Source organism: Balaenoptera borealis, assembly GCF_965194805.1.
Source record: "Balaenoptera borealis genome assembly, chromosome: 13".
Taxonomy (NCBI): domain Eukaryota; kingdom Metazoa; phylum Chordata; class Mammalia; order Artiodactyla; family Balaenopteridae; genus Balaenoptera; species Balaenoptera borealis.
Window position 1 is genome coordinate 89,021,145 of NC_138870.1, and position 258,773 is coordinate 89,279,917.

The following is a 258,773-nucleotide window of genomic DNA, read 5'->3' on the forward strand; positions in this document are numbered from 1 at the left end:
GACCCAGAAAGGTGCAGTTCAGTGTGCATTTATTACTTGGCATTGGTGACTCAGAGATGTAGGAGACAGATTTAAGAAAGGGGAGATCTGTGTGCAGAACTAAAATGTTGTAATGGAACTTGGAGTGCTGCTTTTTTAAAAAAATGTGTTGGGAAGTGAGGAACAAACGGTCAAAACCTGAGGGCTTGAGGGTGGTCTTGGAAAGTTTGCTGATGGGCTCCTATTTCTTTACGCTATAGTAAATGAAGTGTGTGTGTTTGCAGGTATATGGGACAGGTTGCTCATCAACTCCAAGCCTAATTCCAGAAAGAATTCCACTCTTCAAACAGTTCGGATAGAGAGGAGTCCCTGTAAGTACTCTTCCCTCTCTCTCTCTTCCTCTCTCTCTCAAGAACCCTCTCTGATGTGAAATTCTGCCTAATTAAGCGTTTATTTGATGGGACAGTATTTGCCTTTGTTGTCAGATATCAAACCACAGAGAGTGAAGCCGAGCAAGTCTTACTTGGGAATTACGTTGTGAATTCAGTGCACAGGGATAATACATTATTCCCCTGCTTTAAGAGGGTAACCTTGCCCAGAAAAAATCCTTGTGGGATGGATTTTTGGAAATCAAAACCAATTATTGTTAATCTCCATGGGAAATTTTTCTAGAGGTTACTGAGTCCCGAATTCAATATTCATGTGTGGGAAAACACTACCAGATCCCATTAAATTGGACATAATTACTTAAATAGTAAATGTTACTCATAACAGGGCCAGTTCTCTTCATTAATTACTCTGTCATATTGCTGTACTGCACACTCACAGACCACTTAGACTTTGTTCAGGTAGCATTCATGTAATACTCAGGTTCTGTGTAATTCACTCTGAATGTTTAAAAAAAAAGAATAAAAACAAGAAGTAGTATCACAGCCAAAAATAAATAAATAAATTTATTAAAAAAAAAATAGTAAAAACAATGTAAATGATGCATGAAGTTATCATGTCTATAAACTAAGAAATCATGAGTATTCCGAGAGGGGAACTTACCTATAGTATGTACTAAACCTACAACGGCTAAAATGACTGCATGGTGGCTCCGCATTCAAATCCAGGCTTTTGTGTGGACGTAGGTTTTTATTTTGGGGGGTACATATCTCCGAGTGGAATTTCTGGGTCCTATGAAAAGTATTCTTTAATAAAGAAAAAATTGCCAAACTCTTTTCCAAGTTGGGTATGCCATCTGGAATCCTTCCAGCCGTCCTGTTTCACAATTAAAGGCCATTTCTTGACCTTCACCTCGACTTTCTTCTCTTCTTCCATACTCTGGACATTTCCGTCAGCTGTTCTGTGGTTGTAGCAGTGACTTAAGGAGTTCTGAGAGCCCATGATGTGCATAGTTATGTGCCGGGCCTCTTCTGAGAGCTAAAGAAATTAGAAATCCCTTGTTTATTGCCCCCCCACCCCGTGCTTACCATAGTGCCTGTCAGTTATCGTCCCTGTTTTACAGGTGAGTAAACTGAGCTTTTGATTGGTTAAATTAAACATGTTAGTTAGACTTCTGTGGTTGTACATGACTGAAACCCAGTTCACATTGCCTTCAGCCAAACGATGTTGGCTCATTTTGTTGGGGAAAAATACCCCAGTGATTTCAGGTACATCTGCATCCAGGTGCTTGGCATCATCCGGGATCTTCTGCTCTGTATCTCTTAGTTGTGCTTTCCTAGGTGTTGACTTCATCTAGAACAAGCTCTTCCCCGACGGGTGGCAGGTGGGCCAGTTTATCAGCAGCTCCAGGCTTACATTCAGCAGCTCACTTAGTCATTTACTCGGAAAGAAGGGATATTTCTCTCAACAGTTCCAACCAGAGTCCCAGGGTGATCTCGGATTGGCCTGACAGATCACAGTGTCGTTAAACCAAATCATAGTGGCCAAGGTTGTGGAACACGTCAGCATGAATGGGGTAGGGACAAGAGTGACTAAGAGTGACAGAGTTTAAAAGGAAAGTCATCGTTATATTATCAGAAGAAAGGGGAACAGATGTTGGGCAGGTAAAAACAGCCATTGCTTCATTAACACGCCCAAGGTAACTCAGATAGTAAGAGGTGGTACTGGGGTTCTATTATTAACATCGTCGGTCTGACCCCAAAGCCTCGGAGCCTCGTGCATTTAACTATTAAGTCCTACTGCCTACTTATTCAGTTACTGTTCGTTGAATGCCAGCCTTCTAGGAATTTCCAGTCCTGGGCATATATGAGAAACACAAAACATTGAGAAATAATTGCTGAATTGTGTAGTCCTACCGTTTTAAGAATTCAGGAGAGGATGGGAGTTTGTAAAATGGAAGGAATTTGAAAGATTTTATTATAACTATTGTTATTATTCCTGTCAAATTTAGAAGTGTTTTTACAGGAAATTCTGGATTTAAAATTTTGAAGTTTGGCCAAATACTAACATAAATATTGATAAACTATATTTTTTCTCCTTAGTATTGGACCAAGTACAGAGCTTTCTCCCACAGATGGCTCAGGCAAACGAAAAGCTAAGGAAAGAAATGGCAGCTGCACCACCTGGTCATTTCAATATTGAAAATATTGACGAGACTCTCGGAAAAGTTATACAAATGGTAACTATGCTTTGTTTTCATTTCATAATGTAAAATTACCAGTATGCCTTGTCACCGGAAAAAGAAAACTTTTTAATTTTAATTCTGCCTGTTTTTTTCCTTCTTGCAAAGTCAGCTCATGTTTCCAGTACTGTATAGATACTCGGTCATTTGATGATTAAGGATCTCATAGGTCAGTAAGCTTCCCTGGGTGAAGTTTAGGAATTTAGTAATTCAGCATCATAGGAAGGCTTTTTCAAGTTAAATAGTACATTTGTTATCTTGAAGCATTTATTTACTAAGTGTTCTAACTGGATTTTTTTCTTATTTTCCCATCTAAGGCCCAAAAGAGGTAATCATAGTCTGATTCATTGAGAATGCGAAAGTAAATGATGTGTATAACAGAATAACTGATCACATAAGCCACGTGTGAAAACTGTCTCTCAGTTTAGGCTCTCTTGTTTCTACACTGGAATTCCCTGTGTAACACTCGTGTCTGGACAGCGCTGACACCATTGTTAAGAATCATATCTGATTCATCAGCAGATCTGGCAGCTGTACCTCCAGAACACATCCCAAATCCAGCCATTTCCACACGACATCCAGCACCCGTGCTCTAGGTGATTACGGTCTCCCCTCTGGATCATCCCGCTAATTTCCCAGCCAGTCTTCCTGCTTCCACCCTTTCTTCCCAGAGTCTGTTCTTCACCCAGTGCCTGTGGCCCACAGTTTGGGAACCAGGGGGCTTCCCATCACGTTTCTAATTAATTCAGGGTCCTTCGTGGGCGTGTGTGGTCCTGCCTCCAGCTCTCTGTTGACCTTGTCTCCCACCAGGGACCCTCAGTGACTACACTGCAGTCTCCATCTCCTTGCTCCGGGCCTTTTCCCTCCTTGCAGAATGCCCCTCCCCAGATTCCTGCGTCTTGACTCCTTCCATCTCTCATCACCTGTCACCTTGAGAGGCCTTCTCGGTGGCTCTATTATTAGCTTTTATTTTTTGTACTTTTCACTGCCCTACACTATGCTTTCGGTGTAATTGTTTATTGTCTCTCTTTACCAACTAGAACAGAAGTCAGCAAACATTTTCTGTAGGGGGCCAGATAGTAAATACATTAGGCTTTGGGGGCCCTCCTGTGTCCGTCGTGACTCCTCATTTCTGCCATTTCGGTGTGGAAGCAGCTGCAGATGATATGTAATGAATAGGCAAGTTTTATAAGCTTTATTTACGGACACCGACATTTGAATTTCATATAATTTTCACGTTTCATGAAATATTACTCTTTGGATTAGTTTTTTCTACCACTGAAAAGTGTAAAAACCGTTCTTAGCTCAGAGCTGCACGAAAACAGGCAGTGGGCTGGGTCTGCCCTGCAGGCCGTGATTTGCCAACTCCTCAAAAACACAAGTTCCACAAAGGCCAGGATTTTGTCGTTGTTGAGCCACTAGTGTGGCACCTGGTTCATGTTGATACTTGTTAATATTTGTTGAGTGAATTGTGTTGAATATAATCAGGATATATAGAATCGGTTGTGGGGGGCTTTTTAGACTTGTAGTAAATATAAATCATTATGGCGGACTCTGGCAACTGAAGGAATAATAGTGCCATATTGTATTAAGAACTTTTCTTGTCCGGGGGAATTCCCTGGCGGTCCAGGGGTTGGGGCTCCATGCTTTCAGTGCTGAGGGCCTGGGTTTGAGACTTGGTCGGGGAACTAAGATCTTGCAAGGCACGTGGCACAGCCAAAAACAAGAACATTTTCTGTCCTGCATGCTGCTTGGGCTAAACTTTGGTCCCTTCCCAAAGTTGTTATTGTAACCTTTTAGGGAACTGCCCTGAAATAAATTTCCCACATGGTGGTGTTTTGCAGGATGTGGCCTTGTTTGAGATGAATCAGTCTGATTCAAAAGAAGAGGACGGTTCAGAAGAGAATTCACAAGACAGTTCAGAGGACAGTTCAGAATCTGAGGATGAAGATGATAGCACCTCTTCTGAAGGTGAAGTCACCATCGATACCATTAAGCTTCCTCATTCAGAAGATGGAAAAGGCAAAATAGAGGTTCTGGACCATCCTGCCAGTGAAAAAAAAGAAACAGGGAAATAAACAATCTGAGAAACAGGTGATAGATGCCTGCTAATTCTGTGAAAAAGAACGTGACTTGCTGGTTATTTTGCATTTCAGATACCTATGGTGCTTTTTTGCAATATTGAATGTATTTTGCTTCTTGGAGAAACAGAAGCTGGCTTTTAAAGAGTTGGAAGAGAGAACATTTGGGGATCTTCTAAGAGCAGACTGTTTTTGGTCTCATGCTAAAGAGATTTAGTTTAGAAAGCTTAACTTTATGTATGGTGATGAGTGAATTCGTTGGCATCCTCTTTCATCAGCACAGACTTCAGAAATCTCAAACTTGTTTTAAAGTAAAAATACAAGTTACCCGTTTGTTTTTGTTTTAAATTGGCCTCTTGGATAAAACAACCTAGGTTGGGGTTTTTTTTAGGTTATTATAAAGTCAAATTTATTTGTTACCATCAAAATGGGTTCAGTGAGGGAGAAATTTTTTTTTTTTTTAACATCTTTATTGGAGTATAGTTGCTTCACAATGTTGTATTAGTTTCTGCTCTATAACAAAGTGAATCAGCTATATGTGTACATATATACCCATATCCCCTCCCTCTTGCGTCTCCCTTCCACCCTCCCTATCCCACCCCGAGGGAGAAATTTTTTACAAAGAAAAGAATTACTTATATTTAGATGCCCTCAGACATATCTACTTTAATTAAAAAAAAAAAACCCTTTCCAGTTTGAGCTGGAAAACTGGTGCTCTGTGGTTTAATCACTGTCAGTGACTCTGTAGCCTCTCAATGCATGTAGAATTTACTGGTTGGAAAAATTTGTGGGTTTTTTTGGTTTTGTTTTTTCTTTTTCTCATAAAGCAATTTGTCTGTTTGTTTCAGCTCTTAAAATTATTCCTTCCAGTTGCCCACAGTTTTGAAACCTATTAATTGTAGAGAATAGGGACACCCCAGGAAAATAGGGCACAGTACATAAAAAAGGTAGTAACAGGTTTTCCCTTTCAAAAGGCAAAATGATCCTGCATTGGAGTTGCCTTTCTGCCACATTCTTGATCTTATTTAACTTGTTTGGGATCTCATCTGCCATGGGACTGGCTTTGCTCAGGATATAGACCTGAGAATTTAAAGGACTGTCTCCAAGTGCATTGAGCTGATGGGACTTTGTTGCCTAATATTTTAGGATTTTGTTTTAACTATTTTTTCCTACTCCTCTCATTAGCCTACGACATCTTGTAAATACTCTGAAGGTAATTCTCCAAGTTCCTTCTGGTATTTTTCATTGGGAATTGGAAATTGGCTGTGCACTCAAGGTATGCAGAAGTGAACAGATCTGGAAACGAGACGTCTCAGCTGCAAAGGGTATTATGCTGTACTTTGTAGCACCAAACACAGCTGTGATGAATTAGTGGTGTGAATACTTAAGGATTGTCTTCTACCAGATAATATTTATGCCGCATTGTGGGAAGAGTTGCATTCATCTGGTTCACTCCTTAGCTTGGTGCATGGTACACAGTAAGCACCGAATGATGTAGATAAATGAATTAACAGGTATATTGAGGATGTACAGGGCATTTTAAGCCATGGTATCCATGCGGATATGAAAGTGTAACTTCACCGGAAATACAAAGCCAGGTAGAAATAGTCTGATGGTCAGTGAAAGAGACTAGTCAGTCTAGAAATACATACTAGTGTATAGAATTATATTTCTCTCCTGCCATGGCCTTCTCATATAATACAACTAGGTATTCTATACAGTTAAAGAAGTCAACTAAATTCAGTTCCTCTGGACATTCTTATGACATAGGAGGAAAAGGAAAAACAAAAATTTAATACGTAATAGGGATGTCGTTTTAAGTAAGTGTAAAATGGTTGAATTATTTAATATACAGCGTCAGGGATGGCTGTTTTCAAACAAAGTTGGATACTAAGATAAATTATGTATGTCTTAAAGGTTTAAATATAAAGAAATAAAATTACAAGTTTCATACTAAAATATAGGTGAATATTTAATGACATAGTTAAGCAAAAGTTTTTTTTTTTTTTTTAAAGCAGAACATCAAAGCTTGAAATTACAAAGGAAAAGAGCATAGAGTCAAGTTTGAGAATCACTGGTCTAGGTCTTAGGTCCTCTTGACTTCGCTTTACCCACTGGATCCCAGGAATACTTCCACCACACTCTCATGACGACATATTACTTCACTTGACCTACCAAGACCTCTCATTCTGTCACACCCCAACCATCCCATCTGTTTCCATCATTTGTCCCAAAGCTGCTTTAGAGTAGTCTATACCGTCTGCTTAAACTCCTAACTTTTCACCCCTCTGCAATTTGGCTTTTGAAACTGTTTCCCTAAAGTCTTCCATTACTGAGTATTCATTCGGCTGCCATCTGAACTAGACTGTGTGAATGGAACTCAGTTTCTTCCTCTTCAGATCATCCCGTTTTCATCCTCACAGTGAATGATACCACTGAACTAAAGCCTGGAGTTCTGGGGGCTCTGAAATATGAACTAGAATGGAATTTCCACAAGGCTGGTGACTTTGTCTGGAACATGGCTATACTGTGCGGCATGCGGGATCTTAGTTCCCCAACCAGGGATCGAACCCGGGCCCCCTGCATTGGGAGCGCAGAGTCTTAACCACTGGAGCGCCAGGGAAGTAAGTCCCCTATAGCCCTTTTTTGGTTGTTGTTGAATTTTATTTTATTTGTTTTTTGTACGGCAGGTTCTTATTAGTTATCCATTTTATACATATTAGTGTATATATGTCAATCCCAATCTCCCAGTTCATCCCACCCCCCCCACCCCCATAGCCCTTTTAAAATTAGTGTATCATTTAAGAATGTTTATATCATGTAAATCATATCTCTGATAAGGGGTTAACATCCAGAATATATAAAGAACTCCCACAACTCATCGAAAACCCCAAACAACCCAGTTTAGAAATGGGCAAAGGACTTGAATAGACATTTCTCCAGAGAAGAAATACAAATGTCCAATAAGCACATGAAAAGATGTGCTTTTATATCATTAACATTAGAGAAATGCAAATAAAAACCACAATGAGATACTACCACATCCATGGGGACGGCTATTATAAAAATAAAACACAGAAAATAGCAACTGTTGACTAGGTTGTGGAGAAATCGGAATCCTTGTGAATTGCTGGTGGGAATGTAAAATGGTGCAGGCCCTCAAACCAAAAAATGTAGGGACTTCCCTGGTGGCACAGTGGTTAAGAATCCGTCTGCCAATGCAGGGGACACAGGTTCAATCCCTGGTCCAGGAAGATCCCACATGTTGTGGAGCAACTAAGCCTGTGAGCCACAACTACTGAGCCCACGCGCCACAACTCCTGAAGTCTGTGCACACTAGGGCCCATGTGCTGCAATTACTAAAACCTGCATGCCTAGAGTCCATGCTCCACAACAAGAGAAGCCACTGCAATGAGAAGCCTGCGCACCGCGACGAAGAGTAGCCCCCGCTCGCTGCAACTAGAGAAAGCCCATGCACAGCAATGAAGACCCAATGCAGCCAAAAAAAATAAATAAAATTGAAAAAAAAATGTAGAATTACAAAAAAAAGATAAGAGCATAAAATTCATAAATATTTAAAACTAGTGGGTGAAAAAGAAGTTTAAAAGTCAAGGGACAAATTGGGAAAAATAATTTCAATGTAAGGCAAGAGTGTTATTAGTATATAATGGGCTCTTACAAATTAGTAAAAAAAAAAAAGACTAATATCTCAATAGTGAAAAGGCCTTAGGACTTGAACAGGTAATTCACAGGAAAAAAATGTTCGGTCCCATTTCTCAAAGAAATGCAAATGAAACCAATGTTGTATTTTTTACCTCTCAAAGTGGCAGATGAAACAACAGCTAGTACTTAACTGAGCCCTTTTTGTGTGTCAGCCACTATTCTAAGTGTTTTATGTTTAAGAGTTACTGCCACTCACACACAAAAATTTCTCGAGTTATACATTTAACATCGGTGCACTTTATGTATGTTATACTTTAATTAAAAAGCTGTTTTGTTTGTAAGCAGTGTGCTCTACAGTCTCTTGGAAACTAAATCACCGTCATGCTTTGGTTGGTCTGACCCTGTGGGTTCTCTGCCTGATGCTTTGGTGTGAGGTGATGGCCGCCATTTGGAGAACGGTTCTGTTCCTGCTAAGGCTGATGGAATGTTCTCTTCAACCTTGTGTATTATCTTTCTATGGCTCTTTGACAGTCATAAATCAGAAAATAAGGTGTAATGGTCTTTGAAGCAAAAATATTCTTAATGTATCTCCTCTATCTATTCTCCTAATACTTTAATTGTACATCAAATATGGTACTTATAAAAAAACTGCCTTGCAAAGTAGCTTGTATTCCTGTGCCTGAGTCCACTACTATGGTAGGAAAGACAGGTAAAGAGGTTGAGTCTTTCATTTGTATTTCCCTCAGTGCTTGGCATGGTGCCTTTCACTCGGAATGTACGATAAATGTTCCTGAAACTTTTTTTTCCTCTTGATGCCAATAAAGTAATACATCTTAAACATCAGTGGTTCACAATCCTGAGGAAAGAAAGACAGGTTTACTATCTTTTGATTGGTAGACTTTTCCCAAAAGTTTAATGGTGGAATCTTTGTGGTTGATTCCCCACCATATGTTCATGGAAGATCCTTGCCAGTGGTTGGCTTGGGGATGGGCATGTGACAACTTTCCCAAAGAGGCACAAGCCGAGTCTTGTTAGCAGACTTTTGGAAAGAAGAGGATTTCTCATTCCTAAAAAAGAGGTACATGAAAAGATGGCTGCTTTCTTTTGGAACATGGATATCTTGTGACTGGATGTGATTCCTGGAACTCTGGCCTAGTGGCCATAAACGGAGCCAGCTCTTGAGGGTACAGTCGGTATGTCAAGGATAGCAAAGAGAAGCAAGGAACATCACTGAATTACTGCATCAAATAACTCTGTAGACCAAACTGTCACTGGATTTCTTGTTTTGTGACACAATAAATTTCCTTTTTGTTAAAAAAAGACCACCATTTTATGAGATGTTCTCTTGTACCTACTTCACAGATTTAAGAAAAAAAAAATGGCAGGGAGACACTAAGCAAATTTTTTTAAAGCCTTACAATAGGTAACTGGTGGAGCCAACTTTTAAGTTCAGTCAGCCACATCCTGCCATTGTGGGCCTACCAGTCACTATGCCACAAGCATGGGCTCCGAAGCTGGATCGATCCCCGCCCAGCCACTTATCATTTGTAAAATGGGGATAAGAGTATCTCCCTTACGAGGTTTTAGTACGAAATTAATGAGTTAATACTCATCATGTGCTTAGAACAGTGCTTGGTAAGTGTGAGGTATTATGATGCTGTAAGAATAATGCACAGGGCTTCCCTGGTGGCGTGGTGGTTAACAATCTGCCTGCCAATGCAGGGGACACAGGTTCGAGCCCTGGTCCGGGAAGATCCCACATGCCGCGGAGCAACGAAGCCCGTGCGCCACAACTACTGAGCCTGCGCTCTAGAGCCCGCGAGCCACAACTACTGAAGCCTGCGTGCCACAACTACTGAAGCCCACGCACCTAGAGCCGGTGCTCCGCAACAAGAGAGAAGCCACTGCAATGAGAAGCCCGCGCACCACAACAAAGAGTAGCCCCCGCTAACCGCAACTAGAGAAAGCCCGCGCGCAGCAACGAAGATCCAACGCAGCCAAAAATAAATTAATTAATTAAATTTTTAAAAAATGAATAATGCACAGTGGTGGCAAAAATTTGGAGAAACTGTTGGTAAGATTACAGATTGCTATATCCTTTTAATCAGATTCCACCTGTAGGAATTTATTCTAATTAAGCAAGTAACAGTTTTGTTCACAAATTTCTAAGATTGACTGTGACATTTAAAATAGCAGAAAGCAAATATAAATGTCCAACAATAGAGAACAAGTTGAATCAAAGCTACTGAACATATGCAGAGGTATGTTTATTGACATAGATGCTTACATATTGTTAATTGAAAAAAGCAGGTAAAGTTATGTACAGTATTATACTAGTTCTAAAAAATGTATTCATAGAAAAAATCTGGAACATCTCAAATATCATCTGTGGTTATTTGTGGAGAGTTTATGGTTGAATCTTAACCTTCCCATTTTATTATTTTTACAAAATTAGGTATTAATCATTTAAAAAATCCGCTTGGGTGTTATTTGCATAATAGGTATAATAATAATAATCCACCCTATCCATCATGTCTCATGTCTGATAATCTACTTATAGCCCAGGTTTCCCTTGATAGCTACCTTCTATTTTCTTAGAAGGGAGGTATGGGGGAACCAGTTTAGTTCCTTGCCCTGTCTCTAGTCATTTCCACAAAAGCTCTTGCAGTTAATGCTCACTCTGCTTAGCTTTATACTTTGACAAATATTTAACATTTGCCTACTATTCATTACCGAGGGCCTGATTCAGGCATTGGCAGTAACAGCATCTTAGCTTGGTTAAGACTACCAGCTTCATTGCTTGAGTGCCTGTTCTGCCACTGAATAGCTGTGTGATCTGGGCAGGTTTCTTAACCTCTTTCATTTGAAAGCAAATATTTATTGAGCTCCTCCTACGCGTTAGACACTGGAGATACGTCCTTGAACAAAAGAAGCACCTGTTCACGAAGCTTACATTCTAATGGGAAGAAATCGATGATAGTAACTATGCCGGGTGGTGGTAAGTGCTACAAAAATAATGCAGGAGAAGGAGACTAAAGAATGAGGACAGATGAGGTGTGAATGTGGGGATCTATGTGCTATTTTAGGAAGAGTGGTCAGCAAATGGATCTCTACGAAGATGATGTTTGAGCAGAGACTTGGAGGAAGTAAGGCAGCCACCAGCCGGGGGTGGTGTGTGGGGAAAGAGTTTCAGGAAGAGGCAGTGGTGTGCTGGCGCTGGCCCACACTTGTTCTAATTACACGCATCTCATCCCAACTCTGCGTTCAGTGAAGTCAAGTTGGTAGCTTGAAATCAGCCTTGGTGAGAGCATCTGTATACAGAAATCAGCAAATGCTGCAAATCAGAGTTTTCTTTTCCTCTCCGAGAGCCACTTGTTAGATATCTACCAGCACACCACTGAGAAGAAGGAGCAGTGAGTGCAAAGGCCCTGAGGTAGGAGTGTGCTTGATCAGTTGGAGGAACATCAAGGCAGCCGGGGTGGCTAAAGAGAATGAGAGGGTAGTTGATAGGAGATGAAGTTAGAGGTAGCCGGGAACAGAATTGATAGGACTTTGCAGGCACAGTAAGTACACTGGACTTTATTCTAAGTGAAATGGGGGCCATTAGAAGGTTTTGAGCAGAGGAGTGACACCATCTGACTCAGGCTTTGAAGAGAGCCACACAGGGAGGAATCGGGAAGGCCAGTCAAGAGACTGGCAATAACCTCTTGGTAGTGGTGGAGCCAGGAAAAAGAGCACCTTGATTTATTCATCTTTTCAGATGTTGTGAAGATTAAGTTGGCTTAGCATAGTGACTAGCGCACAGCAGCCCCTCAATAAATGATAGCTGTTGTTATTGACATGCCAATCCTGGGGGTGGGGGGGGGTGCTCATATCTAATTAGGAAGACCAGTAATTCCAGCACCAAGTGGTAAGTACTATGTTCCAGACAAGTGAGAGGATAGAGGAGAGACACTTACAACCAAGTTGGGGAGTAGGAGAGGCCAGGGAGGGTGTATTTGAGCAAAAGGCTACGAGGATGGGTGGGTGCTGGGGGGCTGCTTTAGCAAAGGCACCGGGAAGTGGACTTCGAAGGAAAACAGAACTTTTAAAAGTGTCTACACCTCCCCAACTCCCCGGTTCGGGGGACAGATCACAGGTTTGTCCTTTAGATTTGCAAAATAATCAGTGATCTGAAGAAATGGTGATAAATTAATTACTCAGTGTGTTAATTAAATCTCCTAGTAGGCTGTGGATCGTAACGTTCCAATTCAAATTCACTGGTAATTTTATAAATTCCATGGAGCCTTTGATTCTGGTCAGCAGTTGGATATAAAAACTCAAGCTGCTGAGAACTTTAGAACTCGCTATGGGAAAAGGGAGTTCTTAATCTGGAGGTCAAACATGGGTTTTAGGAGGTCTGTGAATCTCTTGAAGATATTTGCAGAACTAGGTGTGTACGTGTGAATTTGGGACAGAGGAGATCTATAGCTTTTATCAGATTCTCAAAGAGGTTTATGGCCCAAAAACTATTAAAAGCACTGCTACTGAGCATAATATTAGAGGGTAAAAGTCATTCTAGAAGAAATGGCCAGGTTTTTGTTTGCCATTTCATCTATCATTAAAATATTTGGTAAAGTGATATTTTAAATCACATGAAATCAGTTAAAACACTGCATTTAAAAAGTGGTTCCTTTCTATTAAGAACATTGTCATTTTATTCAAATATGAACTGTCAGTTTGAACCCAGCTGGGTCCACATTTAGAATTTCACCTGTGCCGAGCTCTGAATGAGCTGTGGTACAATAAAAAACGCTTACAGGCAAAATTTGCTCTGTTGATCATCCAGGATCATACCTGATATTCTTCCTATTGAATGTTTTCTGCCCCTGATTTTTGTTATTGTTGTTTATTGATTACTGATTCCCTACATTCTTCTAACGTTTAGCTGCTGAGTTTCCGGAGTAACAAGTAATCCCTAAGGGCTTCTTCAAAGCCAAAGAGATAGAGATGTTTACTGAAATTTTACTTTAAAAGGAGGATTCATGGAAATTAATTGTTCTGACCAGCTGCCAAAGACTCTTCAATTCAGGATCTCACCTTCTTCTAGTCATACATGGATGGTTAGAATCTACCCACCTACTTTTGTCTGACAATGGGCAATTACGTGAGTACTGCATGGGTTGTAATAATTCCTCTTTCTTGAGCACAGAGAATGGTCCAAACACCTTGTTGAGTGCGTTATGTATATTATCCCACCGGATCCTTACAACACCTAATGGGGTAGGGACTTTATCCCTGTGTTATAGATTCCAAATCTGGGCTTTGAGATAATTAGGTAACTAATTTGCCCAAGATCACCCAGCTAGTGAGTGGCAGAACCAATTAGTAGAAAAGTGGAAAACCAAATGTCCTAGAAGGACGAATGAGATGTAGAAAGAAAAGCACCCTTTTCCTTGTACCATTGTCATTTTTCACTACATGGTATTTTCCAGTGCTGCTGTATCAGGTACTGGGTCAGACAGTGGAGGAGAAAAGCAGCATAGGAACTGATGACTACTGGAAAGGGTTGTAGGGAAAATAATTCATTGAACTAATATATCTCACTATATTTTTTAAATAGTGGTGGGGAAAGCACTTAACTTTTGTTGAGTATTTGAGTATTTACCACAAACAAAGCCCAGTGCAAGGTGCTGCACTAAGATTACTGCATTGAATTCTCATTATAAGGCTTCCGAGGGAGGCATTACTGTCCCCATTTTACATATAAGGAGACTGAGGCTCTGAGAAGTTGCATAAGTTTCCCAAAGTCACACAGATAGTAAGATGGCATGATATGAACCAAGATCAGCCTCCAAAAGCTATTTACTTTATAGTACATCATACTGTAAAATCCACTTTAAAAGCTGTTGACTAGAATTTAAACTATTTGGGGCCAAAGATCATGTCATTAAATTTTGTATACTCCTCAGGACATAATATAGTACCTCGTACTTGGTAGGTACTCAAGCACTGTTTCTGGGTTGGTCACTCATCACAGTGGGTTGAAAAATAGAACATCAAAGGCACAAAGATGTATCTTATTTCCAAAAGGAAAAAAAAAAAAAAAAAAAAGAACTTCCTTCACATTCCTTAGAGGATATACTGTTCCTTGAGAGCAAAATTACAGAAAATCTTTTTAACAACCCCATATGCCTGGTTCAGAGGTTAAAACCTGTACATATTATACAAGGGTTCCTAACAATGCACTTTCTGTATTATAACTGCGTGATATTGATGTCTGCAAGATGAACAACCATGACTGGGTGGGTTAGTCTTGGTGGGGAACAAAAAAAGCAGCTTGATATTTTAGAAATATGTGTGGTATATGACATAGTCAAAACCCAACAACTACACATCATTTTAAGGTATAAAAGGGGTATTAGAAAATACTCAGGAACATGTGTAAATGCTTAGACACGTGGCCCGACCCTCTTGATGGTCCTTGTGGTTTTTCTCAGCGGGTGACTGACACCTCCTTCCTCAGCACAGCCCGGCTTCTTCAGTGCGGAGGGCTGAGGAGGTGCTGTCTGCGAGGGGCTCCTGATGACGGCACTGCGCTAATATTCCAGCGTCACGGTCTTGGTTTTGAGGTATTCGTTTAGAGCTTCCTCACCTAGGGAAGAGAAAAGCAGCTGATGGACCGTGTTCACAGGCAGATGTGATGTCGCCAGATCCTGGACACAGGTGCAGGCATATCGGTCACTAGGCAAATACAATGGGGCCGAGGCAGTGCTTCTCAAACTTTAAATTTCATGTGAATCACCTGCAGATCTTGTGACACACTAGATTCTGACTGGATTAAGTCCGGCAGAGGCCCCAAGATTATATGTTTCTAACCATTCCCCGATGATGCTGAGGCTTGTGGTGCACACTCTGAGGAGCAAAAGGGTTTAGACCAGCTACCAGGCCTTCTAAGGACCAGAGTGTTGGCGTATCACTTTCTACCCCAAACCCTTCTCCTTTATTTCCCAGCTTGATGACAAATCTCCATGTCTATTCCCTGCCCATTTAGGCTGAACAGCAGCGATCAGGATACTGTCCTTCTGATTACATTGAACGAAGCAGAATAGAGCAAAGAAAGTTTGAGATCATTTGGTCTCATCTTATTTTAAAGATAAGGGAAAGGCAGTTTTCCTGACTTACATAGTACGTTAGAGACACAGGGGCATATCCAGGAAAAAATAAATAGGTCTGCCTTTCTGTTTCTATTCTGTTCCCATTTTGAGCTACCACAATCATCGATTTCTACAACAGTTAAAGGGCATGGGTACCACAGGTGAAACTAATGAGTATATGATTCTGGAAGTTGAGCTAAACCCAGGCATCTTAATGTTAAATTAGAATCACCTTAGGGAGCTTTTAAAATTCCTGATCCCAGGTCATACCCCAGACCAATTAAATCAGCATCTTTGCATTTTTTTTTAAAGCTCCCAGATGGTTCTAATCCAATGTGCACCTGGGAACCATTGGGCTGAGGGAATTTCAAATTAGGAGAGGAAGAAACTGTTAGACAGTCTACTGTTTTATAATAAAACAGACATGAAGTGTGTCAATCATTCTCTATCAAAAGACAAGTGGAACACTGTTGCCTCACTTTATAAAAATAATTTCCCTAAGAAAATCTCCCCATGTGTTTTGGATCCAGGGATGAAAGCCAGATTGAAGACCTGAAAAAAAAGACTTTACCTTCAACTCAATGGAATTTAAAACAAGAGCCACTTTTATTGTTGCAAATACACTGCCAAAAGTCTTCAGGAAAGAGAAAATGTAAAAATACCCCAAATTAACCCAATTTATGTTAGCAGACTGTAATTGCAGTAAATCACAAGCATTTCAATTTTTGAAACAACCTGCCAGACTGACTATGGGGCGTGAGAACATGGGCTGCATAGCCGACTGTCTGGGTTTGCATTCTCTTTGCCAGTGGCTGGCTGGCTGACATTGGGCAAGTTACCCAAAATCTCTGAGCCCCATTTTTCTCGTCTGTAAAATAAAGAAAATAATAGCACCTACACTCCCATGGCTATTGTGAGGACTGCTCGTGCTATTATAGGTAAAATATCAGAATAGGGCCTGCTACATATTTAGTGTTCAAAGCAAGCTATGACTGGAAACGTGATAGTGTTACTGCCCACGGTGAATTACATTTTGGGCTCTCTGCAGACTCTCAATCTGAGCTCCCAGATGCCCAGAAAACTCTGCCAGTTTCAGTGTTGTCTCTGAAAGACTGCCAGGTGGCTCAGAGACAGGATTTATTCTTGCGGCTAGCTGGTTATTGCCTTCTACCCATTTTCCTTTCTTGGTTCCACTTGGTCCCATGACATCTAAACCAAGTTCATGCTGAATGTCAGGTTAAAAAAAAAAAAAAAAACCTAACATATTTTACCTAAAAGATATTGTCAGGGCTTTCTTTTCAACATGAATCTTCTTTTTTAAAAGGAAACACTTTTCCACACAATTTGAGTACTTTTCTATATTTACGTTATGTTCAATAAAAATGTTTAACTTTGAAAAAAATCAGTACCCTTGAAAGCCCAGATCCAACTGCCATGTAGGAAGTGCCCTTTAAAGCAATACAAGAGTGTTGCATGAAGCATGAAGCGGACTATTCTGTGATGTGCAGTAGAAAGGTAAGGCATATTCATACCTAAGTCTTTTCCAAAGCCAGACTGCTTAACTCCACCAAAAGGGGCTGCCACATCCGTCTTGTTGTAGGTGTTAATAAAAACAGTTCCTGCCTCTAGCTTTTCACTCACATACATAGCTTTATTTATGTCTCTCGTAAAAACCCCTGAGGCCAAGCCGTACTCTGTATTATTTGCTCGCTGCAACACTCCATCGATGTCCCTGCAAGATGTTTTTAGGAAGACATAAAACCTCATTAAATGCAAAAGCAAAACACTTCCATTTTCTGTTCTAATGTTTTTCCCCTCCGTGCTAGAAACAGGAAAACATTACTGCCAACGTGCTTACATTTTTATAAATGAAATATTCCAGGCTTACACCAAAAGAAACTCCCAATGAAATATTACAACTCTAGTATTGTGTTTTTCACATATATCCTGAAAGCACCTTTTAAAATCTGAAGTCATCTTTTCAGCCTTCTGCATTGCTTCTCCTTCATGACTACCCCATTTGTTTTCCTCTCCCTTGAGCTCCATTTACAGACATATTCTCAGAGCACCCGCAATGTCCCCCCATCTATCCAGATTTTACATGCACACTTCAAGGCGCATTCACTCGATGCCTCACCCTGAAGCCTTCCCAGATCCCCCCAGTGCCACTGTTCAGGCAGTGTAGTGTAGGGGCCCGGCAAGAAGGCTCCACAGCCAGACTGCCTGCGTGACCTTGGGTGAATCATTCCATCTCCCCTGCTTTTGTTTATTCTTGTGAAAAAAGGGAAATAATAATAATAGCACCTGTCTTGTCATGAGGATTAAATGAGCTAATAGTGTCTGGAACACAGGAAATGCTCAATGAAAGTTAGCTGTAATAGGGTAGCACATATTCCTCCAATTCAGTATTTTGGTTTACCTTTTCGTGTATTTGGTGTTCACCCTCCAACTAGACTGGAAGCTCCCTGAGGGCAGGGGTAACATCTTACTTTTCTGTATACTAGGGTGTTGCACCATCAAGTGAGAGTGAACGCAATTAATATGCCAATCCAATAAAAGGGTAGTAAAATCATCCCTGAAATGGGTCTGGTGACTTCCCTGCCTTTTGACTCAGTATGTGTACACACCAAGTAAGTGCAGATGTGAACCTGCTCTTCTCTCAGTTGGGTCCAGTTCCAACATGCCTGCCATAGTGTGAGTATCTCATCTTTATGAGTGTCATACCAGTGTTAAAAAAAATGCATGAATTTTCTACAACACGGCCAGCAAATGTAAGCCAAGATTTCATCTGGGGCTCCGGCAAAGAAACACGATTTCTGTTCCAAAACTGGAGCAAAAATTAGTTGTGCTGAATTCTTTGAGAGACGGCATAGGCTTCAATGTGGTGTCTTCCCAAGGGATTTTCAAAGGTAATCTTGACTATACACAATCTTCAACTCTCATGAGAAATGTGGAATCTGGGGCTTCCCTGGTGGCGCAGTGGTTGAGAATCTGCCTGCTAATGCAGGGGACACGGGTTCGAGCCCTGGTCTGGGAAGATCCCACATGCCGCGCAGCAACTAGGCCCGTGAGCCACAACTACTGAACCTGCGCGTCTGGAGCCTGTGCTCCGCAACAAGAGAGGCCATGATAGTGAGAGGCCCGCGCACCGCGATGAAGAGTGGCCACCACTTGCCACAACTAGAGAAAGTCCTCTCACAGAAACGAAGACCCAACACAGCCAAAAATAAAATAAATAAATAAAAAATTTAAAAAAAATTGCAAAAAAAAAAAGAAACGTGGAATCTAACTTGGAGAGGACTGAGGCTCTGCTAAAACTCTCACACTTGATGCATTGCACCTGATTGCACTGCAAATACTTATAGCCTGGACTAAGGCGGAAAGATGGCTGTATGCCATTGCCCATTGAGGACTACTGAGACGACACGGCTTCACAGCACACCTTGCCCACTTTTAGAATAATAACGAGCGTAATGACTGCAGTGTCACCAACAGCAAACACTGGACTTATTTAACACTTAGAATGACCCAAAAAGGTAGATACTATTAATAACCCAACTTCACAAATAGATAAACTGCACAAATAGAGAAACTTAATAGAGGAATTAAGTGGCCCAAGCCCACAGAGGTGGTCAGTGCAGACTCTACCTACTGCACCTCCCACCTAGGCCCTCTGGGGTTAATTGCCCGTCTCCTTGTCTGTCTCCCCTATTAGATGGTGACCTCCTTGAAGACAGGAACTGTGACTTACCTAGGCTTACATCCCCTAAAACTGGCTTCTAATACCTGCATATTTAACACAAGGACCATCCTATGGGGGAACTTTTTTTTTTTTTTTAATAAATTTATTTATTTATTAATTTATTTATTTTTGACTGTGTTGGGTCTTTGTTTCTGTGCGAGGGCTTTCTCTAGTTGTGGCAAGCGGGGGCCACTCTTCATCGCGGTGCGCGGGCCTCTCACCATCGCGGCCTCTCTTGTTGCGGAGCACAGGCTCCAGACGCACAGGCTCAGTAGTTGTGGCTCACGGGCCCAGTTGCTCCGCGGCATGTGGGATCTTCCCAGACCAGGGCTCGAACCCGTGTCCCCTGCATTGGCAGGCAGATTCTCAACCACTGCGCCACCAGGGAAGCCCTGGGGGAACTTATAATAAGGAAAAGAGGGTAACAGGGCATCCTTGGATCAGTATGTCAAAAGGTTACTCACTACAGCTTAGTGTCCCCAAAGGTCTCTCACAGTATGTCTGTCCAAGACCAAAAAGTCCTTCTGAACTCTGTATTCTGTTTTCTCATTGGTTAAAGGAAAACTAAAGCCAGAATTCTGAAGAATTGTGTGCAGTATACCATGAGAGTCTATTGTATTAAATATTCTGATATGAGCTCAGTTACCATACGGCCCTCTTTGATATGCTAAACACTTAGCACATCAAAGTTTCAGGCACCATAACAAACCAGTATGTCATTCACAGTTGATTATATGGTGATTGTGGACATTTCTACAAAGAGTTGAGTATTAGGCTTTTGGGTGCATGATCCCCTATGGAGAAAACACTCTTTCTTTGGGAAAATCAGATTTCATAGATGCTGCCTTCCCTAGAAATGTAAATGCGAAAACCAGTTCTGTTATTCTCAGTTACTGACCTTATTCCAGAGACATTTCAAATGCTGACTGTACCAAAACTAAAACTTAGCGAACATCCCATAATGTCAGCCATTAATTTAAGCTAAGGAGCAAAAATATATTACAATCTACATTGGTTAGCATTCTCTTCTAATTATTTAATTAAGACAATTATTCTTATGGTAAAAAATTATATGTTCATTGATTTTATGCTCTGTACATAGCACAATGACAGAAAAAAGAAAAGTATCTAGACAATCTGGTCAAATTATGCCTGAGGAACATACCCATTTTGGAATTTAGAAATAACCATAATAGGCCCGAAGGATTCCTCTTTGGCAAGATACATGTGGTCTTCCACATCTGTGAAGACAGTAGGTTCCATAAAAAAGCCTATTTGAAAAACAGAAGAAAATAACATCAATTATAATTTTCAATTAGTAGTTCTCTCGTTTAATTACATTATAAATTTTTTTCTTCCCTTATGGGTCAGTAAAACGAAGAAGACTTTCATTTTCCTATTTGGTGTTAGCATTCCTAGGTTATTATATTTTTAATGTCCTTATTACAAAACTTTCAAACATATGTAAAAGTAGAGAAAATAGTATAATGAATAGTAAAATAAATCTTTATGCTTATTTTGCCATATTTGATTCTTTTTTTTCTTGCTGAAATAGTTTAAAGCAAATTCCAGAGATTACAATTTATACTCCAAGTATTTCCGTACAAATCTGTAAAAAACAAGGACATTTTATTACACACCACAATACATTATCACACCTAACAAAATTAACGCCAACTCCTTATTCATAGTTTATATTTCAATTCCTTTTTTTAAGTTCCAATTTTTTGAGATGCAACGACATATAACATTAGTTTCAGGTGTACACCATAATGATTCGATACTTGTATTCAATTTCTGATTTCTGGAAAATATCTTTTTATAGTTGACTTGTTTGATTCAGAATTCAATTAAGTTCCACACTGCATTTGGTTGTTAGATAGATTAAGGGTCCTTAACTCTAGAATATTTCTCCCCTTTACCCTTCCCCTTATTTTTCATGCCATTGACTTGTTAGACTGGTTCAGTTGTCCTGCAGAATATTTTATGCATTTCAAATTTGTCATTGCTTCCTTGGGATGATATTTAATTTGTTCCTCTATCCCCTGTATTTCTTGTAAATGGAAAGTATGACCTAAAGGCATGATTAGATTCATGGTTAAACATTTTTGGCAAGAATACTTCATAGGCGATGCTGTGTTACACACTGGATCCCATAGGGGGCACATCATAACCAGTTGTCCTGCTGGGGCTCAATCTACCTACAACAGTAAAACATGAGGTTTTCCAGTTGTTGTTTGTTTGTTTTTCTCTCCTTTTGGGTATCATGACATTGAGCTATTCACATACTTCTGTAACAAGTACTACGTTAGACAACAGGAATGAATCCTTCCCAGGCTAAGCTGGCTGAGATTAAATCTTACATTGACAGGAATGAAAATCACCAGTGCCTGAATAACACCATATCCATTACACTTGTTTACTTAGGCAGCTAAGGGCCTGTCACATCCATTTTATTTGATTTTAACAGCCTCGTAAAGCAGGATATGCACATTTCATCACGTTTTACAACTGAGGCTCAGAAAAACTGTTGTTGAAGGTGTCACAGCTTATAAGTGGCCAAGCAGGATCTAGAAAGTAATTCTTCTTATCATAACGTAAATGACACTACTTTCGAGGCAAGATGGTGCTGCAACGAAAACTGTTACCGTTTATTCCAACTTAAGAAGCCAGGCCCCCAGCATACCTCCTATGGAGGTGCTCTTACCTGGCCTTTGGACTCGTCTTCCTCCGTACACCAAGGTGGCCCCCTCTTTCACTCCGGCTTCACAGTACTGCAGGAGCTTTTCCAGATGGGCCTTATGATTTTGGGGCCCGTGATCAGTAGATCTGTCAAGTGGATCACCAATTTTCATCTTTTTAATTTCTTCCACCTGTATGTCACCCAGTTCACAAAACACAACTGACTGTTAATAATAAGAATGGATACCCTTGACCGAGTTTCTACTGTGTGATGGGTATTGTACTAAGCTGTTCAAAGATGTGTCCTCATTTAGTCTTCAGTAGCACTGGAGGTAGATACTTATTATTTCCATCTTATATGAGGAAACCGAGGATCAGAAAGGCTAAGCCACTTGCCCAAGGGCACACAGCCACTAAATACTGTAGAGTTTTCTTGACTTGAAAGTCCAAGCTTGTAACCACTGTGTTTTAAAATTATCCCGAATGTTAATTCATTAAAATAGCAAACCTGATGTTCTGGAATTTTTGTTAATACAGCATACTTACACTCTTCATGGCAAAATAATTTCTAAAATGGCCACATTGTTGTCTTTTTCCTTTCCCCAAATGTGGCAGACTGCCCTTGTGAAATTCTCACGGTACAGCCACACCAGAGGATATACTAGAATGTTCCAATGAAAAACCATCTTTATCGAAGAATGTTCATCACTGACATGTGCTCCTTGGTTATCTTAATCTATTTCTGCATTTCCTGATGTTAAGTCCAATTCTAATAAGGAGAAAGAATGGGAGTTACCGTGACCCCACAGGGCCATGAATTTGAATTTAGGTCTGGCAGTAATCCCTCAGTAAGTGCTCAAGAAATACCTGCTGAATGAAGAAATGAATACTGTTCATATGTGTGCAAAACATGTTTGTTGATGGACTGATACAGCAAATCCTTGACACTTCTGGTCTCAGCATTTTAAATTTCAACAAGTTGTTGTGAAAGCCCATGACGTGTAGTGCTGTACCTTGCATTTTACTAAGGCACAAAACTGAATTATGGGGATGTTCATGAGGCAGCCACTGCCCTCCATCTGCCTCTCCATGTGACTTCCTTGTTTTCCACTCTCATGAGGAAAGATGCCTTTGCTTCTTGGGGGGTGGGATGGGGGAATTGGCTCTGAAGGAAAAAAGGCTGGGTGCTGGTTTTTTAAATAGAAACAAATTCGTGATTACTATTACCATAATAATGATATAGTGTAGTATGTTTTTTTAATTAATTAATTTTATTTTTGGCTGCGCTGTGTCTTCGTTGCTGTGCACGGGCTTTCTCTAGTTGCGGCCAGTGGGTGCTACTCTTTGTTGTGGTACGCGGGCTTCTCATTGCGGTGGCTTCTCTTGTTGCGGAGCACGGGCTCTAGGCACGCGGGCTTCAGTAGTTGCGGCACATGGGCTCAGTAGTTGTGGCTCACAGGCTCTAGAGCGCAGGCTCAGTAGTTGTGGTGCACAGGCTTAGCTGTTCCCCAGCATGTGGGATCTTCCTGGACAAGGGCTCGAACCCGTGTCCCCTGCATTGGTAGGCAGATTCTTAACCACTGCGCCACCGTGGAAGTCCCTGTGTAGTATGTTTAGAGTTCATTTTAGCCACAGAATTCATCTTGATAGTTCTATGAATGACGTTTAGTCTCATATTTATGGAATCATGCCCAACTACAGGGGGTATGTATGTATGTGTATATATATCTATCTATCTATCTTAGTGGAGGAAATTATATGCTATCATTTAACTGTAAATTCAGGATTTGTAAGAATCTAGTGGTATATCTCTCATAGCCAATTTAGGGGTTTATAATAATCTAGGAGTATATCTTCTACAAATATCAAGGATCTAATATACTATAAATGAAGAGCAAGGTATAGGTAGTAATAGCTCTTAAGTATACTTTATCAGGTTTTCTAATATAGACCTATAACTTTTTACTATGAAAAATTACAGGGACTTCCCTGGTGGCTCAGTGGTTAACAATCCGCCTGCCAATGCAGGGGACACGGGTTCGAGCCCTGGTCCAGGAAGATCCCACGTGCTGCAGAGCAACTGAGCCCGTGCACCACAACTACTGAGCCTTCGCTCTAGAGCCTGTGCTCTGCAACAAGAGAAGCCACTGCAGTGAGAAGCCCACGCACCGCAACAAAGAGTAGCCCCCGCTCACCGCAACTACAGAAAGCCCACGCGCAGCAATGAAGACCCAACGCAGCCAAAAATAAATAAATAAGTAAAATTTTTTTAAAGAGAAAAATTATAAACATATAAAAGTAGGTAAACAATATAATGAAACTCCACATACCCATCAGTCAGCTTCCACAACTGCCAACTCATGACCAATTTATTCCCCCACTTACTTCCTTCCCTTTTGGATTATTTTGAAGCAAAGTCCAGATATCATAATCTAATCTGTAAATATGTCAAAAAGTACTTCTAAAAGGTAAGGATTGTGTTCTTTTTAAAAAATATAACCATAGCACTATCATCACATCTAAGTTCATTAATAATCCCAGAAGTACTTTTAAAGTAAAGGCAATTTCTGGGCTTCCCTGGTGGCGCAGTGGTTGAGAATCTGCCTGCTAATGCAGGGGACACGGGTTCGAGCCCTGGTCTGGGAAGATCCCACATGCCGCGGAGCAACTGGGCCCGTGAGCCACAACTACTGAGCCTGCGCGTCTGGAGCCTGTGCTCCGCAACAAGAGAGGCCGCGATAGTGGGAGGCCCGCGCACCGCAATGAAGAGTGGCCCCTGCTTGCCACAACTAGAGAAAGCCCTCGCACAGAAAACGAAGACCCAACACAGCCAAGAATAAATAAATTAATTAATTAATTTAAAAAAATAAATAAATAAAGTAAAGGCAATTTCTATACAAATCACAGAGCAAATTTGAAGACGCTTACCACTCTTGTCACAAATTCATCATGGATGGATTCTTCCACAAACAACCGACCAGCTGCAATACAGTTCTCTCCTTTGTTGAAAAATACTGCTCCCATGCCCTTCGGCAGCAAAAGAGAAAATACTGTTATTGCTTGGGAAGTCAAGATTGTCATAAAATTGCACACACTGAGAATTAGATGTTATTGGAAGACAGCAGACAACACAGAGAAGTCAGAGAAAAACACAAGCCCTTGGCCAAGTTAGTGTTGCTTGGAGATTCTTGGTTTTGATATTTTTAGGAATTTTGCTTCTACTTTCCCCCTTTTGGTCCATGAGTACTTTAAAAAAAATGTACATAACATGAAGGACATAGTGATAAAAACAGATTTTGTGTTACAAGAAAATTTAGATTATTCTATACATTTAAATGTAATATTTCTATTTCTATACCAAATTTTGCTTTTAAAAATCTCTACATCAGTTTAAATAAATCATGAATGCTTATAAATCTCTACATCAGTTTTAAAAACCTGGCCTCCAAGTTTCAAAAACACGTTTAATTATAATGACATTATTTTTTTAAATTAAGTGCCCTGAGCAGTCCCAAATCTAAACATAAAGAGAATGGTTTCTGTTTATGATTAGATAGACCCAAGCGTTGGGCTTCCCTGGTGGCGCAGTGGTTAAGAATCTGCCTGCCAATGCTGGAGACATGGGTTCGAGCCCTGGTCCGGGAAGATCCCACATGCCATGGAGCAACTAGGCCCGTGAGCCACAACTACTGAGCCTGTGCTCTAGAGCCTGTGAACCACAACTACTGAGCCCACACACCACAACTACTGAAGTCCATGCGCCTAGAGCCTGTGCTCCACGACAAGAGAAGCCACCACAATGAGAAGCCCGCGCACCGCAACGAAAGTAGCGCTCACCGCAACTAGAGAAAGCCCGTGTGCAGCAACGAAGACTCAAGGCAGCCAAAAATAAAATCAATTAAGTAATTAAGTAAAAAAAAACCAAAAAAAAAAAAAACCCCAACCAAGCGTCATTCTAAGGTTCCTGATGAGAAGGAGGTAGAATGTGTTTCAGAAGTGGGTACCTAGTTAGGTGGACTTGACCTACTCTTACCATTCGTACGGCCTTGTCAAGTTCACAGTCACTGAATATTATAAGGGGGGATTTGCCACCAAGTTCAAGGGAAACTTTCTTCAAGTTGCTCACAGCACAGCTAGAGAAAAATAAAGGGAATATGAGCATTTAGTCTATCAGTTTCTCTCTCTGTTTCTTCACCCATAAATTACTACTTAGCATGGGAAATATAACTGAGCCTCAGAAATATTAAGAAACTTATTCAAAGACAAAACATGAATGGTAGAATGGTGATAACAGTTGAAGCTGGGTGATGAGCACACAGGAGTTCATTACACTATTCTGTGAGCTTTGTGAATATTAGAAATCTTCTGTAATAAAAACTGGTTTCTTTTTAAATTCTGTGGTCAAATGATTAGAGATTATCATAGGTAAATTCAGATTCTTTAGGTGTAAGAATTTTGGTTACATAAAGGCCTGGCTAAGAATTTAACCTTTAACCAGATTACTGGCACATCGGGGGAAAAATAATCAATTTTTAGAAGTATACTGTTTATTTCTCCCTGTTTGCAAAAGTATTGTTATTTAAAGTGTTTTAAAAATACTCTTAAAAATTCAGAAAGAAGGAAAAAAATCACAGAATTCCACTCCATGGCTCAATGGCAACTATTTTTTTTTTTTTTTTTTTTACCATTTTGATATACTTATTTCTGGTCTGTATCCAAGCACAGCCTTTGTCTTATTTAACATAGTTAGGATTACCCAATACATACAATTTTATACCTTATTTTTCTTTCCATTTACCATTTAACACTCCAATGTTATTAAAAATTCTACGTGACTGCACAGTATTCCATTATGTTAACAAACTTTAACCACTGCCTTATTTTGGACATTTAGATGGTTTGCATTTTTTTGAACTAATGTTACTGCTTTTTAGGAATTAATTTTATAAATAATCCAGATTTGATTTGTCTTTTATATGTCTTTTCAGTTTCTTACTTATGCTTCAAAACCAATTTGGGCTACAGCTTTAGTACCGAAAATGTTTTGTGCTTAATGATCGTTAAAGCTATCAGAACTTTCAGTACAGCTCTGGTTTTGGGGACTTTGGGCTTTACACTTTGGAAAGTATTTTATTGTATTCAAACATTTCAATACCCTGCTGTGGTAAGATTTCTCTTCTAAATTCGATGTTATTTTTCTCCCTCCAAAAGCACCTTATTTAAAAAAGCAAAAACAAAGCCAAAGACCTGGTTTAACAGGATTTTTAGCAAATCAACACACTAAAACCAATACCTCTTCATGATCTGTTTGCCAATCAGAGTGGAACCAGTGAAACCAAGTTTGCGGATATCAGGATGTTCAGAAAGGCGCTGTCCTGCTATGCTACCTGTGGAATTATGGAATAAAACACAAATTAAAACATTATCGAGTTCTTATGGTAAAGGCGGCTTTGACTTCATTGAAGTAGATTTCTAAGCTCTCATTTAAATCTTAGTTTTACATTTTCTATACTAATAACAAAGTGACAAAAATCTGAATAATATCCTCCATGCAATTGTCAGTACCCCAAAGATGGGTATGCCTTGATTTTTTAATCTTCCAAAGCGATTTTTAAAAATTGAAATGGGCCACCATAGGGTGGTTTCACAATGCTGTACAATTTCCGCCCCTCCCACCCTACTCATCTGCCACTGTATTTCCACTTTCAGATTTTAGCACATGGTAAGTATGTTTATACTTAACTGTTTGGTAAACTGTATTTAGTTTTAATATAGTTATAAGTCAGGACAAAACACCAGTGGGAAAACTCAGCTACCCTTGTACCATTCATTAGTTACAGCAAAGTGGGTCCTTGTTGGCTTACCTGAGCCTGGAATGATGTTGATTACCCCCTTTGGAAAGCCTGCTTTAACAGAGAGCTCTGCAAACTTCAAAGCAGTCAAGGGCGTGACCTGAGCAGAAGCAGACAGCAATTACCTGCTTCAGATTCTGTCCCGTTCTTTAGATCAGTACCCAGCTTTCCGTCTATGGCCATACCAGAGTTCATTTTATTTTTTCTTTTATTGTGACGTAATTTCTGACTTACAGTAAAGTTGCAAAAAATAGTACAAACAATTCCTATGTATCCATCACCCAGATTGCTCAAATGTTAACATTTTACTACGTTTGCTTTATCCTCTTTCTCTCTCCCAATGTTTTTGAACTGTTTAAGAAGTAAAATTTGGTGTGTCCCTTTACCTCTAAATACTTTTGTGTACATTTCTTAAAAACAAAGGATTCTTTTACATAACCACAATACAATTACCAAAATCAGGAAATTAACAACTGCTAGAATACCTAATTTACACTCCTTTTTCAGTTTTCACCAATGGTCCCAATCATGTGCTTTGATAGAAAAAGAAAATCCAAGATCATGCATTGCATTTAGTTACCACGTCTATAGTTTCCCTTCCTCTGAAAGAGATTCTGAGTTTTCTTTTATATTTCATTATACTGACGTTTTCGATAAAAACAGACCAGTTATTTTGTACAATGTCCTTTTGTCTGGATTTGCTGTTTCCACATGATTAGATTCAGGTTATGCACTTTTGGCAAGAACACCACAGGAGTGATGCTGAATTCTCCTCAGTGCATTATATCAAGAGGAACATGCTGTTGAATAGTCCCAATGTTGGAAATGTTAACTTTGATCCTTTGGTAAAGGTGATCTGCCAGGTTTTATCACTGTAAATTACTGTAAAAAGAAAGGTAGCTACTTTGAGACTTTACACTTTGTAGTTAATAAATATTTTTTAGGGAGCTACTTTGAGACTATTTAAATATTCAGTTACTCCTCAAATTTCCACTAGTTTTAGTATCCATTGATGATTCCTGCCTGAATCAATCATTATTATGATGGTTGCTAAGTGGTGATTTTCTAATTCCATCATTCCTTCTACATATATTAATTAGTTGGCTTTCCACTATAAGAGCTTTCCTTTCTATCTAATCAATTAACATCAGTGTGAACTCATGGATTCTTACTTTATTCAAATGGTTATAATCTTTTACTACTGTTACTTTTTTTGAGGTTCAAATTGTTCCAGCTTTGGCTGATGGATCCTGTGTGGATCCTGTGTCTTTCTGACATGTCCCGATCATTCTTTGAGCATTTCCTTGCTTTTTGGCCCAACAAGATGTTCCAGGCACACCTTGTATTTTCCCTGTTCCAACCATTTTTTCAAGAGGCCCAGGTTTCTTTTAGTGCAGAATAGTATTTTAAAACTGTGATATAATGGGAAATATATATTTGGTCTTTGTCTCTGGGTCCTGGCACAGAGTTCCTAAAACCTTGGAATCTCAAATGAAAAATGCCTTCCATATACTAATGAGATGGCTGGTAGCTGGAAGCCCCTTAGGTAGCTTCAGGATGGGTTTTTGTGGCCAGAAAGGTCAGGCCATGATTAGAGAGTTGGAACTTTCAGCCCCAAACCAGGGGAGAGGGGCCGAAGTTTGAGTTCAATCACCGACAGCCAATGATTTAATCAATCGTACCTATGAAATGAAATTTCCATAAAAACCTCTCAACAGTGGGTTGAGGGCTCATTCTATCCTTCTTTCTGTTCATATTTGTAACTCTCTTCAACAGTGAAAAACATAGCTCCCAATATCCACAATATATTTACTTGTTTGCTTAATCCTAAAATGTACAGAAAGTAATTTGAGAATTAAACCATGTCCCTGTGAAAAAGAAGCCTACTAACTTCAATACTTATTTTCAGTATTTTTGCCTCTAGTCTGAGGACATAGAGTCCAAATGTCATTCACAAGTTACTTGGGTGAGTGCTTCCTCACTCCCTTCGGTGTGGTGATGTTATTCATTTGAAATTTGGCTTGACTGATTTTTTTTGTATTCGATTTCGGCCTCATCTATGTTGATTATGTTTCTTTTCTTTATTTGTTCATTTGCTGTCTTGTTGAGTATGGGAAACATGCTTCCAAAAGTGAGGACTATACAAAAGCACATTCAGAGAAGTGTTGTTCTCCTGGCCAACCACCTCCCACCCCGAATCCTTTCCACCGCATCCTCCCCAAGTCTTGTAGTTAATCAACCTCATTAGTCTCCGGTTTATCCCTCGTATGTTTCTTTTTGCTCAAATGAAAACATACTTACTTTCCCTTTCTTTTTACAAAAAAATTGGTATAGTTATGGATCTCATTTTAAAGATCTATTACAGCAATGCATATCTCGGAAGCAAAATGAAAGTCATATTTTTACACTCTTAAAAAGCAATGCTGATCAAGTCTTAAATTAGGACTCGGTTAGCTTGGTCTCAAAGAATGGAATGGGTGAAAACTGAGCTGTGAATAGAAAATAGTAGAGCTTCTATTTGTATATTTCAACGGAGAAAGATATGAAATAAATCAAACATAACTAACATTTATTATGTGGCTGGATAATGGTACTCTCACTCTGTCTGAATGAAGGTCAGATGGTCACTGGTCACAGAGGTACGTGTGGTATCCTAGGAAAGAATTGGAGCTCACAAGGCCAAGGGAAAAACAGTGGTTTCCCCACTTGCTCATGTGCTTTCAGAATATTGCCGTGTGTTGACGTTTACAGGCCAGGTTGCATGGGTTCATAGACTATGTTGTTGTTTTAACTAATGCAAACTTCATAAAATGATCAAGTGACTTAAAAAGAATCTACATAGAAACTGCATAATAAATAATACTAATAGAGCAAATACAAGTAAACAACAAGAAAAAAGCAGGGTTAACATTTTTCCTCCTTCTAGTAACAGGTCCATGACAATAACATTGTGAGGTTTAAAAAAAATGGCAATCTAGTTAGACTTGACAAGAAATTTCAAATGCCCAAATATTTGAAATTGTCAAGAAGATATTTCCAATAGTGGATTTATATCTACTATAGTTAAAGACAATCCTAGACCAAAGTGTATATTATTATGCCTTAGTATGAAGTCATCATGATTAGAAAGACTTTTTAAAAAACTATCCTAAATTAGTGATAATTTTTTTAAAGTAAGAATAAAAAGATTTTATGCCATTAATAAATAAAACAAAACAAATTGTTTCATCTTTATCTCATCCCTTTTCATTTTATTGATTTTCTTCCATTCGGCTAAACAACTGGAATATAGGTTTATATTATGGCAGGATTATAGGTTTAAATGATATATGGGAAAGCATTTAGCAGTGTTCTGGGCACGAGTAGGTCATTATTAAATATTAGATTAAAAAAGGTGTTAGAGCCTGACAGACCTGGACCAGTTCAGACCATGGGAATCTGTACTTCTTACCTGGTAAAGGGGGGAAAGCCAACTGATTCAGCCCTCCTGCCATTTGCACAGGGCCTTAATACTATCAACAGTTTCATATCATAATAAAAATATATCTCCCACATAACAATGGCAACTTTGGGTCTTTCATTCTCAGGATTAAAATTATCATCAATCATTAAACTATCAGTTTTAAACTGCAGATAGAGTTAGACTGTAATTTCCACAGGAACAGAAATTTTATGTCTTTGTCACTGATAATATGCCTGGCAAACAGTGGGCACTCAATACATGTTTGTAAATTTTGAACATTCTATGTAATCACTAGGGTTTTCCAATGCTTAGCACTCTCTTTGGATGCCATATAGCGGTTCTCAACCCTGACTGTACCTTAGAAACTAATGTGAAGATTTTAAGTAATACCGATGCCTGGCCTCTGACCCAGACCAATTAAATTAGAATCTCTGCCAGTTGGGGCCCAGATATCAGTATTTTAAAAAGAGAACTCCAGATGATTCTAATGTGCAGCCAGGATTGAGCACCACTGGGCTAGGTTATCTGCCTTCTCTCTTCACTTTACTAGCTTCTTGCTGTTTAATGAGTGTTGCTGCTTGGGAGAAACAGCACTCATACAGGATGCTGGTGAACTATTCCATTCCCATGGAAGGATGAGCCAGTAGCTATCACACAAACACATGTATCTTTTAACTAAGCGATTCTGCTATTAGGAACATACCACCCTATAAAGATAATTGCACATGTGCATGATGCCATATTTAAAAGGTTATTAACTGCAACATAGTTTATAACAGCAAAAAGATGGGAAAATCTCAATATCTATTAATTAGGTATTGGTTAAATAAAATATTGTTTATCTACACACTGGAAACTATTTTAAAAAAAGAAGTTTTGGGGACTTCCCTGGTGGTCCAGTGGGTAAGACTCCGAGCTCCCAGTGCAGGGGGCTGGGTTCGATCTGTGTTTGGGGAACTAGATCCTGCGTGCATGCTGCAACTGAGTCCACATGCCGCAACTAAAAGATCCCGCATACCACAACTAAGACCCAGCACGGCATAAATAAATAAATAAATACATATTTAAAATTTTTAAAAATTAAAAAACAATGCTTAACACAGCATGTGGCACATACTAAGTGCTCAATAAATATTTTTTTAGAAAAGTTATTTTTTCCCCCTTTGGTAGTATGTATAGAATGCTACTATTTTATTTTAATTTTGTATTGTATTATGGTTAGAACACTTAACATGACATCTACCCTCTTAAATTGTTAAGTGTACAATACAGTATAGTTAACTACAGGCAAAATGATGTGTAGCAGATTTCTAGAACTTACTCATCTTGCATAATTGAAACTTTATGCCTGTTGATTAGCAATTTCCCATTTCCCCTTCTCCTCCTGTGTGTTTTTTAATTGGTTAAAAAATATTTTTAAAAAATTATTTATTTAATTAAAAAATATGTTTGTATACACAGAGAATATTTCTAGAATACCTAAGAAACTAATAAATAACAATAACACTGGTGGCCTCTGGGAGGTAAATTGGTGGGCTGGGGGAATAAGAGGGAGACTTTTCACTATCAACCTCTTGGTATCTTTTGAATTAAAAAATTTTTGAATGTATACCTGTTTTTTTTACTGAAATTGTTTTTAATGAGGAAAACAAGATGGCTGTGGTCACATGACTATGTAGTTATGACAAACGAAATTGTATTTTTTTTAAGTCCTAAAAGAAGAAATAAAAGAATAGTTAATAAGTAACAAACTGTAAGCTCTTCTTGAATAGAGACCAAGTTTTCTCCACAACTTGGGTACCTCAGAATGTCTACCACTGTGCACTGTCCAGAGTAAATGCTCAGCCAGGTGTTAAGTTGGCTACCATATTTTTTTCTTGAAAAGCTACCGTAGCGTTAAAAAGATGTTTTTGAGAACTCTATCATCTGAATTATTTTTTAAATTATTTCCTCATTTTCCACATGTATATATTTCCACACAGCTGCCACAATTATATACATTCCTTTGCATGCTTGTCCCTCATCTTGCATAACTTTACAATATTTTTGATAATGAAAATTTGAATGCCTGCAAAAAACTTTTTCTTTTGATATGTCGTAGCTATTCTAAATAACTCCCTTACTACTGGGCATGTGGCATTTTGCAAGAATTGAATTGGTTTGTAGAAGTTTAATGGATTTCACTGACATACACTATGCCTGCTTCCACTGTCACAGAAGTTCTAAATTTTGGAATCCCCATAGGATACACTGGGTAGCTATTAAAAATGGATATTTACTAATATGAAAAGATGCTCATGATATATGAAATGATGTTGTGATATATGATCCCATTTTTGTTTAAAGACATAATATTTGTAAATGTACGTCTCTGGTTTTAAGTAAACGAGAGGAGGAGATGCTGCACCTGGCCCCGCGGTCTTACCTGCGCCGGCTTGAGCACTAAGGTGTTGCCTGCTGCCAAGCACGCGGCGCTCTTCCACGCCAGCATCATCAGCGGGTAGTTCCAGGGGATGATGATGGCACAGACACTGCCGGGGAAGAAAGACATCCTCAGTCCTCTCGAACTAACACAAGTCACTCCGAAGCGCTCTCCTTGTCTTACCCAAGTGGCTCCTTCCTGGTGAAGGTCAGATTGCGATTTGGACGGGCCTGGTTGATGGGAATTGTAGAACCCTAAAGAATGAAAAAGGTTGATACTATTTTACTAATTTCAGTGGGTAAACTTAACGAATCCATTTTCTGTCTGCCTCTCTTGCTTTTCCTTAGCTGATATTAAAAAAGCAGTGTTCAATTTATGAGAAATACACCTACACCTAAAAAGGAACTGCTATGTCTTTCTCAAAAGAACTGAGACACAGGAGAAAAAAAACATAATTCTAATTTAATCGCCTCCATTCCCAATTTCTTGGCATGGCAGAGAATGTTAACTGCCTGAGCAATATCCATTCTCCCCTCTGTTCTTAGTAACAGAAACCCTATATTAATGATGGGAATGGCAACGTGCCCAGATAAACTACTACGTTCCCCAGTTTCCATAGCAGATAGGGATGGCCAATGGAAGACGTAAGCACAAAGCACTGAAAGGGGAACACTCCTAAAAGTAGGCTCACTCAGCTTGGACAAGTGCTCTTTTACTCTTCCCCTCACTCTCACTTTTTCCTTCTTCCTGCTCAGAATGTTGCTAAAAAGGCTGGCACTGCAGTGGTTATCATGAGACCAAGAAGCAGCCATGAGGGTAGAGATCATATGGTATAAGGATGCCCTGGCAAAGAAAGAGCAGGAATCTTTATCTCACACACTGGACTTGATTGCCTGCCTTTGGACTCCTGTAAGTGAGATAAAAACAAACTTCTTAGTTGGGTTTTCTATTATACGCAGCCAAATTTGATCCCAGCTGATTCATGACAGTAGTCTTTAACTGAAGCTATACATCTGTTTTGCCACATAAAATATTATTGCTGTTACTAATACAAGTAAGTGTACAATCTCTTATCTGAAACCCTTGGGGCCAGGTGTGTTTTGGGATTCAGAATTTTTTGACTTTAGAAACATAATATAATGTATATACCTTATACAATGTTATTATATCTATAACCTCCAATAAGGTCTGGGGCAGTCCCCCATAATCAAGCATATGAATATTTATTCAGTGAAATATATGAATATTCACTCTAAGCAATATGAATAAAGATTATAGACTCATCTTGGTTCAGGTCAGGTTTTGGCGCCAAATGAGTCTGAACCAATCAAACAAATCAATTTTCAGGTTTCACAGCAATTTGGATTTCATAATTGAGGATTAAGGATGGACTTGAACTGCTCTTATTAAATACTTATATATGTATGATTTTGTGGCTGAACAATAATTAAAACGACATTTATGTGCAAGACCTACTATGGTGCAGACTTTAATCCTGTAGTATATAAACACTTGTTTCTAATCCTCATAACATAACTTGCAAGGTATGGATTATTGTGACCATTTTTCAGACGAGGAAAGTAAGGCAAAGAGAGGTAAATAACTTTAACAACAATAGCTGGTAAGTGTCAAAGCTGAGGCTTGGAACCAGTTCTCTCTGATTCTATATTAATGGTGTTGGCAGCAATGTGCCCAGATAAAATATTACGTTTCACAGTCTCCTTAGCAGAGACAGCCAACGGGAGATGTAAGCACAAGGTGTAGGAGGATGGGAATGCTTTTTAAAGTCCTTTACCTTTCTGCCTCTTCCCCACTTCCTCCTTGCTGCTGGGAAGGTGGCTGTGAGGGCTGGTGCTTCAATGGTTACCATGAGTCTATGAGTGGCATGCATTCTGCTGTTTGCTGCAAGCCCTATCTCCCTTCTGTATCCCAATACCAAAGCCACGTATAGTTGCCATTTATCATCACACACGTAATATTTTCTTGTAGAAAAAAGGAAATGGAAATTTTTATCGAACTCATGTCTTTAAAATCTTTTTCTTATAACCAGTCTGCATAGCCCATCTATGTTAGCTCTCTGACCTCTGTAGGTATTTGAGTTTTCAATTCCTCCATGATACCAGGCTTCTCTCTATATGCTAACAAGACTATTAGATGCTCTCAAGAGACATTATAGTAAAGTACAAAGAACATCATTAGATTTTAGGTTCAGAAAATCTTGAGTTCAAGTCCTAGCTCTATGGTTTACTTACTATGTGACCATAGGTAAGTCACTCATTGTCCTCAAGCCTCAATTTCCTCACCTGTAATAAGAGTTAATAGATATCCACCTACCTCAGATGATTGTTATAAGGATAAGATGAGAAAACCTACATAAGGGGTGGCTCTGACAAAGTGTCTTTACAAACTAATAAACATTCGTCCCTTTTCCTCTTGGAATGATCTACATGGAGACAAACAACGTTTGCACTTACTTGAATTTTGTCACACCAGCCAGCGAAATATCTGAATGTTTGCACAGACATTCCAATGTGAGTCTTCAGAGCCAAGGTGTAGACAGCCCCTGAATCGAGGGCTTCGATGGTTGCCAGCTCTTCCTGGTTCTCTTCCAGTAGGTCTGCTAGTCTGTATGGATAAAGAAATTCATTCAACAGATACTGAGTCTCTACTGCGTTTAATGCATCATCCTAAGGGCTGAGAACTCAGAGGTGAACACAAATGAACCAGGTCTCTGTCCTCATGGAGAACATGGTCTAGTAGGGAAGACAGACATTCAACAAAAAATTTCATTAATAATTTGTTTTAAGAGTTATAATGAAGAAGCAGAGGGTGTTGGAAGTCTGTATCATTTGCATCATAGATGTATAAGAAGTAAAATAGTGATTGAGCCACAGTAATCCAAGGAGATCAATGATAGAAAACAGTGGGAATGTGGATAGTTCATGAATATACTGGGAGATGTTAGGGGACAAACCACACTCCTAGAGAACCCAGGAACACTTGAGGATTTCTGGTTGGTACAGAAATATTTCCAACACTAGCTGAAAAGGACAAAGACAGAAAAACATGGAATGAATTATAAACACTGCAACAGGTTTCTGTTTGGTGTCTAGTTTCTTTGGGAAGATAAGTACAGGACTGTCTAATGACCATGAAATAGTCAAAGTTCATCTTTTGTGTTCACCTCCTCCATTTGTTTTCCTTCCTTCCTTTAGTGGTTCTGAGATGTTCCTTTTGGACCATTCCAAAGTCAGGCTTGAAATCCTCCTCCCTAATGTTTCTTTCAGATCCTGCTCCAAGAAATCTTTGGACAAAGTCAGCTATTTGGCTTTCAGTAAGTAGAAAACTGAATTTATGATCGACTTTAATTACTCTTGGCATACTCAGCTACCGATTTATAACACCCTTTCCAGGCCTTAGTGTTTTTACTCCTTGCTCCTACTCCCTACACATGAAGTAGATTTAAAATTTCCCTTTGGAAACAACAGGGTGCTGAATGTTCTCCATGTGCAGTCTCCACCCTGCTCTGTGACCCCTGGAGGATGACCTTTATAGACTACATCACAGGCTCCCATGCTCTCTCACTGGGCATGGCTAATGAGGGGCCAGTGGGAGGCACCCCCAGGAGACTGGCAAACTGGAGGATAAAATGGTCTGGGATTTGAATCCTCTGGTTGCCTCAGTGATGGGCTGTAGATCAGCAGATGCTGTGTCCTTCTACCAAAACCCGCTGTAGTGTGGTCTTTTCCTACAGCTATAGATCTTACCTGATTCTAGTAACAGCTCCTTCCTCTGTCCCTTCAGGCCTTGGAGTAGGAGCACCTTCCCCCTGTTCTACCCCTGCCTGGGTGCTTCACTATCCTTTGACGGATTCCCTTGACCTTGCTCACATCTTTACAAATACAAAGTCCTTTACTAAACTTCTTCTGGTACAGGCACACTGACTGAAACAAGCAACAGTACAAAAATCAGGAACTCGTATATATGGGATTTTATAGGATGCAAGGAACAAAAGACATGCTATATAACAGGTGCATGCTAGAATGTTTTGAAGAAATTTTTAAAATCTTGGCAATGTTAGTCAGTATCCAAAGGCCACAGGCTGTGTTCTTAAAAATCATACCTGTACATCAATATTCCTCTTTCTCGTGCATTCATTCTTCCCCATTCACCATTTTCAAAAGCATCTTTGGCTGCTGCTACTGCTTTATCAACATCCACCAAAGAGGCATAGGATACTTTGCATATCGTCTATTTCAAGGTAGGAAAAAATAGGTTCTAGGTTATTTATATATGGAGATATGCAACTATGTTTCTTGGGATTAATTATTATACTATAAAATTCAAAGAATTTTTATGATGGAAAATCAATACTTCCAGTAATATAGTAAAGAAAAAGAAACAATTTTAACATGAAAATTATGAGCCTAAAATTTAGTACTTCGCATGTCACACTACACTATGAGAAGACACATTTAGGAAACTGTATTTCTTCTCTTGCCTTGGGGAAGCTGAATTTCTCACCATGAGCTTGCAAGGTCTGAGATTTCTTTTTCACACATATAGCTTTATGTGGAATTGTGCTTCTGATGTGTATAGGTATAGTGATCCAACCAAAGTCATCATAAATATTCATTCTTTAAAGTTGGTTACTGTAGTTAACAGCAGCCAGTACCAGAACTGAATAGTTGAAAGAAATGCATGAAGTACATTTATATTAAGTGCTCAGAGGCAGAGTAATAGAATAAGTAACTTTTTAAGACTGTTTTATAACAGTGTATAAGTGAAAAAAATCCATGATCAGTGGTCACTACGCACGCTAAGAAATTACTCACAGATCCATCTGTTGGGTTGATGGTGTCATAAGTCTTTCCATCATCGGCATCTGTGAACTGTCCATTTATGAAACACTGATATGGCATTTTTACTGTCATTTCATTGACCTCCTTTGAAACCTAAGAGAGAGAATTATATTAATAGATTCAATGGATTTCTGTGCATATGCATTTGATACCAAATAGCAATAAAGAAGCTTATCACTAATGCAGAGGGAGACGTTAAGTCAATGGGATTCTACTGCTTACTGTCCAGAAGAGACAAGCATATGTAATATTTAGGCCTCATGATGCTTAGATTGGCCATTGAGACAGGAGGTCAGCTTCTGTAATGACCGAAGGACTCTAGGGGGAGCTTTATAAAGAGAGATGAAATATGACTCATCTCATAGAGATGAAATATGACTCAGAAGACCTCAAGATAATGGAAACACCACCATCTAGTGGCAACATCTGTGGAGTGCACCAACTGCTGTCATTCAAAGTTTTGAAATTGCCTGTCAATAGGTTTCCTTTTACACTGGTGCATTTTAAGTTTTCTTTCCAGTGTTCTTCCCCATTTTCACTTTCCCTCTCTTACATATGTGTTGCTTAAATTGTACTCTCTACTATTAGCTGGCAAGTGAATTTAGATTAGTCCATTAACCTCTATAAATCTCAGTTTTTTCAACAATAAAATGGGGATAATATACCTGCTTCATACAGTTATTAAGAGACATAATTAAAATTATATATGTGAAAGAGCATTATTGGCATAAAATCCCACATCAGTGAAGGCATTAAAAAGGAAATTGAATGATTTCAGAAATTATTTTACATAGAGAAATTGATGATGCCTGGAAAAGAAACAAAAAATAGCAAGAGGGTAGCTTGCTGCTCATCATCAGTAAGCATTAGAGAAACACAAATCAAAACTACAATCAGGTACCACCTCACATGGGTCAGAATGGCCATCATTAAACAGTCTACAAATAACAAATGCTGGAGAGGATGTGGAGAAAAGGGAACCCTCCTACACTGTTGGTGGGAATTAAATTGGTGCAGCCACTATGGAAAACGGTATGGAGGTTCCTTAAAAAACTAAAAACAGAGTTGCCATATGATCCAGCAATCCCACTCCTAGGCATATATCCAGACAAAACTCTAAATCTGAAAAGATACATGCACCCCAATGTTCATAGCAGCACGGAATACTACTCAGCCATAAAAAAGCAATGTGCAATAACTGAAATTTTAAAAGTCACTGGAGAGGTTCAACAGTAGATTCAAGCAGGCAGAAGAAAGAATTAGCAAACCAGAAAATGGGTCAATAGAGATATCCGGCCTGAAAATAGGAAGGAAAAAGAATTCGAAAAATGAATAGAGGGACTTCCCTGGTGGTCCAGTGAGTAAGATGCTGTGCTCCCAATGCAGGGGGCCTGGGTTCAATCCCTGGTTGGGGAACTAGATCCCACATGCATGCTGCAACTGAGAGTTCCCATGCCACAACTAAGAGTCTGCATGTCACAACTAAAGATCCCGCGTGCCGCAGTGAAGACCCGGCACAGCCAAAATAAATTTTAAAAATAAATAAATAAATATTTTTAAAAAATGAATAGAGCCTTAGAAGCCTGCAGAACACCATCAAATGTACCAACACATGCATAATGAGAGTCCCAGGAATGAGCAGAGAAGGGGAGAGGGGCAGAAAGAATATTTGAAGAATTAATGGCTGAAAATGTCCCAAATTTGATGAAAAACATTAATCTGCACATCCGAGAAGCTCAATAAACTCCAAGTAGAAAAATCTCAGAGATCCATCTTAAACACATCATACAAAAATGGTCAAGAGCCAAAGACAAAGAGGGAATCTTGAAAGCAGCAAGGGAGGAGCAACTCCTCACATAAAAGGGATCCTCAATAAAATTAACAGATGACTTATCCTCAGAAACCACGGAGGCCAGAAAGCAATAGGATGATATATTCATAGTGCTGAAAGAAAGAGACTGTCAACCGAAAGTTCCACATACAGCAAAAATACCCTCCAAGAACAAAGGAGAAATTAAGTCATTCCCAAATGAATGAAAATAGCACATTGCTAGCACATGAACATTGCTTGCACATGAACATTGCTAGCACACTGCCTTTCAAAAAGTACTAAAAGGTGTCCTTCCGGCAGAAATGGAAGGACACTAGACAGTAATTTAAATCTACATGAAGAAATAAAGAACACTGACAAAGGTAAATATAAGTCAGCATAAATGTATTTTTGCTTTTAAACCTTTTTCTTCTTCTATCTGATTTGAAAGGCAACTGCATAAAGCAATAATTATAAAACTTTGTTGGTGGGTTTATAATGTATAAAGATGTATTTGTATGACAGTAATAGCACAAATAAGGGGGTAGGGAGCAGAGCTATACTGTAGCAAATTTTTTCTACACTATTGATATTAAGTTGGTATTAATCTGAGCTAGAATGTTTTAAGAAAAACGTCTCTTGGAATCCTCAAGGCAACCATTAAGAAAATAAAAATATATAGCAAAAGAGATTAAACTGGCATACTAGACAATATCCATTTAACAAAAAAGAGAGCAGTAAAGGAGTAGAGGAGCAAAAAAGGCATAAAACAAGACATATAGAAGCCCAAGTGGCAAAAGAACAAACAGATTAATTAGACTTAATCAAATTTTAAAACTTTTGTGTGTTAAAGGACACTATCAAAAAAGTGAAAAGAAAACCCACAGAATGGGACAAAATATTTACAAATAATAAATCTGATTAGGGTCTAGTATCCAAAATATACTAAGGCCTCTTACAACTCAAAAATTAAAAAGACAAATATCCCAGTTAAAAAAGAAGCAAAGGATTTGAGGGAATTCCCTGGTGGTCCAGTGGTTAGGACTGGGTGTCCTCACTGCCAGGGGCCTGGGTTCCATCCCTGGTTGGGGAACTAAGATCTTACAAGCTGCTTGGTGAGGCCAAAAAAACCAAACCAAAACAAAACAAAAGAAACAACAAAAATGACAGAAAAAAAAAAACACAGGTGAAATATTTGAATAGGTATTTCTCCAAAGAAGACATGCAAGTGGCCAATAAGCACATGAAAAGATGTTTATCATTAGTCATTAGGGAAATGTAAATCAAAACCACAACAAGATATCACTTCACACCTGCTAGAACAGCTGAAAGAGAAAAGACAGACAATAGCATATGTTGGTGAAGACAGGAAGAAATTAGAAGCTTCCTACATTGCTACTGGCATCGTAAAATGGTGTAGTCACTTTGGAAAGCAGATGGGCAGTTCCTCAAAAAGTTAAACATAGAGTTACTGTATGACTCATCAATTCCACTTCTAGATATTTACCCAAGAGAACTGAGAACATATGTTCGCACAAAAACTTATACATGAATTTTCATAACAGCATTATTTATAATAGCCCAAAAGTAGAAACAGTCCAAATGTACACCAACTGAGGAAAGGATAAACAAAATGTAGTTTATCCACACAATGGACTATTATTTGGCTAGGAAAAAGGAATGAAGTGATAATCTACTCTACAATATGGATGAACCTTGAACACATTATGCTAAGTGAAAGAAGCCAGCTGCAAAAGGCCACTTATTGCATAATTCCATTTATATGAAACGTCTAGAATAGGCAAATCCATAGAAACAGAAAGTAAATTAGAGAGGAGAGCAGAGAATGACTGCCAAGGGATACAGGGTTTCTTTTTAGGAGGTAATAAAAATGTTTCATAACCAGACAGTGGTGATGGGGTGAATATACTAAAACCCAATGAATTATACATTTTAAAAGGGTGAAATGTATGGTATCTGAATTATAATCTCAATAAAACTGTCATTTTGAAAAGGTTATAAATGTAAAAACAAATGGAGGAAAGGTACAGCATTCTTTTATAGTACGAAGGTCTTAACGATTTAGGTTTTCAACACCATGGACAGGCTTACATAATCCACCACTAGCTCCGCTTCTTGATCTTCTCCTCTCAGTTTCCTCACGACTTTTTGGATGAAGTCTTCAAACTTGGTGGCCATATAAACATCCTCATTCTGTAACTGAAGTCCTCCACATTTCTGTCTTATCTCTTCAACCAGCCTGAAAGGAAGAACCAGCTCTTGTTACTTACATTTTTTTTTTTTAACATCTTTATTGGAGTATAATTGCTTTACTATGGTGTGTTAGTTTCTGCTTTATAACAAAGTGAATCAGTTATACATATACATATGTTTCTATATCTCTTCCCTCTTGCATCTCCCTCCCTCCCACCCTCCCTATCCCACCCCTCTAGGTGATCACAAAGCACCGAGCTGATCTCCCTGTGTTATGCGGCTGCTTCCCACTACATTTTTAAAAGAGTTTAGAGGGACTGTGATTACTTTTAACATGCTTTGAAGTAGGACGTATGTCACATGCCTATTTATATCCCATGAGATCTTCTATGATAATAATCAGAGAAATTGATAAGATTGGGAGAAAAAAAATTTTAAGCTGTCTTGAAGGACAGTGGCAATTTTTAAACTTTTTATTTATTTTTTAAAAATTTTATTTATTTTTGGCTGTATCGCATGGCATGTGGCATCTTAGTTCCCCGACCAGGGATCGAACCTGCACCCCCTGCATTGGAAGTGCGGAGTCTTAACCAATGGACTGCCAGGGAAGTCCCGGCAATTATTTTTATACATGACTAGAAATACAAGAAATCAAGGCAAAGACATTTTAATTACTTGCAAGCAAGATGACAAAGGGCACATAAAATCAATTTCTTTCCTTTCAAAATACTCAAGGAATAAGAAATAAGGAAAATTTCTGAACTGTGACGATTATAAGAAACCAAAGTCATATCGTAGAATATTTTCTCTAGATCCTGTGAAACAATAAAACAAACATTTGTTTGTATTACATGGCTAAGATAGGTACTAAATAGAACCATCGGGAAGGTTAATATAATTTGTAAAGTCCTTTTCAACCCTTTGATTTTTCACTGTTAATTTTTCAAATCATAGCTCTAATTTGACATTTCTTGAGTAGCAAAGGTGTACCAGACAGAGGTGTACTAGAAAGCTCACCACAGCGGTTGCTCAGCCATTTATTCCCGAAAAGAGATGAGGTACCTTGGTAGTCCAAGATAATAATATCAGATGATTATGGTAAGTCAGACACTCAAACAGGAAATGGGTAACTCCTGCAGGAGTATCCTGTTAGCAAAAAACTAGTGTTAAAAGTACAATGTTGAAATCTTTAGTTGAGCAAATGAGAAGCTTCTGGGAACTCATGAACCATAGCTGAGAAATCTGTAACTTGAGGAACCAAAACTTTTAACTTCTGATAATGATATTTGCTCTTGAGAGGATTGTTTTTGATGATTGGAATAAAAAAGATCCACGAATGAAGGGACTTTGTCTTGTTCATGACTGTATCCCCAGTGCAAAAAACTGTTCCTGATGTCATAAATGTTCAATAAATTTTGTCAAATGCATGAATGAATAAATAAATAAATAGACAGAATGTTCATCAAGAACACTTGCTTTGCCGACATGAAGGATTGTCAAGAGGAGTTCACCTTGTTTATTTAGTAAATGGCCATAGTGTGGCCCTCAAAGGAAAAGCACCTCTGCAAGACTCGCCACTGTTAGGATCCTGGTCTGCTCTTCATGCCACAGAGGGTGGCTTTCTAGTCCTCTAGCCCTTTCTACTTGTTTGAAACCTCCGTAGAGAAATTCTGACTGTAGAGTGCTTACCCTTACTCTTGCAAGAAGTCTGACAATCCTCATTCTAGATATATCATACTGGGTAACTTAGGGAGATAGGAGAAAAAGATTCGGGGTAAGCATAATCAATGTTAGGTATCCTTTTAGGTGAGACTATATAGGGAAATCCCTTTTAACATTCTCACTCAGAACTTCCCAATTCTAACTGGAGGAGAATCAACTAAGAAATATGAAGACAGATTTTTAAATGAAACAAATAATTAGAAGGGTTGTTTTCTAGGTGTATAGTAAATATGAAAATAACTCCTGGTTAGCAACAAAGAGAAGGGAACAAATACATGTATTTGACCATGGAAACAAACAAACCAAAAAAGATGAAGAAAAGAGGAACACAGTAGATGGGTACAATAGAGTGATAACAACCAGTACAAAGGATTTCAATTTGATTTTCAAAGTCAAAGTCAAAATCCCTGGTGGAGGGGTATGAGCCAGTAAGGTGGTGGTTTTACCTGACAACATCCATTGAGCTTGCTCCAGATTTAAAGAAGTCTGTTGAATCTTCAATAACAGGGACGTTGCTTAAAATTCCAGCCCAGATGACCTACACAAGGGAAACTTTCATGAGGGAGCTGCCATGTAGGACACTGTGGCAGAGACTAGTCGGCTTCTCACCAAACCTACTTCTTTTCATGGATTGATTACAATTCTCAGCATCTCTTCAAGTTAGAGGCGGCCGTGTGATTGACTTCTAGCCGGTGAGTATGAATATAAGTGACCTGTACTCCCCGTCTTGTCCCATGAAAAACCTCCTTCACACAATTCTCTGTGTACTTGTGCTCTTCTTGGCTGTCTGGGATGGAGATGACCCCCAGCAGGACCTTGAAGATAGCTCAGCCTGGGTTCCTGCTTGACTCCACCCCTAACCCTCATGTTCCAGCTTCACCCCTAACCCCCAGGCCAACCTAGAACTGCCTTGGATTATTTATGTGAGTGACAAATAAATGTGCGTATAAATTTTGGCACTGATTTCCTTTTGCAGCTCATACGAAAATGAGGAAATAAAAGTTCCATCCCAACTACTTTGAGGATTGATGGTACCAGTTAACAAAAATGGCTTCGTTTTCCAAGATAAGAGTAACATTAAGAACTTCACGTGTTCACCTTGATGGTCTCCGCCACCTTCACCTCTTCGGCTGTAAGTTCCACCACTGATGTCTCACCCGCTGAAAAGTACTGAGACGCAGGAATCATTTTTCCATCTTCAAACTGCAGATTTCTCACCATCAGCTATAAAATAACAACAAAACAAGCAGAAGAATTGAGGATTAGGACAGTTCAAAAGTGAGACTGGTGGGAGGAGTCTTATATGGGTATAAGAAGCAGCTTATTTGACAAATACAAAATTATGGATTGAAAGCACTCACCGTTATGTGTAAAAGGACTGAAATGGTATTTCAGCCGTGGCAGCAGAAAGGAGGAAGTTAAGTCTAGGGTAGATATATCTCAAAATGGATGATAAGCCCCCCCAAAATTGACATTCGGATATAGGTATTGGGTCTAAAGCCTAGTGTAACTACCATTGCTACTAGTACTACTACTACTACTACTACTACTACTACTACTGCCGTCTTCTGAACACTTACTCTGCAGCATGCACTGTGCTAAGTACGTATATGCTGAAGTATCTTATTCAATCTCATAAATCCTGATGGAGGCAGGTGTCCTTATTATCCCCATTTTACTGATGAGGAAATGGAGGCTCAATGAGATTAAGTACTTTGCCCAGCGCCACACAACGAGTAACAGAGCTGGGGTTACAACCCAGGACTAGATGAGCTCTGAAGCCTGCAATCTTAGTAACTGATCTATCCTGTAAGCCATCAGAAAGTGTCTGTGAGCTGCAGATTCCCTTTGGCTTTCTTCACTGGGCAGCTGCCCAAGAGCCCAGAGAGGCCCAGAGGCCACGCTCCCAAGCACAGGCAGAGTGGGTGGGCGTCGGCCTGGTGAGGCAGGGGAGGAGAGTCTGAAGAGGGCCACAGCATCTGAGCCTCCCAGACTCTGCCAGCGGGAAGGCAGACAGACAAGGTCACTCCCTCTGTTTTACAGATGCAGAAACTGAGCCTCCAAGGGGAGAGGCGTCCTGCCCAAGACCGGTAAGTGGCAGAGCAGGGATTCACGACCTGTTTCCTGACTAAGCTCCAAGCTCTTTCTACTGTATCACACGCCAGGCTGTGCGGGTCCTCGGGGCCCGTCCTGATGAGCCTTCTTCTCATCAAGGGACCTGGAGCCAGCTCATCCGCAGAGAGAGATGGACCACAGACACCCTGAGCTCCCACAGCCCACTGCAAAGCCAGACTACCCTGTGAAAGCTAGTCCCTCAATAGCTTGGGTTATCCAAGGAAACCAAAAAAATTTATTTTAGAGGTAACCATGTTGAACACTCACTGCTTTTCCATCGTTACCAAAAAGAACAAGGCCGCTTTTGGTAACAAGACCAGGCTTCTTGGCACCTTTAATTTCCAGTGGTTCTCCAGGAGGGATGGAGCTATTCAGTAATGATGAGCCGTAGAAAGTGACCACCTAATAAAGAGATCAGACCCAGGTTGTGAAAGGGGGAAGCGAAGGCTGGTTATAAGGGTGTATGCGAGCAGCACTCCTGGCAAAAAAGCTGAAGTTGCAATTCTCATTTATGACAAAATTAGGGACCCCCCCCCACCCCCAATGATATCAAGCATCTATGGAAACGACACAAAGCAAGAGATGGTCTGTGAATGTGTGATTGAAGAGTTTAAAAAAATGCCGCACATCCAGGTGACACGAGTATACATTTATCATTTATGCACATTGACACAAAGGTGAATGAGATAAAAGCTCTCGCAGACTTTGCAGCCTGAAGGTAGGGTTTGTGGGGGAAGTGGAGGTGTTGGTGGGCTGTCAGGGAGGGCAGATGCAGAGTAGTAAACAAACTATTATATTGCAGTGGGATGTACGATGGGAGGTACAGGTGCTTTGTGGGTCGGTTCATGGAAACAGGACTGGATCCAGACTGTAACTAAGAGAACTGGATACTAATTGATTTGTTATTATAATTATGATTATAATTCTATGGCCATTAGCTATCATTTATCGAGCACTATAATATTTAATATTTATTGAATACTTATTCTATGCCAGGGACTAAGTACTTTGATGAATTAATGTGTATTAACTCATTTCATCTTCACAACAACCCCAAACCTACAAAGGAGGCACTATTATTAGTCTCATTCTACAATGAGGAAACCAAGGCACCCAATGGTTAAATAACCTGCCAAAGGTTACACAGCAAATAGTTGCAAAGCCAGAATTTTAATGGAAACATTCTGGCTTCAGATCCCACACTTTTTTTTGTGAGTATATCTGCTTTGAAAAACTGGGTATTATCAGTTGTGGTAAAATATATTCATATGCTATGATGATGTCACTCTAGTCTAAGATATACACCCAGTACTAACCATGTGATCAAGGGTACATGTGCAAGGATGTCCATGGTAGCATTGTTTATTTTTTTATTGAAGTATAGTTGATGTATAATATAAAGTTACAGGTGTACAATATAGTGACTCAAAATTTTTAAAGGTTATATTCCATTTATACTTATAAAATATTGGCTATATTCCCTGCGTTGTACAATATATCCTTGTAGCTTAATTTATAAATAATAGTTTGTACCTCTTAATCCCCTACTCCTATCTTGCCCCCCCGCCCTTTCCCTCTCCCCGCTGTTAGCCACTAGTTTGTTCTCTGTATCTGTGAGTCTGCTTCTTTTATATTACATTCACTAGTTTGTTGTACTTTTTAGATTCCACATATAAGTGATATCATACAGTATTTGTCTTTCTCCCTGACTTATTTCACTTACCATAATGCCCTCCAATCCCACACTTGAAGCACTGCACTAAACCTCTTCCCTTGGTCCTTCGTTGATCCCACGTATTTTTATTGACACCTAATATGCACTAAGAACCCTGTGTAAGTGCTGAGAGTATCAAGACAATAACATGACGCTCTTGCCCCTGAGGAGTTCACAGTGTACAGGGGTAAGAGGGATAGATACATAAAGAGACGCTTATAGTATATAATACGCTGTGTCAGAGCTAGGCAGGGCGTTAACGGGAACAGAGAGAAGGGACACCCAATCCCGCCAGGCTGGGCGTGTGAGGTCAGGAGACTTCCTACAAGAGGTGAAAGCTGAGAAGCTGAGTTGAGTGGAGATCCCAACGGGATTAGAAGGCCTTTCCTGCCCCTGCCCCCGGCCCCTGCTGCATCTCTCCCAGTGCCTCTCACACCTGATCCTCACGCCTGGAGCTACAGCTTCACTGAACTCTACGGCGAGTCGCTGTCCAGGTAATATGCTCTCCTACCTCTGGGTCTGTAACTCTTTGACTCATTCTCTACCTGCTGACCTCTTCTCGAGGTGCAAGCAAAACAGTCAGCTTTTCTAGAAAGCCTTTCCTAAGACACCTGAGTCTGGGCCTCAGTTACATCATTTGTCTTACTTCATTGTGCGTGCTTATTCACTTCTCTGCTTTCTCCAGAAAACTGCAGTCTCCCTGAGAGCAGAGGCTGTGCCTAGTGCCTGCTTCACACCAAATGCTCAGTACATGGGGAGTAAAGAGGGAGGTGGTCACGTGTACCTAGAACTCTTTTAGCTGGTCACGTGTACCTATAACACAGACTCTCCTCACAACCAAAGGAAGAACCAGAGGAAGCCTAGACTTATGTGTAATACCTCTTACAAAGATTATATGCAAAAAAAAAGGTTCCTAGAACATACCTGTCCGTTTATCTCTGTCCAAGCTCCAGGGACTTTATCATGACCTCGGATCCAGTTATGTAAAGCTTCAGCAGACTGATCCCAAGAGATCTAGAAATGCACAAAGCACAGGTGGAACTTCTAATGCTGCAAGTCTCAAAGGCAATAGAAACATTTCTCTCCATCAGTGGCGGACATGAGTAGGGATGGGGTAGCAGCCTCTCTTGGAGATCTACCTTTTGGTGAGGAAATGGTACACTGAGAACTGCTTAAAGGTGGACGACAATGAACTAACTCTGAGATGTGTTACTGAGTTGATATAAATACCTCAGCATTTTCCTTTTTCTGGATACCTTCATATGTTGCAGCTTCTTCTGACTGGGGAATACGAGGAGCTTTTCCATCGGCTATGAGCTGGACAGCTTCCACCTAAAGCCAAAAATGTTACCTGTGTTAGAGCCCAGTGGTCAACAATGGCATGGCCTGTTTAACTGAAGTTTCTGTTTAACAGAATTACTACATATAAATCTGTCCAGAGAGTCGGACTTTGATAAAATAACTACCATTTCTTTGGATCCATAATTATGCCAGGCAGTGTGGTGGCTACTTTATGTAAAATATCCCTTGCAACATCATACCAGCCCTACAACGTGGGTATTATTAGTCCTGTTTTACAGATGAGGAAACTGAGGCCTGCAAAAAGCCTCAAGCAACTAGCTCGAGAAAAAGCAACTAGCTCAAGATCACAGAGATAGCTCGTAGGTGGTAGAAGGAGGATCTGCATCCAGGTCTATCTACTGCCAATATCCAGCCTGTACTTTTTAAAATGACCCCTTTATTTAAGCAAATTTCAATCTCCCCTTGGTGTTTCAATGGAAATTTCAGGAATATAATTGTAAAATAAGTCATTGTGGGTTGTTTCTGCTCATCATGATGATTCTAGAAAGTCATATTTAAGGAATTCAACTGGCTTTCTAGCTTAGGACACCTGGAATAAAAACAACAATTAAAACTGTCCATGAGTTTGATTGCCTTTGGGATGTGTCCTACATCCCCTTCCATGCCACATTTATGTTTACCTTGAGTTGAGAGCCTCTCTCCTTCACTGGGAGACCTATGTGAGCTCAGGTTCTCAGTTTTCTCTCTAAGTACTCACAGCTAAGTACTCCAACCTCCACAAGAGCATGTGGTGGGAGCCACCTGGGAACAGGGCCAAGTTTACAGCTCATTCATTCCACCTATTTCTGGCTATAATATCACCAGGTACAGGATACAGGCTTGCTCGAATGCTACTGAACACACAAAATACTATTTTGATTATAATGGTCATTTTGAGCACCTCCTGTGTGCCAGATGCTTTACACAAACGTCATTTAATTTTCACAACAACCCTATAAGTCAGGCAGTATTATCCACATTTTATAGATGAGGAAACCAAGGCTAAAGAGGCTAAGTGACCTGCCTATTATACAACAAATAAGTGGTAGCACGAGAACTACTCTTTTAATCGTTAAACGATACAAAGCACTGCTCTCCTCTCTCCTAAATCAATGGCTGCTTCTTTATATCATCTTACTGTCCATCTCTGTGTTGTACTTCCACCATATCAAACTACAGAAGACATTAAATGACATTGAAATTATCTTTCAGTGTTTTTACAGGTTAATATATTTTTTCTTTGTGGTGCACATGTTTCGAGCCTTTAATCCAGAGCATATCTGAACAAATAAAACAGTGTTAAATTTCACCCTTTTACATAGACTGATTTTAAATGTTTTTGAAGAAAGCCCAAATTACATATCAAAATTTCTTAAGATTCTGCTGCTTCTTTACAATTAGTCATTATAAACAGGGTTGGAGATTCAAATATTTGGTAAAATGAATGAAGGAGTTTGATTACGACTTTATCCACTTGATCACTGTTCTCAGAAGAACAAGTCAGATTCATAGACTAAGAAATTCTAAAGTGCAGATTTCCACCCTCAAAATACCATGCTACTGGCAAATATAAAATCTAATTTTATTTTGGGGTTTTTTATTTTTAGTACAAATTCACAGGAGCAAATTCTGAATAAAAGAAAAACTTTAAAGCTTTACTAAATTCTCCTTGATAGCATAAATATACTGACCATGGCCTTGATTCCTTCAGGAAAAAGAAATCGATTATAAAGTGCATCCACTGTATCATTGGGTTCGACATCACACGACCTCTGGAGAAGGATGGGTCCTGTGTCTAAACCATCATCAGCCCAGAAAACAGAAAACCCAGCTTTCTTATCTCCCATGATTAGAGTCCTGAGAAAAGAAGAGTTTCAACTTAAAATGTTGGTTAACTGTATCATCAGGTGATAAATTAGTGACATTAAAGTACAAGGTGTTTACAATGGAAAATAGACAGTGAATGAAACTACTATGAAAATTACAGCAGAGCTGGGAGATGTAAACACTCATAAAAAGCAGAACTTAATGGTACTGCTACTTTATACATCCTCATCTCTGTAGTCTTTCTTGTTAACACATGCTAATGACTTTATAGTCTACTCAAAAAGGCATTAGAGACCATCAGTACTACCCCTCACTGATTCCCAGGTGTCGGCTTTCTACTGCAGCATCAAGTAATTTTGCCCACCCATGTCCAGTTCCTACATCGTACCTGACCCTGTATTAGGCAGAATAAGATAATGGAAGATAAAACAGAAGATGATCAGTGCAATGTGAAAAGGAGAACTGATTATTAATTTAGGTTGTGTAATTCAGGTACAAGCATCACTTAGAGCTAGAATTAGTTCTAGATTAGCTATAAATTGTAGTAAAAGATGGTTGATTAATTCAACTATTTGTATTTTGTATTCTATAAATCTAGCCTAAGAGGAAAAGCTGGCCCTACAGACCTTATAATACATACAGTAAACCAGATATATGGAAATACAACATAAAAGAATATCAGAGAGCAGGCTGATATAGACAGAGTATGAAATGGTAGGTCAGCCATGCTCTCCAGCTAATCATTTTTACCTCTCTGAGCTACTAATCAAGCAAGACCTAAATCAATCAACCAACCAGTCAATCAACCACTCTTTTCAGAAATATTGAGGAATTAATTGGCATTGTGTTATCTAAGAGCCTTGAAAATATTCATGTATTTTGACCCAATGATTCTGCATGTGCAAGCAATGTGAATTGAGAGAAAAATACATGTTTAAGGACAAAGATATCTACTATAGTACAATTTACAAGAGCAAAAAAGAAATCAATTCATGTAATTGGTCTTAAAATACAATGAAATGCTTTTTTACCACCTTTAAACTAAGTATAGATTTTCTGCCTATCTGATAACTTGACACTAAGAGACAGCTGTGCAGGTAAGAGACAGATATGCAGGTAAAGGAGAAAAGGTAGAGAAGGTGGGAAAGGCCCACCTTGACCCACAGTATAGTATACCTATAGGACTGGGCACCTACAGTATACCAGGCAGTGTTCTTGATACTGGGACATACGGCAGTAAAAATGTTAGACCAGAGTCCTTTTTCCCCTCAAGAGGCTTAAAGAAGAATGGGGCAAGTCACACCATGAGAAAGATAATTTCAGATAATTCAGCATTTCCTGAAATGTACTTGAGATATTCTATGCAAAAAAAAGTTCTACGGCCAAATAAGTGTGGGAACACTTTGTACTCAGATCCCCTCTTGGAGATTATGATGCCCACATTAAAGCACATATTAAAATCTCTAAGTCCTGAGATAAAGAAATCCAGCATAAACCAAACTTGTCTGACCACAGGACCTTCGCCTGCTCAATACCTAGTTACATCTGGTAGAGCCAGTACTCCATAGATTATTCTTGGGAAACGCTGCTCTGGCTTATGCAGTACCTCTAGATCTCAGGGGAGTTTGTGCAACAGTAGCAATCAATCGGGACCTCACAATTGTTCAAGCATACCTAGTTCCTTGATCACCTAGGTAAAACACAGAACGATTACAAGCAATGGGAATGGGCCCATCTTGGTTATTTAAAAAAATCTCACCAGTTGATAGCAGAGGCTCCTCTGTGTCTGGGAAGGACAGACGGGTGATAAATGATGGAACCATGTTTAGGGCTGTCAATTACATCCATGGGGATGAACTGTGTGCAGAAGGGAAGCACGTTTAGCTCAGCACCCACGGATCTGTAGGCCTCCGCCACTTCCTTTATGGTCTTGCCCTTGACTCTCCATCTAGGGAACTTGAACACAGGGGTCCCATTTTTCTCTGCAGCCAAAGCTGAGCATGAAAGAGAAGATTATTTTCATCAAAAAAGTTTTAGTCATAATTTTGTATTACTATGGATCCACACATTGTAATTTCATGAAACATTTACAAATAAAACATGATAAAGAACAATTTAGATTCTGACCAGGATTTGACATGATACAATTTTATCAAGATGCATCCACTTTTATAATGTGATTTTTATCTATATATTTAAGGCATAATATGTTTCAACTCAGAAGTTTGTGGCTAGACAATGTTTTGAGATTTTAACTGAAGCTGCTTCTTTTATAGATCAAAATTGTACCTTTATTACTGATACAGCCATTTAAAGGACATTTGCTTGTTTGTTTCTTAAGATTTGGAGTCAAGTGCCAAAACATCACCACCCCAATTAGACGTAGCCTCTGGTACAGATGGAAAACCTTGATTCCCTTCCCACACCTGTTTCCTGGGGGGGAGTCCCTTTTATCACAGGGCAAACTGTAGACTGGAACACTCTCCCCGCCAAACAGGCAGATCCCAAAAGATAAATGGAGAAAGTGATGGGGATAGAATAAGATAGTTATACAGCTAGAAATCCCACTAGGGGAAGATAGATAGAGAGAGACTTCAGGAGATCACCATAAGCTAGACACCAACCAGAAAATGCCCAGACCATCGGGCAGCTAAGCAACAATCAGAACATTTTGAAACTAAACAGACTTACTTAGGCCAATACCACAGAAAAACAGGTATAAGCCTACATTCGGCTTTGGGAGGTCTATAAGATAACAGACCCTGAGAAAAACTGCATTCTTGCACGTAGCTAAGACAGGTATACAGATGAAAGGGGAAAGAAACTAGGTGGAAGGGGACATTATACCGAAACCTGAGACAAATTACCATATTTTAGTATATGTTACCACCCTTTTGCTAATATGCATATGATTTAAATAGAGCCATGACAGTCCCGGTTAGACCATGTAGGGTCAAAGGAGGAACTAATGATGTAAGCCTTGACATCTACACAAAATGAGGAAGAAGGTGGTCTTCTCCCCTCCCATTTTTTCTTTGACTATAAAAATGTAGCCCTCTGGGGACTTCCCTGGTGGTCCAGTGATTAAGACTCGTGCTCCCAATGCAGGCGGCCCGGGTTCGATCCCTGGTCAGGGAACTATAGATCCCGCATGTGTGCCACAACTAAAGATCCCGCATACCGCAAAGAAGGTCCCGTACTCGGCAACGAAGATCCCCTGCGCCTCAAGCAGTGCTGCCAAATAAATACATAAACATTAAAAAAAAAAAGTAGCCCTCTTTGTTCTTGGGGCCGTGCTCCCTTGCCGGCCTGCTTGTATCTCTCAAGCCTCCTATGCTAATAAACTCAGTCTTTGCCTGCCACTTTGCCTCACCTTGAACTCTTTCTGTGCTGAGACAAAAGAACCCGAGCTTCAGTAAGTCCTGACACCAGGTAAGCGGTTTCAATGAAAAGACAGTGGGTTCAAGTCCCCTCCTAGGTCAGGGATTGTGGTTCAAGTCCTAGTCCGAGGTGTCGCTGGGTTCGAGTCCCATCTGAGGAAGAGTGTGGTTTCAAAAGTAGCTGAGTTGAGCTGCGTCTGTCTAGTTCCTCCTCCTAAATTCGCCAATAAGATAAGTTAGTGGAGGAGAGAGGCCAAGAGTGGAGAATCCATGCTCCCCGTAAGGGTTTGCCCTATGGAAGCAGATCCCAGGCTCTTTGCTTAGGAAATGTTGTCCCTTCTGAAAGGAATGACTCCCTCCTACCTGTGTGTGAAATGGAATGGCCCTCCAAAGTACAGACAGCACAAGCCCGTTTTTTCCATAATAAAAGAGCACTTTTACTAACTATATACCTTACATATATTAAGTATATATATATTTATTCTCCATCAATAACACAAAGAAACTACATTTTCGGCAATATCCAGAAGTCTTAACTAAGGCATTTTACCTGCATGCTCTGGCTTCCTTTCCTTTCTCCCTATCTAATCATCAACATCCATAGACTCTGGAGGGGATGATGCGCCCACGAAGCCTAAAGGCCAAAGCCTAACAAGTCCTAAAATCGCCTTGACCTTCAAGGTGACGCTTTAGTCAATCCATTTGGGAGAATCTGAGAGACCAGTAGAATAATGTTTACAACATGTAAATGTTCCTAAAATTGTTCAAAAAGCTGTGAACAAAACAAAATGTCAGATGATAGGAAAATGGGTAAATGGTGGTGAAAAAAGTGTGGTGAAATTGGGAGAAAATTGTGAAAGGTTAGACTGGGAAAGAAAAATGGGGTGGAAGAGACTTAGAAGTCTTCATTTGAAAGATCCACTCCACCGAGACAAGCTTGAGCCATTCAGGTGTTGCTCCCCCATATTGATTTTTGGCTGCCCCAGGACTATTTTTTGTTGCTCTAGTTGACTATACCGACAACAAAAATCGCCGCTGTCATTATTGATCCTTTTTATGAATCAGGTGCCGTGCTGAGCACTTTACATACGTTATCTCATTTAATCCATGTGAGATGGGTATTACTGAACTAAGCTTAATGAGTTTAAGTGACTTGTCCAGGGTCACACAGCTATCAAGTGGCAGAGTCAGAACTAGTTTCATGATTCTAGAACATACACTGTTAATCATATGCTGGGACCAGGTACCAGGGAAAAGTTCATTTCCCAGGAAACACTCTGAAAGGAGGTGTAAGAGTCACATGCTTGCAATTCTTCTGAAGTTCATGTACATGGTAGAGACTCTTAGTTGCCCCCTTTCCTCCCTTACCAAGGATTCCTCTACTTTAGCTGAACACTTTAGCTGAACACATGGCCACCCCAAATAAAATCTGTATTTCTCAGCCTGTTCTGCAAATAGATTTGGCCTATGACTAAGTTCTAGCCAACAGGATACAAGTGGGAGTAATATGTAAAACTTCTGGATTATGCCCTTAATAAAGGCTTGCCCTCTGCTTCCCATCTTGCCCTTTCTGCTTGCTGGAATGCAGAGTTGATAGTGGGGGCTGAAGCCACTACCTTGGACCATAAGATGGAAGCCCAGTGTTGATAATGTCAAGACAACAAACAGAAGCAGCCTTCATTGTGATAAATACCTGGCTGCCACAACAGCTGTGATGGTCAATCCAAACTTGAGAAAGGGACTTCTGTCTTATTTAAGCTAATATTATTTGAGGTCCTCCTGATTCAACAGCCAATCTGATACCCCAAATATAAGTCTTTCCAAACATCCCCCACACAAAGCTGGTGGGAATAGATAATGATGAGACAGGTAGTTAATGATGAGACAGGTAGTCCCAGTGATGGGAATCTGTCCCCTTCTGCCCTTGGGGCCAGGTATGAATTCATGAGGCAGATTCCCTCAGAATTTCCCAGGTAGAGCTAATCTTTTTCTGAAACACGAATAATTTCTAAATCAAGTGGTTAAATCCATGTGCATATGTGTTCTTGGCCCAACTCTTTTTTAGCTTGACTCTTTTTTTTTTCTTCCAGTTTTACTGAGATATAATTGATATACAACACTGTGTAAGTTTAAGGTGTACAGCATAATGATGTGACTTACATACATCATGAAATGATTATCACAATAAGTTTAGTGAGCATCCATCCTCTCACATAGATACAAAATTAAAGAAAAAGAAACAAATTTTCCCCTGTGTTGAGAACTCTAGGAATTTACTTTCTTAACAACTTTCATATATAATATACAGCGGTGTGAATTATATTTATCATGCTGTACACTACATCCCTAGTCCTTATTTATCTTATAATGGGAAGTTTGTACCTTTTGACTGCCTTCATCCAATCACCCCAGTAACAAGAACTAGAATGAACCCCAGAGCTGATTCCTCCAAGAAAGAAAAGTAAAATTTTAGGTATATCACAGATATTGTTTCCCAACCAATATATTGCATCATACCAGTGATTTATAAAGATTCAAGTCATAAGTCACGATTTCTAGATGCTAGTTCTTATTCCCTACCTGTAGACTGTTTCTTGCACTCTTTTTCAACATAACTATAGCGTGAAAATCAGAATCACGCTGTAGGTTTGCTCTGAGGATGGCTATTTTCTTTACCTACCTTAATAACCAAGCAGTCATAGCTATAATTTGTTCTGAGATAAATGTATTCTTTATGACCCCACATCAATTGCTATTGTTGGGTGTGGCCTTCCCTGCATTCCTATTGGCACCTCTGCAACAGACATTATTCTAGATGTCCCATAGCACCTTTGGAAAGTCACAAGTGTAATTCAGGAAAAACACATGCTTGGAAATTCCTCTGAGGGACCTGGTGATTACCATGGAGGTAAGTGGAGAAACTCTTAGTACAATAGGGGCCTGCATCTTTGTCTTGAGGCCCACAGAGAAGGGAGAGTTTCTGAGTCTGTATCCACCACACAAATAGACTTGGCCTGAGAAGGCTTTCAACAGGCAGAGTGGAGGCCAGTGCAGTCCTTGATCCAGTTGTTCCAAGATATACTCACCCAGTGGGTCAGCTTTTCCATCCTTATCTGGAACTGTGAACACTCCCACAACTCGGTGGCCCTCTTTGCAGAGGTGGCTGTAGACTTCTTGTCCAAAGAGGCTCTGACCAATAAGTGCCACCTTCAGCTTGTTTTTGAAATAAACCTGTGAAACAATTCAACAGTGACAGGTATTAGTATGGATAGAAGACATATGGATAATAAACACTCTTTTTTCAATCATACAAGATGACTTGAGCATTACAAAAGGCTCAAAGATCTACACAGTAAAATAGTTATTGACATACACTGAACTCAGACTACATGCTATATAGATAGTAGTGAAAATAATTTCACATCTAAGTATTCCTCATTTTCCCTTTGCTCTAACTCCCTTGATTATTCATTATAATCATTGGGATTGCATATATTTTTACAAGGCATTTCAACTCCTTGATGAAATGAGGCCAGATGTTAACAAATAAGCATAAGTTTCATAGTTAAAAGGGGTGTAATTCTGAGCAAGATCTATTTCAATATGACAATGCTTTTATGCCCTGCAATTTTTTATGCCCACCTCCAAAAGAGGCCAAGAGCTAACATCTAGTATAACATAGGGGTCAAAAGCAGATCCTAGACTATCTAGGGTCAAACCTAGTGTCACCCACCCCTTATTAGTTGTGTGACCTTTAGCAAGTAACTAACTTCCATTTGCCTTTTTTTCCCCTCATCTGTAAAATTGGAATAACACCAACTCACACAATTCTGATCAAGGTAGATGACAATATGCATTAGGCTTAATGCAGTGTCTGACACAAAGCACTGTTTAAATAAAAGCTTTAATAATGTTTTAAAGGCTTTCCTATATACTAGACAATTCTGTGTTTTTTCACACGGTCCAGAATTCTAAAATCCTTGGTAAGTGGCATAAACTCATTTGGTCTCAAGACGTGGACTGAACTAATGAAATGTTCTTTATAGTCCTTGTAGGTTTCTTATAAGTTAATGCAGTCATTTGGCTTCAAACTTGACCTGAACTGATAATGTCACTTATAGTCTTTACTTATAGTATATTGTATTTTGCTGCAGAAAAGTCAATGTGCTTCATTACAGATACTATCCCAGACCCTACTGTAAATTGTGTGTAAGGTCCTACGTACCATATTGACCTTCTCAAATGTGAATAATTCTGAACCCTACATTTGGCCCCGTAGATTTCAGATAAGGAATTGAGGCCTGCACATAATTTCATTTATTTTAATCCTCACAACTATCCTGTTTTCTTATCCCCCATTTTGTACCATTTTATGAATGAAGAAACCAAGACTTAGAAATATCAAGTATATCTCCAAGGTCATACTAGCAAAACAAGGGAGGGGTAGGATTTGAATCCAGGGCCATCTGACTCCAAAACCCGCAAATGTACTTAAAAATAAAATGAGCCACTACTGCCCATCTCTTCCATCTCCTTTTTTAGAACATTAACACTGATGCACAAAAATGCAGTGATTGTCAATAAATATAAACGCCACATAGATAAGAGTGGCACTAAAGGAGTTAAAGTTTTTAAGGACTGTCTTTAAGCAATTATGCCTTCTGTAAATTCTCCCAAGATGAAACCTTTTCACAAAGCTTAAGGTAACATGTTGACATGATGATTGTTAAGACGGTGATGAAGAGCCACCAGGTGAAGCAGGCTAGATGCAGGCTTGTGCATGTGGAGGTAATCAGAGGGTCACGACCTCCTATGAGCTTCCCGTCTTGGCAAAGAACAAACCCCAGTTCCCCAGAGTTCTTTCCATCTTTCATTCCTCCACGTTAGAATACATCTCCACAGGATTTGGATTTAAAATATTTTTCCTTCAATCTCAATGGGATTCATTAATATTCCAGAAAGTCATTCTAAATTAGTAAAGCCTCACTGTTAAAATCTGACTATGAGGAAACAATTTTCCCTTATTTCCCACTTTCTTAAGGGCATAGATGGCATCCCTTTTTAGGCATGAACTTAAAAGCGTACAGGTTCAGGGACCACCCCTGGTGGCACAGTGGTTAAGAATCCGCCTGCCAATGCAGGGGACATGGGTTCAAGCCCTGGTCTGGGAAGATCCCACATGCCCCAGAGCAACAAAGCCCATGCGCCACAACTACTGAGCCTGCGCTCTAGAGCCCACGAGCCACAACTACCAAAGCCCACGTGTCTAGAGCCTGTGCTCCACAACAAGAGAAGCCACCGCAATGAGAAGCCCGCGCACCACAACGAAGAGTAGCCCCTGCTCGCCGCAACTAGAAAAAGCCCGCGTGCAGCAACAAAGACCCAACGCAGCCAAAAAAAAAAAAAAAAAAAAGCGTATGGGTTCACATCTTCCCTGTGAGCTGATAATTAAACAATTAAGGTTTTGGTATAAAAATTCTTTTCCATGGCCAGCCAAAGTTTCTATCCCAAAAGAGCCTAGAGCTTCAACGTCTAATAGATTCTTGCAAACAAACAGATTAACTCTGTAAGAACAGCACAATTTGCCTGCAGATAATGCATGACTATTTCATTTCCTCTCATCAAAAATATCAAAATGTTCTGTAAGTATTCTATCTTCAAATCCTATAATTAATGCTGTTGCTTGAAATAGAACTGACGTGTTGGCTATCTTACAAAATTTGGCTTTACCTCGTACCATTACCAACACCAAATATTTTAAGACTTCTAAAATTATTAGTCTTAAAACATACAAGAGCCAAGAGGATGAGGTGACTCAATTGTAATGTGCTCTCAGCTGTCATCTGGTTATTGGGAGTTCAATTCTAGAGTCAACACTGCCCCAGAAAGACAGTGTTTAAAGAAACCATGTCAGTATCTCTGGAAATTCTACACTCACTGAAACACTTTCTGAGCTTAGTGGTAAAACTGAAACCTTAAAGGTGAGTTTCTAGCAGTGAGAAAAATTTCAGAGTTTAAGATTTTAAGTATTTATAATCAGTTAGTATAATTCCAAAAAGCTGGACTGGGATATTTCACCTTAGTCTTATTTCTCCAAGTATGATCTGAGGACTGACTGCCCATGTTGGCAGAATCAGCTGGGAGGAAATGTTAAAATGTGGTTTCCTGGGCCCCATCCCTGATCTACTGAGTCAGACCCTCAGGAAGCTGGCACTAACTCAAAAGCATATGAGGAAGTTTGGATCCTGCCTCTGCACCTTATTAGCCCAGGAAGCTGCATTTGAACAAGCTCTCCATTGATTGACAGGCACACTAAAGTCTGCGAATCTCTGCTGTACAGAGTGTGTGTCCGCCCCCTACAAAAAAGATTTTGCCCTGGGGAGTTAGGGTCAGGAAAAAATGGTGGCAGTAATAGCAAACATTTTAACGAGACCCTGGTATGTGTCAGGTATTTAATATATGTTACCTCATTTTGATTGCCCAATGACTCCCAAGAGACAGACATTAATAAGCCATTTTACAGATGGCTTTACAGAAGAAATTAAAACAAAGAGAGGTTAAGATACAGCCTGGGTCTTCCCTGGTGGTGCAGTGGTTAAGAATCCGCCTGCCAGTGCAGGGCACACGGGTTCCATCCCTGGTCCGGGAGGATCCCACATGCCGCGGAGCAACTAAGCCCGTGCACCACAACTACTGAGCCCACGCGCCACAACTGCTGAAGCCTGCGCGCCTGGAGCCCATGCTCTGCAGCGGGAGGGGCCTCCGCAGTGAGGGGCCTGCGTGCCGTGGCAAGGAGTGACCCCTGCGAGGACCCAACACAGCCAAAAATAAAATAAAATAAGTGAATAAAAAGAAAGAAAGAAAGACAATGCATGGTATTAAAAAAAAATAAAAAAAAAAAAGACACAGTCTGGAGTTAAATCACTACTCAGCAGCAGCTCTGAGATTCTAATCTAGTTATTACCCCAGTGCCATTGTTTTTCTATAACACCAGCTGTTCGATCTTGAGCTCAGCCTCATCAGTTAAAATCTGAATAATAATAGTACCTATCTCATAAGGTTGTTAGGAGGATTTAGTGGGATAAAGCATGTAATGTATTAGTGCAGTGCGTGGCAATAACAAAGGCTCAATAAATGTCAACTAGTATCATTATTATACCACAAGTAATACCCAGGTAAATAAAAATGATGAAAATGGATCTTTCCTACTTGGAGCGTACCATGAGGCAGGCACTGTATTGAGCCTTTTTCACCGATTAAAAAGAATGTATCAAATCCTTATCATATGTCTTTAAGCCTTACCGTGATCCATTTTACAAATGAGAAAACATAGGGCTCGGGGAAGTTAAGTAACCTGTCCACGGACAGGGCTAATAAGGGGCAGAGGAAGGATTCAAACTCAGATCTATTTCACTTCAGCAGATGTGCTTCTATGGCTTTCCTATGTTGATGGTTCCCCCCCGCACCCTTCTTTTTTAAAAGGAAAATTTGGCGATAGTTTGACAGGTCAATTATGGGAAATAGTTCCATCAGACTTCCTAAGGGAATATCATGGTGGTCCTGACATGGGAAACAGCACCATTCATTAAAGGGTTAGGCTGATGACCAGAGAACATACTTTAAGGCACTCTCAGTGCCTTGTTATATTGGTGAGAAAGAAGAAGGGGGCATAAAATGACCCACAGCATTTCTAAATCCGGGTGATAAGTGCTGTTATCTTGGGGTTCTCTAGAGATAACCTTCTGCATTAGAAGAGCCTTTTGCAGGGAACAGAGCTTTTGTTTCTTAAACTATCAAATATTGCATTCCCAGGCTATCCACATCCTGGTGAAATTCTTCGGGAAGCAAGTTAATATGGACTCTGATTATGCTCCAACGATTTAAAGAAAAATACACACAGTCTTCTCTGGAAAACTTAAAGGCACAGGGCTAGGAGTCTGTGCTGATCCGAAGCCCTTTTGTGAAGCAGATGCTACCTTAATAGAACCAACTGAGCAGGATGTAAAATAAGGTCAAAGCTGTCCACATTAGCAGTTGTGAGAACTGGCAGTTTTCCCAATGAGAACTGGAAAGGAGAAAGGACCTTCCCACAAAAGAATAAAACAAAATAAATTTTTCTGAGACACTGAGATGCCTAACTCTTAATGGACCATTCGGCACATGGTTCCCCAAATCGTGCCTGATGGTGCGCAAGATCTGTTCACCAAGCATGTTTTGAGCATTTGCCAAGCTCTGGGCACAGTGCATGGTGGGGCTGCAATCAGTGGCCTGGCAAAGAGGATTTTATTTGGCCCACAGAGCATCTGCAGAAGAACTGTGATAAGATTTTTAGGAGGTTTCACATTAGCAGGCTGAATTTCTGACTTCTCTTTAAAAATCAGGAGGTTTGTCAACCATGGTCGACATTCCCATGTGGGGACGGTCGGCTGGAGCTGAGCAGGGGCGGCCCCCTTTAACTCTGAATGTGGTCTTTCACTCCTTCCAGCCCAAATGCTACATTTGTCTTACCTGTTTGGCCTCGGGGCGGGGGGGGGGGGTTGTTTGGGATCCCTAAGCTAAAGGCACAAGAGTAGTGCCTGCCCTAGTTTGGTTGAGTGCCTTTTCATATTTTATTGTCCACTTGTATTTCCCTTCCGTTATTATCCTTTACCTAAAGGCAAGTTTAATCATCTGTCCCACTAACCTATGGACTCCTTGAAAGCAGGGACTATTTACCTCGTGTTTATTGTTTTATCCTTTTTGGCTGTGAGACTCTAAAAAATTATGTAATTTATCTGGGTCTCAGTTTCCCGATTCGTAGAACGGGCATTATAATAGTACCCACTTCACTGAGATGTTATGAAGACTAAATGAGTATATGTAAAGCATTTATAACAGTGCCTGGTGCATACAAAGTCCTATATCCATGATACCTATTATTATTATTATTCTTTCTTCAGGATTTAGATGAAGTGCTCAGTACATAATACACAATTTAATATGGTTTGAAGTTGAATCTGAAGGTCCTAAATCAAATTAGATGCCAAAGCAGAGGGTCAGGCAATAAGGAAACAAGTTAAGGACCTGGTTGCTAGAACTAGGGTATAAAGCCAGTACTTGGTTTCAAGAAGCAGGGAAAGGTCCAGCCTCTTGAATTGGATCATAAAGTAACCCTAAGTCCTGGAACCAGGCTATGAATCCAGAGCATCAGCCAGGCTTGTCCCAGACACTGGCAGAGGAAATAACAGCTAAGTAACAGAGTGCCAAATAAATATGAGGGCTAAATAGCTCCCACCATCGGGAGAAATTAAGAAGCAGTGAGCCAGGCAAGATACTGGAAGTGAACAATGATAACTAATTGACAAAGGGTCTTATTGCTATATATAGTTGCACTAGTTAATGAGATCCAGTCATATCATTAAGCTGAGATCATTAAATATTTCTAAGTTCATTTCTTTAAGACAGAGAATGGAAAAATTAATTATATCAGGAAGTGTTATGAACTTATTTCCTCCTTGGATTTTGTTAAGTTCTGAGAGATTTTTTTTTCATTCCTCCTTCATTCTGCTTTAATACCAAACTCAAAAGCGCTGTGTGATTTAAAAAAATTTTTTTCATACGAAGGTACAATTTACATACAATGAACACACCATTTTCAATGTAAAATTCTTTGAGTTTGGACAAACACACAGTCATGTAACCACTGTTACAATCAAGATAAAGAACAGTTCCATCATCCTCCCAAATTCCCTCCCATCCCTTTGCTGTCAATTCCTCCCCCTATCTCCAGCCCCTGATAACCACTGGCCTTTTTTTCCATCACTATAGGTTTACTCTTTCCAAAGTGTCAGACAAATGGACTCATACACATATGCAGCCCTTTGAGTCTGCCTTCTTACACTTAGCATACATATTTGAGTTTCATCCATGTTGTTGTATATATCAGTAGTCCATTCCTTTTTTTTTTTTTTTCTGGGTTAAGATTCCACTATATGGATGGATATACCACAGTTTGCTTATCCTGCCACCAGCTGAAAGACATTTAAATTGGTGACTATGAATAATCCCTTTGTAAACATCCATAAATAGGTATTTGTGTGAACATAAGTTTTCATTTCTCTTGGGTAAATACCTATGAGGGCAACTGCTGGGTCATTTGAAGGGTTTATGTTTAATTTTATTAAAAAAAAGTCAGTTTTCCAAAGCAGCTGTACCATTTTACGCTCCCACCAGCCATGTCTGATTTTGAACAATTCTTATAGAACATGGTCCAAAGGATGAATCTCCATTTTCTATGGAGTAAAATATCCCAAATTCTTCACTTATTATTCCATGTCTTCCTTTGACCATTGAAGAACCTGCCTTCTTCCCAGCCATATGGCACTGCTCTCCCAAATGTATTCCTAGAGATAGACTCAGGCCCCTGACCCCTGACCATACCTGGTGCTTCCCCACAAGGGTGTTTTTGTTTATGCCATTTGCCACCTGGGATGTTCATCTTTTATTACTGAAATCTTATGTAACCCCACTATTGGCATTTTTTCATCCTTCAGGAACCCCTTCTGCTCTCCAAAAAAAGACAATTAAATGAAAGGTGTTGACAGAGGAGGCCAATAAAACAGTCATGCACAAGCCCCTTGTTCTCTGTGCCATCCAACCCAGATTCCCGTGTGCCACGTGGCAGGAGAAAGCTAAGGAGGAGTCGAGAGCTCTGCATAGGACAGCAAGCAAAATATCTGCCAGAGCAAGTTTCTTTTTGCTTATTTAAAAAAAGGTGAATACTCCCAAAATAACTAGAACTGACTGCATGGGATAAAGTGAATTCTCATTACTTGTGGCTGTCTGGGGGACAAAACCTTTTCCATTTATGCAACTTTGGGCCAGTTCTTGATGCTACTCAAGACTTCTCTCTGCCCCAAGTTTTTTACATCTGGATATGTACACATGCGCATATGACTTTGGCAGAGAAGAGGAATCAAAAAGCAAATTCTTTTATAACACAGCAAACATGCACTTCCTATAAAAGAGATGATGTACATGGGGTGGATTTTTTCTTCCCTAAACAGCTTGGAGTCTGTCTAGATGCAGGGAGGCATCTCTCCCCAGGTCCCTGAAGTGCTGAAGGCAGCGCCCCATGCAACGTGTCCTCCTTCATTCCATTTCTGGAGAGGCTGATGCAATTCCAAGGCGCGGGGCTGGGCCAGGGCTAGGTTTTTGCACCATAGTTTACTAATGTTCCAGGGTGGCTGCTTCTGCAGCGCCTGGTGATCCTAGAAATCTTGCCGCCTGCAGCTCAGGAATAATAATGAGCTTGCGGTCAACGGCTCGGAGTGCCATTCTCTGAATGGGCCCTGCATGCCAGTCGGGAGCGCTCACACCTCTCAGGCCGCGGAGGAGGACCCGGTTGACTTGATACCATTCTCCTCCAGGAGGTGGTCTCGGTCCTGTACCTCGGCTCTATCTCGTAACCAGGCAGAGATCTCACAATTGAAATGAAAACGGAAAGGGAACCGACTCTGTCCCTCTTGCCGAGTGACTGTTTCCACCCTGTCAATCCCAGCCAGACATCCTCAGCCCCGTCCCGGTAGAAGACAATGGCTAGCTCGACAAGCCCCATTCAGGACCCTCCCCGGACCCTTCTCTTCACTCTCCCGGTTTTAAAAACGTCGTCCTGGCCTTTAGCAAAGTAAACACAGCTGCCGTCCCTCAGCCCCGCCGCCCGGCCCGCCCTCTCCGGATCTGGAAAGCAGCCCCCGGGTGAGAGCCGGGAAGCTCGCCGGGGCCGGACTCACCTGGCCGGTGGAGAAGCGCCGGAGCGCCCGGTTGCCCTGCCACAACATGCTGGAAAGGAGCGCTCGTGCGGGCGGCGCGGGAGGAAAACGGGAGGCAGGCGGGGGCGGCTCAGCCTAGGCGCGGCCTGCAGCCTCGGAGTCCCGGGCGAGTCCCGGGACCCAGCTCGCGGCCCCGCCCCCTCATCTGTCAGGGCTCCCGCGGCCAATCGCGAGCGACTGGGCGGGGCGTGCTCCAGTCTCCCGGAGCCGCGCTCGTGCCCAGCCCGAGCGACAGCTTCTGGCGGCTGCCTCGGTGCGGTCTCACTAGCTGTGGGATCTTCTCCCAGTTACTCACACCCTCTGACGTACATAAGGATCTGCCTTAAAGGTCAGTCTGACACCCCAGGTCATGTCCTTAACATAGTCCTGAGAAGACAGCAGGCAAGTGCGTGGAGCCACGAAAGATAAACGAGTGAGGGCACCTTCGCGACGTAAGGATCCTGATTCCTATCTCATAGTCTGATAAGAAGATTTAATGAGAGATTGTGTATAAAGCACCTGGCAAAGGGCTTGGCACAGAGTTGGTCCCGATAGATGATAGACAAATAGATGGGTAGATAGATGATAGACACCCGACAGCCTTTTCCCTCACCTCTCTGAAGAAACGCTCAAGACATGCTTTAGCTGAGCACTTGTCTCAAACAGAACTCCTTAGCCTGGCATTCAAGGCCGTCTGTAGTTTGGCACTTACTCTTATTTCTCGCTTCTCTTTTGCACATGTAATTCAGTGTGACCATAGTACTTGCCTATTCCTTCCTGGACAACGTTTCCCAGGAAAGCTTGCCACCTGTCACTTGTCACCATCTAGGCATGACCAAATTCCTTCTCTTCTTAAAGGCATAGCTCAAATGCTGCCTCCTACAGGTATTTTTCCTGATTCTTTCCTCCCTAAGCTCCTTACTTCCTCAAAGTAATCTTTCACTCCTCTGAACTGGGAAGGATTTTTGTCTCTGCAGCTCTTATGAAGCCTCAGTCTGTTACTACTATTTATGTAGCAGTCATCTTCTCTACTGGAAGCTCTTTGCAGGCTGACTCCATGCCTTATTTATCAAGATTTACAGTATTTAGCACTAAGCAGAGCTTAGAAAACACTTGTTGAGAGGGTAAGAAGGAAAGAAAAAGAACCACTCTTTAAAAAATTTTTTTAAATTGAAGTATAGTTGATTTACAATGTTGTGTTAATTTCTTCTGTGCAGCAAAGTGACTCAGTTATACTCAGTTACATATATATATATATATATATATATATATATTCATTCTAGAAAAAGAACCATTCTTAAAGCCTGGAGAATTGCAGCAAACATCCAGGGTTTTGCTTTAGGAACTGCCTCTTGACAATTCACCCCATTTCTCTGACTGCATTTTTGTGACTTCTTGCTTCTCTTAAACTTCCAAATATTGATATTCATTTTATTTGTTCTAAACCAGGGAGGGTGGGCAAGGAGTGTGGTTTTTCCTGAGTGAAGATTCCATAGTTATATACTCCAACTCCCAACTTAAAAAAATGAGCTTATGTTTGCCCAAATATAAGAAAATATGCATGATGTCTAAGATTTTCTTCTTTAAGAACCAAAAATGTAGTCCTCTTGATAACTGGAGGTTAGGCCAGATACAACTAGAGAGTTTGACAAACAAAAATTTGCCTGCCAACCTAGACTTCTCTTGCCAGCAAAATGGAGATGAAATAAAGTAAACTTCAGAAACAAAAACTTGAGAGACTTTGTCATCAGCAGACATACAATAAAGGGAATATTAAAGTATCCTTCAAGCAGGAGGAAAATTACCTACTTGGAAGCCCGGAAATGCAGGAAGGAATAAAGACCAACAAAAAAGGCAAATATGTGAGTGAATTTAAGTAAACATTGACCATATAAACAATAATAATAATAAAATCTTGTAGATATATATATATCCACAAGATATATATATATATATTTACATGAAAATATACAAACAACAATAAAAAATTGTCGGATAGGGACTTCCCTGGTGGCCCAGTGGCTAAGGCTCAGCGCTCCCAATGCAGGGGACCCAAGTTCAATCCCTGGTCAGGGAACTAGATCCCACATGCTGCAACTAAGAGTTCATGTGCCACAAGTAAAGATCCCGCACGCTGCAACAAAGATACCGGCGCAGCCAAATAAATAAATAAATAAATAAATATTTTTAAAAAGTGTTGGATAAGTTGGGAGGGCTGGGAGGAATGGAATATTCTTTAGGCAGAAATATAATAACCCTAGATGGAAGCTCAGAAATGAAGGAATGAAGAGCTTTAGAGAGGGTAAATACAAGGACAAATTTTAATATTGTCTAAAATGATTCTAATAATGTTCTGTGGAGTTCAAAAATATGTATAATTAAAATACATGACAACAATAGCATATGATTTTCAGGGAGAAAAGGTTAAGTTAAAGGTTCTAAGCTTGCAGCATTGTCTTGGGAATAATAAAAGTACTAATTTATGTTAGACTTAATAAGTTAAGGATGCATATTCTAATCTCTAGTACAACCACTAAAAGGATAGTAATACAATGTATAACTACCAAGTTAATAGAATGTAAAATTATTAAGACAATAAAATGATAAAAAAATCAATCCAAAGGAAGGCAAGAAAGGAGAGAAAAAGGAACATGGAAGAGGCGTGAAAAATAGAAGGAAATTAGTAAGATGTTAGATTTAAGCCAGTAATTACGGTAAATGAAAATGGACTAAATGTTTTAACGAAAAGACAAAGATCATCAGGTTGGTTAAAAAATAAAACTCTGATGAGAGAGACTCATAAAATATAAAGATTCCGAAAGCACTCATAAAATATAAAGATTCCAGTTTTTTAAAAAAACACTCAAACACTAGCCAAAAGAAAATGTTAATCTGACAGGAAGATAAAAATTCTAAGTTTGTATACACTTAATAACACAGCCTCAAATTTTATAAAGCAAAAATTACAGAACTTCAAGGAAAAATAGACAAACCTGTAACCATACTTGAAGATTTTTTAAACATTGTAATAATTTTTTATTGAACTATAGTTGATTTACAATGTTATGTTAATTTCTGCTGTATAGCAAAGTGATTCAGTTTTATATATATATATTCTTTTTAAAATTTTCTTTTCCATTATGGTTTATCACAGAATATTGAATATAGTTTCCTGTGCTATACAGTAGGACCTTGTTGTTTATCCATTCTCTATGTAATAGTTTGGATCTGCTAACCCCAAACTCCCACTCCATCCCTCTCCCACCTCCCCCCAGCCCCATGGCAACCACAAGTCTGTTCTCTATGTCTGTGAGTCTGTTTCTGTTTCATAAAAGTTCATTTGTGTCATATTTTGGATTCCACATATAAGTGGTATCATATGGTATTTGTCTTTCTCTTTCTGACTTACTTCATACTTGAAGATTTTTAACATACTTCTCTTAATAACTGATAGAAGCAGGCAAAATATTAGCAATGATACAGAATATTTAAATGAGATGATTAATGCATTTGGCCTAATCAAAACATTTAGAAGCACCCAACTACCAAATACACATTCTTTTTATTTATTTATTTATTTATTTAACTTTTATTTGCATTTATTTTTTGCGGCATTTATTCTCGGGCCATAACTTTTTGTTTCTTCTGGGATATCTTTTTCTTCTGTGCAACCTCCTCTTCTGGTTTAGGAACAATCTCTTCTTTTTCGGTAAGGATCATCTCAATGTGGCAGGGAGAGCTCATGCATGGGTTGATCCAACCATGAGCTCTGTTAAGTCCTGTGCCGCATCTTGGGGGCTTTGTTCACCTGAATGTGCTCAATGACCAGAGAATCTACCTCTAAGCCCTTAAGTTCAGCATCACTCTCTGCATTTTTGAGCATGTGCAGTAAAAATTCAGCACTTTTTTTGGGCCACCGACCTGAGTCCAGCTCCACTGTTTGGCCTGGGCACACCTACCAACTCCACCATTGTAACGACGGAATGGCACACATTGCTTCTTTAAAGTGACATCCTTCAGATACTGGTGGCTTTTCAGATATGCATACCCTTACTGGCCTGGGCAGTTTCACAGGTGTTCTGAAAGTGAACATGAAGATTTGAATCTCTTGACTTGCATGAGTTTGTGGGGTTTTCTGGGTCAAGTGAATACCAAACCATTTTTTAGTCACCGCGAGACACTGGACCTCCAGATTCGGCACCGACCACAGCCTGCCTGTACCCCTGCCAGCCCCATTCCCAACCATCGAGCCCCTCTGCGGCCCGCAGAGGCCTGAGAGCACGGGGCGCCAAGCCAGGGACTCCGACACATCCCCCCGCCAGAACTCTGCTCTGGAGGGTCTCGAAATCAGCACCGCCAAGGCCAGAATGGCAGCAATAACCAGAGGATTCACCACTCGAGAGAGATGCCTCACATTCTTTTTTAATACATACAAAGCATTTTCAAAAATTCACCATATGCTAGCCTATAAAGAATGTAAATCATAGAGTTTGACTCTGGCTGTAGTGGAATGGAGCTAGAAATCAATAACAAGAAGATAATTTCTGTAATCGCCACTTCTTTGGAAATTATGAAATACACTTCTAAATAATGATAGGGGAAGTCACTGGAAGAGATGGCATGTTCTTTGCTTTTCCCAGTGTCAGGTGTATGAGGGAGTCCTGTATCTGCAGACATTCCCAAGACATCTTTGCTGAGATGAAGGAAATGAGAGAAAAAGTGCCTAGTCTAGAGAAAAATGAAGAAGCAAAGTTGAAAGCGAGCTATCCTCATCTGAGATGAAAGTCCGGGGGCAGAGCTCTTGAGGAAATAGTTGCAAAAAAGCCTTTTAAAAAATTCTGAGAATTACAACATGGATAAAGCAAAAATGAAGATCAAGCAATTTCTTTTATTATTATTATTATTATTATTATCAAGGTATAGTTGATATACAATATTATATGTTTCAGGTGTACAACAAAGTGATTCACAATTTTTAAAGGTTACACTCCATTTATAGTTATTATAAAATACTGGCTACATTCCCTGTGTCATACAATATATGCTTGTAGTTTATTTTGTACACAGTAGTTTGTACCTCTTAATCCCCTGCCTCTATCTTGCCCCTCCCCGCTGAAGATCAAGCAACTTCTACTGCAGCCTCAGATGAGACATAGGTGTCTAGGGACCATGTCTCCTACTCGACGGGACCTTCCAAACAGAGACCATTGCTGTGGCTAGTGAACTGTCTGGCTGAGTAAAAGAACTGAATTGGGAATCTTCTCATTTTTATTATTTCTTCTTAATATATTACTTCTCAGCTATTTGTTTCCTTTCATACACTATGTCATTGGGACAGCTTTGTAGGTAGCAGTGAGATGTGTTGTTTCTTGAAGGGGTATAATCTTAAAATTTGAATGTGTATAATTTTTGGATTAAACAATGCACCAATGAAAAAGATACATCAGAGCAGTATAAAGTAATTTTCTGAAAACAACTGTATATATTTCATATTTTCTAGTGTAGAACTAGTTCTAACAAGTAATAAGCAAATTTTATGATTTTAATGTTTTGGGTTTCCTCATTTAATTTTAAACTTTTAATATTTTTCTTATTTCATATAATCTCTATTGTTACTTTCCTCTGTCTTTTTCTTTTTGGATTTTGTAAAACAGAAGTTTAAGACCACAAATTAGAAGACATCGCATATTTCAGGCAGATATTAAAGACTTGTGTCCCTGTAGTTGAACTTGATTTGCCTTAAACTTGTTTCATTTTTAAAAATAGAATTTTTTCTGGGCAATATTTGCCTATTCTGGTGTAACCTTGTGTGACACTAATGCTTACGTAAGAGAGCCCATGGTACGTAGTGTTTTTCACTTCTGTAGTGTTAGAATATCTTTTTGTTTTTGTTGAAGATGTGAACGAAGTATGTACATGCATAGACTGTTGAATTCACTTTTGTGCCATTTTTGTAAATACAGTAACTTGTACAACTTTTTGCAAATGTCTGAATTGATTTCACACATTAGGTGATAGATGATGTATGAAGTGGAAACCCAAGAATTCCCACAAAAAACTCTGTGTGTAGAGCTATGTGTAGTAGAAGTGATTTATAGTCTTGAGCTTCTAGAATATCACACTGAAATCTTTACTCAGTCTGCCATGGATAAGTGTTTACCTTTGTGACTGATATCTGTGACATTCAGAGGCCTTGTTCAAATATGATATGTTGCTCAGGGATCTGTTTTGTCCTAGATAGAACATTCATTCAGAATTTTATGAAACTGCAAGTCATATAATTTATAAACTTTTTTTAAATATAAATTTATTTATTTGTTTCTATTTTTGGCTGAGTTGGGTCTTCGTTGCTGTGTGCGGGCTTTCTCTAGTTGCAGCGAGCCGGGGCTACTCTTCGTTGCGGTGCGCGGGTTTCTCATTGTCATGGCTTCTCTTGTTGCAGGACACAGGCTCTAGACGCGTGGGCTTCAGCAGTTGTGGCACACGGGCTCTAGAGCGCAGGCTCAGTAGTTGTGGTGCACGGGCTTAGTTGCTCTGCGGCATGTGGGATCTTCCTGGACCAGGGATCAAACCTGTGTCCCCTGCATTGGCAGGCGGATTCTTAACCACTGCACCACCAGGGAAGCCCTAATTTATAAACATTTTTAAACATAGAAAAATTTTACTTTCATAGTCAACTTCAGGATTTTAGAATAAAATTCTAGGAGTTTTCATACTCTTCTTTTGTTTGGTTGCTTTTTTGACTCAAACTGATGTGCAGCCATTTTTGCTATTTGGAAACATAGCTGTGTGTATTTATTTATTTTGAATTTGTTCTGCTGAATACTCTATGTTATTCATTTTTAGAATGGTATTTTCTTTATAAATTCTCATTTTAATTTAATTACACTCTTGAACCTGTATTATTATTAATGTTTGATTATTGTTTGAGTGAAAATAATTTCATGATAAAACAAATACTTGAGAGCGCTGGCCGAGGAATCTACAACAGGAAGAAATGGAGTAGAGGCCAAAAGGCAGAGCAACCAGCAGATTTCAGCAATCTCATGGCGGTACAGAGAACAAATGGAGTTTGAGCAGCCAGGACTTGAGCCAAGGTCTTGGCAATAAGGGAGATACAGAGGTGAACTTAGCTCCTGACACTCACTTGATTTCTGCTTATTTTTTTTTTGGCTGCGTTGGGTCTTCATTGCTGAGTGCAGGCTTTCTCTAGTTGCAGCGAGCGGAGGCTACTCTTCGTTGTGGTGCATGGACTTCTCATTGCGGTGGCTTCTCTTCTTGCATAGCATGGGCTCTAGGTGCATGCGCTTCAGTAGTTGCAGCACGCAGGCTCAGTAGTTGTGGCATGCGGGCCCTAGAGTGCGTGGGCTTCAGTAGTTGTGGTGTGTGGACTCAGCAGTTGTGGCACGCAGGCTCAGCAGTTGTGGCACGCAGGCCCTAGAGCATACAGGATCAGTAGTTGCAGTGCGCAGGCTCTAGGGCACATGGGCTTCAGTAGTTGTGGCGTGTGGGTGCAGTAGTTGTGGTTTGCAGGCTCTAGAGCGCAGGCTCAGTAGTTGTGGTGCACGGGCTTAGTTGCTCTGCGGCATATGGGATCTTCTCGAACCAGGGATCGAACCCATGTCCCCTGCATTGGCAGGTGGATTCTTAACCACTGTGCCACCAGGGGAGTCCCCTGATACTTGATTTCAGTTTGAGGTATGTGCTGATTCTTAAGCTACATGGATTAGAAGCTATAGAAACAAGTAGAAAATGGCTAAAAAGCAAAGCAGAGTTTCCAGTAGCCAGAAGTTGGAGCTGAACATCTGCCAGAAGGAGGTAATCCAGGAAACATCTCATCCCTCTCAACTGATACTCTTGGAAGGCATCCACCGGGTGCAATCTAGAGGTAGAGCAACTGCTGTAAGACTGCAGCCCAGCCTCACATGAGCTCAGCCCTCACTGTAATGAACTGATCTGCCCTACTTAGTTGCCTGCCAAAAAATAAGGTCAATTTTTTCTGTAGAAAGATAAGATCATCTAGAACCTCTGTAATTGTTTATTTTCCTGCATTCAATCAAAAGCCTTCAGGGACAGCAAGTAAAATGGCCCAAAGAAATAAACTGTATCATATGAGAACTGCTAGGGTAGAAATGACCACCACCGCTTTCATATTCCCACCAGTAATCTCTGTGCAATAAATAAATAATATATTGTTCCATCATGTCTGCCCCCACCAATTTCTGTCGAATTTAAGGACAAGTGTTCCATAAATCATTTTTGAGCACCTACCATGTTCTAGGCTCTGTGGTAGATGGTGGGCGTGGAGAGATGACGAGACAGAGGATTCGCTTCCCTCGTGCTGCTTATGGTCCAGCAGGGAATGGCAAATAAGCGAAGTGTGATCAGTGCTATAAAAGATGAAACAGAGTTTTATGGAAACACAAAGCAGGAGGACCTAACTCAGGGCTAGCCAGTGTGCTGATCAACCTTGCACCCCAGTACTCAGCATAGTTCTTGACACATGGAATGCATGTTTACAGAACACAGAAATAAATGAATCTAGTGACTGGATAGAGGCTGAGGAACAGAGAAAGGAGTGACTAGCTCAGTTTCACATCATAAGGGAGGATTTCACAAAAGATTTACCACCCTGCCCACTCTGACACCCTCACTCTAAAAGGTAAGTTTTGAAGGGGAAGAGTTTACCAAAAGATAAAGGTGGAACCAGCATCAGAGGTACAAGAAACAGCAAGTAAAAGTTATGAAGGAGAGAAAGAGCACGGTAAGATCAGAAAATGCTTTCTTGATGGTAACTGGGATAACCACTTTTAAACCTTTAATTAGAAGCAAAATACATTTTTTAAAGGAAATATCATGAAAAAGCCCAATACATTAAGAAATAAAAGGCAGGGGCAAGGAGATCCTCTGAGTGAAGGAGAGCCCTTAATCCCCTGCTGTGACCTCCAAGGCACTTCCAGGAAGAGACTTTGTTAATCTCATTTTGTAAGCCACTGGTCTACAAAGAGTATTCACTGGAGTCAGGGGGAGAGGTGGTGTGGGGTCTCATAGGGCCTGTATACCATGCTAAGTAGGTGGCGGAAAGCACTGCATCTTTTTCTTCCGCTCATTACTAAATATTGTAAAATGCCAAAATGTATAAGAACAAAAACATCAAATCATCAATCCCACAGTTCAAGGATAACTACTCAACATCTGGGTCTTTTTCCTCACTGAAGCATAGTTAAGCAATGCAGGGAGGAAATTCCATTGCATTTTAGGAAAATGCTTTTCTTAACAGTATGGAAGGTGGTAAGTGACACGGGGGGCCGTTTAGGAGAAACTGTAATAGGCCAAACAAGTCATCCCGATTACAGTGGGAAGGACAAAAGGGATCAATTTGAAAGACATTGTTAAAGTCAACTGAACCCTGTGACTGACGGATGGAGGGAGAATGAGAAATAGAAGAGCATCTCCACAGTGGGCTTCTGTGGGAAATGAAACCATTTACTAAGACATGGATTGCACACAGGATGAGAAGCAGGTTTTGGAGTGGAAGCTCATGAGTTCACTTGTAGACGAATTGAATTGGATAAGATGACTGTGGGAAGTTCCTGTGGAGATATCTAGCTGACTACAGAAAAATCATGAGGGATACACCTAACAATCTCAAACTTTGGTGATAGAGAAATCTTTCCCTCGATAGAGAAATCTTTCCCTCACACTCCTGAGGTTCTCCAAACCATATTCCTGCCAAGAGAATTTCTTGTTTAAATCATCACCCTTCAAACTGATCACCTTTCAAATTTCCCCTCCAGTTTTTTCTCTCTTTTGATAATCTTCATTTTGATTATAGAAAACAGTTCATTGCACAATTCCTTTGGGAACCTGTAATAAATTATTAAAATCTTAGAAGCTCTTTCATCCTGGAGCCTAAACATAAGAAGCATCTAAATAATGAAATTGTTCTAAAAGGAATTTTGAAATGGTGATCTTTTTAGAAAAAAAAATCATCCTACTGTAATAATCAAATAATTATTTGCTCTAGTACCTGGCAAATAGTGACAGTGTGATCTGCTTGACTGCAAATGACCAAATGGCTGTTTAATGTAATGACCATGTAATGCTTTTGCCTCCCACCATCTAAGCCCACATCTTGGGATAACAGTACTCTGGTTTTCGTCTGAGGATCTGTTTCTCCTCCTGTCTTAGGCCATGTGGTTTCTATGAAGTTACCTCTCCCCATAAACCCCCTTGGAGCCAGGGGTGGAGCACAGGATCTACACTAAGCCAATCAGGGCATCCCTCTCACCCTCTTAATTACAACGATTGGTTCAAAAATGTGCAAAGTATCCTAGTAAGGCTAATCAAGGCCTACAAGACTTAATTCTGGGACTTCTCTTTGAGCTATCAGTTAAGCATGCTCTTTATCTCTCCTTTGCTAGATGTGACATTGTGTTGATATGAGCCTGAAGTTGCCAAGGGCTAGCATATGCAACCTAAAGAATGTAGCAAAAACTGCAAGAGATGGAAGAGAAACAGTGAAAAGTCAAGACCTGACATCATTTGAATCCTAGAACCAGATGCACAAGAAGGCCAGTCCCCCCACTATGTTTTAAAATTAACATACAGTAAAATTGACTTCATTTTTGGTATACAGTTCTGTAAGTTTTAGCATATGTATAGATTTTGTATAAGGAACACCGCAATCAGGATACAGAATAGTTCCATTTCCCTAACACCCCACTCCCCAATTCTTGCCCTATCCCTTTGTAGTCATGTCTACCAACCACCCCTGAACCCTGATAACCACTGACATGTTCTCTATCCCTGTTGTTTTATCTTTTCAAGAATGTCAAATAAATGGACTCATGTAGTATGTAAGTTATTAGACTGGTTTTCTTCATTCAGCATAATGCCCTTGAGATTCATGCTAATATTTAGAAATTTTCCATTGTTGTCAGAGAATATAACTGTAACATTTCAATCCATTTTAATGTACTGAGACTTGTTTTATGGCCTAGCATGTGGCCTGTCTTGCTGGGTATTCCTTGTATACTTGAAAAAAATGTCTCTTTTGCTGTTTTGGGGTGAAATGTTTTATAAATATCAATTAAGACAAGCTGGTTGAGAGTATTGTTCAGTTCTATATTCTGTCTACTTGTTATATCAAATACTGAGAGAGACATGTTAAAATTTCCAACTATAATTATTTTATCTATTTCTTCTTTCTAATTCTGTCAGATTTTAGTCAGTTAAAACTTACCACTTGTTGTAAAGAAAAAAAAGTAAATTCACTGACATTCTGGATTCTGTTACATTCTTAAGAAAATTATTGTGGCTTTAATTTAGAAGTAAATTTGCCTGGACTCAAACCCTGTAGAGTGTAGTAGCTTATGTTTCTGCTTAGTTCTCCATTTAAACAAAGATTTGGCCAATGTTTTTGCTCAGATTACTGGGTTCACCCTCTTTGCTGCTCCCCTAATGATCAGTTTTCCCTTCTAAATGTCAAGCTACTCTCTCTGCTAGCCCTGTCTCTGTTCTCTGCTATCTTAAACCCACAGGGCTTCAGCTTTTGCTGCCTTAGGTGCACATCTGTTGGGGAATATATGTTGTCAGAGGGCAGCAAACACACCTCTCACCCAGTGCTATTGTTTTCCAAGGACTCCTGACTGCTATTGCAATATTTCAGCAGGCCCTGGGCATGTAGTTGAATGCAGCCAGGGATTTGGCAGAGTTGTTACTCGTATTTTGGATCTTTTCCCTTCTGTGGGTCCTTTGTTTCAGGACTCCCTCCCAAGTTTGCAGGTTCTCTTCTAACAACCCTGAACTTAAGTTTGCTACCACCTTGAGCCAATAAGACTTCAGTGTTGGGACTTCCCTGGTGGCATAGTGGTTAAGAATCCTCCTGCCAATGCAGGGGACACGGGTTCAATCCCTGGTCCGGGAAGATTCCACATGCCGTGGAGCAGCTAAGCCCATGCACCACAACTGCCGAGCCTGCGCTCTAGAGCCCGCGAGCCACAACTACTGAGCCCGTGAGCCACAACTACTGAAGCCTGCACGCCTATAGCCAATGCTCCATAATAAGAGAAGCCACCGCAATGAGAAGCCCACGCACGAAAAGGAAGAGTAGCCCCTGCTCACCGCAACTAGAGAAAGCCCACACGCAGCAACGAAGACCCAGCGCAGCCAAAAATAAATAAATAAACATATATACATATAAAAAAAAAGACTGCAGTGTTTCACTCCTGTATTTGAAGGGATGAGGGACACTGTCAGGTAAAAAGCCACAGATTCATAATTATCACCAGTTGCTGAGTAAATTCTGTGGTTTCTGCCTAAATTCATTGTCTTTCAGATCTTTAAAAAGTTGTCTTTATTATATTTCGTCTACTTTTCTTTGTTATTAGCTGCACGTGGGTTCACGTGACTGCTTTAGGCTGCCACCAGTGCCTCTTGAGAAGGACATAGAAGTATCTTTGTGGATTACTTTAGTATGTTGATTATAAGATTTTTCTAAGGTAGTTATTTTTTTTAATGAGGTTATTTCAACCCACTTTGTGAACTAAACCTTATGTAGAAAAACATATATATGTATGTGTGTATATGTATATTGTTCAGTTTGCTCTTTTGGAGTTAAAACAAGGGTTGGCAAACTTTTTCTTAAAGGGCCAGATAGATATTTTAGGCTTGTGGGCCTTATGGTCACTGTTGCAACCACTCAACCCTGCCATTGTATTGTGAAGCAGCCATAGACAAAAATGCAAATAAATGGGCATGATTGTGTTCCAAAAAAAACTTTATTTACAAAAGCAGATAGTGGATCTGCTGACTGTACTTTGCCAATCCCTAACTAAAATTATCTTAATAATATATCTTATCAGACAACTGGGTTCTTTGGAAGATTTTAGTCACTATGGTGTATCAAACAGAGAAGGTCCTGATTAAATACTGGCGGAAGAAGTTACTAATTTAAAAAGCCACTTTTTTTTTTTTAAATTATTTATTTATTTTTGGGTGTGTTGGGTCTTCGTTTCTGTGCGAGGGCTTTCTCCAGTTGCAGCAAGCGGGGACCACTCTTCATCGCGGTGCACGGGCCTCTCACCGTCGCGGCCTCTTGTTGCGGAGCACAGGCTCCAGACGCGCAGGCTCAGTAGTTGTGGCTCACGGGCCCATTTGCTCCGCGGCATGTGGGATCTTCCCAGACCAGGGCTCGAACCCGTGTCCCCTGCATTGGCAGGCAGATTCTCAACCACTGCGCCACCAGGGAAGCCCAGCCACTTTATTAAGTGATTTTTTTTTTTTCCACTTACGCATTCTTTAACCAACAGTGCCACCCCCTGACTAAGAGGAAATAATTTTCCTGTAAAATGAATATTATAGAGCAATTGAAAAAATAATTATTGGTTTATTCTTTCAACAAATATATATAAATATATATAGTATACCAAGCACTATACTTGGCATTGAACTGTATCAAAGAGACATGGATGTTTATAGAGTTTATAATCTAGTGGGAGAGATAAGCAATGATTAAGCAAGTAACCCCCAAATAAACGATCCAAAATTTTGACGAGAGCTACAAAGGAAAGAAGTATATAGTGAATTTCATATAATAGAAGTACCTTTTTGGGCTTGTGTAGTCAGGGATGTCCTCACTAAGGAAGTGATATTTAATCTGAGATATCAAAGATAACTGGAAGATAGCCAGTGGGGGGTAGAACTTTCCAGGCAAAAAGAGGGCACAGTATGTGTACAGGCCTTCATATGAAAAAGAGCTCAGTTTGTTGGAGGAACTAAAAGACCAATGTGGCTGGATCATAATGAGTGAAAAAGAAAGAGCCTGAAGAGGATGTTAGCGAGGTAGACAGGTTTTTCCTATAGATGCTGTATTTTATTGCAGGCACAATTGGAAGCCACTGATAGTTTTCTAAACAAAGGAGTAGAATACTCTGATTATATTTTAAAAATCAAGCTCTGACTACTAAGTCCAGAATTAGCTAGGGGGGAAAAGAATGGAAACAGGGAAGTAAGCAACTTTATTAAAAACAAAAATAGAAAAGCCTTCATGGCTTCTGGCTATGACTGCCTAGCTTATATCAGAACAACCCTCTTGCTGAGAACAACTAGAAGAGCTGGTAAAATATATTTTAAAATCGTTCTGGGGGGAGAATTTTTAATTGTGGTAAAAAGCACATAACATAAAATTTACGTTCTTAAGTGTACAGTTTAGCAGTGTTAACTATATTCGCATTGCTGTGTAACAGACCTCTAGAATTTTTTCGTCTTGCAAAGCTGAAACTCTATACTCCATAGCACAACTCCCCGTTTTCTCCTTCCCTCAGCCCCTGGCAACCACCATTCTACTTCCTTTTCCATGATTTTGACTACTCTAGATAACTCATATATGTAGAATCATATAGTATTTGTCCTTCTGTTATTGGTTTATTTCACTCAGCATGTCCTCAAGGCTCATCCACTGTTGTAGCATGTGGCAAAATTTCCCTCTTTTTATTTTTATTTATTTATTTATTTAGGACTGTGTTGGGTCTTCCTCGCTGCGCGCGGGCTTTCTCTAGTTGAGGAGAGCGGGGGCTACTGTTCGTTGCGGTGCGCGGGCTTCTCATTGCGGTGGCTTCTCTTGTTGCAGAGCATGGGCTCTAGGTGTGCAGGCTTCAGTAGTTGTGGTGTGCAGGCTCAGTAGTTGTGGCTTGTGGGCTCTAGAGCACAGGCTCAGTAGTTGTGGCGCACGGGCTTAGTTGCTCCGTGGCATGTGGGATCTTCCCGGACCAGGGACTGAACCCGTATCCCCTGCATTGGCAGGTAGATTCTTAACAACTGCGCCACCAGGGAAGTCCCTTTTTAAAAAGCTGAATAGTATTCCATTGTATGTGTGTGCCACATTTTCTTTATCCATTTATCTGTAGATAGACATTTGGGCAGCTTCATCTCTTGGCTATTGTGAATAATGTGCGCTGAACATGGGTGTGCAAATATCTCTTCAAAATCTTACTTTCAATTCTTTTTCATATATACCCAGAAATGGATTATATGGATTAGTTATTTAAAGGAAACTCCATAATGTTTTCCATAGTGGCCGCACCATCTTACATTCCCTCCAGCAGTTTATAAGGATTCCAATATCTCCACATTCTCATCAACACTTGTTATTTTCTGTGTGTTTAAATTTTTTTATAGTTGCCATCCTAATGAATGTAAGGTGATACCTAATTGTGGTTTTGATTTACACTTCTCTAATGATTAGTGATGTTGAGCATCTTCTCACATGCTTGTTGGTCATTTGTGTACCTTTTTTGTGAAGTGCTTATTCAGGTCTTTTGCCTATTTTTTAATCCGGTTACTTTTTTTTTTTTTTAATGGTAGAATTGTAGCAGCTCTTTGTATATACTGTATATTAACCCCTTATCAGATAGATGATTTGCAATTATTTTCTCCCATTCCATAAGTTGCCTTTTAACTCTGTTGATTGTTTCCTTTAATGTGCAGAGGCTTTTAAGTTTGGTGTAGTCTCATCTGTCCATTTTTGCTTTTGTCGCTAAAAATCTTTTTGAAGGCATTGGAGACCTAGGTAGGTGAGGATTTGAGAAATCGAGATTCAGGAGAGAAGGTCCAGAGAGGTGAACCTCAAGGCATTTGCTGATTTGTAAGTACCAGAAAGCAGCAGCTGTGAGGTTGAAAAGCTGAGCAGAGGTTTGGCAGGACTTGCCCAGCACCCCTGCAGAGCTACATCCTAGGATTAAGATGATACAGAAATAGACCAGCCCTCACAAAGACAAAAACTCAGCTTGGAATCAGAACAGTCCTAGACTGGGTTAAAGTAGTCTGCCCCTACTCTAATAATCTTCCAGAAGAGATAGTAATCCTTTCTGGAGGAAGATAACACCATTTAGATCCTCAACTTATCTCTGTAATTTTTCATACTTAAAGACCAGGATACACTAAAAAATTTATCAGGCTTATCAGGAAACAAGACCAAATGGTGGAAAACCAAGAGGGGGGGGGAAACCCCACACACATACCAAACAACAGAGTAGAGACATACAGATAAATCCAGATATTGGAATTATCAGAAAAGATGTACTATATGTACAGACGTGAATAATAGACTCCCAAATATGTCTATGTCCTAATTTCCAAACCTATGTTTATGATAACCTATGATTATGTTACCTTACCTGTTTAAAGGGACTCTGTGGATGTGATTAAGTTAAGGTTCTTGAGAAAGGGAGATTATCGTGGATTGTCTGGATGGGCCCAGTGTAATTGCAAGGGTCCTTATAAGAGGAAGTCAGGAGAATCAGTGTCACTAGTAGATGTGATGGCAGAAGCTAGAGACTGGAATAATGCATGGAAGCCAAAAAAGGCAGGAAAGTGGATTCTCCCCTCAGTGTCTCCAGGAGGGACCAGCCCGGCCAAGACCTTGATTTTAGCACGGTGAGATTCATGTCGGACTTCTGATCTACCCAACTGTAAGATAATAAATCTGTGCTGTTTTAAGCCACTGAGTTTGTGGCCATTTGTTACAGCCATAATAGGAAACTAGTACATAGCCTAACAGGGGATACAATTATACAAACATACAATTTCAAAGTAAATAATATGGAGGCACAGGGCTGAAGTGCTCAGTGCAATCTGGGATTCACAGAATCAGGTATGATGGTAACCTACATGATCCCATAATCATTGGTCATCCATGAGTATAGGAATACAAAAACCCAGCTGAATGGCAGATTTTTGGAATAATCAGGAGGCTGAAACAAAACTTCATTGTATCTCTAACTAAGAAGTTTGATTTGATGAACATAGTACTCTGCATTCAATACTTAAAGAACACCTCTTTTTTTTCAGGCTCACATCCATTTTCTCATTTCACCACTTATTAGGCTACAAATTAGGATAGAAAGGAAGTCTCATAATATTTGAAAGAATCGATATCACACAGACCATCATCTCTGACCATATGAAATTGAGTTAGATATCAATTTTGAATGATAAATCAAAAATCCCCATGCATTTGGAAATTTAAAAACACATTCAAAAGCACAATAAAAATAATTACTGTGTCAAAGAAAAAAATTTAATGAATATTGAACTTAATAAAAATGCCCAGATGGTAGTGAGCTAGAAAGCTCTAGGAGACGTCTGTAGGATGATGAAATTAATGGAGCACCACAGGCATCTGAACATCCTGAGAGGAAATTTAGACAATTGGGGAAGACTTTCAGGTTGAATTGGTAAAAACGAAACTAAGCAAACAACATTAAAAAAAAACCCAAAATAATTATGCCAGGAAAAACAAAAAGCTTTGCATGGAAAAAATATCATAGTCTACTACATGGCTCAACTATGAGTTGTGTTAATAGGGTCATAACACTGAATATTGACCTACCAAAATTATTATATAACTATATTGGAAAAAGGGTGGGATGGCAGAGATATGGATGGTGGGGTGAGGGGATAAAGATAGTTACATCCTCATCTCCCATAGTGGGAAGACAATATATAATTCCCAAAGTTGAAAATTAAAGAATATTGTCATTATGCTATTTAGAGAAATGGAAGTAAGTATTAAAATAATCAACTAAAAGAGATAGAAGTGGTTGCCTTTGGGGACAGGAAAATGGGGGAGGGGGTGGGTGAGACTTTGCTGTTTTTCACAACAAACTTTGTATAACTGTATGATTCTAGACCAGGGGTTGGCAAATCTTTTCTGTAAAGGACTAGACAGTAAACATTCTAGGCTTTGCAGGCCATATGGTCTCTGTTGCAGATTGGAAAAAGCCTTGTATTCCATCCTATGAAGTGTAAACTCCATGCCAAGGACAATGGAATTCACTGATGGACTTAAAGTGGGGCATTCCCTGATCAGATAGGTTTTGAGAAACTTCACTCAGTAGTGTGGACAATGCAAAGAAAAGATCTGTCATGATAGGTTTAGGAAGACTCAAACTCCTGTCCAGGTGAGAGATTATTTTGTAAAGAAATATATGAATTACCATATTAGGTATCTTTTTGACAGATACACACAGGACTCTGACAAATTACTAAGAGAAATGCCTTTAGTGAATTATTACCATAGATTTTCTATTGTAGGAAACATACTTTAAATGTATATTAAGAAACAAGTTCACCATGACCTTAGCACTGTTTTATACACACACACACACACACACACACACACACACACACACTCACTATGTTTTGGTACAGAATAAACTGGTACTTAAGTTGTGGGTATAAGGGTTAAAGGCAAGGATTGCTAGGTGCCAGAAGGCAGGCACGTTCTGAAAGCAACTGTTCTAAAGTTCTTTGAAGCTCTCAAAATAGCACAATACTTCCCCTTCTAGTTCCAAGCTTGCCTTTCAGAAAGTACTGTTAAGAATGAAAAAAAGTAGAAAGAAGGATATTTAATTTTTCAAAATGATTATTTGCCTTTGATAGCCTAGGCCTGGGAAATACAGAATTACATCTGTTGTAATAGATAACTTTCAGATAGCACATTTCAGTTTATAGCGAATGTGCTTTATTTATTTATTTAAGATGTGGACCATTTTTAATATTTATTTTTATTATTTATTTATTTAGGCTGCGCTGGGTCTTAGCTGCAGCACACGGGGTTCTCCGTTGCGGCATGTGGGATCTTTAGTTGCAGCACGCGAATTCTTAGTTGAGGCATGCATGTGGGATCTAGTTCCCCAAACAGGGATTGAACCCGGGGCCCCCGCAGAGTCTTACCCACTGGACCACCAGGGAAGTTGCTGAATGTGCTTTAGATTTAGTATCTAACTTGTAATTCTCTAATAAAATTGTAAATTCTAGGCGTGGAATTTGATTTAAAGATATGTAAGCTCAAGACAGGCAATCCCTGCCATGTCCACATTGCTATATTTAAAATGGATAACCAACTGAGGACCTACTGTATAGCACAAGGGACTCTGCTCAATAATATGTAATGGCCTAGATGGGAAAAGAATTTGAAAAAGAACAGATACCTGTATATGTGTAACTGAGTCACTTTGCTGTATACGTGCAACTATCACAACATTGTTAATCAACTATACTCCAATATAAAATAAAAAGTTAAAAAAAAATACAGGCAATCCCTGAGATTTCTTTTAAAATTAAGGATATGATGAGTCAGAACAGCAAACATTTCTATAGTATGTGGTTGGCATTGCTCTATGCCTCTTACATGTATGAACTAAATTAGTCCTCATAACAAACCTATGAGGAGTTTACTATTATTATTCCCACTTTACAAATGAGGAAATTGAAGCAGAGGTTAAATTACTTGGCCTAAAACCCCATGGCTACTAAGTGGCAGAGCTATGATTTGGACCTACACAATTTGACTGTAGAAGCTGTGTTTTTGATTATTACATGACACTGCCTCTTGCACTGATTTAATAATTAGTGGATATGCAGATTCAAATTGCTCTGACCTGTAATTTCAATGTATCATAATGAGCTATTGGGAGATTAATTACAGTGATTAACACAAATGTGAGGAATACAGCAAAGTCAAACTCATGATCACACATAAGTAAAAGGAAAAATGTCTGCCAACCAGGAGGCACTGATGCTACCTGTTATTTTCAAATTTCCTTTCTTTTTTTCCTTTCTAAAATGCCCACTAAGACTGCAAGCACCATAGGGGTGGGATCCACCTTTCTTGTCTGTTTTTTCATAATAATATCTGCATCTAGCATGGTACCTGGTACCTAGTGGACACTCAAATATTTGACCTACTGCAGATTCGCGGGCCTCAGGGAATGCTCTTCAAGAGGCCATTTACTAGCTTTGATTAAGTTAGTTATTTTTGGTCCTTTTTAAGACTACAGAAGACCTTCATAAGTTCTCACTGTTAAAGATTTAAAAATATGTAAGTAGACACAATAAAACTTGAAAATTCACTTTCTAATCACCAACACATACTCTTTTCCAGTTGACAACTGTCCTGTTTGGTGTGATCCGAGTTCTCTTTCTATGCATCTACATGCACATATGCCAGTACACGTTTATATAAAAATACAAGTGTAACCACAAGTACACATTTTTCTGCAACTACCTCCTGTCAGTTTCTCATGTCTCTATAAATCTACTTCATTTCTTTTAACAGTTATCTAGTATTTCGTAGTATGGACATATTAAACTTTATGTAATTACTCCCTATTGATGGAAGTTTACCTGGATTCTTACTAGTATCTATTAAAAACCATGCAGCAATGAACACTGTTGTGTAAATACCTGTAGACATGTAGCCTTACTGGGTAACACAGATCCTTGTTCACCGAAAAGCCCGTTAGCAGGTAGGCGCCTTTTAGAACCCACTTAAACAGCGCTTCTTCTTTCCCCCTGCCTTTTTAAGAAGAGGTGGGTCGAGAGCCGGTGAGCGCAAGTTAGCAGAGAAGTAAAATTCCTCGCTTAAGGTGTTCGTAAAGTAACTATTCCTCTTGCACACGGCTTTTTTTCTCAAGAACAATCTGCATAGGGCGTGTAGAACAAGAGCTCGGACGGTGGCGACCGGGAAGACGTGGGATAAACGGGCTTCTGGGAAGAAGCGCCTGCACGGCGACGTCCTAGAGGACAGCGTCTGCCCCGACCCCATCAATTTTGCCCTTTTTAGGCTAGACTGAGGGAGCACTTCTCCTAGTATTAAAAATGGCCCGGAGACAGCAGAGCGAAATTGAAGGTATCGATGTGGCGTGAAAAGTGCACTGAACGGTGGCGAGGCCCAAATAAGAACGGGAGGACACCGCGAGGACCACCGCCATCGCCGCGGCAACCTCCTCGAGCCACCACGGAGGACTCGCTTTCCCAGCGGCCCCCGCGACCGGCAGGGGCAACGAGCCCGGCCGGCCCTCGCGAGCGGGGGCGGGACTGAAGCCGGAAGTCACGTGCGGTTACAGCCGCTCGGGTGAGGCCGCGTCGTCGCCAAGGCTGGTCCGGGCTGTGACTGTGGGAGGCGCCGGCGTGATGGCGGTGGAGACTCTGTCCCCGGACTGGGAGTTCGACCGCGTTGACGACGGCTCACAGAGTAAGGGAGCGGCAGGCAAGGGTTGCGGGTGGACGCTCCCCGGCCCGCCTCAGCCCCGGCAGCGCTCCTGCGGGAGGGCTCTGCGTCGCTGTCGGCGCGCAGCGGTCCACTTCGGGACATTTTCTGCGCCTCGGGGTGTGAGAGGGACGCGCTCGCGAACCTAACTTTCCGCGTTGGGATTCCCCGGCGACGCTGGGTCAGGCCCGGCCAGGGCTCGGCCTTCGGGGCGGTGACTGTCCTGGGGAGCCCGCTCTGGCCCGGGGGGCGCGGCGTCCACTTCGTGCAGCCGGGGGCTCGGGCGGGGCACGCCCGGGGAGGCCCGCAGCCCGGGGAGCGGAGGCTGTCTTGTCTCTGGCCGCCCGGGGTTTTCGCCAGATCCTCAGAGCGTGCAGTTGTAGGTGAGGCTGAGGTCCGGGTTCCTGTTTCGGTTTCCTGTCTTTCTTCGTTTTCCTCCCAAACCAACTTTTGGAAGTTTGAGTGTTTTTACCTTCGTATTCATATGCTTATCTTCGCTAGAAGATAGCGAAAAAGAACTCATTTCGCGGTAAAAAAATAAACACGTGAATGTCAGTTTATGTCCTCCCATGCCTTTTATTTACTTTAAGTGGTATTTTTCAAAAGTGATGTCCTGTAGTTTCCAGCGCACCTAAAAAGGTTTCAGAAATTACAGCAAATCTGCTTCCGATTTTACTTAGTAAAATTGGATTGTCTCATTTTAACCTAGCAAATTCAGTTCCACGCAGCAAAATTTAGAGGCCAAACTATTTCAGTGAAAGTTTACCGAAGATGAATGCAAATTGGTGATCTGTTTCTTATCTTTGGTGATATGAATCTGCATAGGTGATATAAGAGAGATTGGAACATACTGCTTGTGAATTTGTTTTTTTAATGTAGTTTTCTCAAAAGGTGAATGTAATTTTTAAAAATTAGGCGTAGGGCTTCCCTGGTTGTGCAGTGGTTAAGAATCTGCCTGCCAATGCAGGGGACACGGGTTCCATCCCTGGTCCGGGAAGATCCCACATGCCGCAGAGCAACTAAGCCCGTGCGCCACAACTACTGAGCCTGCGCTCTAGAGCCCGCGAGCCACAACTACTGAAGCCTGCGCGCCACAACTATTGAAGCCCGCGCGCCTAGGGCCCGTGCTCCGTAGCAAGAGAAGCCACTGCAGTGAGAAGCCCACACACCACAACTAAGAGTAGCCCCCCCGCTTGCTGCCACTAGAGAAAGCCTGCGCGCAGCAACAAAGACCCAACGCAGTCAAAAATAATAAATAAATAAAATAAATAAATTTATTTTTAAAAATTACGTGTAAATTTTGCATAATTTTATAAAAGACAGGCACATTAGATGTAATTAGGTTTTATTAGCCTCTCAAAGAAGCATGAGCTTAGTTCAGGATGGTTAGCAGTTTTTCATAAAACATTCCATAAGTTATAAGCTCCTATGCAGCATGAAAAAATAATCCTGGTGGTATTGAATCTTTCAACTTGTTTACGGAGAAGATAACTGTATTTACTGTTAAAGTGAACTGCACCTTGTTATGTATGAAGTTTTATGGACAGAGGTCCCCTACTTTAGTATCTGCAAAATATTGGAATGAAAATATGTTTTGGGTTTGAAAAAAGGTTGAATCAGAATGATCTGGTTCACTCAAAAGACTTTTTCCACATGCCAGGAACTGTGGTAGGTATTATTAGGGATACAAAGATAAAATAAGGAATTAAGTCTGTTGGAAGAGATAAGCATGTAAATAGGTTTTTGCATTTTTTACTCTTGAATCATTATGGAGTTCTTATTTCAAATCTTTTTATTTTAACTTTTACCAATTTAAAAATTTATCAGCAAGGAACGTTAATGTTATTACAGGTTTTCTCTTGCCTGCTACTTTATGAATTTCCAAACAGACTAAATGAATAATTCATTGGCATGTTTTTCTAGCATTGCCTTTAAGAACTCATTTGCTGTTTAAACGCAGCTTTGGTCATTTCCCATGTAACTGAAAATTAGACATGTACTTGGGATTTCGAGAATCTTAATGCAGTTTTTAAAATTTAAGCTGTAGGGAAGAGAGGACCTCTCTTCTCTGTGCCTGGTTTTCATTAATTTTTGGTATATGAATCATATCTAGACTAATTATTTCCCAGAATTGCCTAGATTAATACTATAATGAAATGGGAACCTTAATGAACTAATTGATCCACCTGATTTGGAGCATTAGTTGCAAAATAGGGGAGAATGTGAAGCTAGGTCTTTATCCTTAATGAGTTAGAACATACCTTATCTTAGAGTTGCTTGGTATTGCTAATTTGAGGAGAGAAAATTTTTACTTTTTTTTAGAAGACAGCGATTGAATAAAGTAATTCACATCAATAAAAGAAACTGAGTTGGAGTTGAATTTGCTGCCTTTGGAATGAGTAATGAATTCTTATGTTTAATAAGGTGGAATATTTACTGTCATTAACTTTGCTGAGTAGGCAAACTTTTATTGTCCAGATTATTCCAGTGAGTTCCTAGAGTCATCTATTAATGTGTAAATTCTGTAAATATCAGCACAGTATTCTGTACTCACTGTCCTTTAGTGGCTTTTCCAATTCTATTATGATAGTTAAATAATTAAAACAAAATATCTTGGTAAATTTGAGGCATTACAGGAATAATATGATGAAGCAGGTCTAAAACCATTTAAAAAACAATATTTAGGTGTATTTTTAGACGTAGTTTACTGTGTAATTAAGCATTACATTTTAAAATTTTGCTTCTATGACAACACAGATTTTTGCGCCTAAATCAGGTCATGTTTTTTTTTTTTTTTTGGCACAAAAAAGTTGTTTATGACTAAAACATAGAATCAGGACATTGAGTTGTCTAAGGCATTATTCACATTTTTTAGATTATGGAGTAACTTTTTCATAGTATTTTAAAGTTGCAGTTTTAAGATATCTCTAATTGGTAACATCTACTGTTTTTACAATTATCGTATCTATTTGGAAAAGATTGAAAGTTCAATTATTGTTTAACTTTAAAACTTTATTTTCAAGAAGTCCAGACATTCTGAAGTGATACATTAACAATGCTTAGTATCTACTTTGCTGTGACTTTTGATATTATTTGAAGTAAATGTCTTGTAATTCATTACTTATACTTCTTACAAACTTTTAAAATTTAAATTTAGAAATTCATGCTGAAGTCCAGCTTAAGAATTATGGGAAATTTCTTGAGGAGTATACCTCTCAATTGAGAAGAATTGAGGACGCACTGGATGATTCAATTGGAGATGTTTGGGATTTCAATCTTGATCCTATAGCATTAAAGGTTTGATTTTGTTTTATTTTTTAATTTATGTATACTTTTTCAGGACATACTGTATCTTGAAAACAGTTTTCAAAATTGGGATATGTATTTTTATTGTTTGGAATCTAAAAGAACTAAAATAAACTTGGAGAAAAATGGTTAATTTCCTTTTCTCTAAGCCATGCATGTGTTTTTGTTTTCCTTTTTAAAGAATGACACAAACTCAAAGTCTTTAGTGTCAAAGAATGACACGAACTCTTTGAGCTAACTTGTTTTTCATTATCAAGAAAATGAAGAGGATTGGAATAGCATATTCAAGCTTTACTTGTTTTTTTAATTGAGGTTATTTTACATACAGTGAGATGCATAGATTTAAAATACTGTTCAGTGAATTTAACCAAACACCTATTCCCATGTATCTCATATCCCAATCAAGATACTGAATATTTCCATGATTTCCCAAAAGCTCCCTTATGCTATTTAGGGGATCTTAATATGGGAGTGATTTTTTTAAGATATAAAATAAGTCACTCCTGCTCTGTTCCATTTTGAGGTAGTTCTGTTTTGTTTTATCTTTGAAACTGTTGGCGCTTAATAGCTAACATTTATTGAGTACTTATTATGTGCTAGACACTGTCCTAAGTCACATGTAGTCTTACTTTAATAACAGCTTTCCTGAGATGTAATTCATATATCGTACAATTCTTTGGTTTTTACTCTATTCATAGAATTTTGCCACCATCACCAGAGTCAATTTTAGAACATTTTCACCAGCCCAAAAAGAAATCCCATAGCCATTAGCAGTCACTGCCCATCTGGCGTAGTGCTAGTGCTGAGTACAGGGTCGAACACAAGTTTCCATAGAAGAGAGATAGTCTCAGTTTGTGTATTTAGAATTTTCATGATTTTTTTCAAATTAAAAAATTTTATTTTCTTTTGTTTCTATAGCTTTTGCCTTATGAACAGTCTTCCCTTTTGGAACTCATAAAGACTGAAAACAAGGTACAGATTCCTAAACCTAAAAATCTGTTTTTAAAATGCTTTAGTTATCTGCTATAATTTACTTTTTTCCTTTTGTGTTTTTACTCATGAAACTAGGTCTTAAACAAAGTCATCACTGTTTATGCTGCACTTTGTTGTGAAATCAAGAAATTAAAATATGAGGTAATTATTTGTACTCTTAAGACATTAAAAACATGATTTAAAAGCAAATATGTGCTTATATGTGTACAGTGTGCATAAATATTTAGTGAATGTTGAATGAACTGTATCTTTATAATAGTAGGAATAATGAGTACCATTCACTGGGTGTTTACTGTGTACCAAACACCATGCTAACCCCGTTAATGCTAATAACCACCCAGGAGGTACGTGAGGAATAGATGAGGAAATCGAAGCTAAAGGAGTGTCACTCACCTAACATTTTACTGGTAATAATGGTTTGAGACTGGGTCTGCATTCCTTCTGTGTTGCTTGTTGTATATAATGGCTTTCTGGATATAACTGATTTTTTTTAAAAGCTTTGAATTTTTAATATGTTCTGTGTTTCCTCACCCATGAGCCATTAAAACTCTGGTGGAAGATGGTAAACTTCATCTTTTTTTCTCTACCTTTTTGATATTATGTGGTTGCTTTTTCTCTCCTGAACTAGTGGGAGGATGTGGGAAATTACAGAGTGGTCAGATAAGACAAAGAAAAGGCTAAAGAAATCAAGAAATAAGGTTGAGTATCAGTAATATCTTTGGTACTCTAAAGATAAATTGCATTTACCTATATTGCAAGCAGTTTTTGAATTTAAGTGAATTTATGTGTGTGATGTAGTCATCGGCTTACTATTAAATAGGGATAACTAAGAGAGCCTAGGAATTTAAAAACAAAATAGCAACCTTATAAAATTATTTTAATTTTTTTTAAACAGGCTGAAACTAAATTTTATAATGGTCTCTTGTTTTATGGAGAAGGAGGTAAGTTTTAAAATTTCACATTGTAATGTTGTGATGCTTTTTTTGCGATTGAAATGAACAAAAAGTTAACTGGCAATTCTAGGACTGTCATGATCATGTGAAGTATTAGTGTGAGGAAATAAACATTCAGATTTTTTGTTGGTTTATTTTTTTGTTTGGTAAACAGGTAAAAAAACCTCAGTGATGAAGCAGCAGCAAATTCTGTATGAAGTTTATTTTGATATTTTTATAAATTACAAAGCACTGTAGCTAGATGATTCTCCTTGAATTCATTAAGTTGTGAAACAGATGGTTACTTTTAATTGTGTGATTAATGATTGTTTCATTTTTCTCTTTTGTGTAAAAATTCTGTTTTCAATACTATGCAGATTAGAAGATGTCCTAATGAATAAAAATCACATTTTTTCTTTTGGTGTTGATTAAAATAAAAAATTGAAATATTCTTCATGTTGCCTTTTAAAGCTACAGATTCCAGCATGGTGGAAGGTGATTGCCAAATTCAAATGGGGAGATTTATTTCATTCTTACAGGTAAATGGTTTTTACTTTTTATTGAGCCTTTTCTTTGAAAAGTTTGAGTAAATCACACATAATCAGAAAAGAGTTATGAAACCTTCAAATGCTAAGAATATGTACTGTGAGGGTAAGATACTTAGTTGGCGATGGATTAAATTGATAGTTAAGGAGATTGTAATTCCTGGAAGATTTTCATAGCATTTTTAGTGAGATAAGCTATCAAAATAAGTTTCTTTGTATAATTTCATTTATGGACAGTTTATCACCATGCCTTTTAAAATAATTTAAATTTTGTACCTGGTAGGAAAAGATACTTTATGTTAGAAAAAGTTGTTAATGGAGATCATTAAGCTGTTATGTGAGCAGTGATGAGGTTTAAAAGCAGCAGCACATGATGCTTCTAACCAGATGTTTCAGTTTAGATATGCTTTTCATCACTGCAAAGTTTTAGTTATTCTAGGTTTTCTGGTTTATCAAAAGAATGAAATAACTTCTGTTTCTCTGTTATAAAAGCAATGCTTATATAATATGACAAAAGCAAGAATTGGAGATAAGGAAACAGTACCCATAATCCCACTTACCTTCTGATTGTTGGATATAAGATTTGATATATTTCATTGAATCAAGCATGCTACTATATTCAAATCTTTTATATCTTTACTACTTTTTTTGGTCTTCTTACCTAACTGAGAGCATTTTGTTGAAATTATCCTCTATGATGGTATGTGTCAGTCAGGGTTCAGTCCAGAAAACAAATCACATGAGGTATTTCAAAAGGGGAGATTTAATAGAGCTATCATACGATCTAGCAGTGCCACTCCTGGGCATATATTCTGAAAGACAAAAACTCTAATTCAGAAAGATACATGCACCCCAATGATACAGCATTATTTATAATTGCCAAGATATGAAAGCAACCTAAGTGTCCATCAACAGATGAATGGATAAAGAAGATGTGGTACATATATACAAAAATGGAATATTACTCATCCATAGAAAAGAGTGAAGTAATGCCATTTGCAGCAACAGAGCTGGACCTAGAGATTATCATACTAAGTGAAGTGAGTCAGACAGAGAGAGACAAATATTATGTGATATCACTTATATGTGGAACCTAAAAAATAATACAAATGAATTTGGTTACAAAACTGAAACAAACTCACAAACAGAGAAAACAAACTTATGGTTACCAAAGGGGAAAGGCAGTGGGGAGAGATAAATTAGGAGTGTGGGATTAACAGATACACAATACTATACATAAAATAGGTAAACAACAAGGATTTACTGTATAGCACAGGGAACTATACTCAGTCTTTTGTAATAACCTATAATGGAAGAGAATCTGAAAAAAATATATATAATTGAATCACTTTGCTGTACATCTGAAACTAACACAGTATTATAAATCAACTATATTTCAATTAAAGAAAGAAAGAAAGAAAAAAAAAAGAGGAGATTTAATATAGAGAATTGGTTCCATAAGAATTGGAGGGCTGAAAGAAAAAACAGTGAGGGAAGCCAGAGGAAGCAGATATCACCTCTACATCTAGGGTATAAAAGGGAAAAGGTTCGGGTTGCCAGAGTCTGGGAGGTATACGAGGAGGAGCCCTAGGGAATTAGTAGCATACCTCTGAGGAAGCAGTGCTGCCTGGCTGCTGCTGGTAGAGTTTAAAACTGAAGATTGGTTTTGTAGTGCTGGAAGCAGCAGGAGCCTGGGGCAAGCTGCCATTGCTGGGGTGAACTGCTCCTGCCTGGATTATGTTGATAAAAACAGCAAGAAGTAGGAAGGATGTCCATTTCCTGCCTCCTAGTCTGCTTTTAATGCCACCTGTTGGCAGAACCTAACAGGAAGCCTGCTGGGCAGGAGTCTAAGAAATGTTACTTTACAAGGTTGAAGTGAATGTGTCAGTTTCTCTAGTTTTGTCAAATTTTGCATTTCTTATTTTGAGGATGTTTTATTCGGTGCATACAAGTTTGTAATTGTTCATAATTCCCAGTAAATGGAATCTTTTATTGTGTGGTGACCTTCTTAAGCTGAGATAATAATTATGTATGTAACATATAATTACATATATGGTCATTAGCTATAGTAATGCTAATAAAATCTGTTTGATATTGATATCATTGCCCCAGCTCTGTTTTAGTTAGCATTTTCTTTTTTTAAATTCTTTTTATTCTTTCAGCCTTTCAATGTCATTATGTTTTAGTTGTGTTTCTCTAAAACTGCATCGCTCTGGATTTTGCTTTTTTATATAATCTGAAAATTTCTGTGTTTTAATTGGTTAATTTTATTTCTATTTGTCTTATATAAATAGTGTATTATGTATCTGGACTTATTTCTGCCTTTTTGTTTTGTGCTTTCTATTTGTCCTGCATTTTCTGTTCTTTCCCTGCTTTTATTAGACTTTTAGAAGTTTAATACGAAATGTAAAACTAGAGCTGTTTAAATAAAATTGAAATGTATTATTTTCACTTTCAAAAAATTTAAATTGTGGATCTAACAGCTGCATTTGATTCCATTTTTAAACATTCAACAAATGTTTCATGAGCTTAGCATATGTTAGAAACTGTTCTTGGTGCTTGGGATACAGCAGTGCACAAAACCAACAGAAATTTCTGCCCTCATAGAGCTTACAGTTTAGAGCAGCCATAGGTTTAATTAGGTTCTAAATATTTTAGGATAGATGTGAGTTAACTATTTAATGACAAACATATTTCTGGGATAATTAATATTTCACTTGATGTGTGCCAAGCCTGTTTATAGATAAGGTTCAAGGTAATAAACATTTGAAGTTATTTCAGAGTGACTTCTGAAGACCTCTTCCCCTCATTGTCATACTTTCTAAACTGGCAGCTTCTGAGCTTCTTCATTCATTCAGATGTTCACTCATTTATTCATTTAATAGGCAGACATTTATTGAGGAAGCAGTTGAGGGTTAGCCACCATACTGGGCAGTGGCCATTCAAAGAAGGAATAAGACAGTCTCTGTCAGTTAGGAATTATATGAGTAATGAAAACAAGACTTAAAATAGAAGGATGCGTGAAATGCTGTAGGGGCAAAGAGGTAGAAATAACGTTGGGAGGTGAATTAAGAACTGATTGCTTGAAGGATGCTTGAAGTTGTCTTGCTGCAGGTTAACTGGAGAGTTTTAGTAGAAAACTGTTTTGTTTTTGTTTAGCATTGTTACCATAAAATTCAGTCAGAAATAGTGACATTTACTCAACTTGTAACATATACTCAACTTGTCATTTCAGGAACTGTCTTGTTTTGTTACGAGGTGCTATGAAGTGGTGATGAATGTAGTCCATCAGTTGGCTGCCCTCTATATCAGTAACAAGTAATGGATTTTAGAAATGTTTTTACATTTTTAATAGAGATGCAGGAAATGTTTTTCTTAAACTAGCTAAATATCTGAAAGTTTTTCGTTTGTTCACTCACTCACTCATTCCTTCATTCATTTATTCAGCGTTCTTTGAACACTCATGATATTTTAAACACTACTTGATGTGTGTAATCCATAGGTTAGTAAGACAGTTTCTGCCATGGTGAATGAGCCCATTATCTGTCTGAACGAGAATGTTGACAGAATAATCTTAAAGAAATCTGATTGTATAGAAAAAGGCTAATATAGAATTAGTATATGTACCAAGTTCTCTCTACATATTTCCTCTTTCCTTTACATTGAAGGGTCCTTGGATTAGAATCATGTGACACTTTTCTTAAGCTGCGGAATCTTGGGGAGTGGGGCTAGGTAATCTACATTGAAAAATTTTTGTGAGTAATTCTAATGCTCTTCCAAGTTTGGGGACCACTGCCCTAAATCAAGAAAAAGACCAAATTTTCATAGAGCCCTTAGTATTTTTAACCACCACAAAGTAATATCTTGCATTTGATTAAAACTGTATACTTAAAATTTTTCCCATTTACTGCTTAATTATAATGTTACAAAACTTTGTTTAGGTATATGACTAGGGATTCTCAATTATGAGAAGAGAGATAACTGAAGCCCAAAGGAATTATTTGCCAAGATTCCATAGCAAGTTAGGTACTGCTCTTTTGGTCACCAGTCCATTCATAGTTGTTCTTACTATACCATGCTGCATCTCAACTCTCTTTATAAAGTGAAAGACTGTGTTAACTGTTTCTCATTCGCATGTTTTTCCAGTCAGTCAGTTATTTATTTTATGTTCTGTGCTCTCACTGAAGTTCTCCTCATGGCAGAAGGGAATGAGAGCACAGCTCTCCCCAACCCCTGCTGTACTTGGTGTGGAATTCAAAGAGACTCCCCACTACCACACTGCTGCCCTTGAAAGATGAAATTTGTCTGAATTTTGTGCTTAATTTTTTAAATATTCTATCTTGTGGGATATTTATATATGCTTTGATATACAAGTATTAATTTATTTACTGTTGAGTAGATTGACTCTCTAGGAAGTAAAATTGAATTATCCTGGGGCTTTTGACTCTGGTATAATCCCATTTGTATGCATTGTTTTTTCAGTAGGAATGAGAATGCTAGCAATAAATGCAACTGAACAGAGGTCTAGTTCCCAAATGCCAGTTCGGGTGGGATAACAAAGATTCTAGTTGAAAATTGAGAAATTCTCATAGTTTAGAAAGAAATAAATAACCAGTTTTGTTATTTCTTTAGCGCCATCCCAAGTTAGATCCTTTAGGCTTGAATGGCTAAGGTTATTCATGGGCTGCATATTGACATATACCTACCCACTGAGGAGTTGGGTGTAGGCAAGGAGAGCCCAGACTCTGTATGTACAAGTTATCTGCTTGGGAAAGTGGAATATGATAATAATTCTTTGGGTCGTTTAAATTTTAGTGACTAAAGCCTAAATAAAAATAAATACATATTAAAATTCCAAGAGCTTCTGCTTTATGTGTTTTCCTTAAACATGAACTGTGACAAAAAAGGAGATTTTTTTTTTTTTTTAACTTGGGTGTTATTTTATTACAGGATTGCACCCAAAATTATAGAGACAACTGGAGTTCATTTTCAGGTAAAAGTAATTTAACTTGACCTGTAAAACTGTAATTTTTAGTATATTTTACTTTGGAGTTTGTATGATTGGGGAGTACAACAATTATTGCAAGGCTCTTAAAGGAGCTCTTTTTTTTTTTTTTTGCATTTGTTCTCTTTCATCTGTGAAGTTGATGAGGCATTACTGACCCACTATCAGTGTAACTCTTCCTAGTATTGGCCCAATGCAGACTCTCCAAGTGGTCTCTTCAGAGAATCTACAGTATCACGATTAAGGATGAAATATTGGGTGAAGGGTTTCCCAGTGTAAGGCTGATGGTTCCATCTGAGGATTAACAGTTTCATCTGTAGTTTAATTTACCCACTGCTTTAATTTAGTAATTAGCCCAAGTGTGTTTAACTTAAAAAATCCACATGAAGCTTAACTTCTGACTAGTGATTAAATGATAATCATTTAAGGTTTTTTGACAGACTATGTATGAGCACTTGGGAGAGCTGTTAGCAGTTCTGCTTACCCTGGATGAAATTATTGATAATCATATCACATTGAAAGACCACTGGACTATGTACAAAAGGTGAGCCAATTCCAATGTTTAAAATACTCTCTTACTTTGTATAGGTAATGTATTAGTAAAAAATAAATAAATGTAAATAGTACAGATCCGTTAGGAGACCTGAAATCTGTATTTAGAAGGATCTCATGTCAGATTTTCTTTGAAGACAGTAACCATTCTTTTAATTTCAGGTAGGGTTTTTGCGAGTATGATATACTTGTATAAAGCATCCTAATTCTTAAAGTGTAGTTGTTAATTTGACTACCTTAGGACTCAGATTCATTTTTTCCTTGTTCTATACGAATGATAGTTGTTTATTCTCAGCTTGGTTTTATTTTGTTTTATACTCCAGAACTTTTTAAAGTCAAGGCATTTTGTTTTATTCAATTTATAAGCATTCACTAAATGGCTGTTATCTAGAGAGCACCAGATCTGAATTTAAGATGATATAAAAAGGTATGATTAGAAAATTAAATACGTTAGGATTGTTTTTGTTCAAATTTTCAAATGTGTAGAGCCAAACAAGTGATACAAATATAAAACTTTGATTTCTGGGAATATTTTTAATACAAGAATTTATTAGGCAAATCAAAGGTGTTTCTCCTACTTTTCTACAAGGTTACTGAAATCTGTCCATCACAACCCTTCAAAATTTGGAATTCAGGAAGAAAAACTAAAGCCATTTGAAAAGTTCTTGCTGAAGCTAGAAGGGCAGTTACTTGATGGAATGATATTTCAGGTATGAGCGCTGTATCAGGCTATAATAAATGGGCTTATATTAGTAGACCCATCTCAGAATTGTAGTGGGTCACTTTTATAGCATATTGTTGTGACTATATTTTTCTTTAAAAGTGCTTAGGCTTAAAACATGGTTAATGTACTAAAATATAGTTATATCAGTATCTAGTAGCAAATGAAATTAATAGTATACTGGTTGTATTTGTGATAAGGGTTTTTTAAATTATGTAAAAGGATAAAACTATTCAAGGGTTAGTATCTGAGTAGTTGTGTCAAGCATTTTGTTTGTTGTTAACCTCTAGATTTAGGTTAGTAAGAGAGCCTTTTATAAGTCTGTTTTAATTTCCTACTCAGGGAATATAATTTGCATCTGCACAATCCAGGTAGCTTCTAACCACATGTGGCTGTTTAAATGTAAATTAATTAAAAAAAAATTCATTTCCTCTGCTATACTAGCAACATGGCAAATTCTTAATAGCCACATGTAATCTCATTATCACACTGTGCACCTTAAACTTATATATGTTATATGCCAGTGATATCTCAGTAAAGCTGGGGGAAAACCCAGCTGTGGCTAACAATCATATCTGACAGCACAGATATAAAACATTTTCATCATCACAGAAAGTTCTGTTGGATGGCACAGCTTTGGGTAGTATCCACCAGAAATTGCATTACAGTACCCTTGAACAATATGGGTTTGAACTGCACAGGTCCACTTATATATGTATATTTTTCAATAGTAAACGCTACAGTATTACACAGTCCACGATTGGCTGAATGCAAGTGTGTGGAGGAACCGTGGATGCAGAGGGCCAGCTCTAAATTATACGGGGATTAACCCCCACTTGTTCAAGGGTCAACTGTATGTTCCATTTAAAATCTGCTTCAAGGTTACCTTTAATTTATATTTTAGATGATCACAATTTTTACAGAATGATCACAACTCTTGTTTACACCAATTTAACTGTTAATCTGTTAATTTCAGGAGAATTTTTTTGTTGATTGTTTTTCCAGGAGCCATTTCTACACATAATGTAATAAAGTGTAATAAAGTGTTAGGAAAGTAATTGTAAACAGAAAAAATAAAGTCTCCTCTTAAAAGTGCAAATTAAAATAATAAAGCATGCTTTCCCATGCTTCATCAGATACACCTTCTATACATCACCAAGCATCACTTGTTTGTATCTCTTCATGTAGAATTATAGATTTTGGTTCAGTTTTATTACTTTCACATAAGGGGTACTCAAATGTATAAGTACGTATGTATACATTTCCCATTTAGAAGGATTTAGATATTAGGTTAAGGTAAAAACCTGAGCCTCAGTGTTAGTAAAATCAAAATGATGAATGTAGGAGTTTATCACTCTATATTTAAATCTGTTTAATAGCATATGAAGTCATAATAGCTTATGAGAGTGTAAATTTCTCTAAATGTTTCCTGTCTAGGCCTGTATAGAACAGCAGTTTGATTCTCTCAATGGAGGAGTATCTGTGTCAAAAAATAGCACTTTTGCTGAAGAATTTGCACATAGTATTCGCTCAATTTTTGCAAATGTAGAAGCCAAACTTGGTAATGTAACATGCATTTTTTGGTTTTCATTTAAAAGTTTTCATTTCCTTTAAAGCAGAATTTTAAGTATATTCTGTTTTTCTCTCATGTTATTGTTTTATAAGGAGAACCTTCTGAAATTGACCAGAGAGACAAGTATGTAGGAATTTGTGGACTGTTTGTATTGCACTTTCAGATTTTTCGAACTGTTGATAAAAAGTTTTATAAGTCTTTATTGGACATTTGTAAGAAGGTAAGAACTTGCAACTTCTATTTTTTTCAATTTGAATAGATGGAAAAGATTTTGGATAAAATTGGGTATTTTAAAATGTATTTTATTCCTGCTTACAAAAATAATAATTTTTGTAATATTTTGTAATAATCATTACAAAAATAATATCATAATATTCATTTAAAAAAATCTAAGCATTCCAGAAATAAGTAACATAGTAAATGAAAATACCCCATAATTCCACATTGTAGAAATACATATTAGTGGATGCTTTTCCACATTTTTTCCTATACATTAACTTGCTATTACTACTTTTTTCTCTTTCTTTTCCTTCGCTTTCTCTTCTTGCCACCCATTCTCATTATTGAAGTAGGAAAAAATTTAAAACAATTTTTTTCTTTGTCTTTGCTGTTTCCATGATGTGGCACCTGTTTTCAAAATTGAAAATTTAGATGGTGTATAGAATCAAGTGATATGTGACCATGAGAACCCAGCCATCTTGAATATTTATTTTGTATTTTTTCACTAAAATAGAGTGAAAGTAAAGGTCATGAAGACTCAAGTTTCTGTTTAATTTTTGCATATTCTTATTCATCTGAAAATCTGTGTAAGTGTATGTGTGTGTGTTGTTTAATATTTAGGCAGAATAAAATTAGTGTCATGCTCCACAACAGGTATAGGAATGCCTTTACTCTGTGCCACATTAACATAACTTGTCTCATATTAATGAGTATCTTTTTATCATTATTTTTCGTGAAATAGGTTGTCTTCCATTGCATGTTGTGGGATTATTAAACAGTTTGTTGTTTAACCTGCATTTAATGATTTCCCTCCTCTTTCATTTCCTATTTCAGGTACCAGCCATCACTCTGACTGCTAATATTATTTGGTTTCCTGACAATTTTTTGATCCAGAAAATACCAGCAGCTGCCAAACTTCTGGATAGAAAAAGTCTTCAAGCCATTAAAATATACAGAGATACTTTCCTACAGCAGAAAGCTCAGTCACTTACCAAGTAGGTTTTATAAGTACCCATAATGTAACTATTTAGATAGTTTATATTTTCAGATCTTACACTGATTGTAAATATGCAGGAAGCATTTGAATTACAAGATCAGACATAGTTACTGATTACCAGAGAAAACGTTGGGCAATCTCTAGGAGATTTATTTTCTAGGAGTGTTTTTTTGTTTTAAATGTTTCAGGCTTAAACTCAATTTAAGATGTAGGCAAATTATACTTTATGGAAATACAGATATGTGTGCATACATTCATATACTTTTTGTCAGGTGCATTAAATATTTTTGTGTGTAAAGTGAAGTCTCTGCAGTAGATGCCAGTTGATGACATTTAGAACATTGTGTGTACATGACTCAATGTTGATTTTTGCAGGAGTTGACTTTAATTTAATGCACTCCTTTTTTTTCTTTTTTTTTATGAAAGTAATGTATGCACATATTTAAGAAGTTAAAAAGTACTAAAGGTTCAAAGGAAAAAAATGATTGTCCTCTGCCCCATTCCCCCCTGTGCCTTCGTCCTGCTTCCTAAAAGAACACTTTTAACTCTTAGTTTCTTCTGATACTTACATCTTTTAGCTTATCTTACTATGTAAAATTTCAAATATACACAAAATAGAGAAAATAATATAATGAGCCCCCATGTTCTCATCACATAGCCTTAACAATTAAATTTACTGTACATTGTCACTTGAGTATACTGCTAAAATTTCACGTTGACTGGGATGAAGATTTTAAGTGAAGCGACACAGGACTCTGCCAGTGACCCTGTACTGGACAGTTTTTTGTTTTTTTTTTTTTAATAAATTTATTTATTTATTTATTTTTGGCTGTGTCAGGTCTTTGTTGCTGTGTGCGGGCTTTCTCTAGTTGCGGCGAGCAGGGGCTACTCTTCATTGCAGTGTGCGGGCTTCTCATTGTGGTGGCTTCTCTTGTTGTGGAGCGAGGGCTCTAGGAGCGTGGGCTTCAGTAGTTGTGGCATTCAGGCTCAGTAGTTGTAGCTCACAGGCTCTAGAGCACAGGCTCAGTAGCTGTGGTGCATGGGCTTAGTTGCTCCGTAGCATGTGGGATCTTCCCGGACTAGGGACTGAACCCGTGACCCCTGCATTGGCAGGCGGATTCTTAACCACTGCGCCACCAGGGAAGTCCCGACTGGACAGTTTTTAACTGTAACGTGGTTAAAGGGTAATAGGGATATTTACCTACTTTCTGTTAATCTTGACTATTGAGGGGAAATTGGGTCACTCCTGTACAGTGGGGCAAAGAGGAGTATATCTGGAATATACGAGATCCCCTAAAGCATCTCTTAGTACTCCCAAGTCCTATAATTAAAGTCAGTGGAGAGTGACAAGTCAATTCAGGCAGGACTACTCATGGCAGAGATTTCAGGGCTCTCCAGTACATTCTGAAACAGAGTTGAGGAGGGATAAAGACATAAGATTGGATTTAGATTAAAGAGGTGAACTCAGTAGGATGGAGAGACAGGACCAGGCTTCGTAGCAGTAATTTAAAAAAAGATGTGTATGTTTTAGTTACCAGAGACTTAATATTCTTTAACAGTATGATGCAGTTGCTAAAACTGTCAGTTCATACTTAGATTACATTAATAACTATACCCAAGTTATGGAAACTAGTAGTTACAATATCTAGGCTAGGGGAATTGGTAGTTCCATTAAATTCTTACTGGTCAGATTATAATGAGTGTTTGGTGGTGCCTCATTTTAAGAGGGCCACAAACTGTCGCATCTCCAGATGAACCTGATCAGGTTGTTAGATCTGAGAACCATGACCTTTGAAGACTCATTGAAAAGTCTCTATATAGTTTGGCCTTTAAAAGAGAAATCTGAGGAATGATGTATTAGATTTCTTTAAATATTTGAAGGGCATTCAGGTTGAAGAGGGAACAGATTTGATCTCTGTGGCTCCAGGAAGTTGAATTAGAACCAAAAGATGAAGGTGACAGATATTAGTAATAATTGCCAACATTATTAAGCTTATAACTATGTAGTAGGCATTATGCTAAAGGCTTTAAACACATTGTCTTTTGTAAACCCTGTAACAGTCTTCTCATATGGGAAATAACAAAGTCACAACTAATATTTACCCTGTGCTTTCTATAAGTCAAAAACTATTCCAGGAACTTCATGTGTATCATCTTTTTTAATCATCAGAAAATCCTATGAGGGTAGGTACTGTTGTCACGTCCATTTTATAGGTGAGAAAATTGAGACACAGAGAGATTGAACTTACCCAAATTGAAACAGCTAATACGTGGCAGAGCTGGGAAGTCCAACTCTAGAGCACAAGCTCTTAACACTACTCTGTAGTGTTTCTCTATATTTTTATCCCATTTTCAGATAAGGAAAATGAGGCTTAGAGAAATGAACTTTGCCAGGTCACACAGCTGGGAACGTATCAGAGAAGGCATGCAAACCCACGCCCGTCCTACTCTAGAGCCTTTGTGGCAGAGTTGTGTAGGCTGCCCTGAGAGGTAATGTACCCTTTCACTAGAGCTACGTAGGCAGAATACAGATGACCATCAGTCCAAGGTGCTGGAGGAACTGAGTCTTATTATGTAAAAGATTGAATAAGTTGACTTTCAAAGACCCCCCCCTCCCCCGTGTGATAACATTTCAATATTTCTAAATTCTTTAATTTCAAAAACATACCTCTCTGCAGTCACTGTAGAGCTCCTTTGAGCTGAAGGGGGCAATGTCTTTTTCATTCTCCTCATAACTGCCAAAGAAACCTAAAATTCACAACACTAAAGTGAAACCCAGGAGAGAGGAGATGGTGTGATCAGCATGAGCTTTGTCTGACATTTTAGAAAAAGTTGAGGAAGTGACTAAGGGCTGTCCCAGTCAGGCTCCAGAGTTCATTGTGGAGGAGGAGGAAGCAGTGGGGGACAGTTTTCCTGCCTCTGCACCATACATTAGACCCCACGTGGCCAAGTGCCCCAGCCACCTCTTTGACTAGGGTCCAAGGTTTGTAGGTTGTTGCATTTTGCTTTTTATTCACAACCATTTTGATGCTGGGGATACTGCCCTTGGAGGGTAGAGGTATGAACCTTTCTTTCAAACCCTCAGTTGACGTACAAGTGTTGACACTGTTGAGTGCTTTATATTAGGACAGGAGATTTGTTCTTTCTCCCTAGTGTTTCTCCTGTTTGTACTTTGAAATGAAGCTGACAATCTGACAGGACCCTTTTTGGACTCACTTTGTCAATTAACTTGGCTTTTTAAAACTTGAAGCAGTTTCATTTTTATATATTTACAGGAGATAAAGATTATCTGGTGTCTGGATGTAGGAATGATGGGTGGAGTGACAGACAAACCTCTGCTTTATCCCATGTAGTGTGATCTAAAACTGAGTGATTCTTGACTGCCCTTGACTGTGTATTAGCCTCCTTCTTTTAAACAGGTTTTTTTTTTTTTAAAGGAACTCCTTTATTTATTTATTTATTTATGGCTGTGTTGGGTCTTCGTTTCTGTGCGAGGGCTTTCTCCAGGTCCGGCAAGTGAGGGCCACTCTTCATTGCGGTGCGCGGGCCCCTCACTATCGCGGCCTCTCTTGTTGCGGAGCACAGGCTCCAGACGCGCAGGCTCAGTAGTTGTGGCTCACGGGCCTAGTTGCTCCGCGGCATGTGGGATCTTCCCAGACCAGGGCTTGAACCCGTGTCTCCTGCATTGGCAGGCAGATTCTCAACCACTGCGCCACCAGGGAAGCCCCTAGCCTTCTTCTTAATGTTACTGACTTAATCAGTAACGTTATGTTATGATTATGATATGTCTTAATGTTATTGCCATCAACTTGATTGCTGTTGTAGGCCTCTTCCTTCTGTCCCTGCTCGTGACTTTACTGTTCCCTTCTGTGCATTGTATCCCTGCTTGAGTCCGGATCACAGCCTCTTCTTAAAGTGGAGGCATTGCCCTAGGACTCTGCTCTTACTCTGTGTTCCAGACTTCTAAATCAAATCATCCACAAGTCAGATAATACATTTTAGTGCCATTTGAGGCAAAGCCAGAAGTGCAGCTATTGGTGTCTTTTGTCTAATGGAATCTTGGCTCAGAAGAAATAATTTTTCTCAGATTTGATTGAATTAATTAAAATTAAACTTAATTGTTTTTAAAATAAAGAAGTATAGCTTAAATAGCTTGTGGGCTAAAAGTTCTCATCTTGACTAATTTGAGATGCATTGATACAGTCATTTAGTGTTAGTAAGCAGCCTGCATAGTAGAATTATATTATTTAGTTTTTCCACGATGGGAAAGCTTCCTAGATTTGGGCTGAAGTCCTGGCTCGGCTGTGTACTAGTTGTATGATGTTGGGCACATTACTTCTCTGTGTGTCAGTTTCCTCTTCTGTAAAATGGAGATCGTAATACTTAACCTCATAAGGTTAATGTGAGGGTTTAATGAGTTAATTTGTGTAAAGTGCTTATAACAGTGGCTGGGCATATATAGTAAGCATTCAGTAAAGGTTAGCTTTTATATTCAGATTCTGACAACTTCCATTCATCTCTGGTTCAAGCTGTCATCCCCTTTTTCCTGCATTATCACAGGAGCTTCCTAAGTGGTTTTCCTGCTTTTACCATTGTCCCCTTTATAGTTTATTTTCAACATACCAGTCAAAGTGATATTGATCCTCTTCAGAGTTAGAGTAGGTCACTCTACTCAAATCCTCTAGAGGCTTTCCACTGAAGTCCTTACTGCCCTACCAGGCATTACACAAATCCTCTTTCCACTCTCCATTTTTCCTATTCCTCCAACCCCCTGACCCCTGTACCTCTCTGATCTTTTCTGTTCTCATCTCTGCCCTCTGTGCTCCTGTCATACTGACTTCTTTGTTATTACTTGAACATGCCAGAAAAACTGCTGTTTTGGGATGATTGCATTTGTTATTTACTTTCCTAAAATTCTCATCTATATATTTGCATGGATTACTTATTCAACTTCTTCAAATCTTGGCTCAAAATCAGCTTTACAATAAGCCTACTTTGATCACTGTATTTAAAGTTGTACTTACCACCCCAGTGGCTCTTTTCCCTGCTGTATTTTTTCCATAGCACATATCTGACATCTTACAGGTTTCCGTTTCTGATTTCTTTATTATACAAGTCTCCTTTCTAGAATGTAAGCTTCGCGGGGGCAGAGATTTTTTATTGTGTTTACTGCCCTTTTGTGTTTTTAGTACTGAGAAACAGTGCCTGGCATGTATAGGCATTCAGTGAATATTTGCTGCTTAAGTAAATTATATTTGTATATATGATATATGTATATATTGAAAACAAGAAAGATGAAGTGGCTGCTGCAGAGAAATACTCCATCCAGTATGAAGAAATGGAAGTAAATTTTCTTTCCTGTGCTGAATAACCTCAATATTTTCCTTTGTTAGAGATGTACAGTCTTACTACGTCTTTGTGAGCTCATGGATGATGAAAATGGAATCTATTTTATCTAAAGAGCAGAGAATGGATAAATTTGCTGAAGACCTCACCAATAGATGTAATGTTTTTATACAGGTAGTTGCATCTTCTTACTTAGAATATTTGGGGGGGGTCATTTCTTTGTTAATCCAATGTACAGAAGGTACACTTTGAATAAATTGTAAAGGGTAGGATGTGTTTTTGTTTTTAAAACTGAAAATTGATTTGGTTATGTATGTTTGGATCTGTTTGACTTAATTAATTTAGATTTTCTAATATATGCATTTAACTCTCTACACTCCCTCCAAGGCATGACTTTTTTGCTGTATCGCATAAGTTTTGATGTGTTGTATTTTTATTATTCTTTAGTTCAGAATATTAAAAAAAATTTATTGTGATTTCTACTTTGCTCTCTTGGTTATTTTGAAATAAAATTCTTAATTTCTAAATGCATGAGGGTTTCCTAGTTATCTTTTTATTATTGATTTCTAGCAATACTAAAATACTTCCAATATTTTGAAGTTTGTTGAGATTTGCATTGTGGCCCAGCCTGTGGACAGCTTTGGCAAACATTTCATGTATACGTAAAAAGAATGTAATTTGCCTTTTGTTGGTTGTGGTGTTCTATATATATCAAGTAGGGTCATTAGTGATTTTGTTTGTTAGTGATTTTGTCTGAATATTCTATCAGTTACTGAGACAGCTGGGTTAGAATCTCCCACTGTTATTGTGGATTTTTCTATTTATCCTTCGTAGCTTTGTTAGCTTTTGTTTTATATATTTTGAGACAAAGTAAGTGCATAACATTTAGAATTGTTATAGTTTACTGGTGAGTCAAACCTTTTATCATTGTGACATGTCCCTTTTAATCTCTAGTAATGCTTTTTGTCATAGGTCTTTTGTTTGTGATAGTAACATAGCTGTACCAGTTTTCTTTTAATTAAGGTCTACATGGTCCATCTGTTGTCATCCTTTTACTTGCACCCTGTTTGACTTCTTTATTTAATGTGTGTCTCCTATAAGCAGCCTGTATTTCTCCCCTATAAAACCATTTTCTGTATATGTCAATACTGATATTTAGATTTAAAATTAGCACCTGATTAGTTGCTTTCTATTTGTCTCACTTGTTCTGTGTCCCTATTCTTTTCCTTTCTTGCTTTCTTTTGAATTATTTTTATTATTTCATTCTTCCTTCTATTGGTTTGTTAATTCAGTATTTTACTGTTTTTTTTAGTGGTTACTGTAGAGATAACTAAGATGCATTACTGAACATTCAACTCCAATATAAATTAGTAGTTTCACCACTTTCCAGACAGTAAAAGAATCTTAAGCCACTTTAATTCTATTTATCCCTCTCTCACCTGTGCTGCTGCTGTGTATTTTGATTCTGTATATATTTTAAATTTTACAAGGCATTGTTGCTGTTGTTTTTAATAGTATTCATTTAGATTTACCCATATATTTACCCATTCTGTTGTTTTTTATCCTTGTTGCATCTCTTCATCTTTCTCCTTGCAGAATACCTGTTAGTATTTCATTGAATTTTTTTAATTTTGTTTTTGTTGAGAAGTCAGCTGTCAGTTTTGTTGCTTTTTCAATATGTGTCTTTGTTTAATTGCTTATAAGATTTACTTTTTGGTTTTTAGCGATATATTACTTTGATGAACCTATGTGTGGTTTTCTTTGTGTTTGTGCTGCTTGGGATTTGTAGAGCTTCTGGAATTTCTGGAAAATTCTCAGTCATTAACTCTTTAAGTACTATTTCTGTTCTATTCTCTTTCTGTTCTAATTATTTTTTCTGTTACATCTAACCTGCTATTAAACCCATCTGCTGACTTCTTTTATTTTTTTCTGAGTTCTTAATTTTAATTATTTTACTTTTCAGTTTGTTTCTTTTTTATAGTTTCTAGTTCTTTTATGAAATAATTTTGTGTTTTATTTCTTCAGCATATTCAACATAACTATTTTGAAGCCCGTGTCTAATAATTTCATTATCTAGATCTTTCTATTAGCTATTTTTTGTTGTCGTTGTTTGTTTTTGGATATGTCTTATCTCTTTGTATGCCTTGTTATTTTTAATAACGCATGTTGTATATGGAAAAACTGTAGATATAATTGAGGATCTGGGTATTGTTTTTCTTCCTCCAGAGAGGATTTAATTTTTGCTTCTGATACACAGCTAGTCTAGGACAAGTAGCACCCAGATCACCTCAGCCCAGTCATGGATTGAGATGACTTAAAGTGGGACCTAAATTCTGTGATGGCTGTCTTTTCTAGTTCACGCTTACTTTCTAGGGGGTAGTTTTTAAGAACCCAACTCAGAGCCTAGGTGATTTGCCAGGACCCCCTCCCCTCCTTGATGGGCCGTGAACTCGTATTTTTTACCCTCCTTCCCTTGTGGGGGTTGTTGAAAGATACGTTTGGCTTCTGTCTTTACTACCCTCTTTGGGAATGGGCAGATGCCTCTGTGGGAAAGCAGCCACAAATGCCAGGCTCATGTCTCTGGGTTTCTGTCTTCTCCCAGGTCTTGGCCTTGTATTTTCTTATTTTCTTGATAGCTCTTTGATGCTTTTCAAGAGATTTTAAAAATGTTTTGCCCAGATTTCCTAGTTGTTTTCTGTGGAAAGGTTGGTTCAAATTATTCTGCAGTTAACAGAAACAGACCCCAGACCTCCCCCCTCCCCATTTAGACGTTTAAAATACATCTTTCTTGTATGTCCTTCACAAATTAATGACCGTCAAGGAATGGTGTGCTATTGGTCCATGAGTTCTCTGCCCCCTTTCCCCCACAAAAAAGAAACTCCCTTTTTTTTTTTTTTACCTGCCTTAGAGTTATACTTTTGCTGTTCCTTGTCTCTGCTTTTTAACTTTTCCCAATGCTGCACTAGGGCAGAGTCTGGTGTAATAGTCCTGTAGCTGACAAGGTAAGACTTGTGGCTCTTTCCTGCATGTATGCCCCAAGCTTTGGTCTTATTGTCACCGCTTAGGATGCTACCTTCTCTCTTATTTCTTAGTTCTCTTAATTTTATCCCATCTCTTCACCACAGAGCTATTATTGGTTCACAAAAATCCCCTCTCCCCCTGTTGAGTATCACTCCTTTAGTGAGCCATTGTTACTGATGGTAGAGCAGGAGAAAAAGGTTGAGGATCACTGGCATATAGCTTCTGCCCTGGCTCATTGGATATATTCACAATAACGTAGTTCATCTCTAAACTGTACAAGTATCTTTTTTGGTCCCTCTTTATAAACCTAAAGAATCTCCATCATTATGTTCCTCTGTGTCCTTTTTGGATCTAAATGAAAATATATTTGAGAGGTAATACCCTTTTTCCTGTTTTGTGTTCTATATTGTTTCCCTGGGTTTACTAGCACTAAATTTTTTTTTTAAACCTTAAAAGACCTGTGGCTTCCTTCATAAATAGAAGGATAGGAGAGAATCTGTTCTTATTGGGCTGGAAGGAGAGAAAGTCTGAATAGCACCAGCATAAGCAGGGGACATGGTAGCAGATGGGTAGTAGGGATTGGCCTGGGTGAAAAAGAAACGGGGATTCGCTTGGAACTGAGAAATACTGTTGGATATCTGTACTGGCCAGAGAGCAGCTCTCTTTCTCCTTCTCATTTTTCAATTCCTACTTCCTTAGAGTCCTCAGCTCTTGTCTTAAACTGCAGCAGATAGGAGTCTTTATCCTCTTGCCTGACAGGTAAGATAAGGATGAATAGATATCTTCCTGACATCCAAATCGTTCCTCTGAAAGGTTTGTTTTAATGGAAAGATTCTTTAACTGTGGTTATATGCTGTAATGTCAACCGTACTAAACTTCTGGTAAGTGATAGGTTACATAACTTTTAAGGGCTGCTTTGAAACTTAACCACCATATATGTAACATTGTGTAAGAAAGAATATTTCAAAATCTTAAGAGCTGACTTTAAAATGAACTTTAAAAACACTAGTTATTGGCAAGTTGAAGAAGAATTATTATTACATAGAGAATGAAATCTTGAAGAAATGTAACCTTTTCTTGTGATTATAATCAATGTTTTATATTATTTTTTATAGGGCTTTTTATATGCATATAGTATTAGTACCATTATTAAAACCACAATGAATCTCTACATGTCCATGCAAAAGCCAATGACCAAAACATCAGTTAAGGCATTATGCAGGCTTGTTGAACTTCTCAAGGTAGGTTTTAGATTATTTTACCTTGCCATTATAATTGAGAGATGATGCGAGCTTAAAGCAGGATTTTTTTTTTTGGTTAAGATTTGACTTCTTGATTATGAGAATAAAAAAATTATGGAAAAGTGTACTTATCTCTCAGCTGGATAACGGAACTAGCCACTGAAAGAAATTTCTGAGTAATTTTCTATGAATGGCTAATAAACTTTATTAAAAGTGAACATGTAGTGAAAGAGAAAAGAAGGAAAATGAAAAGGTTAGCCTAAGTATTGGTAAAGTTTTACTCACGGAAGTTTTTAAGCATGTTGCATGAGTTTTAAAAATACATGAGACGTTAATATTATTTTATAGTATTCAAATGTATATGAGGCTAGTCAGCAGGAGGCTATTTATTTTGTAATTTAGAGAAAGTGTTATAATTTTGGGATTTGAATACTTTTGAAAATGTGGTAAAATGCTTCTTAGCATACTCTGTATAAATAAAAAAAAGAAACTCCTTACAGGCAGGAGAGCCCACTTTTAACCTTTTGTAAAAACTGAAATAAAGATTTGCTAGTAAATTTCTGCTAATAGTGGCTTTAGATTTGTTAGGAAATAAAGATAGTTTGGAGATTGTGTCTTTAGATTTTTAGCATTTTTTTCTTTAAGGTATTACCAGTTATTTTTTATGAAATACAAATACAGAAGTGTATATATAGATGCATATGTATCTTATATCTAATATATAAGCATAATTTTAAAAATAATAAACACTTAAAAACCTATCATCCCACTTAGGAAATAGAATGTTACCAATATTTTCAAAGCCCCTGTGTTGTCCCTCCCTGATCGCATCCTATGCTACCTCCTCAGAGGAAGCACAGCCCTGAATTTTATCATTCCCTTGTTTCTTTTTAGTTTGCCACATATGAATGAATTTATCAACCATTCATTGTTTAGTTATGTTTTTGAAATTTGTATTAATGTATTCTTCATGTATTCTTTGGCTTGGTTCATTTTACTCAAAATTTTTTATTTGAACTTAACCATGTTGGGATGAGTAGCTGTAGTTCATTAATTTTCATTATTGTGTAGCTTTCCTGGGGATGGACTTTTGGGTTTTTTTTCCAGTTTTTGCTATTATAAATAATGTTGCCATTTTTGTATATGTCTCTTGGTGTAATTGTGCAGAAGTTTTTCTGAAGTATTGTATACCTGTGAGTGGATTGCTGGGTTCTGTGATATGTACATAATCAGCTTTTCAAGGTGATGCCAGATTGTTTTCCAAAGTAGTTCTATCAGTTTACACACCTCCCACAATATATTAGACTTCCCATTGTTCCCTAACTGGCCAACATTGGTATCATCAGCCTTTTGTGTGTGTTTGTGTGTGTGTGCACGTGCACATTGGTGTTTATAAATGATTTTATACTTAACATTCATTTCCCTGATTGTTAATGATGGTATCTTGTCTAATACTTTTAACTGTGTTTCTTTTGTGAAAAATATGTTCATGTCTTTTGTTCAGTTATCTATTGAAATTTTTGCCTTTTTTAAAAAAAAGTGTTTAATTTGTTTGGTGTCTTTACATATTCTGTGTACTAATCCCTTGTGTGTGGCAGATATTTTCTCATACGTTGGCTTGTCTTTTAATTTTCCTTATAGTGACTTTTGATAAATAGAAATCATTAATTTAATATAGTTGAATTTACCAGTCTTATCCTTTATGGTAGTGCTTTTTGCCTCTCATTTACAAAGGTCTTACCTAGCTCAAGGTCATAAAGATATGCTGTAATTTTGCCTAAACGTTTTAAGTTGATTTTCATAAAATCACTTCTGATTCTTTTTAGGCAATAGAACATATGTTCTACAGGAGAAGCCTGGTTGTGGCTGATTCGGTCTCACATATAACACAGCATCTTCAGCATCAGGCTCTTAATTCTATTTCTGTGGCCAAGGTATGAAAGTTAGTATGTATTCAGCATAATTATATTATCTTTCTAGTGTGCCCTTCCTGTTGTTTTATTTGTGTTTTCTAGTTAAACCTGTGTATTCCGTTTCTTCAAACACAGTATTCTTGGTTATAATCTCCATGGTATTTTATGATTTTACTTAGAGTGATCAGGATTATCTTTACTCTGAACTTGCAGCATTAACACAGTTCTATTAAAAAATGACATATTATGCATTTTAAAAATATGATGCATCTTCTTTTAAGAAATGATTTTCTTACTACATTAATACGGTAATTTTGAAGTATGCCTAGTAATTTGCTGTCCCTGACAGTGCTCAGCGATAATGTTATGGCAGTAAAGCATCTAACATTATCACAAGAAGCTTAACGGGGAAAGTATTTGTCTGAGTGCTCTTAAGTTGAACCATGGAAAAGATAACTGAGAAATTTTTCTTCTGCGTCTTTTGTTATTGCCTCAGATTTAAAGCTGATATTTCCTGTTTTCTTTTATCTTTAAGAAAAGAGTAATTTCTGACAAAAAATATAGTGAACAGCGTCTTGATGTGCTTTCTGCTCTAGTTTTGGCTGAAAACACTCTAAATGGACCAAGCACAAAGCAACGACGACTTATTGTTTCTTTGGCACTAAGTGTTGGCACACAAATGGTAAATGTATTGCTATTTCTTATGGAATAAAAATGAGATCTGAGGTTTCACACTTCCCTTACTACTGACCTAAGAAACCTGTCCTTCAAGTGCAACTTCTCTGCCTTTTTCCCCTCCCTGATAGAAAACATTTAAAGATGAAGAACTCTTTCCACTTCAAGTAGTCATGAAAAAGCTGGATCTTATCAGTGAACTTAGAGAAAGGTAAGTAGGTATATGTAATGATACTCAAAAGATAGGGGTAATGGAAACATCAGGGCTTTTTTTTTTTTTTTTTAAAGGATAGCAAGACAAGGAATATAACTTAGGTAGACCATTAGTTCCTGTTCATAACTTCTTTAGCATGACTAAAAGTAGACTGTGACAAGCGATCATATTTCTTTGACTTTGCTTCTACAGTAAGGCTGTAGCTTTTGGAAGAACTCACATGAGAAATGTGATACAGCCCTTAGAGCATCTGGCAGACCCTGGAACATATTGTGATTGTTGTGATGCGTATCTCTGATGGACTTAAAATTGCTGCTTTATAACAAGACTTCATCTATTTGTGAGACTTAGAGCCATATCACATAGTCTTCTGTAATTTTATTTGGGGCATGAATTTGAATTACATTGTTGGTTAGCCAGTCATTAAGATGAATTAGGTTTTGGAAGACTTATTTATATAGCTCCTTTGGCTTTATTGTTTTCTTTTTATTAAGTAAGCAGTAAGTTTCTTAATGGGAAAGTGGGTCTTCTGAATTTTGATTCCCAGCCGAATTAAGGTTTCAGCACAATTTGTATTTAATGCTCATATTTGTAACATGATGTTTTTGTTGTTCTAAGAAGCTCAGATTTTTGTAGTTAGTGGCATTTAACTTTCCACCCTTGGTAGAAATACTGAGCCTTCTTTACTGTAAGATATTTAATGATCATTTTGTTGCCCGATAATGTGTGAAATAGTCACTTAGCAAAGATTATAGACAGGTTGAGTGCGACTGGTTTTTGTTGTTGTTGTCATTGTTTTGGTCACAGTTTTTTGAAAGGTCTCCGTTTCAGCTTTGAGACAGGTGCATGTGATGCAGGTCTTGTAAGTCTAGTCATATCAAATAATATTGAAAATAAATTTATTTTAAACTCTAAAAGTTATCTGTATATATTTTTTAATACCTATATTGGATTATAATTGCTTTACAATGTTGTGTTAGTTTCTGCTGCACAACAAAGTGAAACAGCTGTAAGTATACATATATCCCCATATCCCCTCCCTCTTTAGCCTCCCTGCCACCCTCCCTATCCCATCCTATATTGTTTCTTAAGTATGCTTTAAAACTGAAGTGTATTTGCAGAATTCTGACAGTGTCGGGTATTGGAGTGTTTTGTTAATGTTGTTCAATTTGAAAAATACTTATTTTGTGGCTTTTCTATACTAATTTTGGGTTAAATGATGTAAGGAATACAAAAAAATGAGTAAGACAGAGCTTTTACCCTTATGATATATAATGTCATTCCTTTTATTATTTTTGGGGGTTACTTGAATTTTGGTACCACTAATTATTACTTTACATTGTAGAGTCCAAACACAATGTGACTGTTGTTTTTTATACTGGCATCGAGCTGTCTTCCCAATTTATTTAGATGATGTATATGAAAATGCTGTTGATGCAGCCAGATTACATGTAAGTAAAGAATAATGTAAAGAATAAACCCATCATTTTTTTAGTTACTGTGTAAACCACTTTAATTAATTTTAAAATAGATCATTTAATAAAGTGTTTTAAAACTGCTGATGCCGTTTTTTAACAGTGCTATGCATATTCAGTACAATTTATATAGTCTGTAGATAAATTTTATATTGCTACTAATGAATTAATATATATTTCACTCTTCCCCTCATATTCCTAATCATTCTCATTGCACTGGGTTTTAGTTTGTGTCAAAATAATATGACTTATTTGTCAGTAAGTTATATGTTGTTCAGATCTTTCCATTTCTTTATGGAAATGAGTGTATTTGAATGATCAAGGTAGGAAAAGGATAAGTTAATGTGAATTTTTTGTATACTTAAAGTATATGCTTTAGAGAATAAAATTCGACTCTTACTTAGGAAAGTAATATAGTCATATGTAAAAAAAACAGCCTTCAGATTGAGGTTTTGTCTTTTAAGGTAGATAATTAACCTTTGTAATATAATTTAGAGATGTAATTTTTCTAAATTCATGTACATTCTACTTTTCGTCTTAGTACATGTTCAGTGCTTTACGTGACTGTGTACCTGCTATGATGCATGCAAGGCATTTAGAGTCCTATGAAGTACTTCTGGATTGCTATGACAAGGAAATCATGGAAATTTTAAATGAGGTAACATTTTGAGATTGAAAAGCTTAAAACGTGTCTAGAATGCAATGTTTAGAAAAACTTTTTGGATTGAAGCAGGCTTTCACAAATTTAAGATTGTTATTGTAAATCACAGAGGAACTATCACTATTGTGCTAAATTGGTCTTTAATTCCTAATTTTTAATATAGAAATCCAGATTAGGTATTTGGAAAACTTTTTTTTACTTTAGTAAGTAGTATATTTGAATTTAAAGTTCTGTTTATTAGAAGAATGCAAATGCAAAAATTGGTTTGACTACTGTCTGCAGCTAATGGTCATATAGTTAAGGTAACTTAACTATTAATGTTTTATTGAATTTCATTTGGAAAGCTAATGACTGAAATATTTTATATTTAAAAGTATAAAGCCTATTACTTGTGTAACAGATAATTTGAATGCAGTATAGTACATCCGTCCCTGTTTTAATGAAGTGTGTATTATAAACACTGATATCTTTAAAATTAAATTTCCAACTAGCAGTATTTTTATATGGAGGGAGGAATTAAAAATGAGTAAACTTCACAATATAAACCTTATATAGGTTTGATAAAATTGTGAAATTTTTAAATGTAGTTTCTCATATTAAATACTTGTATTTAGAAAATAAAATACATGTCTGGCCAGTACTTAGAACCCTGTGGTACACCAGAAAAAAATGATTAATTTCATTGCCTTTAGCTCAATGAGTTTTGTGATTTTTTTTTAATGATTATTAAAAGGAAGCTTTTAAAAAATTTCCTCTCTTGCATATTCTCAGAACCTTTCCTCCTTTGTTGCTGGTTTCTATAAATTTTATGCTTAATATTGTGTATTCATGTTCCTTGTAATGAAGCCATCAGATGTTAGCTTTTGATTTTTTTTTCAAGGGTGTTATACTTAAAATAGTAATGAATTCATTAGAACTCATCTAACTGCTCCCTGGTCAAAAAAAACCATTGATTTTCAATAGACAGCAAAATAATTTCACTCTCCCAATAAAATAATATTTTACCATAGAGTATTTAGAGTCTTAAACCAGTTTGACAAATTTTTTCATCATTGCACAGATACTAAAGCTCTAACAGTGAGAACATAGACACCTAGAAGAGTAATACAATTAGAATATTATTTTGAAAAATTAAGATAGCAATTCTTTTGTGAATAGCATTTGCTGGACAAGTTGTGCAAAGAAATAGAGAAGGACCTGCGACTTTCTGTGCATACTCATTTAAAGCTGGATGACAGAAACCCTTTCAAAGTTGGCATGAAAGACCTGGCCCTTTTTTTCTCTCTGAATCCAATTCGGTTTTTCAATCGTTTCATTGACATTCGAGGTGAGTGTTCTGGTTTCCTTCTTAGGGTCATATTCTATATTTGTTTGCCCTGTTAAAGAGAAAATAACAAAAACGAAACCTTGAGAAAATCTTTCTTTGTTTTAGTGCATTTATTCTTGAATTTCTTTTTGTTTCTTCATTTTTATTTTCCTAGCACCTTATTTATTTATTTATTTATTTTTAAAGGAATTCCTTTATTTTTATTATTTATTTATTTATTTATTTATTTTTGGCTGTGTTGGGTCTTCGTTTCAATGCGAGGGCTTTCTCCAGTTGTGGCAAGCGGGGGCCACTCTTCATCGCGGTGCATGGGCCGCTTACTATCACGGCCTCTCTTGTTGCGGAGCACAAGCTCCAGACGCGCAGGCTCAGTAGTTGTGGCTCATGGGCCTAGTTGCTCTGCGGCATGTGGGATCTTCCCAGACCTGGGCTTGAACCCGTGTCCCCTGCATTGGCAGGCAGATTCTTAACCACTGCGCCACCAGGGAAGCCCCCAGCACCTTATTTTAAAGGAAGAAATTTAATGTTCAAAGACAAGTTGTTTCCTTTTTAGTTTCATTTCTCTGCCTTTCCTACTGTTCATGAATCAGAAAAGTTTTGATCGTTTTTTTTTTTTGAAGCTTATGTAACTCACTACCTAGACAAGACTTTCTACAATCTAACAACAGTAGCTCTTCATGACTGGGCCACTTACAGTGAAATGAGAAATTTAGCTACTCAGCGTTATGGATTGGTTATGACCGAGGCACATCTTCCTAGTCAGACTTTGGAACAGGTATAGTATAAACTGTTCTTAGTATAGTCTGATTGTGGCATGATAACAGTATTTCTCTAAGAAAAATTTTTTCTTTTTACTTTATTTAGTATGTGTTTATATTCCAAGAAAAAACCTCATACTTGAGAAGAATAAAAAATTAGATGGTGCTAATTTGCTTTATGAAAGAATTTACCACAGCCTTCCAAATGTTTATACTTTTCCTTTTGTTGAAAATTTGAAATATACATAGATTTATATACAGCTTTTCAGAAACATGTTGGGATAGTGAGGCAACTTCTGCTGTATTTTAAAAAGTTTAATCAAGGTGACAGTTAAGGATTTTAAACCTAGATACAATATATAAGCTTTAATATCTTAGAAAATTGGTTAAATTTATGTAATTGTATTTGTCTTAAAATGAGTGCAAACAAGTATTTAGCTTTACTAATTCAATAAGCTAATTTACAGTATGGCAGTATCTCACGAGTGCAGAGGTTTGTTTTCAGTTAATTTGCATGTAATTCTTTCTAAGATAATCCAGATAATATTTACCAAAAAACCTTAATTCAGTTCCGAAAGTTGAGGATCATAATTTTTCATTCATCTTACTGCACATATAGGGACCAATTGCAGGATCAGTTTGTATATCCTTTCATTCATTTATTTATAAATTTAATATTTACTGAAAACATGCTAGGCACTGAACTACATTTAGGGATACAGAAATAAATAAAAACACTCTCAGCTCATGTGGGAGAAAAAAAATGAGTAAATAAATTTTTAGATTAAAACATGAGAAAATCTATAATAAAAACTTAATCAAAGGGGTATTGTGATATTACTTTGAGCCCCAATTAGAAAAGCTGTGGAACAGTTTATATGATACCGTTAGGTATTAGAGTAATAAGAATGAAGGATTCTTATTAGGTAACTTGTATATTAAAAGTGGTCTGGTATGATTAAAAGAAGCATAAGGATTTGGAATTAGATATTTTTAAATCCCTGTGTTCTGCCTCCTCCTAGCTTCCTTGCGGAACTCCCTTAGCTTCATTTTCTTCAGCTGTGGAATTAAGAATAATACCTCATATTGGAGAATTCCATATAAAGAACCTTGCACAATGCCTGAAAAATAGTATATATTTTATAAATATATACTGTTTATATATAATACACATATTCTGGCTGTTATATATAGAATAATAGCCAGAATCTGGCTATTATTTTAGAATCTTTTAGAATCTAAAATAGATTCTAAAATCTATTTTTAGAATCTGGCCATTAGTTTACTTTGCAAAAAATATAGAAAAGATCTTTGGGAAGACAAATATTCTCAAGAGTGGTGGTGAAATGATTGTGAGTCATGGATCTTCAAAATTTTAAATTTAACCGTTCCTGTCTACACAAAAGGAATAAGATAACAAGCAGTCAGATTTCCCCAAGTAGATAGTCCTAATTGTACATGTCAGAAGGCTCTTTTTAACCTTTGGTTGTACTTTTTGTATAGTTGTTCTTTAAAATAATTTAAAAATATTGGGAGACTTGGTATAAGCAGTAAGTCACTATATTGATATGTCTGATTATTTTAAACTAATAATAATAGAACTTCTTTGTGGATTGTTTTGTAGGGCCTGGATGTCTTGGAAATTATGAGAAACATTCATATATTTGTGTCTCGATACCTCTATAATCTCAACAATCAAGTGAGTGAGTTTCAGAAAAAAATTTTTTATTAAAAAAAATTTTTTTTAATATCTTTATTGGAGCATAATTGCTTTACAATGTTGTGTTAGTTTCTGCTGTACAACAAAGTGAATCAGCTATATGTATACATATATCCCCGTATCCCCTCCTTCTTTAGCCTCCCTCCCACCCTCGCTATCCCACCCCTCTAGGTGGTCACAAAGCATTGAGGTGATCTCCCTGTGCTATGCAGCAGCTTCCCGCTAGCCATCCATTTTACATTTGGTAGTGTATATATGTCAGTGCTACTCTCTCACCTTGTCCCAGCTTCCCCTTCCCCCCCACCCCCATGTGCTCAAGTCCGTTCTCTACGTCTGTGTCTTTATTCCTGCCGTGCCACTAGGTTCATCAGTACCATTTTTTTAGATTCCATATATGTGCGTTAGCATATGGTATTTGTTTTTCTCTTTCTGACTTACTTCACTCTGTATGACAGACTCTAGGTCCATCCACCTCATTACAAGTAACTCAATTTTGTTCCTTTTTACGGCTGAGTAATATTCCATTGTATATATGTGCCACATCTTCTTTATGTATTCATCTGTCGATGGAGATTTAGGTTGCTTCCATGTCCTGGCTATTGTAAATAGTGCTGCAATGAACATTGTGGTACATGCCTCTTTTTGAATTATGGTTTTCTCAGGGTATATGCCCAGTACTGGGATTGCTGGGTCATATGGTAGTTCTATTTTAAATTTTTTCAGGAACCTCCATACTGTTCTCCATAGTGGCTGTATCAATTTGCATTCCCACCAGCAGTGCAGGAGGGTTCCCTCCCTTTTCTCCACACCCTCTCCAGCATTTATTGTTTGTAGATTTTTTGATGATGGCCATTCTGACCGGTGTGAGATGATATCTCATTGTAGTTTTGATTTGCATTTCTCTAATGGTTAGTGATGTTGAGCATCCTTTCATGTGTTTGTTGGCAATCTGTATATCTTCTTTGAATAAATGTCTGTTTAGGTCTTCCGCCCATTTTTGGATTGGGTTGTTTGTTCTTTTGATATTGAGCTGCATGAGCTGCTTGTATATTTTGGAGATTAATCCTTTGTCAATTGCTTTGTTTGCAAATATTTTCTCATATTCTGTGGGTTGTCTTTTTGTCTTGTTTATGGTTTCCTTTGCTGTGCAAAAGCTTTTAAGTTTCATTAGGTCCCATTTGTTTGTTTTTGTTTCCATTACTCTAGGAGGTGGGTCAAAAGGATCTTGCGTGATTTATGTCATAGAGTGTTCTGCATGTGTTTTCCTCTACGAGTTTTATAGTGTCTGGCCTTACATTTAGGTCTTTAATCCATTTTAAGTTTATTTTTGTGTATGGTGTTAGGAAGTGTTCTAATTTCATTCTTTTACATGTAGCTGTCCAGTTTTCCCAGCACCACTTATTGAAGAGGCTATCTTTTCTCCATTGTGTATTCTTGCCTCCTTTGTCAAAGATAAGGTGACCATAATGTGCGTGGAAGAAAAATTTTTTTAATGTAGAAAGGCTGAGGGGCAAAGAATTGATTCTCAATAGTGCAAGTTAGTAAAATACAGAAGACAAAAAATAATTGTTTAGAGATTATCTTGTTTATTCCTTTGCTTTGACTGTATTATCTTTTTGAATGACTTTTCAATTATCTTTAATAAAATAAAATTCTAAAATTCTTGGGTTAACTGGTCAGTGTTTGCTATTGATTGTGTTTGTTTCATTACAGATTTTTATTGAGCGAACAAGCAATAATAAACATTTGAACACTATTAACATTCGGCATATTGCTAATTCAATTCGAACACATGGCACAGGAATCATGAATACAACAGTAAGAACCTTCTGGGAGGGGGGTTGTGTGGGTAATAGACCCCTGTTGAATTTGGTAGTTTGAAATATAGTTTTTTTCATCAAATATCCTGGTAAATATACATTATTGCTTGTTTATATTATACCTTAACCTCCATTTTTCTGTTTGGTATAATTAAAATGTCTGTCACTGAAATTGTGTTAGATGTGATGGAAGCTTTGTAATTGAAAAGGCACTTTAGGGACTTCCCTGGCGGTCCAGTGGTTAAGACTTCGCCTTCCAATGCAGGGGGTGCGAGTTTGATCCCTGGTTGGGGAGCTAAGATGCCACATGCCTCGCAGCCAAAAAAACCAAAACATAAAACAGAAGCAGTATTGTAACAAATTCAATAAAGACTTTAAAAATGGTCCACATCAAAAAAAATCTTAAAAAAAAAGGCACCTTAGAATGTTTTACCATCTTAAGATCATCATTATAAATAACGTTGGAGATTTGAGGACATCAGCATAAGTATATATCTGGGTGAACTGTTTGATATTCTCTGTAAGTTGCTTCTGAAAGCAAATCATTGATAGTTTATTTAACATCCGTCACGCTCTTTTTTTGGGAAGGCGTTTACTAGTTATTTGATATCCATAAAAATAGCAATTTGCTGAAAAAATATCTTGAATCTTCTTAGAAATGGGCATTCAGTCACTTGCGACAGTCATTTGAGCTTATATGCTATGTTTCCTTCAATGGAAAAAGAGAAATCTTTAAATTTACCGGGTTTTCAGGCCACAGTTTCTCCTTGAGGAAAGAAGAACGCAAATGTTTAAATAGTAAAGTGTTATTAAGTGTATTTGGGAGTAAGGGAATAGGGAGAAGTTACATGAATGGAAAGTTACGTAGGGACCATTTTAGTGTAGTGGGGAAGCCATTTAAGTATTTGAGCTGATAAGTAATGTGATTGGAGCTCTGTGTTAGTGGTTATCAAGAGAGGAAGGGGACATAGGTAGTCAGAGTTTCAAATTTAAAACAAGGAGTCATCCATGTAGAGATGTCTGAGCCTTTCAGGATGAATAAACTCTGAACCTTTAAGGATCAAACTCTTCTTTGACCTCATCTGTCAAGCACTCATTCATGTAACAGATATAATTATGCTCATATTTTATGTGTCTCAGGCACTGTGCTGGGCACTGGGATAAGAAAAACAGACATTTCCTGCTCTCATAATAATTGTACTCTAGCAGGAAAAACCATTGTTAATCAATTAACCACACTAATGAATGTAAATTCCTGATGTCTGGTGATGATGAGGTGAGCATAGAAGAAATACAATCAGAGGCTGGCAGTGTTACCCACTATTAAGAATGGAAAGGATATGGGCTTCCCTGGTGGCGCAGTGCTTAAGAATCTGCCTGCCAGTGCAGGAGACACGGGTTCGAGCCCTGGTCCTGGAAGATCCCACATGCCTTGGAGCAACTAAGCCCGCGAGCCACAACTGCTGAAGCCCGTGCGCCACAACTAGTGAAGCCCACGCGCCATAGAGCCCGTGCTCTGCAACAAGAGAAGCCACCACAATGAGAAGCCTGCGCACCACAACGAAGAGTAGCACCCGCTCGCCGCAACTAGAGAGAGCCTGCGCGCCGCAACGAAGACCCAACGCAGCCATAAATGAATGAATGAATGAATAAATAAATAAGTGTATGGGAAAAAAAGAATGGAAAGGGTAAAGAAGAGACTACTTCTAAGACTACTACTGCTGAGGAGATCAAGAAAAAGCAGTGTTTAAGCCACAAGAAAAGTTCTGAGAAAGCACGCCTTTCTATAACTGGGTGATGAAGACTGTTACAAAGCGCGTACCGGAGATTAACGAAGATGGCGGAGTAGAAGGACGTGCTCTCACTCCCTCTTGCGAGAGCACCAGAATCACAACTGGCTGCTGGACAATCATCGACAGGAAGACACTGGACTTCACCAAGGAGGATACCCCACGTCCAAGGACAGAGGAGAAGCCACAGTGAGACGGTAGGAGGGGTGCAATCAGAGTAAAATCAAATCCCGTAACTGCTGGGTGGGTGACTCACAGACTGGCGAACACTTACACCACAGAAGTCCACCCACTGGAGTGAAGGTTCTGAGCCCCACATCAGGCTTCCCAACCTGGGGGTCCGGCAACGGGAGGAGGAATTTATAGAGAATCAGACTTTGAAGCCTAGTGGGAATTGATTGCAGGACTTCGACAGGACTGGGGGAAACGGAGACCCCACTCTTGGAGGGCGCACACGGAATAGTGTGCACATCGGGTCCCGGGGGAAGGAGCAGTGACCCTGGGGGAGGCTGAACCAGACCTATCTGCTAGTGTTGGAGGGTCTCCTGCAGAGGCGGGGGCTGGCTCTGTTTCACCGTGGGGACAAGGACACTGGCAATGGAGGTTCTGGGAAGTACTCCTTGGCGTGAGCCCTCCCAGAGTCTGCCATTAGCCCGACCAAAGAGCCCAGGTAGGCTCCAGTGTTGGGTTGCCTCAGGCAAAACAACCAACAGGGAGGGAACCCAGCCCCACCCATCAACAGTCAAGTGGATTAAAGTTTTACGGAGCTCTGACCACCACAGCAACAGTCAGCTCTACCCACCACCAGAGCCTCCCATCAAGCCCCTTAGATAGCCTCAACCACCAGAGGCCAGATGGCAGAAGCAAGAAAAACTACAATCCTGCAGCCTGTGGAACAAAAACCACATTTACAGAAAGATAGACAAGATGAAAAGGCAGAGGGCTATATACCAGATGAAGGAACAAGAAAAAACCCCAGAAAAACAACTAAATGACATGGAGATAGGCAACCTTCCAGAAAAAGAATTCAGAATAATGATAGTGAAGATGATCCAGGACCTCGGAATAAGAATGTAGGCAAAGATTGAGAAGATGCAAGAAATGATTAACAAAGACCTAGAAGAATTAAAGAACAAACAGACATGACCAATACAATAACTGAAATGAAAACTACACTAGAAGGAATCAGTAGCAGAATAACTGAGGCAGAAGAACGGATAAGTGACCTGGAAGACAGAATGGTGGAATTCACTGCTGCGGAACAGACTAAAGAAAAAAGAATGAAGAGAAATGAAGACAGCCTAAGAGACCTCTGGGACAACATTAAACGCAACAACATTCGCATTATAGGGGTCCCAGAAGGAGAAGAGAGAGAGAAAGGGCCAGAGAAAATATTTGAAGAGATTATAGTCGAAAACTTCCCTAATATGGGAAAGGAAATAGCCACCCAAGTCCAGGAAGCGCAGAGAGTCCCATACAGGATAAACCCAAGGAGAAACATGCCGAGACACATAGTAATCAAAGTGGCAAAAATTAAAGACAAAGAAAAATTATTGAAAGCAGCAAGGGGAAAATGACAAATAACATACACGGGAACTCATAAGGTTAACAGCTGATTTCTCAGCAGAAACTCTACAAGCCAGAAGGGAGTGGCATGATATACTTAAAGTGATGAAAGGGAAGAACCTACAACCAAGATTACTCTACCCAGCAAGGATCTCATTCAGATTTGATGGAGAAATCAAAAGCTTTACAGACAAGCAAAAGCTAAGAGAATTCAGCACCACCAAACCAGCTCTACAACAAATGCTAAAGGAACTTCTCTAAGTGGGAAACACAAGAGAAGAAAAGGACCTACAAAAACAAACCCAAAACAATTAAGAAAATGGTAATAGGAACATACATATCGATAATTACCTTAAACGTGAATGGATTAAATGCTCCAACCAAAAGACACAGGCTTGCTGAATGGATACAAAAACAAGACCCATATATATGCTGTCTACAAGAGACCCACTTTAGACCTAGGGACACATACAGACTGAAAGTGAGGGGATGGAAAAAGATATTCCATGCAAATGGAAATCAAAAGAAAGCTGGAGTAGCTATACTCATATCAGATAAAATAGACTTTAAAATAAAGAATGTTACAAGAGACAAGGAAGGATACTACATAATGATCAAGGGATCAATCCAAGAAGAAGATATAACAATTATAAATATATATGCATCCAACATAGGAGCACCTCAATACATAAGGCAACTGCTAACAGCTATAAAAGAGGAAATTGACAGTAACACAATAATAGTGGGGGACTTTAACACCTCACTTACACCAATGGACAGATCATCCAAACAGAAAATAAATAAGGAAACAGAAGCTTTAAATGACACAATAGACCAGATAGATTTAATTGATATTTATAGGACATTCCATCCAAAAACAGCAGATTACACGTTCTTCTCAAGTGCGCACGGAACATTCTCCAGGATAGATCACATCTTGGGTCACAAATCAAGCCTCAGTAAATTTAAGAAAATTGAAATCATATCAAGCATCTTTTCTGACCACAACGCTATGAGATTAGAAATGAATTACAGGGGAAAAAACGTAAAAAACACAAACACATGGAGGCTAAACAATACGTTACTAAATAACCAAGAGATCACTGAAGAAATCAAAGAGGAAATCAAAAAATACCTAGAGACAAATGACAATGAAAACACGACGACCCAAAAACTATGGGATGCAGCAAAAGCAGTTCTAAGAGGGAAGTTTATAGCTATACAAGCGTACCTAAAGAAACAAGAAAAATCTCAAGTAAACAATCTAACCTTACACCTAAAGAAACTAGAGAAAGAAGAACAAACAAAACCCAAAGTTAGCAGAAGGAAAGAAATCATAAAGATCAGAGCAGAAATAAATGAAATAGAAACAAAAAAAGCGCATACATATGCAAAAATATATTAGTAATATTTGAGGGTGGTGGGGATGGAAATTAGTACAAGGCTTTCATCTATAGGTCAAAATTAATCTTGTTATTTTGACTTTAATCTCAGCTCCAATCCTGCTTTTTCAGTGTTTTCTGAGTCTAGGTCAGGACCTTTTAACCCATTCTCAGAACACCTACACTTCTCATTTTAGAAATTATTGCAGTGAGATATAATAGTTTATTTAACATATACTTGTCTTAAAATGCCTGTCCTGCTAGAATATACACTTCATGATGATGACCATGTCTAGCATGAGAGCAGGCACATTGCCTTGCACATAAGAGGTGCTCAAAATATTTATGGATAAATAATTGAATGTTTACTCTCTTCCTTCAGGAAAGGTCAAAGAGCACCATGTTTCTTACTTTAGTATCATTTTGGACATGTAGATTAGTAATAAGTAATCTTATGAATGGTGGAACATAGAAACTTCTGAGTGTGGTTTATGACTTGAAAACTAGAGTGTCAAATCTGGTTTATGATTCTTACTGTAGCTCTTAGTCTTATTATGAAAGTATTTTCCATTTTTTAGATTTCTTTTTTCCTTTTGTATCATAAAAATATTTAAGGGGAGCTTTTAGAAAGCTCTGTAAACTTGGGCAAAAAAAACTTCATTTATTTAAATATTTCAGGTCCAACATGAATTAGACTTTATAAATAGGCTATTTTATTCAGTAATATTGATTTGAAATTAATTTTCATAACTTTCTCCAATTTTTGAAATTTTAATTTTATAGGTTAATTTCACCTACCAGTTTTTGAAAAAGAAGTTCTATATATTTAGCCAATTTATGTATGATGAACATATCAAATCCAGATTGATTAAAGATATTCGGTTTTTCAGGGAAATCAAGGACCAAAATGATCATAAGGTATTTTTACATATTCTTTTTAAGGTAGTTTGATTCAGCTGTTGAGTATATAAGCTTACCTTATATTACTGTGCTTTGCTTTATTGTGCTTCTCAGATACTGCCTTTCTTACAAATTGGTTTGTGGCAAACCTGTGTTTTCAGATGATGGTTAGCATTTTTTAGTAATAAAGTATTTTTAAATTAAGGCATGTACATTTTTTTTTACACATAATGGTATTGCACACTTAGTAGACTGCAGTGCAGTGTAAGCATAATTTTTATATGCACTGGGAAACCAAAAAATTCATGTTACTTTATTGCGATATTTGCTTCATTGTGGTGGCCTTGAACCAAACCTGCAATATCTCCAAGGTTTGCCTGTATGGCAAATGTTTATGCTAAATTCATTATGAGTTACTCTCTTGGGGTGTTTTTTTCTTTATTATTTTTCACATAATGTCTCCTTGATTTGGCTTCCTATTTTCTATATTTTCCCTCGCAATTTCTTACTCTTTGCATTCACTGTAAACAAAAGTGTAAGGAAAAATTAAATGATCAATGTAGTCAGGTGTTACCTTTCTTTGTTTTAAAATAATACACAAGCAGAACATACTCATTTTGAAACATTTAGGCAATATAGAGTGCATAAACTAAATATCCTCCCTCATTTCTCTTTCCTTCCAGTTTCATTTTCTGGAGGCAGTTGCTATTAACAGTGTCATGTGATGCCCTCCAGATGTCTGTGTGATAAATATGTATTTGTGCATTACAAATAATTGCTTTTTTTTTTCTTAACAAAAATGGACTAAAACTAAACATACTGTTTTGCAGTGTGCTTATCACATGTCAGTACTTATAGGTCTACCTCATTCTTTTAAAGAGTTGATAGTAAAAATGTATACTGTAACTCCTTTAACCTTCTCCTACTGAGTGGATATTTAGTTTTTTCTGATTTTTCTGTGTTACAAACGGTGCTACACATAACATCTTTGCACATTTATCTGTGTGTTCAAATATTTTTGAAAGACAAATTCCTTGAAGAGGAAAAGGGCAAAGAATATGAGTATTTAAAATTCTGATACATATTGCCAAGTACTCTAAAAATACTGTACCAACTGACAGTCCCATCTATAATTTATAAGAATGTCGTTTTCCCTTCACCCTCAGGGCTAAGTTTTCCCATAGTGAATTGAAGAATTGCAAGTGGTAACAGTACAGAGGCATATAACCATGTGGATGGAGAACCAGCAGGCTTAGATTGGATCTTACGTTTGATTTGCCACATCCAGAACTATCTTAAGCATCACCTAGTTCCAGCCCTTTTATACACTAGTTGTTAGTTCTTTTCAGTGTCAGAGCAGCAAAATATTACTTTCTGGTGAAATAATTATTAAAATTACAGATTACAGTTATCAGTACAAAATTATATTCACTCTCATCTTTATTGGAACAGAAGTTACTAGTGTTTAGAGAAATAAATAATAAAACTGTTGTTGGATAAGTATTGTTTCCATTTTTTATTAATATAAAATGAGTAATTTTCGAAATCTTTTAATTAGCTAAGACTTGAAAAACTATAAGTCCCTGATACTTCTCAGACCATGGAAACTTAGTCACACATTTCTGAACGAATGTTTCTAGGAGGAGTTGATTTCTTTTATCTATCTGACAGAGTAGTTGGGTCTAGGGAGACAAATAATGGTGGTGGAAAACCTAAATTTGGTGGCATTAATAATTATTCTCCTTATTTAGTTTATATTGACCTTGAATGTTGGTAGTTTTTGTGCTATAAATTTTTTGTCATTAGAGTTCAGTGACTTTTTTTTAAGCACAATGGAAATACAAAATTAGGACAGTGGTATTGTCATGGTAGGCATTTTATGTTTTAGGGGTCTTTGTTAATAATGGTAGTCTTCAAATTATCTCCCTAGTATCCTTTTGAAAGAGCAGAAAAATTCAATCGAGGCATCAGAAAACTTGGAATAACCCCAGAGGGACAAAGCTACCTTGATCAGTTCAGGCAACTCATCAGCCAAATTGGTAAGTTATTGTAAAAGTGTTGGGAAATAAAGTACAAATCCCAAGAATCTATCTCATATATTAAGTATCTCATACGAATAAACTTAATATGTGAGTGCCCGAGTTCAGCTTTATTTCACTAATAATTTCCTTTTCTTACCAAAAGTTTTTCAGGTATGATTAGACTGTTGGTGCATAATAATAATTGAGAGATTGTAATTTAAATAAATGAAATATTTATAAATAATATAAATAACTTTTTGTGGATAAGCTCTTCAGTTAAATTAAAAATATAATAACCTACTCATCTCAAAGGCCATACTCATGGTAAATAGTCAACTGGTAACTATTTATTGGGTACCTACTCTGTTCAAGGCAGTGTTTTAGACTTTTAAAAGTTAAGCCTAAATGCAAATGTGTGAAATGTTTATGTGAAATTAACTAATAATTTTTCTGTGCTACATCATTTCATATTTATATTTAATTTCTTGAGTTGCCCTTCTGCTTACAAGTAGAACTTGGCTTCTGAAATGTGTAATACTATATTTAAAAATAAGAACTGCATTTAAAAATAATCCTAGATTAAAAAAACTTTATGCTTGAGCTTTTCACATATATTATCTCTATTAATATCTGCACAGTAACCCTTGAGATAGGCATGTAGTCATGTTTTTAAAGATGAAAAAAGAGAAGAGAGAGAAGTGGCGTTGCTGGGACTTTTTTGGCTCCAAGTTCAAAGGTGTTTTGTATTCTTCACAGTTGCAGACACCAAGCAGTTAGTAAATTCTTATTGACTATAATTTGGTAAAATTGTGGCTCCTGAGATTCATTCATTCATTTATCAAACATTTATAAAGGCTCTGTTACACCAGATATTTTTCTAGATGCTAAGAATACAAATAGCCTTTGTTCTAAGGGGCTTTAAGTTTACTAGTGGGAAGGGTATTATAAGCATTTAGTTAGGTAGTAAAGTCAGTGAGCACTAGCTTAAGTTTTATAAATTAATTGGTTTACATATTAGGTCTTTCTATTTTGTATTGGTACAAGAACTTAGAGAATTTTACCTTAGTAAATTTTTAATTTTAAACAATTTAATAATAAGGTATTTTCAAATAAGTACTTTTTTATTCATAGTGATATTTGATGACATATTAGATTGTAAACTTTTGGAGCAGTAGTTTTTAACCCTTTTTGAGAATCTGATGAAAGCTCTGGATTGATTTTTGTTTTTCCCAGAACAATGCCCGTATGCACGTTCACATACAGTTGTGCATATAATACACTGGAGTTCAGGTGCTCAAAGTCAGAGTCCGTGGGCCTCAGATTAAGAGCTGTTTCTCTGGAGCAGTGTTGCTTAAAACTTCACTTAATTCATATACCAGTATCTGAGTTTTTTCCCCCATGTGAATACTGCCTGTAGTAGTATTTATTTCATGTTTTTATATTTTTTAAAAGTATAATTTTGTACTGTGAAATTATCATTAAATCATGAGCTTAGTATGCTAGTCATTTTCCCCCAATACACATCAAAATACACATTTTCCCCCAATACACAAAAAATAACGACACCTCTGTTGCCACTAGCATGTATTCCGCAGTTGGCGCATATTATCCTTTTTACTTTGTTCCAGCATTTTATTCTTTATTCTCTTCTTAGGAAATATAAATTCTTTACCTCTGCCTATAAAAAATTGTAATGTGCTTTTGAGTCTCTTCACTCGCTTGAGAAAAGGAGTAAGGAATCTCAGAGCCGGGAGCAAAGTGAGAAGTCCTTTTGTCTAAGTCCTTCTTTGCCTGCTGAAATAATTAACAACCATTAACATTTATTGGGCATTTATTTACTATGTGCCAAGGCTGTTCTGAGTGCTTTATATGTTCTAATGCATGTAAAACTCAACAGTGTTATGAAGTAAATGTTATTTCCATTCATTCATTCCACAGGTTTATTGAGGACAACACAATGTTCCTAGGTGCTGGTGATACCTATGACAATAAACAAAGTCTTTGCCCCTTTAGAGCTTAATTTAACAGATGTGGAGACTAAGACACAAAGTTTATAACTTGACCTAGGTTTTATAGCTAAAAAGTACAGAGTCCATATTTGAACCCAACTAGTCTGGCTTCAGAGGTTTGCTTTTAACTGCTACTCTCTATTTGCTTCTCACTAGCACATTTGATCAGCCAGATACCAGTTTGACAATTTGGAGGAAAACAATCACACTAGATACTTGATTTGTCTAAGATGCATAAAGAAACATTTTAACATCATCTCTCATATTGAGATAAGCCTTAAAATAGATTCAGTAATACTACTTGAGGGTTTTAAAAGGTATCAGATGAGATTATGTATATAAAGTACATATTACTGTAATATATGGTTGTGAAATGTTAACAGCTTCTTACCTTTTTGTCTCTTCTTTCTCCCAAGTAATTTCATTTCATTTGAGTAGGAAATGTTGGCTCTAGGGATAGAGCAGTGAAGAAGACAAAAGCTGTATCATGGATCTTGCATTCTAGTGGGATGAGACACAAAGAGATATGTAATTTATCAATGATAGGTGCTGAGTAAGGAGATGTAGTGGGGCTGGGCAGTGCTATTTAGTGATATTCAGGGAAAGCTCTAAGGAGGTGACATATGGGCAGGAACCTAAATAACATGGAGGAATAAGCCATGTGCATGCATAGCTAGGAAAAGAGTATACCAGAAAGAGGCGACAGTAAATGTAAAATCCCTGAGTCTGCTTGGCATTTTTGGGAAATAGTCAGGGGCTGGAATGGAGTTAGTGAAGACCTGAATGGTAGGGCATGGTATCAGAACAGCAGCAAGGGGCAAGATCATACAAGGCTGTGATGACCATGTTAGGAATTTGGATTTTATTCTGAGATGGAAAGCTATTGTAGAGTTTTCAGAAAAGGAATGAAATGCTCCAACTTAGTTTTAAAAGAACCACCAGCCGCTATGTGAAGGAAACATTGTAAGGGGTGGGACACTAAAGGTGGAAGTAGAGAGATCAGGAGGCCATTGCATAGTGCATTTCTAGGCAGGAGATGTTGCTGGTTTGGAATAGGGTGATAGCTGTGAAGGTGGTGAAAACTGGTTGGATTCTGGCTACATTTTGAAGGTAGAGCCAACATAATTTGCCCATTGATTAGATATAAAGTGTAAGAGAAAGGAAGGAGTCAGGGATGACTTCAGCGCATTTGGCCTGAGCTACTGGAAGGATAGAATTGTCAGTTTCTAAGGTAGAAAATATAATTGGGGATGAAGATCTTGAGTTTGAGTTGAACTTACTAAATTAAAATTTCTCTTAGACATGTAGGTGTAGGCATTGGATAAAAAAGCCTAGAGGAGTAGCCCAGGTTGGACATATTAGTTTGGGAGGCATCAGATAAGGATTTCTGAATATCACTTCCGGCTGTGTGTGTGTATGAGAGTGAGAGAGAGACACAGACACATACTTAATGTGAGTGAAGAAATTATTGATCTAGTAATATATTAAAGTTTGATTTTTTTTTTTAAAGTTTGATTTTTTAAAATGTCGTCAGCATTTAATGACTTTACAAGTGGAAGTTACATTTATTTAAAAAATATTTAATATAGATGTATATATGTACATTTATATTTTAAGTGCACAAATATGTAAGTTTTATTTTTATGGAGCAAAAACTGAAGTGTAAAATACAGCAAAATCTCTTGCTACTTAGGAGTGGAAACCTTGTAATTGCTATAAATAACTGTATTCCTGATTATTAGAACTTAGAGTTATTTGTATAAACATCTGATTTTTTTTGTGTGTGGTTTTTAAGGTAATGCTATGGGCTATGTACGGATGATAAGATCTGGTGGCCTTCATTGTAGCAGCAATGCCATTAGGTATGGATGCAAACATATTTTTGCCTTGTTTATGCCATTTAGAAATTTTGTCATTAAATCTGTGTTTTTTATAAGTAATATTGTAGAGAGGGTTTTTTTCTTTTTTTGTTGATATATTTTGAGATCAAATATGAAAGAAAATCATTAATTGTACTAGTTAAATTTTTTCTCAAATTTTAAGACTACAGCAGACCGTTGAAAAGCTTTATTTCTCTTAAAGTTATAGTTAATTTCTTTTATTGGTACAGTTTGTGAATGGTTCTATAGATTACATGATTTTTAAGGATAACTTGATTATTCATATATCTAAAATTCAATTATGGAACTAAAGTGATATTAATAATATAACTGAAATGCAAAATTCTTTCCAAAGATACAGTTGAAAAATTTAGAGTCTTCCAGTACTGCTTTCATATCTGTATCAATTGCACATATTTAACTTAATAAATTCCTTCCCAAATTCTTATGTAGATTTGTACCTGATCTTGAAGATATTGTAAATTTTGAAGAACTAGTAAAAGAAGAAGGTCTTGCAGAAGAAACATTAAAAGCAGCTAGGTAATCTAATTTTGGAATAATTTAAATTTGGAGATTTAAAAAGTATATGTTCATTTAAATGCTAAAGACAAGGCTAGAGGGTAATATATAAACTTATATGTCAGTGTTTTTACTATGCAAGTTATGGTCTCAGTTTATGAAATATAATGTTTTCAAGACTACAGTATTCTGATGTCTTTCCAACTTCCCTAAAAGGGATCTTCTAGACCATGGTCTCTAATACATGTGACTGTTGAACACCTGACATGTGTCTAGTCCGAATTGAAATGTGCTAAATTGTAAAGTTCATAACTGATTTTGAGGATTTAGTGTTTAAAAAAGAATGCCAAATATCTCATTAATAAAACTAATTTCACTTATTTCTTTGTACTCTTTTTAAATACTTCTATTTGCCAACACATTTCTAGAATACTAGTCCTTCCTTTCATGTAATCTAGAGCAGCAGTGTCCAGTACAGTAGTCACAACCACATGTAGCTGTTGAATACTGGAAATAGGGCTAATGGGACTAGGGAACTGAATTAAAATTTTTATTTCATTTAAATTTAAACAGCTAATGACTATCTTATTGGACAGTGCAGATCTACAGACTTGAGTAAATAGTGATTTTGGAAAACAATTTAAAACTTGAGAGAGGCATGCAGAATTGTTAAGAAAGTCTCTAGAAAACTAAGTTATATTATTAATAATTGTAACACTTATTGAGTCAGGCATGAAGGGGCACCCCTGGGCAAAGTGGAGACAATTTGAATATCAAAAAGAATAATGGTAGAAATTGCTTACAATACATTGAATTAAAAAAGAAACCGTGAGTATAGTGATAATAAGAAAAGTTGGAGAAGCAGAGGGAAAGTTCCTTTTTACAGTGCTAGCCAGCTAGTAAATATAGAAGGGATGAGAAAATTTAGGGGAAAAAAACAGTTTTGCAACCATCACTGTAATACTTGAAATGAGACAAATCGTCAAAACATTGGGTTCTCAAACATTTTTGGAGAACAGAGTATTCATTCACTATGAAAAAATTATCTCAGAAATTGATTATTAAACACAAAGGGAAAAAAACATCTTCGCAATGGAGAGACTGATGTATTCCACCTTAACCAGGTGATCAAACTTAGCATCACCAGTAACAGGACATGCTGACATTATAGGGCCCCCTGATGCAATGTAATGGCAAGTACCTATTTTGTATTCTCGCCCAAAATGTTCACTCATCAAGTGAAGGAAAGTTCATGGCAGGTGAAGTCATGGAGTTATGAGGTTATGATAATGAATTGATTATCTAAATGGACATTAAGTCTTCCAGAATGATGGAGGAGAACTGGAGTAGGTATCATAGTCCAAGATAAATAAATGTAGAGCAGTGGTTAAAACCGTTATAGATGCCTGCTTTCAGGAAGGGGTAGTTGGATACAGTTGGATCATGTGAGTCTCAAAGGAGAGATTTCTAAGACTGTCTAGTGGTGGGGGAATAATAATTTGGAAGTGGTAATAGCTATACATAAGGGATGTAGGAGAAAAAGCAGCTAATATTTCTGAAGGTTGAGTGGGAAGCTAAGTTCTTCAAAAGGAGATGGGTTTCAGTTGAGGTAAGGAGGTATAGAAGAAGTGTTAGTGAAGAGATTTAAGATGAAAAGGAATTTATTTACAATGAAATGGAATTCTACAGGGCTCATTGTGAGAAGAAGAAATACAAAACTCTGTAAAGTTCCAAGAGACGCTACATATTCTGTTTTAGGGACTAAGTTAATTAAATCATATTGATTAGCCTCTGTCCATAAAAAAATGAGTTCATTCTGAACCCCAAGGAAGTTTACTTAGAAATGTCTTATATTTCATATTTTTGAGTGCTCTCATCTAAACTAATGAGAAGTGGATTTTAAAAGCCACATCTTCTTTTGAGAAACGAACCAAGTAAATAATTTTTTTGTATTTTAGGCATTTGGATTCAGTCCTCAGTGATCACACCCGAAATTCTGCCGAAGGCACAGAGTATTTCAAAATGCTTGTGGATGTTTTTGCTCCAGAGTTTCGAAGGCCGAAGAATATACATCTCCGAAATTTCTATATCATTGTTCCACCTCTGGTGAGTATTTTTAGTATACAAAATGATTTTTTTGAAAAAGTATTAATAAATAGATCCAGTTTTTTTTACAGCAGGAAATGCAAACAGACTATATTGTTGACTTTCTGGTTGTAGATAAAACTAAATGTGGTCTCAGTGAATGCGGCCTAGAATTTTTACTTATTAGCTATGCAGAATGAGACTTATTCATAGTTCAGATAGATTCTTATTTGTTCATAACAGCCAGAGAAATCCTAGTGTGATTAAAATTACTTGAGTATACACTATTTTTATATATATATATATATATATATATATATATATATATATATATATATATATATATATACACACCCACACCCACACCCACACACACCATATAATCTTTGGGCTGAATTATACCATATAATCATTTTAAGTGATTAATATAGACCGTTACAATATGAAGTATTTCTTAAAAGCATACTATTTGAGGACAACTTCTGTCTTTTTGGTAGTAAATATGAACATCTAAGCTAAAATTTTAGTGCTTTCTCGTTGTAGTATATGGTATGTTTTGCTCTAATTCTGTAGTTGGCATCTTAAAAATAGCTCAAGTTAACCAAAATCGCAGTGGGGAAAATGGAGTTGAGAGATTAGAGAGGTATATATTAGCAATAAGAGTTATTTTTCTATAAAGGTTTCTATAACACAGCTCTTTCATAAAAAATTTGTAAATGGATAGCTCTAAAGTCTAAATATCACTGAGCACACGTAGCTTTTGATTACATCTAACTTTGATCGAGTAATAACTTTTCACGTTGCTGCCTGAATTAACACATATGTTCTAACATATTAGAACCATTATTATCCATTGAAAGTAGCTGATGGCCTATGGACAGCTTTTTTCTTCACGCATTTTCCTTTCTACTGTTTTTTATATGTTAATTGTTAATGCTCTATTATAATAATTGTTATGTAGCAAAAATGTCCACAGTTATCTGATAGGCATTATCTTTTCATCTTCAGATATGAATATGAAGTGTCAGATTGGAGGCGAGTCTATCTTAGTTATACTTTGATAATAGTGTAGTTAACTCACGGTGAGTTCTCACCATATTTCTTTAATTTGAATTCATGGTAAACAGCAACGGCAAACCATTTGTGGGATTGAGGAAGAGTAGTTTTGCAGAGCTGCTGTCAGAATTCAGTTAGTGATGGAGAAAACAAGAGGGATTACAAACACTACAAAGAAGAGAAGTATAGGACGCTATCCTTGTGTCCTTGAGTTTATAATCTAATTCCAGAAAGAAGACAAACATAAATGAGATATCTAAAGAAGATTTAAGTAACAGTTGACAAAGATTTTATAAAATGTGATTAACTGCCAAGTAAGTTTTACAGGCAAAAAAAGTGGAACTTGATAATCTTGTTTCCAGTGTAAGCTATTATAGTACTTATCACACTGTACCATAATTATTTTTAAACAGGTCTCTCTCTATCCCAGTGCTGTGCTATCCTTTTGTAGCCCCTAGTGGCTACTTAAATGTAAATTAGTTAAAATTTTATAAAGAAATTCAGTTCAGCTCCTAAGTTTTACCATACACATTTAAAGTGCACAGTGGCCATATGTGGCTAGTGGCTTACTGTATCGGACAATGTAGATACACAGCATTTCTGTCATTGCCAGGAGTGCTGCTCTATAGAGTGTGAACTCTTTGATGGTATTCATTTTTTTATTGTAATTATTTAATAATGCCTGGTATTATTATTATTAAGTTTCAGTAAATATTTGTTGAATAAATGCTGTGATTAGATAAGGTATTTCAGAGGAGCTAAACTTTTAGGGAAGTGCTTTTTTGGGGGTAATTTGTTTATCTGAATGACTACTAAGCCTTTTAAACTGAGAATATGGTAAGAAATACTATTGTAGAATGAATTGGGTGGGCAGAAGTAAGGACTGCCATGCTTAAGAGCACTTGAGCTTTTAAGTAAAGCAGGCCTACTTTTCTGACTACAACTTTGATTTAGAGTATGACTTTAGGCAAGTTACTAAAACCTCTCAAATCTCAGTGCCTTCATTTGTTAAATGTGCATAATATTTTAGAATGAACCATACACAAAAGCACTGTGCTTGGGTTAAGTGGTGATTGAGGGAGTGCTCATATTTAAAGAACTTGGAAAGAAGAGCCATTAAGAGATACTTATACAGATTATGACCTCACCAAGAGGCTATTTATATGAGGGAAATGTTTCAAATCAAAAGGACAGGAGCTTAGAAGAGATCCTGTTTATAATTTTTGAAATGTCTGTTTTAGGAACTGAAGATTTTTTAGCACAATTGTTTCTCTAATATGTTATATCTTTTTAGACCCTCAACTTTGTAGAGCATTCCATTAGTTGCAAGGAGAAATTGAATAAAAAAAATAAAATTGGAGCTGCCTTTACTGATGATGGCTTTGCCATGGGTAAGCTTAGTGGAATTGTTTTCTCATGAAGTTTATGTTTACCTTACAATGGATTTTTCAAAATGTTTGCTTGAGAATAGAGCTATGTGCTCTTTGTAGATTTGTTTTTCATGAGCAGTGTTTACTGTTTATGTTTTGGCTGGGTCATCTGATTGACCATTATTTATACTGTTGTTCATGCTCCTTTGGTATTGCTAATCACTTAGAGTGGTTGGACCTAATTATTTAGGCTTTGTTTTTGTTGTGGTTTTATTTACAGTTTGAGCATCTTGTATTTAGTTTCCCTGTAGCTTCCTAGTTGTCTATTTAGCAGTGGAAGTTTTTCCCCACCCTTACAGCCATATATTATCTCCTGGTGATTTTCATAGCCATGTTATTTCTTCTTGATTGGCCTTTTTTTTTTAGTTCTTTATATGTTTTTAAGGAGGAATTAAGCCATGTTGCTAAACTTATTCATTTGTGCTGTAAAATGTAATTTGAAAGAGGGTTAATTCAAAATGGTTAGCTTAATTTTAGGAATTACTGGTGGAGTAGAATATAACTTGTCTACACGTTGTAATTTCGTTTTGGTTTTGCTGGTGACTCTAGGTGTGGCTTATATTCTGAAGCTTTTGGATCAGTACCAGGAATTTGACTCACTTCACTGGTTCCAGTCTGTTAGAGAGAAGTACCTGAAGGAGATAAGAGCAGTTGCTAAGCAACAGAATGTGCAGTCAACTAGTCAGGATGAAAAACTACTACAAACCATGAATCTCACTCAGAAGCGACTGGATGTTTATCTACAGGTAGAGAGTAACAGTCAGATCTGCTTTGACTTTTTAATACCCATTACTTCTTGATCACTGAAGAAACATAAATCATATTGAAACTCCCATTTTAACAAGTAAGATGAATAGTGGTCATAAGAGTATATTTTTAAATGAATGGTATTTGGAAGCCATTTGACTCATATCTTAAAAAATGGGTGGATTACACAGTTCAGTTTCTGTATTTGCAATTTGCACTCACTAGAGCTTTTTAGAAATAATGAGATATTAAATATAATTTTGATGTTTTACTAAAGTAAGTATTTTCAGCTTTTATTTCTAATTTTTTTAATTTACTTAGGAATTTGAATTGCTCTGTTTCTCACTGAGCAGTGCAAGAATTTTCTTCAGAGCTGACAAGACTGCAGCTGAAGAAAACCAAGAAAAGAAAGAGAAAGAAGGTCAGTGAGTGGCTTAAATTTGGAAAGACCAATAAATCTGTCTTTAATAGTAGACACGAATACCCCAATTTATCTAGTCAGACTTTTCTTTTTGAAAAATAATATAGACCTAGAAATGTCTTTTTAAAGAAGTAAAGCCTAAGGGGATCATTTGTGAAACTGAAAAGAAATTTAACATAGTTTATGCATTTTCATTCTGAGATAACTCTTTATTCAGTTCATCTTCTCTTAATTTAAAAAAAATGTACCAAGTTTAGGGTTTTTTCTTTCATCCTTCAACTGTATCAGATAAGAAGGAACAAATTAGAGGAGGAGACTAAATGTTGGCTTAAGTCAGAGCTGCTGATGACTGGACACTGACTGAATGTATGGGGCAGGTGATGAAGGAGACATAAAATAGTCAAGGCCATTTTAGCGTCACAGTAATAGCCTCCGGTGCTCCTCCACAGCCAGGCCTTGGAGAATTAGAGAGCAGTAGAGCCGTAATAGCTGATAGTCATTAAGGAGGGGATCCTGTCCATTATATTCTTTGTGGGTGTAAATTGTTCAGCATTTCATACTTAAGGGACCCTCGTGGTACATTTCTCTCAAATTTGAAATTTAGCAACAATTGTCTCCCCTGAAGAATGGATATTTCCTTTTTTCTGTTATGGAAATTATGTAACTTAGGTTTCCTCTTTGGAAGCTTAAAACTAGGTACAGCAACATGACAGGTTTCATGTTTGCTCTTTTTCCTTTTTCTTACTTGTATTTCACAGATCAAGAATAAAAGATACTTCATAAAACGTGATGTTTTTGTTAATCTTATTTTGCCAGTTAAATTTTAAAATAAATATGTTTTTCACACTGAATAGAGGTGATTCATTTGGGTAGACCACTTATATCAGTTACCCTATTCCCTGTTGATAATGTTCCATCAGTACTGTTAGCATATGCAGGCATTTTTGGAATCTAGACTGAATAATAATCATGTTCTTGAAGAATGATTGCCGGCTGTTACCTGGAAGATACTAAATATATATTAAATAAAAAAATATATATGTTATGTTTGGGTTCATTTAAAAATAATATTTAGCGAAGCCATCTGGAAGAATTTGAGTCAGTATAATCTAAATTGTGAAGACATTGAGTTATTGCTTACGTTCTGCTCAGGCCTTTCATGATGCCAGAACCTTGTCTCCAGCCTAGGTAACTAGGAATATTCTGCAGGTGGATTGCCATTTACTTTAAGGCCTAAAGCATTAAGACAAAACAAACATTTCAGTCTCAGTGGAGCTCCTTGCTTTGGACTGCTGTTCTTAAGGAGCTCTCTAGGGTTTTGGGTAATGTATGTCACCCCCATGCCTGATGCTGGGTGGTGGTTCTGTTTTAGGACTCTATTTTAGCTAAAGTTTGCTCAGAGATGTTGTCAAAGTTGCTGAAAACATTAAATAGTTTTTCTCTGTTAATGAAATATATATATATATGACATTTTGCACAAAAGGCAGAAATTCATTTTATCACAGTCATAATAAAAAACTGCATTTAAAAATAAATTATAAATACAATTGGAAAGTTATTCATTCTGGACAATTTTATACATGAACTTGTAACCATGTTTCTATCAATAATAGCACTACAATTTCTTGGCCCAGCTGGGGGAATGTGCAGTGTGAAACCTCAGATGCAGTTTTGCTCTCTCACAATTCTACACTACTATTACAAACCAGTCAAAACGATTACATTTGCAATATTTAGCCTAGATTTCTAAAAAATTAAGGTAAATAAACTACATATAATTTGTGATGTTAGAGAAACATTTGGTGGATGCAGCATTTTCTTAATTTGAAATTTAGCAATATAGTCCTTAATTTTTTTTTTAGTCCTTAATTTTAGTTACTTAATTCATTTTTTAAAATGAACATAAATATGTCCATTATTTTCACTCATGCTTCCAGAAGAGACTAAAACAAGCAACGGAGACCTGTCCGACAGCACTGTGTCTGCAGATCCTGTTGTCAAATGATACTGATGGTATGCGTTGCCCCTATGAAATCATCAGAATTGTATATGAAATGGATGTTAATAAGCTAATAACCGAGTGTTTCCTGGGTCACATCTCTGGGAAATATTTAGATGCTGCAACTCTCTAAGGCAGTGCTCTAAAGTTAAGTCCATTCTTCTTCCGAAGGCTCTACTTTTCAAAGGTTGAGAATGAGATTTTAAAATCAGATTTTTGTCTGGACTTTGGCTAGATGTGCCTGGGAACAGTTATTTGAAATGAAGTTTTAGAAGGGTTAACTTAAATTCCTAAACTGCCACCTCAGACCTCTTGTAATCTATATGAATGTTTATAATTTGTATTTGTATAGGTCTTTGATCCATATTTGTCTCAGTCATTGGAAATTCAGTGCATATACTGTGTACAGCCAGTAATGTTTAAACAAAAGGAATTGAGCCTGAAATTCATGAAGCATACATTTCAATATTCTTATAAAAGGGATATATGAAGATGGTTTTGATACTAGAGGTGAGGCACAAGTGTTACGTACCCTTTTTGTACAGTGTGAACTGATTCATTGTTAATTTCATGTGGCTCACAAGAGCTGCTGCTGTCTGTGGTGAGATATTTTATAACTAGTTTACATTGCTTTGAGAACATTTAACCTCCAAAAACTGCTTTAAATTTAAGATTTACTTAATACTCAAGGGGAAGAAGATACAGATAAAGCCATAGAGTCCTGCTTGAAGCTTTACTTTTGGCTGAAGGCATTATGTATGATAGCAGAGAAAACTGAATGAATTCTTATTTCTACATCCAAACTCAGGTTTCTTCTACATTAGGTTGAACTGAAGTCTTGATGATGGTTTGGGCAGACTTTTTCTTTAAACCAAGTATAATCTAAGAAATCAGATTAAGCACTGTGCAGGCTTTTAAAAAATTACCACTGTGAGAATAAAGTTCTAATAAACTAAATCACTTACTGATTTAAAAGGTAAAGATTTTGAGTAAATTTAATTCCTGGCAAGCTATTAGCTTTATTTTTGTAAAGATTATATCAGTTAAATGGTTAATCATGGCCTATAGTCTTTTAATATAATACAATGATACCTTTACAGTGAAGACAAAAAAGTTTAAAACTTTATGTGTAATACTAACATCATTTTAGGAAATACTTGATTTTTCCATTGCACTTGCCTATTAAGCATTTCTTTGGGTAAATCCTGCAAGTAATTCTAACATTGTTGTTTGATTTCCAGCTTTTGGAACGGGTGTACAATGCCCTGTGTGTATTCATTGATCACGGTCAGGGTAACTTTCCCAGCTCAAGATAACACTTTCACTGTTAAAGTTCAGAAGAAACAGAATAGGTAGGAAGTGTTTTTTGTTTATTATGTAAACATGACTTACAGAGTTATGTACAATGGATGGATTAAAGGCATTTAATATTTGTAATTTGTACTAACTGTAGAAATGGCCCTAAAGCATGCTGCATAATTAATAATTTATATTTTCATTATTGTAAATGTTTATATTAATGATATTGCATTTGATTGTATCAAATTGGTCACCATTTCATAGCAACAGTATTGTTTTTTCTGTTTTTCTTCTCTAACTTCCCTAAAATCATCTCCTTTAATAGAGATAGAAATTCTAAATAGAAGAGAATCAGATGTCTCTGTCATTATCCCCACACATGTCAGTTATTTTATCAATACTACATAGAGTTCACATGCTGACTCCATGGATACCTACAATTGAGAAAAATGTGACAGATTATTATTTTGCCTTTAGTTCAAAATAATGTCACTGCAGTCTGGATGAGGTATAATAAGTTTACTTATTTGAAATAAAATCTCTGAAAAGATTAAGCATATTTAAATGCTGTTAAAAGTGCAGAGCAACAGGGCTTGAGTGTTTTACACCTAAGTTGATGTACACATTTAGATGACAGTTTTCCTTGCTAATGTATTAATGTTAATATTCTCATTTTTTTCAGACATAACTGCAGTTTAAAAATCAATGTGAGCATTTGTTGTAAACTCACAGAAAACTTAATGTTCAAATTCTCAGGAATTAAGGACTAACCATAATATTGTCAGTTCTAATTAAATTTTATAAAAGATGGCAAGTTTGTTATCTCCGTTAAGTGGGGCTTTCCTCTTCCCCAGTTCTAAGAGAATACAGTATGCATTGATATAATAGAACATTAATAAATACAATTTCAAAAATTTACTTCCTCTGGATGTTTATGTTCAAAATTGAATGTCTTAAACCAGTAGTTCTTAATATTGATCTTTTTGGAGTTCCCTTTGATCTAATAGTGTGTGGAATCTCTTTAAAAAAATACTTGCTTGCACATAGGCAAAATTTCAAGTATGAAACTGGTACTGGCTCCTCTTTGTATCCCAGGTGGACTTATTTTCTTTCCTTTTTATATTCTTAATCTTTCTGTTGCTTGCTATTTTCAAATAAAAGAACCCACATGAATGTTTAATTTTAAATCTTAATCCTGGGAAGGGATCATTAGTTTGCAATGCTGTAGTGCCATTTGCAGTCATGACTTGAACTGAAACAATCATAATAAAGGAGAGCCTTTTAAATACTATGCTGGAGAAAATGTTCTTGCTCAAAAAGTCTGATTGCTGCTCCTTCTCTTCTGAGGAGAAAAGTTTGTAAGGTTGTGGGAAAGATGAGACAATACCATCACATACATTGTCACGTTACTCTTTTATGATGGATTGGCCAAACGTAAAAGGTAGACTTTAACCAATTTTAATAATTTTAGTTCTTCTTCCAGCTTAAGGTGCAGAAGTTTCAGACTGATGGTATACCTTTTCTTAAGAAAGATTTAATGCTACAGTTTTTTGTTTTTAGATGTTAGGAACAATTTAACAGGTTGTCAAAGACTTCAGTTTTAAAAAAGGAATCCAGAATAAGTGGGTCTGTAGAGATTACGTGAAGTCATAGGACTATGCAGTGAACTCAGAGATGGTGATAGCAAAATGAGAGTTTGGTTTATACAAAAAGTTCTTATATACTGTATGAAAGGTCGATTTGGACAAGTATATGGATATTTCCCTCTATTGTAATAGTTTGGTTCTTCTTTACCACCTAGTTTACCGGATAGCGCTGGTTGTTCCTATCAGTGGAGACATACTCAGGAAAGTAGATGAAATTTATCTCCCAATCAGTGCAGATCTGATGTCGTAATTCTGGGATCACCTTTAAGGACTGTACATTCTGTAGTGTAGGTAAGATCTGTGTGTACTGACACGTTCTTTGGTAATGCCCTCATTATTATTAACGTGAGGGAAAAAAAGTTAGCACTTCTGTACCCAGAAGCACCACCTATATAAAATTAGTATTACAGTAATCATTTCAGAATGTGTACAAAAGGTAATAAGGCATTAAAGATGCACTTTTAAGTTGATGTAATTACTGAATATCAGAATAATCTTCAAAGATTAATGTATTGAGAGAAGCGTTTGGAGATTGGTTTTCTCTGTGTGCTAGTAACATAGCACATAGTGGTTAGAAGCATAGATTTTGGAGCCAGACTGTGATTTGAATCCTGATTTGCTGCTTACAAGGTTACTTAACCTTTCTGTGCTTCATTTCCTCAGGCATAAAATGGTGTAATAATATAGCTCATAGATTGTTTGAGGATTTAATTTGTATAAAGCACTTTATTAGGAAACTAACTACTATAAATATTAGCTATTATTATCATTGCTCTTACAAGCAGAAATACACTTGTCATATAATTATTAGCTGTTGAAAAGTTTGAAGATAAACTGTCTGTATTTGAGTTGGTCTTATAAAAACTATTTCTTTTTAAATGGTTCAGCTAAGTGTTGACAATGTAAGGCAGGTCCTGCTCTTCCCTAACGGTAGTTCTGACAGGTGGCTAAACAACCAAAGGCAATGCTGGGAAATGAAAATTGGTGAATATTTACCAGTGAAATATTTATCCCAGGGATGCAAGGATTCTTCAATATATGCAAATCAATCAATGTGATACACCTATATTAACAAATTAAGGAATAAAAACCATATGATCATCTCAACAGATGCAGAAAAAGCTTTTGACAAAATTCAATACCTATTTATTGATAAAAACTCTCCAGAAAATGGGCAAAGAGGGAACCTAAACATAGTAAAGGCCATGTATGACAAACCCACAGCAAGCCTCATATTCAGTGGTGAAAAACTGGAAGCATGTCCTCTAAGATCAGGAACAAGACAAGGATGTCCACTCTCACCACTCTTATTCAACATAGGTTTGGAAGTCCCTAGCCACAGAAATCAGAGAAGAAAAAGAAATAAAAGGAATACAAATTGGAAAAGAAGAAGAACTGTCACTGTTTGCAGATGACATGATACCATACATAGACAATCCTAAAGATGCCACCAGAAAACTACCAGAACTAATCAATGAATTTGGTAAGGTTGCAGGATACAAAATTAATGCACAGAAATCTGGCATTCCTATACACCAACAACGAAAAATCAGAAGGAGAAATTAAGGAAACACTCCCATTTACCATTGCAACAAAAAGAATAAAATACCTAGGCGTAAACCTGCCTAAGGAGGCAAAAGACTTGTACTCAGAAAACTATGAAATGCTGATGAAAGAAATCAAAGATGACATAAACAGATGGAGAAATATACCATGTTCTTGGATTGGAAGAATTAATATTGTGAAAATGACTATACTACCCAAAGCAATCTACAGAGTCAATGCAATCCCTATCAAACTACCAATGGCATTGTTCACAGAATTAGAACAAAAAATTTTCCAATTCGTATGGAAACACAAAAGACCCCCCAAATAGCCAAAGCAATCTTGTGAAAGAAAAACGGAGTTGGAGGAATCAGGCTCTCTGACTTCAAACTATACCACAAAGCTACAGTAATCAAGACAGTATGGTACTGGCACAAAAACAGAAATATAGATCAATGGTACAGGATAGAAAGCCCAGAGATAAACCCACACACGTATGGGCACCTAATTTACAACAAAGGAGGCAAGAACATACAATGGAGAAAAGACTGCCTCTTCAATAAGTGGTGCTGGGAAAACTGGACAGCTACATGTAAAAGAATGAAATTAGAACACTCCCTAACACCATACACAAAAATAAATTCCAAATGGATTAAAAGACTTAAATATAAGACCAGACACTATAAAACTCTTAGAGGAAAACATAGGAAAAACACTCTTTGACATAAACCACAGCAAGATCTTTTTTGACCCACCTCCTAGAGTAATGGAAATAAAAACAAAAATAAACAAATGGGACTTAAAAGCTTTTGCATAGCAAAAGAAACCATAAACAAGACAAAAACACAAGCCTCAGAATGGGAGAAAATGTTTGCAAATGAAACAATAGACAAAGGATTAATCTCCAAAATATACAAACAGCTCATGGAGCTCAATATCAAAAAAACAATCCAGTTAAAAAATGGGCAGAAGACCTAAATAGACATTTCACCAAGGAAGACACACAGATGGCCAAGAGGCACATGAAAAGATGCTAAACATCACTTATTACTAGTGAAATGCAAATCAGAACTACAATGAGATATTACCTCATGCCGGTCATCGGAATGGCCATTATCAATAAATCTAGAAACAATAAATGCTGGAAAGGGTGTGGTGAAAAGGGAACCCTCCTGCACTGTTGGTGGGAATGTAAATTGATACAGCCACTATGGAAAACAGTATGGAGGTTCCTTAAAAAAAACTAGAAATAGAACTACCATATGACCCAGCAATCCCACTACTGGGCATATACCCTGAAAAAACCATAATTGAAAAAGAGACATGTACCACAGTGTTCATGCAGCACTATTTACAATAGCCAGGACATGGAAACAACCTAAATGTCCACCAACAGATGAATGGATAAAGAAGATGTGGCACATATATACAATGGAATATTACTCAGCCATAAAAAGAAACGGAATTGAGTTATTTGTAGTGAGGTGGATGGACCTAGTCTATACAGAGTGAAGTCAGTCAGAAAGAGAAAAATACCGTATGCTAACACATATATATGGAATCTAAAAAAAAGGTTCTGATGAACCTAGGGGCAGGACAGGAATAAAGAGGTAGACAAAGAGAATGGACTTGACATGGGGAGTGGGAAGGGGAAGCTGGGACAAAGTGAGAGGGTAGCACTGACATATATACACTACCAAATGTAAAATGGATGGCTAGTGGGAAGCTGGTGCATAGCACAGGGAGATCAGCTCAGTGCTTTGTGATGACCTAGAAGGGTGGGATAGGGAGGGTGGGAGGGAGGCTCAAGAGGGGATATGGGGATGTGTGTGCATATGGCTGATTTTCGCTTTGTTGTGCAACAGAAACTAACAGTATTGTGAAGCAATTATACTCCAATAAAGAAAGATCTACTAAAAATAAAATGCATGCTTAAATCTTCAAAAAAAACAATCTCATTTTCCACCCTCCCACCTTTCATTTACATGGCACTTATTTTCAGAGGGCCTTAATGTGCATTAACACACATTTCAGTTAAGTTGAAAGTCACCCACTCTTTCTAAACTTAAAAATTTTATTAAAAAATATGATGCATGTACAAAAGAGTATATAATATGTAATGTACTGTTTAGTGAATGAAAGTAGAATGCTTGTGTGGCCACCAGGTAGGTTAAGAGCTTATTGCTACCAACTTAGGCGCTCCCATTATTCCTCCTCAGGTCTTGGCTCCCCTTTCTACTGCAGAGGAAACCACAGTGCACTGTGCTTTTCTTTGGGGTTACAACCATCTATATTTTTAAAAATATGGTGTTTTGCATGTTTTTGTAAAGTTAATGTAAATGTATTGACTTCTTTAATTCATTGTCATTTTTTAAATTCATCAGTGTTGATGCATATAGCTATATAGTTTATTTAGCTTTATTTCCCTCATAGTGTGTTATATTTAGTCTGTAGGTAAGATTTGGGTTATTTCCAAATTTGGGATACTATGAATAGTGCTGCTGTAATCATCATTGTACATGTTTCTGGGTACGTGTGTTGAGTTTCTGCAGTGTCACAAATGAATCTCCTAGGTGGTAGGGCCAGGTGTACCTGCAAGTTCATTGGAGAGAATGCTAAACTGTTCTCCTATCCCAGCAGTAGGTGAGATTATTCCTCATTGTTCCATCCCTACCAGCAGCTTAATTTCTGCAGTCTGTAGTCAGTATCTGTCTGGTTTTAATTTGCATTTCCTTGATTTTTATATGATTGAACATATTTCTGTTTAAGAGCCCTTTTTATTTTTTATTTTATGAAATGCCTTCATGACTTCTATTTTTTTTTTCAATTTATCTTTTTCTTACTAATTGTAGGAATATTTTGTATATTCTGGATACTAATTTTTGTTGGTCATATGTGCTTGCTGAATATGCTCAGTTAATTTTGTGTTTTCATTCTGTGTTTTTTTGTGAAGTTAGTTTTAATGCATTGGATTTCAGTCTTTTGGTTTTTCATGATTTGCAGGCTTTGTGGCTTAGTTAAGCCACACTGTTTTGTTTTGGTTTTTTTGGGTAATACAGTCGATTTACAATATTGTGCTAGTTTCAGGTGTACAGCAAAGTGATTCATTTATATATATCAATATTTTTTTCAAATTATTTTCCATTATAGGTTATTACAAGATATTGAATATAGTTCCCTGTGCTATACAGTAAATCCTTGCTGCTTATCTATTTTACATACAGTAGTTATATATATACTAGTATTTGTTATTCCCATATTCCTCATTTATCTACCCCACCCCGTCTTCCCCTTTGGTAAAGTTTGTTTTCTTGTCTTAGTCTTTTTCTGTTTATAGATTTTATTTATATTATTTTTTAGATTCCACATATAAGTGATACCATATGATATTTGTCTTTCTCTGACTGACTGACTTCACTAAGTATAATATTATCTGGGTCCATCCATGTTGCTGCAAATGCCAATATTTCATTCTTTTTTTATAGCCGAATAATATTCCATTGTGTGTGTTTGTGTGTGTGTATTTATATATGTGCACACCACATCTTTTTAAGCCAGTTGTCTGTTGATGGCACCTGGGTTGTTTCCATGTCTTGGCTATTGTAAATAGTGCTGCCTGCATGTATCTTTTAAAATTAGTTTCCATCTTTTCCAGATACATACCCAGGAGTGGGATTGCTGGATCATATGGTAGCTCTGTTTGTTTAGTCTTTTTTCCGTAGGCCACACATTATTAAAATTTTTTTAATTAAAAAAATTGATTGCAGTTTCTAACAATGTTGTTCTCCTCCCATCCTGAACAATTCTAAGCAAGAATTCAGGGGACTGTGGCTCTTGAAGCCTGTCAGAACTTACTGATCTACTATGATTACGATATAGAAATTTATAAGACATTAGTTAACACTGAACTGATGATTTTATGGTGTATAATTTCATACTGTTTGTTTTGACTAGCTCACTGTGTCTCTGACGGTGCACACATTATAAAAGTGGATTCCTCAGTTAAACCCTTTAAGCTAATTTTGAGTTGCAAAAGTTACCTTATTAATCCACCATTTTAAGAGCAGCACCTTTTAAAAACTTGGCATTGAGATCACGTTATTCCACTCATGTTGCATAGTACATCCCCTCTGCTGTGATTTCAGTATGATGTCCTGGTTTTCTTTTGGGAATTAACTGTTAAAGCTACAGAACCAACTTTAGTTTCTTTTCAGGGATGTTCTAGAAAATAACCACAAAAAGCAGAAGAAACAAAGATAGTTTTTATTTGCTAGCTTTTATTGCTAGGTTAATTTATTACAAAGAAAGTGATATTTCTGTTGAACTTTGTTACAATTAAACATACTGTACCAATTAAAGATAATTATACTTGTTTCCTAGTGGGCTGGGATGCCTGGAACCAGACATGTCGGGGGGAAAAGGCACTTTTATACCAAGCCCCATGGCCAGCTGTGCTTCAAGCGAGTTTTCAAGTTAACTGGTCCCTTCTTTAAGGAGGGTCTGGCTCAGAAGAAACAGGAATTGGTAGAGCTGCACCCTGTCCATGGTGATCCGCCCCTAAAAACAGTATCTAAAGGACCATAAACTTCTGAATGCTGGTTCATTAAGGTTCCACTGTAAAACTAAACATCTTTTGTGGTACTCATCTGCTTGTCTTTTTATTGCATGATGTTTGAACAATTACCAAAACTAGACCTGCGTTTCTGCTAGTGCTCGAGCCTCAAAGCACAGGGCTCATCACCTAACTGCACAAATTAATGCTATTCGGCCCAATTATGAGACAAACTTGATTATAAATATACAATTTTCAGAATGACAGGCACTTAAAGCTCATTAAGTAAAATACAAAAATAGATTATATTAATAGGAAATATTTAGTGTTTATCAAATTATAAATCTAGGCTTTTACCATTTTTTGAAAAGATACTGGAAACTGAAAAGAGATGACACTGAAATAAAGTGAACAATGAATTTTTTCCATAGCTTTCATTCTGAGCGCTGAACAATGCAATCTAAGAAAAGGACTTACCACAAAGCACCTAAAATAACATTTGTAGATGGGTATGTTGTCAACCATTTCTTACTGTTTCCCTCCCAAGTCTCAGTATCAAGGCATCAATAGTACGTTCCACAAGCGGCTGTCAGCATTCTGAAACCAAGTGGTGTGCCTGTATGTATCAGAGAAGTTGAAAACCCTTAAGGAGGTAGCTCTCCTTCCTGGGTGCTCTTCACCCAAAGGCGCAAGAAGGTTATGCTTCAGATTCTGCGCCTCTATTTTCACTTGGACTTCCATCATTGTCATCTGGTTGATCGTTTAACAGTACATATTTTCCATCATTGGTTAGTGGTATGGACAGCATTAATTGAGCCAATGCTTCTGGATCCTGAAGTTATGGGAGTTTAAGAAGGAGAAAAGAAAATGCTTAAAATGCACTTAAAACCCCTTTGGCTTGGCTGTCACTATGTTCTGTAATGTAGCCTCATTCCTTCTGACTCGTCTGTGTGCGCCTTCAGGTGGGTCTCCTTGAATCTCTAAAGAAACCCTCAATTGAATTACTTCCTCCAGAAACTAGGCCAAGTTTCTGCCTCTCAGCCAAAATATCATTTACATAGCCAACTCAGAATCATCTTTCTGGAAAGAGTCCAGAGAGGAACTTCCCTCACAACTTTGACCTTTAAACTCATTCTTTTCCTTTTACTCTATACCAAGAGTTGGCGAACTATGGCCATTTGGCTCACCACCTGTTTTTATAAATGAAGTTTTACTGGAACATAGCCATGCCAATTCATTTACATACTATGGCAGCTTTTGTGTTAACAGCAGAGTTGAGTAGTTGGCAACAGAGATAGTAAGCTGAGAAAGGTTTATTATCTGGCCCTTTACAGAAAGTTTGCCAACTCTGATCTACACCATAAAATACAAACTTGCAGGGCTTGCTATTTTTTCATTATGTTGGTCTTAGTCCTTGATCTGTCTGCCCCTCCCTGATAGATCAGAATTGCACAAATATGATACCCAGTAGCTATTCAATACACGTTACTATTTACATTAATTAAAAATTAAAAATCCAGTTCCTTAGTCACACTAGCCACGTTTCAATCTGCATATTAAATAGATCTTTTCCATTACTGCAGAAAGTTCTACTGGACAGTGCTGAACCAGAAGCCCCTTGTTCACTGCTGTAATTCCAGGGTTTTTCTTATACAAAATTTAATCTCAAAAATTAGTTGGGTAAATGAAAGATTGCAAACTGCTGAAAGACAGGTCTGAGAGTCTTCATTTCCAATAAGCTTCCAGGTAACGTCTCAATGTTGCTGGGCCTGGGACCACTCTGAGGAGAAAGGCCTTAGAGCGCATGGTAGATGCTGAGGTTTGTACCAGCTTAATTTGAAAGAAAGGAAATCTAGCCAACAACAACAGCAAACAAAAAAACTGATAATACAGTAGGAGCTGCAGCAGTGATACTAAGAACTCTACGTGTTACCAGTGACCATGGAACTAGCTGGTCAAAAATGCCTGGTAGTTAGAAGGCTTAAAAGGAAATCCCAAACTTGGCCACCCTGCCTAGTGAGCATCATTTCTCTTTTTGAGAGAAATCTAAGTGTAAAGATAGCCTTTGAGTTGTTAAACCAGCACTAAAATGCACCTTACCTTCTGAACCTCAATGATTTCTTTTCCCAAATTAATAGCATAACATATCTGCAAAAGACAAGAAAAGTAGTGCTTGGCAAAGGCAGAAAAGGATGAAGAATTTTAGAAAGAAATGTGATTATGAGAGTACAGCGAGGTCACTGTCTGCTCACGTCGGCATGGGGACAGGGGACCTGGCTGTAGGAGACTCGGCACACAGGGCTCTGAACACTAGCGTCCACCTGTCCTGGTCGCCTGTTGCCGGTTTGTGCGTACAAAAAATATCCAGGTTAAGTGAAAACTGAAGGTATTAAATCGTTTAAAGTTCTTACCGGGATACTTTTTTCCTTTCTCTCTTAACCATATTTAACCACTGCACGTTCATACACAGTGGTAAACAGATACTTCCTGAAAGAAGGGTTGATTCATTTTGATTAATTCTAAGTAGTGAATGCAGTTTTTCATACTAAAGAAAAGAACAGTTTAGATGTACTTTCCTGACATCTGCTTCCTTGGTTCGCTCTCTGAGAACAGATTTTCTCCATTGTAAGTTTTCCTTTAATTTTTTAAAAAAGAATAAATTTGAGAGGAACTGCTTTAAACATTTCCTGATATCTCTACTAAACACTTACATTTCACCATTAAAGTTCTTCATTCACTCTATTTTGGTTGATACATATTTTCCATAAGGAAATTATACTCCAGTTTTCTTTCAGTGGGGCCTTACTAGGAGGTATTATTATCTAAACTACTCAATGGGGACCTGAAGAACAGTCAACTAAATATCCAGGGGGGTTGTGTAAAATAACCCTTTAAGTATCTTTGTTTGGGCTGAAATATTATGGAATCTTAAGATGAAGAAAATAACAATACCTTTTCTCCTTCTGAGTTGCTTTCAAAAACATATGTGCTCAGGGACTCTCCGCCTGTGGATTCGGGCATGCGGACCACAAAGCCAACCAGTCTCTTGTTTTCTTGATGAGCAGCAAACTGGGTGACACTGGTGAGTTCAAACTAGAAAAAAACAGGAATAGACCTAATATCACACAACAAACTGGAATTAAAAAACAGACAAGATCATTCTCCATGGCAAAAGTCATGAAAAAAGTGCACTATTAGTGACATTTAATTTGGCAAATAAAATTTACTAAGTGCCTACTTTGTGTTTCAGGTGGCTACAAAGATGAATTAAGGAGTAATCACTGAAATTAGCATGCATGAGGGTACTTACATTGGCCCTTGTTACTTGAGTCTGAGGATCTATCAACCTGAAATTTTAAGAGATTCATTGTATCACAAATGTTGGATAAAATTATATCCTTAGATGAGTTTGTACAAGTTCAGAATAAAATCACACAAAACCCCTCGAAATATGAAAATATAAGACCTAGTTGAGGGCGAGGTGAGATTGCTCCATGTGACGATCCAAAGGGAGCAAGTGCCATGATTTCTGCCTTTGTTGAACCTGTGTAGTTAAACCTCAGGGTATCTTTAATGGAAGATTATAGCAAATAGAGAATTTCACAGTATTTTAGTGCTTATCCAAAAAGGCTGCATTATCATTCTCTAGAAAATTCTCCAGAAAATTAATGTGGATGGATCTTATTCCGTACAGCCTCCATCTCAGCACTATCAGTCTGTTTCCCTTAAAGTACTGGATGAATGGATACTTCTAAGTTTAACCATTTTTTTTTAAAACATGGGGTAGAGGTGAGACAACAGTGAAGGGATTTTAACAAAACTATTCCCTATCGGTTTGGGTGCAGGAGGAGTCACTTTAAGAAGGTATTCTACATGAATTCTTTAACAACATTTTAAGCATCATCAGTGTCTCTGAGAAAATTAACTGCATTAGAGAATTTAATGTTATTTTATATATATAGGTAAAAATTTCTACTTTCTAACACATGGTATTGTGTATATAAATTATTATTGATTTGCTATAAGTTTCATAAGTGAAAGCAAAAAATCTGTTAAAAAGATGGTTATAATTCTGTTTATATGAAATGTCCAGAATAGGCAAATCTATAGAAACAGCAAGATTAGTGGCTGGGGCTGAGCAGCTTGCAGGGGAAAAGGGAATGACTACTAACAGGTATGGGTTTTCTTTGGGGGGATGATGAAAATGTTCTAAAACTGTTTGTGGTGATGGTTGCACAAATCTGAATATACTAAAAAACACTCTAAAGGGGCGAATTGTACAGTATGTAAGTTATATCTCAATAAAGTTGTCCCCCCCAAATGGTTACAATTTGAAAGGTATGCAGTTATACTTTTTAAAGCATGGTGTTTATAATCAGAGGGCTTAAGACTGAATTCTAACCTGTCTACTTACTTTATGATCTTGTGTAAGTCACCCTGACTTCTCTCAACTGCTTTGTAAAATTGGGATAAGAACCTCCATATTTCAAAGAGGTGGTTAAGAAAATGAGAAAATGTGTATGGAATTTTAAGCTACAAAGCTAAATAAATAAATTTTTATTTATGTCCCTATTAATGAGTATGAATTTAATGATTTTTAAAATTTGCATCATCAACAATTTCCCTCAAGTTGGGATAACTTTAAATATTTTGTAAAATTTTTCTATAAATGAAGATTTAAACCATTCATATCATATTTTGTGAGTAACTTTTAAGTTTGCTGTCTGCATCAGGTAACCTGGATTTGCTTAAGATCTGATTTTCTGTGTGACTTCTAAATTGTCTCAAAACATGAATTCCCATACAAGGATATGTATGGTAAAATTTACCATTATCGATATTTAACACATCACAACATTGTACAACCATCACCGCTATCTAGTTCCAGAACATCTTCAGCACCTCAAAAGGAAACTCCATACCTGTTAAAGCAGTCACTTCCCATTCTACTTTCTTCTCAGCTTTTGGCAGCTTCTCACTAATCTGCTTTGTCTCTATAGATTTGCCTATTTTAGATATTTCATATAAATGATCATACAATATGTGGCTTTTTGTGTCTGTCTTTCAATTAGCATAATGTTTTAAAGGCTCATCCATGTTGTAATATGTACCAGTACTTCATTCCTTTTTAAGGCTGAATAATATCCCACTGTATGTATATACCACATTTTGTTTATTCATCTTTTGATGGACATTTGGATTATTTCTACCTTTTGGCTACTGTGAATAGTACTATTATATGAACACTTGTTTTCAGTTCTTTTGGGTATCTACCCAGGAATGGAATTCTATGTTTAAGTTATAGAGGAACTGCCAAATTATTTCCCACAGTGACTGAACAATGTTATACAATTGTATACAATTGTTATACAATTTCTCCACATCCTTGCTAACACCTGTTACTTTATTAAAAAAAAAAAAAAAAAATCCATAGCCATCCTGGTGGGTGTGAAGTGGTTCTGGATTTGGTTTGCATTTTGCCCTAGTGACTCACGACACCGAGCATCTTTTCACGTGCTTGTTGGCCAATTACATATCTTTGGAGGAATGTCAACTCAAGTAGACATTCTTCCATTTCTTAACTGGGTTTCATCCATTTTCTTAACTGGGTTTTTTCTGTGTTGATTTGTGAGAGCTCTTTATATATTCTGGATACTATACCTTTATTAGATAAATGATTTGAAGATGTTTTCTCCCATCCTGTGGGTTGTCTTTGCACTTTTGGGGATAGTGTTATTTGATGTACTACGGTTTTTCACATTGCTTTTACATATATTTACTCTGATCTTTTTTGGTGGTGATTATAAGAAAGATTATCATAAGCTTTGTAGCTTATGAAAGCTTTCAATGCCTATGAAAGGTCCAGGACATACTTAGAGAAAAATCTTTAAATAAATATAAGGTTTTATTCATAAGAACCTCATTCTCAGTAAAAGGTTTATAACAAATGAAAAGGACTGATTTTAATAAATGGAAGAAACTATATTCTGATTTTTGCCGAAGTACTAATTAACTTCTTTGAAACTAGCATTTATTGAGTACTTTCTATGTGCCTATCACAGCTGTAAATGTTTTACCTGAATTAACTCATTTATTCCTCATGACAATACTATGGGGTGTGGATATGGTTGTTTTCATTTTATAGCTGAAGAAACCGAGGCACAAAGGTTAAGTAACTTGCTCAAGTTCATACAGCTAATAAATGCCAAAGTCAGGAGTAAGGCTCTAAAGCAGTGCTGCTGTCCCACAGAAATTTAGTGTAAGCCTCATATGTAATTTAAAAATTTCTAGCAGCCACATCAAAAAAAGTGAAAACAGCTGAAATTAATACACTTTAATAGGTTGGAAATATTACCAGCTAGGTGTATTATTAATTTTAAAATTATTTTGCATTCTTTTTTTGGGGGGATAGTATGAGATCTTAAATGTTTGGTATGTGTTTTACACTTAAAACACTTCTCAATTCAGACGAGTTAGGTTTCAAGCGATACATGTAGCAACAGTATTGTACAGCACAGGTCTTAATGCCCATGGCAGCCACAGCTTGACTGTCGTTTGCCATCATTCATACGGATCTTATTACTTGAAACCCCAAATCATGTAGTTAACATGACTTGGCTTCTTTATTTTCAGCCCAACAAATATTAATCAGATTTTCCTTGTGGTGGTCTAGTTACCTGAGGCAGGCTCCTGTTCTGTTGTCATAGTTTTTAATTTTTATAAATAGTACTCTCAGAGATGGAAGAGAAAAAACAAAAACCCTTCCACTTGCAAGCTCTGAGATACAGAGAGTAACTCTCGAGTGATGGCATCTTTACGCCCAACAGGGTAGAATTCACTCACCACTAAAGATACCAGTTGCTAAAAATACCAGCTCTTGTCTTTAAGGGCACTTCTTCTAGCCAATGTATCTTATAAAACCAAAATGTAAAAAACAGAGCAGAAACATGAGTAGCATCTTTACTTAATCTAATCAAACAATTCTACTGTGAACATTCTAGATGGTTAAACGTGCTTTCAAAGGGGAATCCGTCGAAGCTGTAAGAAAATCTGAAAACGGAACTGAATGTACCTCAGAGCTTGACTGGTGACCATCAGATGGGATTCTGTCATACGGAAGATGTTATGAATAGCCCGAGCAGCCAGTACTTGTCTCATCGCTTCGTAAATCACTTCAGTAGTGGTGTCTGTTTTAACTGCCATTGATCCCAAAAACCGAACTATAAACATCTGTTGCAAAAGAGAATCTGCAAGAGAGCATTTTCTGCTCAGGATCATTTCACTTCCTGCCTGTCGATGCGCATACCAGAGGCACATGTGCTGGTCTGAGAAGAGGCTGAAGACCTGGGTTTGCCTTGCTTTCTGGAGGGCTTTCTACCAAAACTTCTGAATACTCTGCTTTTATATAAGCCACAAATTGCCAAAGCTCTGAATCTCCTATTGTCCATATTTTGTCTGTTTGGAACTATTCATTAGACTAGAAAAGTACCTCTTTTTCTTCATGTATAAAATGAAACCACATGAACATCCTTCTAGCATGAAAACTCTAGGTTGACTACGTGTAAGTGGCAGTATATGCATCTTACCTTTTCTCTGAAAATAAGAGCTTTTCCACTAGACAACAGAAAATTCATTCATTACTTTGGCCCGCTGATAAAGTCCTCTTATAGAAGAAAATAAGACCTGATGTTGGGTTTCATTCAATTCATGCACATCATTTACTGAAGGGCAGTGGTGACGTTCCATAAACTAATGGAGATTGCAGACCTATTGATTAGCTTATTTGAGGCTAGTGAGCTGACAGTACTGGCTTCTTGATAATGGCACGTAACCTGACAAACTGAATAACAGCAGCCACAACTGGAAGATCATGAAGAAGGTTTAAAAGATCTTTTTTTTTTTTTTCTGTAAGAACAGTAATTCACTTATTCACCATTTGAAACTAAGAAGCCTACTTTTTCTTCACTTGTCCTCCCTATGAGTATCCTTGCCCCTAAAAAATAAGGGTTAAAAAAACTTAATTAGGAAAATATAATTGATATGTTATAAATGGTTACTCCCATATGAAGCTAATTTTTACAAGTTAGAAAGTTTTTTGTGTAGACAGTTAAAAAACTGTGGACTGTGTGAGAAGTCAGCTAGATATAAGCAGAGAGTCAGATTTGATGCAGAGCCTATTAACATCATTTTTTCTTTTTTTACCTAAAGCTGTAAGGAATGCCAGTTCTCAAGTCCTACTTTTAAATTTAAATAAGTGGCATTTCATTCTAATGACATTCTCAGGCTTCAGTCAAGGAGAGGCTGTGGTAAAGTGAGGTCTTGCCAGCACTTCTAAATTGCCTTGGCTGGGAAGTGTAGCTCTTTGGAGTAGCAGGTTATGGTCAGCTCTACTGAGTATGTTCTTATGTACCTTGTAAGAATGTAAATCAAACAACAAAAATCAGAATCTGAACAAATTAAATACCATTTTTTTTTTCATGTCATCTTCAAATTTAAGAATGAGTTATTTGTGTTTTTGGTTTTCTAAAATGTAATAGCATGTCTATGACTCACCCAAATTTTATCCTGTTGGACTTTGTTTTGCAGTAATGTTATAGCAGATTTAGATTTGGCAGCATTTCTCTGCAGGAGCTACAAAAAGGGTATGGATGTGGCTGATGATACGACAGCTGCAGGAAATCTGTCAGCCTTCCCTTAGTGTTTATCCCAGGACGGTCCTAACTGCATGTGTCCTAGTGAGTTTGCACAGAGAACACACATCTGTGGATCGTAATTTCAATTCATATTTCAAGTCAAAGCTCTTTAGAACATGACTTCACATCTTATTTCAATGGCCCTGGTCATTTTGTGCCGGGGAAAGAATAAGTACACAGAACTAGCCACTTACCTTCTGTTTCTGGAAATGTCTCATCCTCAGTTTCACCAAAAGGGTTGATACGCCTAGGGGAATAGCCAGAGTCAAACATCCTGACAGTTTCAGCTAAAGGGACACATGACACTTGAACTCTAAGTCAGAAGGTGATAGTCTCTGGAGGTGGGTAGGGACATGAGACGTTCAATTTATTTTCAGTTCTCCCAGAGATAACCCCTCTTAGCCCATACCTGCTCCCTCTGTTCTGGTCAAGGAATTCTGTAGCAGGAAGTACAATGTCAAACTGAATAGGTGTTCCAGGTGCAATTAGTTGTTCAGCTTCAGGTATAATGACTGCTGCTTTGGGAACAATCTTGTCATTTTCCACCTCTGAACTTTTCATGTTCTGGCTGGAGTACAAAATAGGAAAAAAAAAATTTTTTTAAATCCCTTTTAACCTTAAGCTTTTACAATCAAATGAATACTTGTTGAATGCCGATGTAACTTTTACAAGTAGATAAGGGAGAAGATTTAACCCACTCTACCAATAAATCTTCGTAAAATGTCATTCACGTCCATGGTTAAAATCCCTCAGATCTCCACATTACCTATAGCTTGTTCTGGTGCACAGCATTCTGCATTAAGACTACTTACTGTATTACCTATTAGTTTCCTGTTTGTATCTTTCTCCCTTTGAGACAGGTTTTTGAGGGCAGGAGCTATAGCTAAATCATATTTATTACTTGGTACATAGTAGGCACTCAAAGACGTGAGCTGAATGAATAATACATCTTGGCCTAGCATTCAACCACCTGGCTGTCCTTTCTCCTGAAGGTCTCCCTCTCCCCTCCCTTAATGCATCCTCCACTAGAGCTACACCAAACACACGTGTGCTTCTCTTTTCCAACTCCGTCGCAGGTCTGCTGCTCACTCACTCTCTCCTGCACTTCAAACACCAGCTCAAATCGCCACTCATCCACTAGGCCTTTCAAGCCAGCCTGACCCTCTCCTTCCTCTGCAGTCCTGTGGTTCTTCTCAGTAAGCCACGAGGACAGTCTTGGATCTCTACGTGCCTCCTGAGCACTGTGCCCACATGTACTGTTTTGAGATCGTGGCACGTAAAAGTAGAGCACGGTATGTAGTAATTAATCACGTGCCTCCATGTTTCTTCTCTTCCAGTGTCAGAATGCTGTAATTTAACCTTTTCATGTTTATAATCTTTTCTCCTCAGCTAGCGTGTAAAAACCTTTGAGGGGCAAATCATGTAAAAGTATTTTGATTTCTTACATTGTTTGAACCATAAGAAGACTCTCAATATCTTTCCATTCATTTGATATTTTGTGTATCAGTATTTCCAATTTCTCAAGTATGTCAATAACTAAATAGGTTGTATGGAACTATTATAATATCATCTGACGAATGAGCATAATGAATGGAAAATGGATACAAGCACAATAGACAGAATGGTAGACGGTCACTGCAAGGAGAGATGCTTAGTTTTAACCTCAGTTATTAACAGAAAAGGAAACCGAGGCCTCTAGAGAAGCTGAGTAGTAATCCTGAAGGCACTCAGTTATCTGGTGAGTTAGGTAGATTAAGAACTGAGGTCTCCTCACTGCCAGTATAGTGCTTCCCCACAGTGTTACGCTGCCTCAGTAACCCAAATGAATCACATCTGCTATATGATCCAGTCTTTAAGAGAGGAGTATGATATAGTAAGTGAAGCACTGGAGGAAGGTGTGAGTAGAAGCTTCAAGGGAAGGAAGCGAGTCCCAAGATTTTGGTTCCCCAGCGGGTATGAGGGGAGATCACACAACGAAGACAGGACGGGGCCAGGCTGTAGAGGGCTGTTAACACCATCGGGTGAGGTCTAACTTGACTCTGCATGTAGGCGGCCACTGAAGACTCTTTGAACAGAGGAGGGAAATGATGCAAATTAAAGCATCACCTGTGATCTGCATGTCACCAACTCGAATGGACACTTTGGGATCATCATCCTGTTTGGTCTCCCAAAGCATCTAACATAATTGACCTCTCCTCCTTGAAATTCTCCTTTCTTGGTTTGTGCTGATGCCACACATTATAGGTTTTCCTCCTACTCTTTTGCTGTTTCTTAAGTGTTTTTGCAGGCTTCTTCTCCTCTAATCCACATGTTGGAGTTCTTTAGACTTCTGTCCCAGGCTCCACTTCCCTCCCTCTACACTCTCCCTAGCTGACCTCTTCTACCACCATTTCCGTGCTGATGGGCTCCCAATTCAGAGACTCAGCCCAGACATTTTCTTTGCCCTCCAGACTTGTATCAGTTGACTACTTGACAACTCACTGGAATGTCTCACAAGCGTCTCAAACTTACGTCGTAACCCGAACTCCTGATACTGACTACCAACTCTTCTTCAGGTCTTCATGGTGGTGTCATCATGGTTGGTATCACCACCAACTGCCCAGGTGTTCAACCCAGACTGTGGTCATCCTTTGTTTGTTCCTTTCTTTCCACTTCACATCTCACATAACAAACGTCCTACAGATTCTGCCTTCAAAGTAAGTCCCCAGTCCACCTACTTTTCATCTCCTCTGCCATGATCCGTTTAAGACACCACCGTGTTCTCCTGGACTATTGCTACAGACCGCTCACTGGATACCTGCTTGCCCAGCTCTGCCTTGTGTGTCCTCCACAGCAGCCAGAGCTGACCTTGCAAAATGTGAAGTGGATCATCTTTCGCTCGCTCGCTCGCTCTCTCACACACCCCTACCTCTAAAACCCTTCCACAGCTCCCCAAAGCCCTGCCCTGACTTCCTTCATGATCTGTCTCTGCCCCCCTCCCTCCCAACCTCGTCTTGCTCTATGACCTCCCTTTGCCGACCATTGTCTAGTTAGTGATCTCCTTTCAGTTCCTGAAAGACACCAAGCTCTTCTCTGCCATTCAGCCTCCACAGCTGGGATCAGGAATGCACTACCTCTGGCTCTTTGCAAGAGAGGCTACTTCTCATCTCTTACTTCTCAATTTAATTATCTCTATAGACAGGCCCTAAACAGGTCTCCTCCTTATTCTCCATGACAGCACCCTCATCTTTAATAGTGCTTTCCTGTATTTTAACTCAGTATTTGTTTACCTTTTGCCTGTCTTCTCCTACAAGTCTGTAAGTTTCATGATCTAGCTCAGCGCCTGGACACATACTGGACACTCAACAAACATTTGTTGAATAGCTGGATAAATGAATGAATATTAGATATAAGTAACTGCAGAATGAGGGAAGGCCACACATGAAATTTGCTTGGAAGTGAACAGCAGTTTGTTCCCAAGAACAGAGTTTCTCTGCTTCATTCTCCCACTGTCATCAAAACATCTCTTTATTCTAATGAGCTGACCCTAAGAGAGATACTGCCCCGCCCCTCCACTGCTCTGGGGCCATTATCTGGCAGCCACATCTGTCACCCTTCCAATCTTTGCGTTGATTCAGCTGTCTGGCTACAGTCATTTTTTTTCTAGGGATTCTTCTGTATCCCTTCTATGGGTTCCTTTCTAAGAATGTGATTTACTTATTCTGTTGTAGAACAGAGGAGAAAAATCAGTTACTGAATAAATAAATCTGAGCTGCAGACTGTTTTTTTAGAAAACCAGTTACACCTTCTGATTACACCCCAGAAAGACAGCATTTTAGAGCGGTAAGAGGCCTTGGAGGTGGTCTGATTTCTCTCATCTTACATCACAAAGTTGAGGAGACGGAGGCCCAGAGTGCTGGCGACCCACTCAAGGACATCCAGCTGTGCTCAGAGCAGAGCTGTTATTAAGACCACGTCTCCTAACTCCAAGTCTAGTGCAGTGTTCTCCACTATGTCCCTCTAACACTCGTGTGCCTTTACAGAGAGCAGACAGACACGTTTACCCAGTACAATGCTCACAGGTTAGCCCACTGGCCGGATCTGTATTTCCATTTCCATTTATAAAGTGCTTTCCTTAAAGCTGCACTTAGTAAGCATGCTACTTTTGTGTAAACTGTTACCCTTAAATTATGGCACTGGAGTGTTCTCAGACTTGTTGCCTCGTCCCCACTTTGATTCCCTTTGCTCAGGTTCTCATGTTCTGTTTCACAGCTACTATCACAGGGACATCCCGTGGGGCCTCGCTGCCCTCCCTTCTCCCGCCCCACCCGCTATCTCCCAGAAGGTGCCGCCCAGCAGTCTTTCCAGCCGGTTCTGACTATGCCTCCCCTCTTGTCAAAGCCTGCAGTTCTGTTCCCCTGCCTGTGGCTCCTCAGCAGTGCACCTAATTCTTTCACCATCGGACTCAGCCTATTCTCTGCTTTCTCTCGGGCCGCTCCTCCTGGCGTCCCAGGGCTGGGTGTGCGAGCACTGGCTCCACGCTGCACCGCACTGAGACCCTGGGAAGTTGAAGTTACTCAACCACTCTGAGCTTTCTGACAACTTTCTTCTGGAGTCATTAGACAATATCTGTAAAACATGTAACGGGATTCTTTCTACCTTGCCACTAAAGATGGAGGCCGAATACAGTCATGATTTCAACTTGCCCTGTGATGCCATGCTTTCATTAGCATAACAGATAATACAGCCTTCTATTATTTAATCAAATGGAAACTCCCATTAAGATGGCATTCCTGGAATAAATCCTAAAGCAGTATTCAAAACGAGGAAAGCTGTATGTGTGAAAATGCTCACTATAAATGACAACAGCAAACAAAGGAAGGGGAAGCAACCTAAATATTCAAATAGTCAATAATAATAAATGATGGAATAGTGTGTAAAAGAACAATTATGAAAAATGTGAAAATATGAAAAATATATATGTGAAATAAATGCACATATGATAAGGCCTGCACCATAACATGGACACATAAAAGGTGATTTTCTTCCTTATTTTAAAAAAATTTTGTTTTGGTTCCATAATTTTGTTGATGCTGATACGAAATGTGGGGAGAACCCCTGACTAGCAGGATACTCAATGCATGTCCTATGTGCTCAGGCTGCAGCTGCATGGTCCAGGGGAAGGAGGTGGACATTGAAAGCAGACAGCTTTGAATTCTGACTCGGCCCCTCATTTGTGGTGTGAACATGGGCAAAGTATTTACCCTTTCCTGGTCAGAGTTACTGCTTCGGTAGAACAGGGCTGAACACCACGCTGCTGTAAGGATGAAATTCCTAGTACAGGTGAAATCCCTAATACACAGTTTGGCTCCACAAAAGCTAGTTTTTTTCTGTCCTTTAGTTACCTGGGGCAAGGGCTTTCTTGTTTTTTTGCAAAACTTGTAATTGGAGTCACTGCTTGGAGAGCCGTCTGATTCAACTTGATGGCGACTGCCTAAAAATCCAGAGGAAGACACGCTCAGTTGCAAGAGGTGGACGCTTACCTTTCACATTGAGAAAAGAGCTGAGACGCATGTAGGGCAGCTGTGAATTACCTCTGGGTTGTCTGTCAGGTAGATCTGTCTGGAGATGTTGTTTATTGCACATATCCACTGTAGATGACATGAAAAAAACCTGCTGAATCCCAAAGTCACCCACTATACTAGAACAGAAGTGAAACAAACAAAACCTTTACCTCTTCATTTTCCTTTCTGCTTTCTGCCTGGAGGATTATTCCCCTGAAATAAAGTACATCTAAGTAAGTGCTTCCCGGACCTCAGTGACTGAGTATCTGCATGCAGCTGGCCAGGAGTAAGATACAGATAATACTGCTCTAGTTCTGCGGAGGCGTCACTCAGGAGTAAGATACAGATAATACTGCTCTAGTTCTGCGGAGGCGTCACTCAGGAGTAAGATACAGATAATACTGCTCTAGTTCTGCGGAGGCGTCACTCAGGAGTAAGATACAGATAATACTGCTCTAGTTCTGCGGAGGCGTCACTCTTATAGGGGCTCCACTCCACACGTGCCAGTCCGTGTTCCTCATCTCATCTGTAGGACGCGGGGAACATGGATTTCATCCCTATTTCTTACCTGAGGGAACCAAGGCCCAGAGGACTTACGTAACAGCCTGGGACTGTGTGTGACTAGAACCCAGAATCTTCATTCCCAGGTCATTTACCATCACCCAGAGAGGGAGGAGGATGTCTAAAAATGCTCTGCCGTTCTGGGAGAAGAGATGGTCTACATCATACCAGTGATGCCCCCTCGCCATGAACGTGCTATTGTTTAAATAAAATCTCAACTCAGAAGCCCAACAGAGAAAGCAAATGCAAGCAGAGCAGCTCTGACTGAGAACGGGGCCACTCCTCTCCCCCAAGCAGGTGAAGCCTGGAGCACTTCATGGGGCTCCAAACTCCCTGGAGCAGTCTGAAACCACTGCTCTAAGTGAGAGGGGGTCCCACTGGGATGGATCTACTGTGATGATACACGGCTGCCATTCTGCAAACATGGCCTCTCCTGGGCCCGAGGTGCACGGCAGGTGTGGGGACAGAGTGCTGACGAATAGCTCTGCTGCAGCGGCACGTCCTGTTCACATCTCCTGTGTCGGCTGGGGAAGCGGACGCCTCGGGCAGGCACCCACTCTCCCCCTCAGCCCCCCGACCCCGTGATGTGGACACAAAGGCTTGTCTAGAACAGACGAGGAGCGGCTACGGCCCCACCCCTCTCTCTCTGAGTCTCCGCCGACAAACAGCTCCTTCTATTGCCGTCTGACACATGGACGTCGCCTCTCCTCCACAGCCACACACAGATCCTCTCTGGGACTTCTTAGATAAGGCAGGCTGGATTCCATATGGTCCTGTGTGCTGGCTTAAAGAGGACATAAAACCACCCTCCCGAAAGGTCACCACCACCCAGAACGGGGCCTCCCCCATGGAGGGCTGGCACACAGGAGTGACCTAGCAGGCCCTGGGCAGAAGTGGGGTCGCTGCACCCGCTTCCTCCCACATAAAACCCGTGTGGCCTACGCTCTTCCATTGGGAGTGGTGATCTGGAAGCAGTATCGTCGGTCTTCACAGTCCACCGCCATCACCGAGCAGTTGTCCAGGTCCTGGATCAAGCCTCCGGCCACGGCGCCCCGGGGCTGACACATGAGATTCCCGCCTTGGGTGAAGAAGTAAAGTCTCTCCCAGGTGGTGGTGACCAGCCCTGTTTTACTGTAAGAATTGTGTTGTGAAAAGCTCATTAGTACTAGGAAGCATGAGAGGCACCTCAGTCTTGCTGCCTCTTTATGGGTATTGGTAGCATTTTAGAAATAATGTGTTGCTTTACATTAAAGCAAAACTTCTCTGAAAAGAATTCAAGTGCAAAGAGTAGCAGGAGAGGTACAGGTTAGCTTGAACGAGCTGGGAGCTGATGGGCTCTGCTCAGACGGGAAAGGCCAGTTGGTCCACAGCCAACTCCAGGGTGGGGGCAAGGGGCGCCCACCCCCACTGCAGCCAGTCTCTGGCTTCTAAACCCAGGATCTGGAAACGGAATTAGTCCATCACCATCGGGAACTGAAAACCTGGAAGATCATTTCTCTAAGACATAGAGCTGAACTGCTCTAAGTCTAGCTAGTCACCAGGGTTACCCCGGCCACAGCGCACACCCCCGAATCCTGGGCACTTTATACCAGATTGGGTTTTGCTCCAGCTGAATGTTATGCTGCTTCTGTGGGCTGTTTACAAGAGAAAAATCTAGTTCCTGGCAAATAAAACCAGAACCTTGTGGAGTTTTCTATCTGTACAGAACTAAAGGAGACCTTTGGCCTGTGATCTCAATGAGCTTTACAGACCTTTGAAAGGCTCTAACCTGGTAAGAAAACAGCTGGCAATTCCTCTTCATACATCCTCCATTTGGGGCATATCAAATATATTTATTTGATTCGGTATTTACTGAGTAGCGACTATGTATGGGGCACTAGGTTTCCTGCCTCAATAATTACAATTTCCAAAAATGGTAATAGCTAACATTTGAGTGCTTATACCTGCTAGGAATTACCTCACTCAATCTTTGTGACAACTTTACGAAGTAGGTGCAATCTTCAGCTCTATTTTACAGATGAAATGACGGGACAGCGGGGCCCAGCCGGGCCAGGACGTCTGACCGAAGTCAGAGCTCACCACCGCACCTGACAACAACCCCACCTGCTCTCAGGCACAGTCAAACCTGGGCACCTCTTTAATTCATAGTGAACATCTGAAACCTGAGGGTTATACATGGGGTTCAGTTTGTATGAACCTGGATGATTCTGGAAGCTTCCTGGCCCTCAGACTCTGGCCTCAGTGCTGCGTCACCGGCACACTGCTCTCACCCGTCAGGGGTCTGGGGAAGGGTCTCAATGGTCTAGGATGGTGACAGTGAAGAGCAGTCTATGTCAAATGGCCACGGTGACCAGGGAGGGGCGACCAGTGCGGCGGTCTTGGAGTCCACGCACTGACTGGGTTCTACTCACACGACTGTTTCAAGCCCCATCTCTCAGTGCAGTTTGGGACCTGGGCCCAGACACTTCCTATGTCCCAGGCAGGAGGGGCGCCGTGGCGGGAGCTCTAACCCAACCTCACACACCCCCGCCCTCTGATGGGGCACTTAACAGGTGTTTAGCCACTCCCAGGGAACACAGATTTTAGAAGAAGAGGCAGGCAATGAACTCTCACTTTCTAAGATTAAGGTAACCAGCCTTCTGGATGAGGTTCCTGTTGATCTGGGGTGCAGCCGCATCCAAGTCTGGAGTGTAAACAGCTTCCTCAAGAGAAAGTAATTCTTGCTGGGATGCCCGCATCTCCTCCGCTTCCGCTTCCAGTTCCACCTGGATGCTTGAGACACAAGGTGTCAGGTCAGTCACTCGTCACAGCAGATGGTGGAGCCTCCCCACGGCTTCCTGCCTCACACAGGGGGGCACGACGCTCCACCTCCGAGGCTCTGAAAGCTGGAGATCACAGGGACTCCGGTCTGTGCTACCAAAAGTGTTTATATGATTGTCGTTTTCAAACAGAGCGTAACGAATACCACTGGACAATGCCTGAACCCAGCTAAATAATTTCTCTGTTGACACAGTGGTATCCAGGCTCAGAACTGCTGATGCAAGTTTTAGAAGATGAGCCCATCCTCAGGAGCCGCATGTGCTGGCAGCCTGTGAAAGAGCCCGAAAGGCAAGAAGGAAACGGCAGTCATTCATGGCCCCCACCCCCCGGTTTAGGCAGGAATGGTGGGGACGGCCACTGGAGACCGGAAAGTGACCAGGAGGTGGTACCAAGGTGCAACAGCAAAGCCAAGAGCAATGCTTTTCCTTATATGAGAGCCACACAACTGCCCTGAGACGGTGCAGGCTGGCCGGCCCGGCTGCCCATGGTCTGAGGCGTGGAAAAGCTGGAAGCTTTAGCTTGAAATAAGCAGCTGCCCTTTCTCCCCATAACGTGAGGCCTCAACAGCTACCCCACCCAGGGGTGACAGCCTGGGTGACAGTCCTAAACACAGTCTGCCAAAATGGGCCCTCCATCCGAGAAAACAAACTCTAGAGGCGTTGTTCCACTTCTCCACTGTGTAAAGGAGGTAGGACTGAATTCCAATGTTGAAATCAGGAGGAGCCCTAGGGGCTAGCGAGTCTAGTGTGTTACAGAGTGAGCTCCTCAGCATTTCCTTTCAGAAGTGTGCTGTAGGTGAGTGAGACTGGGCTTGTATGTTCCAGATTCTCCTCTTAGAGGTTCACAGTGTATACTACCTGTGTCTTGTTTAATGCAACCCCGAGGCAAGCGGTCAGTCCAAGTTAATTTTGGCTATTTTGATATTTGAATGGAACGACCGGGGGCTCCACCAACAAACTTCATTAGTTTAACGGGGTTGTCATTGCCAAGGCTGAGAGAATGGAATGAGAAAAAAGAAGTTAAGCTGTACAGAAGTGGATGGAGGGAGCCAAAAGTATACAGAACCGCTTAGGTCCTTCAGCTTTTGTGAGAAGCCTCTTTGAAGATCTGATGAAAGGTAAGGATTGTCTCCCCCAGAAAAGCCCTCATGTGAACCAATGTGACATCATGCACACAACTCCAGGGAGTTTTTAGTAACTGTCCCCCCTCTGCTCCCCAACCCATACAGGGAGGCTCAAAAACTCTGAGCTAATCCAAGGCTCCCAGAACTCAAAGAACAGGGTAGAAAAGCGACTACCTTCAATTGTTCCCTTCGAAGATTTTTATTTTAAATCATGTTTCATTTAATTTTTAAAAAAGCATGTATATGTGTGTGTGTGTGTGTGTGTGTGTGTGTGCGCGCGCGTGCGCGCGTGTGTGAAGGAGCCAAGAAAAAAGCCTGAAGTGTATCACTGTGAAGTAGGGACTAAAAGAAAAGCCCCGGCACTGTGGGGTGGTTTGAAATGCCACCCGTCTGGGTTTAGGCTGGGTTCCGAATTCTTACACCCTGATGCAGCGAGGCCAGGCGTCCACCTCCCGGGGAAGGACTGCGGAGCCCAGAGCCACCACTAGACGTTGTTCCTTGGCCACTCGGGCTGGCTGGCTGCTGATGCACAGCAATGTGGCAGCAAGACCCCTCCTAGTGGCACAGGAGCAGCAGTATTTATCTACTCACCAGGATACAACGTAAGGGATAGGAAAACTAGAATTCTTAGCTGAATGCTTTAGCCGTTTGAACCAGGAGGTTCCTGTGCTCCCAGATTCCACTGGGAGCCCTGCCTGCTGCCCCTGTAACAAGATGTGCCTGGTCAGGCAGCAGAAGCACGACTCACAGAACTAGACCCAGCCCTCGGGAGCAGGCTGTGTGGCCGGGGCTTTCAACGCCCAGTCACAAAACTGTGGGAACAGCTGGTGCCGCACTTTGATGGCCTAGTAATGGCTCAGAGAGACACTGACAAGGAGAGAGGACACAGGCTGCAGGATGTGAGGAAAGATACATGAGATGCAAACCGGAGTGCGGCATTACCTTTGAACCATGTCTGCAACGGAGGATAAGAAGCTGTCCATACTTTGGGAAAACATCTCTGCTCCCTTCTTAAAAAAGTTAATCTGAAAGATATAATTATGATATTCTGAAAAGTGTCTAAGCAAGGTGATCGATGAATCCATGACACGTGAGACTAACAGCACAGGGGCAGCAGACACTGGCTGGCCCCTCCTCGCCGGCAGCACTTGTTGCCTCTCTGCTGAGCCCCACCTCACCGGCTGAGATTGACTCCCAAAGCCCCTGGTGTATCTGTAGAGGGAGGAGGGTGAAGCCTGCTCCCCAACGTTCTGATCCGGAAGCAGCTCTTGCCCTGGGTGGTGGGCATGGAGATCGACCTCTCACCTCTAGAAGGCTAGTAGGTGTCACCAGCACAGTTCTGACTCCTTACACCTGGCTCCCCAGACACCCTGGGGAAGTATGTACACCAATGTACTTAGTTTTCACAGTACAGAAACACAATGATCATGATTATCCCAATGCAAGGTATACCTGCAGGGAGATGTTCTGGCCCCATGATCTTTGAACCATACAGAGATAACACTGTAAATGCCATTCTGGGTCCCTGAAATGTTGAATATCAAGGTCCGTTAAATAAGCTTTCTACATTTCTAAGTGCACAACATCAAGGTGGCTTGTTCTCTCTTTCCCCTCCCTGAAATCCTTGGATTTTATACTCTAAGTCCATGTCTTAGCTCCTCTACTATTCTGTAAATGCCTAAGGCAGGGGCTCATGCAATCCCTAAAAAAAACCTGATGAATGAACGGATGGAAGGAAGGGATACGACACTGGCTTCTACAGCCACATTATGTAGTACTTACCCTGTAAACACGACACTAAAGTTCATTTTTGTGTTCTCATGAACCTGTACACAGATAACAAAACCTCAGTTTGTATGCAGGCCTGAGGACTGAATCATGGTCTAATTGGAAACCTGTTTAATGAGGGCCACGGAAGGTAGGAATGGAGTCAAACCACCTCCACTAAGGTGGGTGGTGCTGAGAAGTCTCACTCAGCGCAACATCATCCAAAGACCTGAGTTCATGGCCCTTTGTGAACAGCAGGAAGCACTAGGGTCATATGACCATCAACTAACAAAGTAGATGCTAAATGGGCATTGGTTAAAGAGGGCTGATGAGGCAGTAGGACAGCGAATGCTTTAGAATCATCCCAAAGATTCATGGTGTCAGACAACAACCTGGTCTTTAGGAAGGAACTATAGTTTTCATCAGGATGAAAAAGTCTGCAGGGTGAGACTTTTATTTGGTCTTTTGTCTTGAAATCTGCATACTTTTCATATGAAAAATGAAACATGCCATCCTCAGTCCTCAAAAATGACGCTGCCACCACCCAACAATGACGGTGTGCTCTGTTCTGACTTCCTAGGCACGGGGGCTACACTGGTGCTACTGCATCCAATGTCTTGTCCTCCCCAACTGTGTCCAGGCTGGGAGAAGTGGTGGAGTCCTTGGCCATGGAAGCGAGTGAAACCAGCCAGTATCAAACCCATCCTTTAGGACTTGTGAAGACCCTCCTCTAAACAACCAAGCTCCCCAAGCACTGATCCATCAGGCCTGGAGCAGTTCATCTTTCTGAGATGCTGAGTCCAGGTCCCTCCCTGACTCAGGGTCTCTAACTGAGCAGGAATTACTGCTTCAAAGGCAAGAAATGTCAATCAGGGAGGACAGATCTGAGAGGAGGTATTAATCAGAGACAACAAAGGAGTACTGGCATTCTCCAACAAAGCCAGGACATCGGCAGGGGCAGAGGTGCAACAGGACCTCAGGGAAGGGTGACAGAGAGTGAGCGAGTATACACGTGTGGACACAGTGCCCATTATGAGGAAGCGGGGGGAGCTCCCAAGGATTTGCTGAGGACTGAAGCCCCCAGCTGCACAGTGCTAGTTTTTGGTTTAATCCAGCTTTACTCAGCTGACACAGAATGATTTTATTGCTCTAGTTAAATACTACCTCTAAAGACACCAAGCTGACCTTAGTGTTCCTATCACTCAACAATAAAATAACCAGATGAAGAAGACAGACAGCTGAGCTTAGATGTTTAAAGATCCTCTCTTGTTCTCCTTTTCCCTGAATGAAACTGATATTGTATTCTTTTGAAATATATGTATTTTTAAAATGTATTTTAAAAAAATAGATGCTCACATGTGGTTTTTTTAAGTTGCTTTTTTTCTTCTCAACATTTTGCTTCCTCACATTCTTTTATGTTCCTAGATTGTCAACTGAGAGAAGGTTCCCAGCTGTGTTTCTCACATGCCCAAGTGAGGTTTTGGAGCCAACCTAAGTGGGGCTGAAGCAGGGCAGGGATGGAGGGTGAGGGCTAGTGCCGCATGGTCAAGGGCCCATCCCAAAACTGGAGCCTCCCTGCAAACAAACGTTCAGTAGCCCACGAAATGGGAGGAAGAAGCCAGATAAATATTCTACAGAGACCTCATCAGGCAGTGGCAACATTTCCCCACGCCCCAGATGCCAAGGTGCCAGCAATAACCTCAGCAACGTATCCTTAAAGAACAGCCCAGCTGAGGGTGACCCTTACCACACAGAGCAGCAAAGGATCGTGCGGAGTCCTGGGTTGTAGGCCTAGCTCCACCAACCTGGGAGTCGGCGGCTTCTCAGAAAACTGGACCAGGCCTGGCTTTCATTTGAATCCGACACAAAGGGTCATGCCAGCTCCTCCCCATAGGAGTCTTGGGATCAAAGCCATCATTTCCTGCACGTATAGCCTAGTAAGTCCAACTAATGATGACCCAGCCCCTCTGGAAGCTCTCCAAGTGCTGAAATCTCAGAAATTTCCAGCGAGGCTGTGCACCTGTGTTTCTTTCTCTGATGATGCTTCAGTATCTCCTATAGGCTACGTCAGCAGAATGCCATGCTGTTCTCCACAGCGGGCTTAGGTCTGACGCCTCAGGGACAGGGATCACCCTACCTGTCCGTGGGCAAAGCCCAGCATGGGCTCCATCATGGCCACCCGCTTTCTGTACTGCAGCGCGTTGAGAGCACAGTAATACTGAAGGGATGAAAGGTGCTGTTTCCGCCGGGCAGCTGCCACCTCCTTTACAATTTCAGTCTTCAGCTGGTTAAAAGGGGAAAGGAAAACAAACATCAAGCTGTCCAAAGCAAGGGGCAATTCTGTAAGAGCATGCAACTTCAAAACATGTTTGTTTATTCATTAGGACAATTTTTGTGACAAATAAAAAGCAGATGAGATTCCACCTCAAGTTTTTAAAAAATCCAAATTAAAAATACCAAATTAATGGCATCTCAGCGTTTGTGAGGCTGCACTGGGGTGAAGACAATACTTTCTGCTGGTAGCACTACAAAGAGCTACAATCCTTTAGGAAAACAATATGGCAGCATGCATTCAAAGCCATAAATATTTTGGTTCACTCATAAGATTGTACTCCCAGGAAATCATGGAACAGAAGTAAAAGCTATATGCCTGAAAATATTCGATATTATCTATAGCAGCTAAAAAGCTAGAGAGCATGAGTTAAAAAATCAGAGTCAAAAAAAAAAAAAAAAAATCAGAGTCAACATCTAGGGCAAGGAGTTCAAGTGCCCAAGTATATGTGAGTCAGATAACCATATGAGCTATCAAGCTTAAGTTAGAATCATTATGTGATTATCATTTTACAATGGTTCCAAGTTGACATTTAATAAACCAGTTTGAAAAAAGCTAGAACAGAGAAGAAGTCTACTTATGAGGTTTGGAATAAATATTTTAAAAATCCAGGAACTCCCCTGGTGGCACAGTGGTTAAGAATCTGCCTGCCAATGCAGGGGACACAGATTCGATCCCTGGTCCGGGAAGATCCCACATGCCGCGGAGCAACTAAGCCCGTGTGCCACAACTACTGAGCCTGCGCCCCAGAGACCGCAAGCCACAACTGCTGAGCCTGTGTGCTGCAATTACTGAAGCCTGCACGCCTAGAGCCCATACTCCACAAAAAGAGAAGCCACCACAATGAGAAGCCCATGCACCACAACCAAGAGTAGCCCCTGCTCGCCGCAACTAGAGAAAGCCCATGTGCAGCGACGAAGACCCAACGCAGCCAAAAATAAATAAATAAATAAATAAATTTATATTTTTTTAAATCCATGTATAGGAGAAAAAAAGAATTCATCAGGACACCCTCAATGCCACAAATTCACAATACGGAAACATAAAAGGAGCTTAAGTAAATGAAGTGAAAAATGGAAGGTAGGTATTCATACCTTTTCATTCTCCTTTTTTTTAGGAAGCCTGCTATATTTTGCCATTGAGAGGTCATGCTCTAAAAATAAAGAGATATTTTAGCACCCAGATGGGCTGAAAGGCAAGAACATTCATTCAGCATCTCTTCCCACAGACATACTAAACTCACATACCAAGAACAGAGAAGATGCTTACCACTGCTGGCGAGTCCAAAAAGATCCTTTAAAGTGCTTACTTCTGAACAAGAGAAAAGAAACATCTTAAAGCAAAGAAAAATAAAATACGCTAACCCAGAGCTCTGTGCTTTCCCAAGAAAATAAAGATATGTGCGTGGAAAGGGGGAAGCTCCGCCAGCATCCTCAGGTCCTGGTGCCTGGGGATGCTTGTTTTAATGAAAGAAATCTGAAGCAATCTAGTATACTGTACTTGCAACAAGCCAACACCAATAAATATTACCCCATGTGGGTGCCACACCCATCATGCACAAAGACGGCTTAACAAAATCTAACACCAAAAAACCAAAAAGTTAGTGAGAGCAATGACTGTCCAAGGTTAAAAATTTTAAAACACAGAGATATTTAAAAGGAAGTGACACTTTCTACGATTCTAAAACAATCCATTTTTACTTTGTCAAACAGAGCAAAGCATTTTCACATCTTCTACATTGTTTTTCGATTTGTCTCAAAACTGCCTCCAGCTTTTAAATTTTTCACATTTTTCTTACTCTTTCTGATATGGGGCTGCTTTCTGCCTTTCTATTCTTTAATTTTTCATTTCTTTCTCATCTTCTACTTCCTGTTGGAGCAGTTTTAGAGTTTCTTCCTCATCAATTTTAAATAGCTTCCTGAATAACTCTTGTATTGTCTTCAGATTATGTACTTATATTGGTGGGTAAATGAAAAAGGCAACAAAATGTAAGATAAAACACCACTCCCACTACTGGGCATATACCCTGAGAAAACCATAATTCAAAAAGAGTCATGTACCACATGTTCACTGCAGCTCTATTTACAATAGGCAGGACATGGAAGCAACCTAAGTGTCCATCGACAGATGAATGGATAAAGAAGATGTGGCACATATATACAATGGAATATTACTCAGCCATAAAAAGAAACGAAATTGAGTTATTTGTAGTGAGGTGGATGGACCTAGAGTCTGTCATACAGAGTGAAGTTAAGTCAGAAAGAGAAAAACAAATACCGTATGCTAACACATATATATGGACTCTAAAAAAAAAAAAAAAAAAAGGTTCTCATGAACCTAGGAGCAGGACAGGAATAAAGATGCAGACATAGAGAATGGACTTGAGGACACGGGGAGGGGGAAGGGTAAGCTGGGATGAAGTGAGAGAGTAGCACTGACATATATACACTACCAAATGTAAAATAGATAGCTAGTGGGAAGCAGCTGCATAACACAGGGAGATCAGCTTGGTGCTTTGTGACCACCTAGAGGGGTGGGATAGGGAGGGTGGGAGGGAGATGCAACAGGGAGGAGATATGGGGATATATGTATATGTACAGCTGATTCACTTTGTTATAAAGCAGAAACTAACATACCATTGTAAAGCAATTATACTCCAATAAAGATGTTAAAAAACAAAAACAAAACAAAAAAAAACACCACTAAGCAGAGGGGATGCCAGACTCTAATTTGGTTCTGATTTTGACTCAGGTATGACCCAAGCCAAACACTTCAAATTTCTGTCTTGGTGTCAGCAGAAAAGTATACCTTGATTAACTTTTTTCATAGATACTGAGAGCTTCTCCTTTTACTACTACTAGACAGTTTTATTTTCTTAAAAAAAAATCATCATCCTGGGCAAATACTACTGATACTACTAATCCACAAGTTGAGCCCTTTTGGACTAACAAAGGCCACATCATCAACAGTGCTGGGCATTCTCAATCCTAGGTTCCCATAAACAAACCTGAAAGACATCAATCTGACAATACAAGTCTTAGGGGGTAATTATTTTGTTTCTAAAAGACTTGGAGTTTGTTTTTTAAATGATATCCCCACACATTTCTAATGTTTTCATTTAGAGAAAATCTTTTTTAAAAATGCAGTCAATGAGGCTTTCAGTTACTACTGGATAATCAGCACATGACTGCATTTAAGTTTGGGTTTTACCTGCGATTACAGATGAGCAACACTAAAAAACACTAAAAACCCTTCTCAATCAAGGTTTCTCTTTATACAAGCTGACGTATTATTTATTATTTTTTATTTACCAAGTGTTAGTGCTGTCACTCTGCCCTTGGGTAGAGTTTATGCCAGTTCTACTGTTTCCCCCATAGGCTTCAGGTGACATGATCACAGGGGATCTCAAAGTGAGGGGAAAAAAAGCTTCATATTTAAGATTTGGCCTTCCATTTACTGCATCTTTTCTGCCTAAAAAGAAAGTTTTAAACTTCCTGTTTTTAAACAGGAAGTACTATACTGAACAACAGATCTTTCAGCACTCAGGTTTAGACTTTTTTGGTCTGCAATGTTTTATAATTGGTGTTCTAGAAAATACAATTCTTTATTCTCTATGCAATGAATATTTTCAATGAAATAAGAAAGGACAAAAGGACTAGAAAATCTGTATTCCTTTTTGTAATATCAACTAAGTTTTTTCAAGATTATTTATTCTTTTTTATATTTAGTTTTTGACTACCTTGATTTCAAATGATATAAAATTATTCTGAAGTTTTATTTGAGTTGAAGAACCAAAATTAATCCAAAAGATCAACTAGGCTCTCTGAACTAGTCACAGATACTCCCACTCACTAAAATGGAGCTCCATCAGAACAGGGACCCTATATACCTTGTTCACAGCTGTACCCCCAGAGTCTAGCACATTTAAAGTATGGTCCCCACTCTGCCCTTCCCTCTCCAAGCCTTCCACTTTACATTCCAAAGTGTTCATGGCTCCCCAAGAACAGCATGCCTTTACAAATGTCCCCTAACCTGTAATATAAGCCTCGTCATCTTTGTCTACTTGGTAAACATTTATTTATCAAAACCCAGCTCACAGATCTTCTTCTTCTCTGGGAAGACTTCCCTGGCACCTCATCCTCAAAGGGTAATCACGCCTTTCTGTGTGCCATTTCTATTCCTTGTACATCTCTGTCCTGCTGCCCTCATCACATAATATTACAATTGTCTGTTTCCAAGTCTGTTTTCTTATTGGCCTGTGACTTCCTTTAGGTGAGCCAAGAACATAGTGAAGATTTAATAAAAGCTGAAAAAGAAGGCATTTCTCAATGATCCACACACTTAAAGAAATAATTGCAGTAAAAATTACTATTAAATGAATTAATATTCTTAAAGTATATGGCACTGAACTCAGTTACTTTACCTGTAAGATCCTTTTCTCGAAACCGTATAATAGGTAGAACCATTGTGTCTGCCAACTGTTTAGCCAGCTCTGTATGGAGAACATTAAGCTGAAAGAAAGAGAAATCTACTGAAGAAAATTATACCCACTGACACTGTCTTATTTCACTGAGGGATCACACTGAACACATCCATGTGGTTAAAGAGCTCAGTTAGACTTCCTTAAGCAAATAAATACCCTTCATAAAGCAGTAAATGACAGAAGCTAAGAGGTATTAAAAACTAAATGCAAGTTTCTAACTGACCGGGGCATCTGTTAAGTTTGCTAAAAGAGTCCCCGAGCCGACAGTTACTGTTTGTTAACTGTGCAAACTGTGGCTCTGTGTTCTTGATGTGAGCCACACCCGCCTAGAGAGGGAGAAAGCTCTGATGTGCCGGCAGCACAGGGCAGCACTTTGCCGGGCCTCTGTGTGCTCTCTCACTCTCAGAGGGGGCTGAAGTCACCCCTGAAAGACAGGCCTGCTGGGAACCTACTAACCCTGCAACTACAGACACTGGGGGCCCGGGAATTGCTGTGGAGAAAGAATGTTCCCCGCGGAAATAACTCAGCCAGATTTCAGACCTTTCTAAGTACAAGGAGGCTGTATTCAAATGTGCTCCTCCTCACTAGATAATTTTAACAGCCCTTGATTCTTTCTCCCCTTCTACCTCAAGGCCTTACTAAATCCTGTCTTTGTAAATGGTCTAGGAGAAATAAAAATTATCACCATCAGCACTACCCCTTTTGAGCTCTTTCTGTGTGCCACCTTTACGTGCTTTATACCACTTAGTTCCCACCTACTCTGTTAGACGGCTGTTATTTATTATCCTCATTTTTACAGGCGGTCAAACAAATCTCCAAATCCAGAGAGCAACTAAGTGACACAGCTGGGATTTTAATCCTGGGCTACTGGGATCTAAAATCCATGCTCTTTCCAACACATTGTCTGGGATATAGAGTTTGTCTTTCATGCTCACACATCTGCCAAAACTTTAAACATGTGGTAGTCAGTAATGAACACAGTGGAAGGCCCAGACTTCCAGATATTATGAGGATGCTCTGGGATTCCTGTTGGGTGTATGAGGGGAAATCACCCAGCAGTCATCTTGTGGAGTAAACATTTGGCAAAGTTTTCTTTCAGCAGTGATAGCAGTCACATGTCTGAATCCCCCTTCTGCACACGGATCTCCCCCCAACAGATCTGGTCCTTCAGGGTTGTGCTTGCAGAGGTTGCTCTGACAAGCTTGAAGACTGGCTTAAGGTCAACCATCTGTCAGGCCAGGGAGTGACAGGCCAAGAAGTCAATGTTCTCCCTATCTTTCAATCAAGCCAAAGAATGGCAGCTTTTTCTGCGGGGAACACAAGAAGCCAGCCATGCCAAAAAATGCATTAGGATAGAATGTGTTAACTACTTTTCCTGAATAACTTCAATAAGAAGTGTACTGTTTTTTTTTTTTTTTACTAACAGTTAATTAGATGAATTGGCTCTGCGCCAAATGCTCTGATATAATTATTTAATTTAACCTCTATAACAGCCTAATTAAGTGGTCTGTCCTGCTACTGCCATTTACAGATGAAAAAAAACAAAACTCAGAGAGGTTAAATGGTTTTTTTCCAGTGGTTATGCACTTCAAGAATAGCTACTCTACTACTGCTTCTTAAGGATCAAGTGGTCTGTGTCACCAACTTTTTGCCTTGGGGCTTTGAGAGGTAAGGGATAACCACTTCCAAACACAGCACCTTTGCCGAGGAGAGTGCGAAGAGCACAGACCACCTCTTGGCACTTCAGTATCGTCACATGGAAAATGGGCGTTAACAGCATCTTCCCTGCATGGCTCTCTTGACAATAAAACAAAACATGAATAGGAAACACTCAGAGCAGAGGGCCTGACACATACTGGGCAATGAAATCCATAATGTCAAAGATTTCCTGTCTCAGATGCACTAAAAGGAAGTAATCTAGAAACCTTGCTTTTGGTGCAATCACCAAGGATAAAAAATCTCTGTATGCCTAAGACATCGAACACCTGAATCCAATGCATTCTATTAAATATAAGCAACACAAATCTCTACTTTTAGTTGGATTTTTCAATTTCTGAGTCAAATTACTTCTCTTGAAAAATTTTCAACCTGATGTAGGCCCACCTTTTGAGAAAACCACCTCAAAAGCTACTCTACTCTTCCCACCTGAGTTAACTGCTTTCACTGGCTTAGGTCTTGACATCGAGAGGCTTGTTTAAAAACTCACAGTGTTAAGCTTCCAGGAGGCCATGACACTGCCTTTAAACCACAATTCTAGGCTTCCATCCTTTTGGAATGATTCACTCCCCACTAAAGGAACTGTCATTAGCTAATAGGCAAATGAAAAGATGCCCGACATCGCTAATTGTTAGAGAAATGCAAATCAGAACTACAATGAGGTATCACCTCACACCGGTCAGAATGGCCATCATTAAAAAGTCTACAAATACTAAATGCTGGAGAGGGTGTGGAGAAAAGGGAACCCTCCTATACTATTGGTGGGAACGTAAATTGGTGCAGCCACTATGGAAATCAGTATAGAGGTTCCTTAAAAAACTTAAAAATAGTTACCATATGATCTAGCAATCCCAATCCTGGGCATATATCCAGAGAAAACTCTAATTCAAAAAGATACATGCACTCCAATGTTCACAGCAGCACTATTTACGTGGCCAAGACACGGAAGCAACCTAAGTGTCCATCGACAGATGAATGGATAAAGATGTGGTGTGTATACACACACACACACACACACACACACACACACACACACACACACACACACAATGGACTACTACTCAGCCATAAAAAAGAATGAAATAATGCCATCTGCAGCAACATGGATGGACCTAGAGATTGTCATATTAAGTGAAGTTAAGTCAGAGAGAGAAAGACAAATATCATATGATATTACTTATACATGGAATCTAAAACATGATACAAATGAACTTATTAACAAAACAGAAACAGACTCACAGACATAGAAAGCAAACTTACAGTTTCCAAAGGGGAAGAGGGGAGGAATAAATTAGGAGTTTGGGATTAGCAGATACAGCCTATTATATATAAAGTAGATAAACAACATGGTCCTACTGTATAGCACAGGGAACTATATTCAATATTGTGTAATAAACTATAACAGAAAAGAATATGAAAAAAAGATACATATATCTGAATCACTTTGCTGTACACCAGAAACTAACATTGTAAATCAACTATATTTCAATAAAAAATTAATTCAAAAAAAAGAATCATCATTCCCACCCATGAAAATACAGCTCTGAGTAAATATCTTAAAGTAGAAATCCTGGTTTAGGGTTTTGACAACTAATCACATTTCCTGAGCAAATCCCCTCTAGTCAAGAAAACACGTAACTTCGGTGGGTGTAGACTACTGCTTCTCCCCCTGGGTTATTCATTCACTGTTAATTAAGAAAAATTCTTCTCCCCACCTTCAAAAAAATTTACTTTCTGCTCCTCTCTAATTCCATTTTCCATTCATCCTCCTACTCTTCTGGAATAGATATGCATCCATATTATCACACACTTCAAAGAGCCACAGCAGTGGGATAGAGGACAAAGATCACAAGGAAGTGGACAGTTTGTATCTATATCCCCAGTGCCTAGAACTGCATCTGCTAAATAGCAGGTGGTCAGTAAATGTTTGTTGAATGAATAATGCCTCGGTGAACTGATTTGTTGAATGAATGAACAGGCAATTGGTACAATTTTATATGAACGTTAGTTTCTCATTTTATGAACTGAAGATAGCGTTACCTTCAGATCAATGATTGCACAGTGAAACGGCATCTGTGCACTGCCTTTTTTGCGTATTCTCTATGATGATATTCTACGGTAGGCACTACACACTCCTTGGAAGATGAAACAGTTCACACCTACCTAATTCGGCAGAGGGTTCTGCCCCACACCAGTAGCATCTGAGCTCGGTTTGTACAATTAGGATTTATGTACTTTTTCCTATAACAATACCTGCTTTTCACAAATATTCCAAATGTATTATACAATACAGCTACAAAAACAGTTGTAAGAATCTCTCTGTAGTGGGTTGAATCACACTCCCCGCAAAGATATGTTTATACCAAACACCATGTGAATATTTGGGAAAAGGGTCTTTGCAGATTCAATAAGGGATCTCAAAATAAGACCATCCTGGGTTATCCTGGTGGGCCCTAAATCCACTGACAAGAGTTCTTATAAGAAGAAAAGACACAGACAGAAGAGAAAAAACACGGGGGTGGTGTGGGAAGAGAAGGTCATGTGAAGTCAGGGGCAGAGATTGGAGTTATGCTGCCACAAGCCAAGGAACACCCAGAGTCACCAGAAGTTGGAAGAAGCAAAGAAGGATTCTCCCCTAGATACTTTGGAGGGAACGTGGCACTGCCAACAACTTGATTTCATACTTCAGGCCTCCAGAACTGTGAGAGAATAAACTTCTATTGTTTTAGGCCACCTACTTGTAATTTTATTACAGCAGCCCTGAGAAACTAATTCTCCCTCCTTAGGAAACTGAATTCTTAGAAGTCTTTCTTTCAGTCTATTGTTCATATATACCAAAGCCTTTCCCCTCAAACCAGAAACAAATGGAACAGCATACAACCTCTTTTATGAAATGAACCTTGGAAGATAAGGTTGAGATACCTTCTCAGATATTTAAGTAGATATCTAAAAATAAAAAGTGGGCCAAAATAAAGATGAAAGAAAGTTCAAAAAAGAATCAAATAAAATTCTGCCATGTGGCTATCTTACCTCATCCACCACTTTGGAAAAACAGTGGAGTGTAGAAATTACTTCTTCATCGCCTTTGCCAAGAGCAAAATTCTACGACCAAAGAAGAAAAGTGGCAGGTGTTAACTGAATGCTAGGGAATTCAGCACTATAGCATTGCCCCATAATACCCTGCCCTCCACCTCGACTTCCTCTCTTCTCCCAAGAGCACATCATGTCAGAGCGTCTGACTGCGGAGAACTAGAGCTCTCCCCTTGTTCTGCCCCAGCCACGCAGTCAACCGCCCTTCCCAGGCTATTCCTTTGTCGGTCATCACCCTTCTGTTTAGATATAATGGTATCTTTCAGTTTATTTCCTGGAATTCTTAGTGTTGATTCACTTGTAGTCCCTCGAAAAATATGAACCCTCAGGGCAGTTGATTACTTCTGTAGGCTAATAAGAATACATCATAAAGACTTTGGTACAATCATCAGAATTTATCAGTGGATAGGAAAAGGCAAGACAAAAAATGGAAATGGTCTGTGGAAAAAAAGAAAGGAAGGAGGGAAGGTCTCTAAAGGTTGCCTCTAGAGAATTCCTTTATAAGAACTCCGCTTGAGTCCTAAGCACAGCATTATATGCCATATATATATCAAGTTACCTGTTCTTCATATGCCAGCAGTTGCTTAGAAAGCTGTTGAGTAGCCAGGCACATTTCATTCTGTAGGGAGAAGAGAAAAGCAAGTAAGATTTGTCCAGTGCATACACAGTCACTGAAAAATGCCACCTCAGAGAATCACTTAAACATAATATGTATGTATCTGTAAAATAATAAAATATTTTGTTCAGAAATTATTTGGAAAACAAGACCAAAACAAATTAAAAGGTTAAAGCTTGCTCTTTCCTCCCCATCATTTATAAACTGATGCTCCTTCTGGTCATTCAGTCAGTAAACAAATGTAGTAAACAACTAACATGTGCCAAACCTCCAACAAAGACGTGGTCCCTGCCCTCATGGGGTTTACTGGGGAAGCAGACACTAAAAAATAGTTACAAGCATGATGAGAACCACAAAGGAAATACTGGGTGCAGCAGGAAGCTCTGACTGGAGGATCTGCACGGTCCTCAAGAAGACCATGGAAGAGATGTTTTAAGCAGACCCCTGGAGAAAGACCAGGAGCTAGCCATGGGGATGAGCTTTCCAGAAGGAGGGGCAGGCATGTAAAAGCACCCTGCCTGTCTGAAGAGCTATAAAGCAGGGCATAGCTGGAGCATGGGGTGCAAGGCGTGGAAATGAGACAAGCCTGGCAACACAGGCAGAGCAAGGGCATGCGGGGCTCCATGGCCCAGTTGCAGACTTTAAGTGCAGTGGGAATTTAAGCAACATTATGACACAGTCAGATTCAACCAAATTTATAGCACTAGGTCAGTAATGATGGACGGTAACACAGAAGCACAGCTACAATGCCTGGGAAGGCCCTTTCTGTGCTGTTTTTCACTGGCCAATACTGTCCACTTTCTTCTTCTCGTATTTATCCCTCTGATCTTCAGCTACACAGCAGCTGTCTACCACTATCCTGCCATCATCAACACATCCAGCCTAGAAAACGTGTCTTACGTTTTTAAAGCTCAGTTAAGGATTCTTTTTAGGTTCAGGGTGTATTCCTAAGAGAGGGAGGGAGCTACTGGGTCTGACCTGGAGCAGATAAGGGGAGGGCACTGGCCAGCCTTGGCCTCCACTTCCTTTCTAATTCCCCTGGGTTTGCTGTTCCTTAGGGGTAAGGCCTGAACTCTGCCGGAGCTTGTTTTATTTTTCATGGGCCTCCTTTGCAAGACCCATCAGAGCCTAATCCTGTGTTTTTTGGGCCTTCTTTGCAGATAACTGGTCAACCTGTTCCCTGACTTCCTTCATCTGCCCCAAGAAACAGCCATCAGTAGACCCTGAAACGTGGCGTTCTCTCTTCTCCCCCAGAATAATGTCAGGCAAACATAATGATAATTCCTGGCTTTGGCATCCTACTGGGGTGCCACCACTTTGAAAACTAACCAGAGCTGGCAGTCACAAAGCCAAGAGGAGGGCAAACAAACAAATCCAGAAGTGCTATGTCCTGGATCTAGACAGGAGCATGCAACCATTCCTAGCACAGAGCAGGCACTCCACAAATGTTTGATGAATGAAGGAACAAACAAGGTTAGAAGATTCATATAAATTTCAAGTTTTTAAACAATACCTGGAATCATAGTGTGAGGGGAGAAATACTTCCTAACCCTGTAAGGCAACATCACAAATGGTGGGCAATAAAATACAGAGTGGACAGGCATAAAGCAGTCAGCCAGGAAACAGCCAGTTGACCATCTTTAGCAGTGCTGTTTTGAAGATCAGGGCGCATGGGAACAAGGGTCTTAGCCCATTCACTGAGCTGCTACCCTGCTGTATCAGAAAATCCCCATCTCTTCTTCTCTGAGTTAGCAGCAGTGCGTTTAAGATGGATTTGTTCAAGTTACCTTGGCATCTGCCTCCCCAGGCAGCCCCACGTAGACTATGATTTGCAGACCCACAGAATCATCCTAACAATAGCAGCTAACATTTACACAGCACTTAATGCATGCCAGATACCAACTAACTGCAATCCAGGCATTATGTCATTTAATTCTGACAACCCTGTCAGGCATGTTCTAATTAGTAACTCAATTTTACAGAAGAAATGGAGGCACAGAGATGTTAGGCCACCTGCCCAAGGTCACACAGCTAGTTAGTAGCAGGGCTGGGATGTGACTTCATGTCTGTCTAAAATCCACACTCTTAAACACTACTCTCTAAGATCCCAAGTCCTGCTAAGAGAAAAGACCTGAGAAGGCCATTGCCTTAGGCTAGAGTTGACAAAATTCTCCTGTAAAAGGCTAGATAACAATTATTTTTGGCTTATGGGATATACGGTCTCTGTCACAACACAAGAGCAGCCATAAATAATTCATGAACAAATGAGTATGGCTTTGTTACAATAAAACTTTATTTACAAAAATAAGAGGCCAGTCCAAGGGCTGTAAAGTACTGATCCTGCTTTAGACAGTAACTGTCTCAAAAGAGCCGTCCTCTGCCACAGCTCCCTCAGGAGGCTCTCCATGAAGCTACAATCCTCCAGACTCAAGAAACAGTTTCTACTCTTCTGGTCCATTCTTTTCTTTATTTTAGCTAAGTCTAAAATATTACTCCCCCATATCTGTATTCTTTACAGACCGGTCAACAGATATGATAACCACCCTCCGTGCTTTCATAACAAGCAAGCGCCACAGGCTACCTGAATTCTTCTCTCCTTTAGAAGGTACTGGCAAGCACCCCACGTGTAGTGGACACACCTGCCAGGGAGCTGCTAGCATCCGACTGTGCCCAGGCCAATGGGGGGCACTCATGTGCCATGCGCACGACTCCACTGAGGCCGAGGAAGAAGGGGCACAGCACACAACAAGGACAAGTGCTTCCAAAATTCCTGCGTACAGTGGACTCTGCCGGGTCTCTCCTAGAAATACTTTCTGAAAGTGCTATGTATTTCAGATGTGTGTGATTTCAGGCAGCAAGATTCTGTTCTACCAGCATGATTCCACTGGGTACAAACAATACATGTCTAAAATGGCCTGTCAACTGCCCTGAAAAGAAATGAACCTCTCCTATACAGAACACGTGACATGAAAATAGACCAACTTTAATCTTACTCACACTTAATCTACTGTACACAAAGGTTTTATGAAATGCTTTACCTAATTACTACACACCCTGTGAGGTAAGCCTGCCTAATTATCTCTGCAACAAGACTTGCAAAACTGGAACTTGCGTGAAGAGTAAATATTAGCAGTAACAATAATAAAGATAGCTGCTAACATTTACTGAGTCTTTTTTAGGGACCTGACATTGCTGTTAAGCATTTTTTATATATTATTACATTTAATTCTTACAAGGCACTTATGAGGTAGGGTATATTCTTACCCTCATTTTACAAATGAGGAGAAAAAGGTTCAGAAAGGATAATACCTCTCTATAATTACACAACTAGTAACTGGCAAGGCAACGATTCACCTCAGATCTGTCAGACTCAAAATCTAAAGCCCAAGTGCTTAACACCATACTATTCTGATCCAAAGTCCAAAACTGTATTTAGTAGTACTGTACTCAGTGAGCAGGCCTCACAGGGGCTACAGATATCAGCATAAATCCCATACTTTTCTAGCTGTAGTCCAGCAAACGTGGTGGCCTAAAATGTAGATTCTAAATGGAGTTCTGCGAGTAAGAGTCCGACACTCTGGAAAAGCTCTCTGGTTACTATCTATGCTATTGGGTGCCTCACAGGAAGCCTTAAGAGATAACCTGACGGAGGGTTTACCGACAGAATATCCTATGTTCATCAGAAATTCCCAAGGCTGGCGCCAAGGCAGAAAGACCAGTGGTTAACAAACCCGGAAGGAAAACTGAGCTCTGGGCAAAGGAATGTTTACCTTATGGTGGCACAGAGCGCTCGCTAACTGCAACTGTCACCTGAAACCACCCAAAGGCCTCTGGGCAGGAATGGAGAGGCCAGGAGCAGGGGCAGAGGAAATCCACTAGAGTCAAAGTCACAGTGTAGGCACTGCTTTGATCTAGGTCAAACATTTGGCCAGAAATGTTACCTAAAGCCAAGTGGCTGAGAGTCTCATTCATCACAGCGCTACCCCAAAGCTGGGGTCAGGGGGTCGCACTGGATCAGGAGCCCCGGGGGGGGGGGGTGCGGGCGGCGCACAGAGGGAGTGGTGAGAAACATAGCAAGGACAGAGGCTAGAGAGCTGTGTTTGGGGCGGGCCATGAGGGGACGCTTGCTGAGGACTCTGACATTATTCTGCCAGCACCAGGGAAGCCCTGAGGAACTTTGGCAGGAGAATGACAAGGTCAGATGTGAGCAGAAGAAAAATCATGAATGGCTGTGGTGGAAAAAGAGGATGACATGAGGGTCAGGAGACCACCTGAAGTCGAGTGAGAGAGAAAAAAGGCTGAGCCCGAGCCAGAAAGTAGCAGAGATCTGCCTGGTATCGCTGAGGCAAAAACCAACAGGCTAGAGTGAATGAGGAAGGAGGGGGAGTCCAAGACGAACGGACCCTAGACTGGATGACCCATGATGGCAGCGCGCCGAGCTAAGGCGCTGACAAGGGGACACAGATCTGGGAGGGACAATAAAGCGCACAGAGGGGGTGTGCCGACGGTCTGGTCGAGGTGGCCCGGATGCAGTCTTTCCTTTAACACCTGTTTATCAAACACTGAGAGGGGCCACGGAAGGTGCTGGCCATTGGAGACGAAGACAATCTGCTCTCAGAGCTCACAGTGCACAGGGAGGAAAGAAAATCCCCCACTGTCCCTCAGTGCTCTGACCAACAAGAGCGCAGGCCATCTGGGCACACGGCTGAAGGGCGCTTTGGTCTGAAGGGAGAAAAGGAAGAAAGAAAAGGTGTCAGACACCTCGGACCTGAGGTCAGTCTTAAAAGCCATTTGCCGGGAAGGCCATTTGCCAGGGCAAGGGGTCCACGTGGAGTCCTGGAAGCAGGAAGGGCGCAGCAAAGTCTCGAGATGTGCAGAGGGCCTGGCACGTTCTGGAACAGCCGAAGACGAAGCTAGAGGAGTAGGCTGGAACTCGGCTCGTGAAGAGCTTTGCGTGCCTTGATGAGGAGTTTTTACCTCTGCCTTGTGGTTACAGGGAGCCACGGAAGCAGGTGAAGATAGGGAGGGAAGGGAGGTCTGCATGTGGTAGCTCGAGAGTACAGGATGGACTGAAGGGGAAAACAAGCCCCTGAAGGCAGAAAGACTGCTCAGGACGGTGCTGCAACAGCCCAGGTAAGAGCTGAAAACTCACTCTCCACAGTGACAATAGGCAAAAGTCGTTTGGAATAAGGACCTAGAGACGAGGGCTAGAAATAGATTCTGAAATGGCCAGGCTTTGCTGAAGAAGTGACTTTGCCCAGGAAACGAGTAGAGACTAACCAGAGAAGGACTCCTGTGGAATTTTGGAGAACACCAAGACTTAAGGGGCAGGCAGCAAAAGGGCGCCAGGAAAGGAGAACAATCAAGAATGGTGGGTAGACACTCGGGACAGACACTGTCACAGGAACCAAAGAAGGACAGTTTTGACGGGGCACTGTTAATAGCATCGGGTGCTGCCTGGGATGGAGGGTGGAGAGAGGCTATGAACCAGGCATGAAGCAGCCTGTGCTGCCAGTGGGGGATGGAGCCCAGACTGAGGAGCCGGAGGAGCAAATATCAACTATGCAGTGAGGAAGTGAGGAATGCAGGTACAGACTGCTCCTTCAGGAACGTCAAGATCAGAGGACCAAGCTTCTATTTAACCCAAGTAGCAGTCCCAGGGTACAGTGCTATCATAACTATTATTATTCTAAGGCTTAGAAGGTGGTTATGTTAACAGCGAGCACTTCGTGCCAGGGACTGATCTTATACTTTACAGGTATTAGTTCTAATAACAACCTATGAGGTGGGTATTATTATGGCCTCTGTTTAACCAATAAGGAAACTCAGGCAATCACGTGACTTGCCCAAGGTCACACAGCAAGTGGCCAAGTCAAGACTGGAACTCAGATCTGATGCATCTAAGGTCACACACTTAACCTCATACCTAATGAATGAGCCTGGCCCAGAATAATCTTCCATACTAATCTGAAAGCCTTCAATGCTGCAATGAGGGAAGGCTGTAGATCCCACATGCAAATCAAGTGCAAAAACTCAGGTCTTTGAAGTTGCTTCCAGAAACCACTCAGGGACTCTCTACTCCTGAATGCCTTAAGCTACACACATATTTCTCTGTCCCTGTCATAGAAACCTCAATTTGACTGTTTTTGAGAGCTGTTAAAATGCACTGATTGAAACCATTATGGATAAAAACCAATTAAACAAGGGAAGTTACTCTGGGATACAAAAAGGAGCTGGCTCCCACCCATAACACACTACAAAGCTGTTAGGCTGATAAGTGTGGGTGTTCTATGGTGACAAGAACAACCTTTGAAGACTCCCACTTCCTTAGCCTCTGCTGCCATTTCTAGAGACCAGTATGTCAAAAGAGTACAGCACAGAGGTTCAGAGTGAGAGTGGAGGTTTTGGAGTCAAAGACCTGAGTTCAAATTCTGTTCCTGCCACTCATCAGCTGTGTGACCACAGGCAAGTTACATAACCTCTCTTATATAATAATACCTCTCGGGCTTCCCTGGTGGCGCAGTGGTTGAGAGTCTGCCTGCCAATGCAGTGGACATGGGTTCGAGCCCTGGTCTGGGAGGATCCCACATGCCGCGGAGCAACTGGGCCCGTGAGCCACAATTACTGAGCCTGCGCATCTGGAGCCTGTGCTCTGCAACGGGAGAGGCTGCGATGGTGAGAGGCCCGCGCATCGCGATGAGGAGTGGCCCCCGCTTGCCGCAACTGGAGAAAGCCCTCGCACAGAAACGAAGACCCAACACAGCCAAAAAATAAATAAATACAATTTAAAAAATAATAATAATACCTCTCCTTTATTGTGAAAGCTAAATGAAATTATACACAGGCAGTGTCTTGTCTAGTGTGTGGTATGTTTATGTGCCTAATAATATTTTTATTATTAAAATATACAGTTCTGATCCTGTCTGCCTCCCAAATCCTTCTCTCTCCCCTATCACAAGCTCACACTCCTGGATGCCCACTACTCTGTTTCCCAAGGGGAACATTAACTTATTTAGCTTGATATCTATATATGTTATCATTTCTAAAGAAAAATATTTTCTTCTTTATAATACCAAATGTATGCATATCTTCCCTTCAAAGTATTTTACTCCTATCCCCTCCCACGGTCTCACCCCAGTTTGAAAAGATACTACTCGCAACTCCAATGTGGGCTTTTACATTTTAGGGTCAGGAGTTCTGCACTCCCAAAGGTCTGGCTCAGAGCAGCTGCAGAGATGAAACTGTGTCTGTGTAAGCCTGCTTTGCTGAAAGGAAGTGAGAGAGCCTGAACCACGGTTCTCACTTGGAAAAATTCCATCCAAAATGTACTTAAAAAAAAAAAATCAACAAAACAAATAAAAAATTCCATCCAGACTGAAGGAACCAACTACAGAGGCTTGTCATCCTTTGGAGGAGAAAGACAGGTTCCAGGAGATGCCAGGTTTCACTAATACTGCTAGGAACATCATTTGACCTTCCCGTTTTCTCAATACAATGTCTGAGAGGAGAAGTAAGATTACGTAAGTAAATTTCATGGTAAGACCCTAAAAAATCCATTTCGAAAAGATTTTTTAAAATTTTAACCTCTCTAGGAAAGAAACAAAATTACGGTAGATATACAGAATCAAAACAAGTATATCAAATGCATGAAATGCAAAAATTTGAGCAGATTTTACTGAATACGTATACCCATGCATCTATTCAGACACTATAGAAGTTTTAAGTTTAGTCAATAGTTTGAAAGATAGCAGAGCTTTCTAAGTAAGCCGTCTCTTGCTGCATGAGAAGTGTGTACGGCTTCCTTCATTCAGATGACCCATGATGGAGTACTCCGTTCCCCCAGGTGCAAAGGCACATCTGACAGTCAGGAGACCAGATGTGACCAGGGACTGCTGTAAAATGCTGAAAACAGCTTACAGCCTATAGCTTCATTCTACTGCTTAAGCCAAATAAAATTTAAAATCTCCCCCAAACTAGCCAAAATCAGCAAAACTGTTCACAGAACTTTCCTCTAGTTTTTTTTTACTCTTCCTCTTTCTAAAACTAAGGTCCAAATAGTATTCACTGTATCAGAATCCAGGAACTTACCATGTGGCCTGATTTTAAATATCTTTTATGAACATTTATCATTTATCAGCAGCATAAATCTGGTTTAAATAATATAATAATGAAAAACAACATATTACTAAGTGCCTCTGTTTTTAAAAATGAAATTATAAAACTCTATTAATGTAATTTAACACGTCTAGGTGTAAAATATTTAAGGAAGAATGTTAAATAAAACCAGGAAAACATAACTTTGGGGAAAAAAGTTGAATGAAAACATTGGTAACTCTTTTCTTTCTTTCTTTCTTTCTTCCCACCCTCATACATACATATAAACAAACTGATCAAAGAGGAGTTAGAACGTTTTCTTTTTAATTTAATTGAAAAGAAACAAAACATGTTCAAATAAACCTGAAAAACAACTGACCCTGACCCAGCCGATCTGAATGCCACTGACCACTGCTTGTATCTGTCACTGAGTTGGCAGCACTAGCCAGACGTTCTTGCTAGCTTCTGCTGCGGGAAATGCCGAGGCAGAAGGAAGGGCTTCTGCCAGTAACCCATGGGATGATCATGTGATGTGAAGTAAAAGCTGGTTACAGCCTTTTAGAATGCAAGACCCACTTAGTTTTGGCAAAATGCAGTTTTCTGGCTCAAAAGAAAAAAACGCATAAGAGAGCATCTGGACATCTCCAAGGAAATGATTCTGACAGACATGGAAAGGCAGGACAGAGACTCTTGGGAGTGGCGGAGTCACAGTCCCTAAGTCTTGGGACTCTTAAACATGAGACAAATCACTTAATAACAATATTCAAACTCCTAAAGAGCAGGTATAAGCTCAGTAAAAAATTTTCTGTTCCCTTAAATTTCGAATAGTGAAAAATACAAAAACATATAATAGAAATAAATAGGGCTTTTAAAAAATCGACAAAGTATGTACCAGTTTTTAAATGTTTTACCTAAACAAACGAGCAAAATCACAAATGAGCGCATGATTCTTTTGGTCGTTAAAATTAGTTCCAATTAATCAAGTTACACTTCTATAATACAGTAGTTTGCAAATATCGATCTCCAGCCTGAACTCTGGATCTGAACTTTCAACAAGATCTCTTTCCCCACTTTTATGTCCCATGGACACCTCAAAATCAGCCTCTCAAGAAAGAATTAAGGGGAACTCCCTGGTGGTTCAGTGGTTAGCACTCTGCGCTTTCACTGCCGAGGGCCCAGGTTCAATCCCTGGTCAGGGAACGAAGATCCTGCAAGCCATGATGACACCAAGAAAAAAAAAGGAAAGAATTAAGATTGGCATCCCTGCCATTTCTGCCACTGCCACACACACACACACACACACACACACACACACACACACACACACCCTGCTCCTCCTCCTGTATTCTCCCAACTATGCACCCTGTTATTCAAGTCAAAGACGTGGGCATCATTCTTGATTCATCCTTCACCCACCCAACCCCTTCACATAGAATCAGTCACCAATCCACTTCTTCCCAATTCCACTGCCACTTCCCTAGCTCAGGCTACCACCCTTATGCTTAGTAGTTAAGTGTTTGGGCTCTGGCTTCAGGCTGACTTGCTCTACCATGTATTAATGGGGTGGAATTGGAAAGTCATTCATCATCAGAATCCTTAAATCTCTTGACCTACAAAATGAAGATATAATAACAACACCCACCTCAGAGTTAGGGAATTTAAGTGAAATGATTACATGTAAAAGCCCCTGAAACTGCACCTGGAACCTATGAAGTATTCAATAAGTCTCAACTATCATAATCATCCTCCTTTTGGGTGCCCAGCACAATTCCTCCAGGTTAGGTGACCCTTCTCTCCTAGCACCTCTAACACTCTTTGGTAATTATTTTTGTCTGTCTCCCAACCCAGTTGTAAGCTCCCTAATGGCAAGAGCTGAGTTTTTTTCCCCATATATGATATGAATGAATGATTAACAAAACCATGATAATAAATGATTATATATGAATATTAAGAGCTATGTAAAATAAATGAGTATACATGATTATTGATATACTATTATTATACACTGAATGTGGTATTTATTTAGAGATCGTCAATGAGAAAAAGGAACATATTAACAGATACAGGCTCAAGTCGGCAAGGAATCAATAATGAAAAGTATCGGTTGCCATAATATTTTGATGTGTAACATAACAAATTTTATTTTTAAGTAACTCACAAGTTTTCTCTTAGAAAGTAACACACATGGGCATTTCTTGATCTTAAAAAGTTTCACTTTTGCTACTCAGCAATTTATTTTCCATGGTTTTGCAAGGCAGAGATATTTGTTCCTCAAAACAAAGAAGCCACCCAACAGTTCCAGAACTGTGACTCAAGTCTTTTCAGAGGAAGCCCTTGAAAAAACATCTCTACTCGCCTACACTGACATCTAAGACTGACCATTTATGAGAAAGACAAAGAGCCATGCCTCAGAATACTGAACCCCCTCCTTCACAGGGAGGAAGAGGAGACTCAAATGTTTCCCTTTGGAGTAGAATTTTTTTAAAAATTAAAAAGCAGTTATGTGGTACCTTTCTACTGGGTCTACTAGTTACAGAAAAGTTACCCTATTTCTTAAGCTGTGAAAACAAACTGTTCTCAGTTTTTTGAGGTGAACAGAAGAGAAAAACAATTGTGATTTTATTTCAAAAGTTTAAATGGTGGTGTTCTGACTCAAATCTCTCAACCTCCTGAGAGAAGTTCAAGGTGGGCAGAGAGCTCCCACTCTGCTCCTCTCCAGGTGAGGGGGCAGGAGGATACCTGGGCTCCGTAGACGCGCTGCATCGCCTGGAGCAGCTGGTTGGTGTAATCCGTGAGAGTGCCAGCATCTTCTTCAAATACACTCAGTAAAGAGCGAGTCTGCAAGAAAAGAGGTCAATTTTATTTCTAAGTGGAAAAGTTACAATGGAGGTAAAACAAACACACGCACACAGAGATATGGGGAGGGAAGATGTCTGTTGTCTGGCTTTACTTTTTTATTGCTAATACTAATATAAGCTGATTCCTAGAGCTTTAATTCAGAACTCCTTTTCTAATCCTTTAGATTACATTGCGAGGGCAAACTGAATACAGTTTGAGTATCGGGGCCAGGGAAAGAAAGCCAATTTTTAAAGGGTTAAGAAGACTCAAGGGCTATTACCTGTCTCGACTTTAGCCTCTACCTAAGTACCAGTAAAGTCCATCCAATAAAATAAGTGTTAAAAAGGGCAGTCTCTCCCTTCAAGCCCATAAACTGAACTCAATGGCTGGCCTGTGTGTATACCTGGGGTGTGGTCACCCAGCACTTCATCATCACAGCAGTTAACCATCTGTCCGGTTTTCTGCAATCTTGGACGTCTTGCAGGGGTGTGTCATTCTTTCCACTTAAGATACTACAGTCAGGCTCCATGTCTTTCGTCATATTCTATTCAACCAATTTTCAAACTCATGACCAGGAAATTTCATGTACCATGGGCCCACCAGTGGAAGCTCTGGGCACAAAACTCAAATAGCAACTTAAGAATGCTAGCTCAGTTCCTTTGGGAAGACTACTCAGTGCTTCGAGAGCAGCTGAGCAATGTCTTAGATGAAAGGTATTTCCTACCATTTTCATGCGTAGTGCCTGATACGCTGAGCACTAAAGAAATATTTATATATTGGATGGTGTCTAAAGAAGTATCAAGGGACCACATAAGAGACCATATCTATTCAAGGGACTTTTGTTAATGTCTCCAGCACAGTGGGAATTTAAAATACTACATTAGTGATAATGGGATCTATATTTCAGAAAATAACCCATTAGGCATAGAATGGAGAGTAAGCTATAGAAATGTCTTTAATGAGATGATACCAAAGGCACCTTACAAAGAACAATCCATTAAGGTTCGTTATTTTCCTGCAAATGAATTTCAATTCCTTCTTTCTTTTTCTAACCTATCTCAGGTAAGAGAATAATAACTGACCCAAAAGCACCCCCAATAAACTGGAAGAGGAACCCCGACGTTTGAATCATTCTACCTTTGATATTGTTGACAAACTCTGGTGGACTTCACAGTAGTACATGCTTATCCTGGTTTTGCCCGAGGTCTTTAAGGCTAAAAATACCTGCTCTCAGACCAATGTACTCTCTTCAGTACCAATTCTTATCAACAGAAGGATCAGAACAAACAAAACAAAAATCATGGATGTGACCCACTGGATCTCATAATCCATTAATGGATGTCAGTGAGTAGGTGAAAAACATCGGTTTAGAATTCTTTATTACATCTCTTTAAAATATACTATTTGAAAAAAAAAAGATTGTTAAAAGACGTTTTGAGAACCTACAGTGATTGGTCTATCACTCTACATTCATTCATGTATATACTTCCGCCTTCATCCAATATTTGATGAAACACTGTGTTGGGATCTGAGATTCAAAGGTGATCAGACCAACTCTGTTCTCCAGGAGCTTACAGTCTACTGGGGCCTCTCAAAGGATATGGGATCCCCTTGGGACCGTGTCAATCCTGGGTCCAAATTCAGGCTCTAACACTAATTTGCAGGGAACACTAGAGGTAATGAATTACATAAAGTGCCTACCAGTGCCTAATACACAGTGATAGCAGATGATACTGATTATGAAGAAGATAATGAACTTTGCTTATAACATGTTGGACACTAAGGGTTTCACATGTATGATTTCATTTCAACACTAAAGCAACACTATTATCTACATAGCTATCTATAAATGTCATCTAATAGGAGAGAATCTTTTGGTATTCGTGGTGCCAATGCTGGAGGAGTCCTTCAATGTTTATGATGATTCTGGTTCCGTTCTTTTCCATAACATTATATCTAAGAGAATGAAAAAGAGTGATACAACTGGATTGAGGATATTTAATTTTTTAAATACTACGATGTCCATTTAGTTGAGTCCTATTTATTGTTTTTAATACTCTTAGAAATAAAATATATAGAATGGAAAATGAGCCACAGAATGAAAAGAGAGGGCTTGTATAAATGTCCTCCATAAAGAGAGTAGAAAGAAAACTAAAATTACCATTTACTCTGTACTTCCTATGTGTCCGACACTGTTCTGAGCACTAAATATTACTTCATTTAATCCTTCCGACAACTTTATGAGGTAGACACCACAGTCACATTAATCCCATTTTAGAGATGATGAAACTGAGGCTCATCAAGGTTAAGAAACTTGCTCAACCTCCCACAGCTGGGAAGCAGCAGGGTTGGGATGTAAACCCAGGTCTGGCTGGTACCAATGGCCATGCTTTCTCCACCACAAGAGGCTGCATCCACCACCTAGCAAAGGTGGGTCTCAACAGTGGGCATGCTCTTTGGCCCACAGCCTACCGTCCTGTCTGGAGGCAGGATGCAGACTGCTTGGAGCTGACTTCTCTTGGGTCATCCTACTGTCATGCTCTCACCTGTGATAACTGCCAAAACTACATCACAAGTTTTTTTTTCTTTATATTCTGAACATGTTTACCATGACATCCATTAGAACTGACAAAAACACTCCCGTCTTCCTTTTCTAACTTAACTAGGCCATGATCATCCTTGAAAAAAAAGATACCCTGCTATCTCAGACACTGTTTTAATATCCACATTTATCAGCTCCGCATCTGCTTAAACTTATATTTGGAAGAACAGGAATGTTCTGAGACCTAAAGAAGGAATAAGACCAAGGACCAGGCAAAGGTATACCAGTTGCTCGAAAGTTTCCCAAAAATTCCGAAAGACATTGGTGCATATCACTTATAAAGACAGTAACAGCAATCATTTATGGAGTTACTATAATATGCAGGCATGAAGATACTTTACATATGTTATTTATTCTTCATAAGAATTAAGCAACTATTTTTATTCTAATTTTACACATGTTGAAACACAAACTCAGAGAGGTTGAGTAACCTGCAGAATCAAGATTTAAATTCCATCCTTTTTCTACTACCCTACACTCTCAAGAGTATGCATGGACAGAACAACGAAACCAAACACCTTAGCCTTAGCTCCACATTACCCTCTATCTTAGAATAAAGAAACTGGGTGTCATCTAATAAACTAGTCCTAGACATTTTTCACTCCTAAGAATAGCATCTAGTTATATAATGGCACAATTTTAACAGCTGTGATTGTAAAATATACACACGCACACACACGTGTATATTTTATATATATTTAAATATATTTTAAATGTTTTAATATTTATCATATATAAGTATAAATATTATACATATATATATTTTTTAAGGTAAAAACAATTAAAACTCTTATTCCCACAGTGTGGGAGAGGGAGAGAAATGTCTCAGTAGAACCAAGCCTACTGAAAGGAAAATGTATCATAAACAAAGAGTACAGCAGGACAAAAGCCCTCCACAATGAAGACAAAACCACCAGGTAATGTTTTGAGGCATCCTGCTTGAGTTAAAAAAGGCCTGGTTTCCCAGCTGGACCTCCCACTGAATAATCTCAGAACCTAATCTTTAAATTCTCTGTGCTTCAGCTGTGCCAACTGCAAAGGAAATAAACAAATATCGTAACAAAACAGCAAGCAACAGTGCTACACTTTATCTCAAAAGCACACTACTTACAGGAAAGGGAATAAGCCCCTGGAGAGGTGCGAGCTGCAGCAGCTCAAAGCAGCATTTGTGTTCCTATCACAGCAGCATTCACACAGTACTGCAACTGCTGCTTTCCTTATCTGTCTCCCAGAACAGACTGTGAACTAGCGGAGGGAAGGCACTCTTATCTTATTTGTCATTATGTTCCCAGCAGCTAGCAGCACCTAGCGAGGAACAGAGGCTCGCAAACAGCAGTGGAGACAAGTACCTTAATCCTTAAAATGTTTCGTCTTTCATACACCAGAGGTAACCAGAAATAAAACACGTATGCACAAAGACTAGTCTTATAATACACTGTGCAGCACTGTGAACTGAAAAGGGCATGAATAGATGTGCATAAGGTCAGTCAACTGCTATTCAGCTCTTCTTGGGTCACTGAGCTCAACTATAAAAGCTTTTGTGTTCATTTAATGAATCCTTTGCAGCCAGGTTACTGGAGCAACCCTCATAAATACCCTACATAAAACAAGAGGAAACAAACAATAGATGGTTTCTTAAGATCACTTCCTTTTAGTGAAACACTTTAGGTCACTGATGACAGAAAAGCCAGGTGCTAGGTAGCTGGGCTAACTTGAACAACATAGGCAGACTGCCTGGGTTCCAATCCCGGCTCTGCCACTTGATAATGTATAATCTTGGGAGCAAGTTATTTAACTTCTCAGCTCCTTGGTAATTTTAATAGAGGACCTACTTCAAAAGACTGTTGAAAGGATTAGATAAGATAACATATGTAAAGCACTGAGAACAGTGCCTGGCACATAAAAATGCATGTATGGCACAGGTGTTTGCTACTGGTTTTATTCTTTACAGATAAAACTAAGGAGCTGGATTAGATTCCTTCCAGTTACAAGTCTATGAATCTCCTTGGCAGTAAAGCTGCATTAGGCACATACCCCATACAAGAGTGCTAAATATGCTCTGATGGTTATCAAAGACCTTCCTGGTAGTTTGCTTCCATTCAAACCTCACCAAGAACCCTCACAGGGTGACACCCACGTCTCAAAAGCAATGACAAATTCCCTACGTAAAGAGGAACATTAAACAGAAATGACAATGCCTCTTAACCTCTTCTTCCTCATACAAGCTCAGTTATAAATCATGCAGATATGACAGAATTGTAAGCCCCTTAAATATTATCCGCTCCGTGACTCTCATTCTGCAGATGAGAAAACCCAGCCAGTCACAGGATGGGGATGAGTGACTTGCCCAAATCAAATGATAAGTTAGTGTTAGAGCCACAATTAGGACCCAAGTGTCCTGACTCGTTTGCCAGTCCGCTGTCTCCTACCTCACAGCTGAGCACATCCTGTGAACAACTCAGAACCAGTGTCTATTCATTGATGTGAGAGCCAAAAATTCCGAATGTAACTCCTCGGTGAGGGCAACATGGAGAATCAGTTAGTGCCACTTCTCTAACCTGGCTCAGCCGTCACCATGTTCAGTTAGGAAAGCAATATATCTTTGCATCTCAGTTTCTCCAACTACAAAGCAAGTGGAAATCCCTGTTCAAAGTGATATCTCATTAGAAACTCCACAATACTATGTTCAGATCCCACGCAACAGGTGTGAGGATGGACAAAATGACTTCTACCCAGGGCTTTGATCCCATTAAAATGCCAGAAGCTTAGAGACTTCAGAGAGGCCTTTGAGAAGTCAATCAGACCAGCGGATAACAATTAAAGAAAAAAAAAAAATCACAGCTTGCTTACACTTTCTTACTTGCCTATGTAAAGAAGATCACAAAGAAATGGGCACAAGGCAACTAAGCACACAGTCCTTTTGACTACTAATTCTGAACTGGAGAGATGCAGAGTGGGTGTTGGTAAGTCCATCAAGGGATCATCCTGGGGAGGCACAATTCACTAAGAAGAAAATGGAAAGGAAGCACAAAGGGAAGAGAAACGGTGAAAGGAAAACAGGTTACTCTTACTCTAATTTTTCAAGAGTTGAGATACTAGGGAATAAAGAGAGGTATTTAAATAACCCAAGGATGCAGAGCCTCTAGGGCAGATATGAAGCTGGGGAAATGTTAATGAAGGAGAACAAAGGTTCCCTGGGGAAAGGTGCACTGACTTATGAACTAATGTCATTCTGCACTCGTTTACTACATTTACACACCAGCTTTCATCTGCAGAGCTCAAAGGACTTGATTCTCATCTCGGGTGCGCTCGCTAATGAAGTTCCCCTGTGCGGCAAATAGGGCAGGTATTGTAATTTCCTCTTCACGAATGGGAAAACAGGGCCAAGGGGAGGTCTGGCACCGCTGGGGAAGAGGTCTAGGCTCTCTGCATCCCACTCTGGTCCTAAATCCACCAGGTCCCATCATATCAGTAGTAGTAATGATAATAAGTAAGACTGACTTCTTATTCTGTACCAGGCATTGCCCACGAACAACTTGACAGGCATTTCCTTATTTAATTCTAACAACTCTAGGAGGCAGGTACAATTATTCTTCCTATCTTAAGACAAAGCTGAGGCAAAAAAAGATGATTTGCCCGGGGCACTTGGTGGAGCCCAAGCGTAGGCCGAGCAGCCTCGGTTTCAGCTGAGTTTGGAAAGGGGTCGGGACACAAAGACTCCGGCCGCGGGGAGCTTTCCCGGCGTCTCCAGCTCTGCCTGAGGGATGCCGGCTCCCGGAGCATCCCGGACTCAAGACATAGGGCCGGGCCCGCCCCCTCTTCGCCCCCGAGGGGCCCGGCGTACTCCCAGCCTCCACCCCGGGGCTGGAAGGGCCTCCTCGGCCTCAAGCCCTCGGGCGAGGGGGACCCGGGCGGCGGGAGGTACCTGGGGGCTGTCCTGCAACGCCTCCTCTAGCAGGAGCTTGTCCACGGCGGGCATGGTGCCGCGCGGCGGGGCCGAGGGCCGGACGGAAGCACGGAGGGCAGGTGACGCGGCGGCCGAGGGTGCTCGAGGCTCAGGCGACGAGGCGGACGACGCTCTGTGCCCAGGGCGGCCCCGCGTGCGCCCACGCCTGGCCAGTGAGTGACCGCCGCCACCCGCCCGCCGGCCCTCCTCTCGGCCCAGCCCTCAGCGGAGCCGCATCAACAGGAAGTGTGGCGAGCGCCTGACCCTGCCACCGGAAGTGTGGCGGCCCCGCTTTCCCGCCCGCGCCCACCTCTCGCGGGAAACCGCAGACCCCACGGGTCAGCCGGGCGCCCAGCGAACGCGAAGGGTGTTAGGCTCAGCAGTTAAGGGGCCGAATCTTATGCCGGTCAATGCATCTAAAGCCCAGGAGGGGGAACTCAAGAGCGGAAAGATAAGGTTTTATCTACGTGTGGCTCTCCAGATTTTTTGAGTCAAGGAGATAGGAGCTTACAGTTTTGCTGATGTGAAAATCTGTGAAATGCTGTGTGAAAATCCCGCGCTTCCCGCACCACTTTTTCTACGTAAATCTCAGTGCCCTCGTAACAGCTCTGAGAGTAGAGAGATCAACTAGTTCTAGGGGAAAAAAGGGGGTAACTGAAACATCTGTGATATTTAGAAGTAACTTTTTGGGAAACCACAGCTATTTAATTTGGCCAATATTATTAGGGCTCGTCCTCGTGATTGCTGTGTTTTGTCATTTTGGAAAGTTTCATAATCAAGTTTTTAGAAATGGAAGGGATAGATGATCTAGTTCAGTGTTGTCGTTTAGAGATTTAAAAATAATAATAATCAGGGACCCAAAGAATGAAGTGATTTGGTCAGAGTCAGTTAACGAAAGAAAGCTAAAGAAAGAAGAGAAGGAGGGAAGGGGGAGTACTTGACATCTTTTAATACCAAAGGCAAGGGTTTCAGAATCTCCTTCTTTAGGAATCTGTAAGATTTGTGTAATACACCAACAACAAACAAAAACGGTCAGAATATGGTAAAATAATACAAATTCTGTGTTTTATAGAAACACCTAGGTATATTAAGGCACAATCTGAATTGCCAACACCTCTGAAAGTCTGATCACATGCTGCCTGATCACTTGAAAACTCCAAGGCCATTCATTATTCCCTGTCCGGCTCTAGATCAGCACTAACCTTTCCTGAGCCATCGTGTAGCTCCATGGGGAAATCATCCAGCATCCTTTCCCCACCATATTCCTTCTTCTTCTTGGGTAGAATCATGCTCACACCGTGTTTCATCCTTTTCCTGTGTTTTCTATCAAGTACCATTCAGTTAATTTCACCTCATATACTCTTCCAACTCTTTTCTCACTGAAATCCTCTTGCACAAGGTCAGACTCAAGCAATTCCTGCTCCCTTCCTGGCCCCAAAGATCACTGAACAGGCAACGCCTTGATTGTCATCCAACATGACTTACCCAGTAGTGCTTTTTCTTTCTACGTGTGGGTCTTACTTCCTCTATAAATACTAAGCTTCTCTGTGTCACCTTCCTTCTATTCTGAATACTGAGACACATAATAACAGATACAAGTTTGCTGTTTATGATATGCTCATTTCTTCCAACTCTTTTCCAATTACTTAAGAGAAATTTCCCTCGACCTTCCATCTTGCTTTGTTCCTACCCTTCCATCCAACTGGAAACACAACAGTTGTTAATTGCCTACCAAGCAAACAATAATGATCATGCTGATGATAAGAATAGTGTAAGACTGTGCCTAGGGAGAGAAATGCATGCATTTTTATTTGAAAATAGATGTAAAAAGGAGACAGTACCCTCCAGAACACTTGAAAGTTCTCAGAAGTCCCCTTCAGAATTACCACATTTTTCATGCACCACCTCTTCTCCTAATTAAAGTTACTTTTCCTCAATCACCAGTATTCCAAATTGTTTAAACCGAATTCTGACACAATGCCATTACTTTTCTACATTTTATTGCTATATTATGGGCTAAACAGCCTTAGTGGGATTTCTTGGCACTTAAGTACCATTTATAAAATCGTTTCCGTTGAATAATGCATCCCAAATTCAAACCAACTAAGTTACAAAACCAATTTTGGGAATACAACACATTTGCAAACTGTCAATTTAATTAATTTCATTCATTAATTCATCCAATTATTCATTCATTTAATAAATATAGACTGCTCGATGTTAAGCACTGTATCTCTCACTCATTTTACTGTCTTTATTATGACCCTCATTTAAATTCTGAAGCCAAATATTCTCCTCTTCAACAGATAATCTGTGCAAAACTATGTAAGAGGAATTTTCATGTAAACATTAGAAAGTTTTTTAAATGTTTCATTAAAAATATTGGTCCCTGGGGCTTCCCTGGTGGCGCAGTGGTTGAGAGTCTGCCTGCCAATGCAGGGGACACGGGTTCGGGTCCTGTACTGGGAAGATCCCACATGCCGCGGAGCTACTAGGCCCGTGAGCCACAATTACTGAGCCTGCGCGTCTGGAGCCTGTGCTCCGCAACAGGAGAGGCCGCGATAGTGAGGGGCCCGCGAACCGCGATGAAGAGTGGCCCCCGCTTGCCGCAACTAGAGAAAGCCCTCGCACAGAAACGAAGACCCAACACAGCCATAAATTAAAAAAAAATAAAAAAATAAAAAAATATTGGTCCCTATTAAACTATTGTGAGGGTGGATTTCAAACATCCACCCAGCTATATCTGAAACCCCTGGACAGCTGTGAGGTTGGTGACAAGAAAGTACACAAATGAACAATTTAGAGTTGCCATGTCCTCTGGGGAGAGAAAGGATGAACTCTATGGAGCTATACTCTTTTTACCCATTGAAGACCAATGGGGAAAAGTACACTGGCTGTTTCCACAGGTACCTATCCATGTGTCCTGTATTAATCAGGATTTTTTCAGTTGTGACTGACAGAAACCTAACTCCAGTTTGCTTAAAGAAAACATAAAAGTCTGGGAGAAACTGAGGGGTGAGAAGACTGTATTTCTTAGATTATTTGTACACTGATGAGGATAATCCAATAGAGTAGGGAGGAAAATTGAAGATACAGAAGGGTGAAGGGACAACTGCAGGATGAAAGTCCTTGAGCAGACAAAAAGGAGTGGGATCCAAGTCACACACGATGGAAGCAGGGACAGTGCATTCAGGCTGATACATGAGACAGTAGGTTGGTGGATGAAATGGAGGAGGATGAAGGAGTTCTTTTCTGATTGTTCTTTTCTGAAGAGTAGCCCTCGCTGGCCGCAACTAGAGAAAGCCTGTGCGCAGCAGCAAAGACCCAATGCAGCCAAAAATAAAATAAATAAAATAAATTTATTTTTAAAAAAGTCTACAAATAATAAACGCTGGAGAGGGTGTGGAGAAAAGGGAACCCTCCTACACTGTTGGTGGGAATGTAAATTGGTGCAGCCAGTATGGAAAACACTATGGAGGTTCCTCAAAAAGCTAAAAATATTTACCACATGATCCAGTAATCCCACGCCTGGGATCGGAATTATATATAATGGAATATTACTCAGCTGTAAAAAAGAATGAAATAATGTCATTTGCAGCAACGTGGATGGACCTAGAGATTATCATACTAAGTGAAGTAAGTCAGACAAAGACAATTATTATGATATAACTTATATGTGGAATCTAAAAAAAATGATACAAATCAACTTATTCACAAAACAGAAACAGACTGACAGACATAGGAAACAAACTTATGGTTACCAAAGGGGAAAGGGGAGGGGACGGATAAATTAGAAGTTTGGGATTAACAGATACACACCACTGTATATAAAATAAAAAACAAGGACCTACTATATAGCACAGGGAACTATATTCAATATCTTGTAATAACGTATAATGGAGAAGAATCTGAATGTATGTATGTATCCTGAATCAATTTGCTGTACACCCGAAACTAACATAATATTGTAAATCAACTATACTTCAATTTTTAAAAAAAGAAGACAAGTACGTGACAATGAACTGAGAAGCAAGCTTGAGAAAAGCTCCCAGAGAGATGTTCTCAAGTTCTGAAGCCATGGGCTCAGTTTATCATCACCTCCTTGATGAGAGATAAGACTTGACTTTCCATTTGAACTCATAAAACAAGACAGTTTAGGAAAAACAGTCTTGGTCATAAGGCCGCTGGCTTTAGACTTCTGCGAAGTTAGCAACTAGGCCCTCTGTTACCAGTAAATTATAAAGTGGGAATAGTCAGAGCCTGGGAAATGCTCCAGAGAAATCACTGTCTGGTCCTCATAGCTTTGGTCATTAAGCAAGAAAACTGGAAGTTCAGTAGCATGAATATACCTAAACTTGAAGCCCCGTGTTTATAGAAAAGAATGCTAAGAATAATGAACAGATTAGGAAGAAAGTGTGGCATCATATGAAGATCACTGACTTTGGAGTTAGACCTGCATCCGAGCCCTGGCATCTCAGTATGCTAGCTGTGAGTCTTCGGGCAAGTTATCCAAACTTTCTGAGCCTCAGTTCACTTCTCTATGATATGGGAATGATAATGTCAACACAGCCTGTTTCCATGGGTGCCTGGCCACCTGTCCTGTTTTAATTAGGACTCTTTCAGTCACAAATGGCAGAACCTAACTCCAATGAGCTTAAGGAAAATATAAATGGCTGGGAGAGGGTGGAGGGGAGTGAGGGAAGGTTGGATTTCTGAGATTGTGTAACCAGGAAGGGCAGATGTGAAGCTGGGAACAGTCAGAAGGAGGAACTCAAAGCCCTCAGGGCTCGCTCCTGACTGGTCATCCTCTCCATGTTGGCTTCCGTCTCTCAGCCCTGAGTCTCAGGGTCTCTAGACCATATCTGCTGGCAGTTGCACGTTCACCTCTGGCACCAAAGAGGAAAGGGATGTCTCCCAGCTTTAGTTTGAAATATCCTAGTTAAGGACTCTGATGATCCTGCCTTAAGACCACTACCTACCCACTCCTTGGACCACTACCTACCCACTCCTTGGACCGCTAGCTGTGACTGTGTGTGTGCATGTGCACACGCTTCCTCATGCCATGACGGGCTCAGCCCAGGTCAGGACTGCACCCTCAAGGCCAGAGGAGGTGGGGTCAGTTACCAGAAGAAGGCAGAGGGAGAAGTACTGCATAGATCCAGGCATGAAGAGTCTACCCCCTCTCCCAGACCACCCTTCCCCTTCAACCCATCCCTCCTCCCTCACCATCCCATACTCTCTCTTTCTTCTTTTCCACATCTCAGTGAATGACTTCACCCAGTGGCTGAAGCCAGAAGTCTGGAGTCCTCTCCCCCATGGAATGACTTATCCAGCCCTAGAACTCTGCCCATGAACTCCTCACACTTCTACGCCTTTCTCCCCATCCCCCTGCCCTGCCCTAGCACAGACCGTACCATCCTTTGCCAGTGTGACCATGATAACGGATCTTCTTTCTCCTTGTTGTGCCTCCCTCTATATTAACTTCCACCCTCTGCTGAGAGTTATTTTTCTAAAGTAATAGTCTTGTCATGTTTCTTCCCTGCTCAGGATTTTTTTAATGGCTCTCCACCAAGGCCAGCTACATACTTTGTGGAGCCTGGTGCAAAATGTTCAGAAAGCAAGGGAAAAGTGCCATTAAATTTACTAAAATATAAAGTCTCCTCCCTTTTTTGGCAGTCTGTCTCTCAACATGTCATGATATTTTTATTTATCACTTAATGTCCTAAGGAAAGAAAAATTCGAATGATAAATGATTAGCGTGAACTTTACTGTTCATCTTTATATTGTTCAATGCCCATTTTAAATGCAAACATGAGTGTTTAACTCATATGAGGAATCACTGAAATGATACAATTTGTTTTTTATAGCCCATTGTACAAAACTAGCCGAACTGTTTTCTCTCACTTCTTAAAATGCACATAGTCTATCAACACTCAGTGGGTGCTGATGCCTTCCATAATATGCTTACCTTGTACTAGCTTTGAGTCACTAAACTCCCACATGTAGTAGGCCCACTGGAATTCTGTGCTCATGGAGCTTCACAAACACTACATGTGAATGAAGCAGCAAGGTAATGCAGATGTGCACCTTGCATATACCTCCTCTGCTTGTGGGTATGCTCCATTGTCTTATTGGCCTTCACTTACAAAACACAAGTGCAGAGATAAAATTATTTCCATCAGCAGGTGAATGGGTAAAGAAGATGTGGCATATACATATACAATGGAATACTACTCAGCCATAAAAAAGAATGAAATTTTGCCATTTGTAACAACATGGATAGATTTAGACGGTATTATGCTAAGTGAAACAAGTCAGACAGAGAAAGACAAATACCATATATATCACTTATATGTGGAATCTAAAAAATACAACAAACTAGTGAATATAACAAAAAAAAGAAACAGACTCACAGATACAGAGAACAACTTAGTGGTTACCAATGGGGAGAGGGAAGGGAGGAGGAGCAACATAGAGGTAGCGAATTAAGAGGTACAAACTACTATGTATAAGGTAAGCTACAAGGATACATTGTACAACACAGGGAATACAACCAATATTTTATAATAACTATAAATGGAGTATAACCTTTAAAAATTGTGAATCACTATATTGTACACCTGTGACTTACATAATATTGTACATCAACTGTACTTCAATTTTAAAAATAAAATAAAGTAAGAAAAATAAAATTATTGAGAATTTCAAGACAGCCGACAGCAGAGCATTAAACCAATGGGTGAGTTCAAGCTGCTTTAAATGAAATACCAGACCCTTTAAAATAAATCAGGCTGAAGCCTCCTTTCTTTCCTTTCTCCATTCACTCTCCCACTTATTTGCCCCACAGAATTTTTTCTCCTCCAAGGATGAACTTGTAATTTTCTCTCACACCAACCTCATTGCCTGAAATGTCTGAGATTCTCCATGCATCTTAAGTCTCAGTTCAAAGGCTGCCTCCTCTGTGAAGACTGCCTTGACTCTCCCAGGAAGATTAAGACCTCATCTACTTTTGCCTGCACTCTGATATAGCCTGTGGTCATTATATATTGCATCGCCATTGCCTGTGGGTCCACGTCAACAAGACTGTAAGCTCTTTGAGGGCAGGAACTGTCTCTTTTCTTTTTTGAATTCACAGCGTCCAGCAGAGTGTCTGGCAAATGATAGGAGCTCACTCAGTAAAATATTTGTAAATTGAATGAAAGAATGAGACGATGCCTGGCATGCAGTAGGTATTCATTAATTAATTGATTCTTTCAAAAGTAGTTACTGGATGCCACTATATAATGGACTCTGTGCCATGTCTGTCCCTCCTTCAACAAATAGTGAGTGAGTGTCTATTGCACGTCAGGGCCTATGATAGAAGCTGGGAACACACTGGTGAACAAGATAGGCAGGCCCCCTTCCTTCTAAGACCTTATATTCCAGTTAGCTCTCGAGAAATGTGATTTCACTTCCTCCCTCTTCCTCTGCACCTCCCAAGAGGTAACCAAATCAGTCCTACATATTTTAAGACTTTCTCTGCTTCCACCTTCTGCTGGGGATTCTCTTTCTCTGCTTTGCTCTCAGGTACCGAGAGATGGATGCTTGATCTTGCCAGAGCTGTGTTGTTTTGTTCTGTTTTGTTTTTTCCAACCACTGCAGAGATCAACATGGAATGAACATGAAACCAGCTCTTTGGCCCCTGCACCAGCTCAGGCCTTCTCACTAAATTACTCCAAGAGGTAATTCCCCTTAGGCTCAAGGAAATCACTCAGTGCAGACCAATGTTTTCAATCTCTTCCCCTCCCCTAATTGTTTCTCTTACAAATTAGAGGTTTATTTCCTTGTAACACATATCATGTCTGGTAATCAAAACTGTGTGTGTCTCGTCTTGGAGTGCAGTTGGCTCCAGAGCTCAGCTCGGGCTAAGGAACGAGAGAACAGAACTGTTTGGATGCTTGAGTTCTGGGTGACATAGGCCAATTTTCCATCCTCCCTTCACTTCTCTGTGACCTTCTGCCCTCGTGTAATTTCGAAGTGTTCTTTAGGAGAGAGGAATGTCACGAAGTCTCTGTATTAAAGAACGCTTACTCATACAGAGCTGATTTTCCCCATGTTCTCCTAGCTGAGATGAAATATTTCACACTTAATCATGGCTAAAAAACAAATATTTCAGGAAGTCTGACCAGTCTCACTTTCAGGAGCTATTTATGACTTAGAGAATTGTAGAACTGTTTAAGTGATGAAGTCTCATAAGGGTCATACTAGGGACCCAGTAAGGCACCCTCCCCCATTCATATGTTGAAGCCCTGACCCCCAGTGTGATGGTATTTGGAGATGGGGCCTTTGGGAGGTCATTAGACTTAGATAAGTTGGGGATGGGATCCTAATGATGGGGTTAGTGGCTTTATAAGAAGAAGAGAGAGAGGTCGCTCCCTCCCCAGCATGTGAGGACACAGTGAGAAGACGGCCTTCTGCAAGTCAGGAAGAGGGCTCACACCAGGAATTAGCCAGTACTTTGATCTTGGACTTCCTAGTCTCCAGAAGTCATAATTAATTTCCACACATCTCTGTTAAGTGCTAGTCACTGTTGAATAGTTTGGGTCCCTCCAGGGCATGTTAGAGGCTAGACTGACCACATCAACTGCCTCAGCCTCTCACTGCACTTTTTAAATTCAACTGATGACCCCAGCTGAACTCTGACACCTTGGAAGTGGCAGTGGGTTGCTGGATCCAATGACCACTTGCAATCATTCCCAATCCATGAACAGGATGTCATGGAATTCTTGTTCCTGAATAAACTGCTGTTAAATCATTATTTTTGACACTGGAGGACTCAGAATCCTCACTGGAGAACCTCGACATGGAGGACTCAACTCTCGGTCACAGCACTTTGGCGCACTCTGCTCTCCAGGAGGTCACTGAAGATTTAAAGGAGGCAGATGGGATGGTCATCTCCAGCTTGAGACTGCCCTATTGTAACGGGGAAGAGCCAAATCTGACTACATGTTGGATCTGTTTCTTTTACTTTAACCTTTGCTTCCCATTGCTTTTGTTCACTTAAAGGATACTGTCTGTATATAATGGCCTGCCTCGGGGAACCCTTCCCCTCTGCCTGAAGGTTAAACCAAAGTGCCTTTGTTCAGGGAAACATCCGGACCTCGCCCACCTGTGGATGGTTACAAGAAAGAAGAAATTAACACATCCCCTCCCCGAGGCCGCCCATTCCAGGGAATATTTGCAGAACTTATGGCCTTTTTACTTTACTTCCTCATCTCCTCCTCCTCTCTGTTCTATAAAAGAAACTGGCATCCAAACCCCAATAAGATGGCTCTTTTGAGACACTAGTCCGCCACTTTCTCGGTCTGCCGACTTTCCGAATAAAGTCGTACTCCTTGCCTCAGCACCTAATCTCCCGATTCATTGGCCTGTGGTGGGGCAAGCAGAGTGAGCTTGGACTCGGTAACACTACAGCAACTTCGCTTATCAAATAGAATATTTTGGAATACTTGGAATAGAATAACAACAACAACTACTGCAACAATAATAGATAAAGATAGCTCCCATAAATGGAGGCCTAATATATGTCAGATGGTGTGCTAATACTTTATAATATATTACATGTAATTGAGGTCTCACAGCAACCATGCAAGCTATGTACCATTATTCCTGTCTTACGTATTTGGAAAGAGAGGCCCACATAGCTAGTTTGCAGGTAGAACTAGGACTTGGACTCAGGTCCACCTGACTCTAATGCATTTGCTTTGCTCACTATACTGCACTCCCACTCTCACCCTGCAAATCAAAAATGTGATTCTATACCTCAGCCTTACTTTCTGGGAAAAATCTATAATTGACTCAGCGTTTGATAGTTAGAAAAGTCCAATCCTCTGGTCCAGGAACCAGTGAAGATGTGTCTTGAAGTGGGACTCTTCTCGCAAAGATTCCTTTGATCTAGCATTTTAGGAACAGGGTGTGTTTCCTATGTCATTGAATTGTCAGTTTGTTATTAAGAGAAAACTTTTTTTGAGGAGGGTCAAAAATCTTGGGAAAAAAAAAGAGCCTTTGATCTTCTTTGCCTTATTAAACACAGTAGATTGGACATTCAAGAATAGTTCTATTCTTGGTGTGTCAAGACCATTTTTTATATAAGCATGAACTATGAACATCTAACATAACTAGTGTCATCCCTGGGGCTATTGCAAGCTGCTTTGTAGGGAGCTCTGGCTTCTATATTAACTGGCATGAGTTACTTTTTTTGGTTTTGTTTTATTTCTGTTTCTTGTTTCTCCTTCCTCTTAGGCAGTAACCTGTCACTTTTTCTGAAGTCAAAGGGACGTCTTCTGGTAATACACCTCCCCACTTCCCCAGTTTCCAATGTCCTTTATCGAATCTGCTACTCTTTGAAAACCGTCTTGAGTTAATTGAGTTGGGAACTTTACTTTTCAAAAAATTTCAGTCAACTGTGGGTAAGGGTGTGTGGCCGCCTCTTGACTCTCCCTGCAGGCACTGTGTGTGGGTTCATGACGGTGCTGATTCTTATGACTGTCTCTTTTGTTTTATTCTGGGTTTGTGACAGTGCTTTAGGTATCATAGCTTCTTGTGAGTCTGGTCTTTGAACAAGATGGCATTACTCATATAGCAATGATGGATGCTATTACTTCCAAGGAAGAGACAGCCTTACTCAAACTGGCTTAAATAATAAGGAAATGTATCATCTCACATGACACTAAGTCCAGAGGTAGGGCAGACTTCAGGGTTGCTTGATTTTAATAGCTCAACAGCATTATCAGGGACTCAGACCTTTCCATCTCTTGGTTTTGCTGTGTCTAGAGCAGCTCATTGTTATAAGATGGCTATTAGCAGCAGCCGAGGGCATCATCTGATAGCAGTGAGGGAATCATTGTTATAAGCTTGAAATATGAATTCTCCTCTTTAATCTGATGGTCTAATGTAAGCAACAAGCCCACCTCTGGAACAATACCATCTGCCAGGGGAATTCAATGCTCTGATTGGCTTAGACCAGGGGTCAGCAAACTTCTTCCGAAAAGGACCAGGCAGTAAATATTTTAGATCTTGCCAGCCATAGAGTCTCTGTAACTCAACTCTGTTGTTGTATCACGAAAGCAGCCATAGGAAATGATGGGTGTGGCTGTTTTCATATAAATGTTATTTACAAAAACAGGCAGCAGGACCATAGGTAGCTCACCAACCTCTGTAGACTAACCAGCATCCACCCCTGAACCTAGTGATGAATCAGCATCTCCAGAGTCATGCGGGATAGGAGTGGACGTGTGTGAAGAACGAGGAAATGTGGTCTGTTAGGAAGGAAGGGGGATGGATGCTAGTAGCAGACAATGTGATTCACCGCATTGTTTTTGGAAGAGGGGAGTTTGAAACCACTACCTGTTTCAAATACCATGAAAAGCAAGGGAAGGAACTCCGAATGCCTGTCAAACAAAAAAATGTAAATTTGCTATAGCTTTTCACAAAGCTGATCACTTTAAGAGCTACTCTCTTTCCTTACACCTGGGCTCCAGCCTTTCTAAGAAAGCACAATTCCTGGAAGGCGACAGGTTCTCTTGAGCCTTGGCACTTGCGCTTCCCTTCCTTAGGCGCGTACACTCCCATCTTTGTCACTTGTTCCTAGCCATCCCTCCTGCTCCACCTTGGAGACCTTCACTGACCCTAAGGTGGGATGCTTCTCACTGTGCATACCTGCATGATAGTGTGTGGCACCCTGCACTGTGCAGATCTGTTTACAGATGGGTATCCCACCTAATAGCGCCGTCCTGGAGGGTCCCTTCCACTGCGTGTCCCAGTCCCTGCTCAGCAAAGCCACTGCACATCGTAGTGCCTCAGTACCTATTTCTTGAATGAACGAGCATTTGTGCCTTGGATGATGAAAGGAAAGTAATCACTGTCAACTGAAAAAAAAATGCACAACATGAGAGGTGTGAGTTAAGTTCTTTGGGGGCAAAATGAGGACTATACCCCAGGAGACAGCATCTCAGAGAGCTCTGAGGAACCGCTCCAAAGAGGTGGTGGGACAAGGTCAGTAGTATAGATGATTTTAGTGAAGGGGCAGGGGGTACGTGCAGTCAGACACACATTTTGGCAGAGGCCTGTGGCTAGTCATGAGGAACAGATGTCACTGTTAATGATTTTAGTGTTTTCCTGGATATGCGAAGATAAAAGAATTGGGCTCATAAAATCTTCTCCTGAAAATATCTGACTATTGGAAAGCCTGTTTTGCCATTTTTTTCCCAGAGCACAGAGTGCCTCATTCCTAATCTCCACCCCAAGCTCCTTTCAGGGTATGTTAAAGGTCAGTGATTACAGTGGCTAGTGACCTAATCCTTGTAGAGGTAGATGGCAAGTGACAATTTTTAGTTGGCATTACTCTTTCAGTATGTTTGGGGTGTTACCCTTGTGGTCAGAGTAGCAAAAGGTATAAATCATTTTTTTCTGAATGCCTTTCTTGTTGAATATGAGTTTCAGGCGTTTGACCCTCTAATCTTTAAATATGGAGCTGATTTGATGGTTTCTGTGTGCCTGTGTCATTCTGACTTCAGACTTCATTTCCACAACTCTGCCTGTGCTGTGAGAACCCCTCAATCCCACATTCACCTCCCACTCCCCCCACCAATTTACTCATGAAGAGGTGAGTGTCTCTGGCCTCTGGCTCTCTCTAGAGAGGTCAGCAGATGGATTCCTCGCTCTTCAGTTTTCTCTGGATCTCTCCCGGGCGTGTATCCAGGTCACCCTGCAGATAGCAGAATTTCACTCCTGGAATTCTTGGTATTTGCAGCATTGGCGCTCAGTGGATTTGCAAGTAAAGCTCTCTGGTGGGCGGGCGGAGGAATGGTCTCTCCTCAGCCCTTTGTGCTGCAGCAAGTATCCAGTGAATACATGGGCTTAGAGGGATGACTGCCTTGCCTTGGTTACTGGCCAGCTGTTTACTTAGCTTCTCTAATCTACAGCTTCCTCACTGATAGGGAGACGATAATAAAAGTCCCTACATCATAAGCTTTTTAAAATAATTAAATAAAATTATACATCTAAAGTGTAGCATTGAATCTGGCGTACAGTAAGCTCAATAACAAAAGCTACTAATTGATGCCCCAAAGGCATGTGGGTGTATAATTGATGATATAATAAATTTAATTTTCTAGTCTAGAGATTCTAGATATGATTCATCTAAACCTCTGGGGGAAGGTTTCTAGATATTATTACAAAACACGCCAACTTAGAAGCAGCAAAATGCAATACAATATCAGGATTAGGTTCAGCGGTGAGTAACAAAGACCTCAAATCACCATGGCTTAAACAACATAGAAATTTCTCCTTTACATAAAAGCCCAGAATTGGCAGTCTAGGGGCGGGATAGCACTTTACTCTGCGGGGTCCTCAGGGATCTAGGTTCTCTCTAATTCCACCCCCAGCTTTATTGCGGTATGATTGACAACATTATATATATTTAAATTGTACAACTTGATTATTTAATATATGTATACATTGTGAAATGAGTACCACAATCAAGTTAATTAATATATTCATCATGTTACACAGTTACTTTTTTTTTTTTTTTTTTTGGTAAGAACACTTGAGATGTATTTTCTTTTTTTTACTTTTTTTTTTTTTACTTTTATTTATTTATTTTTGGCTGTGTTGGGTCTTCGTTGCTGCGTGTGGGCTTTCTCTAGCTGCGGCAAGCGGGGGCTACTTTTCGTTGAGGCGCGAGGGCTTCTCATTGCGGTGGCTTCTCTTGTTGCAGAGCACAGGTTCTAGGCGCGCGGGCTTCAGTAGTTGTGGCTCGTGGGCTCTAGAGCTCAGGCTCAGTAGTTGTGGCGCACGGGCTTAGTTGCTCTGTGGCATGTGGGATCTTCCCGGACCAGGACTCGAAACCGTGTCCCCTGCATTGGCAGGCAGATTCTTAACGACTGTGCCACCAGGGAAGTTCGAGATATATTTTCTTAGCATATTTCAAGTATACAGTACATTATTATTAACTATAGTCACTGTGAAGTATATTAGATCCTCAGAACCTATTCATCTTATAACTAAGTTTGTACCCTTGAACCAACATCTCCCCATTTACCCCATCCCCAGCCCTTGACAACCACCGTTCTCCTCTGTTTCTATGAGTCTGACTTTTTTTTTTTAAGATTCCATATGTGAGTGGAATATACAGTATTTGTCCTTGTCTGGCTTATTTCACTTAGCATAATGCCCTCAAGGTTCATCCATGTTGTCACAAATGGCAGGATTTCATTCTTTTTTAAGTGAATAATATATCTTTAACTATTTCACATTTACTTTATCCATTCATCCATCCACAGACAGACACTTAGGTTTTTCCTCTATCTTGATGCTTTACCATACGGAGACTCCAAAGGTCACTTCATGATCCAAGAGGGCTGCTCAGCTCCATCCATCAAATCTAAATTCCAGGCAGGAGAAAGTAAAAAAGGGGCAAAGAGGAAAGAGGAAATGGTGCAAGCCTGCCTTCTTTTAAGGAGGATTCCTGGAAACTGCCACATGACACTTCCACTTAAATCTCACTGGCCAGAACTGAGTCATATGGCCTTACCCAGCAGCAAAGGAGGCTGAGGAACCCAACCATTCTTCTGCATTGCCATATGCCCAGCCACAAATCGGTGTTCTATTACAATGGAGGAAAGGGAAAATGAAGATTGAAAACAGTCTCTGCCATGAAAACCTATCTTTCTCCTCATGATATTTATTATAATCAGGGACATGAAGTGAGGTCCCTAAAACTTCACTGTATTGTTTTTAATAAATTCAATAATAAGTCCCAACATTATGCTTGGCACTGATATACCTGCCATAAATCTTGGCACTGGGGATACAGAGATAAATAGGGAAGAGTTCCTCCCCAAATAAAAATAGTACAATGTTTTATGTGCTGTACCAGTGGTGGTTACAAAGTGTTACTGGATTTGGAGGAAGGAATGATTAAACCTTCTGGGGAAGAGGGTCACAAGGGATGTCCTGAGGAGGCCTCATAGAAAACAACTTTTGTTTGGGACCTTCATAGATAAAGAGAACCTTCTTAGAAATGAGCAGATACAAGCCCAAAGCCAACTGCTGGGAGCATTCGCCACTGTAGGCAAGGGATGCTTGGCTCAAGAAAGTGCATTCAAGCAAAGAGTTAGAGAGAAAGGGAATGGACAAGGACAACCCTCCCCTTCCCTGTTTTGTGTACCCCAAGGAACCAGAAGGAAAGAATGGAATACAACGATCATTCCTTACTTTCAGTGATGAAACTTGGCTAGACCACTTATGGCCCTAGTCCAATGTTTTCGCCCTGAAATATTGGATACTTTTCACAAAGAGCTAATTTATCATAATGTGAATGGGGCGGAGAGATCCTTTTTAGGGACAGATTAAAAGTATTAAATTGCAGACTTAGCTGATGTATGCACAATATGAAATTTCTGCTGAAATAATAGAAAATAATCTCATTGAGAGAGTAATCAAAGCTCTGGGGGAAAAGCTTCAATGATGGCAATGAAATCAATCTCAGTTTATAATTACCAGTGGGGAAATGGATTGACAAATTTAGCTAGCTTTCCCAAATCACGGGGCTTTATCGTGGAAGGAGCTCAGATTTTCTCATTCCTGGCAAGGTCGGGTTCCCTCAGTTACTAAGCCTCTTTTGAATATGGACATGGAGTTTTCTATACTGCATACATGGGATGACAAATTGAAATAATAATGGAGTAATCACAGTTCGGGCAGACAGAAATGGAATTGGGCAACCATTGAGGATCTGGTCTCAGATACGTCTCTGCCCCACTGAAAACCTGAACTTTCTTTGTACTATACCAGACCCAAGGACACCACCGGCCATACTCAGAACACCACCTGACAGCTACAACCTTATGGTCTCAAGGTCTCCCCTTGTATCGACGCAACAATTTCGGACCCCAACAAACCCTTACTTAACAAACACCCTTATTTCTTGCCAGCTCCAATTATAATTCTTGATGAATAACTCATGTAACTAACTGTAACCTTGCGATTTTTGCCTTTATAAGCCTCCCCCATTTTGTAGTCTGGCAGAACACAATTCAAGTGCTTCTTGAATCTGTGTCCTGGGCTGCAGTCCCAACAAACCCCACATAAACACCTTTTTATTTCAATCAGGTCTCTGTTTCTAAAATTCTGGTTAACCCATTTAACGTTTCAGATTCCAATTTGTTTTCTATTTTGTTCCAGCATGCATACATTCTAACATAAGCTCACATGTACAAGCTGAAAAAAGACCTATAGTTAACTGTGAAAAATGTCTTGATAAAGCTTTCATCATGCATCTGGATAACAAATTAGCATAGATTGTGATGCTACAAAACCATCACTATAAACGTAGAAGCCATCACATGTCAAAACTGGATTCAAAATAATTTGAAGACACTTCTTTCTAAAAGAGCACAGAATGACTCCATTTCATCAGAATCTAGGGAAGAAAAGAAAAAGTATTCAGCTATCCGAGGCACTGCTAAGTGTGACATAACCCTCCCTACGGTTGGGGTGGGAGCCTTTGAGAAACCCGGAGTCCATCCAAGAGAAAGGTACAAGGTGCCGTGTGCAAAATACGCTGCTCTCAGCAGGAAAAATAAGGGCAAAGTAAAATTAAAGTAGCAATGGTGTTAGACTGTTTTGTTCTATGTGAAGGAGGCATTTTTTTTTTAGTGCTAATAAACTGGAATGGCCTATTGTGAAATAATTTCACTATGTAATTGTCAAGGAAATGCAATAAAAGTTCCCCAAACAATAAATGTCACCTTTAACTTATAAAACTTCTTGTTGCCCAGTGGTTTTGTATTCTAGATGGTTTAATTCTCTTTCTCTATCTTTTAACTTACTTTTAATTCCCTTCTGCTTTTGCATTTTTGCGAGAACGATTGCCATCTCATAAGTCAGATACAATTTTACTCTCACTCTTTTGGACTTTCCTTGGGAACTTTTGTTTTTGACTCTTCCTCCTGGCCAGGGTCTTCCTCTAGCTGAGCCACACCTGGGTTTCCAGCACAAGAGGTTGAGAGGTGGCAGACTCAGTTAGCCTGAGGGGCTGTGTGTTATTAAGCATGCAGATCCTGGGTTTGAATACTGGCCCTGCCACTTTCTAGCTGTGTGACTTTGGACAGATTATTTAGCCTCTCTGTGTCTCAGTTGCCTACCTCTGAAGGTTGCTGAGAGGATTAAATGAGTGCCTAGTGAGTGCTCAAAGAAATGTTAGCTATTATCATTATTATGTTCTAATACTCTATCAAGATATTTATGTTTGATGCAAATGCTTCTTTAATGTTTTCTTTAATATAATGTGTCCTGAAGTGGAGAGTCCAGTTATTGAAGTCAAAAGATCTTGGTTTGAAGCTCAGCATTGTCACATTCTAAATGTATGACTTTGGGCAAATCAGATTTTTGTTTTGTTTTTGTTCCTCAGTTTCTCAACCATAAAATGTAAAGGGGGATGGAGAACGGGATAATTTCTCAGTCATTCATTTAACAAAGTCATTCATTTAGCACTTTATATTCATCTCCAAAATCCATGTGATTGCTTTAAGCATTTTTTATTTTGCGTCTGCCGAATATTATCCCAGGTATTACTTTTTCAAGTGGAGTCATTTGTCAAGGGTTCTCCCACACCACCTCCTTCCCCCACCTCAAATCAGCTTTCCCAAATGCTGAGCATTACCTCATAAGACTGAAGCCTGCTCTCCTAGGAGTTCTCAACCCTCCCCATGACACTCCCATGCACTAAGGAAATCTTTTTTTTTAAACATCTTTATTGAAGTATAATTGCTTTACAATGGTGTGTTAGTTTCTGCTTTATAACAAAGTGAATCAGTTATACATATACATATGTTCTAAGGAAATCTTTAGGTCCCTTGAGTTTAGCTTCAATTCCATTCCTTTCTCTCTTACTAAAGAAAGCACTTTGGAAAACAAGTGAAAATGCAGTTATTAGAAGGATAATCTTGAATCTTTTAAAATTTAAAAACATAAGTGTAAATCATTAGAAAACTTGGTCATCTCTCAAATGACACAAGACAAATGAGATTGAGAACCACTGGCTTTCATGGCATACTGAGCAAGAAAGGGATTGAAAATGAAATGAAGAAGAAAGCCTTGAGCAGTAACTTCTGTGGTGCCAGGCTATAGTTGATGACATTACCTGGAATCAGGTCCCAGGGAGGAATTTTTCCTGACTTCCATCCAGGAAGTTACACCGTCTACCAAAAGTAATGGAATTGGATCTCTTCCCCTCCACAGGGAAAGTGCCAAGGGTGTGTCCTCAAGAAAACGTAAAGAGAAACCATTTCCTTTGTAGTAAATAATAAATGGTTGATACTTTGTAGAGCCAAACTTCCTGAGCAATTGACTGAAAACTGTATCTAAGATAATGCTTGAAAATGTCCATTAGCAGAGATCAAGAATAAGTAGCCCATAAACCCAAAGCTATCAGAAAAAAAGAACTAATAAATACTAGTGCAGAGAGAAACCAAATTGAGAATAGAAAAATGATAGAGAAAATCAACAAAACCAAGAGCTGGGTCTTTGAAAAGATCAACAAAATTGGCAAACCTTTAGCTAGATTGACAAAGAAAAAGAGAAGAATCAAATAACTAAAATCAGAAAAGAAAAAGTGGATATTACTACTGATCTTACAGAAATAAAAAGGATTATAAGGGAGTATTATGAACAACTGTACATCAACAAGTTGGATAATTGAAATGAAATAGAAAAGCTCCTAGAAACACACAAACTACAAAGACCAACTCATGAAGAAATATAAAATCTGAACAGACCTATGACTAATAAGGAGATTGAACCAGTAATCAAAACCCTCACAAAATAGAAAAGCCTAGGGCCAAATGACTTCACTGGTGTAGTCTACCAAACACTGAAAGAAGAATAAATACCAGTCCTCCTCAATGTCTTGCAAAAAATCGAAGAGGAGGGAACACTTCCAAATTCATTTAATAAGGCCATTGCCCTGATACCAAAGCCAAACAAAAATGTTACAAGAAAACTACAAATGGATATCCCATATGAATATTTATGCAAATATATTCAAAAATACTAGCGAACATAATTCAATAGAATATTAAAAGGATTATATACTATGAGCAAATGGAATTTATTCCTGCAATGCAAGGTGGTTCAACAAATGAATGTCAATCAATGTATGACATTACAGAAACAGACTGAAAGGATAAAAAAAACTTGAAAAATTCAACATATTTTCATGATACAATAACTCAACAAACTACTTCAACATAATAAAGTCCATATATGAAAAGCCCACAGCTAACATCATACTCAATGGTGAAAGAATGAAAACGTTTTCTCTAAGAGCAGGAACAAGACAAGGATACCTGCTCTCGCTACAATTATTTAACGTAGTATTGGCAGTCTTAGCCAGAGAAATTAGTCAAGAAACAAAAATAAAAGGCAAATTGGAAAGGAAGAAGTAAAATTATCTCTCTTCCAGATTACATAATATTACATGCAGAAAACTAAAGATTACACACACACACACAAAACTGTTAGAACTAATAAACGAATTAAGCAAAGTTGCAGGATACAAAGTCAATGCACAAAAATCAGCTGTGTTTCTTTGCACTAATGATAAATAATCCAAAAAAGAATTAAAGAAAATAATTCAATTTACAATAACATCAAACTACATATTATTTACATATGGTACCCAAGGTCTTACACCCTATTTTCTTCAGAGAAATGACGAGAAAATCTGAAGTTCAATGCTTTCCACTTACAAACTTACCTAAGCCCTACTAAAATGGGGCTGAGATTTCTGAATTGCTTCTCTGCTTTGGCAGAGCTTTGATTTTTAATCCCCGTCTGTTTGGTTCCAAAGTTCATGCATTTTCTTTTATATCAAATACCTATCTAGTTGGATGCAAAACTGGAAAAAAAAAACCTTCATCTTTTCTGATACTCATATGATGAATGTTGCTGGTGTATCAGGACCAAGGAATAGGAAATTCATAACAAATGGCCAGCAGTAATCAACTCTAAAGTGCTTGAAATTGGTTGGGAGAAATTTTCATAATCTAACAAAACTTTTCACTTACCTTCTTTACCCTTTCTAGTCATTTTTGAGTTCCCTAGATAAATGTTTAAGATATAAAAAACATTCTTTATTAATTGTATTTTCTTTTATATTTACTTTCATTACCGTCACTGAAACATCTTGCTCCTGCAATTTTTCCTGCAAATAGAATTTGAACAACACCAAGGCATAAATAAGTCTCTGGGGGTTGATCTGGGAGCCCTACCCTTTAGAAATTGTTTCTATGAGAAAACATGTTCCAATTCTAAACAAACAAATTGGAACACTATCCTTTTGTACATTGGACATGGCTGATTTGTACCAGGTTAAAAGCATGGATTGGAAGTAGGATTGATTGAATTCTAAATGCTGGCTCTGCTTCCACCTGGGTTTGTCATCTTGAGCAAGCTTCTAAACCACTCTGAACCCCTGTTTCCTCTTTTCTAACATGGGGGAAATAATAGTACCTACTGCAAAGGGTTGCTGAAAGATATGAATGATATAATGTATGTAAAGCTCATTGTAAAAGCTCAAAAATATTAGCTATTATGATCACGTTCTTAAGGTGCCCTTTAGACCCCAGACTACACAAGTTGGGAACTAGAAAGATCAGGGCTCAGGCCCAAAGTCCCTTCTAGCATGAAATCCAGTGGTTTATTACAGAGATTACTATTACTGGTAAGGATTCCTTGTATCAATATAATCCTGGAAAGTTTCATAATATTCTGTATCTGTGTTTTCTTCTTTAGGATAGAGGTAAGTAATAAAAAAACCTGCCTCTCCTTTTTTTTCCCTCCAGTTTTATTGGGATATAGTTGACAGGTAACATTGTGTAAGTTTAAGGTGTACAACATGATCATGTGATACATGTATATATTGTAAAACAGTTAACATAATAAGGTTAGTTGACCCCTCCATCACCTCACATAGTTACCTTTTGTGTGTGTGTGATGATTACATTTAAGATCTACTCTCTTAGCAACTTGCAGATACATAATACACTTCTGTTAACTGTCATCACCAGGCTGCATGTTAGATCCACAGAACCTATTCGTCTCGTAACTGGAATTTTGGACCGTTTCACCAACATCTCCCCCTTTCCCCCACTCTCAGCCCCTGGCAACCACCTGTCTATTCTACTGTCTATTTCTATGAGTTCAAAAACCCACCTCTCCTTAACTCACAGAACTACTGAGAAGATGAAGGAGATGATCTTTGCTCTCAAGGTCTTTGAACTAAACAATACCATGAATAAGGTGCCATGAATCTCAGACTTATGCAACTTTACACATACAGTCCTTTTTCTTTGGTGGGTAAAAAGGTGGGAGACCAGACTACAGGGGGTGCTGAAGCCACTGGCTGTGGGCCTGTGCTGGGATATTTGGGCTCCTCACATTCCAATGCTTATTCACAAGCTCCAGTTGCATTGAAGAACTTGGGAAACAGATTGACTTGAGGTATGGTCGTAGCTCTGACCCTTGCCTGCTATGTGACCTTGAGTGAGTCACTTAATTGCTTAGGGGTAATATCAGTATTTACCTCAGAGGGCCACACTGAAGATGAAATGAGTTGTTGCACATGGCACACTTAACACAGTGTCCGACACAGGCTCGGTGGTCAGAACGTTAGAGATGATGAAGATGGTGATGATGATGGTTGTGATTATGATGACAATAATGATGGTGAGGATGATGGTGGTGATGTTACTGATGATGATGATGGTGATGGTGGTCATGAGGATGGTGATGGTGATGGTGACGATGATGATTTTGTTGATTTACTGCTTAAGATGGTCTACACTGACATATCACAGCTGTTCATTTTTCTTTTCAGAGGTGCTGTTGCAGCCGCAGGTGCTTAAAATACAGACCTGAACTCTCCAAAGATACTCCCTTCTCTATTTTCTAACATAGTCTTTTTGAAATTGTTGCCCTGGTCAAATTACCTTGTTGGTTCCATATCTACTTTTTGTCCAATAAGCCACATAATTGTTAAAACAGAGAGAGAGAGAGATGATGCTAGACATATCTTTCTACATTTTCTTTTTTCATTTAGTTTAATGAATTTTCTGCTTGTTTTAAAGAAGTAATGATGTTAGCAGAGTGTGCAGGTTGTCATTTTGATGGATCTTTGTAGTATTTGACAAGACTTGACAAAGAGTTTTCAAAAATTGTTAGGTTTGTCAAAATTCTATTCTGTACTTTGTCAAGACCCATCATCATTTACTATAAATCAGAGACTTGTCAGATAAAAGCGTTGTCATAGCAGGGGTTGTCAGTCTGTGCCCCTCAGGCCCCCTGTACCACCTTCAACCTAAACAGCTACAATTTTATATCCTGGAATTCCAGATAAGATTTCATTTGAAAAGAGGTTGCACAGCTAAAATGTTCATGCTTTTGTACATGCATGTCTTCCTGTAGACTTAGACAGGAAATATATTCTCAGACAAGAAAAAAATTATTAGGAATTGCAGAGTTCAGGTATGGCCAGATCCAGAAGCTCAAAAACTGATTACTTACTGGTCTCTTTCTTTTCACCACTCTGCTTTCCTATGTTGACTTCATGTTCAGACAGGATTTTGCCAGCATCAGTGATGACTGCTGCCATGGTCCCTAGCTAGTGATCCTGGGTGTGGGGGGTTAAGGTGTGGAAAAGTACTCTACTTTTCCAATATTACTAGAGCTTGACCCTCATTAGCCTGACTTGAGTCATGTGCCCATATCTTAGCCAATCACTGTGGTTAGGGGAATGAAGTACTCTCATTGGCCATTTCTGGGTCATGTTCATTGCTAGAGCTAGGGCCAGGAGGTAAATTCTATATGATGTATGTGGACCTGAGAGTAAGGAATGGGTGTGATCCCAGAGGAAAATTAGGGTGCTCTTCCCAAGAGGCAAAGCAGCTGATATATATTATACCCCTGAGGCTACCTCACCTCTCTCCTCTGGTTCACTCCCAAAATTCTCAAAAGGAAATATTGTAAAGAAGGAGTTAAGACACCAGTTTTGAAGTAAGACATCCTGTGTTTAAATTCTGTTACTGCCACTTACTAACTTGGTGTGTCCCTGGACAAATGACTTAACTTCTTTGAGCTTCATTGGTTGCTGAGATTAAATGAGATAAGGCTAAAGTAACACTGGGATGCTTGGACCTAGTAAGAACACAACCAATGTTATATTTCACAGAAGTTCTGTTAACCGCCATCTACCTAATTCATCCATCTGATTACACTTCACTCTCCATTCTCTCTTAAAACATACAGACAGACACCCAGGACACACCTATGGCTTGCTGGACACTTCTGTTCCCACCTTTTGAGTTGCAATTGTTCCCAAACCAAACCTGTATATCCCACTTGTGCTTGTTATAATAATTACATATTTATTACTAAACCAATGTCATAGAAGTGCAAAAAGAGAGTTGTTTCTGTGAAATATCTTTTGAATGCTTAATGAATGTTCTGGAAAGATTTGATAAAAGTGAATTACTAAAAAGAATTGCTACAAAATTAGGGATGGGCAAAACTAGTGTAAAAGATTGGGAAAAATGGTAAAGTTCTAGAAGGATTCTGCCCACAAAATGGTTTACGAGTGTGGTTTATTCAAGAAACATGATACAGAACTCTAATCACAGACCTTTACTCAAGTAAAAATTTTGGCTATAGTGTATCAATTGACTGTTGACTGTAGACACAGTTATGTGTTTTAAATTCAGATAATGCCTAAGGTATCTATGAACTATTTTTTATGATTCCCTGCTTCAGTTATTTTTTTAACTGACTAAACAATAACCAGTTCTAATTGCTTTATATAGATAGAAAACGGCATCTGCTATATTATTATTATTATTATTATTATTACTATTATTATTATCACTAGGACTACTACTTCACTCATTGTCATCACTTTTTAACCTCCCATTCACTCCTCAACCATTTACAATCCGGCACCTATACCTATCACTCTCCTGGAACTCTTGTCTAAGAAATTTGTAAATGCAATTCTTTACTTATTCTTTAAACATTACAGTTTCTCAGAATTCTGCCTCCTCTGAAATATTCAGACTCCAGGGGACTATTTCCAAATGCCTCATGAAGCTGAAGAACTAGAAAATCTAATCAGTCTATTTGGGATCCAATTTTCTGTATTATCAGTACCACCACTGATGGCCCACCTGGGTCATGGGGTCCTTGTCCGCTGCTGTAGGACACCTCTGTTGTCCCAAGTACCTGCACAGGCTTCTTTCATGGTCTCCAACATTCCAGGTCCCACACTCACACTCACATACTCTGTCTCCGTTCCTGCAGCATGTCCATCATGCCAGGGGTCTCCAGAGCAGAGAGACCACTTCTGCCACATGCCGGCACCAACACCCTAGACCTTGCTGTTGAGCCTATGTCTCCTGTTCCCTCTGGAGAGCTCTTCCTTGGGCCTTTGTTGCCTTTCTCTCTCAGTCCTGAATTCAGTCAGGACAATCCCAGTGTCCTAGAGTTTTGTAGGGAAAATTGTCTCAGTCATTAAGATGAACCAAAAGAGTACTATTTGTCTTCAGTGCAAAACAAGGTGTTTTCTGGCACATCTTTCTGGATTATCTGATTGTATGGGAGCTCTGTGCCTTCTGCTGTCTTTAAGGGATTTTATAACTGTAATTTGAAGACAGCTAATAGCAATGTAAACTATACTTTTCCATGGATAAAGGCAAATTCTCTCTGCTATAAGGACAATTGCTTCCCCTTCCTCACCCAAAGAAGCCAGTTTTGCACCTATTTCTAAGTTTATCTTTGCACTCATGATTGACCTATGTAAGTGGGATACTTTGAATTCTCTTTTGAACTGATTGCAACATCTTATGGCTACTTCATTAATTAATGAGTTAACTAAAATCTTTGACAAATGTTCATTTTATGTTTGTATAAGAGTCATGATTATACCATCTTTAAAAAATTATTCATTCTTTAACAGCTTTTAGTACCCTTGATCCTCTGAAGGGTAGCCCTTGTCAGACCAGAGTCCTGTTACACCCTCCCTCAGGACAACAGGTAACAACTTTCCTTCCATTTACACTGGTAGGAGAAGCCACCTACATATTTCTTCCCAAGCTGAGAAACTCTGCACCAAGATGATTTGCTGTTTCCATTTGGAGAAGCAGCTGACAGCTCTTACATGGCAACTTCTCTCTCTCAGTTTCCTTCTAACAGGGATCCTCCCTACAGGAGTTCACAAACTCATTTTTCACGCTCTGCATGAACCTGTTCGTCTGTATCCTTGTGTCATCCTCCTCCATCCACCCACTCTCTAGATCTTTTGGAGTGAGGACATGTCTTTTTCATTTTTGTAGTCTCCACAGTGTCTAAAATTGTGCCTTGCATATAGTAGGTGTTCAGAAAATGTTTGCTGAATTTATATCATATTACAGGATGGAGAAAAATAAAATGGCAGTCAGTTAGAGCAAGGATCTTAAAGTATAATATTAGGCTGATAGAATTTTAGAATTAAAAGGAACCTTAACCATCTTCTAGTGGATATGAGGAGAGGAAAACTAAAGTGGGAGTAGTAGCTGTCTATTGACAGTCGCTTCAGGTGTACCTTCATAATGCCAAGGTCACTGGCTCCCTCCCTGCTCTAAGGGACCAACATGCCCCTACAGACCTATGGGGCTTTTATTGCACTTGAATCAAGAATAGGCCTTTACACAAACAAGGCCAAAACTTTCTATTATTTCAAATCTGGGACATACTGAACTAACAAGGACAGAGTGATTATAAGCCAAATAATAACCTGGCACTTGCCATGCAGGGAATTCTAGATAAAGAGAAAAGTATTCTGTAATACCTTGAGATTCCTTTTTAGCTAGCACTCAGTGATCCCAGAGGAGATTAAAAATACCACCAAGATTTTTTTTTCCATGAAACTAACCCACAATGTCATCAATTTAATGTAGAACACACAGCTCTGACCATTCTTCTGAAATTGATTTTTACAAGGGCAAAATTTAAGAACAGTGCTGTATGTGGGCATACCAATAAGGTTTGGTCTGTATATATTTGTAAATGAAATAATATAGAATAAATTAATGAGCTCCATTCATCTCTGGGAGTGTCAAGTTCAGAATCACAGACTTTCAGAACCATAGAGCTAAGACTATTTTGGATTTTCCAATTTAACACCAATGAGAAGCACAGTGTTTACCTTTTGTAAGCATGTTCCAACATCACAAGAGGAAGAGAAACTGACTCCCCAAAATAATAACTATCGTTAATTGAGCACGGTCAACATCCTTTAGCCAAAGGAGCTTCTTCAGTCCATCAGGAACGCACCTGTGGTTGAACAGCCTGGGTTTACTGCTCATGGCAGCCAGAGACAATGCACACCGTGGAAACCATGGGGCATCTCAGTAAGGGGTATTAGAAAGAAACTATAACAGGATTTGGGTGTTGGTTGGGTAATCTTGGGGAGGGTCTGATAAAGCAAGAGCCCACTCTAGATTGGGTGCTATCAGGAAGCAGGGACCATACCACGACTGGGCATTTCAATAAATCTTCTCTAGGCAAGGCAGACCAGAGCGGGGGATGAAGCTGTATGGTAATTGGTAAGGAAGTAGCAGTCACTGATTTTAGCAGAGACGGGGGATGTTTGGTATTCTGTGGGCTGCATGCAACCTTCATTTGTTGTGCTTTATCATGGTCTCAGAGTGGCCTTGTCTGATGTTAATATCCTGTGAGATGGTTTATGTCCAGCAGGAGAGCACACCAGTGCCTGGATATCAAAGGCTACTTTGTCAGCATTAGCTATGCATTGAGTGCTTCACACACATTATTTCACTTAAACCCTACAATTCTATTAGGCAGATATTATGAGTCTCATATTACAAATGAGACATTAGAGATTTGGAGAAATTAACGTTAGCTGTGAGTAAACGGCGGGCAGAGTCAGGAGTGATATAAGCTGGGTGGATGGAGGTGCCAGTAATAAAGGTTGGGAGATTGGGGCTTGGGAGGGGTGAATGTGTCCCTCAGCTCCGCATCTGCCCAGGGCTCTTTGGAATCTCTGTAAACCAAAGAAACCCTTCCTTTCAGATGGGTGAAGGCACTTGGTCATTAACTAACAAAGATTAATTTCACAAGAAACCCATATAAGTGTCCAATAATTTACTTGTGGGTTTTAAATTGGATGTGTCTTTAAAATGTAAAAAGGCAAACATTAACTATCGGATCTACTATGCTGTACCACTTCTGGCTCCTCGAGAAGTCGTTACTTATTTATTAAGAAATACTCTCTACCGCCAGCCGCTTTCTTTAATTTTCTTTCGAAAATAGCAACCAACATATGCTGCTTTCAGTTGTTGGAATGAATTAGTGTCAATTTACAGACTCAGTCATGGGAACTGTTCCAGGGTTACTCACTCTAAATAATCTATTAAAGGTAGGTAAGAAATGAAATGAAAGTTGATTTTTAAAAGTTCAGCCAGAAAAAGGAAAAATTAGTCTCTGTGATAATTTTTAATTTGAAAAATACTTTCAATACTCCCCCCCAATAATTCTTGAAACTACTCTGTCGATTTCAAAAGTATCTCCTACTTCTAAATACTACAGATGCCTTGCTTTTGAAACACACTAATCTATATAATAAAGGATATGAATATGAATCTACTATGCTTAAAAAGCTAGAAAACAATTTCAGAACAATCATCAATGCTTTCCCTGAACTAATGTAACAAACTCTAGAGAAAAAAATTAAATGATTCTCAGTATCCTGAAAAAGAGAAAAATTTACTTTTAGATCTTGGCTGATGACTGACTGTAAATTTCTCTAACATTTATCTGGTTCTAGGTACTCCTTCTTTTTACTCAGTTGTTACAAAAATGCTCGTTCCAGCAAATGAATTTTAAAGAAAGAGCAAAGCAAACACTAGAGAAGGCAGGTGTTTCTTTTCTGAACTCTAAAAGGAAGAAGCACCGTTTTCACTGCTGGTGATCACATTCTGAGAAACCCAGGGTTGAAACCTGCTCTTCGCTTTTGATATTTTTACTTTTCTTCCTTGATTTCCATCATGTACCTTCACTGCTCAAAATCTTATTTGAAAAGCTGTATTTTTTTAAACAAGATTTTTAAAAAATTTATTTTACTTTATTTATTTATTTTTGGCTGCATTGGGTCTTCGGTGCTGCGCAGGATTTCTCTAGGCGAGCCGGGGCTACTCTTCATTGCGGTGCGCGGGCTTCTCATTGCGTTGGCTTCTCTTGTTGCGGAGCCCGGGCTCTAGGTGCGTGGGCTTCAGTAGTTCTGGCACACGGGCTCAGTAGTTGTGGCGCACGGGCTTAGTCGCTCCACAGCATGTGGGATCTTCCCGGACCAGGGATAGAACCCGTGTTCCCTGCATTGGCAGGCAGATTCTTAACCACTGTGCCACCAGGGAAGTCCCTAAATAAGATTTTAAAGTCATAAAGAACAAAAAGGTATACAATACAGAGAAATATCTTCTCCTGTTCCCCAGTCACTTAATTCCCCTTCTCAGAGTCAATCCATGTTTTCAGTTGGTTGTGTATCCCTGCCTCCAGATGTTTTATGCGTTCACACATAAATATATATTTGTATGTGTACATGTATCAATTTCTTCTTAAAAATAACTTTATATTTTGTACTAGTTTATGAATCACAAGAAGCTGCAAAAATGGTATAGAGGGTTCCTATGTACACTTTACCCAGCTTCCCCCCAAAACATCTAGCATAAGCATAGCATATGCTCAAAACCAAGAAAAATGACATTAATATCATTGATCTAATACTACCAACTTAGATACAGACCTTATTCCATCCATTTGTTTTTATCCAGCCTATTTTCATATAACTGCATATTCTAATTGCATTATTATATTATAATAATATAACATTATCTTAGCATAACAGCATATTATATATTCTATTTAGCATCTTGCTTTTCTACATTTAACAATATAACTTGGAAATTGTCTCATATCAATACATAAAGCACTTCTTCATCTTTTTACAAGACTGTAGGGTATTACTACATGGAAAATCAGTTTAACCAGATTTCTCTGATATGCTTTCAGGTTGTTCTCAATCTTTTTACAATTACCAACATTTCTATAATGAATAATTCAATACATATGTTATTTGCACATGTGATTATATCTGTAGGAAGAATATTCAGAAATAAGATGAGGGGATAAAAGGCTATGTGGATATGTAATTTTGATATTGCCAGATTAGTCTCCAGGAAGATTTATCAATTTACATTCTCCCCAGTTTTGTGGTAGAAAATTCCTCTTTCCTGAAACCCTCAGTAAGATAGTTTACTAATCTGATAGAGGAAAAAGTATATCCCAATGTGGATGTGATTTTTACATCTTAGGTTTAGCATATTTTTATATGTCTAAGGGCCATTTGTATTGTCTTTATTGCCAATGTATTGTGTCTTTTCCCGTGTCTGCTAACTAAATGTAGAGAACTCCAGCGGATTCTCGGTGGAGGAATTTGAAGGCCTGAGGGATGGCAGGGCCGCAGGTGAAAAGGGTCTGGCTCCTGAATGACCATGTGGAAGGTAACCTACCAACCAAGAACATTCTCAGTAGGCTTCATGTGTCACGCTACTGAGATTTGAGAGTATTTGTTCCAGCAGCTAATGTTATGTTAACCAGTCTTGAAAGAATACAGATGTTGGTAACAGCAAGATATGGGGCAGGCGTTGTGTTACCATGTGCTTCTATGTGGGTGTCTGATCCAACTGGAGGTTTGGAAGAATATTGAAACATATTTGTAACTCACAAGGTTGGGGAAACCTGGAACTGGAAGCCTGGGGACCATCCTATTGGAGTCCCTGGAGAGTTATTTCAGACTGAACAGCTTAGACCAGGGCACGTACTGCTGGAGCGGGTGAGGAAACATGGGCGAGAACAACCTGTCCAGTAGGGGCTGTGATTTCCAGAAAGGTGGGGAGATAGATAGTCTCTTGATGGAGGCTAGAAGAAGGAGGCATCTCAGAAATGATGGCAGACTCGTGGCCAAGGAATAAGATAGAAACAGGGTGACTCCATGTAAGACCCCCTGTGAAGAGTTTACATGGGATACTTGTCCTTTTGTCGGTCGGAAAAGTAGTATTTAGCAGACAGTTTATTTTATTTTATTATTTTTTTAAAAAATTAATTTATTTGGCTGCGTTGGGTCTTAGTTGCGGCAGGTGGGATCTTTTGATGAGGCACACGGGCTTCTCTCTACTTGTGCCATGTGGGCTCCAGAGCGTGTGGGCTCAGCAGCTGCGGTGTGTGGGTTCTCTAGTTGTGGCGCGTGGGCTTAGTTGCCCCACAGCATGTGGGATCTTAGTTCCCTGACCAGGGATAGAGCCTGCGTCCCCTGCATTGGAAGGTGGATTCTTAACCACTGGACCACCAGGGAAGTCCCAGTAGACAGTTTATTTTAAATAAAGCATTTTATTTATTATCAGCTATTTTAAATCTTTTATGCTCCCCTCTAGTAAATCTTGCTACTTTTTCTCAGTTAGTATTGAGAAGGGAAGTAATTGATAAGGTCCTAAACGGAAGCTCCATATTTATAAGCACTTCCTGGTCCCTGCAAGGGGAGTGGGTTGTAGACATAACAATCACCCACGTTTGGGAGAGAGGGGCTTGGAGTCCATGAATTATCATCCGTGAACAGCACAAAATAAGAATGGAACCACAGTGAGTGAAGATCAGTGGGAAGACCATGAAATTTAGAGGCACAGTAATCAGGTGATCTCTCAGGAGGGGATGTAATTCAAGCCCCCCCATCCCTTCCTAAATAGATGCATAGAATAAAAGCACAACTACATCTACACAGAACTGCTAATAGTCATTATCTCTGGGCTGTGGGATTGGGAATGGGAACAATTTAATATTCTACTTTTGTACATTTCCAAATTGTCTTAAGTTTTACAAAAAATTTAGTATTTTGATATTGATGAGGTAAAATGTGGTTTGAAAAGTAAAGGGAAGGTAAACTCCTAGAGACAGAAAGTAGAGTGGTGTTGCCATGGGCTGAGAGGGGAAATAGAGAGTTGCTGTTTGATGGATATAGAGTTTTGCAAGATGAAAAAGTTCTGGAGATTGGACAACAATGGGAATATACTCAACACTACTCAACTGTACATTTAAAAATGGTTAAGACGGTACATTTTATGTATATTTTACCACAATTTTTAAAAAAGTAAAGGGATTTTTTAAGATTTCAAGAAGCAGAATTTAATTCGCCATTGGAATGTAGCCAAGATCCGGATAAAAAGCCTTCCAAATATTTAATGACCATGTATGGTCAGGCCCTGAGATATTATGATCATCTGAAAAATTTAAGCCTTACACTTCTCAGTGAGGGAAAATGAGAGCCAGTGAAAATACCCATGGCCATTTTTCATGAAAATGCCTTTGGATATTGACCACAGTTTTAAGATATGGAAGGAAAAAATCTAGAGTTTGTTTTGAACATTATTCTCCCTCAAAATCCTGAAATCATGAAGTCAGATAAGCTCTGATGTGCAAAACTTCGTATCAGTTTATTGTTATGGATACCCTACCAACTAGATTTCTGAGCAAAGATTATATTACCAGGAGTAAAGAAGGTTAAAGGTAATTTCATAATAATATAGAGGTCAATTAATCAAGAGAACACAATAATCTTTGGTGTTTTTAAGGGTCATGTGCCTATCCCACCAACAATGCCACCTGCTTGAAGTGGGGATAGGAGCAGTTCTTGCAAAGCAAGAGACCTAAGTAGAAAAAACAATAGACGTTTATTACAAAGATGTTTGGTTTGACCAGTCCAGGGATATGGATGAGACATGGTACAAAATATTTGACATTAGAATGTGCTGGGAAGTCCAGGGGGTATCTTCAACAAATCTACACAACACCCTTTCTTTTCTGCACTCAAGGGTGTTCATTATTGGCATTTGTGGAAGAAGTGAAGAAATCTGTGAAGCTGTCAATTTCAATTCTAAAGTTGACATTTTAATTTGTTTTTTTTTCAGGGACAAGTCAAATTATTTTATGATGGGAGAAGTATGGCTGATAAATGATGCATTCGATATAGCCTTTTAAAAAAACATTTGTTTAGCAAAAGACCATATGCTTTCTACTGCTCAAAGAAAGTGACATTTTGCAAAGTAGAGTTCTTGGATCCTTGATTATGTCACATTGCTATTACTCTAAACCTGTAGCTTCTAGATGTGGTTTGCATGACACGTTGAAGGGAATACGTGAGTGTATAGTGAAACAAAAAGCGTGAAAATGTTTTTCTTGGGTTCTATTTCCATTTTTATCTGATAACAGCTGCACAGCTTTATTTCTATATTAATTTCTCTGCCTTTAATGTGCTTTCACATACATTGTCTCTTAGTAATTTAATTCAAAAGGTTTTCTTCCGCTCCAGATTGGAGGAGGCACTGAACTTACACTGCGGGGACTTGGAGGAAGCACCAGTCTTTGCATCCAATGCAATCACAGTCTCGCTGGTGAGGGTACACAGTCCATACACAAAGAGGGTATAATAAGAGATCATTCCCCTCACCATTCTGGAATTCTAGCTTGCAGGAATGTTTTGAAATTCAGCTTCATATTTATTTGAGGGCTTAGTTGGTCCCTTGAGAAAAATAATAAAGAGACATTTGGAACTGAGGGATGGACATGGAAACATTTGCTTTCTTCTGCAAATACTTTCTGACTCTTTCTCTTTTTTATAAATAACCCTCCTTGTTCCAAAATAGACTATTTCCCCTTGAAAAATATTTGTCTAAAAAACTTGATTTGCTAAAGCAAACATTTTATTTAGAAAAAAATTGCCTAGAAAATTGTTCCTGCCAGTGTAATTTCCATTCTATTTTTTAATTTTTTCTTTCCTTTTTTAAAATGATTTTTTTAATTGAAGTATAATTAACTTACAATGTTGTGTTAGTTTCAGGTGTACAGCAAAGTGATTTAGATATATATATAGATATATAAGATATATGTATCTTTCAGATTCTTTTCCATTATAGGTTATTACAAGATATTGAGTAAACTTCCCTGTGCTATACAGTAGGTCCTTGTTGTTTACCTATTTTATATATAGTAGTGTGTATATGTTAATCCCAAACTCCCAATCCATCCCTCCCCCATTCCGCCTTCCCCTTGGCAACCACAAGTCTGTTCTCTATGTCTGAGAGTCTGTTTCTGTTTTGTAGATAAGCTCATTTGTGTCATATTTTAGACACAAGTGATATCGTATGGTATTTGTCTTTCTCTTTCTGACTTAACGTCACTTAATATGATAACATCTAGGTCCATCCATGTTGCTGCAAATGGCATTATTTCATTCTTTTTTTATGGCTGAGTAATATTCCATTGTATATATGTACCACATCTTCTTTATCCATTCCTCTGTTGATGGACATTTAGGTTGCTTCCATGTCCTGGCTATTGTAAATAGTGCTGCAGTGAACATTGGGGTGCATGTATCTTTTCGAATTAGTTTCCTCTGGATATATGCCCAAGAGTGGGATTGCAGGATCATATGGTAGTTCTATTTTTAGTTTTTTAAGGAACCTCCATACGATTCTCCATAGTGGTTGTACCAATTTACATTCCTACCAACAGTGTAGGAGGGTTCTCTTTTCTCTACACCCTCTCCAGTATTTATTATTTGTAGACTTTTTAATGATGGCCATTCTGACTGGTATGAGGTCATTGTAGTTCTGATTTACATTTCTCTAATAATTAGCAACATTGAGCATCTTTTCATGTACCTGTTGGCCATCTGTATGTCTTCTTTGGAGAAATGTCTATTTAGATCTTCTGCCCATTTTTTGATTGGGTTGTTTGTTTTTTGATATTAAGCTGTATGAACTGTTTGTGTATTTTGGAAATGAATTCCTTTTCAGTAGCATAGTTTGCAAATATTTTCTCCCAGTCTGTAGGTTGTCTTTTTGTTTTGTTTATGGTTCCCTTTGCTGTGCAAAAGCTTTTAAGTTTAATTAGGTCTCATTCATTTATTTTTGTTTTCTTTTTTATTTCCATTACTCTAGGAGATGGATTTCAAAAAATATTGCTGCAATTTATGTCAGAGTGTTCTGCCTATGTTTTCCTCTGGGAGTCTTAATAGTATATGGTCTTGTATTTAGGTCTTTAATCTATTCTTTCTAAATGACAATAAATTTTTAGCAAAACCTCTTTTTTTTTTTAACCACTTGATCACCTTCTATCTTTGCATTATTATATAACTGTTTCAGGCTTGTATATCTTTCACCCTCTAACTCCAGGGAAGAAGGTGGATTTTATTCTCTTTGAATATCCTTCAGTGCTTAGCAGATCACTCTGCATATAATACATATGCAATGAGCATTTGTTTAATGAATGAATAAATTGATGAATTATTGACTGCTAAAGCTTAACAATTTTTTTTTTTTAAATTATTTATTTATTTATTTATTTTTGGCTGCGTTGGGTCTTCGTTTCTGTGCGAGGGCTTTCTCTAGTTGTGGCAAGCGGGGGCCACTCTTCATCGCGGTGCGCGGGCCTCTCACTATCGCGGCCTCTCCTGTTGCGGAGCACAGGCTCCAGACGCGCAGGCTCAGTAATTGTGGCTCACGGGCCCAGTCGCTCCGCGGCATGTGGGATCTTCCCAGACCAGGGCTCGAACCCGTGTCCCCTGCATTAGCAGGCAGACTCTCAACCACTGCGCCACCAGGGAAGCCCAAGCTTAACAATTTTGAAGCTGTCTGTAAACTCTCTTTTCAATTTACAGTGGATTATGTTATAATTTGTTTTATAAGAAAGCAATCTGTAAGTAGGCATCTCATATTCACATTTAAAAAATACTAATGACAAAAAGGTAGGACAAACTTCTTGGCATAGAGAGAGATGCATCCCAAAGTTAAAAGTGTGAAATGTGAAGAGTCTTTGGAAACAAGGGTGGGAAAAAAAAAGAAAAGGAAGCTTTTTAGAGAAACTGATGATCAGCAGGCATGACGCTTAAATGAGGGTGAGGGAGCAAATTGGGTTCTGAGATTCAATTTCCAATGTGTGGGTGGAGATTTCCCTCATAGCACCAAGGAATTCTCCAGACACCAGCTGGCATCCTACAATGCAACTCAATTCTGACACTATCTACCTGGAGACAGCATCAGATCAGGTTAAGGGTTCAGTCCTACAAGACTGCCCAAATCCCCTCCCCCTTCAAGGTTGTTACCTGGACTTCTGACTGATTAGCTATAAATCAGAGGTTCCCATGACTCCCACCTCTGGTTTGATTAACTTGCTAGAGTGGCTCACAGCACTCAGAAAAACATGTTCATTACTAGATCACTGGTTTATTATAAAAGGATAGATTTCAGGAACAGCCAGATGGAAGAGATGTATAAGATAAGGTATGCATCCAGGTTCCAGGCCCTCTCCAGGAACACTCCTCTCCCAGCACCCCCAACCTGGAAGCTCTCCAATCCCTGTTGTCTGGGGTTTTATGAAGGTTTCTTTACAGAAGAACGGTTGATTAAATCATCGGTCATTCCTAATTGATTCAACCTTGAGCCCCTCTTCCCTCCCTGGAGGCTGGAGGGTAGGACTGAAAGTTCCAACCCTCTAATCACATGGTTGGCTCCAATGGCAATCAGCACCCATTCTTAGGTGCTTTCCAAAAGTCAACTCTTTCACATAACAAAAGACACCTTTATCACTTTCAACTCTTAGGAAGCTCCAAGTGTTTGGGGAGCTGTGAGCGAGGAACCATAGAGGAAGACCAAATATATATGAGAAATACATTTGTCATGTGAATGACCAAATATATATGTATTTTTTCTTTTCCCTATACAACAGGGTGCCTCATTGGCTTGCTAAGAAGTACATTTTATTGGATTCCGCAAATAACAGAAACCTCCATTTGGTAGCTTAAACACATAAGTTTATTTGTTTCATGTCTGGGGGAGGCTGTACAGAACTGGTACTGTGGCTGCAACTTGTCTCCAATGGTTCCCATATGAGGAGCATCAAAATCACTTGGGCACTGACTAAAAGTCAGATTTCTGGGCCTAGGTCACAATTTACTGAATCAAAGTTCTAGGTGTGGCCACTGGGAATCCGAATGGTGAACTGGTACCACCTGTTGTTCTGATGGAGGGTGTTGACCTAAAACAAATAGACTGCCAGTTATTTCTCCAGCAAAAAATGTTTTTTGAGGGGGATCACCAAAGAATTGCAATCCAGATCCACAACCATGGCAAGCCCTGTTCAAGTCCCCACATAGCAAGAAGAGGAGAACTCTTTTAAAGAGGGGAAAAGGAAGTTGGGAGGGCAATAGTAAACAAAGAGTCTATTGGAGGAATTGAAAATTTGAAGTATAGTGGCTTTTCACTGGCTGAGTAGTGACAGTCTCTCATTGGCTGAGCTCTTTCCAGGCAAGAAGAGAAAGTCTTTCTACTTCCTGTTGGGCTCTACGCCTGTGGGGTGTAAGAGCTCCCCCTTCTGGCCTCTGGACTCTCTTTTAATTGAGACTTCTGTTTATGAAATTTTACAAGGGCCTGAGTTGAGAATCTGTACCTTTCTAAATTCCTACCTGCAGGAATTTCTGTCCTGAGATTTCTTCTGCAAGCTTGTAAAGTTGCTTTGATCTCTAAATGGCTAATGGCAGAGTGTTAAGCCAAGAGTCCAGCATGGAGGAGGAAAAAGGAAAGCAAAAATGTGTTAAAGCTAGTTTCTCAAAGCTATAATCTAAAGAGAAGATCCTTGTTCTTTGGCTAGTGACAATGGAATTTTACCACTGAGGAATACTAAAGAATATTCTGTTTGGCATTGACTCAGCCTATTTCATTAGGACCTATCAAAATGATAAACGATTATAGTTCTTAATAATAACACTCAAAATGTTGGACATTGACAATCAAACTTTTCAGGAGGGAACTAAAGCAGTAAAAATTTTGCTTGATTTATGGATCTTTTCATTTAAGTAGGAGAGACAAAGTAATTTTATGTATAGGGCGTATAAGATGGCAGATAGGAATTTACTTTCCCAGTCTCCATCCCTGTAAAAGTAGTTTTAAGGCTTTTTTCTCCTTGAGCTATAATGTTTCCACCTCCAAATTTCAATGTAAGTTGTTTGTTTATTCCCCCATCATGTATTCTCCTTTATTACTTTCTGTGTACATAGTGCTAGCGAGTGTCAACATTGCTTTGAGACCTGGTGCTAACGGGATAATTAGAAGAACTTGCATCTTGAGAGAAAGTGCAATTCCTTTAATTGAGAAATTATACTAATGGACTTTTATCTCATTTTCCTAGTGCAACGGTCCCTAAAACTGGTTGATGATTAGAATGCCCTGGGAGGCTTTTAATGTATTTTCCACTGTTGATTGATTAATTTCAGTTACAAAAGTAGTATGTGCCTTTGGTTAAAATAACACAAAAAGTGCAGAAGGGTAGAAAGTGGAAAGTAAATCCCCTCTCCTCCACTTTGTACTTCCTACAATAATCCCACTGCTAATATATCATTGTATATTGCCTTTCAAAAACGTTGATACATATTTATATATATTTTTTCCCACAAATGTGACTATTCTATAACCACCATTCTGCAGTTTGCTTTTCCAGGCCACTGTCTCCTGGACAAATTTTTTATGTAGTATATGTAGCTCCACTTCAGTCTTTCAAAAGAATATGTTTTCCATTAAAATGATTCTGATTCATTGAATCAGGGGAGGCCTGGGGATTTGTGCTTTTCAGAGAAGCTCCCCCATTATTTCTGATGTAAACTAATCCATGAACTAGCATTTAGAAACCACTGTCTTAGCTCATGTGGTGAAACATGTTTTAAGATACATCATTTCCATGTTGGGCTGAAACTTTGTTGCATCAGGATTAGAAACTATGTTTACCTTTCCACTGCCTGATAAGAATGAGAAATGCAATATACAACTGCCCCCAAAGAGATTTTTTTAAAAAGACAAACACATTCTCCAATATGCCCAAGGAAGAAAAGTTTCCTAGGCAACTGGTGGCAAGTCTGGAAGACAATGAGTGGAATTTATCATAAGAATAAGGAAACGTTTCTACTGAGAGAGTGTCAGAGTGAAGTGGTCTCTAAACAAGGTACTTACAGATCTGCATGCAGAGCCCAGAATAAACAACTGATAGTCATAGATAAATAGATGAATCGTGGCAAAGTAGTTAAAATTAAATACTGCCCCTCCCCAAAGCTAAAAGTATTTTTCTTCTATCAAAATCATCTTTACCTTGAACTTGGGTCCTGGTGAATTGCCTTAAGTAATTTTTCCTGTCCAGGGATAAAGACTTCATTTTTGAAAAATGCTATCCAAAGCCTTGGGTGGAGGTTTTGAATAGTCTTCTAGGAAACAACTAGAAGTCAAAAAGCCTGCCAAGAAGCTTCTCTGGGGCTCCCTGCATGAGCAGCTTGTCATCCACTAGCAGTGAAATGTGTTTTTCTGTAGGGTGAATCTTGGCTGGTCAAATTCAGACTTGCTAAGAACACTAATTAAAGTAATGTAAATTGGAGTCCATTTTATCCCTTAGGAAAGATTATGAATGGTGTGTGTGTGGGGGGGGGACCTGAGACTATTGGGTCCATTAAATTCCTTAGTTTAGAGGGTAGGACCTGCCCCTTCAACCAGAACATCTCCCAGCTTGTGACAAGTGCTGGACACGATGAGTTCCCAAGGCCTGAAGATCAAGCTTTATTTTAACCACATCACAGTTTCTAAAATGAAAAAAAAAAAAAATCAAACAAAACTCAAAAGATCTTTTAAGCTTAAATTTTTTTTGCCAAACATATACAGGAACAATTGGAATAGAAGCTGAGCACTATCAAAACACATGGAGATTCCAATTTGGATTTTATCAGCCATGGGACTATCCCATTTTGGAAATTACTCCTTTAAGAATTCAAACTGGGACTTCCCTGGTGGTCCAGTAGTTAAGAATCCACCTTCCAATGCAGGGGACGTGGGTTCGATCTCTGGTTGGGCAACTAAGCCCGTGCGCCACAACTACTGAGCACTCAAGCCACAACTAGAGAGCCTGCATGCTGCAACGACGTGCCGCAATGAAGATCCTGTGTGCTGCAACTAAGACCCGACACAGCCCCCCCAAAAAACCAAACAAAAAAAAGAATTCAAACTGCATGAGAATGCATATTGTACCTCTGATAACTACAGAAGAGATGCATATTTTAGTTTGTACTTCTAGATTGGTTTCTGAAGAAGTACTCATTAATTTATGTATTTATTAGTCACTACATAAGTTATATTCCTTTGGTTATAGTTAGAAACCAAGTCAGGTTAACTTTAAAAAAATGGAATGTGTTCAAAGGAAATGACATAGCTTTAGAGAATCAAAGGAGGAATTTGTCACAGATAAATGTATAAAAAATGGCAAAGTAGTTAAAATTAAATAAATGTTTTTTAAAGCTAAGAGTATTTCCTTTTATCAAAATCATATATACCTTGAATTTGGGTCCTGGTGAATTGCCTTAACTATGTTAGTTAACAGCAGGCCTTTGGAAAAAAGTAAGCAGGGAAGATCTGGAGATTCCACGAACAGGCTCTTCGAGGCATTGCCATCAGGATGACTCAGCCCCACCTACTTTCCATGCTAGTGTTACTCTGCTCAAGATTCAGATTCCTGGGGAAGAGCTGGACTGGCCCAGCTTGGATCACAGCCCACTGTGAACCAATTCTTCTCCTTGGTGAGCTATCATGGCTCACAGTCTCATCAGCACCACACTGAATGGGAGATGGAGAGTTACCCAAATGAAAGTCTGGTTCTTGTGATAAGAAGAAGGGAGAAGAAGTTCTGGGTAGGTCAAAACTAGAGCAGCCCAGAGGGATAAACTGGGAGATTGGGATCGACATATACACACTACTATATATAGAATAGATAACTAATAAGGACCTACTGTAGAGCACAGGGAACTCTACTCAATACTCTGTAATGACCTATGTGGGAAAAGAGTCTAAAAAGAGTGGATACATGTATAGGTATAACTGATTCACTTTGATGTACACTAGAAACTAACAACATTGTGAATGAACTATACTGCAATTAAAAAAAAAAACAAACTAGAGCAGCCCACTACTGTCACCAAGTATATCAGTTAAGATGATTTCAGTGGCAAGAAGCAATACCTAACAGTATTGTGGAAAGTAGAGGTTTTACTAATCTCACCACCTTAGAAGAAGTCCAGAGGCCCTAGAAGCTACTCAACAAATACTCATGATGAGTAGACAGAGAGATCTAGAAAGACAGGAGGTATGCCATAAACTGGGGAAGTGAGAACAGTTGGAAGGAACAGTAGGGGGATAGAATCGAACAGTAGAATTTATTTCTACAACTGGGGGAGATAGTCTCACTCTGAAAGCCAGAGAAGAGGTAAAAGCTGATGATCTCTGTGGGAAAGAGGAAAGTGATAGAAGTGAGATGTCTTTTTCGGTAGCACAGGGGTGGAGTCTAAGGCACAGGAGGGTGACCTGCTTGCAGAAAAAGTACATATGGGAGCTTTCACAGGTGGTATGGGGTGGATAATGCCCATCTCAATTTTTGATGTACATGACTGCATAATATGACTACTCCAGCAGCCCAACCCTGATAACAAGGCAAATGAGAGAGAAAACAAAGTCGCTGATTTTAAATGCCCTTATTCTACTTTTGCTGCCATAGGCTTTCTCCTATTAGATGTAGTTCATTCCCAGTGATGTCGGTGAAGCACTTCTCAGCACCATTCAGTGAGGGGATCTGAGGGTCAAGTCCCCACTTCTAATGGCAGAGCCTGAATTGGTCTCATGTATGTCCCTGGCCAGCTATGGAGGATAAGAATTTCATTCTGTGCCAATAGGTGGGAATTACTTCCAATTTATTGCCGTGGGGAATTTAAGTCATGGTCTCTAATAACCTATGAGAGCTCACTGGATGGCAAGAGAAACTCTAATTCCAGGACTGGGTCTCATGAGTTGGGAGACTCCAAAGGTGTAGTTCTTCCAACGACTTTTCTCTTATTGGATGTACATTTCAAAAGCAAGTGCTCCAAAGACTAAGGAGCGAGAAAGTCAGGAAATGCTGCTTGATTTTCCTGCACGAAATTGCTGTGGACGATCTCTGATCTGGTTGAGTGACTCCTTCTTCAACAAGTTCTCCTTGACTGACTCCATGACTTAGTGAATATTTGCCCATCATCCACCAGAGAAATAATAGCTCAAGATTATTGAGAGGTTGCCATGTGTTTGGCTAAGCTCTGAAAATGGAAAGTTGAATAGAACCTTGACCTTGTGGAATTTGTATTTTAGTGTTGGTGGGGGGGGGGTGGATAAACAAGACCTAATGATACAATGTGGTAAGGAATGCACCTACGTTATAGAGGGAGGAGGAATGATTTCTTCCTGGGAAGACAGGAGATGTTACCTTTGCTGAGAAGGTAACCTTTGATGGGTCTTGAGGATTGAATATGAAAGTGTTAGATGGAGGATGGAGGAGAGGGAGGAAGACATGACAGGCAGGGGCGCCTCTGTGAGCAAAGGTGTTTGGAGTTCTCAGAACACAGTGCTAAGGAAGAGGAGTGGTTGGAAATGGAGCTACAAAGCAGGAAGTGTCAGATGGTCCAAAGCCTTTGAATGCCAACTAGAGAGTTTAGTCTTTGTCTTCTTGGCAGTGAGGAACCAAGATGGGATGTAAAGGAGGAGAATGATATGATCAAGTGTGTTAGGACAGAAAGATGCCTTGGCAGCAGTGTGGGAGGTGGCTGCTTTCTCTCCTGGAATGACCCCTTGTCTTCTCTATCAGGCTGGACCATTCATATTTAAAGGTTCAGCTCAAGTGTCACCCCCTTTAGAGCCTTCTCTGATCTCCTCCACCTGGGGCGCCATGGAATCCCATGCAAATGTGTACCATAGCACCCAAAACAACCAATGGCACATTTCCTTTCCTCTTAGCCTGAGAGTTGTGAGGATTGGCCTCCTATCCTTGCATCTCTGTGTGGTCATCACCTGCCACAGTCTGCAGCATTTCATAACTGCTCGCTAAAAATGTTTATCGTTAAATGAATGAGAATAAGCACCCACTGCCTTTATATTTTCTGAAGCTGGAAATACACAATACGTATTGTACTACTGATTGAATGCTTACTCTGTGAGATATTTTATGATCTCACTTAATTCTCACACAAAACTGCTAGCAATAGTGATAATAACATTTTTCTTCTTCTTCTACTGCTACTACTACTGCTACTACTACCACTACTACTACTACTACTACTACTACTACTATGACTACTAATACTGAAATCTCTTATGTGGCTCTTGCCCTGTGCCAGATACTGAAGTGATTTACGTATATTAGCTCATTTAATTCTCCTGGCAACCTACTGATGTAGCTGCTATTATTTTCCCTTTTTTTACAAATAAGGAAGCTGAGACAGAGAGTGCCTAGATAACTCGTTAGTCAGTGGTGAATTAGGATTTGGACCCAGGCAGTCTGGCTCTAAGAGTCTGTGCGCTTTCCGTTGTTATATGATGGCCATACGGTAGGTCTAAAGCTGTTAGGGGGTTTTAGGTTATTCAGTTATAAATGTCAGGACAGGGAACTGACCCCATGTCTGTCTGACTTCAAAGTTCTAAGCCTTCAATTTCCTGCCCTGTTTTATCATAAACATAATATGAGTGTTCACCAGGGTTCTCATTAAGGCATTCAGAAAACTGAATTTCTGCAGAATTAAACAAAGCATGGTAGGGAGAAGTCTGATTCACGGAGAGGTTAGAAGCAGCCAGTTGTGGGGGAAGAAGGAGAAACTCAAGGTGAGTGGACTGAGTGTCTGTAAGAGACTGGGATTTAGAATCGCTTTAGTCGAGGAAGTTTCTGGCCTGAAACTCTGTAGCCAAGATCACATTTTAAGATCTTCAAGCTAGCAAACATCTGTAATTTAATAAATCTTTTTGGTCATCTGTTGAAGCATTTAAAATCAGAAAATGATATCCTTATTATCTCCCTGAATCCTGAAAGATTTTCTTTACTAAAGGGGCCTGAACGTGGAAATCATTTTCTTCGGAAATCCCTTTGTGTCCAAACACAGGAGTCCAAATTTCGTGCGCTTTAGGTAATGATTAAATATCCCCCTTTCACCTTCCAGTTCCTTCCCTCTTTTCCAAGCAATTTAATCTTAACCATTCATGTATATTGTTTAGTTAGTCATGGCAACGAGGCTCTTTGATAGGCCAATTAGCAACTAAATTTAGACATGATATTGACAGTCTGGCCCTGTTAGCCAAATTTTTGATATTCTAGCATAAAGGTTTGACTGATCTCCATGGATTGCCAATTCGCTTGGAAATGATCATGTTGTAACTAAAGAAAAAAGTTTCCTTAGCATGTTAGACTGTATTGCTTTGGCTTTCAAATACATTGGTAAGGCAAACATAAGGGGTGACAATGCAGCTTGTTTGGTTTCATTTAAAGTAGTCTGTGAAAAAATAATCCAGAAGGAAGGGACTTCCTTTGGAAGAAAGGAGATTTTCAGGAGAAATGTGGATTTGAGAATTTCAATATCAAGCTTCCTTTTATTTTCCTGTTTAGAGAAACAAATACGTAACTGTTAAAATCCCATTTTTAAATATTGAACTTATAGAAATGACAGCCTGTTGTAAGGAAAACTTCATATATATGCATCTAAACTGTCATTCCCAGTTTTCTCTAAGGTTTGGTTGTGTTGTATAATTTAAAATACGTGATCTTAAATGTAATTCAAATAAAAGGTTATTTACAAGTTTAACATTGTTTGTCAATGTTACTGCATGTTTTCTTAAGCCATTGAAGATTATTTAACCATGTTTCAAATCTTCAAAAATAGCATGTAAAAAAAATTCATAAACAAAAAAATTTCAGGCAAATTACTTCCTGTTCTTGGTTTGGATTCTAGCTTGATCTCTCTTTAATTCATCAGGGCAAGCTCATCCACTCTACACAGGCTAATTTTTGTCTTTCACATCTTGAATGTTTAGCTGCCCAAGGAAAATGCTCACAGCTCCCTGTAGGAAATGAGGACATGCTTCGGAGAAAAGGACGTGACATTATTTATTTTACACGTGCATTGAACTTTCATCATGGTGCTGATTAGGCCCCAAGAAGCAGGTTTGCCACTTGCCGGCTGCAAAATTTTCCCAGCTTCTCCTCATTATTATTATAAATAGCTACTGACTCCCAGTACAACTTTTTATTCTCAATCTCACTTGGACCTATTTAGTCTGTAAATTCTTGGGCACACAAAACAATATACAAGCTTTGATAATGTAAAAATACTATGGAATAACCCCAAATTTAAACTGTAATAAAATCTCCATTTATATGAAATACTCAGAATAGACAAATCCACAGAGATGGAAAGCAGATGAGTGGTTGCCAGGGGCTGGGAATAAAGGTGGGAGATGGGGAGTGACCACTTCACGGGTGCAAGGTTTCCTTTTGAGATAATGAAAATGGTTGGACTTAGATAGTGGTGATGGCTGCAAAACATTTTGAAGATTAAATGCCGCTGAATTGTATAGTTGAAAATGCTTTATTTATGTTATGTGTATTGTAGGTCAATTTAAAAAATGTAATAACTTCAAACTGTGAGGGCTGGCAGTGATGCTTGGTGAGGAAAATGGGTGCTTTACAAGGAGATTGAAATCACATACCTATTTTTGGTCTCTGCCCCAGTCCCTTCCTTTAAAAATGGCCAAGTAATTAGATGTTAACCTAGAGAAAAAGAAGTAGATACATCGTGTGAGCTCTAAAATGGGGTCGCCCCAGAGGCTTGATGGCAGGGCATTGGAACACAATTCCTGGGATCCTTTCTTGCTCTGAAATCCCAGGAAATTTGCTCAGCACATTTTCCTCTCCACTCTTGGGGCCCCACCTGTTCCTTGGTTCTAAGCCCCAAGTCTTGGAGTCCTGAGGTTGTCATAGCTGATGAAACACATAGCCAAGAAGCTCTAAGAGCCTAGCTCCATCCTACCCTCAGATGTCACCTTAAAAGTCACCATCACCATGTAAGGAGCTCCTCCACTTTTGTATTTGATCTCAGCCTGTTGTGAGGCTGAATCTCTTCATTGCACTTACCTCAGCTGATGATTTGGGGACATCTATTTGTGGGTTTTTGTTGTTGTTGTTTTGTTTTATTTTGTTTTTTTGTCTGTCAGCTGCTCTAGGTCAGCCCTACAGTGGCATGGATAGATGCTCACATATATTCCTGAGTCCCTACTTTGGTCTAAGCACTGAGTGTAGTGCTGGAGAAACAATGATGAAGCCAAACCAAGCCTGATCTCTGTGCTAATGAATAGATAGCCTCATAGGAGACACAGAGGTTAAGCTAAGAGTCACACAGAAACCTAAACCTGCAACTGTGACAAGTGCTTTGAGGACAAAGAGGTTCTGTAATAGGGAAACTTAACCCTGTCAGGGAGGTGAGACCAGGCTTCTCTGAAGAAGTAACACTTGAGTAAAGTTTGAAGGCTAACCAGGAATTAATTAGGCAAAGAGGAGAGAAAAAGAGCATTCCAGGCAAAGGGAACAGCTAGTGCAAACGCATAGTGGTGGGAGGGACACAAAGAGAAACCCAAGAAGGGGATAAGAGGAGCATAGCAGGAGGAGAGGGGGATGGAGGTCAGACCAAGACTGGCCTTGGAGGCCAAGTCTAGGACTTTTGTTTTTTATCATAAGAGTGATGGGCAGCTATTGAAGATTCTAAGATGGGAAAGGGGTAATTTGATCGGATTTACATTCTGAAAAGGCACTCTGTTTTGTTTTTTTTCTTTTTTAGGCCACACCATGAGGCATGCAGGGATTTTAGTTCCCTGACCAGGGATGGAACCCGCGCCCCCTGCATTGGAAGGGCGGAGTCTTAACCACTAGACCACCAGAGAAGTCCCTTGAAAAGGCTCTCTTTAGTTCAAGGAATGAAAAGGGAAGGGGAGCCCACCTTGGTGCCTGACTAAGGTCTGCTCTTCCCGGCCCTCAGGCCTAGTCCCTTCAGTCTGGGCGGAGCGACTGGGTGAAGTGAGCCTGGCCAATCAAATTGCCACACCCTCTCGTCCTCAATGACTCTTTCGTGGATGAGCATGTGATGCAAAGATGGCTCAGTGAGCGTGACAATTGGGAATTGAGCAGGAATTACCAGAAAAGATGCATGAATTTTCTCTTTGGCCTTGAACTTGAGCACCCATGAGGATCTCATGCAGCTGTCTTGGCCACCATGATGTGGAGAGTCTGATCCTACCAGGGGCCACTGAGTGGGACCTGAGAATGGGACCGAGCTGAGAGATGGTGTGAAGCTGAGTCCTGACGACTTTTGGTATCTTGTCAAAGCACAGCTGAAGTAGTCTTTGCTTATGTACTTTTCAGTTCCATGAGGCAATGCTTTCCTGGTTTGCTTTTGTCAAATTTCACCCACAGGGTGGGTGAGAGGGCTGATGGGAAGTAGGGGCATGTGGAAGCAGTCTTCATCTGGGCATGCTACGTGATGCATTAGGACTGTGGAAGAGATGGGAATTTCTGTTTCAACTACTCCAGCCAAGGAGCGTGGACACCAGAGGAGGAGTGGGAGGGAAATGGACCCTGGCCTGGGAAGATGTATTTTTCAATACTTGGTTATCTAGTTAGGATGAGATGTGTAAATTTACCCTTCTCTATGTTGAAAAAATTATGGTGTGGGTGCTGCTGTCTCTTGGTTTTCTGGTAAAGTTCATTTTGGAAGCTTGGCTCTTGGCTGATCTGAGGGAGAAAGGGAGGGAATCGGGGAACCAGAGAGGTCAGAATGCCCTGGAAGCTGGGAGGCCGATGGTGTGGCAGCCACTGAGGCCAAACTTCAGCTCCAGGGAGATGTGCCTGTGGCCGGTCACCAGGGAAAGACATGACTGTCCTCTTCTACCCATGATGGGGGCTCCTGCTAAGTACCTGCCAACACTGCCTCTACAGCCAGGAACTCTGAGTTCTAACTGATGTTCTAGGTTTTCAGAGCCAAAGCTGCCTGCCAAATCTGTTGGTTATTTGAGGTTCAAAGATTCACACCCCTCAATCTCTTGTCTACCAAAGGAAGAATAATATCTGCAAGGGAAGAGAACAGTCAGAGGGTTGTCAGTGGTCCAGTGTATCTTTAAGGATGAAAGAGGCAGGACAGTATAGTCTGGAGATGGAGGGTGGGGGGCGTCAAGTTCTTGCTCTGCTATCTAACGGAGCAATGGTGAATAGACCTCTTTGCTGAGTTTCCTCACTCTCAGATGAGAGCATCGGAATCAATGTTCTTAAGTCAAACGCTGTCCATGTTATAGTAGATAAATGCCTTTTAAAACTACTTAGAAAATGAACCCTCTCTCAGGTTTGGGGGAAATCACCTACTAAGTCATGATGGGAGGCAGAGCTCCCCTTTTCCTCTCTCGATGGAAAGGAGACAGCTTCTTTTTCTCTCTGACCTTACATAGCATTTCATTTTGGACTTTTCCTCCTGGGGCTTTGAATCTTGCTCAGAGTGGCATGTAATTAAGTGAGGGTGGGGTTGGGTTTGTGATAGCAGCAGTGGTGGATAGAGACAGAGGCAAATATAGTGCCACTGGTGGCAGGTATAGTGGCACTTGTGGACAGACACAGCACACCGTGGCTGCAGTGTCCCCATTGCTCAGTCTCCCTTGCCTTCTGACTGCTTCCCAGGTCTCTTCCCAATCTTCCTATTAAGTCTGTGAACCACCCAACAGAATCTACTCCTTAGGATTTTAATTTAATCCCCTTGAGGATTAAATGAGATAATTCATGCAAAGTAGTTGTCATTGTGCCTGACCCACAGTAAGTGCTCAAAAATTCATTATTATTGTTTTCAGAACGATGATGTAAGTTCTCTGGAAAAACCAGTCCTAGATTAATAATGGCATTTGGGCTAAAAATGTTTTTACAGTGAATGATTCTCTTTCTCTCTCCCTCACCCCTGTCCATTTACACTCACACAAAGACATTTTACCTGCTCTCATAGTGCACTAAAGGAAACAAAAAATGGAAGACACATCTCTGTCCTCAAGGAGCTAACGGTTTAATCAGAGAGGTGCGAGATACATATATTCAATGTTGTCTGTTAAAAAATGTCACTTATAGGCTGAATAAGCAGCACATGCCATATGAAAATATTTTGAAAATGTCCAAATATTAAACATGGAGAATGAAAAGGGAAGTCCCAATATATTTCAAACCATCATTTTCATAGTGATAATTCTTTCCAAGACAAATTAAAATCAGTAGTAAAAATATTAATGCATTTTAAAAAGAAATTTATTTGGAAACAAAAACGTTCTCAGTGATTCACGGATTAATAGGTAATGGAAGTTACAAAATACAACCGAACAATGGTGAAAATATGAAATATCAAAACTTTTGGGATGCAGCGTAAGCAATATTTAGAAGAACTATTTAAATGAGTTTGGTGATTAACTCAAGAAGTTGTAAAAATAACAAAGTAAACTCAGAGATTAGAAAGAAGAAAATAATAAAGGCTGGAAATAAATGAAAACAAAACAAAAAAAGAGATGGTAAAAAAATTAAAAGTGGACTCTGAAGCTCCAATAAAATGGACAAATCTAGAGCAAGACTAATCAAGAAAGAAAAGAAAGCGCAAATAAACACTGTGGGACAGCAAAAGGGAGCACACCCGTGGATATAAAAGAGATCAAAATCCAAGAAAAATACTGTGGTCAATTTTATGCTCATACATTTGAAAATGTATATTGTACCAAGCACAGGTTTCATTGCTGCATCTGTGTTATGATACATTATGAAATGCTATGCTCTGTTTTGATATGATATGGTATGTTATGATATACCTATTGGTATATTATGATAACCCTAACATCTCAGCGGCTTAAACACAGCAGAAGTGTCTTTCTTGCTCATGCTGCAGGTCCCGTGGGGGTTTGGGTGGGGACCTGCCTGATGCAGTGACTTAGGGTTCCAGACTGTTGGAGGATGAAACTCCTCCACATGTGCCTCTAGGGTCCTCACAGCTGGAGAATCTAGCACTTGCAATCAAGATTCACGCGCGGCATGCGTGGCAGGCTTGGAGATGTGCTGCTCAGATTTCCCTTCAAGAGAGAACCAGCTGTGAGGGGTGAAGCTGGCTGACAGTCCCCAGCTGTTGGCATCTTCGGGATCTGCTGCTGTAGTCAAGCTGAGGTCAAGATCTCTCTGGGCAGCTTGCAGCCTGGCTGGGATACTAGGGTCTGGCCATCTCTGCCCAGCATGGAACCACCCTTACAGGCAATCTGCACTTGAAGTTCTGCTGCCTTGGCTAAGACTTTCTCGAAGCTGCACCACAGTCTGGGCTTCTTCCTACCCAGTCCTCCTTATAGACCTCTCTTCTTATTCTCCCTGTGGGTGACAGACCTGCAATGCAGCCTGAAAGTCTTTCCCTGCCTACTTCTGATCCCTCTTCCCTGTATCTTTCAGGTGTTTCCTGTAATAAATCTCTTGCTCTCCTAACTCCTAACTCCCAGGAGACCAGAACTCATGGAGCCTCTAAGTCATATTTTACTTTTACTCATATTTCATTGGCTAAAGCTAATAACATGTCTGTGCCCATCTTCAAGGGGGTGGGACGCCTAATCCAGAAGACAACTAGATATTGGGGCACATTTGTAATATCTATCACAACTACTGATTTAAGCAGCTATTAATTATTCCTCCTTTTTTTTGCCAGCAGAGCCCTAATTTTGTTCAGGTGTCTATCCTGCACTTCCTGTCATGACGGGGGCAAACTGTAACTCACCAGAGCCAATTATAAATGTCCTATTTATCTTCCCAGTGGCTGGATCAGGAAGGGGCATGTGATCTGATCCTGGCCAATGAAATGGGAGAGGAAGTTCTCTGGGTGTCTCCTGGCTTTAGAAAGGAATATGAAGGGGGGAAAGCTCCCTCTTTGTTACTGAGTATTGTCGTGTGTGGTTGAGCTACTCAGAGCTGAGACAGCCATCTTGCGGCCTGTCAACAGGGAAAAAGAGAAAAACAAAAATAAAACTCAGGTTGTCCAACTTTTTGTGGAGAGTCCTTTACAGAAGACAAACCATGAAAACTGAGACTGACTGAGCTCCATGTTCTCCTGCACCTTGTTTGCTCTTTCTTGTCGGATCCATTTCAGTCACATGCCTTTTCTCTCTCTTTCACACCACATCAGTTCTTGTTTGAAGAATGAAAGCAACAGCTAAATGGTGTGATTTAAAACTGGCACAGAGAGAGAAGCTAAAATTGCCCAGTCAGGAAATGAGGCATGTATTAATGATTTTCTTTTGACTCATTGTTTTTCGAAAACATCCAAATGCAGTTAGCCATTGTCCACGAAATAAAATAAGTTCCTAAAAAGGAAAAAGGAGACACTAGACTTATTCTTTCACTCCATGTTAGGGAGAGGACTGACTAACATGGGGCACTTACTGTATGCCTGACATTTTATTAGGAACTTATCATCCAATGATTTTGCATTACCCTTCGAATAAAATCTTAACTTCTTCCAAAGCCCATCCTACCCAGTGCAATTTGGCCTACCTCTTCAGTGAACCCCCTCCATTTCTGCTCTAGCTTAGCCATCCTGGCCTTTTTTTCATTTATGAAACATACCCAGCTTGTTCCTGCCTCAGGACTCTTGCACGTCACATTCCTTCTACCTGGAATGCTCTTTCCTTGGTCTTCACATGTCTAATTTCTTCTCATCAATCAGACCTCAGCTTAAATAGCCCTTCCTCAGAGGGGCATTCCTTGACCATCCAACCTAACACAGACCTCCCTCTTAGGAACCTATTCCAGTATGCTGCTTTATTTTTTTTTCCCATTGCACTTGGAGTATCTGAAATTATTTTGTATTTGATTTTGATCTGTCTCCTTGCATTAGATTTTTCCTCTATGCCTTGTTCACTGCTGTATGTCAAGCATTTAGAAGAGTGGCTGTCACAAATGAGACACCCAATAGTGTTTGTCCAAAGAATAGGCAGATAGCACACTCTATAACCTTATAAGGCAGAGTATGTATGATTTACAAGGGTCAATGTCCTCCAGTCAGAGAACTCCAGGAACATCCTGGTAGTTGAACAAGTTGGGTTTATTGCTCATCATAGTGACAGAGAATGCACACCATGGGGAACCATGAAGCATCTCAGTAACAGAGTGTTAGAAAAGGACTTAAAAGATCTGGGTTCAAGTTAGGTGATTTTGGTTGGGGTTTAAGGAAGCAGCACTTTTTTTTCTGGATTGGATGTTGTCGGGAAGCATGGACAGTTCTATGACAGGATATCCTTAATGAATCTCACCTACAAGGCAGGAAGACTGGAATAGTGCTAAAATTATAACTGGTAAAAACAAAAAAAGTAGCAATAATTTGTATTAGTCAGGATTGGGTGGTGTTTTTTGTTTTGCCAGTGACTTTGTTTTTGTCATATTCAGACAAGATAACTGAGTGGTCTTACTTTTGGTCTACTTCCTCAGAGTTATTGAGCCACCATCTCTGATACTGGTGTTCTGTGCAATTGTCTTTAATAGGAGAACATGAAGACCTAGCTGTGAATGTCAGACCATTTTCTGAATGTCAGGGTCTGTTTTTCTCTTTCTTATGAGTGTTCTAGGGCCCCAGTGTCATACAGTGAAGAAATAAGCAAGAGTGTTTCTTTTGGCTGTTTGATAATTCCCCCCTTTCTCCCTCATCAATTCTGTATTTGTATGGGGGTAGCCACTGAACCAAGATGGTGGAGGCCAAGGTAGAGAAGCAGCACTTTTAAGATGGCAAACAACTCAAAAATGCCCTATTTGCCCAATAGTTAATTACCATCTCAGCATGAGCCCAGCCATACCTAATTTTCAAATGGAGCATGGTGTATCTTTTGTATCCTGAATGATAGGACTACCCACTCCTCACCATTGTCCCAAAGATCATGTTCAACCATCCAACAGGGTCTTGGTTCTAGTTCAAGGTTTCATCTAAACACAGCTGTATGCTTTTAGGAAAGTCTTTGTACCAGTATCCCAGCATCCCCTGGGTTCCCTGTATTCCTCTGTTAGCATCCCTGCTATATTGTAATTAATTTGTTTATAATCTGTCTGCCTGGTTAGACTGTCTCCTACATGTTACTATCCCTGGAACGTAATTTTAACAAAGGACTTGGCACAGGCTATATTCTCTATAAATATTAAATGGATTTAAAATGGAGATTTAATTCCTGGCTTGAATTCATCTCACACAACATTTATTGAGTCTGTCCTATGAGCCAGGAGGACATTTTGATAAACAAGATAGTCCTTACTTTCAGGGAAATAGTGCTCATTTCTAATAGGTTTATAAAAAGAAGAGCTGGCATTTATTTAGGGTCAAGCACTGTGTTAGGTGCTTTGCATGTATCTGAATTATTATTGCTGTTTTACAGGTAAAACAACTGATAAGTTGTGAGTTAAGTAATTTTGCTGAAGTAACACAGCTATTAAGCGTCAGATCAGGGATTTTAACTCAGACAGTCTGACTCCAGTAATACTTGCCCAACTATTAGGTTGAAAGATGTCACATAAATTCAGAGTTCTGTCATTAAATCAGAGTTCAGGTTGATCTCGGGTGGCCTTGGCCTGCAGTGGCTTGAAGCAGGATCTCAGTTCCCTGACCAGAGATTGAAGCCAGGCCATGGCAGTGAGAGCCCCAAATCCTAGCCACTAGACCATGAGGGCCAGTGGCTAGTGACAAGGCCCTGGATCGTCTGCTTTGGAGAAAGGAATTTCAACCAAAAGATGGAAAGTAGTGAAACAAGTAAAGCATTTATTAGGAGGAAAAAAGTACATGTGCATAGACACGCATGGGTGGGCTCAGAGAAAGTGTAGTTGACAGAGCATACTATGGTCTAGTGTCCCCTCCCTTCTCTGACCTCTGAGGAAACTTTCTGCTGTGTGTAGTTTGGGAGGTCTCCTTGACCTCAAGAATGAGAAATAGACCAGAGGGCAGACAGCAGAAGCAAGAAGAATTACAATCCTGCAGCCTGTGGAACAAAAACCACATTCACAGAAAGACAGACAAGATGAAAAGGCAGAGGGCTATGTACCAGGTGAAGGAACAAGATAAAACCCCAGAAAAACAACTAAATGAAGTGGAGATAGGCAACCTTCCAGAAAAAGAATTCAGAATAATGATAGTAAAGATGATCCAGGACCTCAGAAAAAGAATGGAGGCAGAGATCGAGAAGATAAAAGAAATGTTTAACAAAGACCTAGAAGAATTAAAGAACAAACAGACAGAGATGAACAATACAATAACTGAAATGAAAACTACACTAGAAGGAATCAATAGCAGAATAACTGAGGCAGAAGAACGGATAAGTGATCTGGAAGAGAGAATGGTGAAATTCACTGCTGCAGAACAGAATAAAGAAAAAAGAATGACAAGAAATTAAGACAGCCTAAGAGACCTCTGGGACAACATTAAACGTAACAACATTCGCATTATAGGGGTCCCAGAAGGAGAAGAGAGAGAGAAAGGACCCGAGAAAATATTTGAAGAGATTATAGTTGAAAACTTCCCTAACATGGGAAAGGAAATAGCCACCCAAGTCCAGGAAGCACAGAGAGTCCCATACAGGATAAACCCAAGGAGAAACACGCCAAGACACATAGTAATCAAAGTGGCAAAAATTAAAGACAAAGAAAAATTATTGAAAGCAGCAGGGAAAAACGACAAATAACGTACAAGGGAACTCCCAGAAGGCTGACAGCTGATTTCTCAGAAGAAACTCTGCAAGCTAGAAGGGAGTGGCATGACACATTTAAAGTGATGAAAGGGAAGAAACTACAACCAAGATTACCCGGCAAGGATCTCATTCAGATTCAATGGAGAAATCAAAAGCTTCAGAGACAAGCAAAAGCTAAGAGAATTCAACACCACCAAACCAGCTCTACAACAAATGCTAAAGGAACTTCTCTAAGCGGGAAACACAAGAGAAGAAAAGGACCTACAAAAACAAACCCAAAACAATTAAGAAAATGGTAATAGGAACATACATATCATTAATTACCTTAAATGTGAATGGATTAAATGCTCCAACCAAAAGACACAGGCTCACTGAATGGATACAAAAACAAGACCCATATATATGCTGTCCGCAAGAGACCCACTTCAGACCTAGGGACACATACAGACTGAAAGTGAGAGGATGGAAAAAGATATTCCATGCAAATGGAAATCAAAAGAAAGCTGGAGTAGCAATACTCATATCAGACAAAATAGACTTTAAAATAAAAAATGTTACAAGAGACAAGGAAGGACACTACATAATGATCAAGGGATCAATCCAAGAAGAAGATAGAACAATTATAAATATATATGCACCCAACATAGGAGCACCTCAATACATAAGGCAACTGCTACAGCTATAAAAGAGGAAATCGACAGTAACACAATCATAGTGGGGGACTTTAACACCTTACTTACACCAATGGACAGATCATTCAAACAGAAAACTAATAAGGAAACACAAGCTTTAAATGACACAATGGACCAGATAGATTTAATTGATATTTATAGGACATTCCATCCAAAAACAGCAGATTACACTTTCTTCTCAAGTGCACATGGAACGTTCTCCAGGATAGATCACATCTTGGGTCACAAATCAAGCCTCAGTAAATTTAAGAATATTGAAATCATATCAAGCATCTTTTCTGACCACAATGCTATGAGATTAGAAATCAATTACAGGGAAAAAAACGTAAAAAACCAAACACATGGAGGCTAAATAATACATTACTAAATAACCAAGAGATCACTGAAGAAATCAAAAAATACCTAGAGACAAATGACAACAAAAACACGATGATCCAAAACCTATGGGATGCAGCAAAAGCAGTTCTAAGAAGGAAGTTTATAGCAATACTAGCCTACCTCAAGAAATAAGAAAAATCTCAAATAAACAATCGAACACTGCACCTAAAGGAACTAGAGAAAGAAGAACAAACAAAACCCAAAGTTAGCAGAAGGAAAGAAATCATAAAGACCAGAGCAGAAATAAATGAAATAGAAACAAAGAAAACAATAGCAAAGATCAATAAAACTAAAAGCTGGTTCTTTGAGAAGATAAACAAAATTGATAAACCATTAGCCAGACTCATCACGAAAAAGAGGGAGAGGACTCAAATCAATAAAATTAGAAATGAAAAAGGAGAAGTTACAACAGACACTGCAGAAATACAAAGCATCCTAAGAGACTACTACAAGCAACTCTATGCCAATAAAACGGACAACCTGGAAGAAATGGACAAATTCTTAGGGGAGGTATAACCTTCCAAGACTGAACCAGGAAGAAATAGAAAATATGAACAGACCAATCACAAGTAATGAAATTGAAACTGTGATTAAAAATCTCCCAACAGGGCTTCCCTGGTGGCGCAGTGGTTGAGAATCTGCCTGCCGGTGCAGGGGACACGGGTTCGAGCCCTAGTCTGGGAGGATCCCACATGCCGCGGAGCAACTAAGCCCGTGAGCCACAACTACTGAGCCTGCGCGTCTGGAGCCTGTGCTCCGCAACGGGAGAGGCCACGACAGTGAGAGGCCCGTGCACCGCGATGAAGAGTGGCCCCCACTCGCCACAGTTGGAGAAAGCCCTCGCACAGAAACGAAGACCCAACACAGCCAAAAATAAATAAATTAATTAATTAAAAAAAAAAAATCTCCCAACAAACAAAAGTCCAGGACCAGATGGCTTCACAAGTGAATTCCTTCAAACATTTAGAGAAGAGCTAACACCAATCCTTCTCAAACTCTCCCAAAAAATTGCAGAGGAAGGAACACTCCCAAACTCATTTTATGAGGCCACCATCACCCTGATACCAAAACCAGACAAAGATACTACAAAAAAAGAAAATTACAGACCAATATCACTGATGAATATAGATGCAAAAATCCTCAACAAAATACTAGCAAACAGAATCCAGCTACACATTAAAAGGATCATACACCATGATCAAGTGGGATTTATCCCAGGATGCAAGGATTCTTCAATATATGCAAATCAATCAATGTGATACACCATATTCACAAATTGAAGAAGAAAAACCATATGATCATCTTAATAGATGCAGAAAAAGCTTTTGACAAAATTCAACACCCATTTATGATAAAAACTCTCCAGAAAGTGGGCACCGAGGGAACCTAACTCAACATAATAAAGGCCATATATGAAAAACCCACAGCAAACATCATTCTCAATGGTGAAAAACTGAAAGCATTTCCTGTAAGATCAGGAACAAGACAAGGATGTCCACTCTCACCACTATTATCAACATAGTTTTGGAAGTCCTAGCCACAGAAATTAGAGAAGAAAAAGAAATAAAAGGAATATAAATGGGAAAATAAGAAGTAAAACTGTCACTGTTTGCAGATGACATGATACTATACATAGAGAATCCTAAAGACTCTACCAGAAAACTACTAGAACTAATCAATGAATTTGGTAAAGTAGCAGGATACAAAATTAATGCGCAGAAATCTCTTGCATTCCTATACACTGATGAATAAAAATCTGAAAGAGAAATTAAGGAAACACTCCCATTTACCACTGCAACAAAAAGAATAAAATACCTAGGAATAAACCTACCTAGGGAGACAAAAGACCTGTATGTTGAAAACTATAAGACACTGATGAAAGAAATTAAAGATGACACAAACAGATGGAGAGATATACCATGTTCTTGGATTGGAAGAATCAATATTGTGGAAATGACTATACTACCCAAAGCAATCTACAGATTCAATGCAATCCCTATCAAATTACCAATGGCATTTTTTACAGAACTAGAACAAAAAAATCTTAAAATTTGTATGGAGACACAAAAGACCTCGAATAGCCAAAGCAGTCTTGAGGGAAAAAAACGGAGCTGGAGGAATCAGACTCCCTGACTTCAGACTATACTACAAAGCTACAGTAATCAAGACAATATGGTACTAGCACAAAAACAGAAATATAGATCAATGGAACAAGATAGAAAGCCCAGAGATAAACCCAAGCACCTATTGTCAACTAATCTGTGACAGAGTAGGCAAGGATACATAATGGAGAAAAGGCAGTCTCTTCAATAAGTGGTGCGGGGAAA

General features: G+C 39.2%; 4 protein-coding genes and 1 pseudogene across 21 annotated transcripts in view; 2 read left to right on the forward strand and 3 right to left on the reverse strand.

The window, feature by feature from the left end:
• The window catches only part of NOPCHAP1 (NOP protein chaperone 1), a 7,381-nt gene extending 1,852 nt beyond the window's left edge, over positions 1-5,529 (forward strand). The window contains exons 2-4 of the mRNA XM_082349956.1: positions 264-350; positions 2,469-2,605; positions 4,453-5,529. Coding sequence (XP_082206082.1) covers positions 264-350; positions 2,469-2,605; positions 4,453-4,686 — 458 coding nt within the window. The 3' untranslated portion in view covers positions 4,687-5,529. The remainder of the gene's footprint in view (positions 1-263; positions 351-2,468; positions 2,606-4,452) is intronic.
• A 5,066-nt stretch (positions 5,530-10,595) lies between these two features.
• ALDH1L2 (aldehyde dehydrogenase 1 family member L2) lies at positions 10,596-66,574 on the reverse strand. The gene is made up of 23 exons (XM_082349883.1): positions 66,406-66,574; positions 57,721-57,865; positions 53,014-53,248; positions 51,119-51,284; positions 49,317-49,418; positions 49,011-49,100; positions 46,640-46,774; positions 45,356-45,481; positions 44,704-44,795; positions 42,434-42,581; positions 38,485-38,604; positions 37,773-37,900; positions 36,124-36,274; positions 33,833-33,903; positions 33,653-33,758; positions 27,777-27,864; positions 27,206-27,299; positions 25,946-26,045; positions 24,841-24,939; positions 21,938-22,103; positions 20,396-20,501; positions 17,021-17,220; positions 10,596-14,986 (listed from the first exon to the last, which is right to left on the reverse strand). The coding sequence occupies exons 1-23, from the start codon at positions 66,451-66,453 to the stop codon at positions 14,931-14,933; spliced, it is 2,772 nt and encodes a 923-aa protein (XP_082206009.1). The 5' UTR covers positions 66,454-66,574; the 3' UTR covers positions 10,596-14,930.
• Positions 66,575-69,759: 3,185 nt separating this feature from the next.
• Positions 69,760-87,207, reverse strand: LOC309609047 (large ribosomal subunit protein uL22 pseudogene; annotated as a pseudogene). The gene is made up of 2 exons (XR_014249723.1): positions 86,674-87,207; positions 69,760-74,813 (listed from the first exon to the last, which is right to left on the reverse strand). The product of XR_014249723.1 is annotated as a large ribosomal subunit protein uL22 pseudogene (transcript).
• Positions 87,208-87,309: 102 nt separating this feature from the next.
• WASHC4 (WASH complex subunit 4) lies at positions 87,310-158,397 on the forward strand. 11 transcript variants are annotated; one of them, XR_014233206.1, is made up of 34 exons: positions 87,310-87,463; positions 90,636-90,775; positions 91,703-91,756; positions 91,853-91,918; positions 92,673-92,718; positions 93,181-93,248; positions 96,490-96,572; positions 98,205-98,247; positions 98,700-98,803; positions 99,401-99,521; positions 100,970-101,093; positions 101,198-101,325; positions 102,159-102,319; positions 107,715-107,841; positions 111,804-111,929; positions 113,756-113,863; positions 114,378-114,524; positions 114,649-114,728; positions 116,077-116,182; positions 116,748-116,864; positions 118,026-118,194; positions 118,815-118,969; positions 120,577-120,651; positions 122,386-122,490; positions 128,014-128,148; positions 130,061-130,169; positions 133,956-134,022; positions 134,494-134,580; positions 136,518-136,665; positions 138,995-139,091; positions 139,680-139,876; positions 140,199-140,298; positions 142,236-143,649; positions 158,341-158,397. XR_014233206.1 is itself a non-coding variant. In XM_082349862.1 (34 exons), exons 1-33 carry the CDS (start codon positions 87,403-87,405, stop codon positions 142,301-142,303), a joined length of 3,522 nt encoding a protein of 1,173 aa, XP_082205988.1. In that variant the 5' UTR covers positions 87,310-87,402; the 3' UTR covers positions 142,304-142,311; positions 158,341-158,359. The 11 variants fall into 11 exon arrangements, 7 of the variants coding, with proteins under 7 accessions (XP_082205988.1, XP_082205986.1, XP_082205987.1 ...); XR_014233207.1 differs by lacking the exon at positions 158,341-158,397 and adding an exon at positions 144,279-144,889; XR_014233208.1 differs by lacking the exon at positions 158,341-158,397 and having other exon boundaries at positions 142,236-142,807; positions 143,539-144,889.
• Positions 151,032-201,821, reverse strand: APPL2 (adaptor protein, phosphotyrosine interacting with PH domain and leucine zipper 2). 7 transcript variants are annotated; one of them, XM_082349893.1, is made up of 22 exons: positions 201,543-201,821; positions 195,419-195,559; positions 194,917-195,015; positions 184,027-184,086; positions 183,408-183,479; positions 178,602-178,689; positions 175,448-175,489; positions 175,273-175,331; positions 173,984-174,130; positions 171,022-171,104; positions 168,750-168,908; positions 167,079-167,267; positions 165,746-165,788; positions 165,606-165,662; positions 165,417-165,505; positions 160,442-160,600; positions 160,227-160,279; positions 158,412-158,586; positions 154,650-154,686; positions 154,292-154,432; positions 153,440-153,487; positions 151,032-151,955 (listed from the first exon to the last, which is right to left on the reverse strand). In XM_082349893.1, the coding sequence occupies exons 1-22, from the start codon at positions 201,594-201,596 to the stop codon at positions 151,929-151,931; spliced, it is 2,022 nt and encodes a 673-aa protein (XP_082206019.1). In that variant the 5' UTR covers positions 201,597-201,821; the 3' UTR covers positions 151,032-151,928. The 7 variants fall into 7 exon arrangements, with proteins under 7 accessions (XP_082206019.1, XP_082206018.1, XP_082206024.1 ...); XM_082349892.1 differs by having other exon boundaries at positions 151,032-152,171; XM_082349898.1 differs by lacking the exon at positions 195,419-195,559 and adding an exon at positions 200,482-200,620 and having other exon boundaries at positions 151,032-152,171; positions 201,543-201,820.
• Between the last annotated feature and the right edge of the window lie 56,952 nt (positions 201,822-258,773).

Excerpts from the sequence above, each read along its gene's own strand:
- ALDH1L2 (XM_082349883.1), bottom strand. The coding sequence starts at position 66,453 with ATGTTGTGGCAGGGCAACCGGGCGCTCCGGCGCTTCTCCACCGGCCAG. Across the intron at positions 49,419-51,118 it reads CTGAAGGAATCAAGGCCATG|GTGGAAGCTGTCCAGCTCAT; the intron begins GTCAGTATATTT and ends TTTTGGCTTTAG. Across the intron at positions 26,046-27,205 it reads GGCAAACAGATCATGAAGAG|CTGTGCTGTGAGCAACTTGA; the intron begins GTATTGGTTTTA and ends ATTTTTCTCTAG.
- WASHC4 (XM_082349862.1), top strand. The coding sequence starts at position 87,403 with ATGGCGGTGGAGACTCTGTCCCCGGACTGGGAGTTCGACCGCGTTGAC. Across the intron at positions 91,919-92,672 it reads TCAAGAAATTAAAATATGAG|GCTGAAACTAAATTTTATAA; the intron begins GTAATTATTTGT and ends TTTTTTAAACAG. Across the intron at positions 118,970-120,576 it reads CTAGTCAGACTTTGGAACAG|GGCCTGGATGTCTTGGAAAT; the intron begins GTATAGTATAAA and ends ATTGTTTTGTAG.
- APPL2 (XM_082349892.1), bottom strand. The coding sequence starts at position 201,596 with ATGCCCGCCGTGGACAAGCTCCTGCTAGAGGAGGCGTTGCAGGACAGC. Across the intron at positions 183,480-184,026 it reads TGCTGGCATATGAAGAACAG|AATTTTGCTCTTGGCAAAGG; the intron begins GTAACTTGATAT and ends CTTTGGTCGTAG. Across the intron at positions 158,587-160,226 it reads GACATTTCCAGAAACAGAAG|ATTCTCTTTTGCAACAGATG; the intron begins GTAAGTGGCTAG and ends GCTCTCTTGCAG.